At 38.5% G+C, this 262,251-nt stretch overlaps 17 protein-coding genes and 1 long non-coding RNA gene across 32 annotated transcripts; 7 read left to right on the top strand and 11 right to left on the bottom strand.

The window, feature by feature from the left end:
* Nucleotides 1–24,560: 24,560 nt before the first annotated feature.
* On the top strand, nt 24,561–34,184 carry LOC116264765 (DUF21 domain-containing protein At4g14240-like). Of its 3 annotated transcripts, none has more exons than XM_031645142.2 (13): nt 24,561–24,928; nt 25,552–25,628; nt 26,567–26,650; nt 26,819–26,932; nt 27,247–27,333; nt 27,460–27,531; nt 29,670–29,737; nt 30,000–30,087; nt 30,182–30,255; nt 30,337–30,712; nt 30,942–30,988; nt 31,435–31,516; nt 33,800–34,184. In XM_031645142.2, the coding sequence occupies exons 1-13, from the start codon at nt 24,664–24,666 to the stop codon at nt 33,947–33,949; spliced, it is 1,584 nt and encodes a 527-aa protein (XP_031501002.1). In that variant the 5' UTR covers nt 24,561–24,663; the 3' UTR covers nt 33,950–34,184. The 3 variants fall into 3 exon arrangements, with proteins under 3 accessions (XP_031501002.1, XP_049936599.1, XP_031501006.1); XM_050080642.1 differs by having other exon boundaries at nt 33,806–34,184; XM_031645146.2 differs by lacking the exons at nt 30,942–30,988; nt 31,435–31,516; nt 33,800–34,184 and having other exon boundaries at nt 30,337–30,455; nt 30,521–30,686.
* Nucleotides 34,185–34,763: 579 nt separating this feature from the next.
* On the bottom strand, nt 34,764–35,858 carry LOC116264699 (agamous-like MADS-box protein AGL61). The gene has a single exon (XM_031645047.2). The coding sequence runs from the start codon at nt 35,686–35,688 to the stop codon at nt 34,840–34,842; it is 849 nt and encodes a 282-aa protein (XP_031500907.1). The 5' UTR covers nt 35,689–35,858; the 3' UTR covers nt 34,764–34,839.
* Nucleotides 35,859–38,377: 2,519 nt separating this feature from the next.
* On the top strand, nt 38,378–46,279 carry LOC116264688 (kinesin-like protein KIN-12F). The gene is made up of 10 exons (XM_031645034.2): nt 38,378–38,568; nt 39,820–39,887; nt 40,955–41,105; nt 41,355–41,579; nt 41,664–41,917; nt 44,220–44,393; nt 44,491–44,607; nt 45,261–45,440; nt 45,545–45,591; nt 45,690–46,279. Exons 2-10 carry the CDS (start codon nt 39,840–39,842, stop codon nt 46,066–46,068), a joined length of 1,575 nt encoding a protein of 524 aa, XP_031500894.1. The 5' UTR covers nt 38,378–38,568; nt 39,820–39,839; the 3' UTR covers nt 46,069–46,279.
* Nucleotides 46,280–54,714: 8,435 nt separating this feature from the next.
* On the bottom strand, nt 54,715–59,219 carry LOC116264432 (probable glutathione peroxidase 4). Its single transcript, XM_031644642.2, has 6 exons — nt 58,867–59,219; nt 58,665–58,741; nt 58,521–58,582; nt 57,705–57,823; nt 55,237–55,404; nt 54,715–55,096 (listed from the first exon to the last, which is right to left on the bottom strand). The coding sequence occupies exons 1-6, from the start codon at nt 58,927–58,929 to the stop codon at nt 55,064–55,066; spliced, it is 522 nt and encodes a 173-aa protein (XP_031500502.1). The 5' UTR covers nt 58,930–59,219; the 3' UTR covers nt 54,715–55,063.
* Nucleotides 59,220–61,100: 1,881 nt separating this feature from the next.
* Nucleotides 61,101–87,444, bottom strand: LOC116264431 (ENHANCER OF AG-4 protein 2-like). 2 transcript variants are annotated; one of them, XM_031644641.1, is made up of 12 exons: nt 86,938–87,444; nt 85,111–85,187; nt 73,998–76,310; nt 65,309–65,804; nt 63,978–64,086; nt 63,724–63,836; nt 63,462–63,640; nt 62,901–63,384; nt 62,298–62,772; nt 62,022–62,195; nt 61,803–61,857; nt 61,101–61,687 (listed from the first exon to the last, which is right to left on the bottom strand). In XM_031644641.1, the coding sequence occupies exons 1-11, from the start codon at nt 87,058–87,060 to the stop codon at nt 61,832–61,834; spliced, it is 4,569 nt and encodes a 1,522-aa protein (XP_031500501.1). In that variant the 5' UTR covers nt 87,061–87,444; the 3' UTR covers nt 61,101–61,687; nt 61,803–61,831. The 2 variants fall into 2 exon arrangements, with proteins under 2 accessions (XP_031500501.1, XP_031500500.1); XM_031644640.1 differs by having other exon boundaries at nt 62,298–62,787.
* Nucleotides 76,635–79,152, top strand: LOC126410573 (uncharacterized). Of its 2 annotated transcripts, none has more exons than XM_050080663.1 (2): nt 76,635–76,902; nt 78,785–79,152. In XM_050080663.1, exons 1-2 carry the CDS (start codon nt 76,829–76,831, stop codon nt 78,957–78,959), a joined length of 249 nt encoding a protein of 82 aa, XP_049936620.1. In that variant the 5' UTR covers nt 76,635–76,828; the 3' UTR covers nt 78,960–79,152. The 2 variants fall into 2 exon arrangements, with proteins under 2 accessions (XP_049936620.1, XP_049936619.1); XM_050080662.1 differs by lacking the exon at nt 76,635–76,902 and adding an exon at nt 78,089–78,698 and having other exon boundaries at nt 78,785–79,150.
* Nucleotides 87,445–96,736: 9,292 nt separating the features above from the next.
* LOC116264326 (uncharacterized) lies at nt 96,737–100,017 on the top strand. The gene is made up of 6 exons (XM_031644470.2): nt 96,737–97,157; nt 98,002–98,241; nt 98,427–98,538; nt 98,631–98,805; nt 98,904–99,141; nt 99,517–100,017. Exons 1-6 carry the CDS (start codon nt 96,974–96,976, stop codon nt 99,828–99,830), a joined length of 1,263 nt encoding a protein of 420 aa, XP_031500330.1. The 5' UTR covers nt 96,737–96,973; the 3' UTR covers nt 99,831–100,017.
* A 451-nt stretch (nt 100,018–100,468) lies between these two features.
* On the bottom strand, nt 100,469–105,496 carry LOC116264327 (protein PALE CRESS, chloroplastic). Its single transcript, XM_031644471.2, has 7 exons — nt 105,301–105,496; nt 105,034–105,146; nt 104,279–104,473; nt 102,781–102,867; nt 102,519–102,569; nt 101,430–101,609; nt 100,469–100,939 (listed from the first exon to the last, which is right to left on the bottom strand). Exons 1-7 carry the CDS (start codon nt 105,419–105,421, stop codon nt 100,706–100,708), a joined length of 981 nt encoding a protein of 326 aa, XP_031500331.1. The 5' UTR covers nt 105,422–105,496; the 3' UTR covers nt 100,469–100,705.
* An 843-nt stretch (nt 105,497–106,339) lies between these two features.
* Nucleotides 106,340–115,018, bottom strand: LOC116264063 (mediator of RNA polymerase II transcription subunit 33A-like). Its single transcript, XM_031643999.2, has 12 exons — nt 114,573–115,018; nt 113,856–113,966; nt 113,271–113,615; nt 112,281–112,594; nt 112,040–112,131; nt 111,570–111,930; nt 111,208–111,418; nt 110,751–110,865; nt 110,474–110,635; nt 109,679–110,354; nt 108,489–108,695; nt 106,340–107,729 (listed from the first exon to the last, which is right to left on the bottom strand). The coding sequence occupies exons 1-12, from the start codon at nt 114,845–114,847 to the stop codon at nt 106,615–106,617; spliced, it is 3,984 nt and encodes a 1,327-aa protein (XP_031499859.1). The 5' UTR covers nt 114,848–115,018; the 3' UTR covers nt 106,340–106,614.
* Nucleotides 115,019–121,226: 6,208 nt separating this feature from the next.
* On the bottom strand, nt 121,227–123,520 carry LOC116264233 (pentatricopeptide repeat-containing protein At1g08070, chloroplastic-like). The gene has a single exon (XM_031644337.2). It carries the CDS (start codon nt 123,504–123,506, stop codon nt 121,614–121,616), a length of 1,893 nt encoding a protein of 630 aa, XP_031500197.1. The 5' UTR covers nt 123,507–123,520; the 3' UTR covers nt 121,227–121,613.
* Nucleotides 123,521–123,797: 277 nt separating this feature from the next.
* Nucleotides 123,798–175,685, top strand: LOC116264231 (pentatricopeptide repeat-containing protein At1g05670, mitochondrial). 4 transcript variants are annotated; one of them, XM_050080524.1, is made up of 3 exons: nt 123,798–126,441; nt 126,938–127,611; nt 175,561–175,685. In XM_050080524.1, the coding sequence occupies exon 1, from the start codon at nt 123,806–123,808 to the stop codon at nt 126,029–126,031; it is 2,226 nt and encodes a 741-aa protein (XP_049936481.1). In that variant the 5' UTR covers nt 123,798–123,805; the 3' UTR covers nt 126,032–126,441; nt 126,938–127,611; nt 175,561–175,685. The 4 variants fall into 4 exon arrangements, with proteins under 4 accessions (XP_049936481.1, XP_031500196.1, XP_031500195.1 ...); XM_031644336.2 differs by lacking the exon at nt 175,561–175,685 and having other exon boundaries at nt 123,798–126,204; nt 126,380–126,441; nt 126,938–127,891; XM_031644335.2 differs by lacking the exon at nt 175,561–175,685 and having other exon boundaries at nt 123,798–126,166; nt 126,380–126,441; nt 126,938–127,891.
* Nucleotides 128,748–129,888, bottom strand: LOC116264929 (uncharacterized). The gene is made up of 3 exons (XR_004174942.2): nt 129,758–129,888; nt 129,519–129,681; nt 128,748–129,078 (listed from the first exon to the last, which is right to left on the bottom strand). It is a non-coding gene; the product is annotated as an uncharacterized LOC116264929 (long non-coding RNA).
* Nucleotides 137,443–138,557, top strand: LOC116263554 (uncharacterized). The gene is made up of 3 exons (XM_031643292.1): nt 137,443–138,208; nt 138,323–138,379; nt 138,523–138,557. The coding sequence occupies exons 1-3, from the start codon at nt 137,443–137,445 to the stop codon at nt 138,555–138,557; spliced, it is 858 nt and encodes a 285-aa protein (XP_031499152.1).
* A 40,254-nt stretch (nt 175,686–215,939) lies between the features above and the next one.
* Nucleotides 215,940–219,930, bottom strand: LOC116264132 (ribonucleoside-diphosphate reductase small chain A). Of its 2 annotated transcripts, XM_031644155.2 has the most exons (10): nt 219,627–219,930; nt 218,522–218,682; nt 217,998–218,046; nt 217,772–217,898; nt 217,217–217,282; nt 217,019–217,135; nt 216,771–216,933; nt 216,506–216,576; nt 216,189–216,335; nt 215,940–216,058 (listed from the first exon to the last, which is right to left on the bottom strand). In XM_031644155.2, exons 1-9 carry the CDS (start codon nt 219,772–219,774, stop codon nt 216,221–216,223), a joined length of 1,017 nt encoding a protein of 338 aa, XP_031500015.1. In that variant the 5' UTR covers nt 219,775–219,930; the 3' UTR covers nt 215,940–216,058; nt 216,189–216,220. The 2 variants fall into 2 exon arrangements, with proteins under 2 accessions (XP_031500015.1, XP_031500014.1); XM_031644154.2 differs by having other exon boundaries at nt 215,940–216,335.
* A 3,859-nt stretch (nt 219,931–223,789) lies between these two features.
* On the top strand, nt 223,790–228,119 carry LOC116264134 (endo-1,3;1,4-beta-D-glucanase-like). The gene is made up of 7 exons (XM_031644157.2): nt 223,790–224,277; nt 225,159–225,180; nt 225,804–225,924; nt 226,052–226,142; nt 226,247–226,336; nt 226,417–226,517; nt 227,796–228,119. The coding sequence occupies exons 1-7, from the start codon at nt 224,127–224,129 to the stop codon at nt 227,934–227,936; spliced, it is 717 nt and encodes a 238-aa protein (XP_031500017.1). The 5' UTR covers nt 223,790–224,126; the 3' UTR covers nt 227,937–228,119.
* A 5,806-nt stretch (nt 228,120–233,925) lies between these two features.
* On the bottom strand, nt 233,926–246,585 carry LOC116263748 (endo-1,3;1,4-beta-D-glucanase-like). Of its 7 annotated transcripts, none has more exons than XM_050080622.1 (7): nt 246,349–246,585; nt 235,904–235,925; nt 235,113–235,233; nt 234,907–234,997; nt 234,737–234,826; nt 234,549–234,649; nt 233,926–234,109 (listed from the first exon to the last, which is right to left on the bottom strand). In XM_050080622.1, exons 1-7 carry the CDS (start codon nt 246,506–246,508, stop codon nt 233,969–233,971), a joined length of 726 nt encoding a protein of 241 aa, XP_049936579.1. In that variant the 5' UTR covers nt 246,509–246,585; the 3' UTR covers nt 233,926–233,968. The 7 variants fall into 7 exon arrangements, with proteins under 7 accessions (XP_049936579.1, XP_049936578.1, XP_049936577.1 ...); XM_050080621.1 differs by lacking the exon at nt 235,904–235,925 and adding an exon at nt 245,874–245,895 and having other exon boundaries at nt 233,932–234,109; XM_050080620.1 differs by lacking the exons at nt 235,113–235,233; nt 235,904–235,925 and adding exons at nt 245,058–245,178; nt 245,874–245,895 and having other exon boundaries at nt 233,954–234,109.
* Nucleotides 246,586–251,312: 4,727 nt separating this feature from the next.
* Nucleotides 251,313–254,753, bottom strand: LOC116264130 (sm-like protein LSM2). The gene is made up of 3 exons (XM_031644151.2): nt 254,600–254,753; nt 254,352–254,510; nt 251,313–251,666 (listed from the first exon to the last, which is right to left on the bottom strand). Exons 1-3 carry the CDS (start codon nt 254,600–254,602, stop codon nt 251,547–251,549), a joined length of 282 nt encoding a protein of 93 aa, XP_031500011.1. The 5' UTR covers nt 254,603–254,753; the 3' UTR covers nt 251,313–251,546.
* A 1,064-nt stretch (nt 254,754–255,817) lies between these two features.
* LOC116264129 (BTB/POZ and MATH domain-containing protein 1-like) lies at nt 255,818–261,474 on the bottom strand. The gene is made up of 4 exons (XM_031644150.2): nt 260,827–261,474; nt 258,171–258,519; nt 256,521–256,797; nt 255,818–256,260 (listed from the first exon to the last, which is right to left on the bottom strand). Exons 1-4 carry the CDS (start codon nt 261,261–261,263, stop codon nt 256,085–256,087), a joined length of 1,239 nt encoding a protein of 412 aa, XP_031500010.1. The 5' UTR covers nt 261,264–261,474; the 3' UTR covers nt 255,818–256,084.
* Between the last annotated feature and the right edge of the window lie 777 nt (nt 261,475–262,251).

Raw genomic sequence — 262,251 nt, forward strand, 5'->3', positions numbered from 1 at the left:
TAGCGCTGATGGCTCTCGCATTCTTGATCAAAAAGCCTCCACTCTTTTTTGAATTGATTCATGTTCTCTTCTTTTAATTTCAATAATCCTGACACCACAGTTTAAACTTTTAATAATCAGACATTCTCATTGGCAGTCAATCATGTTAAACTAAGCTTCAAAATGACTAGAGGAAGCAAGTGGAACTAATCAAGTCCATAAATGTTCATGGTTTTTCTTCAAATTCATCCATAATTAGGCCAACATTTTTTAGTTGGAAACTTTGAATCACTGTTGATTACATTTAATCATGGGTCATCACTATTGCATTGGTCTGTGGTAGCTAGGGATGAACAACAAGTCGAGCTACTCTTAAAGCTCGGCTTCTGAATAAGTTCGAGTCGAGTCATTTGCTTAACGAGTCGAACTCGAGTTCATGAATCGACCCGTTCAAATAATCGAGTTGAGTTCGAGCTCAACACGTAACTGCCAAGTCGAGCTCGAGTCTTAATCGAGTTTGTCGAACTTTAATCAAGTCGATATATTCGAATGAGTTTGTGAGTTTGTGAGTTTGTCGAGCCTTAATCAAGTTGAGCTCGAGCTCAACACGTAACCATGAATATCAATTCCATTCAAACGAGTTTGTCATGCATTAATCGAGTCGAGCTCAAGCTCAACACGTAACTGGCGCGTCGAACTTGAGCTGCTTCTGTTGAGCTATTTTCGAGCTCGATGTTTCATTAGTTGAGTTGAGTTTGAGCTAACTGAACACCATAGATCCTTCTTATGTGGGATCCACAGCGTAAACAAACACCAGATTTCATCACAAGATCTGCACAAAGTTGGATGGGAGGGTCGGACCTTAAATCTTCGAGTATGAAATTCCCAATTATCTCAAATCATCTCGGATCTGATCAAACGCCTCTTCACTGACACGAATGTATTTTGCCATTAAAGCGTTAAATATTACCTGTAAGTCAGGGAAAATTTTATTAATATTTCAATTTTGTGATTCATTTTAGTTTAATTTTCAAAATGGTAGAATTAAAACCATTTTCCCAAGATGACTTTTGTCACTTCTATTTCTTTAATTGCTCCACCATCGAACGACTTTTGGGTTTCAGCCTCTATTACTTCTAGCTTGGTCAAAGCTAATGATTCTTCTCGACATGATAATAGTAATAAAAATTATAATACTTTAATGGGTATTATAATAATGAAAGGAATCTAGCCTATTCTTTTAGAGCTCATTAATTAATTAGCAAACTTTTACAAGCATGATAAAAAGGATATAATTAATTGATAAAGAATTTTTCCTTTGTCCATTCAGTCATCAGCTCCTGAAAGGATCCGGTCGTGGCTAGAAAGAATTTCTCCATTTTTAACATTTTAAAAAGTAGAATATGTCATATTAAAAAAATGATTAGGAATTTTAAGATGATTATAGTATTTTTGATGGGAGACATTTCCTATACTGCAATTGGTTACAAGAAAAAATAGTATTTTATTTGTTTTTCTTTTATTTTAAATCAATGCAAGCTTTTATTACTTTATCATCATTTTTGACCCAGCATAAAGTCCTATCATGAATCTCAAAAAAAAAAACTTATTGAATTTGTCCAGAGCTCAAAAACTCAGTACTGAAACTTGTTCCTTCCTTTATTTTTTAATAAATGAACAATTGACTGGAGTGGATCATTTCTGGGCAACAGTACTTATTAATTTTTTTTTTGTTGGTGCTGATAAGAAGTTAAAAAAAAATCAAGAGAGAGAAATCAACCAGGAAAATTGCCAATCTTAGCACTAACATTTGAGAGACCTTGTTCAATCCACGACCACAAGATCAATCAATTTTTTTTATGTATTTTTTATTCATTTATTTGTTACAGAGAATACTGCTTCAGCCTCTTTTCGCAATCTCCCTATATATATATATATATATATATATATATATATATATATATTTCAACTACTTAGGGTTAGGAGCCACAACCAAATTTCACATCATTCTTTTGTAGCTTTAACTAATCAATGGCACCTTTTTAGTTAATCAATCTCATGTTCATAATCCCTGCCTGCCTGTGCCAAAGAACAGTAATGAAAAAGAAATTTCTAGTCTTTTCCATCATTACTTACAGAAGCACTGAGCTTCACCACCATTACTTCTTTTAAGTTTAAAACACATTCTAATCGAATAATATAACATCAACAGGCTTCAATTCTATGAGTGGGAACAAGCTGTTTTCAACTTGAAAGAAACACCCATTATAAAGTTGAAAATTCGCACTTCTCAATATGGCAAATTGTGACCTGCCATCTTGTTTTCATTGCAGTTGTAAGAAAGGCATCCTTATGCATGATAATTTTTTTTAATAGAGTAGGGTTTGCTTTTAGAAATAGAATCAAAACATTTGTTCTAAATTAAAATTAAAATTATCCAACAAGAATTGGTACCAGTGGACTGTTGCATCCAACTCAACATCTATGTGTGTTCCTCTTTTTGAATTGCAAAGATATGATTTCGCTTAACAATTATATATATATATATATATATATATATAGTTGTTAAGCGAAATCATATGTTGTTAATTATTGTCGTTAGGGTTACTTTCGAGCTCCGGCTTTTTATAAGATGCCTTTCCGGACTCATCAATGGACTACTTAACTTAATCCATATACCAATGATCAAATCCATGTCCAATTGCCTAAGTTTTGAGCACTGGCCATGTGATCAAATCATAAGTCGACTACTTCTTACTTTCAGTAGATGCTGCACACAGATTTGAAAAGTTTAGAGAGAGGGTCATTATACATTAGTGGGGCATTATGATAACTAAAGCGAAAATCTTGGTGTTGTCCTCGTAAGACGTGCTTGTTTCAAGTAATTTTTTAGTCAGATCCATTTAGGACCACTGGTTCTTGTTCCTAAACTCAACGATATACAATTGAACAAGAATAGTCTGGTGACAAAAAATTTGTGAACTAGCTATACGATGATATCTTATGGCTATTTTCTCAGCTTCAGTACATGCCGCACACAGATTAGCACATATATATATATATATATATATATATAGAGAGAGAGAGAGAGAGAGAGATTTAAGCCAAGTTACCTCACAGACCAAACTGATGACAAACCCTTCATCAGTCGATCAACCCGACCAGCTACGCATGAGTGGGAGTGATAGACTGCTATTATAAGATTTACAAAAGACATTCAGATTATATTATTAATCAAATTTGGATCTGCTATGCAGTGTCCAAACCAAATCGAAATCCAAATACAATATCTAGCTGAGAACCAATGAATTTAAGATCCTTATAACTCCATTACTTACAAATGTATGATCTGATGCTACTCAAATCCAAATACAGTTTTAAAAAGTAGGGTCCAAACTTGGGTCCAGATCCGTACCCAATTAAGTTGGATTCATGAAATCTGGTTTCAACTCAAATCTGGGCCGTTCACATCCCTAAGTTGACCTCTCATTGATTGGGAAGTGGTGATTATCTACCAACAGTAACCAACATTATTTTCCGATGATTAATATCGACCGACTCCTTTAGGGCTAATGAAGTACCTACACCTTGATTTTGATTTGAAATTGAAGAACGTTCATCTGTTCTTATGATGCAAATTTTGCGAACTAAAGATATCATATTGTTCTTCTTGCCTTCCAATTCTTTGTAAACTTCTTGGCAGTATGCAAACATTATAAGCATTACACACACACACACACATATATATAAAAAATCTAACTACTTATATATCGGTATTAATTAAAGGTGATTAATTACGGAGGCCGTATTTTAGATTAAAACACAAAGTGTAATACAAATCCAGTTTCTAAAACATGGTTAATAAAACTTCAACTTGTAAATCTCAATTCATGAATCATGATCTTTCTTTTTTTCCATCATTAATTTGCCGACGATGTTCAATCCTTAGACCCACCCGCTCACGATGTTTGTTGTCTAATTACGAAGCGGGTTTTTGAGGGCACCCACCAGAAAATTGGACAACTATTACTGAAGTCACATGTGATCCGTTCCTGATACTGCACAAACTATAGAAAAAGTACTCATCGGAGACCGGCTACTCAGAATCCGGCATATTGACGGGTAGGTCAATACTATTATCATTCATTGCAGGTTACTGTTTAACTTCATCTGCATTATTCACCAATAGTTCCTCGTTGTTTGAGAAGGCATGTTAGTGTGAACCGTGAAGATCATGCTCAACTCTTTAGGAAGTCGGGCCAGATTATTGCCGACCGACTACGTATGGCCGGCCAAGCCAGTAAAAGGATACGCTGCTTGATCAGTTTATGCATTGCTCGGAAAGCATGTGGGATCCAATCGAACGCTAAGTCAAGCAGAAAGCAATGCACATGGAATGTGCAACGACGAAGCTTATAAATACATCATGGTCATCCGTCCCTCTGGAAGTGCAAGTCCGTCGTTGGAGAATCAAGTGAGTTCCTCACATGTAACGTTTGGCTGCGCAAGGGGGTGCGCGTGGGTTAGAGGCAATTCCCCTAGTGGACATATATGTTGCGTTCCACAACCGCGTAAAGCCATGCGGGGTTGAGCAAGTGAATGCTCATCATCGAGTCGGGCGATGGTCGGCCGCCTTACTTAATGACATATAGTAGTCAACTGGTTTCAGCTGGGGACTTCTTCCTAAAGGAAGTCTACCTCCACCCAGATTTCGTATGAAAGTAGATAGTCTCTTGGAGGATTGGCGATGTTCTGACAAGGCCTCATAGTCACGGTTTGCCGATGGTCTACAATGGGATAAACCTAGGTGATGGTGTGCCGAGTGCTTTGCACCTCTCGTCTAGTTCACGGTCCTTAAAAGATTGATGAACGTTTCCGCAAACTTAAGAAAGAGTCGGACTGGCCGAAGGCTTTGGGGAAACCTTCAGCGCCGCGCGGGCCAAAGAAGGCTTGAAAAAGTCGGCCCGTGACAAGTGGTATCAGAGGAGATGATTTCTCGGATGGAACTTGAAAGATGAGAACGCTGCGAAAATAACATACAAGTGGTTCTGAAGAAACGTTGGCTTGTTAATGGTATCCCAGAGTTTTGGGCATGTTGGTCGGACACTGGTTAAAGTGATCGCATTGGTGTTGACCAGATGGAGATCACACGTTCCAAAGATGGTATCTGGGTGTAAGAAGCAGAAGGGCCAAGAGGGCTGTGCGCTGAGACAGATAGGTAAGAGGCTGATAGGACAGTCCGTAAGGCGCTGCAATCTATCACCAAGGTCACTACCTGTACTGTCGCCCCAACCTTCCAAGATCTCCTCACGGATGCTTCGGTAGTACTGAGTAAATAGCTCTACCTTGCTATAAACAGACCCGACAAAATCCCTAAGAAAAGTGGTACAAGGGCTTTCCCCAAAGCTACACTAGGTCTGAACCTACTACAACAGCCAGGCCTTACAAGCACATCGTACAAATTGACCCACAAGCCTCACTCAGCAAACCATGCCATATATGCCTAGGAGTCGTGCAAACCAACTCTCACACCAATAGGATGGATCACAGCTTGGGTTCGCACCCTCAGCCAAGGTGCTGGGAGGGAACCCCGTCAGCCACGAACCGGTCTGGCAAGGCTAATAGCAACAAAACCCGCTCATGCTCTATAGGGTGAGTCGAGGTGGACGTGACTGGAGCAAGTCCAGCGCTCTCTACCGATGACAGAAAACCTAGGTCATCGGCATCCAGCACTCCTGTTGTGTGAGGGAAGGCGCCAATCTCCTCCCCATCGCTGCCCACACTTTCAATGATCCCTCAACACAAATAAACAGGGCAATCACCGATAAAGCAAAGAGCAAAATATATAAATCACCCATATGGAGAAGCATCACCAGAGAATCAGGTTAACCCCAGGAGCATACACGTTTGGAGAGAGGCAAGCACCGATTAACGCTGGGCAACTAACGCTCCAACCTTCTCCTCCTCCTCATCACAAATGAGCTCCCTGTTTCACAGGCATTCACAGAAGCACTCCGCACTCTAAAAACCACCAAAATTTGTGTAGGGCTCCGAACGAGCTGAAATTCGGGCCATGCCTCCTCCAGATGGTTATGAACAGACGTCCCAAATCTGAGCTTCTAAGGAGTCTTCTATCAAAGTCGAAGCTTTGGTGAAGGTGCCTGGCTGATACAGTCTCTAGGTGAGTTTCAGGTTTTGCCGCAGGACAGGAGAGGCTGAATATTCAAAAAATTCACCAAAAATCACCCGGACCTCGGATCGAGCTGAAATTTGGACTGAAGCTGACTAGAATGATTAGGAATGGATGCCCAAAAGATGGAATCAAATGGAGCTCCCTAAGTGCCAGTCGTTGTGGAGAAAAGGGGTTGGACTGTCACCCGTCGTAGGCAGCTCCAGAACAAAGCAGGGCCACCACGAGCTCCTCCACACGATCTCAGTAGCAAGGATAAATCCAGCTCAAATAGCTAGGAAAGATTAAAATCAACACAAATGAGAGGTTTAGGAAAGTCAGATCACCGTTGGTGGGGTTTTCCCCAATTCTCTGACGAAGATTAGGGTCACTGCTGTCGGATTGGCGGATTTAATTATAAGCCGCCGCCTGTGTGCGCAGATTTTGGCAGGGGTGGATTTCTCAATCATCCACCATCGGATCCTCCTCTGTTTTGGTCCAGATCACCTCTAGGCCGTGTAGAAGGCGACTGTGGCGTCCAATTGCTGAAGAATCTTCTCAGATTGGCGCTATGTGGGGAAGAGTAGAGGTGTATGGGCGGCAAGATGGGTTTATGATAGGAATCGGTAATCCCGACACACTCCTCTAGCTGTCTCATGTGTGCAGCAGCGAAGCCCCTCACTATAGACAGTGAGTCTCTAAGCTGTCGCACTCGTCTTCCTCTCCAACTCCGGTCGTGGCTTACGGAGATGCAGATCGGATGAGGTTCGAGTGGCGTCAAGGGAAGGGACACTAGGAAGAAGATGAAGTAGAGGAGGAAGAAGAAGAAGTAGAAGAAGAGACTCTCTCGGGTGGAAGAAGAAGAAACCCTCACGGGTGGAAGAGAGAGAATGAGAAAGGGATTCTCATAACATTTATGTTCGATAGATGATCGATTACATGCAGGTGCTCAAGCTTATAAGCTTGAGTGACCTGAGACGGCTCCAACCCGTACAGATACATTACTTACCAACAGAATACACAAGCATAAAGTACATACAAATAATAAACCTGACCGAGTCGGTCAGTCAACTGAGTCAAAACACGCTCACTGCTTGGGCTGGGTGTCCGCCGTGATGCCCCGGTATGGGTGAAAACCCCTTCACCCCGTCTCGGCCAGGGTGGTCTCCTCCTCTCGCGTCTCGATGAGTTGGCCGTCCTCTATGTGCATCTGTCCCTCGCTCGACGAGATTCTCAGCTCTTTGGTCCCACTCGTCCCTGACTGGTCACTCGCCCGGCTGCAGGAAGGGTTAGCCTAACAGAAAATAATACCAGCATCGACAATAGGCTCCTTCCCTGCACGGCGCGTAAACACAACGCTTTCTACGCTCAATGCCACAGCGCCTTCTACTCTCAACGCCCCGTCGGTGTCTGCTGGCCTACGTCTCTCGACACCACCTTCGGCCAATATAGGCCACCTTCTGCATCCCTTGGCGCTGTTACTTAGGCCTGGGCGTCGGGCCGGACCACCGCCCGGCCCGGTATGGGCTGGGTTCGGGTCGAGCATTTTCTTTGTCGGGCTCAACTTGAGTGAGCCCGGCCCGGCCCAAGATCTTAACGGGTCGGGCCCGGTTTTCATTTTCTAGGCTCGGCCCAACGGCCCGTTAGGTCATCGATTCATTCTTGATTTCCTTCTTCTGCCGCGGTTTGTTCCTTTCCTCACACTTTTGGTCCTCCCCTCATTGCCTTCGTGCAACGGAAAGAGCTGGTGTCGGGGGAAACAAAAGACGAAGAAGAGGAATCAGCAGGGCGGGGGCTCTTCGCTGAGTTGCACAAGCTGTTCCACGGCAGTGGCGATGGTGATTGTGGTGCCGGTGGTGATCAAATCAAGACTGCTGCATGTATGATAAGGGCAGTCAACTACTTGATGAAAAAATTAACCAGCAGAGAAACTTCGGAACGTTTTTCTGTACATTTTCAAGTAGCAATTACACAAAAAAAAGGCTTCTTAATTTTTTTTTTGTTGGTCAACATCCAAAAGATGTAGCGGATGTTCTCCGCAACTTTATTTCAAAAAGAAATCAAGGAAAACTCTGCGAATGTTCTCTTCAATTTTGTTTTGGAAAGAAATCAGGGAAAACAATGGAGGCACCTCATTCCTCACCGCCCTTCTTTCACCTACTACTGCTTCCCTTCATCTGTTTCTCTTCTCTGCAAAGGTGGTGATGCAGTCGAAAATCTGAAATCCTAAAACAATTTTCCAAAAAGGTATGAGTTTCTTCGATTGTCTCCTGCTCTGTGCCTACTTCTTGTTCGCTTTCATTTGTGGGTAGATCAATCATTGCCATCCTACTGTCCTACACACCTATAGGAAGAAAATGGAAGGAGGAATCAGGGAGTGCAAGGCTGCCATAGTCGCCATCCGGGAAAGGAGGGAAGCTGATGGGGTCTTTGGCAAGGCAGAGAGCCGACCGAGAGGAGGCGGAAACGGGCCGGGCTGGGCCCCGGGCATGGTCGACCAGGCCCGGTACCCGGCCCGGCCCATCAAATAATCAGGCCGGCCCGATGCCCAGGCCTACTGTCACTGCCTGCCCTAGTCGACGATCCACGGCCCCTCTCATCACGGTCTGCCGCTACGGGGTGCGATGCGCCTGGGGTGGTCGTCTCCTCTGCTAGCCTCAGTCACTCGGCCTTTGGGCGGCAAAGGGCGAGTCACTCCACTCTCTCAATGCTTGGCCGGTGTGGCTCGCCGTCTCTCGCCATCGTCGGCCTTGTCTCTCGGTGGGCTCCTAGGCTGGCCCATATCAGATCCACCCCTTACTTTGAGCTTGTCCCCAATCTCGTGCAAACGGAAATCGGTGGGCGATCTGCTCAAACTCCTCCCACGATGTACGTTGGTCGGGTCCTTCCCACACGACCAAGACCTCATGCCTAGTGCGCCCTTGGCACTGTGCATAGCGATGTCGTAAAATCCGATAGGGTCGAGGCTGCTATTCGAGAATGTGCTCAATCTGTGCTGGAAGATGTCCGACATGTGGTTTGAGGCGGGTCACATGAAAAACTGGGTGGACCTGCGGGGTAGCCGGTAATGCTAGGCGATATGCTGCTCCGCCTACACGTTGCAAGATAAAGTAGGGGCCGTAGTACCTTGGAAGCAACTTCGAGTAAGGTTGCCCAACAATAATTTTTGCTTCAGAGGTAGTCGTTTTAGCCAGACATACTCCCCAACATGAAACTCTCGGTCCTTGCAGCCCTTGTCGTATATCTATTTCATTCGGTTCTGCGCACGGAAGATATTCCGCCTGAGTGAAGCCAAAACATCCTCTCTAGTCCTCAGTCTACAGTCCACCTCTTCATCCATGGTTGTGCCGCTCTCATACCTCGGTATTTGGAGTGGTGGAACCCCATATAGAGCTTCATACGGGGTCATGCCTGTCCCATAATGAGGACTCGTGTTGTACGCCCATTCGGCCCACGAAAGATACCGCACCCATGAAGCTGGCCGATCTCCAACGAAGTAGCGTAAATATGTCTCAAGAGTTCGGTTGACAACTTCGCTCTGCCCATCAGTCTGAGGATGGTGGGCAGTACTGAAATTCATAGTCGTGCCAACTCTGCTCATATACTTTCTCCAGAAAGAGCTCATAAAAATAGAATCTCTATCGCATACAATGGTGTGGGCCGTGCTTTGCAACTTGCCCACATAGTCCTAGAAGACATCTGCCACAAGAGGCCCATGATAAAGCCTGGGCAAAGGTGCGAAATGGTTGTATTTCGTCAGGCAATCAACAACTACTAGAATGACCTCCTTGCCCTCTGATCGCGGCATGACATCAATGAAATCCATCGATATGTCAGCCTATGGCTTGGTCGGAATAGGCAAAGGGTTCAAGTGCCCAGGAGGCTTCGTTGCCTCATAGTTCTCACGCTGGCAAACCTGACACTGATGTACGAACCCTCTCACATCTGCACGAAGTCCCTCCCACCAGAATTGGGATTTATCTGACTGACTGTCTTGGCCACTCCCTCGTGGCCTGTGGCTGGAGAAGCGTAGAAGTGGAGGAACAAATCTCGCTTCAGTGCCGATCCCTTAGACACCATCACCCGCCCCTTGCGGCATAAAAAGTTCCCTTCTAAGCAGTAAAAGGGTATACATCTTGGGTGGTCACGTAAAGAGTGTCTCATGAGTCGTATGTCCTCGTCTTCTAGTTGCTCCATATCTAACCGATCCCATAAGTCAGTCTCCACCACGGAAAGGGTCATAAGCTGCTTTGAAAGTCTAGACAAGACGTCTGCGGCAGTATTTTCGGGCCCTCATTTGTACTCTATCTCAAAGTGATAACCGATGAGCTCAGCAAGCCACCTCTGTTGTATCAGAGTCGAAACTGTCTGAGTGAGCATAAATTTGAGACTATTGTGGTCTGTTCTGATGACGAATCATCTGCCCAACAGATACGGCCTCTACTTACTGACGGCAAAGACAATAGTCAAAAGCTCATTTTCATATGTCGAATATGGCTTAGCTCGGCTGGTGAGAGCTTTAGACATAAAGGCTTTGAGATGTCTATCCTGGCTGAACACAGCCCCAACCTCAGTATCACAAGCATCGGTCTCCACCACAAACTGCTTGGTGAAGTCCGGCAATGCTAACAAAGGAGCGGTCATCGTCGCATCGTTCAATTTTTCAAAGGCTGCCTTGGACACACCTGTCCAAATAAACGACCCTTTCTTCAACATACTCGTCAATGGTAGCCCGTCGAGACAGGACACACTTGGGGACAAGCTCAAACTCAGAGGGGTGGATCTGATACGGGCCTGCCTAAAAGCCCGTCGAGACAGGACACAGGAGATGCCGAGAGACAGAGGGCCACCCCGGCCAAGCGTCGAGGAGGTGGGGAGGCCTGTTCTTTACCGCCTCGGGGACGAGGTAGAATAGTGGATGAGGTTGCCGTCCCGGAGTCAGCTACCACCGTTGAGCTAGATTTGGGCGAATGAGGCAGCAGGGTGCCGTCCAGGACCAGCCATACCAGCGCCGAGGGGCGCCGAAGATGGCCGCCTACGGCCGAAGGTGGCGCCGATAGGCGCGTGTCAGCCGACGTCATCGGGGCTTCGAGCAGACACCGTCCTCACCCGCCGAGCAGGGAAAGAGCCGATGGTCGACCCGCGTTTAGATTTATCTGTGGCTAATTTTTCATGTGACAGGGTCGAAGAAGAACGCGGGCCTAGCGGAACCAAGGAGTTAGCCAACGCACTGGGCGTTGGACAGGAGCTGAAGGAGGACGACCCGGACTCGGCCGCACGCGAGATGAAGACCACCCTCCTTACGTTTGGGTGAAGTGGGTTGACCGTGCGGAACGGTTTCTCTTTGATGCTTGTATATATTTTAGACTCAGACCTTTAATATTGTAAGCTTTATTAATTTGGAACCGGTTTGGCAGCCAACCCGGTTCACTCAAGCTATATAATGCTTGAGCTCTATTGTACAGACAGGTTTTTTTTTTAGAAATCAAACTCCCGATCTCTCTCTCTTTCTCGTGACTTTCTCTCTCCTTCCACTCGAGGGTTTGCTCTCGCCACGGCGAGGGGCTTCTCTCTCGTGTCCCTACCTCCTGACGCTTCTTCTACTTCGACCCCATGCCTCGTCTGCCTCCCCCAAGCGTCCCTACCCCTGACGCCTTAATCAAGCTCGCCCGTGAAGTCCAAACCGTGCCCTGACGCCTCCCTTCTCAGCTGAAGCCTTGCTGCCTCGCCAGAAGCCTCAGCCGCCCATATCGCACCACTTCCATCCGTCTCGCCTACAGTCGCGATCCCCACTTGGCCAAGGGACTGCGCCATCGGCCTCTCCATACCTTGGCGACGCCGTGGCCCATTTCTGAAGAGGTTTCGTCAGCCTGCAGCTGAAGGAGGGCCTCCCGTCGGAATCCAAAAGCTTACCGGCGGCGATTCCTGCAATTTCCGCCTGAGCGGCGGTTGCATCCCCAATCTTCGCTGAAAAATTGGGGGAAATCCCCAATCTGGTGATCTAACTAACTCTCATTCTTTTCTTAGTTGATTTCCTTCAATTCCTAGCTGTTGAAATGGTTTTACCCGTTGCTGAATGGAGCCGAGAGGAGGAAGACGCTCTGCCCCGTCTGCCGTGAACCCCTGCTACGCGTGACAGTCCATACCCTAACTCCTTCAACGACCTGGCTCTAGGGTGGGCAGTTGCCCCCCAAATTCTGGGCGTCCCTTCGTATCTATCCAGACGACCTCCCTACCAAATTTCAGCTCAATCCGACACTTGGGCGAATTTTGGCGAATTTCCAAAGATCGGCAGCCCTGTTCAGTGGCAGAACACTTCCAGCAGCCTGACGCCTGTCACAGTTCGCACGATTCATCAAGGGCCAGAACCCGAACGGTAGATCCTATTCAGCTCAAATTTGGTCCATCCTCGGGTAACTAATAGGCAGAGCTACTGACCAAAAATCAGCTCAAACGAAGACTCCTACGATTTTTGGTGAATTTCTGAAGTGGCAGACCCCCTATCCACGCCCGTGAACCAGAACTCACTAGTCTCGTCCATGGGAAGCTGGAGCTCTTGCTGCTTTGCAGCGTGCCTGTGCCAGCGTTGAACGGCACTTGCCACACCCCACTTCCATCTGCTTCCGGGGTTTAAAATCTCACATGGTGATGCTTCTCTACTTCATGAGACTAAACCTGCTTGTTTAATTAAGCATTGACTACTCGGTTTGCTATTTTGAGGGTTGCTTGAAGAGCCGCATTGTACCAGCCGTGGGGAGCTGGGAGCAAAGGCTGCCTGGTAGCGCACGCGCACCTGCGTCAATCGGTGCTAGTCTCACCCCATACGTACGCTTCCGGGGTTCATATTGCCATCTGGTGAAGCTCCTCTACATTAGCCTCCTTTATCCTTATGAATTGCGTACTTGGTAATTACCCTGTTGCTTGTGATTGAGGGTGTTCCCAAGGCGTGGTAAGGAGCGTGGAAGAGGCTGGTACTCACCTGACTTGCCATATGTTTGCTGGATACTGAGGGCTTTGGACTTCTGCCCTTGGTCGTGGTGGCACTGGGCTAGCCCCAGCGAGGTTTGCCTCACTCTCCCCTATAGAACGGGGTGGGTTTACTTGCTTTCAGCCGTGGTGTGGACCTTCCTATGGGTTGGGGAATGGTGTGCTCGCTTAGGCATGAATGTATGGTTTGATTGAGTGAGGTTGAGGTCTCATTTGTACACTACGGTTGTAAGGCCTTGCACCCTTTTGTGTAGTAGGTTCAGACCTAGAGTAGGCAGGAAAAGCCCTCCTTGTACCCCTACCCTTGGACATTTACTGGGTTTGTCCCCAGTGGGATAACATTTGGCATGTATTCTTACTATATCTATCACCGGAAGCGTCCCTGAAGAGGTTTTGGGAGGTCAGGACAGCAGAACAGGCAGGTTTTCAGCGGCAGCTACAGTGCCTACGGTCTGCGTCCTATCAGGGATGAGCTGGTCGTGCTCAGTGTGAAGGCACCTAAGATTAAGACATGTAGTCTGATCAAGGGCTACCAACAAGAGCCACTAGAAAAGAGCTAGCGATAAGGAAAGGAGGATCCGCGCCTTTCCTAAATTGTAGGAATGAGGATTGGCAACGGATTCACCCAGATTTGGCATGGGGCCAAGAGGGCTGGACGAGATCTCTTCGTGCTCAGATGGGGGACACGTGGCAAAGATGGAAGGTGGTGATGAAGTGCGGATTTGGCAAGGGTAAGATGGTCCAAGGGGGAGGCGATGGATTAGGAAAGGATGAGGCTATCGGCTAAGGGTTTCCACACTTAGCGCCAAGTGGAAAATGCGTGGAGCTGAGCTCGAAGCTGCGTGGAAGCCGTGTGGCCGATACGTGGCAAGGAGGGGACCTGATGGGTGACGTGGAGGATGAGGTGGCGGTCAGGGCTGCTGGATGTTTGACACGTGGATCGGCTAAAGGCTGAGATAAATTGTGGATTAGGGTTGGCTAGAGGAAAAGAATACCAACATGGGAGGAGGGTGGTGCGTGGGGAGAACTTACAAAAATGTAGGAAGCGATAGGATGGAAGAGATTTGGCTGTTGTGACAGATAGGACAGGTGAGGACAGGTGGCTAATGCAAGTTTGGTAAGGATCTTGATGATTGAGACGTGGCAGATCGGACAGGGGAGATTGGAACAAGTAAGGAAGGACTTGGACTTACCGGATTTGGAGCCGGCGAGCTAAGATACTTCCTCTTGTGTGCCGGTGGCTAGGGTTAACTTCCAAAAAGAAATTGATCACTTTGCCCTTAATGGATCTAAACGGTACCTTGATGGACTTGAGGGCAGATCTGTCCTTTACGCCAGAACTTGCAGCGGTGGTCGAAAATGGTGCAGCGGCCACCAAAAATTTAAAATTACAGCCAACGGCCAAACTTCAATTCTGGAGAGGACCAAGAGAGCCTAAAATTGGATATGATGTTCTTCTTGCCAAGGCGATTCTCCTGGCCTATCTCACTTATGGATCTATTAATTTTAATGGTTTGAAGGCTGTTGGATTACGAAGTGATGCACTTGAAGCCGGGCTGGATTTGATGCTTTTGGTGCTTTTCTCGCCGACCGAACTTCTTTAAAACTTTCTTAAATTAAGCCTAAAGATTAATAGGCGACTCCAAGACGTGTAAGAGATGTTCTAGTGGGGATTTCACTGTGGACTTGAGGTTCAACTCTCGGGTATGCCGAGGGAGGATCTTAACCCTTGGTCGAACTCTCTAATAGAGCTTTCTCAACACAACTATTGTAATCAGCTAAGAATCTGAAGACTAACCTTGCAACGTCGATATTGAAGATGCTTGTGACGGCTTCTTCAATCTTCCCAGTCGAAGTTTGGTCTCTCAACGCCCATGTGGTTCGGGTGAAGGCACCAAGTTCTTCTTGTGATTCCGTAGGGAATGTCTGTGGTCAAGGTTACTGCTAGACGCCGGAGCTTCCGAGGAGATCCTTGTCGTAGTTCTTAGGCCGATGGGATTGAGGAGAGAAGTAGAATCCGAGGAGGGAGGAACACAAGCCTTCGGTTAAAGAGGTTGATGTTGCCGATGCCAAGGAGGACGCCGGTTTCACCAAGGGGGCTTCGATAGAGGAGAAGGCGCCACAAGATAGGGAACACATGGGGAGAAAGGGATACACCACCGCGAGAGAGGGGGAGTGCGTGAGGGAGAGAGGAAGAGCACGAGAAGAGAGTGTGTGAAACTGAACCAATGAATTCCTTAATCAAATTTTGCATAGTTTACAAGAGGCGCCCAAAGCTTATATACATGGGCGAGTGACTCGGTTCTTAAGCACATAGACCGTCTCGTATTTACATCAAAGCAAAATGCTTAAAGCGAGACACAGACCGTCTCGTATTTACATCAAAGCAAAAGCAAAAGAACTTGAAAACAAAATGCTTAAAACAATTGCAAAATCAAAACGGGCCTAGCGCCCAACTAGAACTAAACCGCCCTTGAGTCTTGTGAGCCCAAGGTGGGGACCTCGCTCGGGTAACTGCCCGAGCTTCGGAGTTGGTGCTGGGATAAACCGGGGTAGCCTAGCAACTTGCCTAGGATCCATGGTCCTAGATCCCCTCAAAGGTCGTGGGTGTCAGAGTCGCAATGGGTTCAGTCTTGTCTAACTCGGTGAGTCCTTCAATGAGCTCAAAATAGCCTTGACGAATATCCGTTCGAAGCACGCACTTGGACTTTGTTGCTCCACACACTCCTCCCACTACAACTTGTACAAATGTTGGCTTAACCTCCTTTGGTATTTCTGAAGTGCCCGGTAGTGTATGAGCCATCATGACCATGGGTCTGCGCCCACGATGACTGGGTTCGGTCTACTCATCTGCTACTGGGTTCGGACCTAGAGTATGGTCTGTAACAGTTCCCCACGCGTAGCGTTTGGATGCGCAAGGGGGTGCGCGTGGGTTAGAGGCAATTCTCCAAGTGGACGCATATGCTGCATTCCACAACCGCGTAGAGCCACGCGGGGGTGAGCAAGTAAATGCTCACCTTCGAGTAGGGCGATGGTCGGCCGCCTTACTTAATGACATATAGTCGTCAACTTGCTTCAGCTGGGGACTTCCTCCCAAGAGAAGTCTACCCCCACCCAGATTTTGTATGAAAGTAGATAGGCACTTGGATGAATGGCAATGTTCTGACAGGGCCTCATGGCTACGGCTTGCCGATGGTCTACGATAGGATAAACCTGGGTGATGGTGTGCCTAGTATTTTGCACTTCTCGTCTAGTCCACAGTCCTTAAATGATTGATAAACGCTTCCTCATACTTAAGAAAGAGTCGGACTGATCAAAGGCTTTGGGGAAACCTTCGGCACTGCGCGGGCCAAAGAAAACTTGAAAAAGTCAGCCCGTGACAAGTGGTATCAGAGCAGACGATTTCTCGGAGGGAACTTGAAGATGAGAACGCTGCGAAGATAACATACAAGTGGTTCTGAAGAAACGTTGGCTTGTCAATGGTGCCCCAGAGTTTGAGTATGTTCGTCGAACACTAGTTCAAGTGACCGCGTTGGTGTTGGCCAGATGAAGATCACATGTTCCGAATATGGTGTCTGGGTGTCAGGAGCAGAAGGGCCAAGAGGGTCGCTCGCTGAGGCAGATATGGTAAGAGGCCCAATGTGGAAAAGGATCGTCCAGTAGGGCAAGTGCCCTTAGTGTTGGCATGACTCGAATAAAGGAACATGTGTACGGGTTGACAGCACAGCTTGGAAATTTGAGACTTAGTGGTCGTCGGAGATGTTTCAAACTTTACTAAGGAAAAGTGTAAATAGTGATAGAAAAGTGTGAACAAACTAGGAATGGACTAGAGGCAAAACACCCGATAGGCAAGTAGCCGTGACGTGACGGGTGCATTAATCAGACGAACGTAGGCTCAGTTTGAAAAGAAATGAAGGGAATGGTTGTTGAATTTCTCTTGCCCGAGGCGAAGTCACCGAGGACAGTGACGATTTTGGCGGTGGGAGAATGTTGTCGACCGACTATGTACGGCCGGCCAAGCCAGTAGAAGGATATGTTGTTTGACCAGTTTATGCATTGCACGAAAAACATATGGGATCCAATCGAACGCTAAGTCAAGCAGAAAGCAATGCACATGAAATGTGCAGCATGGTGGTGCAGCAACGAAGCGTATAAATGTATCATGGTCATCTGTTCCTTTGGAAGTGCAAGTCCGTCATTGGGGAATCAAGTAGGTTTCCCACCTATTGCGTTTGGATGCGCAATGGGGTACGCGTGGGTTAGCGGCAATTCTCCCAGTGGATGCATATGTTGCGTTCCACAACCGCGTAGAGTCACGCGGGGATGAGCAAGTGAATGCTCATCTTCGAGTAGGGCGATGGTCGGTCGCCTTACTTAATGACATATAGTCGTCAACTGGCTTCGACTGGGGACTTCCTCTCAAGGGAAGTCTACCCTCATCTATATTTCGTATGGAAGTAGATAGGCACTTGGAGGAATGACGATGTTCTGATAGGGCCTCATGGCCACGGCTTGCTGATGGTCTACCATGGGATAAGCCTGGGTGATGGTGTGGAGTGTTTTGCGTTTCTCGTCTAGTCCACAGTCCTTAAAAGATTGATGAACGCTTCCGCAAACTTAGGAAAGAGTCGGGCTAGCCGAAGGCTTTTGGAAAACCTTCGACACCGCGTGAGCCGAAGAAGGCTTGAAAAAGTTGGCCCGTGACACAGATGGTCCTGAACATTCCTGTATGATAATGCACTCAAGTTCGGGATTTTCACATACACTTGAGATTCAATCTAAACATCCACTCACATACAAATGCTATCAAATATCCTGCTGATGGTAATTATTTCTCAAGGGTATTAATTGATTCCACCCAATAACAAATAAAAAAATACTTTCATTTTATAAAAAATATATGTTTTATTATTTAAAAATATATTTTATATTCAAAAAATAATTTTATATTTAAACAAATATTTTTTATTGTAACCGAGCCAGGCCTGGGGTTGGGTTTCGGGCTCGGGCCCGGACTCGGGTTGTGGACATCGGGCCGGCCCGGACCCGACCCTTATCGGGCCAGCCCAATGCCCAGGTCTAGTATTAATTTTCATGTTTCCTCGTATCCAAATTAAGCTAACAGGCCACGCTTAGTGGACTATAGATATCTAGGTCTATGATGAATTGCTACCATATATATATATATATATATATATATATATATATATATATATATATATATATATATATATATATATATATATATATATAGAGAGAGAGAGAGAGAGAGAGAGAGAGAGAGAGAGAATGGCAGGTGTTAGATAATGAGATGATAGAGGCATAAAGAATAGTCTTAGGTCTTGATCTTTTCTATATGGGTGGTTGAGAAAAAAAACAAAGAAAAAAAATGTGAACTGATACTAAATGACAAAAATTCCTCGTCACCTCTTCGTGAGGGAGGCGGTAAAAGGAGGAGGAGCCGGCACCTTTGATCGCAAAGAAAGAGGTTGCGTTCTTTGGTGGGCAATCGCCATTACAATGTCACCAACTTTCTCTACCAATTGGCACTTTCCGATTTTATAGTAACAATTTTACTTTCAATCAAACAGTTGCCATGGACCTGCTCAAACCCCAAAAGGGCTTCTATTAGCAAACAGAAGTTGATATATTTAGCTACCACCAAAGCCCTCCAACCATGTCAATTCTATTCTATCTTTTCAGGTGTGTTGTCAACAATTGGGGCATATCGCTCTGCAGAACTCTTCTGCATTTCATTAATGTAAGGACTCTGTTCTTACAAAGTTGGGTTTCATATTTGTGAAATTTAAATTATGGCCAAAGAGTCGTATATGTGTCACTTAAATATTAGGTTCCTCTTGTCTAAGAATCCAAAAAGAAATTGTATCTGTTAGGTGTTGAACTCGAAAAACATATCCAAGATCTGTACAATCGTGTTTGGATGGGTATCTTATGAGGTTGATATCCTTCCTTTTCAAACAAGTTATCCAGACAATCCAGCACAACCCTAAAAAATTTATTTGATAGTTATAATTTGTACCATTCAAACTAGTTTTGGAAAAATAAACAAAAAAGATTTTTGGAAAACTATGTGTTTCAATCCTTGAAACCTAGTAAAGATTTGCCTGACCTAGATCGCCAGCCCAATGAAAAAAAGGTATAATTTTATATGAATTAATTGAACAACGTGAATCTTGCTTTTGCTTTTATATGAATTAATTTATTTAAAAGCATGCCTAATATAAACAACAACAGAAATTTTGTGCTAGAATATCCTGCTTTTATATTATTTCATTTAATAAAGGATGAAAGAAAAACTTTGAAGGTGAACGAACTTTTATTAATGTCACTAAAAGTAAGTTTTTATTTATTTAATTTTTTAATTAATGTGAGTGCCGAACACTATGCCTCAGGAAGATATACCATAAAAAGCGCAGTGATGAGAATGACAAGGTCGGAACTTGATTCAAGATCTCCAACTTGATAATTTTTTTATATTTGTCGCATTTTCTTCTCGCCACATGTAGTTAATGAATTGGATTCAGATTAGAAAAAGTCTGACATGAAAATTTTTAACGTCGATTAAAAAATTGGATCGAATTCATACCAATGGGATGCAGATTAATATTCTGATTTAAATAAATTTCCAATGGGATTCATATTCAAACTTGGGTTCAATTTGAAATAAATATCCTATATCAAATATTCATATATTTTGAAAGTCGGTTCTTAACATATAATAATTCAGTCCGGATATCCTATATCAATTATGAATACATGAATATCTCATAAATCACACACACATATATATATATATATATATATATATATATCCAATTCGAATATAATATCTTGGCATCTCTATCAATGGGGTTTTTCTTTTTTCTTTTCTTTTTTTGGCATCTTACCATTTTGCTCCCAAGAGAACCCATGCCTACCAAGAGAATTTAGAACTTAGTTTTCTGAGTTTTTCTGGTTTGAAATGAATATGTATACTTTTTTAAAGTTGAATTTTTCAAAAGATTTGTGTATGGATGCTGCAAGAGATGCGTTTTTCTTCTGCCAAATTGTTAAATTTTCTCCTTTAATGAACATTGAATGAGGTTGTCTGCATCAAATTTATCAGCACAAGTTGCTTTCTTCCTGGACCATGGAGCATTCAATTGAGGCACGCAACTTTCTCATGCTCCGGGTTTCTAAGTTCTAACTCTCAAGTTCTTTAGTCTTTAGTTATTAGTTTCTGATCATCAGAGGTGTAGTCAGAAATTTTTTGTTGCAGAAACCGAATCATAATTCAAAATTTAAGGAATATAAATTTTTAAAATTTTTATATAAGTTGAACTAAATTTGTAACATTTACATGAAAAATTTTGAATTTCTAAACATCTTCCACGCTTTCTCTTTCTCTCTCCAAACATGGATCCAGATCTCCTCATGGTCTTATTCCACAACTCTTTTCCCTCCAATCTGAGCCTTATTTTCCTTTGCTGATTGAAACTGAGGGGGGAAATGGTTCAAATCTGGTTTCCATCCAGTAACTTATCTGATCTGACTTAATTGGATCTCTTTAATTAGTCTTCTAACGGAAAATCCAGAACCAACCGGCCCAAAATCAGGCTTTCATAAGCGACAAACTTGGATCTTTATTGGATCCCAGTCTCAGTTTCGGAATCCAAGTCTGATCAGTGTTCAGATCTAGCCGACTAAATAAATCAGCTACGGTCAGTATTAGATAGTCTCAATATGTTCATATCTCTGTTTGTATCATACTACGGGTCACATAAATTGATCCAAATCACAGTCTATTCACGACTAGCCGTCTCTTGAATCAATTTTCCAATATAAGAAATATTTTACATTTAAAAAAAAAAGCTACAAGCGTCCATTTGATTTGTAAAAGCACGGAGGGAGTAAATTGATCATTATTAAATAAAACATAAAAAGTATGTAATAGCTAAAAAAAATTCTAAATTAATATTAAATTTCATATAAACCAATATGGCAACTTATCATACTTTTTCCCATTTGATTCAATCAGAAAAGGTGCGAAAAGAAAGCAAAAAAAACGTGATAAATTAACTGGTCGTTTGAAACTAAAAAAAACGTATTTTTAACATTAAAAACGTACTTTTTTCAGTTTTTCATTTCCTCAGTTTTTTTAATAACAAAAATTTTTTTATTATTTTTTATTTATTGCAAATCTTTGTGTTAATAGTTTCTCACTTATTTTATTTTTTCATGATTTTTAGTTTTTAAAAAATTTAAAAATTTACCTTATTTTTCCTTTTTTGTCGTATTATAACTGAGAAAATCCTCACCTTTTAAAACAAAACTCGGAGACTTATTTGTGACTATAGATTCAATGTTATCAAAATCATCTCTTTAATTTAAATGCACAGGTAGATGATTTTAAGTCAAAGAATTGGGATAAAAACAAAATAAAAAAAATAAAGACAAAAGTTTTAAAATAAAGAAAAACATCGAAAATAAAAGTAGCAAACGGCGGCAGTAAAATCAGCCAGTGAATCGAATCGATTTGCGACCGACATTACTTAAATCGGCCAATTGATCACGTTGATTCTGATAACGATGTTCTAGAGTACGCTGCACGTGAGTGCCGAAAAATGTGACTACTAGATTATTAAATAACTGCAGCGGCCTGAGAAGCAAGGCAGAAATGCTGATCAAAATAGAGAGATAAGAGCAAGTTGGTTAAGATATTAGCAAAATAACATTTCTTTTTGTTGGTCATCTGATTTTTATGTGTTTTTTAAACTGATTTATTTGACATCAGTTGCAATCACGTGAGAAAGATCATTTCTGAGCACTAGTTATAAAATTTTAAATTTTTAAAAACCATTAATATATAAATAAAAAGTTACTGAAAAATATTTTTATAAAATAAACAAGTTTTGGTGTCTATGTGGGCAGTTGCCCACACCTGCCTCCGCCCCTCTCGCAAATTCGTGTTATTTTTTAGTGTTTCCTTCAATTGAAGAGTTTGAGTCCAAGGAATGAAATAAGGGAGGACAAAATCAATTTGGATTGAGGGTAGGGATAGAGACTGATGACTTTATATTCTAATAACTTTTCCTTTCTATGTCAAGCCATTAGTTTAGCTTTTTCTCTTCAATATTGGACACAAAGTCACTCCAAGTAGCTTCTTCTCTTCAACATTGGAAAAAAAAAAGTTCCTCCATTACATAGTGTGTTACTCATAATCACTATTGGAAAAGTTCTTGCTTATAACAAAGTCTCTCGTCTCGAGTGCAGTTTTCCCGCATAATAGCGGATTGAATTAGTAGAGCTATAAAGTTTTTTTTTTAATTGAAAGTCGAAGCAACTTGAGTTTAATGGGTTTTTTAATTTCATTTTAGTGTTTTATGTACGAAAATATGACTAAGTATGGAATGTAATGAAAGCTCCAAGGGAGTTGAGATAGGAGAGAGGGTGCCCACTGGGGTGCGTGAGAGAGAAGATTACGATCCACCACCTAAGAAAGAGTTGAAACCCATCTCGTTTTCCTTTCTTATGGGATCCACTAGGACTGCATCTATGCCTGGTGAAAAGACAATTTTTTTCATCTTGGTACTATAGTTTACTCCATACATACGACACAAGAGCATAGAACATCAGAATCAAATGAGCCCGATCAACTATTATGTGCTTCTTGGGGGTCGTTTGGCAGTTGAAACTCTCTAGGTGTGTTTTATAAATATACATTAAAGATTGAGATAGATTTATAAAACACTGAAACTAGATGTCCATGAATCTGCTGCAATTTTTAAGACAAATTATTCACGAAGTGATCCATTTACCAAACGAGCCATTAAAAATATTGAACCAGTGTCTGATTGACGGGACTCGGCTCCACCTGTCTAGCCATAAAACCTCATCTGCAAAGAGACAACCAGTATGGTCATGTCTCTTGCTGGTCCAACAAAAAGTTATGTTACCCACCAACTTACTTTCCATTGACATTGAAGGCAACTTACTTTTCATGGTAAAAGAATACCATGTCATTTTCCAAAGCAGCTAGAGAATGGTAGATGGATAAACTTAGGAAGTCTAAAATTAACAAAGAAATCCAGTTTTTTCAAAGCTTGAAACTTTAGAAACAATTGTATTTTCTAAACAAACTCATGAAATCTAATCTGTGAATCAAACTCTATGAGAGCCTAAAGTATCTTTTGCACTCCTAAAATTTTATAATTTTTCTAACATTTTCGAGTCTCTTGTCTACCCACTAGTTTCTTCCAATTTTATCGGATGTCTCTGAAGCGACCACTAAGGATCCTCTTAAGGGCCTACCGACTCGACGCGCCCACTTTCTTTTCATAAGAAAAAAACAAAACTTGAGAGGAGCAAAAAATGATAAACTTTTTGTCTACATTTAGTAGGCCTGGGTTTAGCTCTTCTGCCAAAAAAAAATGATGAGTTTATTTTGGCTAAGTGTCACAAACTGCATGCATAGGAGAAAAGGTGGAGCCCAACTTTAATTGCAGAAATTTTTTTCCTTGGTCATGCTATTTTCATGATAAAAGTTTGCTAAACCTCACCCTTAAAATTGTCTTTTTTTGACATCACAATGTAGGCCCTAGAAAGAAAGAAAATGCCCTTTTGAGGCTCATCATTTAACCACAATTTAAAACAAGAACATCAGCTTTTCCTTTTTGTCTTATAACCTCATTTATTTCGGCGCAGTTGGCATTTTACCTTGCGATGATAGAATACTCTAACTACCTACATGACCGCATGACGATGGAATGCCTTAACGCCTAAGTTACCCACTTATTCACAAACAAGATGAGCAAACCACATTCACAAGGATGATTAGGGGTGAAACCGAGCCGAGTTGAGCCCGAGTTCAGTTAGCTCAAGCTCGGCTCGACTAATGAAACCTTGAGCTCGAGAATAGCTCGACAAAAGTAGCTCAAGTTCGACTCTGCAGTTAAATGTTGAGTTCGAGCTCGACTCGATTAAGACTCGACAAACTCACTTGAATAGAATTGACATTCATCGTTACATGTTGAGCTCGAGCTCGACTCGATTAAGGTTCGACAAACTCGTAAACTTGTTTGAACATATCAATTTGATTAAGACTCGACAAATTTGATTAAGGATCGAGCTCTACTCGGTAGTTACATGTTGAGCTTGATCTCAACTCGATTATTTGAACGAGTCGATTCATGAACTCGAGCTCCACTGTTGTCATAAAAATGAAAAGGTGTTATGGCATAACATTAAAATCATCAGCCCTATTGAGAATATGGGCAAAAGGGTGATGGTTAAAAGGATATTATAATTTTCTTCCTTTCTGTCCGTTATTCACCAAACAATCAACGGAGAAAAGGACATTTTGGTCACATTTTGGATATTAACAAGCTTCTGGAGTCAAAACAAATACGCACACGCTCTCTCTCTCTCTCTCTCTCCTACGGCCCCTCAGCCGAGTTGCAGAGACAGCGGCAACACTCTCTCTCTACACTTACCTCCAGGCTTTGTTTTTTTCCTAGAGAGAGAAAGAGATGCTGCTGAGCAACGCGATCGTGTTGGCGAGGATGGCGAGCAGGGTAGCGGGCGAAGGAGGGGGGGGAGGAGGCTTCTTGGTGGTGGACGCCGAGGACGTGCCGTTCTGGTCGTTCTGGTGGTTCGTGGACGCTGGTATCTCCTGCCTCCTGGTGCTCTTCGCCGGGATCATGTCCGGCCTCACGCTCGGCCTCATGTCACTCGGCCTCGTCGACCTCGAGATCCTCCAGCGCAGCGGCACCTCCCTTGAGAAGAAGCAAGCCGGCACGTCCTCCCCACTTCTCATGCTGCTCTCACTCTCCCTCCCTTTCTTTCCTTCTTCTTCGCTTTCTTCTGTCGGTTGGGTTCTTGAGGTTTCTTGGAACTCTGTTGGCTTCATTTATTGAACAATGGTGTGAAGAGGGAAATGGTGTCTTTTATGATTGGTCTTTCAGTGCCTTCGTTTTCTTTTTTTAATTAATTATCTCTTCTTTCTGGGTTGCATGGCTGTGGAGCCGATTTCCTTTTTCTTCCTTTTTTCATTTTTTAGAGGATTCCGAGATTTGGGTCCATTCTTCTTCTTTTTTTTTCCCTTCTTTGATTCTTTTTTTCTTCACAAGCCGTGCATGCATGTTGATGCGTGCATGTGCTGATTGGACCATTTTTTTTCCATTTAGTGCTTAGCGTTGTCGTTGTCATTGTTATATCAATGTCTTTTTTCCCCTTTGGGATTTTGTGCTTTCTAGGGGAGTTAAGCTCTCCATCTTTTTCATGTGGAATAATGAAAAGGAAATGATGAGCATCATGAACGTTGGTTTTTGTATTATTACTAACTGGATTAATATATTATTACTAGGGAAATTCTCTTCCTATGGTATCTGAAGTATGAACGATTTTGTTCATTGCAGCTGCTATCTTTCCAGTTGTTCAGAAACAACACCAACTTCTTGTGACGCTGCTTCTGTGCAATGCAGCCGCGATGGAGGTACCTTCATGACCCAGTCCTTTCAGAGGAAATTACAAGTCAAGGACATTCATTTATTTATTTATGTGTTCTTCTTGTTTCCTTTTTGATAGGCTTCTCTAGTTATCACCTGTATTACATGCCTCGTTACCGCTTTCTTATGCTATAACGCAAATATATTGGGTCTGCTGGAGGTCCTGATTTAAGTAGTACGAGGGATCTCAGATATGCATATCCCACTATTGATTCATAACTGCGAAACGGACAACTGCCATGAGACAATCAAATGGCTCGATGAACTGTATACCTCATACATCTTTAGCAAGATAGCCTCTGGAGTCTGGACTCCAACTGTGTCTAGGACTGTAGAATCGCAGCTATCAATTAGTCGGACACAACATTATGGTAGAGGTCTAGTTTGATTTTAGAACTTTAAATAGTGCACTAGCCTCACTTTGAAGATGTATAGGAGAAGAAACAAGCGTTGACCCCTGTTCATTGCTTTGCCTTTCAAGTTCAAGGGTCACTTGTTTCCTATTAGAGTCGGTATGCAAAGCATGCTTCAGATGCGTCACCATCTGGTCAATATCAGATATGTTATGAAATATTCACTTCCTCACTGCATTTCCCTTGTATCCATTTGCCTGGAATTTCATGAAAATGGCAATGTCTCATGCTGCATAGCCTTCTTTTACATGTGACGTAAGATTTTCCATTGTACGTTCTTATTGTTGAGATTGAAATGTTTAACCACTATTAGGTGAGAGAATGCAATGTTAATAGCTATGTGTAGTATTGTTATACGTACGGAGATTATATTTATATCAATCACTCTGTGTGCAAATGTCGGCTTACCAACTAGCAAAACAACCATGAGAGATAGCTTCAGCATTTTACATCTTTCCAAATTTGTTTTATTATTTATATTAGGTTAAAATATGTAGTTTTTGTGTTTCCAGGCTCTCCCAATATATCTGGATAAGATTTTCCATCCATTTGTTGCAGTGGTCTTGTCCGTTACATTCGTTTTAACTTTTGGGGAGGTAAGCTGGCAGTCTTTTGTGCAAATGAGTTCACAATCACGAGTTTACTGATTATCAGCTTTTTATATTAAAAAGTGGTTTTAAGTCAGATTCTTCCCATGTTACTATTAGTAGAGGCTACTCTTAGTCGATGAGTGAATTTCTGATTTCAATATTGAACTTTTGCAGATCATTCCACAGGCCATCTGTTCAAGATATGGACTTGCTGTGGGTGCCAATTTTGTAGGGCTTGTCCATATTCTGATGATAATTTGCTATCCAATAGCTTATCCAATTGGGAAGGTGACCCCATGCAGAAAAATGGTTTTGTTCTGTAAAAGATATATTCAGTTTTGATTGCCTGAACATATACTATTTCTTGGTGCAGGAAAGCCTATCCTTACATTTGTTATTTTGAAAAGCATCCTTAAACAATCATGGACATGTTTTGTGATTATTTTGAACTTTGGTGCTTCTTAAGAAAGTTTTAACTTTAAAAAGGAAAGCCACATGGAAATGATATCTGGGTTTGTCAAGATGAGAAATACTTTGGGAGGCCTGCAGCCGCATGCTACAACATATTCTCTAGTTTGCATAGTGATTCTCTGTTTTTGTAGATCCTGGACTTTCTGCTTGGACATAATGAGTCTGCACTTTTCAGGCGTGCACAACTAAAAGCTCTTGTTTCTATCCATAGCAAAGAGGTATTCTTTCTTTATTTAAGAACTCTTTTCTCTGCTAAATCTCCTGTGGTGTAAACAGTGATATTTTCCTCCATGCCTGCATTAGTTAATCTATCTATTACTTCTCTGTTTGTTGCAATGCTACAGGCTGGTAAAGGTGGGGAACTAACACATGATGAGGCAACAATTATTAGTGGTGCACTCGATTTGACTGAAAAGGTATATAATACAAAAAGTTTGTTCAAGTTAAGGCACTAGTGCAATAGTATCCAGATTTTCACTGAATTAATTAAGCAAGACACTCAACTTTTAAGTGCCTTGCAGTTGTATGATTTGTATACCTGTGGAGAACAAGAACTTGGTGCTCTTTTCTACTTTGTTTACATTCTAAATTATGGGCATCTGTGAAGGTTCTGTTAATTTCTTAATGTGAGGCATGTTCAACCCTTCTGTTTCGGATTTCTTTTTTGAAAGAATTTGAGCTACATATTGCACTAAATAAGGCTTACCTATTCTGTTGCTTTAGTGGCAATTATGTTGCTCACACAGGATAGGTTTTTTGACCCTCATATATGCCAAAGATTGATTTTTCCCTTCAATGCGGCTGTGGGTAATAAGATGCACTAGATTTATATTATCTGACATTCTGCTGAAAGCCTGAAATTTTCAGTGTAGGTTTTCTTAAAATAGCGCCTAGGTGGGAAATGTTAATTCGCTGTCTGTTGTTGCTGTCAAGTGTTAAATGTTGAAGGAAGGTTAATCTCAAGCATTTCTCACTTTTTAGGCATCAAATTGGCAACAACCTGGACTTGATTTTTTGGGGTTCACTAGATAAATCACCTTCTTACAAAGTTGGATCCAAATTTTTGAAGTAAAAATTGATACAAAAAGGAAAATGTAATATTGAAGATATGAACAACTCTTTCCTCGAAAACACATACACATGCACAAACATGGATTTTTGTGGATGATGTATATTTATGTGGCTTACACACCTTTATTTCTGTACTTCTTTTCTACTAAAAAAAATCTCAACAAATATTGTAGCCAAAGAAGTTATATGTCAGTTTGGAATTGTCCTGTATTATAAACCTATTCTGCACCAAGCTGAGCTGCATTATCTTAAGTATCAAGTAGCAAAAAGATGATGCAACAATTATTAGTGGTGCAGTTGATTTCACTGAAAAGCTATGGAATTTCAAAAATTTGTACAAGTTAAGGCTTCAACACTACAGGATCTTGATTTTTCACTGTAGCAACTCGGCTTGACAGTCAGCCTTTGAACTCCTTGCAGTTGTATGGTTTTTCATGTCTATGATGGACAAGGACTTGGTGCTTATTCCTTCTTTTATCATTCTAAATTATGGGCATCTGAATAGGTTCTATTACTGTGAGGCATGTTCAATTTTTTTGTTTTGGATTATCTTTTCAAAAGTGTTTGATCTATGCACTTAATATGGTTTGCCTCTTCTATTGCTTTTAGTGGCAATAAAATGTTGCCTCCATGATGTATGTTTTTTGACAGCCCTTGTTTGTACTAAAAGTGTATTTGAATTTTTCCCTTCAATTCTGCTGTGAAGTAATAAGATGCAGAACACATATATTATATGTGCAGTGAAAGCCTGAATCTTTCAGTTTAGTTTTTTTCTTAAAATAGCACTAGGCAGGAAGTGTTAATTGGCTGGTCTGCTGTTGCCATTAAGTGTTAAATGTCGAAAGAAGGTCAAACATTTCATGAACATGAACTTATGAAAAAAAAAACCAGACTTCAGTTTTGGAGTTCACTAAATGAACCTTCTTAAAAAGACAGGTCCAAATTTTCAAAATAAAAATCAATACAAAAGGGAAAATATAACATTAAGGATATGAAGAGCTCTTTCCTCTGACACACATACACATGCATGCATGGATGCAAATGTATGGCCATGGATATTTATGCATATATTTGTGTCTGGCATGCCTTTATCTGAACTAAGGTATATGTACTTCTATTCTACTTAAAGAACTAGACATGGATATGTATGATGTATATTTGTGTGTCTGGCATGCCTTTATCTGAAGTAAGGTATACATACTTCTATTCTACTTAAAGAACTAAACAACATTGTACCCAAAGAAAGTCTTCATGATAGTTTGGAATTGTCCTTTATTGTAGACCTATCCTGCACCAAGCTGAGCTGCATCACATAAGTCAGATATTAAAAAGATACCATTTCAAGCAATATTATATATGAGTAAACAAAAGATGCCATGATATGGAAATATATGATTGATATTGTTGAGGATCCTCCTGTCATACGCATGACTGAACATAGCATCTGAATTTTTTCTCTGATGCTTTTCATTTGACTGAACAGACTGCAGAGGCGGCCATGACCCCGATAGAATCAACTTTTTCTTTGGATGTCAACTCAAAGCTGGATTGGTGAGTCTCTGTGCCTTATGGACTCTGTGCATACTTCTATGAAGTTGTTAGGGTTGACTCTTAATGATACCTTCTTGTTCATTTGATAAGCTTTTCCATTCATCTAGGCTACATATTGTTAGTCAAGATTTTGCTACTATCATATTTGCTTCATATAAGGTATTGAGAAGTAAAAGTTGATCTACGTCAAGTAGATTCCCCCTAGAGATGTTACTGGTTAAAGGTTTTAGATGCACACTGTTATATGGTCTTCTGATGCCAGGGAAGCGATGGGAAAAATCCTTGCTAGAGGACACAGTCGAATTCCTGTATACTCTGGAAACCCAAAAAATATTATCGGGCTTCTCCTGGTAGGTTAGATCACAATTTGTATTCCTGTATTATTTAGTGTACTGTGTGCATGTGTAATTTGTGTCATGGACAAAACTTGTCTTTTTTGAATAGGTGAAAAGTCTTTTAACTGTGCGTGCTGAGACAGAGACTCCTGTAAGTGCTGTCTCCATTAGGAGAATTCCAAGGTTTGTAACAGGATTGCCTGCTTCACTATTCATCTCGAAACTTAATGGGCTTATATCTGACCTTCATTCTTCTTGAAGCAGGGTGCCAGCAGATATGCCTCTGTATGACATTTTAAATGAATTTCAGAAAGGAAGCAGCCACATGGCTGCAGTCATTAAGACCAGAGCGAAGGCTAGAGATCCTCCAACAAGTGGAGATGGTGAGAAAACTCGTGAAAACAAAGTTAGCAGCACAGACTTTTCTCTTACTTCCTCATTGCTGCAGAAGCAGGACGAGAATTCAAAATATTTTATTGATGTGGAGAAAGGACAAGATATATCACTCTTGCCGAAAAAGTGTTCTTATGAGCAGGTTGACGTAGCATTCAATGTTGAATCACAATTTTCAACGAACATTGAAGGTGGGGAAGTCATTGGCATCATCACCCTGGAAGATGTGTTTGAAGAACTTTTGCAGGTGATGCTCACCTTATTAAGGTTTAGTTGATGAAGCATCGCCTTATTCCCTTTTAGTTAGGAATGCCAAATTATGAAACGTTCTTTTTGTAGCTTGTCTTCTCCTTGATCAGTACCTTTAGTTCCTATAACTTGTATAGTTTTTTCATTTTTCCTCTCTAGCATGCCAGACAATCTTGGCAAGAAAGTCTTTAACTTTCCCCTTCTAACAATATATGTACTTGCTGCAGGAGGAGATTGTGGATGAGACAGATGAATTCATTGATGTGCACAAAAGGTGGGAATAAGTAATTTGTTATGCTGCCTACAAGCATGAAAACTTTCTTCCTTGTGTACTCTCTCTCTCTCTCTCTCTCTCTCTCTCTCTCTCTCTGTCTGTGTCTCTCTGTATGTGTGTTTGTGTGCTTATGCTCTGTTCGGTCTATGTGCATCTTGTTATTAGAATCTGCCAAATTTTCATGGCCAGTATTTTTTGCTTTTTACCTGTGCAATGATGAGATTCGTAAACTCAGTCATGTAGAAAAACCAAGTTAGTTACTCCAGGTGATTATTATTCATTGCAATGTGCCAGAAAAATGCTGTTTTTAAGCATATAAATTAGGTCATGCATGAGCACAATGTGTTACTTTCGTCCTTATATGTTGGTGTTCCATGTTCCTGTCTGCACAATGGACATGGGAACAAATTTCAAAATCATCTAACCAGGAACAGGTGCATTTGCAGGATTCGTGTTGCAGCAGCAGCTGCTGCCTCATCTATTGCGCGGGCGCCATCTTCACGGAAGCTAACTGCACAAAAGCCAGGAGTATGTTATTCTCTTATTAGGCCTTTATTATCTTTAGATGATGGATGTGGACAAAGCTGCTTGAATATGATTGTTATCTTCATCTAATTTATTCTTTAACTCCTCGGTCGGAATCGGAAAGCTGGGGTTTAGCAGGGTTTATACCAGTTTGTTGAATCTTTAGAGGACTATATCAGAAAATACAAGTGATTTTGGACTCCAATCCCGATGTTTATCCTTCCACTGTCTTTATATGAAGTTAGCTGCAAGTCTGGCTAACTGTATAACTTGCTTCCATGTCTACAAAATTTACAGCCACCTTTGGGAGGATATAATGTTTTTGTATCCCCTTCTTCCCCATCAAAGAGGAGCCTTCTCTAAATTCTAGCTTCTTTCTCAAAACCATGACAAAGTCCATCTTGGAAATTGTAAACTGCATGCTCTTCACCACTAACTCCAGAGCCTTATCCCAAGCACTCTATTGTCTGTCCTTAGTGTTCCCTCTTCGAGGGTAAAGGCCTGTTGCTATAACTGATCTATCAAATCCTCCAAGAGCGTATCAAATTCTTCACTTGTGAAACATATATCGAGCTTAATCAGTCGTGATTGAGGACTACTCATAGTGTATCAAATTCTCCTACCGAATGGATATTAAGTTTAATCCTTCCTAATTGAGGCCTATGCAACGTGATCTCAGATGGTATCAAATTTTCCACTAGTCAGCAAAACTGGAGTGGATATTTATGTTTGCTTGGACAATCCATCCTGAATGAGGCCTGCACCACATTCCACATTCTTTTATCTCAAAAATTGAAGAATCAATCCTGCTGCCCACCTTTGTCACATGGATGTGGGGTGCAGGGTGCGTCCGATGTTACAATCTTACTCATAACATAAGTAGTCTCTAAACAAGTAACTATTATGTATCCAGTATTATAAAATATAAATTTACAACTGTATAAATATACAACATATATTACATATAACATATATAAGACTGATTAACGAAACTTGTATATACATATATAAAACTTATAAGCAGCGTATGTTATAACTATGTATATAATGAAACTGATTAACGAAGCTTAAACAATTAATTCATATAAGAAAAGTAACATGGTCCCAGATTAAGAAAGCTTATAAACAGCAATAGCATATATGTTCATATGGCATGTCCAGTATATAAAGTAATAAGTAGCATATAATATCCAATATTAAACTGCAAAAATATGCAGTAAAATACTAAAAGCGGTGTACAAGAAGCAGCAAAACAGAAAACCAGAAGCATAATTTATGAAAAAAATGAAAAGAGTATAAAAATGTCCTCGATGCAGTTTTACTGCATCAGATTTGTGTTGACCGCACCAGTACCGTGTCGGAGACGCATGCACACCAAAGTTGTGTTGATCTAGTGCTGCTGTTTTGGTGAGTCCGTGTGACATAGCTGCCAATCATAGCTTTAACTTGCTGTAGAACTGAATTTATGCGAAAATCAGTCTTGTGCAGTTCTCTTTTCTTAATTATTATTATATTCTTTAATCTCCAAATACTCCATGAGACCATGCATATGGCAAGTTTCCAGCATTTATAACTGCTTTTATTTGCAAATCAAGTACTAGAACTATCTTTGAGCTGCGGATACAAGTGTTGGTTCAGGATGATGATCTATGTTAAACAAAATGCAGATGACAGTCCACACCTCGCTAGTTAATTTGCACTTAACAAGTAGTTCATCTGACGTTTCTTTCTCCTGCTTACACAATACACATCTATTTAGAAATGCAAATACCATGCATTAAGCCTTTTTGGAAATACAATTTACCTTTTGACTGCTAGTTAACTGGAGAAAGAAGCCCTTGAACACCACAGACTTCCAAATGAATTTGTGTAACTTGTCCCTGTTTTCGACATTGCTGAGGGTAATATCAGACGGTCCTATTTATTTCTCTTCTACCCTTGAGACTCCCCCACTTCATCTACTTCATCTAACGTTTGCTTGCTCCTAATGAGTTGCGTAATATAATTCCTTTGGATCAAATGTTCAATGCCACGATTGCTTGGGAAATCAAAACCTTGCTTCTTCCAGTAACTCGTGCCAGCATTTTGTACTTTAGTTGCTTTCCCACACTCTGGACAAGGCAACTCGGGGGATAACCCTGTTAGAACACTAAGAGGTAATCCTCTAAAAATTCAGGTTTTCCTTTTAGTAGAAAAATTGGGAGCCTATGCATACACTTGGAAAGCAATATTTCATGCATTTTGTGCCTTTATTTGTTATTTCTGGATCAGCTGACTAAACTTTAGCTCCAGAGTGTCCACAATCGACAAGGTAACTCAATCCAGGAGAATCCTTCAGATGAAGATCCAAATGCAGCTAAATCTACAGAACCCAACTCAGTAAAACCCCAAGAAGGTCTCCTGGAGCCGCTTTTGGTCACAAAGGGTGACAGATGATAAAGTGTGGGGCTACTCAAAGGAAGCTCCGTCTCCTGATGTCTACTACATCTGACAAATCGAGCTAACAGCGATATGGGCATTAAATAGGATGGAGATGGTCATCAGGTACTGCAACCCAGTCTTGTAAAAATGAACCCAAAGCTGAATTCTTCCTCCCTTTTCCCCTCTCATACTGTTATACATATGTAGCTTTCTTACGGAGAAAATGGTTTCTTACATTTTGTTCTCTCTCTCTCTCTCTCTCTCTCTCTCTCGCCCTGTTGTCTCCTGTCTCTAATAATAAAAAGAAAGGTTCAGCCATGAACTTTGGGTTCCTATGTGCTTCTTGTTCAAATAATCTGCAAAAGCTGCCAGGTGATCAAGTACTTCCGATTTCATTTTTTCGTAAGAGGAAACTAGTGTATCCCTCCCTCGCCTGCCATGCCGAAAATGTAAAGCAAATCAAGTCCACAGACAAGAGCACCATGTTCTTCATGTTTTTCATTTCAGATTGTTGCAAATATTAATAAGAAGTTGATTGAACCAGAGAGAGCCATGGGACTGTTTTCTTGCGCCCTTCTGGTGTCGTTTCAAACCCGAACTCTATGGATACCTAGAAGTTTTTAGCATAAACGAGAAAAGGATGAAAATGCATATGCATGAAATGAATGATTGAGATCTATAAAACGCTAGTGTTAGATTCGATTGTGAGTCGATCCTAACCCGATCCATTTGCACCGCTGCCTTGGGAGCTAGGTTATCTAACTGCTAAGATACCCAAAAAGGAAAAAGAAAAAAAAAAAACATCTGCTTGACCTCCGCGAGCAAAGACTCGAATATTATTAAACAAGTCGTGGAAAAGGAAACACAGATTAAGATTTTTCTTAAAGAAACTGGAACAGGAAAATCTAAAACTCATATTTGATATTGTCAATATCGTGACCCAAGCGTGAGAGGTCCACGGTGTAGACATCATCTTGATTGTTCGAGAAATAGCTCCCAATGTTGATCTGACTGGTGCTGAAGCCGCCATGATTGAAGTTGGTAGCTTTGGACATTGGCAAGAACAGAGGGTTGCAATCGTTAGCATTAAAACTGTAGCAACTGGGATTGATGAAGGAAGATGCAGGAAGCTGAGAAGGAGGAGGAGGCGGAGGAGGAGGAGGAAGGGAGGAGAATCCGGCATCGAAGCCACTGTGGTTGTTGGCAGGCATCTTGAGCATCAGCTCCTCGGCGCGCCTCATGAGCGTCGATTTCAGTTCCTCCAAGGCCGGAAGCAGGTTCTCCAGTTGGCCATGGTCTAGGCTGTTCACGTCTGAATCCCAGCCGGCCATCCCCTGCGCATGGCATGTCCTGTCGTGCATTTTCTGCAGCGAACTCCGACGTCTTCTCTCCGCCTCGAGCTGCTGGAGGAGCTCGTCGTGCTGCTGGTTGAGCTCCCGAATGCTGCTAGAGTGGTGGGCAGGGTCCGGATCCGACGTCCGCAGGCTGGAGAGGGAGGACGACGGGGACAAGCCATTGAGAAAGCGGTGGACGACCGACTCGACAGAGGGGCTGCCGAAGGAATAGGATTTGCCGCCGGGGGAGAAGACGATGACGGCGATCTCGGCGCCGCACAGGATGCAAAGCTCGTTGGCCTTCTTCATGAGGCCGTTCCGCCGCTTCGAGAAGCAAACTTGGCGGTTGTCTTTGTTCTGGATCTTCTTGATTTCAATTTTCTGACGTCCCATTCTCCGACTTGGCCCGTTATTCACCATAACAGAACGACTCCTGGACTCCTGTCTTGATAATGAAGAGACTAAACTGGACTGGACCTGTTAATCTCAAGAAGAAGAAGAAGAAGAAGAAGAAAAATAAGAAGATACGTTCTTGGTGCAGAGCGAAGAATGACAGCTCAAAAACTGCAACCAACCACTCCTACTTATACGTGCGGCATTCAGAGAGAGAGAGAGAGAGAGTGATAAAGAGAGATTTAGACAATCTTTTATCTTCCTCGCAATCAAGATTTGATGATGTTTCCTTTTCGTCTCTCGTGAATTCTTTTGTTTCAAGACCAGCACTTGAACGCTAAGCTTTCAGTAAATTCTTCTTCATACTTGCAGGAAAAAAGTTAACATTTATGCGCCTTTTAAGATTAGGAAAAAGTCATGGAAGAATTATAATGAACAGTGGATGCAGCTTGAGCATCATGAAAAATCAATAAATAAACAAAACAAGAAAAAATAAACCTGAAATCTTAATTTCAGACCCAAGCAATGGTATCTTGATTTATGAGGAATCCTGTACAAACCAGCTGCCAATATCAAACTGAACATTGAATTGCAAAAAAACATATTGGAAGCATTAATGTTGTGCCATCGAATGGCATTTATTGGACAATATGTTCCTAAATCATCTGTCTTTAAACAGAATCCAAAAATAAATACTCTAATGGCATTTATTGGATACTATAATCCAAAATCATCTGTTTTAAAACAGAATCCAACATAAAGACTCTCATTGTCAAGCTTAATTGTACTCTCCTGTTATTTAATAGTAAAAAAATCATCTGTTTTCACGTTGTCATATGAAAAATGTGGATGACTAGGAAATTCACGGGCATAGATAGGTAGGGCCTCGAGGGGGCATATGCCCCATGGAACCCAATCTAAAATTTTGAATTTTAGTGGAATTGGATTCAGTTATATGGGGTAGTCCTACTAAATCCAGGTCACTGCACCAAAGTCAATTGAAAATTCGTTAACTATATTTAGTGCCTCATAAAAAAAAAAAAAAATTAGAACTCCAGAATGTTGATTCCAGGGGAGCAAACTATACCATAGTTTTGATTTGTTTGAGTATTTGTTTTTGAGAAAATTAATTGCTATACTTGCTTGAGTTTAAGAGGATTTATAGGGTTTTATTGCCATTTTTATAATGAATTTTCTCTTTTGATTATTAGAAAAAAAAAAAGTTGAGCTACTTAAATCTATTAGAGCTTGAAAGTTCAATCGTGCTATGCTTGGTCTGTATTTAGATGAGTTAAGCTTAAACATTATGATCGAAGTTCATATATGTAAATGAATTATTGTGTTCACTGACACAAATTAAGAAAGTCTATTATGTTATTAGTGTAACATTTAATTTGGTTATTAATGAATTAGATTTGGACTGGGATATCCAACTAAACTGCTACAAAAAGTCATATATGAAAAAAAAAAAAACGTTCGATTAAGAAATTGGATCAGTTTCATCTGATCAGATTCAGATTAAGATTTAGTTTAAAAATAAATATTAGATCAGACATCATTTCGGATTTTGATTTAATTCCAAATAAATATGCGCATCCAGTATCCAATTCTTTAAAAGACTATTTTTAACATATCATAAATAAATTTAAATACTTTTGTATATTAGAAGTACTTAGATTCATACATGAAAATTAAAAATCAGATCTGGATGAAATTTAGATGATAAATTAAAAAAAAAAGATCGAGTATAGATTTTCTTCATTTATACTCGAATATGAATTTGTAAACATCTTATAAATCGAAAATGATACAGATTACACTGGACTGAAATGATTGACATCCATTTAATGTTGGGTTAAATGAAAAAAAAACCCTTGGGGGTATCTGATAGTTTCGGATTTGTGATTCCCCAAAGTTGAGAACCATATATTTAAGCTCAGATCCTACCCCTTCCTAGGGCTGTTCAACTAGCTCGAGCTAACTTGAGCTTGACTCCAACTCGCTCGATAAACTTGACTCGAGTTCGAGTTAAGAAATGAACTCGACAATTTAAATGAGTCGAGCTCGAGTTAAGTGGGCTCTGCTAGGTTGAATTCGGTTAAGCTCGAGAAAGAAAATATATAAAATATATTTCATAAAATTATCAAAAAAAGTAAATTGCTCAAATGGGTATGCAAATCAAACTCGACTCAAGCTCGCGACGAATTCGAGTTTGTTTCAAAACACTCAACACCTGAGTTCGAGCCTGCCCCTTGCAATTTAAATTGGATTTTTTCTTATAAGAATCTTAAGCCAGACCTATGATCTTTAGTTTTATGATCATGGACTTTATTATGGATCTTTTGCCACATTTACAAAAAAAGTGCCATGCCAAGTCCACATAGGTGCATCCTACTCAACCAATTTTTAAATTTAAAATTTTTAATATTAAGTAATTTTCTTCTTCAATTGACCGAACCTTATAAATTGTTATGTATTTTTTTATTTTTTGATAAGCGTTACAAATTTGTTTTCTTATTTTTATCTTCACAACTAACATATCCCAACTTAACTTTTCAAAATCTCTTTCAGTTCCTGACAGCTCAGCAGATCAGCCGAATTTTCCATTTAGAACACGTATTGACGAAAACACCCCTCGAAACTTCTCTGCTGCTTCTAATGGGCCATACTTTTTCAATGTAGAAAGTAATCCCAAATTCCAGGATCGTGGAAAGAAATTTTCCCGTTTGGGGAAGATCGGGATTTTCTGTTTTGACGACTAATCTTCGCAATTAAGTCTTCTTTTCTGCCGCCTCTCATCGCGGCAACAGTGACTACTGATAGGCTCTCTCTCTCTCTCTCTCTCTCTCGCTCGCTCGCTCTTGGTTGAAGGCCTTCGTAGGTTTCTGCCCATTCGTGAATTCATTGGTACGAAGGACGGAATTGTGTCGATTTCGTTCCGTTTTGGTTTTTGAAGAATTCTAGCTTTTCCGTTTGTTTTTGTCGATCCTTCTCCCATGTCCTTTCTCTCTCATGCTCCTTCTTGCTCATCATTTTGGTTTGGTACATTCTTTGTGATTTTCCTTCCCTTTTCGTTGGTCTTTGTGGTCAGTGTCATTTATATAATGCTTTAGTTGGAAGATATTTCTGATCGTGTTTCTTTCTTTAGATTGAAGTCTGCGGACGTGCATGTCTTCATACCTTTCTTGCTTCATTCATTCAGTATAATTGAACGAAAGAGTTGATGGTGGATTGTTTTTCGTTCTTATGCTGTTCTATATTTAATTTTTTGTGTTCCTTTTCCTGGAGGACATTCTTGTTGGCGGATTTTAATTTCGCATTTTTTTTGTTGTTTTTAAATTTTAGCATTGGGACTTTTTAGATTTTAGTAATTAGGTGCCTTCGTTTGGTTTATTGTTGTTGCCTCTGCGGTCGTTCTGCAGAAGTTAAGATTGTATTAAGTGCTTGTAGCTGTTATTGTACAATGATGTTTTCCAAGTTGGGTCATTTTGAATCCCTTTTTGTTTTTCTTATGCTCTTGCGACTTCAAGTTCCGTTTTTCTTTCCTATAGGAGATGTTCTTGGACTCGTTTTTTTTTTTGGGATTAGATGGAGGAGTAGCAGTGCGCTATGATTACATTAGCGAACAACAACGATTTCATTTTGATTTCTTGGCGAGGAAGGCTTTATTTGACCATTGTTGTTTAATTTTTCTCTTCTTTGTTGATGGTCGTTCTAAAACCTCTTATTAAGAATTCCTGTAGATCTGCCGATAGTTTCTGCTATTAAAGTTATTGTAAGGTTTACCTTTAATAACAAGGACAGAAGGACAGTAAAATCAATCAGCCATTAATTCTGAAAGTGTATTGATTAACCCTAGTCCTTCTTTTTGTTGCAAGTTTTAGTTTTATACATGGATTAGGATTTCACTTTAGTTTTTTGTTCCATGGTCTTTATGATAAAGCACATGATGTCACTGTACGATAATTTTGATGAGCAAATAACGTTCATCTTCGAGATTTCTTTGTCATCATTATTTGGATATTGATTCTTGAAATTCTGCTATTATTGAAGTCGAATTGGATGAATAACATGATTCAGGTTGATGATCTTGATACTCATGCCCTTTTTGTCCAATAATAAAGAGTTAGATGAACACAATGACTTTTGTTTGCGCAGAAATTCAATAGTCTTGGGAGATGAGTCTTGCTACAGTGTGTCAGACTCTAAAAGAGTTATTTCCTCAGGTATATTTCCCTGCTTCTGTTGTGAAAATGGTGTGGGCACTACTGTCATTTCTTTTAATTATTTATTTGTTGTGTCTAAGATATTGATTTCTGTGTTTTGAGTGGCTATTTATTTTGCATCTGTTTTTGAGGCTTAAGGGCAAGAAGGCTGGTGGTTTGTGTAGATCAAGTCAAGGCCCATAAAAATGACAGTCTTTTTTCTCTATGATGTGCAAAAAAGCAGAATAATATGTTATAATGATGAAAACTCAGATGGCCATCATTTAACTATTTGACTACTTTCTTCTCAGTCATTTTGTGCCGACCAGAGTATTGATTATTGAAATGGCTTGGTGGTAGAAAATGAAAGGAAAGGTTGGTCGTAAATTTGGAGAGAAAATGTTAAAATTTTTTGTCTTTGTTTTTTCAGTTTGTTTTTGTCTGGCCTTTTTTTCTTTAACCAAAAGCCTGGACAAGGATGATTTCAGGTTAAAATATCTTTCTTCTGCTCTTTTGTTTCTGACTCTTTTTGTTTTTAACTCCAGTCAGGTAACATCCACATAGGGACTGTGGTCGTCCGTGTCAAACAGACTACTCTCATTGTCAGCCTATTCCATAGGCAGGTGGATTTAGATAAATGAGTGTGATGCACCTTTTTAAAAAGTGGGTGTTCCTTTTTCTGTTTTATATAATCTAGTCATTTTGGACAACCCTACTGAGCCATTTTCATGGCAGCAACATCGCCCCATATTTATTTATATATTTCAAGACCTTATATGTAGGAAAAAAAATGTTCACAGTTTGAATTTCCTCCACACGATCAAGTTGAACACAAATATTGAAAAAAGAAGATATGCGTAAGGGCTTGAAGTTTCCCAATTAATCTTTTGCAAACCTGGTCTGTCTCAGACATGGTTTGCCCCTTGACATCTAGGCAACTCGGTGATAGTGCCTTTAATGGTGAAGAGGGATAATGTAAATGTCTGCATCCTCATTAACTTGCTCTGATTCTTGGCTGTATAATATGTCTGGACTGTTGGGATGTTGCTTTTACATCTGAAAGTGGAGGTCTCTGCAATGTTTAACAGGTTGATGATCGTTTGCTGAAGGCTACCGCATTTGAGCATGGTGATGATGTAGAAAGTGCTGTGGATTTTATTGTTAACGAGGTACTTCCATATATAGCTCCAGACACAGATGCTGCAGATTCTCAAGGGTCCTCAACTATTTCCACTGGACGTAAGTGTGCATACTGCATTGCGCTCTTAGGAAAGAGTCGGCCACAATCCATTTTTCTTTGATGGTGTTTCTGTTTTTCTCTCTGATGCTTTATATGTGTGGCGTTTTCATGCTTAGCCGATAATTTGGTGTGTTCATTAATATATATATATATATATATATATATATATATTCATTTTACTGTCTTCATTTGTATATCCTTACTCTCAGCATTTGGTGGCTAACAAGTCATTGCCCTTATTAATGTAGTGTCATCCCTGGGTCTCAGTTTCTCTTCTTCAGAGGACCAAAGTTCTAAATTGAGACTTGAGTCACTTGAGGATTTTCCCAATTTAGCTACTGGTGCAACATCCACTCACAATCCTACTGATGTAAGCAACGGCTTGTCTTTGCATACTGGATTTGTAGCATTTGAACATTGTGCTGAAAATGATGCTGCTTCTGAGTGTGTCAAGGCATCAACTTTGGGAGAAGGTATGTTTAGTAATCTGGCTTGCCGCCACTACATGAATATGTTCAAGGGCATTTGGTTACTGACTGCTAAGTTTTGTGATACAGAAACCAAGCCTGATTCTGTTCAGAATGTTGAGGGTGTGTTTCATGAGGAGAGATTTGGTCCATCGGAGTCTCCCATGTTTAACTCTAGCTCCAGGGTTTTGAAAAATGAAGAGTCTTGTGAGCAATCTGATAATCCTGATGGTATGACTGATGATTGGATGCCCATCAGAGAGACAGATGCAGCTGGTCATGTCAATGAAATTCTTAATATTGATTTTCTAGAAGACTTAATTAACGAGGCTAAAAAGAATAAGGTATAGCTGTTGCATTTCATTGTTTTACATAATTGGTAATATTTTTAAATGTTTGTGAATGATTTTGAGGTAGAGACTATTGACTTACTTTAAGGCATGGAACATTTTAGCAAGTAATGTCATGCTTCTGAGTCTTTTCTTGTTCGACTCCTTTGTTTTCTCTCCTTATCTTTTCAAGTAAGTTATTTTCTTCATACATTTTAAAAAGGAAGTTGCTGTTTTAAGCTTCATTTCTCCTTAAAATACTGAGATGGACCCTTTCTTATGTTTACTAGAGCCATATGTCAGTTTCTCTTCCTTTTTTTCCCTTTTGGATGGTGATTCACTTATTGCTATACACAATGCTGCATAAGTACTGAAAGTAATGGTGCATCCCAAGACCTGATTCAAAAATGTGACCTATCTGCATCAGTGTAATTCACTTATATCATTGTATCTTATAATGCAATAGAAGCTACATCTTATGACAGTAAACGTATGCACTATTTATTTATTTATTTTTTATAGAGAAAGATGTCCAGTGCGAATTACTATAAAAAGTATGCTCACAAAGATTGGTAATGTTTTGAAAACATCATGAGCATTGAACCAAGCATTTTTAATGTGAAAATCTCACAATATTTATAAATATTGCCAAAAAATTAATCGCAATAATATTGTCACAATTTATGAAAAAAACTTTTTTAATTTTCTTTTAGTCTATGCTGTCCATGTTCTGTTCATCTTAAAGTTTTATATCTCTTTTGGATTTTTACGAATATGCTTGTAAGAGAATTAGTAGAACTTTTATTTTTTAGTTTGTCATTGCAGAGAGTTATTGTACAGCAATAATTCAAGATTCTAAGATGTGAAACCTTATGAAAATAAAATTGATGATTCATATAAACCACTTATAAATATAATGCACCCAGAATAAATCTAATGAATGTTGCTGTGCAGAGAGGACTAGCTATCAAGCCTTTTTGATGGATTACAGTCATACAATTCATAAACCAAAATCATCAGATGGGTGGGAAGATTGGGTTTGATAAATGACCATCACATTGTGCTTTCCACTTGAAAATGTCATAGAGAGGGAACCTTTATCCTGTCCTAGGTTATGTCACCTTCCTTGAAAAATGGATCTTTGGATTGAAGGTCATACATTGGTGAATTACCTTACTAATGTTACACTTTTTAACAGCAAACTCTACCATGTTCCATTTGTCGCCTTTTTGTAGCAACAGAATGGAACTTGAGTACCAAGAAGTTGACCATTTTAGTAAAAATAGTTGTCACTTCCTGGAAAGTCTCTAGTGTTGAATCTGTGGCCACTGTTCCACTATGCAGTGCCATGTGGACTGTGTACGTGTTGCCATAACCTTGTCAAAAATATGAGTGGTAGCAAGCTATTGATAGCATGAAGAGTGGTCTGAAGAATATTTTCATAAGATAGTCCTGTCCCTGAAATAGGCATTTGTCAGTATTTGCAGATCTGTTGCTTAGTGCAAAATAAGTCAGAGATTCAAAATGGATCTTATGAGATGGAAAAAATATTGGAGCTTACTTGTAGTATCAATGTGTGAGGGAAATAAAGTAGTGGAGGAGAAGAAAGTTGGTGCTAGGCCTAGAAGAGGACAAGTATATGCGATAGGTTATGGAACACTGGGGAGTTTATGCAGGGAGACATGGTCAACAAGGGTGGTACAGAGGAAAACCATGTTTCACATTAAGGAGGAGGAAGGAGCCAGTTAAATTTTAAGTTGACTTGGCTTGGTTTCCTAATTCAGAGATTCCATGCAGTAGAAAACTCCCTTCACCAGGAGTTTGGTTTTCTACTGCACATACGAGTGGGATTGCAAATCTGCAGCTGGTCATTATATGGTCAACCTTCGTTGACACTCAAGAATAAGTTATCCTCCAGTTTACGCCATAGCAAATTTCTTGAAGCTCTGACGTTATCTGTTGTAGACTTGTAGTTGAGAATGAGAATGTATATAGAGTAAATCAGTGCATAAATCATTGCTTCACTCTACTCATATGGTTTTTGGTTCATTCCTTATATTCATATGTTACTTCTGGTTATTCATTGAACTGTAGCCATAATTATGGATTAGCATGATATCTTATTAGTTATAATGCAGTTATGTAACTGAAATGTTCCTATGTCCGTATCCTCATCATCTTGATGTTAAATTTTTCATCAACTGTGTCCTCTAAGTATTTCATTTCATTTATGCCTTCCTTTCCTTCCTAATTAGATCTCTAGTTTGAAAGCTTGAAATTCTAGCATCGCTTCCAATTCAAGCCTATGCATATGCAGGCCATCTTACTTAAAGCACTGGAATCGGTTGCTTTGTTGATGAAAGAGGTAGATATACGTGAGAAGGAAGCAGAAGATGCCAAAGAGGCAGCATCTGTTGCTGGCTCTGAGGCTCTCAACAAGGCTGAAGATTTAAAAAAGATGCTGGCACGTGCAAAAGAAGCAAATGACATGGTTGTGTAGTGGTTCCTTTATGTGTTTGACTGTTTGAAGAAATTCTCAAGTTTAGAAGTGATGGAAAATATAATACACACAGTTTCTCTCTCTGCAGCAAGCTGGGGAAGTTTATGGGGAGAAGTCAATTTTGGCAACTGAAGCACGGGAACTTCAGTCACGGTTGCTCCATATGTCTGAAGAAAGAGATAAGCACCTCTCCTTAATTGATGAGGTAAGTTTGTATTGATATGTTCAATATCTTAGTAATACAACTATACAAGGCTTGTGCAATGCACTTTGTTATCTTTGAAACATTTAGAGGCTGCATTTTGTGTACAGAAATTGGAAAAAGTTGTTGATAGCAAGCTCTTTTCCTAACCCCATGTAAATTGAGATTATTTATTATCAATTATTGATTTTCATGCCCTAGTCACTTTTTCCTCTTTCTGTTTGGCCTTGTGCTCCAAGCAAATATTAGAAGTGGTTTCTTATATCGTGTTATGACATGAAGATCAATAGTAAATTCATGGTCCTTCTAACATTTACATCCATCATTCATTTGGATATTTGCAATAGTATGATGTTTGGCAACAATCCTGAGGCTTATTTTGGACCAAATTTCTTAGAGGTACTATCTTTACTGAAGCTTCATATAAATTGGTTATGCAATGGTTTATGTTTTGTTTGGATAGAAACAGTTTGCATTGTTGCCCCTTCCTTTGGTACTTTGTTATGCTATGCTTACTGTTTTCTCTAATGCTCGGTTAGATCTAGCTTTGGTTACAATACGTACAAATACAATAGGGTGTTTCCAGTTTCTTTTAAGGCCATGCCTGATTGCTTAAACTGGTAAACTACACATATCTGACACACTCCCTTTGGCAGGTAAGCAGGGATCTGCAAGCCAGAATAGCTGCGGTAGATGAGGCAAAAGCAGAAGCAGAGCAAGAAAAGCTAAGGAAGGAAGAATGTGCGAGTAACGCTCTTGCTGAACAGGAGCTTATCATGGAGAAAGTGGTGGCAGAGTCGAAGCAACTTAAAGAACAAGCAGAGAAGAACTCTAAGGTCAGTTAAATTTAGTGAAAATGAGATGTGGTTTGTTGGTGGATAATGCTACAGTTGGATTTTATGTTTAATTTTGTATCTCAATCTTTTTCATGTTATTGCAGTTGCGTGAATTCCTAATTGATCGTGGGCGTATTGTTGATATGTTGCAGTAAGCAATTATTTCTTTAAGGCAACAATTTTCGTTTCCAAGCAATTATTTGTGTTGTATCATCAAAGATACTAATGTGATTATATTCCATTTGCCAGAGGAGAACTTTCGGTAGTCTGTGAGGATGTTAAATTGCTGAAAGAAAGATCAGATAAAGGCCTAAGTCTTAGCAGCTCAAGTTTCCTTGCATCAAAATTGGGTGCCGACACAGGTTATGTATTGTCATCTTTGAGTATGTCTATCAAGAGCCAGACTTCAAGTTCTGAAGGTAGAGGGGCAAGCTTGAACTGCTCTCTGGCAGGGTCAGTGACAAAAGAAACGGCAGATCCACTCTCTGCAACTGTTGAGCAATGTGAGGAAACGAAGTTGAAGATATCTTGTGAAGAGATGGTAGGCCGAGAAGAGGATTGGGATGAACCGTGGGAGCTTCTAAAAGGCGCTTGTCATTTGCAGGCTGAAATGGTACAACAGCAGTGAAAGTAGTTGACGAGTGAAATGTTGGCTTTCATTTTCTTTTTGACGGCTTTTTGCCCCTGTTTTGCACATATGGAAAATAATCAACAATATCACATTTTTGGGTGTAAACTGCATCAGCTTTAGTATGTGCGTCCTGTCAATAGCCTGTTCTCAGGAACTTTTCCGTACTGTGTTGCATACATAGAAGAATAAACAAGGAACAGTTTTGAAAGCTGCTTTCGTATATATCTGAGATGGTCACTTCCTCCTATTAATATCTTGTAAACAAATATTGTAAAGCTTTAGTGTCTGGGCTCAGGTTGCATCCAAAACATCTTGTAAACAGAATAATATCATAATTTCTTGTTTGCCTCAAATGGATGTTCAGCTTTTCATGCTTTAGTGAGACTTCTCTGACACTCGCATTGAACCGTGTCCGAAAGAGCACTAGCTTGTGATGTGCTAAACGTTGTTTGACTAAGCTTATTTTCGGAGCCATGCATTGATATCTTGTTATTAAGTTACTTCAAGGCAAAGATCATTCTTTAAGGCCAGATGCGTGTGAAAGACTCTTAGCCTCTTCTTCATCAACGCATGAACATGAGTTCACCATAGATTGAGAGTCGGGGTCTAACCCATGGTCCTGTCAATACAATGTCAGACCCGGTTTAATGCCGCCTGATTTCACGCCCTAAAAATAACTTTCTAGGCATGGACGATGATGATTGGTGCATTATTTTTATTTTTATTTTTTTTTGAATCGAGGGTGAGCTCCAATGACTAAGCCCTATAAAGCCAACACCTGGGAAGTGCGAGTGTCAGAGAAATGTTGATTTAAGATTTTCAACTTGACACCCTTTATATGGCCTTACGTTTGCTCGCCATCTATGGTGTTCAGTTGGGGAAGGAACTTGAACAGGATTAGTTGGTGTATTGTCAAGTGAAATCCTTTTAACGAATACATTTGAAGCTAATCCACCTAAGCAACATTTTAGATGAATATGGACGTACAAAAGGAATATGAAGGGTTCACGAGTAAACTATACTACTGGAAGAGTCAGTAAGAAAAGGGAACCTTGTAATAATTTGCAAAATCACTAATATTTAGCCAAACAAATCTATAAAGTTTATACTTATATGACTGCAGATGTCATCGGTTGAAAGGTTATAAGTGTTTTCTTAATAGAAAGAAAGGGAAAAAAGAAATCGATGACCACTGGCCAGACAGTCTATTTTAACTAACTGAGTCTGATCCATAATTCTTGACAAAGAGGAATGTTTTAGATCGAGGGAAGTCGGTTCTCGAACGTCTCCTTTCTTCTTTCTTTTGTGCAAGGGGCAGATCTGACATCTCTCTTTGTTCCGCTTCTCAGTATATAAGTTGAAATGTACCGCTTATATTAGGCTAGATTTTAGGCCATCGAGAAACAACACAGCAGCCATTCTATGTTGATCTTAAAGTATTCGACCGAGGCATGCATTAGAACAAAAGCTTCGACTATTGCAACACAAAAGACAAGCCCAAAAAATTTTCGAGAATGATCTTTGAACCAGTAAAGTCATACTTGATACAAAATTGTTAGATTTCGTATTTCCGATGTACAAAATAAATTTACAGAGCCCCAACTTTAGTCGTTCAACTTCACATAGGAAAAGAGAAAAAGGAAGGCACACCATGTTACAGGGGTCCCTCTCTGCCTTTCTCCTTAAGCAGAAACAGAAAGGCGGGGGGTACTACTCCTCTCCTATGCCTCCTGCCTCTCGACAGACTCCAATTATTAGGAGCACCTGCTCAAAGAGAGACAGAGAGGAAGAAGGCCTCTTAATCGTTCCAAGAAACAAGGATAAGGGTGCACCTCCAGACGATGTAGAATCTGGATTTCATCTCCCTCACCTGCCTCAAGCATCGTCCCAGGGCGTCGCTCTGCTGCTTGGGGATTTTTGACTTGTATGAACGTGAAGACATACTGCTACCCATCCTCTCGGACAGTGAAAAGAAGAACCAAGAAGAAGAAGATGATGAGAGAAAGATGAAGGCAAGATTTGATGGGGAGAAGAAATGTGTGGAATTGCTTGGCTTGCCCCCTTTGCCCACTCGTGCATCTGTATATATAGAAGCAATGGAGGATGGGCGATGGGGATTGCGGCAGTGATTTAGGTGCTGCTGGGTGGGGCAAGGATGCCCACAGGTGATGAGCTACGTGACAAGGATTGGCCGCTGATTGTCGGCCCTACTGTGGCTGCTCCTCCCCCTACAGACGGCGACACCATTAATTCTGATGATGGAGACCATGCATTACCAGAATGCATGGCCAAAATTTCAGTGCACTTCAAGAATCTGAGTAAGCAGATGAAATAATCTGCCGACCATCCTCTGCACTGAAAATGGTTACCGGGGAACCCGCTTCTCTTTTTTACGATTCACTTTCTCTGTCAATTTCCACCTCAATCTGCACCACTTCCCCGAACACTTTCACTTACTGTAATCTTTCAATACTTTCCGCTTTTGCTTTATCACAGGGCTTCTTCTGTCCCTCTCATTAGAGAATTAAAATCAAAGTTTACTTTTCTAGCAGATTAGGCCCTCTCATTAGAGAATTAAAATCAAAGTTTACTTTTCTAGCAGATTAGGCCAACTAAGAATCTTGGTTTTCAGCGCCACTTCCTGGTTCACTAGAAAAATGACGAGAAAGAAAGAGATAATTTTTTCAGCAGAAAAATTTGAGCTAGGCCCACGTGAAGAACAGCTCTTCATGTCTCACCAAAGAGATGCAGAGAGCAGGTGGTGAGTGTGACCCATGATTGGGAAGAAAAGAACCTGTTGGCCTTCCAACGTTGGGTGGTGTCCCCTTGACCATTGAATCAGGCTGTTGTGTGAGAGGACCACAGACACCATCCCATCGCCCTTTTGGCTCGGTTCATGTTCTTAGCCATCCAGAAGAAGCCAAACAGAAGGATTTTCAGAGGGAACATATCAGTGGGATCCATTTTCTCCGTCTTTAACCACCTTCTTGACCGATGTGATGTGTGAAACCTCGATAAGGATGAAACCTTTCACAGCTCTCAATCATGGAGTCAAAGGTAAAATCAAAATCCAGTATCAGTATTGATTCGAATTCCACTAAATTTATCATGTGTGGTTCATAAAGACATCCGACTGATTGAAAAGATCATTAGTTTTTGTCATTTTGTGTGAGTTTTAGACATCAATATGTGCCTTGATGCCTTCAAATTGAGTCTCTGTTGTCTCTTCTCATCCGTGTGTGAGGGATAAATAGAATGGTTCACAATAAACAGCGTGCTTGAATGTACGCAATGCCGACATGCATGTTTCTATGTTCAAGAAACTTGGCGGTTTCCTTCATTATCAGAGGGAGAGTAGGTGTGTATCGAATAGAGAAAGTTGGGTGCGCAAGGCGCACGGTACGCCGCAAGGGAGCGTTGGGTATTTTGGTAATTTTTTAAAATGTCTTTTATAGTTTTTTTTTTATTTTTTTTAGATTTTATTTTTGTTTGTACCAAAAAAAATAATGTGAATTAATAGTATTTTAATCATTAACTATATTGGTGCATGAAAATTCATGTACATGGTATTTTTCTTTAAGTTAACCTATTTTTTTTCTTCACACACACATATATATATATATATATATATAATCATCTATGTCCATTTCAAGCAAATCAATGATATTAATTGACGAAAATATCTATCAATTTTTTCTCTTAATATTATGATAGATTAGACAGTCATGATTAAATGATTGGATGAGTTTTGCAAAAAACTGAGGTCACCATATTATATATATATATATATATATATAAAATGAAAGTATCTATCAATTTTTTCTCTTAACATTCATTATGATCTTATGATAGATTAGACAGTCATGATTAAATGATTGGATGAGTTTTGCAAAAAACTGAGGTCACCATTTTATATATATATATATATATATTACATTAGCCTTTATTTGTTTCTCTTTCATAAAAGTAAACTATTGCTTTAAAAGAATAGGCAGATAAATACACTGTCTTGGGTTTCTGAAATATCTCAAGATTATGTAATTATTATTAGTCACCCAATCAATTCCATTGATTGTTCACAATATATATATATATATATATAAACAAAATCTCATATATAAAATTATATTTTTTCAAAATCAAATTAAATATGATTAGCATTCAAAAAGAATAACTTTCAATGTAATGCCATGTAAGCTATCAAACTAATTGATTATATAATGTACAACTACTTTAGACAATCATCGTGTAAATTGTTCGTGACTCATTACAAGTCAACACAATCACCAAACAAAAAGAAAAAAAAAGGAAAACAAGGCAAAAGAAACTGTTCATATTATGGTGATGAAATAAGGACACATAGTAGTGATCTTAATCTGATCGGTCGACTCTCTGTATGAGGCCCACAGGAACCCGCAGCATAACCGCCAAAAATATGTTTCCCACCATTCCGACACCCACCCGCCCCTTTGTCAGGGAAATCATTTTTCTGAAAATGCGTGTTCTTTCCCCTTTCCTTTTTCAGATTCCAAACCAACATTTTTTTTATGGATTAGCTGCTGTTTTTTCTTTCCTCTCAAATTTTTTTGTCTTGATCTTCCTTCTCCTCCTTTTTAGTTCAATATTTCAGCTGATTCTATGGTTTCCATCCACTTGTCTTGATCTTCCTTCTCCTCCTTTTAGTTCAATACTTCAGCTGATTCTATGGTTCTCATCCACTTCTTCCTTTTCTGCCTTTCAATGGTTTGAAATTCGGTTCATTTGATGCTTATAATTCGTATTGACATTGATAGGAATTATATAACAAGTCTCCTCTTTTTTTTCCTAAACGCATAGGGTTTTGGTTTATTAGACTATACTGTTTTGTCCATGAAACGAATGAGTTTTCTCCTTGTCCGCATTAAATAAAGGCATTGTGTTTGAACACGGGGTGGACACATGGGTGGTTTTTCCGCTCCATCCCTTTCAAGACAATCAAGTGGTGTTTGATAGCCTCATATTTTAAATCGGGCATATCTAAAAATTCATGATAGATTAGACCCACTTTTTAAACAAACCCGAGATCTTAATAAGATGGATCTGAGATCCATTTTGCATGTAAAAAGAACTGGACAAATTCGCAGCCAACAAACACATCCTTAATCTTGTGCGAGGTCATCAATGTCCAAACAAGATGCCACATGTTATGGGATCTCGTAGGGTTGCAAATGAGTTGAATCCAGAACACCCACGTATCTAAGGGATCATTGGGCACGATGACAGCCAGGGATCCGCTTGTTCCTCCTCACCAATCATGGCTCATTTCATTGAGCTTGCAATCAATTCTAGGGTTCCTATAACGACAATATTTTATGAGAATGACAACAAGGCAGGATAAGAAGGAAGTAAAGGCATGATAGGACCCCACCTGCAATCTCTGCAAGGTTTAAACCCGGGCCTGATCGAAAAATAAGAAAGGAAAGGAACACATACATGAACAAATGGTAGTTTGTAGAGACTGACCATGGGTGTCGGCGCCTTGTCCCCGCAAAGTACAAAATTCGGCCCAAAAAAAAAACATCACATCAAACTAACCAATCATGCGAGACCACGTGGGTCTCCAGATGGCTAGATATAGAGAGAGAAGTCCCTAACGCCATTAGTCTTGCAGACATGCAGCCATGAAGAGCACCTCAAACAGTAGCATGTGAAAGAATCCTTGGCCATTCGTTTTCAGAATCCTTCCTCAAAAAATCGGATGGCTATAATGAATCTATAGGAGTAGGACCATCTCGTGATTGTTTTTTCTTTTGATTTCTTTTTCTCACAGGTTGTTTTCCAACTTCAGCCTCTTTGGACGTTTAGATCCACCCGTTCTTCATCAACCACCCACCCGACAAAGCAGTTTAATATGCAACGTATCATAAATGAGTGTTTGTTCAGAGAACTAACCAGTGATTACATACAGTAGTAAAGCTGTCTTTCTATTATTGGTTATTGAGGGTCGAGGGTACATGAGACATGGCTGTGTTCCATAGGAGGAGAGGACGAGCTCAGTACTTGACAAAGTGTTCGGACTGCTTCCACAAATATATGATGTAAATGAGAAGCTGGAGGACAGGGATGGATCTGATACGTATTGGAACATGTCCGACAACCACGCCGAGTAAATTCCATCGATGTTTTGTCGATGGTAACAGGCTGAATCATGATAAATTTACATGTCTAAGAGGAGCAGAGTTAGCAATTTTTCATTAATAATGGGGAACTATAGTTTTAAAATTTTGATGGGGACTTTTGATATTTTTGCAACTTTTTGTATATAGGTTAAATAAAATTCTCAAAATTACGTGTAGATTTTTTTTTTTTTTTTAATTATTTGAGGTGAGGGCCAGGGGGGCGTGCTTTGGCCCCTGCGAGCACCACCCCTGTGCCCAAGGCAAAGTGAAATCCAAGCAAAGATCTCTCAAAATTGTCAGGTCATACTCTTGTTACCTGTGAACGAGGAACGATGATCTGTGGCCAGTCAACTACAATAGACGACTGAACTTGAGTTTATGACATGAGAAAACCGCCCGTGAACTGAGAGACTTTGTTGGTCGCGAGACAGCATAAAACCCAGAGGCTAGTACCCCCATGGCAATGCTTGTCTGCTTTGGCATGTATAGAATGTTGATGCCCACAGTGATTGGACAGACAACTGGTCTCAAACCAGCTGCACCAAAATCCTTGGGCCAACAAAACCTGATTCTTGTCCTTTTAATTCCTATATAAGATACCAATCCATGCTCGCATGCTCACGCACTATTACTACTACGTTCTTGAGGTTTTTCTTTCTGCCCATGAAACTACGGTATTGATGTCCACACCTTGGAACATTTACGTGGGCACTTAAAGGTACAGATTAAAATCTCATAGGCACATAAAAGATGGTTCTCTTGATTTTCTCGTATGTAGAATCTGATGTGACAATAAGGATCTGGTTTCAGGACTTTATTCCTAAGTTTTCTTACTGGAGATTTAACAAAATTAGGCAGTAAACCACGAGTTCTGATTAGAGCTCCTCGATCCAGCAGAAGAGCAGACCCTTTACCATATACAATTTTCGCTGATTCACTAGTAACTAGAGAAACATAAGAAGTATGTTTTCACCAATACAGGAGAGAAGACATAACTGTTTGCGTCTCTTGCCTTCATTTAAGAGAGCAAAACTGCATATTCATTGAGATATTGCTGTCTTTTCGAGAATAACGACACGGCCATTCTTATTGTCATGGAAAAAACTCACCCCAATTTGTATTACTACCACACAACGATTTGTATGTTTATAATTCAATTTCTTGACAAAAAAGGATATTGTGCATATATAAATATGATGGTTGCCCCACAGGTTAAGTACCAGGCTTGACTCTTTGGGTTCAGTGGCTCATCACATGGTTCATAAGAACTTAGCAGCCAGCATGAAACAATCACAAAAATTCCCATGCTTAGAACCCCATGAACTTGGGGATATAAGTTAATTTCCTGTAAGCAAAAGATGACCTTCAAAGCAGATGGACAGTGATTTACCTGACATTAAGCCTGTAAATCAGGTGCTTTGTGTTTTCTATTCCAACCCAGCCTGGAACAAGGTCGCCAGGTATCGGTATCAAAAGTTTTGGATATGATAGTAGACAGATACCCAATTCAACCCCATTGACCCACCTTCTTTTAGATACATTTACAAGCTTGCTTATTGCTCAGAAATAATACGTGCCAGATAAAGATTCATTTTTGTTGTGGATTAATTCCGGAATGGAGCTTAATGTATAAGAAGAAATGAACCCAGTACCACAAATTTAGCCGGTTGACCACCTGCATGATATCACATAATGTATAAACATCAAAGTTAACAAGTGGTTGATGCTTGAGATATATATGATATGAACTTGCCGACATGAGAACTATAAATAGTAAAATTTAATACACATTTTCATTTTTAAGTTTTTCGCTTGATCCAACGATCAACAATCATGAATTCGTTTTTTGCTTCATAAAGTTCTCTTTTTCTTCAAGCAAGCTGCAGACAGAACGATCTCCCGGAATATGGTGTCAATCTGACTTTTTGTACTTCCAAATTTTATCAAATTCAGAAATCACCATAATCGCACGCACCAGAAATGTAACTCACCGTCTTCATCAATGAAACAATTCTTTCTCCTATGAAAAAAATGAACCTATGTTTCCCCTTATGCAACTCAAAAATTTTGTCCCCCGCCTGATGGCGCAAATTACAGTTTCACCAGATTAAGCTTGCAGAGTTAGATACCCTTATCCCTTTTTCATTTTGTTGAGTAGGGCCTCACACATCACTGAGCTGCTTATTTAGGGTTTCCCATACTTTGTGGACTATACAAGTTTCTAATCGCTGGTAACATATACAGGTTTCTAAATAGGAAACCTGTCGACCACCTTTAAATATAGATGCTTGACTTGAGTTGGGATTTTTCCTACACCTAGACTTCCTCAACCTGTTCAAATTCCTATCCATGCATCCTCTGTCGCGCTGAATCATATGAAATTTGATTCAAAAATTTAACAAGAACGTGAACAATCATTTTTCACAATCAAGAATCAAGAATCAAAAACAAGTATGAGGTAACGGCAGGTGGATGCACCAACAGCAAAATAAAAGCTGACTGTCATTACATAATTAATTGCAGCACTTTAGCTATGATTATTCCAAAGTTTTGCAGCACTTTAGCTATGATTATTCCAAAGTAGTTCTCTCCACACCTTGACAATTAAGACAACACTTCCACTCCTGTTTTATTCCACAGACACTCCAGCCAAATGTTTCGTTTATCATGAAACAATGAAAACTTAACCATTTTGTGGAACTTCAGTTCAGCTACAATCTTGAAAAGGAACCACACAAACGCTGTTCATCAATTTACAGTGTCACAACTTACAAGCTAACAGATGAGAAGAAATCAGCAGAACAGCATATCATGGAGGTACACGGATTATTCCCTTATGCCTCCTCCAATGCCTTCATAATGTCTCTCTGCAAGTATATATGGATAATTAGTTTATGGATAAACAATAAGCTTGTGAATAAACAGCGAAAGCCACCAATTGATTTCTTTTTTCTTTTTCTTTTTTTTTGTTTAAATAGGGCTCCAATTCCGAAAGGAAATTACCAACCTCAAGAAAAGATTCTTTGCTTGTTGCACTGTAACGTGCAATGACACGTCCATCTTTTCCAACTAAAAATTTGGTAAAGTTCCACTTTATTCTATTTCCCATAAATCCAGTCTTACTAGCTTTCAGAAACCGGTAAACAGGAGCTGTTTTAGGCCCATTCACATACACCTGCAAAAGAGTTAACAGCTTCATCCATATCCCAAATTGCAGTTTCAGTTGGTTGTCTGTCAGTAACGGCGAGTAGGATACAGCCTTAAAGCCAAACCATCTGAGTCAAGACTGAGAATCAGCATACTATGAAGCCAACAACGTGCCAATCCCAAACTATAATGACCATGGTGGGCTATATTTAGAAAATGGGTTAACAATAAGCATAGCATCCCATATTCCAATGGTTTTCATACCATCAGGGGAGACATTGACAGAAAGAGCCCAAAGTTTTCTCCATAAAAAATTCAGCTTCACTTAATTCTAATCTGGAAAACACACATTAAACATAATATGATAACAGCACTAAAAACTAAAAGAATTGCCAATGCGTGTTAGGAGTCTAGAAATGAATGTGGCACTAAAAAATACAGCCCATGACACCGAAATAAAAGAATGGCCTGTTTACCAGAGAAGACTAGAAGAAAATACATGGATAATCTTGTTAACTTCACGTCATTATATCTGTCAAATGCATACTGGCACCAATCATGGGTTCCTTTTCATTTTCCCACTTTGCTGTGCTTGTGTATCACATGCATGTTGGATACTTGTGGTCAGCAGAGCAAGATTTGATACAGAAAGGATATTAATCTAAAGCATAAATCCCAGATAGAAAGAAATTTTGTTGTGCTAGAAATCCAAGGAGACAATGTAAGGACAGAAAGATGTAATTAAACTCATCAGTCATGGCAACATGGTAGAAATAGGTAACAAGAAAAATGCCAAACACACTTCTGTCCATTTTAATGATTTAAAAACAAGGAGAAGAAGAATTGGAAAAAATTAAAGAGAACCAAATTACCATGCATCCAAGGACATCACCAACTGAAAATAGAAAATAAAGCATGATTTGAAGTAGTGCAGGTCCAACAAGGAGCATAAAAGTCATATGGTGAGCTTGAATCAATCTGAATGCATCAACGAAGTATGGACTAAAATGAATTAAAAGGAGAGATTTTGTTAATGACCATGATTCATGTAACAGAATGCATGAGCTTTTTCAAGAGGTTAAAGCTAAAGGCAATGCCGCAATGGTCCTTCAAGACATCTTTCTAATCCTTTTACATGTCCACATTTCACAAGCCTTTTCGTGCTTGTGGGCCGATGAATATATCATTGTCCTTGGTGGTGAATGTTATATAATATTCAACAACAGATCTATTGAAAAAAAGTCAGTGTTATATGTCCTCTAGCATAAATTCCATTGTCATGAAGTAACCTGCGGCAGAACAGTAGATGTACAAGCATAGAAATTTAAGGGAATATGGCTATAAATTATACTGAATCCTACGTCACATGGGTGCGGGTGTTGGTGCAAGTGCAGGTGCGGAATGCGGCAAGTTCCAAAAAAAATTGGGTGCAGGTGTATATATATATATATATATGCTCTGTTAGATAAGCAAATTTTATTTGTCTATATTTTGAACTTTTTTTTATCAAGGTTACCTTAATCTCATACAAAATTCAAAGTTCTATTAAATAAAATAGGGGAGGAGAGAGAGGAGACGGAAAGATAGGAGAAGGAAAAAATTGAACCAAAAAAAAAGAGAAAAGAAGAACAGGTGCGGTCAGCAGCACCCGAATCGGTTGGACCAAGTTGGGTGCCGTGTCAAGCCACACCCGCACCCGAGTTGACGTGGGTGCACCACCATATTTGGCACACCATGTGGCTTAGGCTGAATCACAATTAGAAGTGCACGCTTTTGAAGAAAGCAACATCAACACAGATGAAAATGGTGGTACTTTTGTCAAATCATCACCTAAGTGCTACCAGTTTGCTGGTCAGGTACATTGATGTCCGAATCACAGAATAGTGGAATTTTGTGTTAGAAAGAGCTAAGTTCAGCTGACAAATATGCCAAAGGAACAGTACAATAATGGTAACAATAAGCTAGAAACTAGAAATAAGCATCGGAAGCAGGAGAATATAGAAGCAAGGTAACTTATGGTGCAGGAAATATATTTTTTCAAAACATATAACAGCCAACTGATTGCTAGTTTAGCCAGATGGACAGTTACAAGTTTTGCCTTGAAACTAAATAGACAAGTCCCGACTCAAACCTATTCCAAGAAAGTCATAAATTAAATCAGTAAACCTGTAGATTCGAAGGTGGATAATTTATTTAGAGGACATTAAATTATTTTTTCACTACGGAAAGACAAGTAAAAGTGATACAATTTCCAACACACACAGTTGACTCTCAAAAGAGACAGGTATTCATCACAAATTCCACATAATTAACAGGCTATCTTTTCACCTTTTGGAAGATGGGAAACTCAGTCTTGTACCGTGTGCAAGCAATCTCCTTTGTCATTTCACTAGCACCAGGTGCTTGCCATAAGAACTGATTGCAAGGAAATGCCAAGATCTCAAAATCTGATGAACACAACAAAACAAAACTTGCTGAATCTAAACCATATACAAATAAGAGTAAAAAGTACAGAACTCATTTTCATATTAGCAGAATTCTCAATACTAGAAGAACACCCATTCCCTAACCACAGTTTCTACATTTGCAGCAAGGTAATCTTCCCAAAAGAACAATGCAATGCACTGATCTTTTCAAGAGGACAAGCTTCAAGCCATCATATCAACCACCATTTCTTTCTGGATAAACCAGGGTAGCTGTCTCGCATACTTATCAAGAAGGACAAAAAATAGTAAATTTGAGTTCTTCCTCCACGTCCTTTCTCAGTTGCCCTTAACCACATTAAGATAACCCAAAATTCCCTGTGTGCTAATCCCTAAATAAACTGAACAACATTGTCATACTTGGTCGCTTACTAATAATTGCACTAAAGAGACAAAAGATAAAGCAAACAACCCCAATCTCATTAAATATAACATCATCTACGTGGTCGCACCTCATATTTTGTTCCATTCCATGAAATACCCAAGACCTGCAATAGCGCTTTTCCTCTAAATAAGCAACAGACGAGCATCGCGCTATTGGTGTTCTATAATTCTAAAAAATTGCACTGAAGAAACAAAATTAAATGAAATACGCAAACAATCAGAGGACCTGCTAGCAACTTTGAAAGTGCAATTAACAAACGAGGTGCTCTCCTCTTACCCTTGTTCTTGAAATTGTCGTAAATTCGATTCAGTTGCAGGAAGTTACGGGGCCCGAATCCACTGTTTCAGATACAAAAGATTGTCAAAACGTAAATAAGCACAAGAGAGAGCGAGAGAGATAGAGAGAGAGAGAGAGAGGCACCATCGAGAAGCGATATTAACAATCAAAAGGACCTTCCCCTTGTAAATGCTCAGATCCAAATCCTTCCCACGTATATCCTGCTTGATGTTTGTCGGCAACCTTAGTCAAATTCTCACGAAATAATATCTTAAAAGTTTTGAGTTGCTAAGAAAGAAGTTGTATCACAATGAACAAGGTAGCAGTGGTAGAAGTGGCCGCGGACCTTGACAACGAATTCATGAACGGAACGCGCCTTTGGAGCTTCAGACGATTGAGAAATACCCATCTCCCAAGTGGCTCCCCAACAGGCTCATGCCAACTGAGAATCTCTCTCTCTCTCTCTCCAGACAGACCGCGCCATTAAAATGGGAAACTCAAAGGCGTCTTACCATCTTTCAGTTGACTGGAAGCGTTTCCTGGGCGTGTTCCCCTTGCCACGGTGAGCGAGAAGTCAAACAAAACCATCGTTCCGTTCCTACTACGGGTACCCTACCGCTGGATAGTGGTAAAAAGCTAGTATCAAGTCCCAACCCTATCACTCGTGTTCACTTGAAACCCTTTCATGGTGTCATATATGCAGCAATTGAAGTCTTTCTTCACGCATGAGTCGAAAAACTTCTTACTAGAATCGAACCATGGCCATTTATATGGAAATCGTGACCTTTCACATTAACGCTACCAATTATTGGAGATCTTAGACAATTGGCCATCCCTTGTGCTAGACAGTGACTGCTTGATCTTATTCAAACAGTCCAATTAGTTTATGGGATACCATTCATCGTTTCACTATGTTTATGCTTAAGGTGACTGCAAGTTGAGGCAGCCCACTTGATCATAAGGCCCACCTGGATCGATCCAACAATAGGATTAATAGATCATTCGCGGAAAGCCTCACTGGGTTACAAGTTTTAGCTGGATCGCGCCGACTGCCTTGGTCTTGTATGAATGATCCAATTGTCCTACGGGAAACAACTAATAATTTCACTATGTGGTTCTTAACCGTTAACATAATTTGCAAGTTTGAGGCTGCCCACTTGATCAAAGGACCTATTTACCTTGATCCAAATATGACATTAAGATCCATGGATCACTTTCAGAAAACCTTGACTTGATTGGGAGCAATTCGAACCAGGTTGGTGAAAACAAATCCGATTATGTGGCGATTCAAGAGTGTCATGTCGATTTAAAAATAGTTTTTTTTTAATGTAAATAAATTTGGTGAGCACTTTAACATGGTAATCCAGACTGCATTTTCCCCTAACTATTGATGTCACATATGCAGCTTTCATGTTTTTTGCCTTGAAATCGAACTTCCCAATTTTTTGAAAATATAGTTCAAGAACTTGAAAGCTAAAAGTTCTCGTGCATAAAAAGATTACTTCTATTAAGTTGTCGACATTGTTCTTGAAACTTGAAGAAGTTTTAAGTTAGTCTAACTGAAGGAAAAAAAAAATGTGCTTATAATCAAATGGAATTTTTAAACTTATATTAAACCAGAACTACAAATCTAAGCCCTTGTCTGCTACCTCCGGAATGACTTTGGTCACCACCGTCGCAACGTCCTTTTCTCACTTCAAGTACTGACCTAGAAAATAAAAAGTTTCGAAAACGAAGCCTTGATTATTTATGTTCATGTACTTTGACAGTGTGCAAATGTATGTATATAGAAACTCATCATATTCAGTTCCATTTAACTAATATCATTGACTTGACCATATCAACCAGGAAAAGGACCTAAACAAGAACTTGCGGTTGAACTTACTAACGGGATGTTGGTAGCCGTTTGTTTGAATCGCTCCATAGCTGACGATGTATTTGTAAAATCATAAATGAGAAGATTTTCTCCTTCACGACTTTGATAGATGATGGCCTTTACTGAAGTGAAAAGGAAAAGAGACCTTCAAGTCCCCACTGATAAAATATGGCCAAAAGATCATGAGATCAAATATTCCCGAAAACCGACTTTATACCATTTTGAATTTTGAATTTTTTTGGGTATTCGTTACTGTTGAATTTGTTTTTCAATAGACTTCATTTTCAATATATTTGATTTAATCAATGATCAGAATGAAAACCTTTCCATTCTCAAACAAAGTCATCCTTATCCCCTCCGTAGACTGAGTAAGAAAACGAAAGTCTTTATGGAGTTGGTACAAATTACAGTTAATTTTTTTAGATTAAGAGCACACAGGATCAACCAACCACAAGCCGACAAACCGTTTCAGTGAAGATAGAAATAACAAGTGCAAATTAAGGGACAAATCCGGCATGATTTTCCGCATGATAAAATCACAAATTCGAGATATGCTTAAATACCAAGTCCGACCATCCCTTGAAATAAAGAACCACGAAGCAAATTTTCAAATAGAAAGTCTTAATCAAACATAGGGTACCGTGGGGATGAAATGTTGAGAGAGAGGGGTCCAAAATCACATCAACAATTTCAAGCAATGGAGGTTCCAAGGAACAATAGTTTACAGAGTATTTATTAAATTTTAATCGAAAGAATGTACAAGGGGATCTGTTATACAAAAGCAAGAAAGTATCCAGCATGCACCCAGTTGAACTTCAACGAGCATTTCAGAGTGGCTGGTGGGACAAAAAAGAAGCAGAAAAAAATGGCTAGACTCGAACAGAACTGAAGCCTCAGAGAAGGACGTCTGCCGTCAGCAAAGTAGCTTGCATATTTTCAATTATACAGGTTACATATGCACCTAACGTCCAAAGAAGCGGATTTTGGAATCAATTAACAGGACAGCACAACCCCCTGATGCTTAGCTTCGAAGGTCCTAAAAACTGATCTTTCAAATTAACTGGACGAATGGACACAACAGCCACCGATAATCAAAATGCTCTCCTCAATATTATCTTCCCGAGTTCTGCATTTGCAGAACAACTAAAAGTACAATATATACACTATGGTCGATTGCACATGTCAACTTTCAGCACCACATCCCGGCCTTGGATAATTTTGGCCAGAAAAGGAGCTCTTTTAAGAGAATTTCCATACTGCAATTTCCTTGAATCAGAAATATGGCTTGCACCTAGAAAAATGAAAAACAAAAACATGTCAGTCATTGGGAGGCCACAAGCATGCAATACAACAGAGGTATCGAATTTAAAAATAAAAATTTGAACGGAATTGGAAAGACAACGTACCAGTATTTCCAGTTTCACGCAACAAGAGTCTAGGTTGGTCTCCAAACACTTGGTCCTGCAAAAATAAAATCATAAGCATAGTTCCAGATGAGGAAAACTATTCCACTTAATTGTGAAAGGTAGCAGTTAAAAATCCAATTTGGCCAATTACGAGCCAGTATAAGCAAAGGAAATAAGGATTAAGAAAATGCTGGCTGATTCGTTAAAGAAGAGATCTACCAGGGTTGCCACTGACTCCAGAGATCTGCCTTTGGAGTGGAGGGTGATTAAAAGATTGTGAATTTTGGTGATAATCCATACCCACGAGGGGCAATGACTGCCATCGATTCTGGTGCTCATTAGGCCCATAGTGAGAAGAAGGGTGACTATACATGTGTTCAGTCTTATGAGGGCCTGTACAGACCGTTAGAAAGCAATAATTAGGTTTGTATCAATCCATAATGGTGCTTGAAAATATTAAACATTAGCCAGATGCACATTCTGCACGCACTATACCTGCATGATTGTTTGCAGCAAATCTACACCCTCCATCCACCTGGTCTTGCATATTTTCCATTCTACCCATATCATTGGAGAAATGTTCCCTAGGTCTTGAATGCATTAACTGAGACGGACCTTGAAAAGAGGAAGAAGAGCTCTCTAGCCATGGCTGAAACCGTTGTTGTGGCTCAGAGTGGAGAAAGGAGAACTGATTGGAAACTGCACATGTTGGTGGGCGCACATGGAAATTCTTGTTAGGTAATCGTGGACCAATGATTGGCTGGATGTTGTTTCCAGTCTGCACGGTTAGAAGTGCAGAATGTGAGCCACTATAAGGCCCAGGACTTCCGAAAGGACCAATATTTTGCATTCGTATTTGGGGATCCATAGAGCCAGAACAAGAATGTGGAACAGCATCCAAGTGTGATGAACTAGCATGTCCCACAGCCTGCTGCTGGACAAACTGCTGTTGTAACTGGCCTTGGTAATTCTGCTCATACACAAGCTGGATCAATTTGCGATATAAAAAATTGTTATCAGAATGTAAGAACAATAAATTTAGAAGTCTCCAACACGATCTGCACAATATTAAGAATGTAACAGGCAAACCATACTTACGTTTTTGTGAGCACAGTGTAACTCAGGTTCAACAAAGCAGTGAGAAATGGACGACTGGACTGGCAGGGGAGGTAGAGGACAAGACGATGGTTGCACAGCAGGTGGTGGAGGAGAAGAAGGCAGGGGAGGAGGAGATGGTGGTATCTCCTCTGGGAGAGGAGGCAGGTCTACTGGCAAAGAATGGCACTTATCAAACTGAGTGATGGATGATAGTGTGTTCTCACTTCTAGGAACATCACTTGCAGAGATCTCAGTTTCACAAGATGGTGAAACATCTTCCATTTCTAATTCTCCGTCAACATCTTCTAAAATATGTCGGTGCTTTTCTGAAGCAGGTTTGGCAATCTCTTTTGATTCCTCAAGGCTTTTACAGGCTTCCACTGGGGGCATAGCTGCAATGCTCTTTCCATCAGTTGCACTAATTTCCTCCTCGTCCTCAAGCAGGCGAGGCATGGTAAATCCCGAAATTTGCAAGCTTGTATTGCTGCAGCCAAGAAAACGGTGTCAACTGAACAAAATCCAGAGAGCAAAAGTTAAACAAATAGGAAAATGAGAAAATACCTTCCATACTCATCTACAAGCATTCCCTCCATTTCCCTAAGAGGATCATTAAGTGCCCTCTCTGTCCTCAGTGTTCGTCTTGGTAGAATCCAACTGTCACTCAAAGCTTCAAGTTCTTGCATATGCTTTCTAACAACAGACTCCGGGAGAGTTTTTCGCTCCAGCCACAATCTCAAGACCTTTCAAAAGGAAAATAAAATGAAAACAAAGCATTGTGGAAGGCCAAACATACATCAAGAGCCAAGTTCTCAAAAGGGCATGCCTTTAAGCATTGTCTGTGGTTCTCGCGTGCAGCAGTTCCAGGAGGAACAGCAGCTGATATTAGACGTGGAAGCACAGCTTGAACTGCAAACGAGTAAGATTCACCAGCGATACCTGAATGAGAAACCGCCATCAATTATCACTTCCAATCAGAAAAAACTTAAAAGATACCTTATCAAGAGGAGAAGAAAGTGCATGAATCATCTGAAATCATGAGAAAATAGGGAGATAAGCAACCAAAATGAGGCTTTCTACCTTTTTGACCCCGTGAGCACTGGATAATAGAATCCACAAGAAAGAATAAGTCTACTTTCCGATGTAAACTTGGTTCACTTTCCAGATACCGCAGCAGAATATCAACTACCTGTCATAGAACGGATATCCATAAGCACCAAAAGCTCATATGCAACAAACAGCGAGGGGCTAAGAATTGTCATCCAACCAAGCTATTCTCACAACATAAAGCAACACTACAAGAGGGCCGCTTATATGCAGCTCTGGACAGTATCCAGAAACAGAAATGCCATCTTGATCAACATCAAAAAACAGATTTTTCCCTCAGACCAATTCCCCATGTCTTTGGCAAATGACATGGAAATCCTTTCATGTATATCAAAATCTAAGTGGTCAAAATCTGACGTGCAGAGAACTTGGAAAAACAAAATTTTACATGTCAACATTTTTTAAAATTCTAATTTGACGAATGTAAAAAAATTGAAAAACACAGTCGGTCCCTGTGACGTGTGAACTAACTTGTCACTGGTTTGATGATATAGGTAAGTCGACATCCAACTCAACAGAGTAGTCGGACTAGTCCGTGGACTACCAAGAATTTTGGCTACAAATAACAAACCATTAGTCAAATCATTAGGCAAGATGTATAGGATTATTTTCCAGCATCTAACAGCAATGCAATGAAAATTTGACGCAACATGAAAAACTAAATTTTCCAAGGGCAAAAAATAAAACTAAACTTGACAAAGTACTAGACAAGATAGCCAAAATTATTTCAACTTTGAACTGCCTCCTAAGAGCCGAACAAGCTGGAAATGCTAAAATAGAGGTAAAGCAATTAGCGCAACTCCTATAACCAGTAAAATGCACAACATGCTCGTGAAAAAAGACAGGGAGAGAGAGACAATGTACTCACAGCAAATAATAATACTATTTCTTTGTGCCTAATGAACCATATGTCTATAGTGTGTTTTTTTTTATATATAGACCCATTTCTGGCTTTGTGTTATGAGAAAAACTGCAATGCAAATATGCTGCCTCATTCACATCCATTACCCATGCAAGTTGGCTTCTGCAACCATCATAGTAGACAGTGGAAGCTAACACCAGCCATTGAATCACAAGGACTAAAAACAACTACAAAGTCAACCGCCTTAAGCATACGCACCTCAACATACTGGAATTAGATAAGATAACTAAGTGAAACCAGTAGTTCAGCTGCTATGCGGTAGTTTATTACAACATACATAAAGTTAAGGACTTTTATAAGCATTACAGAGATCTGTCATGTATTAGAAGTTAGAAACATAACAACCACCAAAATAAAGGTTATTGACAAAACAGGAACTGACCTCCTTAGCGATGCCATACTTTGCACAATCAATTGCAACACGAGTTGCACGACCAATACTATCTTTTGTCCTTGATAATGTAAACAGCATAGCTTCAAAAGATTTCAACACTGAGCTACTTTTTGCATTTTCAATGGCTCTATCCAAAGATTTCTCGGCACAACTTGGTCTGGGTTTGTCCTCCACATTGAAGGTATGAAGGGAACTGGCATCAGGGCTCATGCGGCTATTAATGAAAAACTGATGCTTCCCATCATCAGGCATAGCTGACGCCTTATGATGCAATGCTTCACATGCAGGTGCAGATTGGCTAGATGCAAAACAATCAGCAGTCCTTTCTTCAGCTAAAGGAGAATGACGATTGAGGGAACCAGAGTGTGACAATTCTGCTTTTGATTGAGCAGCAAAAATCAGACCCCTCATAGGAATCAATTCTGAAACTAGATCGACATTTTCTACTCTTGGTGTGAGCTCAAGTCCATCTCTAGCTTCATTTCTGCATAGAAAAAGGAACTCAAAGAAGTAAGAAACATAAATGAAACACATACACATGCATATATATGGACTTGTGTATCCAAAATTTCCTTGCACACACAGTCAACATTCATTCTTATTTATTCTTTCATTTTTTTCCAAATCCAACCTTCTAGATTAGTTTACCGAAGGCTGGGGAAAGAAGTTGGCGCGTGGGGAGAGCTTCCAAAAATGTAGGAAGCGATAGGAATGAAGGGATTTGGCGGCTGGGACAGCTAGGACAGGTGAGGACAGATGGCTGACGCGAGTTTGGTAAGGGTCCGGATGGATGAAACGTGGCGGATCGGACGGCTGAGGTTAGAGCAAGTAGGGATTCTTCTTGATCACTACTTCCATATCCTTCCCTGAGGCATTTTAGCCTGAGACCCCCTCCCACGATTATAGTTTGGGGTTGGCTGGACTCAAGGGAGACGTTGCATTTCTTTGTAGCTTCCTCAGTCAGGAAGTTTCTTGTCGCCCCATTGTCAAGCAAGATTAACACCTTTTTCCCGTTTATCCTCCCAAACACCCGAAATGAGTTGGGCTTGTTAGGGTCTTGCATAGAGTGAAGAGACTCAGCCTCTGTAGGCTTTTCTTCTTTAACAGGAGTCTCTTCCTTTCGGCTCTCTTTCTTCTTCTCGGTTTTCTTTGGCTTTCTCTTTTGAATAACCTCCTCTTCAGACGAGGACGAGCTAGACTCATATGACGCACTAGTCGATGTATCACTATCTGTACAAGATCTGGTTTCCACATCACTGATCACTTGTACTCGGAAGTATGATGGACATTTGTGGTACTTGTCCCATTTGCCTTCACACCTATAACACAGGCCTTTGCGCCTGTACTCTTCGATTTGCTGGGGTGTGAGGTAGCGTATTGGTGATTTTCGGCCCTGCCCTTGGTTGGGGCCTCTGATCACTCCCTCTTTTGTAGGGAGCTAACTCCCTCTTGTTGTTTCGAGAAGCAGAGGAATAGGAGTTTCTCTTCCTCTGTTTGTCAAACTTATGAGCCTTCTTTTCGGCTCTTCTTTCTTCAATTCTTTCCTCGTATAACCTGGCCATGGCAATGCATTCTTCTAATTTTTCGAAGCGGTGTATCTTCATTTCCCACTTGATGTCACTACGAAGGCCTCCTTTAAAAGCGCCGATGAGGGCTTTTTCAGGCCATCTGACCATGCTAGCAAGACGCTCAAATTGCCTCTTGTAGGTCGGCACTGTAGTAGTCTGAACTAAATTCTTTAGATCTTCATCATAATCAATAAACGTGGAGTCTCCAAACTATAGTTGAAGACTGGCCTTGTACTAGTCCCATGTTGGGTCGGCCCTATTATGATCGAACCACAAATAGTGAGTTGTGGCCTCTCCAGTCATGTTGGCCGTGGCTATCTCTATCCACTCTTCTTTTGGGACGTGGTGACAAAGAAAGTACCGTTCTGCCATGAATATCCACTCTCGCAGGTGTTCCCCATTGAATTTAGGGAACTCATATAGGTCTTGGGAACTAGGTTCACGATTGGTTCGGACATTCTAGTCGCAACCGGTCGGGTCCTAACAATTGGGTTAAGGCATCGCTCGAACAGGTTGCAGCGGGAGGAGCGGGAGGAGTGGGAGGAGCAACAAGGTCCGAGTGTGTGCTTGAAACGGATAAGTCTCAAGGTCGTTCTGAGCTAGTTGTAAGATTCGCCGAGTTGAATGAAACCGAACCTATAGCGAATCCGACTTCCACGGCCCTTGGGGCAGTCTAGGACCACGAATCCTAGGCAAATTGCTAGGCCACTCAAGTCTAGCCTTACGCCAAATCCGAAGTTTGGGTGGCTACCCGAACGAGGTCTCCACCTTGGGCTCAAAAGGCTCAAGGGCGGTTCAGTTTGAGTTGGGCACTAGGCCCGTTTTTCACTTCGCGCATTTCCTTTTAAGCGTATGGATTTGGATTTCAAGCATTGTAAGAACGGAGCGGGTTTGTGCTCCGATTTGATTCTTTTGGGTTTTGGGTAGAGGAACCGGTTCGGATCTTGTGAACGGCGTCCACTTAGCAAGTGTATATATTGTTTTAGATCTTTGTACAAACCATGCAATTTGGAAGTAAAGAGTTCATTTTCATGAATTTCTTCTCTCTTCTTGTGCTCCTCTCCTCTCTCACGCACTCCCCTACCCGAGGCGTGTTCTCCTTTCCCCTTCGCACTCCCTTCCCCGCGTGGTGCTTCTCCCCTCTCCCGAATCCCTTTGGTGTCTCGACGTCCTCCTTGGAAGCGCAAGCATCTTCTCCAAATACCCGACGACTTTTCCTCCTTCTCCCTCTCGGTTTCTACCTTCTTCCTCACCCATTCGGCCAACGGACTACGGCAAGGACTCCCTCGAAGCTCCGGCGACTAGCGGTGATCTTGACCACATGCAACCCCTCTCAAATCGGCAAAAAGATACTGGTGCCTTTATCTGAACCCCACGGGTGTTGAAAGGCCGGATCCTCATTGGGAAGCTTGAAGAAATTCGTCTAGGCGGACTCCTTCAAGATCGACAAGTACCAAAGGTTAGTCTCCAAGGTTCCGAGATTGATTGCAATGGCCAAAAATGCCCTGAATTTATAAGCTTAAAAAAACCCTTTTTTGTTAAAAAACATAGATGAACAATCAATCTGTAGGTTTTCTGCATATACAAATAACACACCCAAATTCACAAGTATTTCAGGTCATACCCATATTGTATACATAATTACATATAATCAAGTCTAGAAAATAGAAAACACCAACCCTGTACATATACAAACAGCATGTCATGTATCTAATTGCAAAAGCACGTATGCATATAAGATAAACGGCATCCATTATATATATATATATATATATATATATATATATATATATATATATATATATTTCCTCAGGCATTAAAATGAGAAGTTTGTTTTTCTTTGGAAAATCTCACAAAGTCAAAAAATTAAAAATATAAAAAAGTACAAAAATATGGAAATTTGAATTTACTGATTTTCTTACAAAAATGCAGTGTTGTACGTATCATACAATACGTACCGTATTGTTTTAAAAAAACGGTATGATACAACCCCCATATCGTAAATAAAGGGTGTATCGTTTCTGTATCGCCCGTATCGTGCGATACAGGCCCTGTATCGTACGATACGGAGCGATACACCCCGTATCGTACGAAACGGGCTGATTTATAGCAAAAGGGGGGCCGAGACCTACTTATTCGGCTTCTTTTGAAAAAAAGCCTCCATTCTTCATTTCTCAAGCTCGGATAATGCCGTCAGGGAGGGCGACCGTCCATTTTTACCATCAAAAAGTTGATTTTCACCGTGAAATCGAAGATTAAGGGGTCGATTTGTGCGTGGGTGGTTGATTTTCGTTGGGAGGAAAGGGGTTTTCTTCATTTCTTCTTCGTAAGGTATGAAATCTCATGTTTTTACCATGTATTCATAATTTTTTACCGTATAATCGTAGACTGAAAGATTTTGAGTGTTTTTTATTAAGTTTACCATAAGATTTCGTTTTTTTTTTTTTTTTTAAGATATGGATCCCACATGGCAATGGTGCGAAAGGGTGAAGGAGAATAACCGTTTGAAACTCAAATGTAGCTTCTGTGGGAATACATTTTGAGGGATTAGTAGAATGAAACACCATTTGGTAGGGACCTCCAAAGATGCGTCTCCTTGTGTTGGAGGACCAAACAAACCTTTGCCTCCGTATGTGCGTCAGCAATGTTTAGATATGCTTCATGCTTTACATCAAAAGAGGACACAGAAAGAAATTAAAGAGACAGATGTAGGCTATAATGAGCCTTTGGAAGATGAAGAAGAAGAGGAAGAAGCTTATGAATGTGATGATGAAGATGATAGCATTCTAAAAACAGATTTGGAGACCTCAAGAGGTAGAGATTGTAGAGAAAAAGGGATCATGTATGAAGGAGGTCGATCTAGCGTAACGGGAAGGAAGAGAAGAGGCGCAGCAGATAGGGCCAGGCGTGGTATGCGACCACCTACTGGTAGAGTTCCTACTGGTAGGTCTAGTGTTGGCTCTATTAAGAGCTTTTTCCCTTCATATACTAGCCCAGGTGGTCAGCCGCAAATTCGTGCTGCTATGACATCTAAAGATATGCTATATCAAGCACAAAAGATGGTAGGGAAATGGTTTTATGATGCATGTATTACATTTAATCAAGCTAATTCTTTTCAAGCTAATTCTTTTCAATTCCAAGCCATGGCAGATGCAATTGCTTCTATAGGCCCCGGATTCAAAATGTCATCATATCATCAGTTGAGGGTAAAATTCTTCAAGATACAGTGAAAGAAGTGTCTGAACATTGCGATCAATTGAAATTATCTTGAAAGGAAACAGGTTGCTCCATTATGTCAGATGGATGGACTGATACAAGGTCAAGAACACTTGTAAATTTTCTTGTTTATTGACCTAAAAGTACAATGTTCTTGAAATCTCTTGACTTGTCTGATGTTCCTAAGACTACTGAGATTTTGTTCAATGTTTTTGATAATGTCGTACAAGAAGTTGGACCTGCAAACATTGTACAGTTTATTACAGATAATGCTGCAAATTATAGAGCTGCAAGAGATTTGTTATTTCAAAAGTATGAAACATTCTTTTAAAGTCCATGTGTCACTCATTGTGTTAATCTTATGCTTCAAGATCTTAATGAGATGCATAATATGAAATCAGTCATTGACCAATGTCAAGAGGTAACAAAATTTATCTATAATCATGTATATGTATTGAGTTTGATGAGAAAGTTTACAAAAGGAATTGAATTGATACCACCTGCACAAACTAGATTCGCCACAAATGTATTGACTATGCAGAGTGTGGTGAAACAAAGAACTCCTTTGAGGCAGATGTTCGCTAGTGAAGAATGGGTTGCATATCCAGGTTTAGGGTTTAGGGTCATGCTCATAAAACAAATGCTTCTTTAGTTGTGGATATCATATTTAATAACGAATTTTGGGAATCATGTGTGAAGCTATTGAAAGTTTGTGTTCTGTTAAAGAAAGTCCTCAGGTTAGCTGACAGCGAGGATAAGCCTTCCATAGGGTACTTATATGAGGCCATGGATAAGGCAAAAGAAGCAATTCGAAACAACTTAAAAGGAAAGAAAAAGTTATATATGCCCATATGGAAGATGATAGATAAACGGTGGACTGGACAGCTTCGTCAACCTCTTCATGCAGCAGCTTACTATCTAAATCCTATAATTAGATTTTCCCCTACATTTAAGATGGACAGAAAAATCTTAAGTGGTTTGTGGATTGTATTAACGTGTTAGTGGCAGATTCTAGAGAACAAGATGCTGTCAGCAATGAGTTAGATCTATATGATACTTGTTATCGGGGCATGGGACAACCTGTCGCCGTTCAAGCCAAGACAACCATGCGTCCAGGTAAATACATAGAAATGTTTAATTTACTTTGCATTTGTTACATTTGATTCTTTTAGAACTTTCACATTGATTTGTTATAACGTTATATTTTTGTTTAGATTTGTGGTGGAATAGGTATGGGTTTGATTGTCCAAACCTAGCACGTTTTGCAATCAAAGTCCTCAGCCATACGTGCAGTGCTAGTGGATGTGAAAGAAACTGGAGTGTGTTGCAACATATTCATAGCAAAAAAAAAGGAATAGGCTCGAACATAAAAGGTTGAATGACCTTGTCTTTGTTCGATATATTATGAGGTTGAAACAAAGGTAATATACTAATATAGCTTAATGTTTACATTTTTTGTACAATATATTTATATGAAATTATATATTAACAAGTTTTTCTTATGTAACATAGAGAATTACAAAAAACATCAACAAGGAAGCACACATCTCAGTTCGATCCTATCAGCTTGGAAAACTTTGACGATCTGGAGCCATGGATTGAGGAAGAACCGGCTACAATATTTGATGATAAAGATCTTCAATGCTTCAACCTTGAAGCTGAAGCAACAAAAGGCTTTGTTGATGAAGGAGAGTCTGCTAGTGCTACTGCTGGTGTTGAATATGTTGGTGAGGATCTTCCAATTATTGACGATGAAGATGAAGAAGAAGATGAAGATGAAGATGATGAAGATTATGAATGATGAATCATTATATGTATCGAACCACTTAAGAGTTATGAATCTATGGTTGTTGAACACTTGAATGTTTTATCACTTTATGACTTATGCTTTGTTGATTGAAATTGAATGATATTGTTATGAATTTTGATGTCTATGAAGTATGAATGATGAACCGTGAACGCGTAAGTTTATAGCATTTAGCAATAATAAGTCTATCATTATCTAAAACATGTTTTCTATGAAGAATTTATTATTTTTATTTTTTGTGATTTTTTTTATGAATTTTTCGATTTTTTTTAATTTTTTTCTGATTTATTATTATTATTTTAAAAAAAATACGATACGGTATCGATTTTGCGTAGGTCTCGGGCCCCCTTTTGCGTTTTTAGCCCGTATCGTACGATACGGGGTGTATCGCCCCGTATCGTACGATACGGGCTGATACACCTCCTTTTTACGATACGGGCCCTGTATCGTACCGTTTTTTTCAAACGAAACGATACGTATCGTACGATACGGGGCCGTATCATATGATACGTATAACAATGGTTACGATACGACGTATCTTAAAGCCCGACCGATATGCCTTACGATACGCGTTTTACAACATTGCAAAAATGTTGATCAAAAATCCAAAATAGTTATTATAATATCAAAATCAGCATAAAAAATAAATATATAAAAAATCTGAAAGAAATAAAATAAAATGTGATATTTCCATGTTGCCATTTTCTCAAACATCCTATTTTTTTCCTCATAGCTTCCCTATTTTCCGTGGAATGGATCTACTAATGCTTCTAAAACAGCTGATGTGCCCTTGTTAGCACAACCACAAAGTGCAGCTCCAATCCCTTTTCGCATTCTTTTGGAAAATAAAAATCACTGACATTATATATATATATAATATACACACACACATACATACATACATTATTACATACATACATACATAGTTGCACAGCTAACACAAGAACATATATAGGTGGCTATCAGCCCAACAATAAAACCAACATTAATCCTTTTAAAATTATTTTATATGGATCCATTTTTAATCATCCAATCATGTGATGGGACAACTTGTCATGGTGCCAACTCATGGTGTGCACAATCGTACTCACATTCCTTGGCATTCATATTCCAGAAATCCCTGTATACATATATTGAAGACACATTCTTTCAAAGTTTCAAACACACAAACGTGCACACACCTAAGTTGTCAAAATTGGAAGTTGGACACAAGTCAGTCAAGACCCTAAGAGCTAAAAAGAGTAATCAGAACTAGTCAGTAACATTTGGTGCAAGTCAATAAAATATGTGTGTATGTGTGTGTGTGTGTGGAAATAAATATAGAAACATTATATCTATACAAAGAATGCACACATATATTTATAGGTCAGACAGACGATCAGTCGGCTCACCAATGACTAGACTAACTAATTGGCTAGTCTGTCCAACTAGTCACTTGTTTGAAACAAAGGTTGTCTAATGACTGACTCAATTCCGTAGTCAGGATTTAACAACTAAGACACAAACATGTGTGTGCGTGTGTGAGTGAGTGTGTGTGTGTGTGTGTGTGTGTGTGTGTGTGTGTCTGTTTTATATAACCTGGAACTACCTGTGCCTGATTTTGATTCTAGTGACTTGTCCAAACCTAGGAAATCCTAAGCGCTGTATGCATGTGTGTGTCCATGTGTATGTAGAGAAGCTTTTATGGTAGGACCATAGGAAAAAAGTCAAATCTCGAAGAGAGACTGTAACATACAGTTTGAGTAAAAATCAGCTAATATTTCACAGATGAAAGTGAAATAGAAACTTCTTGATTAGAAATGAATGGACCAAGCATGGATAGAAAAAGAGGTTTTACCGAATCAACTTAGCTTGACAGGGATATGCTCTAGCCTATAGGTTTCTTGACACTCTGCATAAATTACCCTACCCTGACAATGCTCATAGGGAACTGGTCCACCTAATGGTTTCCTAATATACTGGATAAGCTACCGACCGCATCATGATCAAGCTTATCAAAAACTAGCTCACTGGTAAAAATAAAGCTGTTGAAAGTGCATGTGTTTATGTGTATTCTAAATAAGAAAAGAGTAGCAAAAATACTGACCTACTAGTCAAGTCAGTACCCTCCTCTATCTGAGGTTTCAAAGACACAACACTGTTGCCATGTTTTGTACTTGAAGTGCAACTGTCCTCCTCGGGTCTAGCCATCACATGTAAAGAGTCTCCATTGCCCTTTTCCAATGGAACATAATTTCCCTCCTGAAGTATTGGATGCTCAGGTTGACACTGTCCAACTGGATGCACTTTGGGAGTTTCTGTATTTTCAGAGAGCCCCTTCCTGAAATTCTCACATGATCTGTTCACTTCCACAGTATCTACTGTCAATGCAGATCCACTTTCAGTTGGCAGCATAGGATCTGTGGAACCATGTCGCCTGGGAGATGACGAATCAACTGACACACCTTGAACAGAAGTAGAACTAAGCTTGCTTTCTGTGAGAGAACAAGTTTCATGAGTATCAGAACAAAAACTCCCTTCAATTTTTTCACCTTTATCATCTGCCACCATGATAGCCTCATGCAGTGAACCATCATGGCCTTTAACATTATAGTCATGCAGTTTTTCTTCGGAGCATGTTTCAACAGGTAAGCCAGGTGGCTCAGATGCTGAGGGTTCAGAAGCATCAGTAATCAATCTCACATGAACATGGGGCTTTTGAAACATTAACCCAATCGGAGTCTCAAGACTATCAACACTACCATCTACAGATGGATTATGAGTGTTATTCTCTACAATGTCAATTCCACTACTACTGTGCACTTCACTTGCTTGCTGGTGGTGTTTAACTCCCTGAACCTTGATGGAGGTTTCCGCAGCCTCAGCAACATTGGCCGACATTGCTTCCAAAGCACGATGAAGACGCTTAGAGGGTGGTAGAGATGCTTCATTGTCTACAGAGCCAATTAAATGATACTTTTTTGCTTTCCATGGCAAGCAAGCACCATTTTCTTTAGGTTTTAGATTATCCATTGACACTGACAAACTGGTACTAGATTCCTTATCCCCTATAGTAGAGCTAATGGACATATGGGCATCACCAGCTCTGGATAAGGTGGCCAAAGATAGAAAGTTACCCTGGTCTTCTGTTGAATTCTTCTCTGCAGCATCCAATGAACACTGTTCACTTTCATCTTTCAAGGGCTTTTCCATACGTACCCTTGCCCTTTTCACCAAAGGCAAGTGTTCATCTCCATTTACAACAACAAAATGTTCATTGGCCTTGAAACATGTATCTGGTGACCACAATGGAGAACCCTTACAACCAGTACTTAAGGGGATTTGTTGACTGCTTTCTAAAGTGTCCAGTAAAGCTCGCTTCTTGTGAGGTTTACGTTTCTTCTTGAAGACAGCTGTCTTCACTTGACCATCATCCAGAGCTAAACATACTTTAGACATCCCCAAATCAGACAAAGGTAACATGCTGCTAACTTCAGTACCCTTGTCAGATGATTCACCAATAAGCTCAGAAACTTCATTTTTTTCATTCGTACAATTATTGTCTATGTCAAATGTACAAGCTCCTCTTTTAATCGCTATACCAGATCTGCTACCACTACTGCTTTCAATGGCCACAAAAGATGTAGGTGAATAACTTAGATTGAAATAGGAGTTATTGGGATGTTTATCAGAGTCACTAATGTCCAGCTTATTGCTAAGGCTCTGGGTAATGGCAGATGAATCAGTACCTTTTTTAGCCAATTCACCAGACAATTTTCTGGCTACATTATTCATTTTTTCAGGCCCAAATCCTTCTAAACGAAGTTGTGGATAACTTCCATCAGAGTCTTCCTCAACCAATGAAGGCTTCTTGGGTTCTAAATCTTCGGATGAAGTGTTACAATGCTGAGCTGACAGAAAATGTCTCGACAGACTAGATGTCTGCACTGAAATATTCCTTGATCTCTTCCTTGAAAACTTGCCAGCAAGAAAAGGAAGCTGCTCAGTTTGATTGGGGCCCCCATCATTCAAAATGTGCTCCCCAGAGACAAGACATGTATCTAGCAGTTCAGCCGGTCCTATTCTGGGTTCTGAAGCCTCTGCAGAAGCATATGAATCAATTTCCATAAAAATATCTGATTGGGCTTCTGAGAGAGAAGGCAACTTTAAACAGGGGTTTGCCTTTACATCACTATTATCAGCACATGAAGTCGCCACTTGTGAAACACCAACATCTGATACTACACCATCATTACCCGACTCAACTTCATCTGCACGACTTTCTTTCATTTTTTCTGCCATTTCAATGATCTCATCAACTGCACGAACAAAATCTGCACCCTTTCCTTGACATTTTATTAGCAAGGAGCTCTTTTTGTCTTCTGTGAATGGTTCAACATCAGAAGGATTGCAGAATGCACTGCACAAAAGAGCACCAGGTTAATGAACAACTATGAAAGGGACCAAAAACGTATGGAACTAACTAAATTCAGGATGTTCATTATGCATGTATAAGTTTAGTCTCATCAACACCCCTAGGCTGCTACGCATGCCCAAGTGCATTAACCCTCCCCCTCCCCCCACTCAAAAAAAAAAAAAAAACACACACACACACACAGAGCTATGAACTAACACACATGAAAAAACCAAGAATTATGCATACATTTAGTCTCATCAATACCTTTACGCTGCCACCTATGTCACACGGATACGGCAGACTGGGTCGAGTACCGGTGTCGACACGCGGACACGGGGATCCCGACACGGCGATACGGCTGGATACGTTTTGGATCGGGTCTGGGTCAGACCCGATCCAAACCACTTGTATAACTGATTTTTTAACCCGCGTTTTGTTTTACGCACTAACATCTACCCTCGACGCTCGACCTTCGTTTACCCTCCACGGCTAACGCAGCAGGCTGGCAGCACAGTAAGCCAATGGCGGGCGACGGCGAGCTCCGGCGATCGACGGCGACTTCCGGTGGCGTCCGGCGGCAGCCAGCGACAGGCAGGTAGGTGTTTTGTCGATTATTTTCGATAATAGAAGTTAGGGTTTCAACTTTTATTTGGGGATTTTTTACATTGGGTATTAAAATCTGATTTGGGGATGTTTTGGTTTGAAGATTGGACGGTTTAGAATCATATTCTTCAATGCTATGTGCGATGTTTTCTTTTTTTTGTTTGATTTTGGGATTTAGGGATTTTGCCGTTTTGGGTGTATAACCGATTTGGGGATTTTGCCTTAGCTGTTGTTCATGATGCTAGACAATGATGAATACGTGATATCTAGATGACATTAACATATAATTTACCATTCGTGAATGTTCCTGTTCACTGTTCACTATTCACTTCAGCCTTCGCTATTGTTCATGTTTCTTTTAGTTTTAGGCTTTAACGAACTGCTTCTGTTCCTGTTCACTATTCAGTCTGGCAGTACTATCATTTACAATTCTTGGATGTTCCTGTTCACTATTCAGCCTTCGTTCTGCTTCTGAATATCTGAAGTTTTGTGACTGCAGTGCATGTTTATACTTTGTCATTTGTTGTATTGTTTCATTTCATAAATTTTATGTTCATTATACGTTTTTTCCATTTTTTTATTATGTTTAATCTAGTATGGCGAGCAAAGGAAAAACAGTGTCTCAGTCTCAAGACTCTCAACCTACAAGTTGTGGTTCTGGATCAGCTACACCTCAGCCACCATTATGGTCATACGTGAATCTAATGGGGAAACCTCCTGGAGGCGGTGGAAATGCTTTTTTTAGGTGTAATTTTTGTGAAGGACAGTTCAATGGATCATATACAAGAGTGAAAGCACATCTATTAAAAATCAGTCAAAAAGGAATTCAACCATGTAAGAAAATCACTAACGAGACTTTGGCTCAGTTGAAGAAAGAACAAAAAGCCTTTGAGAATAAGAAAAGCACATCATCTGGATCAGAGTTGCAGAGACACGTTTTGCATCTCTAATTGTTATGGTCAAAAGGATAAAAAGGGTGAAAAGTGCATTGATCAATATGGTGACTGATGATGATTGGAGTTTCTACCGTGCTGATGATGATGACAAAGCTCAAGCAATCAAAGGAATGATTCTTGAAGACAAGTGGTGGGATCAAATCTTTTATTTTCTTGCATTCACAGAGCCGATCTGGGAGATGTTGAGAGTTCTTGATTGTGATAAATCAACGTTGCACTGTGTGTATGAGATGTGGGACACTATGATTGAAAAAATCCAAGAGGTTATTTTTAAGCATGAAAAAAAAAGTATTGCACTTGAAGATTCAGCATTTTTTGATCATGTGCATAGAATATTGATTGCAAGATGGGATAAAAGTAGCAATCCTCTTCAATGCATGGCACATACATTAAATCCTAAATATTATGGAAAAAAGTGGCTTACAGGGGGTGTTGGAAGAACCCCACCACATCTGGATCTAGAATTATCAACAAACAGAGTAGCATGTATTAATAGGATTTTCATTGATGTACATCAAAATCGCCGAGCTAATGATGAGTTTGAAAGGTTTTCTACTGGAATTGGAGAAGATGTAGGTGCAACTGTAGACAAAGATAATTATCCATCTTTATCTTGGTGGATTAAACATGGAACTGCTTATCCTACTCTTCAATACCTTGCTTTCAGATTGCTAGTTCAACCTGCTACATCTTCATGCAGTGAGAGAAATTGGAGTACATATTCACAAATCCACACTATAAAACGAAATAATCTCACAAGCAAACGTGCAGAAAATCTGGTTTATGTGCATTCTAACCTTCGGCTTCTATCACGGAACAAAGAAGAATATAGGTAAATTAAGTATATGATTTATTGATTTAGATGTTTCTCTTCTTATTCGCTAACATCATAATAATTACAATTTTTTTGTCTTGTAGGGAAGGAGAAACTAAATATTGGGACGTGAATGTTGACGACTTTAACTTAGAACAAGAGAATGAACTTGAAGTTGTTAATTCAAGATTCGAAGAACCTTGTATTCCCTCAACATCTTCTATTGTGGAAGAAGAGGAGATTGGGGAGAACGATGATTTGGGCATTGATGATGACTAGAATGATGATGAACAATGTTTTGTGATGATTGATGAATAATGTTTTGTAACTTTCTTTGAGACTTTCTTGCTTATGTCTTAGTAGTTATCACTTTTGAGATTGGTGATGAACAATGTTTTGTTTGAGACTTTCTTTATTATCATTTTTAATTTTTTTGAATATAATATTCGCCATATCCGCGTATCCTAAAATTTTGAAAATGTCGTGTCCCCGTACCCGTACCCGTATCCATAGGATACCCGTATCCGTGTGACATAGGCTGCCACACATGCACAAGTGCATTCATTTTACCCCCCCCCCCCCCAACACACACACACACACACACAGAGCTATGAACTATGCACAGACATGAAAAAGCCACAGTAGGATGCCAACAGGACTACTGCAAAAGAACGTTTTTGGTTTTCTGCAATTGCTACAAAAAGTAACCATAAATCACCTTCATGTTTTTCCCCATATACATCTACGCAAGGTCTCTCTCTTTCCCTCTCTCTAAAAGGACCAGTTAATCACATATAGACATGACAATGAATGTCTCCTCATGCTTCCCTTAGGTTGGCTTTAGCATGCAGGTGAAACATCCAGATAGGTTGTATTATAATGTCAAAACACAGGTATGATTACTAGTTTTCCCACATCGCTATAATGAATTTCCAATTAATGATGCTACAGATGCAGGTGAAATATTCATCCTCTACTATGTTGTCAAAGGCTCGGCTAAGCCCCCAGGCTTACCTGGACAGCTAGGCTAGCTGTACCCAAGTGACCTTGCCATTGGAAACGCCTATAACATCACGGTCATCACCTAGGCACTCAATAAATAGGTTTTTTTCATCAACCTAGTATTTTTTTCCTTATTCTTTATTTTTCTTCCCAAACAGATTTTTTATTCCTCTGCTTCTGGGCAGTTTTTTTTTTATCACTTTCTGTTGTTGCATGAGATTTTGCATTAAAAGTATATATGTGCATGCATATGTGTACAGTTGTAGTTACGACTTACAATAACAATCTATATAATGATTATAGTTTGGAATACTTGTATATCATTTTAGATTTTCATGTATATAATCTTCTCAATAATTTTTTCTTTTTTGTTAGAATTATAATAGAAAACAGATTTATGACAAGCCATGACAACATGAAAATTGTGATTATATTCAGAATTTATACTACCTTATCACAGATTAGTAATTTTAGATTCTGCTTTTGGATTTCAATTTTAGAAACTAAAGCTAGAGATTTAGCAATTGGCATTTAGCAAATAGTAAAATTTTGCATGCATCGTAACATTGAAAAAGCTTGGTATTTACTCATAATTTTTTTTTATGCTAAATAACACTAATTGTTCCACTTCGTGAAATTTGTTCTTTCATCCTTTTAATTAAGTTTATGAAATGTTTAATGTGTTTGTGTTATTGTGCACTTACTTGTTTTATAATTTTATTGTTAGCAGTAGACGGTTACAGATTTTTCAATAAAAAAAACTTCAGTTTTGTTGTTAATTTTAACATTTACTATGCATTCTGTTGATTCCCATCTCTGAGGGGACCGCTTAATGTGCCTAGTTCTACCTAGCCCCAAATAGGCATTAGGCCCATTAATCACCTAAGTTGTGTTTCATATTTTGACAACACAGTGTGTATGCGCATACATTTTGGAGCCAGATGATTATATTGACATAATATGATTGGTATTTTTTAAAAGTAGCCAGAAAGGAAACAATCAGAAATGTTTACCCGCAATTTTTAGACATCAGAACAAAAGATCCCTTTTTATATTTTAAGCCAATATTTTCTTTTTTATTTCTTGTTCTAAAATGTCAGTGCCAGCTTATTTTCATGTTAGGAAAAAAAAAATGAAACAAAGCCTATTGTCTGATAAATATTTTAGTATTGTTTATATTTTAACTCTTAAAGTCCACAGATATTCTGAAGTTCCTACATTTTCCAAAGTACTCTCAAGTGCCAAATAACTCAAGCTTCCACAGATATTCCAAACTTTCTACACTTTGCAAAGTATTCCCAACCAACATGAATACTGTACTAAACTTGCCAGCTTATTTTCATGTTAGGAAAAGAAATGAAACAAAACCTACTATCTAATCAATATTTAGTATCGTTTATATTTAACTCTTAAATTACACAGATATTCTGGAATTCCTACATTTTCCAAAGTACTTTCAAGTGCAAGTAACTCTAATTTCACAGATATTCCAAACTTCCTACATTTTGCAATGTATTCCCAAAACAACATGATAAATGTTCTAAATTGCCTTGGTTCCTTTTTTATTATGCCAAAGTGAACCACCATTCAGACTCATCCTGATTTGCACAGACTTACTATTACCTTGTGCATCATGCTTTAAGAAAAAAGGAAAGAAACGGTATTGGAGAACGATGAGCAGAAAATTTTCAGAGGCCAGCCCACTAAGTTATATATATATATAAACACTGAAAAACACAAGGTCTGAACTAGTTGCATTCACCAAAAACTTCAGGAGATGTATTCTGCAGATTTGACGTGAAAAGGAAACGTGGATCCTTCACCTCCAAAAGAAAACAAGTAATTCAATCACATTTGAGAGTGCCTACATGATACCAATGCAATTTAATGGCTGTAGTTAATATTAGTGCGATATTAGGTAAACCCCACGTGTGTGCTTGTGTGTGAAAACCAACATTGCTATCATAAAGCCCATGCCAGCCACATGCGACACACAGTCTGTATCTGGCATTCCAATTAAACGTGAAAACAGAAAAGCCTAAAACACTAGACATCTGAACACATATATATTAATTGGTAGGTCCCACACCACTAGGTCAGAGACAAAAATCAAACTGCCTAAGTCCAATGATTATGGTGTTTTGTTTTGGCGATCTAACCTTACAGATAAGAATAAGTCTATGGGAAACATATGTTAATTGTTAAGCTAATCATTATTTAATTTAATTGTATTTTTATAATAAGCAGAATTGAACAGCTCATATAACAATGAAATCTTGACGATCGAGGAATCTTCTTTTTTCATAAAAATAACATAAACTAAAGCATCTCAAATTAGTTTTTATTTACATATTAGGATGTTTTTATTTTATTTCAAACATTTTTGTAGCAAAAGATTAAATGGTCAATTCCCTATATATATATATATATATATATATATATATATATATATATATATATATATATATATATATATATATATATATATATATATATATATGATTGGTGGAAATCTTCTGGCCTCTCACAGCACACTATCAGATGCATTGTATCGGGCGACTGTGATCAGACGGAGATCAAGATGGCCAGCGGATTTCAGCTCCTATATATGGTCTTTTCTGTTGCTTCCTGTTGAAGCCATTAATAAACATGCATAATGCAAAAACACACACACATGTGTGTGTGCACGCAAGTACAGGAAAGGGAATGAGGTGTCTGCTTTTCCTTCTTCCATTTATTCTCTAACCAAAAAGGAATGGAAGGGAAATACCTCAACCCCTGCCTTCTCTTATTTCTAAATCGATGGAGAAAGGAGAGCCTCCTTTTGTGTCAAATAAGGGAAAAGGAAGTCACAACCACTAAGAAATGTGTCGAAGAACCGTCAGTATACTGTCTAGAAATGTTGATTATAAACACTTTGTGCTTAGAAATGCCCATATAACACAACACATAGGTAAGGATGCAGGTAAAAGATGAATCATGACAATTATTAAAAGTTATATATAATATATATATATATATATATATATATATATATATATACACACACACACACACACATAAAAGCATATATGTAACAGATACATTTGCATACATTTGCAGAAAATTTTACTAGATTAAAAATTAAAAACCTTAGTGCTAGATATGCCAAAGCTATATAACTAAAGATCAAATCTGGTAATAAATGATAGATGTCAATTATGATTTTATTCTATTTGTAGCCCCAATAAATTACTCCAATTTAGAAGTACCTCAATTACAACCATTGTCACATATATCATGTACGGGTATTATACAGCGAGGGATTTATCGGGCATAATACGGCAAAGTTGTATCTCTCGGGAATATCTCAGAAAAATCTTGGAAATTTTTAAAAAAAATTAATAAATCGTGAAAATTATAAAAAAATAATAAAAAATATGAAAAAGCAAAAAAAGCGTATAATACACCTTTGTTCACGTTTTTCATTTCCTCGTGTTTTTTAAAAATACGCATCTAATTGCCGTTTTATGTGGCTGACTTATCTTTCACGTATTTAACGCGCTTTTTTCAATTAATATGTGTTTTTGTGACAATGGTTACAACTCACCAACAAAGGTATGAAATATGCAGGAGTCCCCATGGCACATAAGCCAGATCTCCAAACTAAATCAGCAAGTTAAGTTCTACTTTTTAAGTACTTCAATCTTCCTTCTTAACTAAGTTGTCAAAATCAGAATCAGGCACAATCATTCGAACGTCAAACCCCTAAAAAGAGAAATGGGACTAATCAGGACTAGTGGGTCCAACTTGGTCCATGCCAATTAACTAAAAATAAACAAATACACATAAATATATGAAAATGAATACAGAAACATATACATCCAGATAAAAAGTATACATATATACATTTACAGGTCAGCGATTAGTCAGTTGGCCAACAACTTGGCTGACTAATTGCTTAATCTAACCAACTAGTAGCTGATATGAAACACATCAGTTGATAACTGACTAGACAAAACTTTGACAACTAAGCTTCTTAAAGCCCCCCACTTCCCAAAGCCACTTAGATTGCATCATAGAGGTACGCTCCAGAAATTGTGGCTCACATCTTACCCAAAGTTTCTAGAGATCACATCTTGCCCAAATAGGGTTTACCTTTCCAAAGAGAAAAGGAGGAGGTTATAAATCTTTTCAGTGAAAGAACACACAATTCCTACATCTAAAAGACGAAGACATTGTGTTGCTCTCTCACTGTAATTGAGTCAAGATGAGCATCTTAACTGTTCTTGTTGTTAGACCACGTTTCAAGATCAGAAGCCTCACATGGTCCCGTGGACATTCCTTTTATTAGTCACGGGCTATCACATGGTAAAGGTGCAGACAAAATTTAAAATCACGGGTACTATATATATATATATATATATATATATATATATATATATATATATATATATATATATATATATATATATATATATATATATATATAACTTAGTTGTATATTGAACACATAAACACATAATTACAGATACAGCAATATATAACATCATGTATGCAGTTGCAGTCACGAAAGTGAAGAAGAGAACACGGCAGTTGTAGTGTGATGTAGAATGGAAGGACTTAAATCGTTGACCAATGGAAAGTTGGAAAAGAAGGAAGGAAAAAACGACATGAAGATGTAAGGAGATGAAGATGCAGGGAACAAGGTAAAGGAGAGGAGCAGTTGGCTAAACAAAAAAGTCAAAGAGGACTCAGTCAATGAAAAAGTACAAAAAATGGATGAAGGAGGACTCGGTCAGCGCTGATTGTGTCCAAAAAAGATCGGATACCGACCCCGGGTACGTTGACCGTAACCGACACCACCATGCACCATGCCCGTGTCGAAGGCGCGTCCATACCCGCACCCGTGTATCAGAGGTGATGGGTCAAACTATCAACACTATTGTCACTTTAATCATAAGCAGACAAAAATAACACAAGTAAACTTCCTATGACAAAGCTTTTGGAATGTGTGAATTTTGTTTCCTCCACACATATTAGCTCAATATCTAAATTTCTTAGTTCATTTTGTGTAGAAAAGAACCTTATCTAAGCGACATAAGCAGCCAATAGAAAATAAATCTCCACAATCTAGTCTGTAAAAATTAATATGAGCTAACACCAATGCTTAGAACCAGCATGAACACATTGCATCATTCAAGAAGCACACTCTGTTATGTGATCAAATGTCACCAGCCCATGCTTGACCACAAGATAATTTTTTTCTTCCCACAACCAACCAAACACTCCCCAAAATTGTCCTATTTTCCATCTTATGTTCTAATGTCAAAATGGTCGCTGTCATCAAACACATATTTTACCAAAGTAAGATATCTATTATACAAAAAAACAGCAAGTGTGCTTAGAAAGTGGTCGTCAACTTAGAAGATTATAAGGAGAAACTCACATTTGATATGTTCCAAAGAAGTAGACTAGCACTTTCTTCCAGTCACGAGAATAGCCCCATTTTTGTGGTTCACTTACCTGCCAATTGAAACAAGATGAAACCATGAATCACATATAAATACCAGATAATAAATAAATATCATGTGAAGGCAAGATCCATGAGCAGCTAAAATGTTAAATTTGTAAGATCCAGGTAATTGCTTATATGTATCATATAACAACATCAATTCAACATAAGGCAATCAGCATACTAGTATAAGTGTATAACTAAATGAGGAAGAAGATTTGAAACTTCTTATACCATTTTCTCCCCATGTCAATGATATCAACTTCGAAATTAATGGATATACAGTCTACAAAAGAGAGAAATATATAACGAAAGGCTATAGCTGTTTCTGCCTGAGTGCAAAATAGTGGAAGTCTTTCAAATTTCTCCAAAAGCTAGGGCCTATGCAAGAAAAAAACAAACTACAGAGCATAAAGTACACACAAGACCATCATGCCGAAAGAGCAACCGACACCCTTGGTCTAGCTCAAAAAACCATACTACATGCATAAAGTCCAAACATGATCATCACACACAAAGGGCTATTTACACCTTTACCACTCACACTAACTCCAATAGTCCCTAATGTATATCAGCCGATAACCTGTAAATAGGTAAATTTTGTCTGGTGACATAAGCATAACGTGACATAAATGCCATTCACACAGCTCTGTTTTTATCATAATATCACATCACAAACAAACAACTAAATTTACAGGCTACATGCCTATATACAGTTGCATGTTGGCATCAGTAGACTGTAACAATGGACTCTTGCTACTTGCCCTTCTCAGAAAAATGTGGCAGAGTCCTTCAAGTTCAAACTCAAGTTTCTGCCCATATGAGGGGCAACAAACAAGCAAAAGCCCATTGTATGCACTAAAAAAAGCCAGAGGGAGATAAAAGAAACCACAATTAGCTCACAACACGTGAAGACAATATCAATGTTGACCCTCTTGCAAAAGCAGAATAATCACACAATCGTGACACAAGTTAGTGTTTCTCTTCATTATATCAACCCCAACTTCATGTAAGAGTTCAACTCGAAAAACAAAAGACCACGTTCCGACAAAGCATGATCCTGTAACACAATCTAGCCAAGAAGCCAAAACAAAGACTGAATGTTAATGGACGTCAGAAGACCTCGAAACTGTGTCATGGCAATTTATAATTTTTTTCATCACTTTCGCATCCTTAAACTTTCAAGAGGCCTGCAAATACTAGCCTCTAAACATCCCATTCCCCTATAACATGCACCATAATGCAAAGCAGACTATCAGTGCAATAAAACAGCCTAAAAGCATCTCCTGGTCAATAATAAAGCTATCTTTTAGCCCAAAAAAAATCCAACCTAGATTTCCTCAAGCCTACCTAAAAACCTAAAAAACACTTACTTTTGAGAGTAAACCTTGTCGCACTTCAACAAACATTTCATAGTCACAAATCAATTTTTGGTAAAGAAAGCCTGCATCCAACGGCTTGAATAAGGGCACCAACTCAAACATTACAGAACAACCCACAAAAAACAGTGTGGAAATGAAAAACAAATGAAACTCTAACTCGTTAATTTATTTCCCTCAACCCAACATAGAAGCGTCCTATGGCACCAGAAAATCATAAGCATGCGCGAAAGGTTTGCCCGAGAAACGTTAAGATAAATAAATAAGTACAAGGTAAGGTGCTTCACGCGAAACCCCAAAAACCCCCCTCTGCCAGAAAAGCCCAGATCAACCGGAAAAACGCAAACAGAACAAGCAAACGCTAACGGAAAGTAGCCCTCACCGTAGCAGGCCAGGCAGGATAGCCCTTAACTTTCGCCAGGACGAGATCACCCGGCTTCCACTGGTGCCGGGCAGCAGCGGCGGTAGACCCCTTGCCCGCTCCCCTTCTGCGGCCGGGCGCCATTGCAGCAGGAGGGCACTTCAGATGTGTCACGGGAAGGGCGAATTGGCGGGCGGGGACGGCGAAGCACGGAACGCCACTGCCCTTCTGCTGAAGCAGGAGAAGAACACCATGCCCATCCCTGTGCGCGACCCAAGTGAAGAGGAAGTAGCGTTGGTGGTTGTGGGGAAACAGGAGGGTCGTTGCGCAGTGGAATTGGAGTTCAGGTAGGGGTTAGGGTTAGGGTTGGGAAGAAGCAAATGCATGAGAGGGAAGAGAGAGAGAAGGAGAGAACGGTCTGATCGGCAGAGGAAGGAGAGAGATGAAGGGGGCGGTGACAACAAACCCTCGCCGATGAACCTCCTTACCATATACGCCGCGTGGGCGGCTCTCTCTCTCTCTCTGACTCGCTTTACTCACTCTCTCGATCTCTCGGTAGAGTCCATAGGGGGAACCAGGTGAATGGAATGGATCGGATAGAGGAAACTGATCCAAATAGATAGTTCAAAAATAAGATCCAGGTCTGCCTTGGATTGGACGGAGGGGACTGGATCCATGTCCGCTTTCAGTCAAAGGAATCGTGTTACCGATAATCGTGAACGCGTGGCATGTTTCCTACCAATTTTTCATTTGCAGTCGATAGAATCCATTTTTCCAAATCCATGCCAAGAAAAGTATTATCGGTTGAATATTGTTTGCCGTTTATCCAATTTATCATAATACCTCAGTCGTTCGAGTTATTTTTGCTACCAAAAGGGGCTAGAAGAACTATACAAGTTTGTATTCTCAGGGGTAAGCTTATGCATATATGCACGCACATATATGGATAATCACAATAAATCAAAGTTGTTTTTTATATATTTGATACAGTTAGTCGTCATTATATCTAATAATGGTTTGATTTTTGGAGTTTGATAGTGTTATACTCAAATGCTTCTCTTGCACATAAGTTACGATTCTTTGTGACTCTATCTTATGCAAAAATCGTAATTAATAACAATATAATGGAAGAGAAAGCTTTTTATAGTGAAAATAATCAAGCCTTGATCGATACTATAGATACTTTTTACATGAAAAAAAAAACAAATTTTTTGTCAAATTTATCAATCAAGCAACGATCTTCTTTGACCGATGCAAATACCATTTGCACGTAAACGCAAATAGCTATTTGAGAACAAATTTGAAAAATCCTTTAAAATTTAAAGCTGGCCGTTCTCCACATAATTTGTTTTGTCACAGATTGGTGCCCTTTCAGCCGTTTTACCGTGCAAATGAACAGTGCAATCTTTGAAATAACTTAAAGTTGGGTTACTGTGAATTGGTGCTCTACCATTTCATATGCACAATTTTGTTTTAAATGATTTAGATGTTGGATCTTATAACAACATATATATACACAGCCATACACATATATGCAAATTTGGTTGAGAATTTTGTTGATTTAGTGATATAACTCATGTCTAGTTAATTGTTATTAATAGTTCCGAGCAGTTGTTCTCTGCCATCATTTATAGTTTGTTAGATTAATAGTTCCAAGCAGTTGTTCTCTGCCATCATTTATAGTTTGTTAGATTAGACCTGAGCATCGGGCTGGGCCTGCCTGATAAAAGGTGTCGGACCCGAGTCGGCCCAACGCCTGAAACCCGATACCTGAGCCTGGGCTGGCCCGGCGCTGCCTCATTAAAATAAAAAACTTTAAAGGTGTTAAAACATTATTTTGAATGTTCGACAATCAGTTTCTTTTAAAGGACAAAACCTGAAAACTCGTTTGGAAAATACATCTAATATAAAATGTGTTGAAAACCTGCCACATCAATACTTTCCATTTTGGAAAGGGTCTGTCTTTTCACTATAATTCCATGATGGAGCCTCAATTTCTCCCTTTATTTTATGAACCTCATTTTTGCTTAAAGTCGTGGCTATACTCACCATACGATCCAACATGATTTTTTTTTTTTTTGCAAGAAAACTTAATTCGCAGCTTCAAATTTAGAAAAAAAAAAGCATGTTAAAGTCCTTTTTTTTAATAGATGCCTTATTCATCAAAAGTGGGGGTGAATCCAACATTTTTTTATGAGGAGGTCAAATTAAAGTTTTAAAATTTTGACAGAATCCAAAATATCATTTTCTATATGACACAAGTAAAATTTTTTAATTTTCTTGAGGGAGGGTAAAGCCCCTGTAGGCCTCCCCATTGGCTCCCCCACCTTATCAAAAGCAATATAGCCAAAGAAACTTTTGGACTTAACTGGTAAATTCTAAGATCTAACTCTCTTAAGTTGAGGATAATATATTAAATAAAAATACTTTTGATTATTTATTTAAAGAGATTTTGTTTTTTGATAGAACTAGAGAAAGCCTCTAAAAAATGAGCAGTTCTCAAATTGCTGTCTAACTTTTAAATATGATTTGGTCATTCCAACACCAATGTAATTGATTCTTAGGGTTATATATAAGCTGCTCTTGAAAATTAAATAACCAGCTAATCGGTGATTTGTGAGTTGCTTACTTTTTGAGTGGCCCGATCAGCTATTGAACAATGTCGCAGGGGAATTGGATTCGGGATTGGAATAGAGCATGGTAGAGATTGGGGTAAGGTCAGGTTAGTGGCGAAGGCCCGGTTGTTTTGATTCTCTCGCCAATAAGCCTAGGCATCGGACTGGTACTGATTCGAGCAGCCTGAAAATTAGGCAACGGACTGGTTTGGGTTGACCTGATTAAGCTTGATTCAGTTTGATAAAATATTTTTAATTTTATTTTATTATATGTATAATTATAGATATATTATTACAATTAATTATATTTAAATTTTGTATCAAAAAATATTTTTAATTTTAACCTAACCCAACCGATGCCGGGACTAATGACTTGACTATCGACCATCGACCACTTTTTAGGTAAGGTCAGGTTAGCGGTAAAACATGGAAGCACAACTCATGGGAGTCCACTTGAGGTGTGCGCCTGAATGAAGACTGTAACATGAACTCCACTCCTTTGGAGGCTTTTCTTTGGCGAGGCAGGCGTGTGCTCCATGCCTCCAAGCACACACCTTGGATAACAATAATAGATACCTAATTATTTTTTTTTAAAACGAAAACAAAAGCTGTAAATATAAAAAAATTGTGAAAAAAATAACATATAATATTGAAAAATCATAAACATTAAATTACGGAAAAACAAAACAAATTGTACAATTTAATTTGAGTCTCAACATCCATAAGAATACGAAACATTATGATAAAAATAAATAAGGTTGTGACTTTGTAGTTTGAACTTTTTTGTCAAGTTATGAATATGTATGAAAGCGAAAAATTAAAAATAAAACAGTACCAACAAAAAAATCAAAGTTGTACAACTCGAATTTCACAAAAATATACAAAATATTGTGAATATTTAAAACAACTTGCAAAAAAAAGATTGCATAAAAATATTTGAAGACCATAAAGTATGATTTTAAATATAAAATTATAAAAAAAACCTACACGATAACATGTGTTTGTTAGAGCATGTAAAACTGTCTCAATTTACAAAATAAAAAAGTTAATGCACAATTAGAAGTTCAAACCATTTGCATTAAAAAGTTATAAATATATTAAAAATACTGTACAAGGCTTACTAACAAGACAACAGTTTTGTATTTAACCACAAACATTAAATGAATCACAATAAAAATTATAGAACATAAATTAAGTGAAGTTATAGTGTATATTTCATGAAAGTTAAAAATTAAAAAATGCATAACTAAAAAAAGTTTTAAGTAACTAACTTTAAAAGAAACAGAACCATAAAAAGAAATAAATAAACTAAGCACTTCTAAACTGGATAAAATCCCTAAACAACATTCAAAAACTAAAAAAAAATATAAATATTTGAGTATAATAAACCCACAAGCGAGAAAGTCTATTATCATTTAAACAGATGAGCAATAAAGAACAAAAATATTGAAATACTATAAACATTTAATCAATATTTAAAAAAAAAATCAGTAAAACGTGCAAAAACGTAAACCATTCAAAAGGCCATAAGACCTCTTTTACTTCAGTAAGGGTTAATAAGTGTAAAGTTTTCGACCTATGACTGGAAATCAAATTTTAGGAAAGTTTAAAAAATTCACAACCATTGAGAGCAATTAACAAAAAGCCAAAAAACCTTTGCAAGTTAAAAATTAATGAAAATTTTAATAAAAAAGTTTTCAATGTGCATACAAGTTTTTATTGATTCCTTAATTAAAGAAAATTAAAATGATTGTCAAGCATTGTTTAAGCTTATATAACAATACAAAAGCTTGAAATGACAATCGAAATCTTTGAAATGACAATCAAAATATCTAGCGCATAAGGGACAAGCCATTTAAAAAAAGATTAAAAAATATTGACAAAAATTACCAAATATTTATAAATTTGCAAAATGGATAAACCTTTCAACGTTTTCAAGTTAAATTAAAGCAAGCATATCTAAAAAAAGTTATGTACAAGTTTAATTAGTTGTTAGAAAAATACATTACTAGTTTAAATATATATTTTTGAAATAATTGTCAATGCATTTAAAAACTTGCAATATTTCCAGAAAGCTATAAAAACGTAGAAATATTTTGGACTAATTTTAAAAATTCATGAGGAAAAACTCTAGACATGAAAAAATATTTTCTTAATTTACAAGCATTAATGAGTATTTTAGAAAATTGAAAAACATTGGCATATTGAAATGGAAGATGATTTTTCCAAATGTAAGTAGAAGAAGCGTGTGTTGGAAACGAGGATAAGATGCTTATTCATCAAATTTCCAATTTAAATAAAATACCAAGGAAAATACCCAATTAAACAGTTACTATATTTACAAGTAAAATACTTGTTATAAGAAGAAAAAGCAAAAAAAACCTTTAAATAATTGGTCTTAAGAAGGAAAAAATTACATAATTAAAAAATTATATTTTTTTCAATGTATTTTTTTTCATTGGCCAGGGTGGGAGGGGGCACCCCCTGCCTTAGTGTAATTCAAAACCCTATGAAACCATTCGAAAGTAGTCCTCAACTTAAAAAGGTTATAAAGGAAAAACTCACATTTGATATGTTGCAAAGTAGAGTTCAGCATTTTCTTCCAGTCACGAGAAGACCATTAAGAATTTGATTAGAAAACTTAAAATTACGACATATGAGAACTCAAAAATTATATTGAATGCCTACACCAAAATTTGGGCTGGTGACTCAAGTGTCTATCAATCCAAAAATCCTGGCTCTCGATATATCAATTATAAGTAGGGATGTCAATATATCTTATTTGAATTGGATATCCGACCGATTCAATTCAAAAAAGTCGGATATGGAAAAAAAAGTTAATATTCGATTAAGAAATCGAATCAGATTTGGATATACATAAATATCTGATTGGATTCAGATATAAATATAAAAACCAGATTTGGATCGGATTTAGATTGTAAAATCGGATTTTGAATTCGGATATGACTTTTATTTGTTTGAATTCAAATCCGAATATGTGAATATCCGAAAACCGGAATATGATTAAAAATACATTTCATCCGAATTCGGTTCATTGACATCCCTAGTTGTAAGTGCCTCCCAATCCAAAAATCCTGGCTCGGACACTGGACACTGGATGTATCAATTATCCGTTTAAGTAACCAAGGCATACTACATCTCCAAATTGCAACGTTACAGTTTTGATGAGCTCCTCAAGGTAATTATTTTTGCTTGTTTTCGTTGCAGTCCCTCTAAATCTTTGTTGATAAAAGGGATTTAAAAGAAAAGCAAAGAAAGTAAGAATCAAATGCTAAGTCGGGCCAGTCCTGCTACGCATAATTGGCAAACTCATAGGGTTGACTCAGGAACCTCTCAAGTCAGTTCGGATCGCCAACAAAATCTGATCATAACTGAGTTATGGTTGGCTCGGCTTTCTCCTGACTCGGTCTAACTCATTCAACTACAATTGAGTTATTTGAGCACTTGACTGAGTCAAACAACCCGATCATTTGCCAACTATGCTGCCATGAAAAAACAGGACCTGAGTCCGGACCGAGAGGCACCTGCAGGTTCGGACGTTGGCATATAAACAGTTTCGTAGGGGCATTTTTTATCTGCGTAAAAACGTTGCGTCTTTTCAATAGAGAGGCATAGAGCAGAAGGGGGAGAGAGAAGAAGTGAACCGTCTCCTCTTCATCAACCGTCTCTTCTCCTTCCCTCCAGGCGTTGCCAAGAACAGAGGGGGAGTGGCTGAAGGAACAGGAAGATCAGAAGCAAAGATGCCGACTGAGTCTCGAATCCTGGAGCAGCGGATTCAAGAACTGGAATCAGAAGTCGGGGAGTTGATCGCCCATCCTAGGGACGAGCATCCTCGACCGCTCCCCAACGTCGGCGAAGTATCGCACTCCGTCCGCCGGCGCATCAACTTCCTCAGGACCCTCCTCTTCGCCGAGAAGTACGAAACGCAGGCGGTCAAGAAACTGAACCACATGAACACCAGGCTCACTGATCTCGAGTCCAACTTCGCCAACTGGGTCGATTCGCATAATCCGGGAGAAGATGATGGGGAGCATGATACATCGTCCTCTTGTTCGTGCACTCACTCCTGCGTCAATGGAGGCAACGGCGAGGAGGACTGCTGTGAAGAAGTTGCAGTGGAAAGGGCTGATCATCATCTTGTTGGAGAACATGGCTGGTTCGAGGCCGATCTTGGCCTGGAGCAGTATGACTTGCTGGGGAAGGAGGAGGCAGGGGAAGAGAAGAGTGGGCAGTTGCAGTGTGAATTGCCGGTGGAGGAGGAAGCAGGGGAAGAGAAGAGTGGGCACGAGAGAATAAGAAGCCTACTGAGTGCATTCAAGAAAGATATGGGAGTTATGCATGTTGGTCTGGGAGTGATGCTAGCCTATGCCATCTTCTATTTTTTTGGTCTCTACGGCATAGAAAATAGCATCTACCCAATACCAACATGACAGTTTTATCAATAGATTTTATTATAGAACAGTAGTTAGGAACTTAATTGATTGGTTGATTATGAAAAATGACTTCATTCTGATTTTTTTGGCAATTAAATTGAAATTATTTCCTAGTTTCCAACAAGTACATGCTGTCTGGTCTTACATAATGAATTCATCACTTGAACAAGATTGTGGCTTATGGTGATGAAGATGACAAGTTGATGGCAACTATGAGGAAGATACTGCTCGTTCGATAAGGTGCATTGATATCATACCGATTTTGTTTGTTATACTGCAGAACGAATATGATGAAGTAATAACATAGTTTCGATTGGTGCGCTTTCTGTGCTTCTTGATTTCAGACGCTTAGGAAAGAATGACACCGTTTCGAGGACAAGTGCTTCAAGAGGTTACCAAATAAAAGAAGTATTAAAAATGGCTTCCTGAATTTCTTCGAGATAAAACAAGTGATTCATTGTAAAAAAAATTCACTTGTTTTCTTCGAATCTTCAAACTGGTTTCTCAGATGTAAGTTATTTTCGTATCCTCATCATTTACTGGTGACCATAATTTCAATATGAAACACGAGAAGAAGTTTTTATCTTTCAAACACGTCCCCCTTTTGTCCGCCATTTTTTTTTTGTTGGATCAAGGCATCAAGCTTAAAGTAGACCCTTTATTAGGCAATTTTTCTCCCTCGAAATGAAGAAAAGGGATCAAGGTTCCACCAAGATTTGATCAATTAAAACGTAACTCTCAGGGCATACAAGCCTGGAGATTTTGGATCTTGTTTGTAGTTCTCATTCTGGATCAGGAAATAACTGACATTGGGTGTCATCAAGCGATTCATCATGCTACACTAAGATGTGCATACCAATTGGTTTCTGGTATTGGTAATGCTACCCAAATCCATATCCAATTCAACTTTGGATTCGGATAAAATATATCCTTAATCATATCTGTTTTTCTGGATATTCATATTCAGATTCGAATTCGAGTAAAGAAAAGTCATATCCAAATTCCAATCTGAAATTTGATTTTACAATCCGAATCTGAATTTTGAACCTGATTTTGCCAATTTTTAAAATTTAATAGTATTAGATACAAGATATTTGTCTAAAAATGAATCTGATCCAAATCCACATCTGAATCCAATTGGATATTTATGTATATCTGAATCTGAGTCCGAATCCGGTTGGATGTCATTTATGAAACCTGAATCCGATCTAATTTTTTAATCGGATATTAAATTTTTTTCCATATCCGATTTTTTCGGATCGATTCGGCCAGATATCCGATATATTGTTTGATCAACCTTAAAACTGATGTAATATCGATCAATTACAAGCATCCATGAAGCAGTTAAAAATGATAAGTACTCTGGCTAAGTTCTCGGATCTGTATCGTGTATAACATCGAACGTCCGCGTCAAGGTCAGACTCTAAAAGGCTGCTACTCGGTGTATCACTCGTTCAACTTGTTGGAATGGACAGAGTCGAGTGTCTGCTAGCGTTCTCTCCATGCAAACACAGAACTGAACTGGTCTTGGACACAGGAGTGCCCATTCAAAAAACCATGATTGACTTGGTATCCTTGGAATGAAATGCCTGCACTTGGTGTTATTGGAACGGCAATCAAACAACCCAAGTCACGGTACTTTCCCTTCATAATATCGAGTTTCCCTTGCCACCTCTGGTTTAAGAAGCGGTTAGTCAATTTCTGCTATATCGAATTTGAGTTGGATTGAAGTCTCAAATATACTTAGCTGATCCCGTGCCCAATCTATTCGCTATTCCTTCTTGGGGATTCAAATAGTTCTTCGTGTTCCAAATTGCATGTTTTAAACTTCATAATAATTTCCATGTGATCCACTTTCTAGGACTGAAGAAGGTAGGTTTGATAGCTTCAGATTTCAGATCCGAGGTTGATCTAAAATCTATAGTTTGCCAGACCCACTGGTTGAACAAACAGCGGGTTCGTCATGGAAGCTTTGCAAACTAAAGTTTGTTTGTTTTTTTCTTTATAAATTGGAGATAGATCATAGTTCCATAGCTAACTAATCAATGACGTTGGTCAATTTGGATCGTTTTTGAACAGGTGCAAGTTCACATTTTATTTCTAATATGATCACAAAAATATGAAGGTTTGTGTGTATGACAAACTTGCCATCTCAAGTAGATATATATTATCATATCTTTGTCAAGTTTTATTTTTTGGATTTAGTTTTCTTTTTCTTGTGTAGAAAACGAAATTGAAACCAAATAAGCTCAAATCGAACGGCCTGAATTAGATGCAGGTGATCTCATTTCTCCTGAAGTTGCAAATGAGAAATTGATGCAAAAGTTTTAGCATTTTCTATTCTACTAGATTCTAATTTCTGCTCCACCAAAACTGTGTCGAATCTGATCCGTTTGCAAGCATAAATTTTTGCGGGAAACAGCTTGCCACCATGATTTTTTTTGGGCATTCGTCCCATTCATTCATCTTAAAGTTCAACAATTTTTAACTCCAACACTCAATGCGGCGATGTTCAAAGAATAATCGAGTCTCAACTCCTGTGTCGCTTGCAGTTAGAAATCTTGTTTAGTAAAGATCTTCAAGAAGAAAGAAGGCTCATATTTTTTTCACAAAATAACTGCATTGTCATAAAAATTAGTTTTACAATGAACACCAATTATGTTACTAAAGTACGACATTTTTCCTAGCGGCAGATGCGCATTGTTGAAAAAAGCGGCGCTCTTGCCATGCCGCGAACTCGTTGACGAAGAACGGTAGGTATGATTTTATAGAAAAAATAATCCTGGTGATCCCAACTTGCAAAATCTTGGCATATCGAGAAAAAGTACTTGGAATATCCAGGTCTCGCCAGAACATACGAGGGATAGAGAGAGAGGTAGATGCGACGGGTTGTGTGGGGAGATTAACTTTTGATGGGGAAGAAGGGATCGCAGAGTTTGAGTTGAGCTGAGAATCGAGTGACAAGAGTTTTCAGTGTGTGGAGGAAGGATGTGGGCAGCCTCGTGCTTGGCGTCCTGCTGTGCGGCCTCCACCTGTGGGCTCTGCACCTCCGTGGCCTCCGGCGTCTCCAAGAGGTCTGCTAGGCTTGCCTACTGCGGCCTCTTTGCTCTTTTTCTCGTCCTTTCTTGGGTACTGGGAGAAGTCGCCTATCCTCTTCTGGAGAAAATCCCTTGTAAGATCTGTTTCTTTCTTTGTTCGCCTACCACTATTTTAATTTTTAATTGCTTTCGTTGAATTTTTGTTCTCCTGACGGAATTTGCAATAACTCATCTTCTTCCTCCCGTCTATGCTTCATGTGGCATAGAGAAAGTTTTTTGATTGTTTGGACTAGTCATTGGGTTCATGTGAATTATGCCTTTCTGTGTTCTTTTTCCTTTGCTTCTTCTAGAACTTGTTGGTTTGGGAAATATCATTTTTCTTTGTTCCACTTGCATAGATTGTTTAATTGATTCATCTGTAGGGTTTTTCTTCTTTCCTGAACTTCTTTCTGGCCTTGGCGAAGCATTTTTGAGAGACAGTCTGGCCAATCTTTCGTGATTTTATGGTGGCAGATCTGCTTGAGAATGGGTATTGATGAGTTTTTTAGTTAATCGATATTCAATCTTAGTCGGGGTTTCCTGAACTGTAGTTCCACTTGGGGTCTTGTAGTTTTAAATGTAATAGAACGGTCACTGTGAGGACAGTTTATAACGGGGAGTTGATGTGATCGCTCGCGCTTTTGTTAGCCTCGAGTTCATGATTTCTCCTGACAGTTGTGACTTTACTGCGTTTCTCCAGAAATGTTTTAAATTTGCATTAACTGCATAATGTTTCTTATTCTTAATTTTGTGTTAATTTCTAGTGAACTATTTGAAAGGGAAGATTTTCTGTCATCAAAATAGAAAGATACCTATTTGATTGATCATAGCACCTACTTTTAGGATGAGAATTGCAGCTATTTATAGATAAACGGGTTTCCTCGCTGAAAATAAATTGCGCTGTATATGATAACTTGGGCGACTTTCAAATGTTTGCAGGGATCAATGATTTTTCCTCTACACCAAGCAAAGAATGGTTCCAAACAGATGCTGTTCTTCGTGTAAGCCTGGGGAATTTCTTGTTTTTCGTTATATTTGCCCTTATCATGATTGGGGTCAAGGACCAGAATGATAAACGAGATGCATGGCACCATGGTTGCTGGATTGTTAAGCTGGTCATATGGGCATTGCTCATAGTTCTTATGTTCTTTGTTCCGAACATTGTCATTACAATCTACGGTACGTTCAACTTCCCAATATGCACATAACTATGAAAGGAGGAGGTCATGTTGAAGCAGTGAGCGCTCTTATCATGAGTGCTTCTGAGCTTCATATCATGTTAAATCATGGAAATTCTCTTTTCCAGCAGATGATTAAATTTCCAGTTTTAACAAATATATTTTTATACTTTTATGTGGTTGCAGAGACTTTATGTAAATTTGGTTCGGGGGTGTTTTTACTGGTTCAAGTGATTATACTTCTTGAGTTTTTGCATGCTTGGAATGATGCCTGGGTTGAAAAAGACGAACAGAAATGGTGATCCGGAGCTTGTCTTTTCTGCTGGAATAATTTGAGAAGATTTTGAACTACAGGTTGAATTACTTATGAATTTCATTGATACCTTTCAGGTATATAGCATTGCTTTCCATATCAGTCGTTTGCTACCTGGCAGCCTTTGCATTCTGCGGAGTTCTCTTCCACTGGTTCAATCCATCAGGACAAGACTGTGGCCTTAACATTTTCTTCATCACCATGTCAATGATTCTAGCATTCGCATTTGCTGTCATTTCCTTGCATCCACAGGTGACTAAAATAAAGTCCATAGACATCCTGGCAGTTGCAGGACACTGGAACCCATTGCTGTATTTATTTTTCTAATTCCTCTCTTGGGCATGTTGAAGGTGAACGGTAGCCTCTTGCCTGCTTCTGTGATTTCTGTGTACTGTGCATACTTGTGCTACTCTGGTCTCTCTAGTGAGCCTCGAGCTTATGCCTGCAACGGTCTCCACAACCATTCAGCTGTTTCACTGAGTTCCCTTATTCTGGGAATGCTCATGACAGTCCTTTCTGTTGTCTACTCTGCTGTTCGAGCTGGATCTTCGACTACGTTTCTCTCACCTCCATCGTCTCCAAAGTCAGGTAAGACCAGTTTCTTCTCTGGCCTTCTGAACATTTTGCAGGTTCCCCTACCTCAGCACTTACCTGAGCTGAGACTCCACATTGGTCTTGGAGTCGGAGCTTGTGTCAGAGTAGGCCATTAAATTAATTTCAGTCCTGCTGCTACTGGGGAGTCATATGAATTGAATCTTCCCGTCATTTGAATTTAAATTAGCTATGGAGCATGGAACTCTGAGATTCTCAGGGAGTTCCTCAAAAACTCCAATTGTTCATCAGCTTATATTGCATTTTCCTGCCTGCGATACTAGGCTTGGAGTTGAGTAGGCTAACCTCCAGCTTTTTCATGCATTTGTTTCTGCTCTTAATGCTACCTTTTACTCTATGCATGTGCCTCAGAGAAAGCACCTCTTCTACCATCTAAAGATGTCGAGAACAGCAAGGAAGATGGGAAGAAAGACAAGGAGAAGAAGGAAGAAGCGAGGCCTGTTACATATTCCTATACGTTCTTCCATCTTATTTTTGCGCTTGCTAGCATGTACTCTGCAATGCTTCTAACTGGATGGACCAGCTCTTCCTCAAATAGTGATGAGCTTGTTGACGTGGGGTGGACGTCAGTTTGGGTTCGCATCTGCACAGAGTGGTTGACTGCTGCACTTTATATTTGGACTCTAATTGCTCCTTTGGTGTTACCTGATCGTGAATTTTCATAAGAAGTTCATAGATGCTCAAAGCATGTGTACTATGGCAATGATTAGTGTTAATAGTTGGGAGCTGAACTTGTCCATCTTGATGATTTGTATATAGATAACTCTATGCTCTCCTGTCAGTTCTTTCTTTTCTTTCAAATCTAATTGTACTATCGAATAGAAAAATAGACACGATTGCACCTGATAGATCTGCGATCTAGTCATCTAACCAGTAGTTTTGTTGAATTCGATGGTCAAGTGATCAGATATGCAGATCATTCTAAGCGAAGGTCTGGGGGCTTCCATCGGTTCCATTTGATATTTTTGTGGGTTTGGGAGAATAAAGGGGGAGCATCTCTGCTTTCCGTCTGCACAGCCGAGATGAACATTAAAGCGCAAACTGGAACTTTAGCTCTATATACTGCAAAGAAGTTGCTCGAAACTGAATGAGTTGTAAAAATTGGGATTTGACACATCCTGTGTTTTGTGTACCAATTCTGGTCTTTAAGCGTATGCTGCTGGGACTTGTTGCATATTATAATGTAGGACAAATTACAGATTTGATGGAACTTTATGTTCAAGTATGTATAAGCTTGAGGGTTTGAGAATCCATGGCATAAATATTAATTGTCGATCTTTGCTTGATTTTGATAAGAAAAACTTTCATATCACCAGAATCCAACTGGTTCCGAAGATTTTTTATAACCATTCAAAAACGATGTTCATTAAAATGACAATTTTGTGTTCTTTTTGTATCAACAACCTAGCAAAGGATTTTTCCTCTTATCGAAATGACCATGCCCACCAAGACCAAAGATCTCTGATAATCTTGATGCCACCGAATTGCCTAACTGAGACAAGCACATATATGTATCCAAATCATCTCCAAGCATTCAGAATCACCATTGTAAGGTTATTGCTAGATCTAAGAGTGCTTCTATCATATGTATGGTTCTTTGCTTCTCCTGTTGCTTCAACCTGGCGGCAACAGATTCTGGATCAAATCCCTGCACTGCCTGTGCTTCACTTTGCTCCTGTCGAACTTCTTTTAACAATGCATCTACTTCTCTCACAAAATCGACCCGCAAGAGTACATCGTTGCCTTCTGGTGGCAGCTCTATACGGCCAAGGTGCTGGGAAGACAAAAACAAGTAGATAAGATGGCAATAGTAAAATTGAAATCTGAGTGAAAAAAAAACTTCTATATGACAGACAGCAAGGTGCTTGAGCCAAACTGAACAGTGGTAGGATGCCTATCTGATTATTTGAACACAAAACTAGATAACAGAAAAATGCATCATTTAGAAGTACATTTTATGGGATACATGCTGATTCTGTTTACTTGATGGTAAAGAAGGAAAACAAGTTCATGTGTTATATGTTAAGGTTACAGAAACATTTTGCCTGACACCATGGTTGTTAACATAAAGGTTGAACCTAACTAAGGTGCAGGCAAATCAAATGAGGAACTGGCAGCATAATGATCATGGATTTGCAGAACTCCATGCAAGAAAAACCGGATGATTAAAACAGTTTATCTGATGGACCAAGTTATTTGGATTTGAATGAAATACGAGATCACATGCAACAGAAATGAGATTATAATCTGAGATATGTTATTACATTGTCAATGTCAACTCCCATGGGGACAAGCATACTGAACGGGTCTTCCCTTGGGAAGGTGTTGATCATACACTTCCTGCAATTCTTAAGCCATTCCTCATCATTGAATCCATCATGAAGATTTAATAGATCATTGAGCAACCTCATAGCTGGAGGGGCCTCTGTTTTTAAAATCTCTGTCTGAAGCAAGTATCAATAAATAAATTTAGTATGTTCATGGGAAACCGGTAAGAATCCATTCAAGAAAGGTGAGATGCTATGTAATCACAGCTGCAGAATACAAATATTAGACAACATATCTGAGCAAGGCAAACTATTGAAATAATAAATGCTTCCTAAAAGGAAAACCTGGAAAATTTGGGATTTGAGAATTTAAATAAATATAGAACATAGCAAACAAGAAACCACTGTAAATTAGAAAATTATTTATACATAAAATTACTAAAAAAAGAAGAAAGCCCATTTGAAAACTAGAAACAAACTAAAAGCAAAAGCGGTGCCGACACTATCCTTATGAGAGTATCATCACAGTTCATCTTCCGCATCACTTTCAAGTTTAATCAATTTAGCACCATAGTATCATAACATTCTGAAAAATTGTCGAAATTTATGACTCGACTAAACTAACTCATACATTATGCAACAACTAATTAATATGTTATCTACAAATTCGTCATGGTAGGTAAACGGTTGAAGAATGTTGTTTTTCTCAAATAAGAGAACAGAAGACCAAACCAGAAAGGAAGAAATGCTAATAAATCAAATAAAAGAATGTTGTTTTTTTCACGAAGTAGAGGAAAGTGCTGGTTAAAGGCCTGTAACGTTTATCAAGCTAGACACAAGACTCTAAGATATTAAGATAATGCTAATAGTGACTTCTTTTCTTTTTTCCAAAGAACAATTTATCAAGCTCAGGTTAGGCAGCGTCATGGTCCAGGAAGTGTAATTCAGGTATTGAAGTCTTGAACTTCCAACTTTCCGTTGTGGAAGTTCCACTCACTAGCCTGGTGGAGTGAGACTTTATTGGCAATGATGACCACCTTAACATGACAGAGTTTCAGATTTAAACTTCCAATTGATAACCCTTACCTCCACCCTTCTGTATAAGAGATCAAGACTCCTGATAGCATCCTTCTCTTCCTGATGAGATAAACAATAAATTTCGGACAGTGTTACGTTACGTCAAAGTGGAGCTACCATGAGAATAATATGATATTTATGCAATTACAGACTTTCTTATAGAAATATGACAGGACCCCAAGTGCATAATCTTGACGTTCATATTTCCATGTTCATATTGAAGCAATAAATGACAAAAGGAAAGCAGGAGATAAGAAGGCAGTTAACATACATCTCGGCGAGCAAGGTCGAGGCGATTCCAGATAACCATCAAAACCAGTTCTGTCAGTTCACCTTTCTCAGCAGCTTCCTCAATTTTCTGTGACCAGCAGAAAAGAGTACACAGCATAAAAATATTTTCCATCAGCCAGAAAAATAACGTCCAAAGAAAATGAATGGGGACGACAACCGACAAGCATTTTCAGTACGGCACAGGGATTAGGAAATTCATGGCTGGGGAAAGGAAAAAATCAGTTGAAGGAAAACCAGACAAATGGTAAGAACAGAAACAGTCAAAGACCAATACAACTGATATGGATGGTTTGAAACAACTAGTTAGATTACACATAATTTCCTTGTAGAGTCTTAGTAGAAATTGCTAAGAGCATTTAGCTAATTATCTTAAAGAGATCATAGCTAAATGCATTTGCATGTTAGACTCAGCATGTAACTTGCCCTACTAGATATCAGCATCAATTGCATAGCAGAGAGATCATCAATTGCATAGCAGAGAGATCATCAATTGCATAGCAGAGAGATCATCAATTGCATAGCAGAGACATCAAGAATCATGAAAGCGAGATCCTACCTACGGGATGCACATCAACTATACAGTAACAAGAGCACATCACAAGCATGATTGCAATTTTTTCAAACTGCAAAGCATAATTTTGAAAAGGTAAATAACTTAAATGACCATTGTCTGTCCTTCCTTCTGTCCTCTTTCTGGAACATTGAGAGTTGAGCACCTCAAGACCAACTTCTCATTTGAAATGCTACTAGAAGAAACATTGAAATATAAATTACCCCTACCATAACAAAGCACAAAAAATGAAAGCTACATTTCTAGATATATAGAGGATTGCATATCCACATGAAACAACTAATTAGAAAACCATTAACTTTTAGGTTTCGTTTGATTACCGCAGATCTCAGATCACTGCAGATTTGAAATCCACTTTGAGGGTAGAAGCTGAAATCCACAGTTTGATACAACTGTGGATTTCAGCTACCACAGGATTTGAGATTTCCTCGGATCTGAGATCCGTGGGGAGTCAAACGCACCCTTAAGTAAAAGAAGAGATTCTTTTGGTCGTGCATTTCCTTGTCTCATATGGTGGGGATTGAATGAACAAGGGCTATAGCAAACAATCTCTGCAAATAATTCCCAACAAACTTTCTTTCCTCAAACATCTACACTTGTGACTAAGAAATGAAATTACTTCAATTCCATTTGGCACTCACTTCTGATTTTGTGGGTTGAGAGCCTAAAAACTAGATGCAATGGCAAGCCTTTCAATATCTCATCCAAATAAACCTTCTTAGGTTAACATGACAATCTGTGCAATTCAATTGTTCAAAACCGATATTCTAGTGCAAGCTTGGGCCTCCAAAAAAACCATGAACCATTTCCTTGAACAGGTGAACGACCCATTTCTAGTAAGTTACACACATGCATCTCACTGAAGAACAAAAGACAAACAGTGCAGCATAAAGCTAACATATCTCACCTCTTCAATCTCTTCCCCAGCTCTGATAAAGCTTGAAACCAATATTCTTGCTTTCCGAACTTCTTCCTCAGGGTAACCTTTCAATCTAGAGCCAATCTCTCGATATTCAATCTCCTTTAGTCGTTCTTCTTCTTCCTCCTGTTGGCGTTTCCTTTCGAACTCCTTTGTTTTCTCCCGTTGCCGTGCTTGCCATTCCTAGTCTAGAGAAGTCAAGGTCAAGTTTTCATGATTCAACCAACAAAGTAATAAGACATCCTCCCTTCTCGTAATCATGAATAAAGGTTAAAGATACATGAACCCAAAAAAAAGAAAAAACTAGTAAAACCTCAGTCGGTAAAATAATGAATTATGAGCTGATATCCACATTCTAGCCAATTCATCCAAGTTTAAGGAACAGCAAGTGCACGGACCATCAATGAAAATAGTACGGTACAGCCACCTCCGCATACAACACAACTAAAAAAAAATAGCAATCTTTTCCTTTTCTCCTCGGCAGACTCGTATAGAGTGCTGTTTCTTTTAGAGCTAAACGGAGATAATAAATCCATGCTCCGCCAACAAGCGCCAGGCAGAACAGTCTCGATGATATATAGACTTGAAAACTCGTAAGCTCAGTCTTTTCATTTTGCATACTGAATATGAGAAGCAAATACCCGAAGACGCTCATGAAATATTGAGACCAAACACAAAGCTTTATACAGGATACAGACAAACATTTTCCTCAATTGTACAAAAATGAAGAAGAAAGCACATACATCATCATAGTACTCTTTGGGAAGCTTGTAGCCGTCATCCTCCTCCTCCTCCTTCTCGATTTTCAGTGACGGTGCTTCACTTGCTTTGGGCACTATCGCAACTGTTCGCAGAGCTGAAAAATTCCAAGAGAGAATCAGCAGGAAAACAAAGAAAGGAAGATGGAGGAGAAAAAAAAAGTTAGAAAGAACCAACCAAAAAGCGATACCAAAGAAATATTAGAAGGAAGGGAAAAAATGGAAAAAGAGAAGCTAAAATCCTCCCTCCACCTGGTGAAGATGTCTTCGAACTGATGGCGCGATTGTGGAAGGGAAACTTTGTGGGTATAAAGATGGCAGGAGGGGAACGGATGAATCTCGTTAGGAACACGCTTGGTTCCATCAGCGACATCCACAGAGTTCCTCGACACTCGACAGGGTCTGCTGCTGAGGACGACGACCAACGTCGATTCTCTCTTACGACTGGATCTGGATCCGGATTCGGGCTTTAAACGTTTCCCACCCGCTTTTTTCCTCTTCTCGGCGTTCTCGCCGTGAAATTTAGCTGTTTAGCACTGTCATTTTCATTATCTTCGTCATCTCTATTATACTTTTTTTCCTAGAAAGAGGACCCTCATAGTTGGAAGACGGTGAAAACTAGTTTTGTGAAACTGTAGTTTTTGTTTTCCAAAGAACAAATGAGATATGTTTTGCTCCATTGCTCTCCTGGTTTGACTAGGTGCATTCCCTCCCAGACCAACTGCAGCAAGCAAACAATAATGACTCGTACAAATGGCAAAATATGACAGCAAGTACAATATAAACACAAAACCAGGATGATAAAAAATAAAGGGAACGGATAACTATGTTCTGGGGAGTTCTTTGGTTAACATAATTCATTATGGCGGCTAAGGGAAGGGGAAGGAGGACGGTCAAGGTGCATGGGTGACTTGGATGCTGTTCATGGCAGAAAAAGGGCTGCGCTGTGGATTTTCAATCTTTGATCCTTGTGTTGCTTGATGCAATTGGACCAACTGTAGTTATGCTACGAGAAAGTGCGATGAAATGCATTTGATTGATAAAACAAAGGACTGGCATCCGTCGGTCTAACAATGGCAACCTTGATGGGGAGTTTCCGGCAACAACAGTTACACCCTCAGCTATTTTCCAGACAAGCAAAGCATTAGCTACCGACAAACCACAGCTCTGTCGTCCGTGCCGTTGCGTACCAGCTTGCAACGGTCGGTATGCATTGCGCCAACTTCTCAGGAGAACACCGTGGGTTCAAGGCAGGCCTATTCAGCCCGTGTAGATCAAATTTTTGTAGAAGTAATAACGAAATTATTTCATATTCTTTTAAAAGTAAAAATCAAATTTACAGACATTGATACAGGCCGAATCAATATGGCCATGCAGACCGATTCTCTATCTGTTTGCGACGCGTTTCAGGTGAAACAACCAGTCCCATGAACAAGCACAACAATAATCCGCCCAAGGAAAAGAAAACTTGTAGAAAATGGCTTTTCATTCAATGGTACACGGATAAGAATGCTTCTCAAGCTCTCCCTCTCTCTCCCTCTCTCTCTCTATCTTACATACACGCACTCAAGCAAAATTTGGGGACCCAATAACTAACTCTGCAGCAGCACCCATAGCACCGGCACCACCCCCTTCCAAAAGTGAGAGAGCAAGTTCCTTTTCGTCCAGCAGCCTCAGCCCTCTGCTCAGTCTCTTAAGAGTATCCACATCCACTTCTCCTACCCACTTGGGTGCGCTCGCCACTATTAGGCCCAGGAATCCAGACACATAGGCGTGCCAAGTAGCCCAGTTGCAGCTCAAGTATATCTGGCCGTCCAGCACACCAGCCAGGAAGTCCAAGTGTCCAGTTAGTACCCCAGGCCTGCGTTTGGAGAAACTATCCACACCCCATGCAAACGCCCCACTTAGCATGGCAAAGTATGCAAGGGCATAACCTATCAGCATGGCTGCCTTGCCTTGTGCTTCACCAGACTGCAGCCCATCTTTCGACAAAAACCAAGATGGAAGAGTCTCTTGGAATAGCATCTGGACCAGACCAGTGCCTCCTGACAGCCATAGCAGTGAGGCTCCTAGAGCAGCTGCCTGCTTGGCCTTCCCCATAGCTGCAGACAGGGAAAGATGCCCGTATCTCATTCCATATTTGGACTTACTCAGCTTAGCCACTTCCTCTTTGCTCATGCCCTTTGTAGCAATTTCTGTCACTGAAGCTACTAAAACAGAGAGAATTTTTTTTGTCACAAACAGTATATCGCGAATCGATCTGTACATCCTTAGGTAGAGAATACCAGGTGCAACTGGCAGAAGTCCCCCAGAGGGAAGAGGCACAAGTCCATGGCCAAGCAACGCACCAACTCCACCACTACTTGAGAGGGGATTACCAGAGGAAGAGTCAAGAGTGGCAGAAAAACAGCTCTGCAGAAGCTGAACAACGGCATCAGTGCTTTGTAGGAAGACAGTGCGAGATGCTGAGAAAATTAAAAAGTCATTCCAGCGCTTTGCCTTCTGTGTCCACAGAGATGCAACTATTGGCATGCTGGGCCATGGACAGTCAGCTGCAAGTCCTTCCAATGCTGGGCCAGCAAGGTTGAGAAAAGGTTCCGTTGCATGGTCAAGTTTATATGTTATGGTGAGACTTACAAATGCTGCCAAAGGCAAGGGAAGTGTAACAGGTGAACTTCCTCCTGCGAGACCATAACAAAGTCAATTGATCATCAAACCAAAAAAAAAATAATAATAATAATGAAAAGGAGGAAAAGGGAGAAAGAAAATGGTAAATTTAGCTATGAAAGTATCTTCAGAGGGTGAAGCAAGTATGAGAAAATGCAGAAGGAAAGAGAGGAAAAAAATAACGCTATGAAAGTATCATCAAAGGGTGAAGAGATTATGAGAAAATGCAGCAGACCAGTAAGATTCTTATACTGTGACAAGGTATCATGATTTTCTCACCAATTCATTTCTATGACTCTAATATTAGATCCATCCTGTCCAGAAAGGTAGGAAGAAAATGGCAACGAAAAAGAGGTTTAACGTGTCTGTCTTCCCAATTGTTTGGGTGAGAAGTAGTCCACATACTCTGTTTGTTATTTGTAGATTCCACATCAAACAAAAAGATACGGAATGTAAAAGAGCCTCATTTTTTTTGAGCATTTGCCAGAGGGGCAGCAACCCAATAAAAGCTGGACTATCCTAAACAATGTAAAACACATAACAAGATGGTAACAGAAGACCTTGAGAATCTTCTGACAATGCTTATTCTGGGAAAGAAAGACAGCGACAAAAGACATCTCTCCTGGATCATACACAAAGGTCTTGGCATCTCCCCTTGGTTTATAGCATTAAGGTGTATTTCTTGAAACAATGATGGCAAGAGAAAGGTGCATACGTAGACATTAGGTACAGAACGATAGCAAATTAGAGGATCAAATTAGATATATAAATACCAATCTCAAGGCTAGGAACATCAGCACCGGTGGTGGCAACGACTTTCTTGATTGCTGCTTCAACATAAGAAAGATTTGCAGCAGGACTAGGCCAATCAGTACCGTTCATGAAGGCAGGCTTCCAAACACCACGTGTTACTTCAGCAGAGAAGTAGCTCACTATAGTAGCTAAAGAAGCTGGAAGAAAATCAGCGAGAATCTTGAGCCCTGTGCATGACGTTGAGTAAGAAAGATGTACTACCTTCTAAACAAAGTTGAGAATCAATTCAAATCAAGCATCAGACATTCTAAACAAAAGTGATGGAAGAAGTTCAATAAGAACCAAGACCCCTAGCTTTCATCGCATCCATGGGATTCTCAACTAAGACGATGTTTCAAGTTAAACAAAAATTCCAAGGCACAACATAGACCTCCAACATAAAATCAAACAGAAAGGAAATCACCAATAATTATTACAACTGTTTCTTCTAGTTGCAACTTTCTAGCATGATAATAGCTGCAGTAACAAATAGCCATGGCCATGATTTAGTAAATTATTGGAGGTGTCAAATATCTGAAAGCAATCTCCATGGGAAGAAGAGAGAAGAGTGAAATCAACTGACAGAAAAATAAAATGACAGGAGAAACTAATACAAGTAACTAAATCTTATTTTTTGAAACATTTTATGCACTTAATGTTTCATATTGATTGGATGATCTCTTGAGCAGGCCATTCTTATAATTTTTCAAAACCACGAAAATGATTCTCTACTAAAAGTTGCAATGAGGCCCACCTGTAATATGGGTAGATTTACCTTATAAATTTCAAACACCATGAAAATCATTCTGCTGAAGAAAACACCCAAACAATCCCCACTTTAGGACAACCTTTGAGCAGCTAAAACGACAATAGTATCGTAGACTAAACCAATTAAACTCGAAGGCACTAGAGCCAGCCACCCTACAGGCCAAAATTTGTACAAGAAATGAGCAACACTAAAAGGAAATAAAGACAACAAATCTGCTTAGTGAATAACAAATTTCTTTTCTGGGAGAGGAAGCAAAGTCTGCTACTCATGAATACTTACTGCCAATTAGGCCAGTACATCCATGAAAAAATCACAAGTTTTACCATTATATGTGATAAAATCAATTAATGCAATAGAATGTTAACTAGAATTTTGACCACCAAAAGGAAGCCCACGACAAACCTGTAGCCAACTCACGAGGATACAGCCTTCCATGTGAACAAGCAGTAAGAGCAGCATCTACTACAAATGGAACTGCTTCCATAATTTCCCATGCAGGTAGCATTGGTCTTTGAGAGATATCATCACTTCCATTGCCAGAAGAGCTGCTAAAGCTACTGCTGGCTGATGCCCCAGGTGGCCCTCCTTTATTCAGTTTCCTGAACATCATGGTCAGAAGCCCATCTACAACCTGATGAAAAGGTGTACCATGGACAAGACCAGAGAGAGTAGATGCTAAACAAGCTTGATGCTGCCGGTACCAAGTCGAAAGCTTTGGAAATGATTCCATAAAGATAGGTTGCGTAGATGAAAATGAAACCCTTCGGTTGCTCAAACCTTCTTGGGAGCTAAATTTTTTCTCTCTATGCTTGTTACCAGAGGGAGCTAATTGTGAGTTTCTAACCAAGAGAAGGTACTCAGGAGTTAGCTGGGAACCAAGTGAGGCACCTTTTCCCAATACACAATGTTCAAGAGGTGGACAATTGAACCTCCAAAGCCTCATAAGAAGAATAAATGCTGTTGAGAACAACATATGTACAGAAAGTTCTTCTCCAGTTTGAAGTTTCCATGTGATATTAGGTGCCCTTGATCCAAATACCTCACAAATGGGCATCAATGAGGCTGCAAGTTGAGGGACCTGGAAAAACAAATGAAAGTTATGAAAATGGGGTAACTTATCAAGAACCAACCTAAACAGTTGCTTAAACATAAACAATTGGAAAATTAACACAATTGTCATGAAATGGGGAAGCCTACCATTCCATGTAGTGAAAAAACATGAACACTGTCGACCGACGAAATTCCTACCAACACACTAAATAGCATAGGAGCATAACTAATCAAATGGCTATCACTTCCATGATAATCAGCAGGAGGAGGTGGCGAAAGCAATCTCACGGCCAAACGGACAGTGTGTTCCTACAAGCAAACAGGGGCATAAGTAAGACAGATATTGAAGCATGAATTAAAACTTCAAAGAAAAGCCATGACTTATTAACCCACTAGAGACTCTGGGAAGTATTGCATTGTATACCTGAATATTCCAACCTCTAATCAAAGAGGCACTGCAGAGGATAGTAGCAGCAGATATCTTATCATCGTCTGGCCCACTGACTGCAATCTCAAACACTTTCTCGAGCTCCGCTAAGCTTCCATCAAATCCATGAGCAATTCAGTGGCTTTACCCTGGGTAAATTTACAGATAGCATCTGATATACATGTTTTCGAGCAAAACAGTATGACCAAATCCCAGGAGGTCAAAAACCATTCGAATGGAGAAGGAAATGATTACAAGATTCAAGAGCGCCTGGACGTATAAAATAAATGATTCATGCATGTGCATATTCAAACAATCGTAGACATTTGTCATATAACAAGAACACAAAAGCAAGACATGCACCAGAAAAAGAGGATTTCATTGTTACAAAGGAGGTGGCAGACCCAACCAGAAAATGCTACAGTGATATATCATACAACATGTATTTACATACCTTGAAGCAGGAGTTGTCACCAGTGAATTCACCATTGATGTGGATAAAGGAGCTCCTTTCATCAAAGCCGACCAGCCAGACACTTGGCCTGACATATTTCTTGGTACCTGGTTCATGTGCCCACGCACATATCCTGGCCAAAAATATGCAGATGTGTCCAGCAAATGTCTTGCTATGCATGCCTCAACAATCAGGTGCCGCATGTTTCCAGCTGCAATGAATTTGAAAAGTGAATACTGGGAAGAAGAAGAGACCAAACTTGAAACTAACAAAGCCATGAAGCCTGAAGGTGCAGTGGGTCAAACAGTTCATCAACAACAAGATGCAATGCATTTGCTTAACAGTTAGATTGCATCATTTACCACAATTATTAGGCACATCATTCAAACTGATGCTATCAAAGTAGCCACCTCCAACTTTGAAGCCAGAAATGAACATCACTGCTTTGGCAGCTGCTTGGTTTGCCACAGAAATAACCGACTGGGGAGGTGCGAGCAAGCTTTCAAAATCACCAAGCATCTTCAAGCTGGTTATTAGATCCTTCCGTCGTTGCCCTATCACTGGCTTCTCTTTTCTCTGACTGGTATCCATGGATTCTCTTTCATCAGCTAAGGCTGTATCTTCTTCCTCAATAATATCAGCAATGGCGAGTGTTGTAATACACAGTAAGATGCATAATCGTGCATCGAGGCGTGGTACAGGCCCCTCAATTGGGTCCCTTTCCTGCAGCAGAACAAAATAGCGCCACAGAAATGTCACTTTTGATTAAGTGTACTAGCACATTATGTCTTGTAGCTATAAGTGGAGAACATAGACCGCATGGAGGGTTTACCCTTTGGACAAATCTAAGAGCTGCCATCCACAAACCTAAGAAAGTCTCGTGCCAGGTAATTCCATTGATAGCTTGAAGAGACTTGACTAAATCTGCATTAAATGCAAATAACTTCAATAAACAACCAACAACTAATTCAAGTCTCAGGTCTAACATTTCAAATTAGGGAAAAGTCATATCACTTGGAAGATTATAGAATGAGAAAATGACCATGAAGCTTTCAGTCTGGAAATGGCTCTACCTGCAAGACTTTCGATAGCAGACGCAGCTGTAACTTGTGATCCATCCATTGTATCTTCTAGGAATAGATCCAGAGGGATCCAAAGTGAAGACCTGTTAGCTCCATGATTTTGATAGGTGGAGGGTGCCAAAGGTCTAATGTTAATCAAGGCCCTTATTGATGGATGCTGAGTGTCTTTGAACTCTTGACTAAAGCTTTTTTGTATATGTGAAGACAAATGCAGTAAAGACTCTGAAGAGCCCGAATTCCTTACTGAAATTGATTTAGCCTCTAGCAGTGTCAAGCACCTCATAAAGCCTTCCCATTGTGAGGCCCTAGGAAGAAACAAAATAGCTATTTCATGTGCTTCAAAATGTTGACCAAGCAAAAAATGGAGAGATCCTTTTTAACAATTCAAAGAATATCTAATTCCACCACAGGTATTAAAACCTAAGACTCTGAACAGATACTAAGCAACATCTCAACAATAATGTGAACAGTCACACACAATTTTCATTTTAGAGTCACTAAGGATAATGGTTACAGGCAATGAAATTAAAAAGTTGGATGAGAATAAATCCACAACACTGGACATTACCAGAGAAGCAGAGAAACCAAAGAGAAATGTCCAATAGCCGCCACACAATTTTCATTTCAGAGTCACTAAGGATCACCCATACAAGGTATATCCTAAGATGAAAGAGTTGAATGATAACAAAAATCAGACAGGAAGACAAGTTAAATTGATTTGTGCTGATTAGCATTAAAATTAACAAAACTGATCCATATCAAATTTTTTCAGGCAGCCATTTCAAGCAATTTCCTTTTGCAAAATTTTTAAAGGAATAGTATACTTGCATTTGCAAGTCGCAAATGAGAAGCCAGAAATTGATGGGCATTACTCAATCTGGCAAGTTAGTTCTTGATTGAGAAGTATCAGGACTACCTCATGTCTCAAAAATGCCAAGAAAACAACTTACAAAAACAATACTAGATGAGAAAAATGCTTACAGGTTCTTTGATGCTAGTCTGAGAAGCCTTGAAGTTAGTTTGTGCTGCAAAAATTGACCAATGAGTTTAACTGCCTCCACACTGTTTGATTTCCGTAAAGCTTCCCGAATTTCCTCTTTTTTCCCATCAGCTTGGTCTTGAACATCCACTTCCATGTCTTGTTGGCTTGCCCATTTGAACTGTTTCTCAGTGCTCACATCTTGCAACCCATCGTCTTCCAGAGTTGCATCAAGCAACTTCAAAACAATCGCAAAAACAAATTTGACCACCACTTCTCCGGGTCCTGGCTCTTGAACACCAAAAACCTGGTACAGGTGAAGGGCGTCATCCACGGATTTCATTATCCTGCATAACATGGTGCCTTAACAATTTAGTGCTCCTAAAATGAGCAAGTGTCTTCTTAAAATAAGCAAACATGCAAGATAGTAGAACTAAAGAGCAATGTAATAACATATAATTAATGAAAAAAATCTGAAAAATGTGGCAGTTTCTATAAGGAATAACGAGAACAGCAACTATAAGAAAAACAAATCTGTTGTTCGTTAGCAATTCGATGATATGAATATAAAAAAAAATCAACCTCACCTTCGACAATGCAGTCCACTTATTTGAGATTCATATGAGAAGGCATGCCTCTTGAGTAATTCAAGACAAAGCCTGTAAGCAGCAGGTCGGGAGCGACGACATGGAATCGCCCTGCAATAACAACTGAAAATATTAGTAAGAAAATAAAAGAACTCCCATAATAAAGACTATAGGAGTCAACGTTAGTCCTTAAGAGTATTGGAAGTCACACTGTTTATGCACACGAAAGGCGCAAGTTCCCGATTGATCCCATGACTACGCTCCAAAATCTAACTTTTCGTCAACGAGACCACGAATTGCTATCATGGGTGCAAATGAACACAAGTTTAATAATCAAGGTCCTAAAACACATCAATGATTTTCTATCTTGTTCATTCCTTGCTTGACTTTGAGTTCATTCCTTGCTCGACTTTTGATCTAGGCTTTACCAAGATTACACCAAAAAACCAGCAAGAAAAATGACAACAAAAACACCTCAACCGCTACTTGAAAGCTCTCTCTCGTGCACCGGTAACTACAAAACCAAGCAATGAAAAAATCGATCCTGACGTCCCAAGCAAAGAAAAACAACAACAAGGGTAAAGGACAGTAGAATAACCAGTACGAACGAAACCAATTCGAACAATCTGATCACAGAAGGATCAAACAAGCAAATAATTGGACTACCAACAAAATAATTTGACAAGAAGAGTCTCCAAGGAACCAATCCATTCCAACCTTGCAGAAACCAAGCTAAGAACGAGAATGGGGGGAGCAATCTTGGAAGAGATAGACTGTTCCAAGTACTTCCACGCGATGGGCACGTTGTTATCCCAGCAAATATGAAAGACCAAGATATGGGCAAGCTCAACACTAGGCAGGGAGACGCCGCACATGTTGAGGTGGCCGGAGATTTGGATGGCCCAAAGAAAGGGCTCCTCGCGCTTCTTCTGACATCTCTTGGTGATGTCCAGCACTCCATCCCAGAGAGCCGTTGGTACGCTCACCGCCATTTCTGCACTCCCCCTTTCAGCGGCAGCAAAGCCAGCCACTTCCTTGACCCAAATCAAGAATATTAACCATTTGAAAACCCTTCAGCTTGGGACGAGAGCTCTCGACTGCAAGATACGTGCGTGCCTTCCCTGCCCGTGGGGAGATGGGAAAAGCATCCTTGTTTAACGTTTACCATCAAAAGCCGCCATACCTCAATGTGGTGTTCATATAGTGGACTTCTTCCTCTTTTTTATTTTTTTATTTTTTATTTTATTTTTTAATGACGGGAGCCGAAAGTACATCGACAGCCTTCGCTTTTCGGTGAATGACGATGCCACGGCCACCCAATCAAAGATCCAATCTCCTGATTCTGACATTAATCACAAATTTCCAAATCTGAATTAGCAACTTCTCACCCCTTTCGTCTTGACATTGCTAAATATTAACAAGATCCCAAGCAGGGATGATTGACATTGCTCATTGATGCTCATAAACGTTCAATTATTTTAGGACGAAACAATGACCAGTGAAAAGAAATTCGTGTGATCACAGTTGGTGTTTACCTCAGCGGAGAAAATGATCGCTACCATCGATTTGGACAAAGTTCTTTAGATTTCTTCTTTCTATGAACACGGTTGACCATGAGCTAAGCTTTAGCTAACCATTTTAGGTTCAGAGTTGATCATATAGACTCGAGGTATTGACTACCAAGAAACTCTTCACTAAGTGCAGTCCACTGCCACTGGGCCAAAAATCATAATTCTGTTACTTTTTTCCACTAACCATTCTTGTAAAATTGTTTTTATTCATAGACTTAGGATTTTAGCTGCATCTCATTAGCAACAGCTGAGTCCATTCGAGGTGGGGTCATAATCAAATTGGATACAACCAAAAATGTCAAAACCTTCTCACCAAGTCCAACTAATTTCCAACCTAAGTAGGATGATCTCGCCTGGTTTATTTTTGTGAGAATATTGTGTTCAAGCATCTGGCCCTTAAATAAAGCACAGAAGAAAGTGAAATTCTAGAAGAAACAAATGAACTTTTCATAATATGGAACAGAGTAAATTTTTAATTAAAAAATTGGCTGTTTTGCAGGTTTCGATGAGCAGTTAATGTAAATTTAATCTCGCTAATAGAATTTATGTAAGTTAAAATCCATAGTCTGGAAAGGCAAACTGAAGACTTCCTGTCCTTAGATCTTTTTTGCCATTTTCTGTAAGAAGTTAAAAGCATATGGTGAGAATATTGCATCAATCATCCTTTTTATGATTATCTCATAATCTTTTGTGGCCTTCTAGACAAGGAAGACTGATGACATAACTCGAGGCGCTTGTCGTTGGCCCTGTAATAAAACATTTGCCATTACTGAAATGGAGAATTTTTCTTTCTTAATGAGAAATTGGAAGTCATGGCAGTGGAGGTTCTCTTTTAAAACGACCGTTTAACAATGAAGGATGGCGACTAAACTAACATGCAGCAAAACTCTCTATTCCTTGTGTGTTTATTCATTTATTCTAAAGAAGTATGGTTAAGAACACAGCTGCGAAGGATGTTAAGGTGAAAAGTCCAGATCAAAATTTCAAGCAGCTCCGGTAAATAGTCTTGTCAATGAGGATTCTCCAGAAGGAAAAAAAAAAATTTACCTTCATTAAATTGTTTCAATCTAAGTATTATGAAAACTTATATACAATAATCTTATGATCTTAATGATTTACGCTGTCTCTGCTCATGGTTGTTTTTGTTGCCTGAATATACCCTGTCTTCCTAGAATTACAAGTTTGATTCGATAATAATTGACCTTAAATCACAAAGTTCATGTACAGTTTCGAAATGCCATAAGATCATATATGCCGACTGGGTACATCCAATTAAAGGGTTGGTTGATCCTCACCAAATCAATTCGTAACTTCTAAAATAAGAACTTAGAAATGCATACTTTTACATGCATTCCTGTTGATAAATTTGAAGCCGCAACTTTGAAATCTATGGCTAGAAAGGTTATGGCAGCATTTCCTTATCTTCCATGAGGAGTTATCTAGAACAGTTCTTTCTCTTTACAGAAGTGTTTCCTTTTATTTAGTGTCAGGATAAGAAATTGACTAAGGCCACCTGTCCCTGTCGCCATCCTATAGTGGGTGAGATTAGGTAACAGAGAAGCGTACAACACAATAAAAGGAGCTGGTTGGTAGGAGAAAGTGATGGAGAGAGAGGGAGAGAGAGAGGGAGAGAGAGAGAGAGAGAGAGGGAGAGAGAGAGAGAGAGAGAGTTCACATTTCTTCTGTTATGATATTGTTTTATGAAAAATATTTTAATTGACACACCACTTTCTTGGCATGTGCAACCCTCGTTTGTTGCAATTACCTCAATCCACATGTTTAAAGAGAATAGTAATAGACAAAACCATGAACTTGTGTGCCTCTGTTCAGCTGAGCTGCAGTTTCCGTTTATTTTAATGTCTGATTTTGTTTTATCTTCTTAAGACTATGATGCTAAGGCTGCATGAACTCACAAGTTAGGTTCTTGACATGACAAAAAAGCAAAAAAGAAAACTTAAAAATGTCATTTAAAGGGCTTGCTCTTTTAACTTTGCCTCAAATATTTCATTGAGGACAAAACTTTTGATGCCTATTACCAAAGAAGAGCTCAGATGAACAGTCTATAATTGTGGAAAATATAGAAGTTTTTTTGCACTTTCAAAATATATTTTTTTAAAATGAAAAGTTGTTGACCGTTAAAAAGGAAAGGAAAGGCGGCAGCACTATGATTCTATCAAATCTGGGGGAGTTTCAGATCCATGTTTAATGGCGGTTGGTGAAGTCAGGTCCTTACTGACATGTTGTTGTCAATAAGAGTACCATCAGTATTAAAACATATAAAATTATGGCACTCATTTTCTAAGTTGGCTAAAAAAATGCGTAAATGAGAAAACTTTCAAAGCTCATAAAGGAGCCTACGAAAAAGTCATAGGAAGAATAATGACTACGGATTTCATAAATTCAACTTGCGTTAGGCCACTTCAATAGAGATGCAATTATTTTAGATTCAACTGCTCAATATACTAAAGGTGGTGATAAAATCAAGTCTGGGACAATAGAAAATTGACAACACTCTCATGCAAAAACTTATTATGACTGCATTTCGGAGAGCACTATGTCCAGATTCAACATAATCATGTAGTGGACATGCATTAATTATGCATGTGACGTTACTGTTAACTAGTTGATATTCTTTCTAACATGTAGACATACATACTTGAAGAAACAAGGCAAAAAATTGTCATGCTAGCTGAGGGTTTGAACTGCCACACTTGATTCTTGATAATCAGTTGGGGTTTGGTAACAGGGAAAAGTTGATATATAGCGTTGAAATTAGCAAGAAAGTTGAAAGGGAGGGCAGTTATTGGACCAGCGAAAAAATAAGAGAGAGAGAGAGAGAGAGAGAGAGATTTAGAGAGAGAAAGGGGTGGATAAGCGAAGAATATGAATGATGTAAAGTTGAAGACCTTTAAGTCAAGAGTCAAGCCTATCATTTTGTTTTTGAACTTTCCTTTAGGCTATGTTCGATAGCGTTGGAATGAAGATATGAGGCTGCCAAGCCTACCATACATCTATTTGGATCACTCCAGACCTACCGTTTTTATAATGTAATGTAGACATGGGGGGAGGGCATATGCCCCGGAGAGCCTAGTTTAAAACCTTGTTTTAAGTGAGTGGATTTGGGTGGACTGAGTCCAGTTATATGGGTCAACACCACAAGAACTGGGTCACTGGTCCAAAAAAAATTTGTTAGCTATATATTTAGTGCCCATATAAAAAAAAGATTTTAAATTACATTCGTGAAATCCACTGCTTTTCACCTAATGCAGATTTGAGATTGATCGGCCTCAAATCTCAGATCTTAGGCTATCAAACATAACTTTAAAATGCATTATTTTACCATGGATCCGAGATCCAACACACAATTGTATGCTGGGACCCATACCACTTAGGACCTGTGTTCCATGGGGACCTTTGTCCCGAAGTGGGTCGCTTTGTCTTGGGCCCCACACGTAAAGTCTACATGACTTTGCACCCCAAGTTTTCAGCGATCGTCTCAGAGCTTCAACCCGACAAATATTGTCCACATCAACCATACTTAAAAGAGCCATCAATCTTATAGCTCTTACACCTCCCTCTCAACTGTTCTTTTTGAACAAGAGAATCGAACAATTGGAGTAGGACGGCGTGGCTTTTCAAATGGGTCCCAGGTCCTTTCATCAAATCATTTTGGTTCTCGATGGCAGTATAAGGCAATAGATATCTGTCATAATGGTAACCATCTATCACCGATTCACCCAAGATGGAAGATAAAAGATTTCTATCAGATCCCGTTGAATTATCTATGCTCTTATTCAATGTCATCGATATCGATTTCAGCGCAGAATCAGAGATTCTATTTGTTCGTTTTGAATCCTTTGCTTTTATCGGTTTCTGCAATGATTCAGTGTTTCGGCCGATTCAGACACATGCATCTTTTACGTGATGCACGCAGATATTGACAACATTCATCTTATCATGCAAGAAAATGATTTGAGATATTATATGATCTGCTCGTCTGCACAACCAAACTCACCAATTATGAAGAAAGATCTTGTTAATCAACTTTCACAACGTAATCAGAGGAAGAGTTCTCACAGCCCCAGAGTAAGACTTGCCCAGGCAGTCTATCTTTGAAATCAAACACTAGCTGGCGTCCAATTTTGTGAGTTTTATGAGGTCGGTTCACACGTGAGTTTGTAAAGCCTCAGTCCAAGTATGTCAATTTCCTTGTGGACGCAAAAGATTAAGGTGCTAGATCTCCTTGTCTCCATCAAGGAGATGCTGGCTGCATAACCGCACAACAGCAGGTAAGAATGAATGGCAAGTGGCAGGTGCAACTTCTCCAAGTGGCAGGTGCAAGTTCTCTCCTTTTCAATTTTGTGTTCTCTTAATCTCTGTCATTTTGTTTGGTGTCAGTTTCATCTGATTCATAAGCAGCAGACCAACCATCACTGTTTTCTTGATACCGACAAATCCATGTCTGGCATTAGCAGTTTATGACAAGTCTATCTTACCATGGTTCTGGGCTTAGCAAAATGGGTTTATTATTATCTGTAAGTACTCACATTTCATCTTATTAACTCAGCCATTTTTTTTTTTTTAAAAAACCTTGTCCAGAGCACTTATTTCATTTTACAGGTGAAAAAGAGAAACCACAATGAATAATGTCGATGAAAGTTTTACTAAGATAAACTTAAACCCGTGAAGGAATGAAAATACACAGTTGAAGAGACTGACCAGTTTGTGCCAAGAAATGTACCCTTGGGATTCCACTCTTCACCGCCTCCAACTTGAAGGTCCTGGACCGAACACAGACTACCTTTTTTAGCTGGATAAAGCTCTTACTGGCATAAGATTATTTACTTCGCCTGTTGATAAGTACTGGAACTGAATCTATTATTTACAATTTCACGGAAATGCTTCAACAACAATCTAACATAGTTTGCATGGTTCCAGTTTGATCAGAACCCGTCCGTTGGCTGCAGGGGAAGTGACATCAGGATGTGACCTCTAACAATGCATGCCGCAGAGCTTCATCAGATTAGCTTTGCAGATTGGAGCGATATCAAACTGTTAGAAAGTGACTGCCACCAACTGTGTGATACCAACATGCGCAGAAATTGCTGTTGAAGACCTACCATGCGGACCTGGATAATCCCTCATACCCTACCCTCCTTTTCCTTGGAAACATGTAGCTACGCATTTGTCTGGACTCTGAATCAAATGAGACTGCATAGATGGATTTGGCAGAGTCTAGGTGTATCTTTGATTTGTTACTTTAGAAAACTACAACCAGCTATTTTTATGTGGTTGCCAACAATCAGTTATGCATGTCAGTTTCTAGTGATTTGAACGCTGACCTTCAGTAAATTGACAGTGATGAATTCATCCATAGAACTCTTTTTTTGCTCAAGACAATTGCATCACCAAGGGTTCTCAAATAAGCTTGGGTATTGGAGATGAGAGGATAAGGTGTGAAGGGGTGCCCCTCCATATCTGTCACAATGTAATGCTTGTCTCGTTCAAACATGTTTTACGGGGAAGTGTCGTGATTCTTCAGAAATATCTATTTTAAGTGATGAAACTTCCCTAGGTGAGAACAGAAAATTTACCCATTCATGCAAGAGTGGGTCCTAGTTTTACTTTACAAGCAGAACCCTTTTTCATTGAAAAGCATCAACGGGTGAAGGGTAGAGAAGACCTTACCTAAGAAGAGGGATGGTCTGATCAAGCCTCCTCCTTGAAACAAACAGCCACAAGAAGCCAAATAGCTAATCCATTGCTCAATCGGATCATAAATCGAGATACAATGACAATATAAAAGATCTTTTGAGCCCTCAGCTGCAGTCTTTGAAAAAAATCATACAACTAAGATCCATATAGCTGCAAATTTTGGAATATCCACAAGGAATGCATAGTCTGCTCTTAGTTCATGCTAAGATTGTGAAGGACATCTCCATCTGTTCACCATGTTTTTAGCCTTTTAGGTGTCAAGTTCCAGGCACATGGCGCAGACTCTTGTATTCCTGCTTCATATAAAAACTTTGTGTCGCTGATGGCCAGAGCATATATTATGAGTTGGCAATACTATATTGTCACTCTCGGAAATGATAAGCAGATAGGTATCAGCTTCAGGGTTAGCGAATGAAGGGGCCCATTTCCATGTTGAGTACAAGATCAAAGTTTAGCTGTTATATGAACATCATTAGGAACCTTCTTGGTTTTGCAGTTCTAGATCAAAACTGGAGACATAACCTTCATTTTTTATATGCACCATTAACCTTTCTAGCAATTCAAAGATCTCTACAGATTTTGGGTGTGTTACATTGTCAGCGAGAAACCTATGGATGGTGTGATCAACTTCAACCCAACTAGACCCAGCTGGTTTCCTTAGCCCTATCTGTTTCATCTGCCTCCTAACGACAGAAACATCCTTCCACCAACCAGCAGCCGCATATATATTTGACAATAAAATGCAACTTCCATGATTTGAAGACACTGGCGTTACAACAATTTGGCCAATGCGATCAGCCAATTCTACATCATTATGAATTCTACAAGCACTCAAGACAGAACCCCATATGACTGCATCTGGTTCAAAAGGCATGCTTTGCACCAGGGCAATCACCTCATACACATGCCCTGCTCGACCAAGGAGATCAATTAAGCACGCATAGTGCTCAACCTTGGGTGTTATATTATACTTTTTAAACATGCTTGTAAAATGAGCAAGGCCCTCTTGAACAAGCCCACAGTGGTTGCAAGCACACAGAACTCCAACGAAAGTAATATCGTTAGGAAGCCAGCCAACAGTCTTCATCTGAGAAAAAATGGTGAGTGCATCCTTGCTATTTCCATGGATTGCAAGTCCAGATATCATGGAATTCCAGGTAGCTGCATCTTTGCTTGGCATCTTTACAAACACATGACAAGCATTATCTACACATCCGCATTTGAAGTACATGTCGACCAGAGCGGTACCAAGGATCACATTCAGATTAAGACCGCTCCTATTTATATAAAGGTGAAGCCACTTTCCAAGGTCTAATGCACCTAAAACAGCACAAGCAGATAGCAAACTCACCATCGTGATCTCGTTTGGTTTCATTCCTTCCTCATACATCTGATCAAATAATTGAATTGCTTCATTTGGCATCATGGACTGCATGTAACAATTAATCATTGCATTCCAACATACCAAATTTTTCCCTGGCAAGGAATCAAACATTTTCCGTGCTTTATGGATCATGCCACGTTTGGCATAGAGACCCAAAAGAGCTGTACTCAATGTTATATCCAAAGGAACGATGTTAACGTCAATGAATGCACAAATCCACTTGCCCAATTCATAGTTGCAAAGGTCTGAACATGCTGATACAAGACATACCATAGTAGCTGAATTTGGAATAACTTTGTCTGATGAAATCAACATTTGAACAAATAAATGCACCATCTCAGCCGGTCTTCCAGCCTGACCATATCCACTCATAAGTGCAGTCCAAGAAATCACATTCCTCAGCATAGGAATTTCATTAAACAATTGATGTGCAATCTTGACTTCACCAACACTGACATACCCTGAGATAATAGTGTTCCATGTGACCAGATCTCTCTCAGGCATTTCACCAAATACTTGCTTGGCATCATCAATGTAATGAAAGGACGCATAAAAGCCAATCAGACAGTTCCCAACGTACAAATCCGAATCAAACCCAAGTTCCAATATATGGGCATGGATCTGCTTGCCTTCTTCAATAGCCAAGATATGTGAACAAGCTTTTAGCATCATCGGGAAGGTAAAATTACTTGGTTTAATGGAATTTTCAAGCATCTCACAGTATAACAAGATCGCATTCTCCGGAGGGCCGTTGACGGCATAGTTCTTGATCATGGTATTCCAGGAGAAATCGTTGGCAACAGGAAGACGATCAAAGATTGCGCGAGCGTAGTCCATGCACCTGAACTCGGCAAGCTTCTCGATAAAATGGTTGTGGAGAGGGAAGCCATGGACGACGAGTTGAGCATGAATTTGGGCGATTTGATTAATAGTGCTACAATTTCTCAGCAAGGAAAGAAGAGAACCTGACAATGTGTTCATCGCTTTGCAGAGATTGGCATTTGGTTCGATTTATATGAACATTTGGCGCTATGAATTCTCAAGGGCACTTCCGTCATTAACGTACAAGGACACGCACTCACGCAGACGCGCGCACACTAATAACATACCCAGGAGGGGTGAGGGAGGAGCCGACATGAAGCTACGATGAAATGCAGCATCTCAGTGGTTCTTCGTCCTCCCACGACAGGAGGCACCACTGCAATGTTTGTTCTTCTCCTTTTCACGCCCCTTGACTTGCAGAAATCAGTTTATCCTCCACTACCACCATCACAATCATTATGCAAAAGCTCGCACCATTCTCTCTTGCGCAGCCACCAGCCATCTTTTCCGGCTTCCCGCAACTCCTCCTCCATGGAATCCGAACGTCCGCAAACCACCATGACTTCTCGTCAACAAGACCTTTCCCTGATTACTCTCCAAAGAAGCCTACCATCAGGGACGAGGAAGTCGTGCACCAAATCTCGACCACCATCAAGCTCCGTCGGTCGGAGCCCTTGGTTCAAGTTCTGAAACCAATAGAAACGCGTTTCCGGGCCGACCATCTCATTTGGGTACTCATCAAAATAAGGCGGGATTTCAGATTAGCGATGGATTTCTTCAACTGGGCGCGAGCTCGAAGGCGACTCTCTGCTGAAGCTCGCTGCATCATCATACACATTGCTCTGGCTTGCAAGAAACCGAAGGCCGCGTATCAGTTCGTAAGGGAATTCGTTTCGGAATGTGACAACGATGTCGATTCCTTGGATCATTTTGTCGACAAGGTCATTTATACCTACAAGGAATGGGGCTCGAACCCTCTGGTTTTCGACATTTTCTTCAGAGTTCTTGCCGAGTTCGGGATGGTGGAAGATACCTTGAAATTTTTCGAACGCCTTCTGAATTATGGCTACCTCATCTCTACTGATTCGTGTAATTTCATCCTCGTTCATCTCGTTAAGACGGGCAAAATCGAACTCGCGAACAAGGTTTTCAATGAATTGGCCGAAGAGGGTGTCTGTTGGAACACCGAATCCTACAATATCATGATTCATGGCGTATGCAAATCCGGAAATTTAAGCGACGGCCGCGAACTTCTTATCAGAATGGAGGCGAATGGATGCTCACCAGACGTCATCAGTTACAGTACGATAATCGATGGGTATTGTCGATGTGGGGAGCTTCAGAGTGCCTTAGAAATCATGAAGGAAATGACTGATCAAGGTCTGAGGCCCAACGCCTTCACTTACTGTAGCGTGATGGTTGTTCTTTGCAAAAACAAAAGAATGGTTGAAGCAAAGGAGCTTCTGAGGGAAATGATGAACAATGGGATCGTTCCAGACAGTGTCGTTTACACGGCATTGATAGATGGATTCTGCAAAGACGGAAATCTACGGGAGGCTTACGAACTAGTTGACGAAATGAAGCAGCGGGTGATGGAGTTGGATGTTGTGGCTTACACAGCATTAATGAGCGGATTGTGTCGAGTTGGGAAGATGGTAGAGGCGGAAGACCTTTTCCAGGAAATGATTCGTAAGGGGATTAATCCAGATGAGGTTGCCTATACTTCTCTTGTTGATGGATACTGCAAGCAGCATAAGATGAAGGAGGCATTTCACCTCCATAGCCAAATGTTGCAGGAAGGTCTGGCTCCTAACATTGTTACATACACTGCACTAGCAGATGGCTTGTGTAAAAAGGGAGAGGTGGAGACAGCTAATGAGCTTTTGCATGAGATATCAAGCAGGGGGATGCAGCTTAATGTCTGCACATACAATTCGCTTGTCAATGGTTTGTGTAAAGCAGGGAACTTAGAGGAGGCAAGAAAGCTCATGGCAGAAATGAAGGGTGCAGGGAAATTTCCTGATGCCGTTACATACACCACTTTAATGGATGCATATTGCAAGTTGGGAATGATAGAAGAAGCCTATAATTTCCTCAAAGACATGCTTGACGAAGGCCTTCAACCAACAGTCGTGACTTTCAACGTGCTAATGAATGCTTACTGTGCATCTGGGAGGCTGGAAGATGGTAGGCATCTCTTGAACTGGATGGTGCAGAAACATATCATGCCAAATGCTACCACTTATAATTCTATGCTCAAGTTACACTGCATCAACAGTGATATGCGGGCGTCGAGTCAAATTATCAAAGAGATGCGGGAAATGGGTGTACAGCCTGATGAGAATACGTACAACATATTGATAAAGGGGCATAGTAAAGCTAGGAACATGAAGGAGGCATGCTATTTCCATGGTGAAATGGCTAATAAAGGACTGAAACTTAGAGCTAGTACTTATAATGCTCTCATCATCGGACTCTGCAAAAGACGGAGAGTAGCTGAAGCCATGAGATTACTAGAAGAGATGAGAATGAATGGTCTTATCCCTGATCGAGATGTTTACAACAGATTTATTGATCTGAGTTACCATTATGGTGACATGGAATTGACGCTTGAGCTCTGCGATGAAGTAGTAGAGAAATGCCTGACAGGCAAGGAGCATCAGGAAAATTCATATGTGGCGTGATTGAAGGTTGTGGTTCTAAGTTTGCAGGAAAGAGTTCGTGCCTTCAAATGAGACCATATCTGAAGAGGTTGCTTCATCATCGGCCAATAAGAGCTAAGGTTCTCAAAGGGACCTTTTGTGCAGTTGCTGAATCAGGTTATTTTATCAGATCCAACTCATGTTCGCCACTCTTAGTGAGTTGCAACTTAATATTTTCAGGGACCTTATGCATCATATAGGTTCATTATTGGCTGAATTTAGAAATATTTATTAGTCAGAGTTTTAAACTTTTAACCGTACCTGGATTGCCATTTGTTTACCTCTATTATTTTTTTATTTTCCATTAATTCTATTTTTGTGGTGTGCTAGGCAAGATGGGATTTGAAATTTTGAACCTGCGATCCCATATGATGTGCCTCTTGCCTGTTCAGGTATACAACCTGCCCTGTTCTTGAACAGATTACTGCTAAAAGGATGTTTTTTGTGCATCTAATCCTCCGAAATGCTTCCAGTAAATTAATATATATGATGATTCTGCTAAAGACTTCTGATTGAATAAAAAAACCAAATTCATGACATAGTTATATCATGTTCAAGTAGTGATATTTTCTGGGGCAAAATCAATCTACACGCTTCGGTAACACTGGGACCTAATTTTACCATATGAAGAGAATGTTGTAGCATTTCTTTTGCTCAAAGAACTATTTCAGAAATTTACAGTAGTCGGGACATACTAATTGAACTGAAAGAAAATTGAAGAGTTAATGAATTAAAAGAAGAATGAAGAATCAAGATTGGAAACTAATAGGGAGTGTTGCAAGTTAGGGAGATCCTTGACCAACACCTTTAAAATTCATGGTTGTTAAAAGTCTTGAAAGTGATAATAACTAGTTCATTAAATACTATGTTTGTTGTCTTCTTTTGCAGATAGAACTGATGCCTTTGGTGAGTCAAATGAAAAGGCATTGGGAAGCTGCAAGAAAGTATATTTCACATCCTGTGGCCCAAGGCTTCTAAGTACAGAGTCAATTCAAGAGGACCTTTTCAGCATCTTGAGAGTGGGTGCATCTGTCTCGGCAATGACTTGAGGAAGGGTTGTAGAATACAGCTAGACTCAATTTTTGGCTTCATGGCTGGGTGCTGCAGCAACGAGAAGATTCATCATAAATCATGTCCATGCTCTTACTGTTAACTCTACTCTCAAGAAGATTCCGGTTGAGTATGAGGAAAGTTAGTGAAGATGCAGAATGCTGCCCTTTTTCGTCCGGCTTGTTCTAAATAAATGAGGTTGAATCTAATGCAACATATACTATGTTCCGAGACCAGGATTTGGTGCTTGCAGTTGGTAGAGCAGCAGAGCAATTATCAGTTGTTTGAAAAGCAGATGCCTTCTGGGCATGTTCAGAGTAGTTATCAGTTGTTAGAAAAGCAGACACCTTCTGAAGGGCTCATAGCACTAGCACAAACTTCCTTTGTTTAGATATCAGGGAGATTCTTTCTATGAGATATGATCCAAAGATATCTATAGGCCTTCTCGGATGCTATAAAATTCCTTTCTTCCGGAGATGGTGGATATTACACCATGGTGAATAGTCTGCAAGGTGAAGAAAAAAAATCATAGATGGTGAAAAGAAGGCGACTCATTTATGTGCATGAAGCTGTGAAGGAGCCGTTACCAGGCTGTGGGAAAAATAAGTTCTGTTCTGCAATAGTGCATTCCGTAGTCCTTAGAGTTTTGTCGTGTTGTTGGTGGCCCTTGAGTAGGGAGAAAAATAAGTGGCTGACAATGAGCTCATGCAAAAAAAATGTCCATAACAAAACAGATTTTTGAATGAAATTCACTTACCATCTTAATGGAGGAAGTATTGATAGTTTCCTTCATGGTCACGGTTGCAATTTGAAGGCATTAAACCAAATGTTTTATCCCATGTTTATTGTGGAGTAACGAGGGGAACAATATGCCTTTATTGATAAAAAATATAGATATAAAGAGTAAGATAAAAATTTATCCAGTTAAAGATCCTCCCTCCAAAAGTTTAACATAATTGATTAGAAGGCTTTACTTTTTTTCAAGCAAGTTTAAAACTTTGAACATGCAGGGCTAGCTGATATTTCCTCTTTATAGTCTTAAACTGTTTGTGCTTCTGACCCAAGTGACGCACTGCCCTACAGCCCATTTCCCAGCTAATTGAAGAAGTCAACACATTGGCACCACTAACCAAAATGTATATTTTCGCAAAAGAATTGCAGGACTTACGATATTCAGCACTAGATGCACTTCAGGTTTATTTTTGCAAGAAGTTGAGCTAATATAAGCTCAGATGAACTCAGCTCACTTGAGCTCGCCATCCGGCTTGTCTAATTTCACGAACGAGCCAAATTCAAACTGCTGCTAAGCTCATCCATGTAATATGCGAAGCTTGAAGATTTCTTTTGAATAGGTTGACCGTTGAACTCGCATGGACTTACCAACTAGGCATATTGTTGCAAGAAAACTGCTGGCAGTCAAGGCATGATCAAGGTTTCCTGTTACTTTTGTATACTTTTATGGGATAAGTCATAGGCATAAATCCTGAACTATTCTGAGTTTTAGCTCATCTGTGTTCTCAGCAAGATGGCAGCGTCATTCCAGCAACATGAACAACCTTGACAATCATAGTTGAAGGGAAAGGAGGATTCATCAGGTAGAGTCTGCAATCTTTATTTTTATCAATGAACGTGAAAATCTAGAACACCTAAAAATTCTTCCGCGCTACGGATTGGCATTGCACTACAACCGCTAAATTCCTCAACGTGTCAAAGAAGATATTAAAAAACAAGACAAGTGTCCATGGAAGGGAGGCAAACCATGACCACCATACTAAGACAACTGAATGGCGTTCACTTTAGAATGTTGTTCCTTGGCAGCTGCCTAGGGCCTTCAAATGACTAGCAGATTGACGTTTTCTGCATCTCAAAAATCTTCGTCCATGCGAAAAACCAAATTGCTTGCTTCCTGTTTTTCACTCTGCATCACACAAGCATTGTGGTAATCTCCAAATTTTCGTTCAACGAAGTTTGATTTGCCTCTGCACGGAATCAGAAGCGATGATTTATTGATGAACATACCTTTGTACCAAAAACATTCAATTTGATTAAAGTTTTATAATTTTATTTCTTTGACAAAATTCGAGGAATGCAAACTATGGCAACATTAACAAAAACCAAATTGTGAAGCAATACGAGTGTCATATAGTTAACTACAAGGAGATGAAATTTCTTCCAGTTAAATGGATTGGAGACGTTATACTTTCTGCTGTAACCCTGTAAATACAAATGTTCTTGAAGCTGAAGCCAAACAGATGCACAGAAGGGAACACATGCAATTCAAGAAAAATAATCTTTCTTTGTCTAGAGCAAGGGAAAGTCCTAGAAGGTGCAATAACACTACAAATGAAGCCCCCCAACATCCAAAATGGATCTATGTTATTAAGCAATTTATGCAAGATAAAAAAGAGGAACTGTTTACCAGCAGGCGACCGGTAACAATTTTATGTATTGACTCATAAGAACTGAATTCATGCCAAATCAGGTCACAGGGAAGTGCTTCACAAACAAATTCAATTTCGATTTCCACAGCATCATGCAAAATTTGTTAAATTCTTTGTTCATTCAGAAGACTGTGCAATAACCTGAAAAAGCAAAGGATAAAAGTGAGGAACTGATGGACGTGAAGTTTCATAAGGTAAGAAAGAAACGAGCACTGACTTAGCTACTTGTAAAGAACACATGCAAAGTCACAGTGAAGATCCTCATCTTTTGAAGTAAGCTCATTAGTGTAGGTCAATCCTGGCATGAACCCCATCTTTTTTGCGCCAAAATATGGCACAGAAGCTGAGATGTAAATCTAAAAAAAAGGCTACAACAGAAGATGAAGACGTTCAAAGCCAACAAGACTTATCCAACCTTCCTGAAAAGAACATTCCCTCTACAGTCTAAACATGAAAAAGCAACAAGTCTCTCTTTCTGCAAATGATGTAGAACTGCGTGTTGGTATGTACTATGTACGAAAAATGAGATTAGTACAAAAGCGAAAGCTAACATATCAAGTGCACAGAGTACAAAACCACATATTTCTGAAAGGATACTCGTTTTATCCATGTATTGGCGTCCTAAATCAAACAATTTCACTGTAAGATAAAGAAAAACGCCAAACTCTAGGCAAGATTTGGATTTCTGATTCAATGTGCACAACATGAAGAAATTAAAACTTTATGTGTATAGATGCACACACACACACACACACACACTCAGTACTCAACCCAATTCAAACACCAACTTGTGTTTCCTCATGCATAAGGGGAGACCGATGCCAGACAGGTTGACCCTTTGCAAGGACACATGCAACAAATAGTAGTACCGATTTTCTTGGGCCCAACCTGTGGTCAGTCCCGGCAATGACGGTTGAATAAAGTGGTCTCCTGGACAATTTTTTTTTTCTTTTTTGTCAAAAAGAAGGGTCTGACCCAGTTGGAAAATGCGATAGCACATGTTGTGCTCAAACTGATCTAAACTATGCCATATAGTGGCTCTAGGACATGTTAAATATTTTGATGTGGTTCAGTCATAAGATCAAATCAAATTCTAAAAGCCGCGTTAGATATTTTTCAAGTAAAAACTTTTAACCAAAGAAATGAATTCATTTTAATATAAAAAATACTGTTATTTGTTAACTGATTAAAACTTGTTCCCCGGAAAATGTTTCTGATCGCATGCATTAAAGCTAAATATAGAAGGTAACATAAAAATCCTAGCTCCGCCCCTGGTGGGGATCATTTAATTTGAATAAGAAACCTAGTTGTCATTTGATTTAAATCTCTTACGACTTTCAATTCCATATTTTCGAATGTTGGTAAGTAGTTTCCAGCCTATTAAACAACAAAAGCAGGGGGGAGAAAAGAAGGGGTACGACTTCAATGAATTGCTTTAATCTAGGCGAATTAATTCTTCATTTAACCCATGTTGGTGCATATTGCAATTCCACTGCCATGTGGTCGGTAGGCTATAGATAAACCTTTTTCATGAGCCAGAAAAATGGAGATGTGGGTTTTTGGTCGATGTTGGACCTATCCTGTACATACGACATAGTCTTCGGCCCATTCAACCTGTAGGTAAAGTACTCGAAGAATAAGTAGCATGACCGTCTTAAGGGGTGCAGTTTAATTGGCCGTACTGGCCAGCCGGTGAAAGCCTCGTTGTTAGTTCGATTCTCATGGACACTATTCCTGTAGACTATAAATGGTAGCAATGTGATACTTTAGTTGATAAGTATATCACAGATTTATCCAGGTTCTAAAGCAGCCCTCCTGATCCCCAAGAGTGGGGAGGGAGGAGGAGGGCTTCAGTGTTCTCAAAAAAAAAAAAAAAGAAAGAAAAGGTTGTGTGACCACACAACTGTATTGATCCAACCTGTTTGCAAACTTAATCTTGTTGTTATAGAGAAGTAGAGCACATGCTTTAGTTTTGTTTCCTAAACTTTGAAAATACATTGCATTCCTTCATTCTTAGGAAAAGGGTTATTTCTTAATTTCGTTAGAAACATGATTAACATCACTTGAACTGTTGAGATAATGCACTAGACTAAAGGTTATATAATGGGGTGCATTTATAAGAGGGTTGGCTACATGATCCATTGTCTTGGTTCCTAATCTTTTGGAGCTGAAATTAATGGAGGTCGACGCTTTAGAATGGGCTGACTTGTTGTTATATCATAACTGCTGATTCTCCCCACCCATGATGGTGGTTATCAGGGGCGGTGCTAGAAACATTTTGTTGCAGGAGCCAAAATAAAAATTTTCAAAATTTTAATATATATTAAACTTTTTTTTTGATTTGCATATAAAATTTTAAAGATTTTAAAATTTGAGGGGGGCCAAGGCCCCTACGGGCCCCCCTTCCCTATGTCCCTACACACACCCACAAATATCTATATATATATATTTACTCACCTTAATTGCTACGATTGAAATTACATCTAAGAGAGATTCTACACCACATCTAATACTGATAGATAATTAACAGAAATTACATCTTATTAATATACTTATTCACTCTAAGTGCTACGATAGGAAGTTACATCACAGACGTAGATGTGCATTTGACGGAGAATTTGTATGTCGTCGTCCTCGATGTTTGGATGACCGAAAATGAGACGGTCCTTTGTTAATGCAAGGCCCACGGTAGCCACTCCATCATGGTAGAAGATGCCGATGTCACACCATCCCCGCTGTTCCCCATGATGATCTCCCTTTGTGCACCGTTTCATTGGAAGTTTGATATGAAACTGACTGGTTTAATGTTCTTATATAAAAAGAATGGTGCTGTACAGGGAGTCCCTCCATTCCTCCTAGCTCGACCACGCTCCTCGTTGCAGACTACATGAACGCTTTATCTTAAAAAGAAGTCAATTTTTAAGTTTTAAGCAGAGAGGCGCAGGTGAGGAAACAAAATCATAAAGGAGATAGAGATAGAGCATACCTGCAGTCTGCAACGAGGAGCGAGGTCCAGCTAGGAGGTATGGAGGGACTCGCTGTACAACTCCATTTTTTTTTTTTTTTTATATAAGAACATTAAACCAGTCCGTTTTTTCAGTTTTAAATTCCAACGGGACGGTGCCAAAAAGGCAAATGGGCTCGATGTGTGCACAGACTGGTGTGACTAGACCTGTGCATACCCGCACGATTGGGCTCGAGCCCAAAAAAACCGGCCGAGGTCGGCTTGATGGGGTTCGATTTAGCTCGACAAACAAATACAAATTATTTTTATTTTATTAAAAAATATATTTTATTATTAAACATATATTTTATATTAAAAAAATTATTTTATATTAAAAAATAAATTTTTTATTTGTAACCAGGTGGGACCCGGGCTTGCTTCTCGATGCCCAGGTGAGCTGTTCAATTGTGCTTGATCGAACGGCCCGTATTAAACAAAGGGTCGAATGGGCGGGAGACAGATGAACCTCTTTTTTCTAAGCCATTTTTCCAAGCCCACTCTCTCCCCTCTACTCCACCCCACCTGACCTCCTCTCCCTGCCATTACCCGTCCCCTCTTGTCCTTACCTATCGCTTGTGTATCGTTGCTAGTGGAGGAGCCTGAAAATTTTCATGAAGCAGGCTCAATTAAAGTTTCTAAATTTTGGCTAAAGCTGAAATATTATTTTTTAAAATTTTTATATAGAATAAGTAAAATTTTTAAAAATTTAGATGTAAATTAATTAATTTTTATTTTTGAAGTGGGGCCGGGGCTTATGGAGGCCCTACCTTGCCCTGTTCTTAAATAAAATTTGGGAGGTTTACAGTTGATCAAGTAGTATTTTGCAACAGTTGCAGTAACTCATGAATTTTTTGTAATCCTGCCCTATCGTTAAATAAAATTGAGAAGGTACATAGTTGATCAAGTAGTATTTTGAAGTGAGTCAGAATTCTATGTGATCTTGCCTTGTACTTATATATATATATAGCCATGGCCCCCCCCTTTGGCTCCGCCCATGAGTTGAAGTAGTATTTTGCAGTAAGCCTGAATTTATTTTCTCTAACTTATTTGCACCGAAATCCTACCATGTTCTTAGATTCCAAAATGTATGGGGACCAAATAATTTTTTTTTAATAACTTATTTTAAAGAACAAACGGATGTATGCATGCATGCATATTAATTAAAATAACAAGCATACTTATAAATTGTTTTGGATGAACTAGAAAATGACACGTGACATTCTTTGAATATGGCTCCATATGGTATCACCTCGATGCACGTTGTTATTAAATTTGGCGAGAATAAATAAAGAAAAGTGAGTTCCTTACAATTTTAATGAGTCAATACGCAGATAAATTATCATTGTCATAAAGAAGAATTGAGCAAGCGCACCAATCAATCAAAGTTCTTAACTGTTAAGAATGCATATGATTTAAAATGCGAAAAATTTGGCAACTAAATCGAAAGTGATGTTCATGTTTCACCTATTAATTGGTTAGAATAGTCTACGCGACAGATTTGAGAAGAATGAAAATGAAAGATGCATAATATATACATTGATTAGCCACAAGAGTAAAACAAAAAGCAGAGCTCATCCCACCGAGCACAATTCAAAAGGACAAAATGAGCTTTCCATATAAAAGAACAACCGATGGTTCCCTTGCAAATTGTAAAGCATGGTCGGTTGGCTAAATGCTTCAGTCAATAAAAAAGGGTTGTTATTTATTGAAAAGTTAGTGCAACTTATCAACTTTTGTCTTTAGTTGTATGGGGCACAAAACCACTTATTGTTGAATCGGATTATATGAATCCTAGTCGCTCATCCTTGAATTTGAATCGGATATACTCTTAATCCACCATGGATTACAACCCACTATTTTTCCAATTTCAGTTTCACCACCAAAAAGTATAGATACAATATTTAAGTATTGTATCTAAAATTGTAAGAAATTGTCAAACACTTACCAATAAATAAAGTGGTCAAGTATCTATACTTTTTGGTGGTGAAACTGAAATTGGAAAAATAGTCGGTTGGAATCCATGGTGGTGACATCAGAAAAAGAAGAAGGAAAAAGTTGAGTCCAAGATATACAGATGGCAGCTCAATATGTGGAGAATCTTACAAACATACTTACAAACTCATCAAGCAATATGCATGCAGGCATATTAATTAAAATAACAAAGATACTTAAAAATTATTTTAGATGAACTAGAAAATGACATGTGAAAGGAGCTTTCCTGGCCTTGTGCAAAAGGCCAACATTAGGATCAAATTTGGAAAGAAAAACGATGAAAGAAAACCTGGTTTAGCCAATTGAATTTGGACTCCATCTTTGAACAGACAAATCGAGGGGCTGATATTATGTATATGTATTCTAATTATATTGAAATTTTTTCCTTTAAACTTTGTCTGCTTGAGATCCTTACAAACAGACTTCATATCTCGAGAATTAAAAAACGAAGGCAAGAGACTTTGTTCTAGGAAACCTGCTGCGAATTTGTTTCCTTTGAAGCTGAAGAGGCAAAATTTTCCAGACAAACACCTTGTTAAAAGTTGTTCCTTAAGGCTTCTGGTGCTTACTGCAACACTGCTGCAAAATACTCAGATTTTTATCCTCACTGCATATTGAGAAAAAAAAGAAGAGAGAGAGAGAGAGATTATTTACTACAGGCATTTGTTAAAACATAAAGTTGATGACATAGTAAGCACAACTGCAAAATTGGACATACATCTTGACAGCCTCAGTGACGGCGAGTTATATCCAATGGAATTCCCTTATTTAGTGAAAAATTTTGAATGTAAGAAAGTTCACAAACAAAAAACAAAGTAACTAAAAACCATATCCAAACAAAATGTTATTGCTAATTCATCTTTTGCCACCGTTTTTAATGACACAAAATTTAACAAAAAACATTCCAGCCTCAGAAGTAATGTACATACATACTCTTGCATATGAAAGAAAGGTCATATAGCATTTCTTTCAAATGAAGCTGGCTATTTCATATGAAATGAGCCATGCTAATATATATAGGTAATGTTCATGTCATGCATGACCAAACAAATCCAGAACAAAGATATATATCAAGTATAAAGATTGCTGACATAGTTAATAAATCTAATAAATTAATATTACTGCCAACTTAGACAGCATTAACGAATCCGACAAGTGATATTGTATATATTTCACACTACAAATTCTGGATCTTGGATATTCTGTAGCTGATTCAATTCTTTTGTAACCGTAATAGAAGCTCGAGAGGCTTCTGTAGTGGAACGCAAGCTGTGATATAGTTCGTATTTAGGTCTAAACTCTCATATAAAAACAGGAACCCCGCACATGCATTAGTCGAAGAAACAGAGTAACCTGTCCTCTGTGTGAAAACCTGTCAGTACGATGGCGAGTGAAAGATGGTGGAGAATTTTGTTGCTCTTCTCCTTCTACATGGCACAGGCGCTTCTCGCCCTGCTGCCTCGAAATCCTGTCCCGTCTCTGTTTCTGGGCCTTCTCCTCACAATCCTCCGCCTCATGGTCGCCTACTGTTTCTCCCTGGACCCTCGTCATCGTATTCCTCGGCCACCAGCTGTTGAACGTTACTTCCTGTAACAGTTGAAGAAGATCGCCCAAAATTAAGGAATCAGAGATTGCCCAAAATCAAGGAATCAGAGATCGCCCAAATCAGGAGGATGAGTTGTTAGACGTTGCAGATTGAGAAATCACAACGAATTAAGAATGATGATCTTGTACGAGCAGAAATCAGGGATAGGATCGTTTCTCTATTCTTATCCAATTGCCCCTATATATACCTTGTAAATGGTTCATAGAAATACAATGAGAAATACAGTTTCTTTCCTCTCACCATCGTTCCTATTCCTCTTTCTTTAACATGGTATCAGAGCTATGTTAGATCGTGAGGAATAGAAGAAAAATAGAAGGATCTGCCGCCTACCTTCTTGCTGCCGCTCGCCGTTCTTCTTCATCCGTCGGACCTGACTCTTTCTCTGTTGGTCATGGATGATCCTGCTCACAAGCAGCAGACGCGGTCTTGATCCACTCTGTTTTTGGGGAAAACCCAACTTTTGTCGAAGGAATAAAAGAGATCTGCTTTATCCCTCTCCTGCATCGTCCTCCTCGCTTCCCACCTGTTCCAGCATCGTCCGCTCTCTACTTTGAGCGCCTGTTCATTAAGCAAGCCCCTGCATCGCCCGCTCGAGCAAGCTGCTGCATCGCTCGCTCGAGCTGCTCCTGCTCGAAACGCCCCCTCGAGCTGCTCCCTGCTCCCGCTCCCGCTCCTCGCTCGAGCATCGCCCTCTCGAGCAAGCTTTTGCATCGTCCGCTCGAGCAGCTCCCGCACGAAGCGCCCGCTCGAGCGTCTCCTCCTGCATCGCCGGCGAGCGCTCTCTGCTGCATCGCCACTGCTCTCGCGAACGAGTGGCTCAAGCGCCCTCTTCGTTTTTTTTTTTCTTTTTACTACTCCGGTGGTGGGCGTGCAAACAGAACACCGACCCTGCACCCCTGTTTTCGCCTTGTGCCTTCCTTAAGACAAAATCTGGGCACAACTTACAAGGAAAACTCCGGTCTAAGATTTGGGGCGTCTTTTTCCTGCGGTGTCCTCTTACTGGAGACCTGTGAAGGGACTTCTTACAAGCATTCAGTTAATCATGGCAGATTTTCATGGAACGTCAGGTAATTCCATGTCATCAACCACTCAAGAAGATAGTCCATTCTTTCTTCATCATTCGGACAACCCTGGTACGTGTCTTGTATCCCAACAGCTCACTGGAGATAATTATGAAACGTGGAGAAGAGCCATGACCATGGCCCTTTTAGCCAAAAATAAGATGGGTTTTGTTGATGGTTCTATTCCGAAACCCACGGGTCCCCACTCTCTCATTGTTTCTTGGGAGAGATCCAACAACATGGTACTTTCTTGGCTGCTGAATTCTCTTCACAAGTCCCTGACTTCAACAGTCGTTTATGCCACAAACGCTGCAGACGTTTGGCATGAATTAAAGGCTAGATTCTCCCGGTCAAATGCTCCACGTCTTTATCAAATCCAACAACAGATTATTAACTGCAAGCAGGGACAATCTTCCATTAGTGCGTATTACACTCAAATCAAGGGCCGTTGGGATGAGTATGATTCGCTTGTCACTCTTCCCACCTGTGAATGTGGAGCCATGAGGAAAGCACATGACATTCAAGAACATGACAGATTAATTCAGTTCTTGATGAGGCTGAATGAGAGCTATGGAGCGATTCGTAGCCAGATCTTACTCATGGATCCTGTCCCCAACACGTCCAAAGCTTACGCCCTGCTGGTTCAAGAGGAATGCCAACGTGATCTTCACGTTCCCCTACAATCTGACAACATTTCAGCAGCTATTGTGAAGAAACAGAATCATGACAACAACCGCTTTAAGAGTCGAACCAGACCTCAATGTGAACACTGTGGGCGACTTGGGCATATTAAGGCTCGCTGCTACCTCCTTCACGGTTTTCCCAAGAAGAGCACTTCTAATGGCCAACGACAGCAGCCTCAAGCAAACCTTCATTCTACCAATGATGCATTGTCAATTCCTCCATCCACAAAATCTCAAGAGCAGTCTCCTCCCCTCACACCAGAACTATACCATCAGTTTATGGAATTCATAAATTCCAAAACACCCAAGGTCAACCTGGCAGGTATGTTAGAGTCACCCATTGTTTGCTTAGCTTCCTCTCAAGTATGGATAATTGATACCGGAGCTACACACCATATTACTAATTGCTTGTCTAACCTCATTTCCCCTTCTTTAGCTCAATCTAATCCTGTTAAGCTCTCTAATGGTTCCACCACTCCAGTTACCCATGTTGGTCAGTTGTATTTAAATTCTTCTATTACGTTACATCATGTCTTATATGTTCCTACCTTTTCTTGTAACCTTTTATCTGTGTCCAAGTTGGTTGCTCAAAACAATTGTCAAGTTATCTTTGATACTCATTCTTGTACCATTCAGGACCGACGCTCGATGAAGTCGATTGGGAAGGGTAGAATGCAGAATGGCTTGTATATCCTTAAGGATGAAGAACTACGCGCCGCCGCTGCCTCACCAAACCAATCTGTTCTATGGCATGTTAGACTCGGTCACCCTTCATTTGCTCGCTTAAAGTCCTTGTTTAGTTTAATTGATTCCTCTCATGTTAATGAGCATTGCTCCATATGTTATCTTGCCAAACAAACTCGTTTACCTTTTCCTAATAGTTCAATATCCACCACTAGCATATTTCAATTGATTCATTGTGATATTTGGGAAGGTTACAATACACCTTCACTATTTGGTGCTCATTATTTCCTCACTGTTGTGGATGATTTCTCACGTTGCACATGGGTTTTTCTCATGCGTTATAAATCTGAGGCATTCTTTTATATTCAAAAATTTATCAATTTAGTAGAAAATCAATTTCAAACCTCCATTAAAAAAATCCGAAGTGATAATGGAGCTGAATTTTTTTCTGCAAATATGGAAAATTTTTTACATCATAAAGGCATCGAGCGTCAACATTCTTGTGTCGCCACTCCTCAACAAAATGGAGTGGTTGAACGCAAACACAAAGATATTTTAAATATTGCTCGTGCCCTTCGTTTTCAAGCATGCTTGCCTATAAAATTTTGGGGGGAATGTGTTTTAACTGCTGCTTATTTACTCAATCGTTTGCCTACTCATCCTTTACAAGAAAAAACCCCCTATGAAGTTTTTTATGGACAAACTCCCAAATATAATCACATTCGTGTTTTTGGTTGCCTGTGTTATGCATATAACATTGGCAAAACTCATAAATTTGACCCACGATCACGTAAGTGTGTCTTTGTCGGATACCCTTATGGTCAACATGCCTATAAACTCTATGATCTTGACACTAATGAAATTTTCACTAGTCGAGATGTTAAGTTTATAGAAAATACATTTCCTTTTCAAAACCACCAAGTCCAAGATAGTGAAGTTGTTATACCTCTACCATCTCAAGAATCACTTGAATATGTACCCCAACCTTCCCCAACCAGCCCACCACAACCTCCTCCACCTCAATCACCTACACCCTCACCACCGGCACCACCATCAGATCACCATCAACCTAACATCGTTGATACTGTTACCCCCCACATTGATTCCTCTGACACTCAATTGCGGCGATCAACTAGACGGCGCGTTCCACCTTCACACTTTAAGGAATATCAATGTCATTCCATCACCCAGCCTACATCTTCTGCATCGACGTCGGCACATATGCAACCTAAAGGAACGAGGTACCCCCTGTGTCACTACCTTCATTTAGACAAGTTTTCTCCTACTTATCAAGCTTTCCTTACATCTATCCTCAATCACCATGAGCCGTCCACCTTCCAAGAGGCAATGCAACATCAAGAATGGAGAGACGCTATGGCAGCTGAAATTCGGGCACTAGAAGCCAACTCAACTTGGGATATTGTTTCTCTCCCACCAGGCAAACACCCTATTGGCTGCCGATAGGTCTATAAAATCAAGTATCATGCCAATGGTACTATTGAACGTTATAAGGCTCGACTCGTTGCTAAAGGGTATACTCAAACCGAAGGCATTGATTACACAGAGACATTTTCTCCGGTTGCTAAAATCACCACTATTCGATGTCTTTTATCAATTGCAGCCATCAAAGGTTGGAGTCTTTCTCAAATTGATGTCAACAATGCCTTCCTCCATGGTGATCTACATGAAGAAGTCTACATGACACTGCCTCCTGGGTTTACCCGACAGGGGGAGAACAAGGTGTGTCGGCTAAACAAATCTTTATATGGTCTCAAACAGTCATCTCGCAACTGGTTTTTTAAACTATCAGAGACTCTCAAACACCTTGGCTTCTCTCAATCTAAGGCTGATTATTCCTTGTTCTTCAATATCAATAAACAAGGCAGTATTTTCATCATTGTGTATGTTGATGATATAATCATTGCGGGAGACAATCGTGATGCCATTGAGAAACTGAAAGTCATCCTCAATAACAAATTTCAATTGAAGGATTTGGGAGATTTAAAATATTTCTTGGGTATTGAAGTAGCTCGATCCAAGAAAGGGATTTTTTTATCCCAAAAGAAGTACACACTGGATATCTTACATGAAGCAGGATATAGTGGTGCCAAACCTAGTGAAACACCCATGGAGCAATATTTAAAGTTGGATGATGAAAAAGGGCAACTATTACAAGATCCCACCTTTTTCAGGAAAATAATTGGTCATTTGGTCTATCTAACCATTACACGACCTGATATTATGCACAATGTTCACATGTTGAGTCAGTTCATGTCGCAACAAAAAACAATGCACTTAGAGGCAGCTTTCAGAATCCTTCGCTACATCAAATCTACAACAAGTTATGGGGTCTTCTTATCATCCCATAGTGACATGATAGTCAAATCCTTTTGTGATTCAGATTGGGCATCTTGCCCAATGACAAGGAGATCCACTTCAGGTTTTTGCATTTTCATTAGAGAAAGTCCAATATCTTGGAAAGTTAAGAAACAAACAACTGTTTCAAGGTCTTCAGCAGAAGCTGAATATAGAGCAATGGTGACTTGGATAAAGTACATTCTTAATGATTTTGGAATTATTCTTCATCAACTAATGGAATTACATTGTGACAATCAAGCAGCAATACACATATCTGCAAATCCGGTGTTTCACGAAAGAACAAAACATATTGAAATCGACTGCCATGTCATTCGAGAGAAGATCCAAAGAAAGGAGATTTGTACTAAGCAAATTGACACTGAAAATCAAACTGCAGACATTTTTACTAAGGCATTGGGAAAAGATTCGTTTGTAAAATTCAGATGCAAGTTGGGTCTCATCGTTCCTGGAGCACCAACTTGAGGGGGAGTGTTGAACGTTACTTCCTGTAATAGTCGAAGAAGATCGCCCAAAATCAAGGAATCAGAGATTGCCCAAAATCAAGGAATCAGAGATCGCCCAAATCAAGAGGATGAGTTGTTAGACGTTGCAGATTGAAAAATCACAACGAATTAGGAATGATGATCTTGTACGAGCAGAAATCAGGGATAGGATCGTTTCTCTATTCTTATCCAATTGCCCCTATATATACCTTGTAAATGGTTCATAGAAATACAATGAGAAATACAGTTTCTTTCCTCTCACCATCGTTCCTATTCCTCTTTCTTTAACACCAGCTGCCTGAGTTAGTCGTCTGTTCTGTTCCCCTCTCTGGACTGCTACTGCCGCAGCCTCAGCAACTAGCTTCCTCTGGCTCTTCCTGAAGCTGACCACCCGTCATATAACTGAGGTCGTCAATTGAAAGCAAGCGGCTGCTCCTGCACCAGCGCCGCTACTTTCTCCGTCGGAATTGATGCGCTGAAGAGAGAAAAGAAGAACAGCAAGAGGAGGAGGATGACATTGCAAGCCATTGTAAAACAGAGATGGCTGGTTAGAAACTTAGAACTCAGACAGAGGAAGGGAGAGATGGCTGTGAGTGGAGTGAAGCAAGGAGGGAGGCAATATATAGGGGGAGGGATGAGGATGAGGAAATATTGCCGTTGAGGGTGGTGGGGACCACTGAAACGGTGGACCGCGTTTAATCTTCCTTCTTTGAGGCAGAATTTTTTGAGTTCCATGGAACTTTACTATAGAGCAGAAACTTTAGTTCAAGTTCGACAGAAAGTTTGTTTCCGTTGCAGACGAACACATAACTTTAGTGTTGAGAGTTTTAGAGTCATTGCAAAACTTTTGTCCGTTAATTTCTCAATATAGAAACAAAAGTTCCATGAAATCAAACAAATAGAGTAAATGGAAAGTAAAACAAAAATTCTGTCTAAGATTAAAGCGCGGTCCCCCGTTCCAGTGGTCCCCACCACCCTCAACGGCAATATTTCCTCATCCTCATCCCTCCCTCTATATAGTGCCTCCCTCCTTGCTTCACTCCACTCACAGCCATCTCTCCCTTCCTCTGTCTGAGTTCTAAGTTTCTAACCAGCCATCTCTGTTTTACAATGGCTTGCAATGCCATCCTCCTCCTCTTGCTGTTCTTCTTTTCTCTCTTCAGCGCATCGATTCCGACGGAGAAAGTAGCGGCGCTGGTGCAGGAGCAGCCGCCTGCTTTAAATTGACGACCTCAGTTATATGACGGGTGGTCAGCTTCAGGAAGAGCCAGAGGAAGCTAGTTGCTGAGGTGAGCGCTGCGGCAGTAGCAGTCCAGATAAAGGAACAGACGACCAACTCAGGCAGCAGGTGGCCAAGGAATACGATGACGAGGGAGAAACAGTAGGCGATCATGAGGCCGAGGACTGTGAGGAGGATGCCCAGAAACAGAGACGGGACAGGATCTCGAGGCAGCAGGGCGAGAAGCGCCTGTGCCATGTGGAAGGAGAAGAGAAACAAAACTCTCCCACATCTTTCACTCGCCATGGTACTGACAGTTCTTCGCGCAGAGAACAAGTTACTCTGTTTCTTCGACTGACAAATGCATGCGCGGGTTCCTGTTTTTATAAGAGAGTTTAAACCTAAATACGGACTATATCACAGCTTTGCATTCCACTATTACTGTGAATATCCAAGATCCAGAATTTGTAGTGTGAAATATATACAATTTTTAAAAGGGTTAACATGCTAAGTGCATTGAGTTGAGATTACTATCTAATTCAGTTTTTGCAATTTTCCTGTTAATTTTCCAGTTTTCGCAACGAGGATTGGGTCTTTCAACCATGTTTTACGGGAAGTGCTTTGATTAATCTTCAGAAATTTCTATTATACGTGATAAAACTTCCCTAAGAAATCATGGCTCCTAGTTTTAACCTTACAAGGAAGACCTTTAGGAATCGAAAAGCAAGGGAAGGGTAGATAAGACCTTTTTCAGATATTCACATATTCATATTTGAATACGAATAAAAAAGAAAACATATCTAAATCCGAACCCAAGATCCAATTTTACAATCCGAATTTGATTATATTCATATTCATATCCAAATTCAAATTTTGAACCAAATTTTGCTAATTTTCAAAATGTAAGAGCATTGGATCTAAGATATTTATTTAAAAATAAATTCATTCAAAATCTGATCAGATATTTATTTATATCCGAATCTGATCGGATGTTTAGATTCGAATCCGATCAGATTTCTTAATCGTATGTTAATTTTTTTTTGATATCTATTTTTTTTGGATTGGTTTGGTCAGATATCCGATTCAAATCGAATATATTAACATCCCTATTAATAACTTAATTAAGAAACTATTTCTCCTATCTTTTGCATTTTCTTTCAATCACCTGCTTAAGGGTCCACCAATAGGATAAATGAACTAATACAGAGAACAAAGCAGGAATAATACTGAGAATTCAGACAAACACCTTGTTAAAAATTGCTCCTTACGGCTTTTGGAGCTTACTGCAACTGCTGCAAAATACTCAGATTGAGAGAGAGAGAGAGAGAGAGAGAGAGAGAGAGAGAGAGAGAGAGCCGATAAAATGTGAATATATAACAAAATTTGGGGACAAGAAGTCTCCTAAATACAAAAACAAAAACAAAAACAACATCAGGCATCTGTTAAAACATAAAAGTTGATGACATAGTAAACACAACTGCATAATTAGACATACATCTTGACAGCCTCAAAGACAGGGAGTTATATCCAATGGAATGCACTTATTTAGTGAAAAAAATTTGAATGTAAGAAAGTTAACAAACAAAAAATTAAGGAACTAAAAACCATATCCAAACAAAATGTTATTGCTAATTCATCTTTTGCTACTGTTTTTAATGACACAAGATTCAACAAAAAAAAATTCCAGCCTCAAAGGTAATATACATACATACTTTTTCATATGAAAGAAAGGTCATATAGCAATTTTCATATGAAACTGGCTATTTCATACGAAATGAGCCATCTTCATATATATAGGTAATGTTCATGTCATGCATGACCAAACAAATCCAGATACATAGATATATATCAATTATAAAGATTACTGACATAGTCAATAAATCTAATAAATTAATATTACTACCAACTTAGATGGCAATACAATCCTGAAAAGTTATAGAAGGTTCGCCAATGTTTTCATTTTCTCCAGCAATTAGATTTACTTGCTCCTTCTACAATAGGAACAATTTGTCGCCCCATTAAAGACAAATCAATATACGCCAAGTATAAAGGTCGCCGAGATAGATATTAAACCTAACAAAGGACTATTATTGCCAAAATGGATAGCAAAACTTAGCCAGGTTGCTGGCACACCTCACCACTGGATCACGTCGATCGTTAATCATTTACATTGTTTTCGTAAGAGACTTTATTCAGCCACCTATTTTGAACACAATGGATTTGAAATTAATGATAGGCAACAACAAGGGAAAGCAACGAAAGACAATTTAATGCACATAGTAAAATGCAGAGGGTTTACATCTGGCCGCGTCCACCGGAGATATGGAGATGATTTATTATTCCAAACTATATGTGTACAAAGCATTATGGAATCGAGTCGATGTCATGCCTTGCACGTTAAGTTTAATACGCATGAGATTGCAGGGACAATCTTTTCGTTCCATACTGAAAGCATAAATGTGATCATCCAAAATAAGTTACTCCATCTAATGTAATGGTGAAACGCCATTACTTGATGGAAACAAATATGGATCATATATATCCTGCCGAATTTACCACGCTTTATCCACTTGAAAAGGTAGTTGGTGTTAGGTCTGTTGAAGATTATTCACCATGAATTTTACAAATCATGCTTATATGACTCGCCTCCATTCTGGAACATCTATTAGAATACCAGCCGTCTGTAACGCTGGCTCGAAATATCCTAACAGAATTGATGATGTGGCAGATTGTGGAAGGTTCTAGAACTATTCGGTTTCTCTTGGAATCTAATTGTAATTTCCTTTATCAAAATATAAAGAATTTTATTTTCATTCATTATTTCTCAGTAGTATATAAATATCCATTTATCAAATGAATGAAACAAAGGGGGAGAGGCTCTGTTTTTCACTCGCCCTCAATTTTTCATACTCTGTTTTGTTAAACTCTGTCTACATGGTATCAGAGCTATTGCTGTTTCTGTGCAAAGTCTGCTGCGTCTGAATTTTTTGCATGCTCCTTTTTCAGTCTTGCATCCTTCCTTCCAATCTGCGGTACATTTAATCTTTGCAGATTCCTTGCTATTTCTATGTTTGGCACTCTACTGCATCGATTCCTTTTCTTTGCTGCTGCTGTACACTATTTCCATTATGGATCAAAACACACCCGTGATTTCGACCGATGATTCAAATGCCATTGATATTTCAAATCCCTTTTTTTTACACCATTCAGACAACCCTGGTGCTGTGCTTGTGTCCCAGCTGCTCACGGGAGATAACTATCCCACATGGAGCAGGTCCATGACAGTGGTAGTATTCCTCAACCTCTTGCCTTAGTACTAGAGTATCAGTTGTGGGTGCGATGCAATGACTTGATTCTTTCATGGATCATTAACTCATTATCAAGGGATTTGGGAGTAGCATTATCTATGCCACCACTGCGAGGGAGGTTTGGCTGGATCTGCAAAAACGTTTTACACAAAGTATGGCTCATCGTAAGTACCAGTTGAAGTCTGAAATCAATCGTCTCTTTCTAGGTATGCTTTCTATTGCTGCTTATTTCACCAAATTGAAGGCATTGTGGAATGAGTTGGGATCGTATGAACCTTTGCCAGCATGCGCATGTGGTGAGTTGAAAGAAGTATTAGGTAGACAACAAGAAGAAAATGTAATACAGTTTTTGATGGTCTTGAATAAGACATATAATGTGATTCGTGGACAAGTTTTGTTGATTGGACCACTGCCTACAATTGGAAAAGTATATAATCTAATGTTGCAGAAGGAAAAACAGAGAGAAGCGAGAGTTCAGGTTCCTACTGATCATGTTAGTCTGGCTGCTAATCCAGACTTTAGAGTGAACAGAAACAGAAATCAGAGAAGACCACAACTCACTTGTTCTTTTTGTCAAGCAACAGGGCATACTAGAGATAGGTGTTATAAACTAAATGGCTTTCCACCTAACTTCAAACGCAACAAATACAAGCATGATAAACCACTCAACTAGACAAACACTGCTTCTGGTATGAATGATTTTGTTGCAGAGATTGCTCATAGTGCTGCAGGAATAGTAAGCCATGGAAAGGAGACCATCAAAGATGCAGTGCTTATATTGACTTTAGAGGAGTACCATCAGTTCAAACAACTTCTTAAGGAGAAATTTGTCCCGATTTCTTCTACATCTCAACTTAATCTTGCTGGTATGTCTATTTCTGATCCAAACGTTTGGATATTGGATAGTGGTGCCAGCGACCATATGTCCTCCTCTTTGAACTTCCTGACCAATGCTGCTGAACTTGATTTTCCTTGTCCCATTTGTTTGCTAGATAACAATCTTGTTCATTCCACACATAAGGGTGAACTGAATTTTTTTGATCAACTAGTTATTAAACATGTTCTTTACATACCTCAATTTAGTTATAATCTGCTGTTCATTAGTCAACTGACCAAATCATCTAACTGCTATGTTTGCTTTGCTTGTGACAAATGTTACATTCAGGACCAGAACTCCAAGATGATGATTGGGGCAGGTGAAATGTAAAATGAACTCTACTTTGAACCAATTGTGAGCAAACTTGTAGCTTTGTCTCTTACCAGCACACAAACAAAAAACTGGCATATAAGGTTTGGCCACCATTCAGTTTGCAAAAACAGAATGTTTTCAGCTCTTGATCCTTCCATAGAAATGTCAAAAACTAGTTGTGAAGTTTGTCACTTGTCTAAGCAAGCTCACTTGCCTTTTCTGATTAGTAATACTAAATCTGAGTGCTTGTTTGATCTAATTCACTGTGACATTTGGGGTCTTTACAGTGAAACGTTTATTTTAGGTGCTCAATACTTTCTCACAATCGTTGACGATCATTCAAGAGCCACATGGGTCTATCTCATGAAGCACAAGGATGAAACAAAGTACCTTCTTCAAAGTTTCTTTAAAATGGTTGAAAATCAGTTTCATATATCTATTAAAAAGATTAGGACAGATAATGGAGCTGAATTCTTTTCGAATGAAATGCAAAAATTTTTACTTGTTGAAGGTACCTTGCATGATCACAGATGCGTCAACACACCTCAACAAAATGGAGTGGTTGAACGTAAACATATACATCTATTAGATGTTGCTAGATGTTTAAGAAATCACGCATGCTTGCCTTTGAAATTTTGGGATCAATGTATACTTATAGCTGTGTATCTTGTTAATAGAACACCCACACCTGTGCTTCAAGAAGAGACTCCATATGAGAGATTATTTGGTACAAAACCCTTGTATTCTCATCTCCGTATATTTGGGTCTCTGTTATGTCACCAATGTAATGCCAAAATCCAAATTTGATGAAAGAGCTCAAAAATGCATTTTCTTGGGGTATCCATATGGCCAAAAAGCGTACAGAGTATATGATCTTGAGTCTCATAAAATTATGTCAAGTCGTGATGTAAAATTCTATGAATCTATCTTTCCATTCAAAAATCATAACGATGAAAAGCCTGTTGTTGTGTTACCTCTTTCTATTCCTAATCAAGAGCTGGATTACATAGTTGATGCATCAAACATAAGTTTAGACATTGGCCCATCTGAATCTTTCCAAACTCAGCCTGAACGAAGTGAGAATGCCCATGAAATTTCATCAGATTTGATCTTGCGTCGCTCTCAAAGGAAACACAAACCATCAATCCTACTCAAAGACTTTTATTGTGGAATTGGAGTTGCTGATTGTCACTTAGTAAATTTCCTTTATCTAAGTACATGTCCTTTGAGAGTTTCTCTACACCTCATAAAGCATTTCTAGTGGCCATCTGTAAAGATTTTGAACCATCCTCCTTCAGTCAAGCGGTTAAGCATCAATGTTGGCATGACACCATGGCTGTTGAACTTAAAGCACTAGAAGAGAATGAAACATGGGATCTGGTGCATGCTCCAAAAGGCATAAATCCCATAGGGTGTAAGTGGGTTTACCGAATTAAATACAATTCTAATGGAACAATTGAGAGGTTCAAAGCAAGGCTTGTGGCCAAAGGATATGACCAAGTTGAAGGCCTTGACTATCATGACACTTATGGTCCGGTGGTGAAACTTGTCATGGTAAGGACTTTACTTGCTGTTGCAGCCCAAAACAATTGGGTGCTGCAACAAATGGATGTTCATAATGCATTTTTACATGGCGATCTGGACGAAGATGTATATATGACATTGCCACCCAGCTATGGCAGTGAAGGGAGACTAGAATAAAAAATCATTATATGGGCTTAAACAAGCGCCAAGAAACTGGTTTTCAAAGTTTTCCACAGCACTTATAGACTATGGTTTTAGTCAATCAAAAGCAGATTATTCTCTCTTCACACTGCTCAACAAAAATTGCTATATGGCTGTCATTGTCTATGTAGATGACTTGATAGTAGCAGGAAATGATAAAAATCAGATTAGGTTGTTTAAAAAATACTTAAGTAGCAAGTTTCATATGAAGAACCTTGGTCTGCTTAAGTATTTTTTAGGCATCGAATTAACAAGAACAAAGCATGGAATTTTTCTATCACAGCATAAATATACATGTGATATCCTGGATGAAGTTAGCCTTCTAAATGCCAAACCAGTTGACTATCCTTTAGAACAAAAACATAACTTTTGTGATGAAACAGATGAAGCTCTTAAGGAACCATCTGTGTACAGAATACTTGTAGGAAGACTTATATATCTGACCATCACTAGGCCAGATATAGTTTCTGCAGTTCATGTGCTTAGTAGGTATATGCATAATCCTGGACATGTTCATCTAAATGCAGCTTTGCAAGTTGCGAGATACTTGAAGGATAATCCTTGTCAAGGAATCCTATTATATGCCAATACTAAGTTCCAGCTGGTTGCTTACGGTGATGCGGATTGGGCAGAATGTAAAGAAACTAGGAGATCAGTTGGTGGTTACTGCATTTATTTGGGAAAAAGTTTGATTTCGTGGAAGACAAAAAAGCAACAATCAGTATTTTGATCTTCAGCTGAAGCTGAATATCAAGCTATGGCTAATACATGTTGTGAGATAGTGTGGTTAAAAGTGCTTCTTGCTGATTTACAAGTCGTTCATAATGTTCCAACAGAATTGTATTGTGATAGTAAAGCAGCACTACATATATCTAAAAATCCAATATTCCATAAGCGTACAAAGCATGTGGAAATTGACTGTCATTATGTAAGGGATTTAGTTAAAAATCATACAATTCAAGCAACACATATATCATCAAAGCTTCAGTCTGCCGATTTGTTTACAAAAGCTCTAGCAAAGGAGAAGTTTCAGTTTTTAAAATCCAAACTAGGTGTGCTGGATTTGCACATTCCAGTTTAAAGGGGAGCATTGAAGATTATTCACCATGAATTTCACAAATCATGCTTATATGACTCAGCCCCCATTCTAGAACATCTGTTAGAAGACCTATTGTCTATAACGCTGGCTTGAAATATCCTAACAGAATTGATGATGTGGCAGATTGTGGAAGGTTCCGAGACTATTCGGTTTCTCTTGGAATCTTATTGTAATTTCCTGTATCAAAACAAAAGAATTTTATTTTCATTCATTATTTCTGAGCAGTGTATAAATATCTATTTATCAAATGAATGAAACAAGGGGGGAGAGGCTCTGTTTTTCACTCACCTTCAATTTTCCATACTCTGTTTTGTTAAACTCTGTCTACAAGGTCCAGGACCTTCAAGTTGGAGGTGGTGAAGTGTTGAATCCCAAGGGTACATTCTTGGCACAAACTGGTCAGTCTCTTCAACTGTGTATTTTCATTCCTTCATGGGTTAAACTTTATCTTAGTAAAACTTTCATCAACATTATTCATTGTGGTTTTTCTTTTTCTCCTGTAAAATGAAATAAGTGCAAGTGAGCAGATCAATCCAGAAAACAGAATTGGAAGAGAGAAAAAATCACGTGCTTCTCAAAATGAGGGTCATTTGCCAGGAGTCCTGTTCGACGGTTCCCAAAAAAAAAAAAAAAGAAGTATTCACAAACTGGCTGTGGTATTTGGGATTAGGTGCAGTAACGTGGACCTTAAATGAAATGTTATGTTCAGACTGCTTGCATATGGAAGTTTGTCTGTGTGGCATCCAATATAAGCAACCAAATTCCTGTAGAATTTCTCTCCTTCCATCTCTTGGGGAGAAGTAAGACGAAAAAAAAAAAGAAAAAAAGATATCTTCAAAAACTGGCTGTGGTGTTTGGGATTAGGTGCAGTAATGTGGACCTTAAATGAAATGTTATGTTCAGACTGCTTAGCAAAAGGCGCCTCCACTACCTCTATGCTAAGAATACATAGAATCCAGAAACGTTTGACATAAGCCATCAACATTATGTCCAATTTAACACATGAATGCAACAACTTGGCAAAGAAGATCGTATGATCACCCCCTGTTTTGTCAAAGTGAACTTCCATATCCATATAACTGCAACCTCCAACACGTAAAACGGCACACATTTACCTTATTCGCGGGTACTAAGTGCCCTTCTTGCTTTCCACTTCCAACCTTTTCATCGATTAGCTTCACTGCTGCCACCCGAACAGGCTGCACCACTACCCTCATATTTGCTTGGTTCTTCCAGAAAAAAGAAAAATGGAAGTCAATATCCTGCAGTTTAAACAGCGAAGCAACAAAGAAACTTAAAAAAAAAAATGAACAACCAATTGCCAGCAAACCAACCAACCTTGTTAGAAAGATCAAGCTCTTTGGTTGGGTCGTTATCATGGGGTGATATGCGAAGTCGTCGAGCTTGGCAAGATTGGCTTGAGAAGAAGAGGAGGAGATAAAGGGGAAGAACAAGAAGAAGAGGAGGAGACATAGCTTAATAGGAAAGTCTAGTTGCAAAGGCTTGATGAAGAAGAAAGATGAAGATGGAGAGGGTTTTATCCAACTTGAAGGTCCTGGACCTAACACCAACTACCATTTCAGGTGGATAAAGTGCAGTAAATTCGGCACAATATATATGATCGATATTTGTTTCCATCAAGTAATGGAGTTTCACCATTACATGAGATGAGATGGAATAAATTATTTTGGATGATCACATTTATGCCGAACCTGGCTTTCGGTATGGAACAAAAAGATTGTCCATGCAATCTCACGTGTATTAAACTTAACGTGCGAAGGCATGACAACGACTCGATTCCATAATGCTTTGTACACATAAATCATCTCCATATCTCTGGTGGACATGGCCAGATGTAAACCCTCTGCATTTTACTATGTGCATTAAATTGTGTTTATGTTAGGATCGGCACCGGTTGGGCTAGATAAGTCCGAACCAATGACGTCCTAAGTTCCCAAGATCTTCTTGAGGCCTAATCTAAAACCAAAAATCCTAAACAAATTAATTACAAGAGTCTACCCGGCCAGACAGGACCCCGGCGCAAACCCAATAGTACGGTAAATACAAGTGCGGGTAACCCTTTTCCAAAAACATAACTATGGTCAACCTACTACAAGAAACTAAGAGAGACGTGAAGCTTTACAATTCTCGAGCGATACAAGATCTTAAACCACTAACAACTCACTCACAAACCACACAAACCACTTCTATCGTCCAAACCACACCCAATACCCAAGTAGGTAAGTCGGCTCCTTGCGGTCGTGTCTCGGGCAAGGGGCCCTTGAGGTACCACGAAAGGAAGCTAGGCCGAAGCCGGGCTAAAGCAGTAAAGAAAAACAAACTACTATGCTCCCTCAAACAAAAACACCCTCCCGCAATCTACAAGAGAGATTAGAGACGATACCGGCCAAGGAGAAGCCTTGGCTGCGCCGGATAAGGGACCACGGGGTGAGAACCCAGCCCCGGGTGTTGCAGCTCACAGTACTCGAAAACCAGCTGAGGAGAGCCTCCACAGAGTTCGCTACCGGAGGGGAATGCCTAGGCGTCCTGTCGCTGCTGGAAGGCTGGTCGGCTGAGCCGAGAGGGATGCCGCGTTGCTGCTGGGCGCTGTGCCTTCGCAGCCGCCTGCTGCCTGGTGACCGGGTGGTGCAGGACATCTGATGTTGCGCCGCGGAAACCCGACGAGGTAACACCCGCTCAGATGATGAACGCCGGCGAGGAAGGCGAGGGAGTCGGCAGCCGGTGAGTGCCTTGTGCCGAGAGGTGGGCGACCCCCTGTCGCCGATGCTGCGGCCTGGAGTGCCGAGGAAGTGAAGAGGGGGGCTGAAGCCGGGAAGCGGCAACGCCTACCTGCCTACCTTCAGGAGTGGCTCGGCCACGCACGCCAGAGTGATGCCGACGGAGTGGAGGAAGGCTGAGGAAGAGGGCCGGACGCGAGACCTAGTCCTAGCTAAGGCTGGGTTAGGTTCGGTATGGCTGGGCTCTATAGGTGGCTTGGTCTAGTCCAGAAAGGCAAGGGGCTGAGGTAGGCTAAGGGATCACGTGGTCTTAGGTGCGGAATTAGGTTGCCTATCTACACGGTAGGTCTAGTCGGGCTGGTCTAGGTCGAGCCTAGGCTCAAGGGTAGGTGGTCGCAGTTGACCAAATGTGGGTAGAGGATGGACTCAGTGGGAGGTTAGCTAGTGGACCGCGTGTAGTGAGTCCGGGTGAAGTAGGTCAAGGTGGGTCCCTCGAGGTAAGCTCGGGGTGACTAGGCTTAGCTTAGAAGAAGGGAGTTAGGTGGGGCCAATTGATGCCTAAGTGAGCTAAGTGAGGCTGAACGTGGAGGCTTAGGACAAGGGCGAGAATGGAGGGGGTTGCCTAAGAGAGGTGGCGGCGCAAGAGGAAACCTAGCTAGGTGGGTTAGGACTTGGCTGGTTGAGCCAAGGTGGGGCGCCGGATCCTTGCTGCGTGGCAAGATGATGGACTAAGATAGAGGGCGCTAGAGAAGCTTCTAGCGATAAGGAAACGAGTGGATTCCTTTCATAAATGATAGGAAGGAAATCGCCAAGAGATAGGAGGGGATTTTGGGCGTATGACCCGAATTTCTCCTAGACCTCACTCGAGATCACTCAAGGAAGGAGATGGGGACACGTGGCTGTGATGTGCAGTAGAGGAGGGCTGCGGATTGGGAAAGATCAACTGAGGATTGCGGCTGGAGACAAATGAGGAAGGATGGCTGGGACGCGCTACAACTTTCCTACGAAGAAGGAGGGAAGACGCGTGAAGAGGTGGAGCAAAGCCACGTGGAGCTGGCGTGGCTGCCACGTGGAGCTGGCGTGGCTGCCACGTGGAAACACGTGGGACCTAGCTGGACACGTGAAGGGGGAGCTGGCTGAGGATGTGGCAGCAGGGTGGTTCAGATTGTGACACTTGGCGCGATGGAGGGTCGAGACGCGTTGACGATTAGGGTTGACAAGGGAAAAGGCTACGAAATAGGAAACACAAATGCGGCGATGATGGCTTTCCTAAAAGCTTGGAGCACGAGATCAGAGGATGATCTCGCGTGGGGACAGGTGGGGCTAGCTGGGACGCGAACTAGGAAGGCTGCTGGATGAAGGACACGTGTAAGAATCAATGGAAAAGATGAAGACACGTGGTACTAACCTGGAAGAGCCGGTGCCAAGGATGGAAATCTCGCACAAGGTTGGCGGCTAGGGCTGCGATCCCTTGTCCCTTTGTCCACTTTACCCTTACTGCATTTGAATGAAACTTCAGGGAAGGAAGGGCAGAAGTGTCTTCTTCCACCGGATCAATGGAGGTCACCGGAATATGCAGCGGCGACTGGAAATAGACAACTTTCCAGTGAGCGGTTGGAATTCACTTCTAGCCGTCGGAATTCGCTCGTTTTTGGATATTTGGAACTTCTTTTCAAGGCAAATCCAATGGGATGATTTTAAAAATCAAATCAAGGCCAGAGCTTATGTTTAGGCTGCTGGACCGAGATGTTGAGGGGAAGAAACCGAGCCTTTTTCTTTTGATTTTTATGGCTCTTCCACCGTCAAACCTTGATCGAACGTAGCTAGATTAAACCCAACGATTGTCTAGCTTCCCCAAAACGTGTAAGAAACCTCCTAAGGCCGATTTCACCGTCAAACTCTAAATCCACTCTCGGGTATTGCGAGGGAAGATCTAGGAATCTGATAGAATTCCTCCTTAGAACAATCACCACACAATTCTTGGAGTAGAATAGAAAATCAAAGGTACTAACCTTGGCTGTCGTTGTTGAAGCCAATGGAAATCCTCACCTTCAACCTTCCCTATTCCAGATTCGGTCTCTCAACTCCCTCGGGTTCAAGGAGAAGGCACCTAAATCTGGTTTTCGAAAATTCAAAGGGGTACTTACTGTGGACAAAGGAGGGACCGCCGCCGGTGGTGGAGATCCGCCTAAGCCTTCAACCTTATGCCGATGTCGCCAAGGACGGTGGCTCTTCAAGGTTCTTTTGGGAGGAGGAAGCGCCGTGGAGGTAGAGGACGCGAGGAGGGAGGAGACACAATCCGTTCGGTGAGAGGAGATGTGGGAGGCGAGAAGGAGAGACCTCGAGAGAGGGATAGAAGAAAAACGCCCAAATGGCCAAAATTCAATTCAATAGCATAGTTTGTACATGGATCCAATTGCTTATATACAATTCCTATTTGAGCCTAGTTCACAACCCGAACTTGACTCTCTACCGGCCCCAATTACTCAATGCGCAAGGCACAACCCGCCTTGCCTAGGTCCCTTATTCAAATCCGCCTATGAACATAATTTCTGAAATGAAATAAAAAACGGGCTTAGCTCCCAACGAGTAAAGCAAATAAAGAAGCCCCTAAGCCTTGCAAGCCCAGGGTGGGGACCTCGTGCAGGTAACCGCCTGCACTTCGGGTTTGGTTTAAGGGCTAGGTCTGTATGACTTAGCCGTTTGCCTAAGATTTTCAGTCTTAGATAGCCTCAAGGGTTTGGGAAAACCATACTCACATTAGGTTCAGACTTGCCTAGTTCGGTGAGCCCTACAACCAGACCAGAAACACCTTGAGACACATCCTGTTTGAGCACCTCTTCGGACCTAGTTGCTCCACTCACTCCTCCCGCTGCAACCGGCTCCGGTGCTGCCGTTGCCTCCTTGGGAATCTTCTCGATATGCTGAAGTGACTGAGCCCATAAGTCTGAGGCTTTACGCTTAAGCCGACTGGGTTCGGCCTGCTTAGTCCTTGCTGGGTCCGGACCTACCGGCTGGTCCGTAACAGTTTCGTTGCTTTCACTCGTTGTTGCCTATCATTAATTTCAAAACCGTCTCTCAAACATCCATTTCACAGTAGAAACTACAAAAAACAATGAGACATTGGGGGGTGACTTTATCTGTTCCACATGCTGACTTCGGGTACTAATGTGCATGCTATAACTTAAAGCATAAACATTTTTATTATCTTCACTGTCATAGAAATACGCACAAAATGGTAGTAGGATATCCGCATCCACCCACTTGGGTAGAAAAGCATCGTTCTGTGGTGACCCAGACGAGCTTAAATGTTTTATAGAGCTCTTTTTTACTATTTAATTGGGTGAATAGAAAGAGTATTTTAGTGTTCACTAGTCAAAATTCACTTGAATTATAGTCCTCAGGTAGTGTCTCCATTATCCTTCAACTTTGCATATCAATGCCTCTTTATTTCAGCACAAAAAGTTGTATCTAAATCCGAACCCAAGATCCAATTTTACAATCCAAATTTGATTATATTCATGTCCATATCCAAATCATAATTCAAATTTTGAACCAAATTTTGTCAATTTTCAAAATGTAAGAACATTGGATATAGGATATTTATCTAAAAACAAATTTGTTCAAAATCTGTTAGATATTTATTTATATCCAAATCCGATCGGATGTCATTTTTTAGATCCGAATCCGATCTGATTTCTTAATAGTATATTAAATTTTATTCCATATCTAATTTTTTTGAATTGGTTTGGTCAGATATCCGATTCAAATCGGATACATTGACATCCCTATTAATAACTTAATTAAAAAACCATTTCACTGGCGGATGGTTCTGCCAATACCTATCTTTTGCATTTTATTTCAATCACCTGCTTAAGGGTCCAGCAATAGGATCAATGAACTAATACGGAAAACAAAGCAGGAATATTACAGAGAATTCAGACAAACACCTTGTTAAAAATTGTTCCTTACGGCTTCTCGAGCTTATTGCAACTGCTGCAAAATACTCATTTTTTTATCCTCACTGCATGTTGAGAAAAAAAGAAGAGAGAGAGAGAGAGAGAGAGAGAGAGAGAGAGAGAGAGAACTATTATTTACTACAGGCATCTGTTAAACATAAAAGTTGATGACATAGTAAGCACAACTGCATAATTGGACATACATCTTGACAGCCTAAGAGACAACGAGTTATATTCAATGGAATGCACTTATTTAGTGGAAAAAATTTGAATGTAAGAAACTTAACAAATATAAAATTAAGGAACTAAAAACCATATCCAAACAAAATGTTGTTGCTAATTCATCTTTTGCCACCGTTTTTAATGACACAAAATTCAACAAAAAAAATCCCACCCTCAGAGGTGATATACATACATACTCTTTCATATGAAAGAAAGATCATATAGCATTTCTTTCATATGAAACAGGCTATTTCATATGCAATGAGCGATCTTCATATGTATAGTTAATGTTCATGTCATGCATGACCAAACAAATCCAGATACATAGATATATATCAATTATAAAGATTGCTGACATAGTTAATAAATCTAATAAATTAATATCACTGCCAACTTAGATAGCAATCAATCCTGAAAAGTTATCGAAGGTTCGCCAATATTTTCATTCTCTCTAAAAATTAGATTTACTTGATCCATTTACAATAGATACAATTTGTGGCCGCATTAAAGACAAATCAATATACGCCAATTATAAAGGTCGCCGAGGTAAATATTAAATCTAACAAATGATTATTTTTACCAAAATGGATAGCAAAACATAGCCAGATTCCATCGATCGTTAATCATTTACATTGTTTTCATAAGACTTTGTTCAGCCACCTATTTTGAACCCAACGGATTAATGCCTCTTGCAAGTGTGCTGGCCAGATGTCTATACAAACTTGGCTGTTTCTTTTCTTCCTCCTCTTATGCACAAGCCTATGTTTTCCTCTTTTTATTTTCTGTTTTATGTTGATTTTCAGCACATTCTAGGTATAGATTAAAGGCATTTTAGATCAGTGGTTTGCTGTACTTTATGTATATAATGTGTATTCCTTTTATATATGATTATATATATATTACATGTTTGGAGGATAAGAGAAACCAGCCAGCAATCTCTTCATTGCACTAGCTGCTCAATCTTCTTCGTTGCGCTAGCTGCTCAATCTTCTTTCTCCCAACCATTGTGTTAAAAGCTTCTCGTACTAAAAAGGATATATATATATAACACAAGTAAATTGACAAAGTAAGATTAGTATTGGCCAGAGGAAATAAATTTGGGAGACCCATCAAATCCTGAACCACTTCAGGGTTTTATGGGTTGAGCAAACTCTGAGTTGCATGCACTCTTATTGCTCAGTTCTCTACCAAATAGTTATGAGACTCTAGTTGTTTTTTTAAACAACTCCGCTCAAGATGGTGAATGAAAAATAAAGTATGTAACCAGCAATATTCTAAACAAAGAGACAAGGACAAATCTTTTGGTACTATAAACTCACAAGTGATATTAATAAAACGGAGCAGACATAAGAATCATAGACATGCTAGATCAAAATTCAGGTCTAAATCAAGACTCAAGATGATAGGTAAATGATTCTATTGTGATATTATAAGTCACAAAAAGATTGATTGTAAGAAATGAAAAGAAGAAAAAGAGAAAAAAAAAGTCAAAAGAGTGGGAAACCAAAGACATATACTACAATTGCTTTAGATGATGAATCAATATTGCTTTTATATGAGAAAAATGGTTGTCTTACAGTTGAGAATGATGATTTTATATAGACATGAGATATAATGACATCTTACCATGCCGCATCGTGTAAAAATTTGTTCTCATCCTACAAAGCTGATGATCTTAAAGTAGTGCACATGAATAATAGTAACACTTCAAAGATGGTTGGGGCGAGAGATGTTTGCATTGATACAATCATACAATTTAAATTGACTTTGAAAGATGTGAGACAAGTCCCAAACCTTAGAATGAATATATGGATATTGTGTTTTTTTTTAGTCGGGTTGGTTGGAAATTGACAAAGCTTGATTTGTATTGGCAAGAAGAAGAAAATTTGGCTTTGTCTTTGATATGAAGTCTTGAATTAGTAGTGTTGAAGTAAATACAAGTGCTTTTAACACTTTATCAGATTTGTGACATAGGAGGCTTGGCCACATGAGTCAAAGAGGAATTGATTTGCTTTCTAAGAAGAATTTATTACCGAAGGTAAAAGATGCAATTGACTTCTTATGATTATTACTTGGTTGGTAAGTTGTATAGAATTTCTTTTTAGAAAAAACATTATTCAAAAGCTAAACATGTAATTGATTTGGTTTATTCTGATGTTTGGACCTATAAATGTGACATCTACATGTGGAACATCATATTTTGTCATATTAATTGATGATGCATTTAAGAAGATATGAACTTTTATAATACAAAACAGAAGTGAAGTAAGTAATATGTTCATGATTATTCATGTAATAGTTAGACATGAGATAAAATGAAAAGAGGAAGAGATTATACATTTCATAATATTTCTTGGTTATGTAGATGATGAAGTTGGTTATGGAATATGAAATATAAAGAATGATAACAACTACAAGAGTTGTGATGTTGGCTTCAGAAATGATAATACAATTGAAGTAATCATGAGAGACAAACAGTTGGATGTAAATGCAAGTCATGAGCCAACTTTTATAGATCTTGAAGAACTTTCATCTAAGCATGATGAGATCGAAGAGAATATAGAGATAAAAGAAATCAAGGTAGAAGAGTAGTACACAAATGACTTTCTTATGGAGATACAATCTAATTATAAACATGATATGGAATGAATGATTTCTCTTCAGTTGTAAAGCAATATGAGAGAGATAAAAGGTCACACATTTTATCTAAATATTCTCTTAATAAGTATGTTATGTTTACAAATAGTATACAATCAGAATCCTATGTAGAGGTGCTAAATAATGTGCATAGATATGAATAGATACAACTATGCAGGAAGAGATAAATTCTCTACATAAGATTACACTTATGATTTGGTAGAACTACCAAAAGGAAAGAAAATTTGTAAAACAAGTAGATCTATAAGCTTAAAAATAAAGGCCAATGTAAGTAGAGATAGAAAGGCCAGTTAGTGGCAAAAGGTTTCAAGTAGGAGATTGATTTTGATGACATTTTTTTTCCTGTAGTTAAAATGTCATCTATCAGGGTAATACTTAGTTTGGTAGCATATCTAGATTTGGACTAGGAGTAGTTAAATGTCAAAACTACATTTCTCTATAGAGATTTAGAAAAAGAGATCAACATGTCACAACCAGATGGTTTTGTAGTTGTTAAGAAGAAGCACATGCTTTGCAAGCTGAGGAAGAGCCTCTATGTGCTTAAATAGACACTTAGATAGTGGTGCAAAAATTTGATGCATTTATGATATATCAAATGCTGTCTACTTAAATAAACACTTAGAAACTCATTGTGTTTACATCAAAGAGTTCTCATAAGGTACTGCTTTTGCCCTGCTGCCTCGAGATGCTGTCCTGTCTCTGTTTCTGGGCCTCCTCCTCACAATCCTCGACCTCAAGATCGCCTACTGTTTCTCCCTCGTCATCGTATACCTTGGCCACCTACTGCCCGAGTTGGTCGTTTGTTTCCTTCTCTGGACTGCTACTGCCGCAGTGCTCACCTCAGCAACTAGCTTCCTCAGGCTCTTCCTGAAGCTGAGCACCATCACTGACCAAGGCAGCTATGCTACTGGAGGACCATACAGTCATAGTAGCTATTTGGCCAAGTATAGAATATTGAAGATGGCTTCTTTAGAAGATATCCTATTGCCATTTTGTGCGTGCATTTCTATGACAGTGAAGATAATAAAAATGTTTATGCTTTAAGTTATAGCATGCACATTAGTTCCCAAAGTCAGCCTGTGGAACCTGGCTTTAATTCTATATGCTCTTATTCAATATCCCCCAGCATATAACCTTTCCATCAAGTAACTAAGGTTGTATAGTGATAAGGTTGGTAAGAATGACTTTGTCTATTTCATGGCTGAAATTAAGGAGCTTAAAATTCTAAAGGATTTTAGCTTTTATATATATATATATATATATATATATATATATATATATATATATATATATATATAACACAGAAAAAATAGCAAATTTTACACAGCCTATCGCAAGCTTATACTGAGTCCAACAGACGACCATTTTACTCGGCCATGGCAGCACGAAAGTTCCAATGATATCCAAATGATTGTCACAAAAGATGTATACATGTATTATATGGTGAGAAATCTCTCAGGTATAATACGGTAAAGTTGTATATTTAGAAAAAAATCTCGACAATTTTTAAAAAAATTTATAACATTTAATAAATCCTGAAAATTATAAAAAAAATAAAAAATCATAAAAATATAAAAAACGTGAAAAATGCATATAATACACATATAATATGCATTTTTTCACGTTTTTTTTCTGGTGTTTTTTTCAAAAAGATGCATTTTTTCACGTTTTATATGGTTGACTGTGCTTTGGCATATTATACATATTTTTTTTTTCAATAAAACATGTTTTCTGTAACAATGAACCAAATGCATCGATTGACTTTGGGTACTAATGTTCATGCTATAACTTGAAGCATAAACATTTTTATTATCTTCACTATCATAGAAATGCACGCACGAAACAACAGTAGGATATCTTCTAAAGAAGCTATCTTCAATATTCTATACTTGGCTAAATAGCTAGTCTACTAATAAATAAACAAGATTTCTTGGTTCCAAACATATTAATATTTGAGTTCCTGATCAACTAGAAATCTCAAAATGGAAATACTAATTCTACATATTTCAGTCCAATTCTCCTTACCCAACAAACACAAAAGGACTTTTACTCCTCCAGGATCGACTAGTTCTGCTGTTATCTTGGGTGTAAGTCAGAAATGGTCAGTCAGCCTGAGTTCGGGTACTCATCGTCTCTTGAAGAAAGGATTGGTCATCGTCTCTTGAAGAAAGGATTGGACGTTCGCCAGACCTGATCGTCTCACTGGACTTAGGTTAATACATTCATTTTTGGTGCTTTTATCAAAGATTTATAATGCTTTTAACGATATATTTTAAATATTTAGCTGCCTGCTAGATAACTTCAAATTTATATGTGTGTGTTTGTGTTACGCTATATTAAGCTCCAAAAGCCAGTTTTTTAGTGGGTAAAACAGACGTCCAAAATCTTATAAACCAAAATAGGAAAGCCAAATAAGGAAGATCAGGGCTTCCCAATTGTAGCCAAACAGGATTTGGATCACAAATTCGGACTGCTCTTATTGCCTTTTTTTTTCGTTTACTCAATAATTTTTCAATAAACTAAATTCCTATTTTAATAAAAAAGAAGAAGACCAATGTGGAGGTCTTGTTCTCTGCAGTTCAAAGAACAAAGCCTCGCCCCAGCAGCCTTGACATATTAGCCATTGCCCGGACTGCATGCTGCAGAGCAAACCTTCATGCCACATTAGAAATGAAGTATGGTTGTCCGCCAGAAAAGCTATACAAGGCAGCTAAGCTCTGCAGTGAATTAAACGTCCAAGTTCGAAGGCACCAAGATGGTTATATCTGCCCAAAGGGCTGCAAACCCCTTGCAGACCAATCAGTATCTCTTTCTCCACAATAAACTATTGACATACTTGAAGAGTAGATAATACAGCAACCAATAGTACAACATAGTTACCTACTTTTGTATCAAAATCAAGGGATGGATCCAGCATTCTTGTGGTAATGTAAGTAAAATCCTTCCACGGCATGCAAAAGTCAGGACCAAAACCTCTATGGACACCATCAGTATATGTATAGAATATATTAGTTAAGTATTCATCCACCACACATGGTACTAGAACTGCCTCTTTCCCAAAACTCAAGTCTTCACATAAAACAATGTGAAGAACTAAACTATCCAAAGAAAAGTGTTAGTTGCTATGTTTGTTGGATAGTGGCCATGAGCCCCATCATTTTCTTTGTAATTGCAAAGGGGATTCTGCAGTTACGAAATTAAAGAGGAAATTGATTACAAAATCAACGCATTCAGATCAGATGTACCTTTAATCATATCAAATTTTTTGGATATTCATATATTTGGATTCGTCGAATTCGGATGAGAAGAAGTTTATACCATATCCGAATCCGACTTTAAAATCTACATCCGAATCAGATTTTTAGTTATACTTGAATCCGATCCAAATTTTAAGTTGTATCCCAATCCGATCCAAATGTTAAGTTATATCTGAATCCGATCCGGATTTTAATTTATATCCAGATCTGTTCTGAATTTGAATTTTAAGTTATATTCGAATCCGAACCTAGAGCATGAGTTGGTGTCCCTACGTTTTGAAGTTGTTACGTATGAATGATTGAGCAAAAAGAATAGCCAAACACATCAACTTAAAGTTATGACATAAGAAGAATATAAATTGTATATGAAAGAGTATAATATGATTAATAGGTAATGACTTTTATGAAGTTGCATATAATCAAATAATTACCATATTATCATTTAACTTAAAGAATTTAAAACTATATCACATAAAACTAATTAATTAATAATTCATATTATATTTAATTAATTTTTTTGTGTAAACAAGCAAACAATTATAGTTAAGGCATCAACTAAACATGATATCTTAAATAATGTATTTATTTAATTAACATTAATAAAAAAGTTTGTATCAAGAAATTTCAATAAAATGAGTATTTTTAAAAATATGAAAATTAATCACAAAAAAATAAATTTAATGTGAAATAACTGTTGGTAAGTTTATCGTATATAAAAAAAAATTAAAAAATTATGTTTTGGCTTCACTTAAAATTTTAAAACTATAGTTTGGCTCTTGCAACAAAACAACTCGTAAGTTTATCGTATATAAAAAAAATTAAAAAACTATGTTTTGGCTTTACTTAAAATTTTAAAACTATAGTTTGACTTTTGCAACAAAACAACTCGTAAGTTTATCGTATATAAAAAAAATTAAAAAACTATGTTTTGGCTTTACTTAAAATTTTAAAACTATAGTTTGACTTTTGCAACAAAACAATTCGTAAGTTTATCGTATAAAAAAAAATTATGTTTTGGCTTCACTTAAAATTTTAAAGAAATGAATTTAAGTGTGTCATCTAAACATCGAACTAATTATTCAAAACTAATTAAAACTATTTTTTCACGTATCCAATTCTTTGAAAACATTTTTTTATGAGGTGTTGTACTCATTATAAATGACATTTTGAGTTCTGTCTCACTAGTTGGGACATGGAGTTGATTTTGTCAATGTTGATAATTGAGGAAAAATGATGATAGAAACATGTCAATTAATAGTCAAAGACTAAAATGCATTATTTTATTTTATTTTATTTTTTTATGGGCCAAATCGACGGTTAAGATCATTCTTAATGGTTCAAACACCTAAGAGTCTGCACCTACCTGATTCAATTTTTTTTACTAGTATATTTGACTTCTATACTTTCTTCATGATAATTGTTAAATCAGGTGACCCATATTATTTTTTATTAAAAAGGTAATATTTAATAATTTTTTTATTTCATTTAGTTAATTAAAATAATTTGTGTCACATTCGTAAAAAAAATGTTCAATGATATATCAGATAATTTATTAGACCTCTTACCTTTATTACAATAGTTTTTTTTTTTTACATAAAATTGCATAATTACTCCAATGATATATAAAATAGCTTATTAAATCGAACAATTTGTTGTTTTCCTATTAAGTTAAAAACTTTTGTTTTCAAGTTCGTGAATTATGTGTTAAATATCAAATACCTAAGACTTTTGAATGAATTATATGATTATATAAAATAGTTTATTTGATTGATTAAATAAGTAAATTGATAATTCGATAGATTTTTTTATAAGTTTAGCAGTTTTTTGATATTAAACATGTTTATTTGTGACAGTGAAGATGCTTTCAACTTAAAATGAATATCATAATGCGTTTGAGTATTTTATTTATTATAAAACATATTTTTTATATGATTTCTATATTTTTTCACAAGTTTTCCATATGATTTGTATATTTTTTTCAAAAGTTATTCATATGACATTTCATATTTTTTTCATATCAATTGTGCATATTGAACATTGATTTGATTATTTTTAAATAATAACATGTTTATTTGAGGTTAATTTTCATATTTTGAAAAATACTCATTTTATTGAAATTTCTTGATACAAGTTTTTTTTATTATTTTTAATTAAATAAATACATTATTTTAGATACCTTGTTTAGTTGATGCCTTAACTATAATAGTTTGCTTGTTTACACAAAAACGTTTAATTAAATATAATATGAATTATTAATTAATTAGTTTTATGTGATATAGTTTTAAATACTTTAAGTTAAATGGTGTATATGGTAATTATTTGACTATTATTATATGCGAATTCATGGAAGCCATTACCTCTTATTTAGATTGTACATTCACATACAATTCATATTCTTATTTAGTTAGAACTTTAAGTTGGTGCGTTTAGTTAATCCTTTTGCCCAACCATTTATAGGTCTCAACTTCAAAACGTGGGGACACCAACTCAAGGTTCGAATTCGGATTTCAGCACCTGCGTTTTGGATTCATATATCAACTCACGGTTCGGATTTGGATTTCGAATTCAGATATCAACTCATGGTTTGGCTTTGGATATCAAGCTTTAATTCAGATTCAGATATCAACTCAGGATTCCGCTATACGGTTAAGTATCTGATCAGATATTTACTTAAAACGAAATCCGAATCCATAAGAGAATGAGTATCCGATTGGCTATTTACTTAAATCTGAATCCGAATCCGATCGGATGTTATTTCTTAAATTCGAATCCGATCCGATTTTCTTATTCGAATGTTAAATTGCTTACCATATCCGATTTTTTAAAGACATTTCAAACAGATATCCGATCCGTTGACATCCCTACATATGTACAACTAATCTGTATTCTTCGATTAGCAAAGCTGCGCCCCTCAGAAGCAAACCCGTGAAGCCTTTTCTCTTCAGCTTCTTCTTTTTCCTCTATTGTTTACAGGTACTGCTTCTTGCATTTGAGACGCTACTGGTGGTGGACCTACTGCACATACAAGAGAGCCTAACAGAGACGCCGTTCCGCTTCGATTACTCCATCAGTGGTATCAGAGCCACACGGTTCTTCAAATCCAAGTAGGTCTGTCCAGCCTTAGTTGGTACCTGTGATGCGCACGCATGAATACAGTCAGTTTATCATGCTATTTTAAGATCATGCATACTGAGTATGTAGCATATTAGATAATTTTGAAGCATGTTAGAAAGAACAGTTGATCTTTTGTCTTCGGATTAGATATTTCATGCTATGCTCTGTTTTCTGTATTTGAGTCTGAAAGGGACACCGAACAGAATCAAACCGACTCGATCTTCAATCTTAGTTACTAGTTGAACAGGATCTATGTCAACCTTGACGAGGGGAAGAAGTATCCCTATCGAGGATTCTCTTGAAGGTTCCGAAAGAAAAATCAAAATAAGTAATAGAATACTAATCAAGGGTTTGAGAGAGGAAGAATACCTCTGCCAGTTGTCCTCTGCCATTGTTGACAAAGCGAAGTCGGTGAGCGGTGGGCAGGTCGCAGGTCGACCTTGTTCGCCGCTGCTCTCCAAAGAAAAGCCAGTGACTGGAAAATTGTTTTGCAATTTCAGTAGAAAACTGGGATTTTATATATAATCACATACAGATACCCTCAGACTTTTGAAATTGCTATAAGAGGGTGACGAGTAGAAAAAGTTTGTCGGAGATTTAAATTGAAATCTCTTTGCTACTATGTGATGTTCTAGAATGTTATTGGATATTTCATGACATGATGTTCATTGTTTTCTTTCTTGTTTATTGTACTTTGCTTATCTTGCCATTAAATTAATTTAGCAATGACTTCAAGAGTGGGAGCCTCAGAGTTGGCTAAGACTGAAAAACTCAATGGAACCAACTTTCATGCATGGAAGCATAGGATAATGTTGGCCTTGACCAGGGGCGGAGGGAGGGGGGCCCGCCTAGGCCGTGGCCCGCCCCGAACTAGCTGGAAAAAAAATTTACATTAGAAAAATAAAATTTTTTTAATTGTTCAGTGTATTTTTTTTACTTAGATTCAGTTTGGCCCTACCCAAATTTGAGGTTAGATTATTTGGCCCATCCCTAAACGAAATCCTGGCTCACTCCTGGCCTTGACACTAGAAAGACTTATTTATGTAGTCAACAAGGCCTTTCCACTTTAGGAGACAAACACTGATGAAGAAAGGGGGGCATATGAGGTTTTTGAAAATGATGACTTAATGGCTAAAACCATCATGTTAACGTTCATGGAAGATGACTTGATTTGGGTGTTTGAAGACTGTCCAACGGCTAAAGATATGTTTGACACAATCTTATCAAAATACAACTCCACCACTACAATGCATGTACAATTGCTGTTAGAACAGTACAACTCCTATAACACGAAGGAGTCTGATAGGGTGGTTGACCATGTTAACAAGATGTTGGTCATGGCTAAAGACCTAGCCATAGTGGAAAGTGTAATATCAGATAACATGCAGATTTGTACTATCCTGAATAGTCTTCCTCCTTCTTGGGATATGGCAGTTATTGCCCTGAGCCTATAGTTTGACACTCTAACCTTAGAGAAACTTCTCATTTAGTTAGTCATTCAGCAAGAACGTTTGGCCAAAAGGAAAGATGCAGAATTTATGACAGTTCAAGATAAATCAGCCAGCAGTCATGTACCTGTAAAACCCAAAGAATTTAAAAAGGAAAACAATGGAAAGTTTAAGAACGATTTTACAAGTACTCAGATGTCTAAGAACTGTAGGAAAGTGCTACAGATGTGGAAAGGCTGGAGACAAAATTCTCAAACAAAAAGGACAATAAGAGTCAGGACATCAATAACAAAAGGAGACATCAAGAGGGTTCCGACAAAGAAGTCATTTGCATTGTGTTAGAGTGCTTGTTCGCAGATGGAGATCTGACTGGTTGGTGGGTCGATTCGGGGGCTACACGTCACATTGCAAAAACAAAAGAAGACATGATTTGTAGGAAAGACCTGAGCTCGGGAATGCAAAAAGTCTATATGGGTAACAATTCATACTGTGATGTTATGGGAGTTGGGTCATATCGATTGAATGTTGGGGATACAAGTGTTATTCTTATTGAAGACTTGTATGTCCTCTCCATGCAGAGGAATTTAGTGTCAGTATCGGCTCTGACTGAAAAAGGTTTTGAAGTCTGTTTTGTTTCAGGAAAAGTTACAGTGGGAAAACATGGGAGACCATGTTTGGTGAGAAATATGTTGAGGAACATGGTATGTTCAAACTCAGTGAAATGGATAAAGCTTCCAGTTCTGCTTATATTGATTGTGCAATGAATGTGAGTACAAATCTATGTCATGAAAGATTAGGCCATGTAAGCATCAATAAGATGAAGATTCTAGCACAACAAGGTATTATACCCAACATAAATGTAAATGACTTTACGAAATGCGAGGCGTGTTTATATGGAAAGATGACAAGAAAACCCTTTCCGTCTGAAGTAATTCGTGCTACCGATCTATTAGAAATAATCCATACCGAAATTTGTGGACTTTTTAGAGTCCAAACACATAGTGACAAATTATACTTCATAACTTTTATTGATGACTACTCAAGATTTGGTTATATTTATCTTATTAAATATAAGTCTGAAGCACTTGAAAAATTCAAGGGAAATAAATCTGAAGTCGAAAGACAGTTTAAAAAAAATGTCAAGGTTATAAGGTCTAATTGAGGAGGTGAATATACATCAAATGAATTTCTCAAACACTGCAAAGACCTTGGAATTAATAGGCAAATAATAATGCCTAGGATGCTGCAGCAAAATGGTGTCGTTGAGAGGTGTAACAGAACCCTCTTAAATATGGTGAGATCCATGTTGGCAAGTGCACAATTACCTAAAGTTTTTTGGGGAGAGGCTGTATTAACAACCATATATATTATAAATCGAGTGCCCTGGAAAGCAGTCCCAACCACTCCTTATGAGAGAAGGACTGGTGTGAAACCAAACTTAAGACATCTCAAGAGATGGAGATCTGTAGCACATATGAAAACGTTAGATAAACTGGATAATAGATCAATAAGATGTGTGTTTATTGGATATCCAAAAGAATTCAAAGACTACAGATTATATAACTCTACTATGAGGCTCTTAGAAAGTAGAGATGTAGAGTTCTTAGAAGAACTCAATAACAAAGATAATAATCAAGTGGAAGATCATGATGACGATCTACTGGAAGATCTGATTTATTCAGAGGATCAGTTTGGTAATGAACCGACTGGGGATCCGTTTGGTAATAAATCAACTGAGCATGAATTATCTGAGGAACAGTCTGGTAATGAACCGCCTGAGGAACAATTAGGTAATGAACCAACTGATTCAGACACCTTATCAACTCAGACTTTGTTAGGTCATAAAAGACATAGAGCTCCTCCTTCATATTTGAATGATTATTATGTATATCTTGCAGAGGAGCTATGCTATTTAGCAGATATTGTTCAATGTCTGACAATCTGACATATGACGATGCGATAAACTCGCAATAATAATCAAATTAGGTAAACGCTATGGATGAAGAAATCGAATCCATAGAAAAGAATAAAGTTTGAGAACTAGTAGATCTTCCTAAGGATAGAAGACCCATTGGGTGTAAATGGGTGCTAAAGAAAAAATATAAAGCCAATAGAATAGTTGAGAAGTTTACAGCAAGAATGGTGGGAAAATGTTTTTCTTAAAAGGAAGAAATTAATTACCTAGAAACTTATTCTTCTGTAGCAAAGTTTGCATCAATCAGAATAATTTTGATCAGCGTAGCATTCTATGATTTGGATGTTTATTAGATAGATGTGAAAATTGTTTTCTTCAACGGTAAATTAAAGGAAACCATATATATGTCTCAACCGCAAGGATATGTCATCAAAGAAAATGAAGACAAAGTATACAAGTTACATAAATTATTGTACAGATTAAACCAGTATCCAATACAGTGGTTTTTTTCCTTTCACAAGACAATTACAAAGCTTGGATACATAGCAAATCAGCTAGACCAGTGTGTATATGTATGAAAAAGTAGAAGTCTCTTTTGTATCATACCTTTATATGTTGATGACATTCTGTTGACTGGAAATGATAATAGTATAATATCCAAAACAAAGATTTGGTTGAATAAGAACTTCGAAATGAAGGACATGGGTGAAACATCCTATATATTAGGAATAAAGATCACTTGAGATAGACTCGAGAATCCTGAGTTTGAGCCAAGAACGATATATTGATTATATCTTAAAGAAGTTTCACATGCAAGATTGCAAACAAATTGGAACTCCTATAGCTAAAGGTACAAATCTAAGTAAGAGCGATTGCCCTGGAGAAGATCAACAAAAATTAAATGTTCCTTATGTACAGACTGTTGGTAGTTTAATGTATCTAATGCTTTGTAGAAGACCCGACATAAGTTTTTCTGTTGGTCTTGTGAATTGTTACCAAAGTAAACCTGGTTGGCCTCACTGGCAAGGTGACAAGAATTTTTCAGTATATTAAAGGAACTAAAAGACTGAAATTGTCCTACCAAGTTGATGAATTAACTCTAGTTGGTTATTCCGATACAGATTTTACAAGTTGCAAAGACGACAGTAAGTCTACATTTGGATACGTTTTCCTTTTTGGAGGTAGTACGATAGTCTGGTCCTATAAGAAACATGGATGTGTTGCTTAACACACACAAGAAGCAGAATATGTAGCATGTAATGTTGCAACTACATTTGTTGTTTGGATAAATCGGTTCCTAAAAGACTTGAAATTAGATCTTGATCATAAACCAGTTCAATTATATTGTGATAATCAAGCAACAATATCTCTTATGAAAAATGGAGCTGTTAGCTCAAAGAGTAAACATATAATGGTGAAATACCATTATGTTCATGAAATGATTGAGAAAAATGAAATCTCAGTTGAATACATGCCTACTAATGACATGGTAGCAGATCCCCTAACTAAGGGAATACCCGAAAATTTGTTTACCAAGCATGTAACCCAAATGAGGCTAAGATATATATGAAATGTTGCGACGGAAAACCATTGAATGGAAAACCTCGCTACAAACCTTGAAGAAACTTGAGTTACAATGGACAAACAAATTATTGAAAACCACGTAACTAAAAATTCTGAAAACCCACAATAGTGGAAAGAAACTAGCGGTCTCATGACCAAGTGGGAGATGTTGGATAGTGGCCCTGAGCCCTATCCTTTTCTTTGTAACTGCAAAGGAGATTCTGCATTACGAAATTAAAGAGAAAATTGATTACAAAATCAATATTACCATTTCTCCTCTTACCATAAATTCTCCCTGCCATAACTGTTGCTGGGATTTGGGAAATCCTGAGAGGTGGACTATCAATCTCAGCATATGTACAACTAATATGTATTCTTGGATTAGCAAAGCTGCGCCCCTCAAAAGCAAACCCGTGAATTCTTTTCTCTTCAGCTTCTTCTTTTCCCGCTATTGTTTACAGGTACTGCTTCTTGCATTTGAGAAGCTGCTGGCAGTGGACCTACTGCACAGACAAGAGCCTAACAGGGACGCCGTTCCATTGTGATTACTCCATCAATGGTGCCAAGTATCAGAGAAAGCCATGATAAGTTGTTGTCATCAACCTCAATTTTCCGTTTTTCTTTTGTTTGAGATTCAGCAGTGTCCACTCCACACAGCATAAGTCGTACCTGAATGGAGTTGGTCGGTTTCTTCACTTGCAAAAGTGGGGATTGCATAACAGTTGAAGACTCAAGTTTATATAGCACATCTTCAGTGGCAGTTGCTTTTTGAAAAGTTTGAGTAAGACAATCTCACGCTGTTGTCCAAAACTTACTTAAGCCAGATTTGGCACTTGGCGACCGCATAACCTGCTTCGCGACGCAGTGTTGGCTGGTGACCGTACAACCGAGGAGTTGGTTTTATGATATATTTTTCAATTCAAGTATCGTACTTATCATTACATATATATATATATATATATAAACTTTAAACAAATTCATAGGATGTGTTCTAAATAAAAAATCACATATTTATGAAAATGACTACGAGATTTGAGTCTAGAATTCAATATCAATTACCTCCTAAAAATATTTTTACGAAAACCAACTCTCCGGTTGTACAGTCGCCAGCCAACACTGTGTCGCGAAGATTGTCTTACTCAAACTTTTGGAAAAGCAACTGCCACTGAAGATGTGCTATAAACTCAAGTCCTCAACTGTTATGCAATCCCCACTTTTGCAGGTGAAGAAACTGACCAACTCCATTCAGGTATGACTTATGCTGTGTGGAGTGGACACTGCTGAATCTGAAACAAAAGAAAACAGAAAAAGAGAGGTTGATGACAGCAACTTATCATGGCTTCTGTCTCTCTCTTTCTCTGATACTTGGCACCATAGCAACTAACACTTTTCTTTGGATAGTTTAGTTCTTCACATTGTTTTATGTGAAGACTTGAGTTTTGGGAAAAAGGTAGTTCCAGTACCATGTGTGGTGGATCTCACTTAACTAATATATTCTATACATGTACTGATGGTGTCCGTAGAGGTGGTGGTCCTGACTTTTGCATGCCGTGGAAGGATTTTACTTATATTACCACAACGCTGGATCCATCCCTCGGTCTTGATACAAAAGTAGGTCACTACGCTGTACTGTTGGTCACTGTATTATCTGCTCTTCAAGTATGTCAATAGTTTATATGTGGAGAAAGAGAAGCTGATTGGTCTGCAAGGGGTTTGCAGCCCTTTGGGAAGATAATATAACCATCTTGGTGCCATTGAATTTGGACGTTTAATTCACTGCAGAGCTTAGCTGCCTTGAGATCTAGCTTTTCTGGCAGAGAACCATACGTCATTTCTAATGTGGCATGAAGGTTTGCTCTGCAGCATGTAGTCCGGGCAATTGCTAATATGTCAAGGCTTTGTTCTTTGAACTGCAGAGAACAAGATCTTTGCAATATCTGAACAATACCTTTCCATGGACTTAACATTTGCTCTCATTGAGTTCAGTTTGCGGTCCTAACATTTTGGACCTCTCAAAATCCAATAATGAGGCAGAAAAAGAAGAAAAAGATCTCTAAACCTCCACGTTTGTGACAGCTCGCTCTCGGCCCTCATTATTCGACTTTGTCGTCCCTAAACCTCCACATTGGTCTTCTTCTTTTTTATTAGTTTACAAAAAATAGGAATTTAGTTTATTGAAAAGTTATCGAACAAAGGCAAAAAAAATGCAATAAGAGCAGTCCGAATTTGTGGTCCAAATCCTGTTTGGCTACAATTGGAAAGCCCTGATCTTCCTTATTTGGCTTTCCTATTTTGGTTTATAAAATTTTGGACGTCTGTTTTACCCACTAAAAAGCTCTTTTGGAGCTCAATATAATTATAATGTAACATACACACGCACACATAAATTTGAAATTATCTACCGGGCAGCTAAATATTTAAAATATCTCGCTAAAAGCATCATAGATCTTTGATAAAAACACCAAAAACAAAAGCATCAATTTTACCACATTTGTTGGTCATGCCCTTCAACTATCTACCGATCTAAAACAGAAACGAAATATAAAATTGACATCATTAACTAACCATGCAACAGGCTAAATTTCTCAAAGAACAAACATGAGATCCAGATAGGATCTTATGGCAATATAATATATGTGATGCATCAAGAGGTAGTATACATACATACTCTTTCAGATGAAAGAAAGGTCATATAGCATTTCTTTCGTATGAAACTGGCTATTTCATATGAAATGGGACATCTTCATATATACAGGTAATGTTCATGTCATGCATGACCAAACAAATCCAGATACATAGATATATACCAATTATAAAGATTGCTGACATAGTTAATAAATCTAATAAATTAATATTACTGCCAACTTAGATAGCAATACAATCTTGAAAAGTTACCGAAGGTTCGCCAATATTTTTATTTTCTCTAAAAATTAGATTTACTTGCTCCATCTACAATAGCAATCTGTCACCCCATTAAAGACAAATCAATATACGCGCCTAGATTGATATTAAATCCAACAAATGACTATTATTGCCAAAATAGATAGCAAAACTTAGCCAGATTGCGCCGATTGTTAGACATTTACATAAAAGGAGAGTTCCTATATATATATATATTGAGAACAATTTTATAAACTATGTTAGTGGTGGGGAGAAAGAACATTGACCAGCTAGGGCAATGAAGAGGTTGCCGGCTCGTTTCTATTCTCCTCCAAACATGTTATATATATACTCCTATATAAAAGGAATACACATTGTATACATAAAGTACAGTAAACCACTGATCTAAAATGCCTTTAATCTATACCTATAATGTGCTGAAAATCAGCATAAAACAGAAAATAAAAAGAGGAAAACAGAGGCTTGAGCAAAGGAGGAAGAAGAAAAGAAACAGCCAAGTTTGTATAGACATCCGGCCAGCACACTTGCAAAAGGCATTAATGCACGGAAACAACTCAATCCTAGAAATATAAAAATGTGAAGGAAAAGAAAAAAAAAAAACACTTTGCTGGAAAATCAAATAAAAATAGAAACATAAAAAGACATGACTATGACTCTCGACCGAATTCTAGAAGAAGGGGAACAGAAAGAGGACCAACCCGTTGGCTCGTCCGACAAAAGTAGGGAAGATATGACACTCCCTTACTCGGAGCTAGAACAACGGCCAGAGCACCCCCTAATTAGTTAAGGATGTTAGCGGATTAAATTTGAATAAGATATATTTTTAATTATATCTGTTTTTTCCGTTATTTATATACTTAGATTCAAATACAAATGAAGAAAAGTCATTATACGAATGCGAATTTAAAATCCAAATCCGATTTTTACATTCATATATGATTCCAAATTTTGGACCACATGCTGCCGATTTTTAAAATGTAAGGGCATTGAATATATGATATGTATTTAAAACTAAATCTTATAGGATGTTTATGTTTATCTGAATCCAAATCTGAGTCCGATCGAATATCATTTCTCAAATCCAAATTTGATCTGATTTCTTACTCGCATATTATTATTTTTCCATATCCTACTAATTCAGTCAGAAAGTCAATTGAATATATTAACATCCCTACCCTTGGCCCGTGATTCCACCTTGAACCTTTTCGTAAAACTTACAAAAAAACAGCATTTCAAGTGAGAAAAAATAGACGAACTGATGAAAACAAAATGATTTTGGGTGAGCATCCCTTTTCACCGGTCTGAGGACCCTTTGGCACTTTGGCCTGAAGAAGAAGGGAGAAGATGAAGGCTTAGGATACAAAAAAGAAAATTTCCAAAACACTCCAAGATTTCAGCAATAATTTTCCAACCGACTTAATCTATTCTAAAATGTGCTAGCACAAGGCGCTTCCCATTTTTTGGTCGCATTATTTTGAAGTTTTATCTCATATATGGATCATGAATTTTTGGATGTAGATTTGAGGTTTAGCTCCCTGGTGTAGTCTAATTGAACCTTTGCTTTGCACCAAATTTGAACATAAGATTAGTTGGTAGAGCAGCAGAGCAGTTATCAGTTGTTGGAAAAGAAGATGCCTTCTGGGCATGTTTAGAGTAGTTATCGGTTACGAAAGAAGACACCTTCTGAAGGGCTCATAGCACAAGCTTCCTTTGTTTAGATATGATCCAAAGATATTTATAGGCCTTCTCGGATGCTATAAAATTCCTTTCTTCCGGAGATGGTGGATATTACACCATGGTGAATAGTCTGCAAGGTGAAGAAAAAAAAATCAGAGATGGTGAAAAGAAGGCGACTCATTTATGTGCATGAAGCTGTGATGGAGACGTTACCAGGCTGTGGGAAAAATAAGTTCTGTTCTGCAATAGTGCACTCCGTAGTCCTTAGAGTTTTGTCGTGTTGTTGGTGGCCCTTGAGTAGGGCTAAAATTAAGTGCCAGACAATGAGCTCATGCAAAATAATGTCCATAAAAGAACAGATTTTTGAATGAAATTCACTTACCATCTTAGTATTGATAGTTTCCTTCATAGTATGATGCATCTGATGAGAACACGCCAGGTGCGGATAGTCGAGAGGAATCTCAAATGGTCTTCCTTTTGCTGCTGGAAAAAGAAAAAAAAAAGGAATATCTGCTTATGCTGAGAAACTCTGGCCTCGTAGACTCTGGTAAATTGGGAGTTAGCCCGTTGGTTTATTTCCCACCATTGCAGTTTTCTTTTTTCCTTTGGCTCTTGGGCATGATAAAAATCTGAAGTGGAAGCCCTTTCAATTTCCGAGACTTTCACCTGCACAAAACACCAGAGAACTTTGCCGTAAGAGGTCCCAAAATTAACTCTTACATCGACAGGAACAACGGTGTTGAGATCGCGGGCTTTTGAGATCAACGGCTGTTCCGCGCTTAACAACATGCAGGACTACCTGATATTTCCTCTTTCATAATCTTAACGTCCTTCTGACCCAAGTGACACAGCCCTACAACCCATTCCCCAGCTAATTGAAGAAGCCAACACATTGGCACCACCAACCAAAATGTATAATTTTGCGAAAGAATTGCAGGACTTACGATACGATATTCAGCACTAGATGCACTTCAAGTTTATTTTTGCAAGAAGTTGAGCTAGTATAAGCTCAGATTAACTAAGATCACTTGAGCTTGCCATTGAGCTTGTCTAATTCCATGAACGAACCAATTTCAAGCTGCTGCTAAGCTCATCCATGTAATATGCGAAGCTTGAAGATTTCTTTTGAAGAGGTTGACCGTTGAACGCGCATGGACTTTACCAACTAGGAATATTGTTCACACAGATATGCACATGCAAGAAAACTGCTAGCAGTCAAGACATAATCAAGGTTTTCTGTTACTTTTGTATACTTTTACGGGATAAGTCAAAGGCCTAAATCCTTAGCTATTCTGAGTTTTAGCTCATAAGTGTTCTCAGCTAGATGGCAGCCTCATTCCAGCAACATGTACAACCTTGACAATCATAGTTGAAGGGAAAGGAGATTCATTATATAGTAGTCTCTGCATTCTTCATTTTTATCAATGAACGTGAAAATCTAGAACACCTAAAATTCTTCCGAGCTACGGATTGACATTGCACTACAACCGCTAAATCCCTCAACATGTCAAAGAAGATTGTAAAAAAAAAAAAAAAGAAGACAAATGTCCATGGAAGGGAAACAAATCATGACCAGCATGCTAAGACAACTGAAGGACATTGACTTTAGAATGTTGATCCTTGGCAGCTGCCTACGGCCTTCAAATGATTAGCAGAAACAAAAATTGTTTGCTGCCTGTTTTTCGCTCTGCATCACACAAGCATTTTGGTAATCTCCAACTTTTAGTTCAACGAAGTTTGATTTTCTTTTGCATGGAATCAGAATCGATGATTTATTGATGAACATACCTTAATTGCCTGTACCAAAAACATTCAATTTGATTAAAGTTTTATTGCTTTGACAAAATTCGTGGAATGCAAACTATGGCGGCATCAGTAAAAATCTTATGAAGCAATACTGAGTGTCTTGTACTTAACTGCAAGGAGATGGATTTCTTCCATTCTACATTCTCCTGTAACCCTATCAATACAAATGTTCTTGAAGCTGAAACCAAAGAGATGTACAGAAGGGAACACATGCAATTCAAGAAAAATAATCTTCCTTTGTCCAGATCAAGGAAAAGTCCTAGAATGTGCAATACGACTACAAATGAAGCCCCCCAACATCCAAAATGGATCTACGTTATTAATCAATTTATGCAAGATAAAAAAGAGGAACTGTTTTCCAGCGGGCGAGCAGTAACAATTTCATGTATTGACTCGTACTGAATTCATGCCAATCAGGTCACGGGGAAGTGCTTCACAAACAAATTCAATTTCGATTTCCACAGCGTCCTGCACAATTTGTTAAAATCTTTGTTCATTCAGAGGACTGTGCAATAACCTGAAAAAGCAAAGGATAAAAGTGAGGAACTGATGGACATGAAGTTTCATAAGGTAAGAAAGAAACGAGTATTGACTTAGCTACATGTAAAGAACACATGCAAAGTCACAGTGAACCCCTTCATTTTGTGCCAAAATATGGCACAGAAGCTGAGATGATAAAACTAAAAAAAAGAAGGCTACAACAGAAGATGAAGATGTTCAAAGCCAACAAGACCTATCCAACTTCCTGAGAAGAACATTCCCTCTACAGTCTAAACATGAAAAAGCAATAAGGCAAATGATGTAGAACTGTGTGTTGGTATGTAGTATGAAAAATGAGATTAATACAAAAGTGAAAAGTAACATATCAAGTGCACAGAGTACAGAACCACATATTTCTGAACGGTGCTTATCCGTGTGTTGGCTTCCCTAATCAAATAATTTCACTGTAAGAGAAAGAAAAACTCCTAACAAACTCGTGGCAAGATTTAGATTTCTGATTGAATGTGAGCAGTATGAAGAAATTAAGACTTTAGGTATATATATACACACACACACACTCGTACTCAACTCAATTCAAACACTAACTTGTGTTTCCTCATGCAGAAAAGGAAACCGATGCCAGAGAGGATGACCCTTGCAAGGACGCATGCAACAAAGTGACAGTTGAATAAAGTGGTATGCTGGATCTTTTTTTTTTTTTTCTTTTTGTCAAAAAGAAGGGTCCAACCCAGTTGGAATATGTGACAGCGCACGTTGTTCTACTCAAAGTGATCTAAACTATGCCATATAGTGGCTCTTGGACATGTTAAATATTCTGATGTGGTTCAGTTATAAGATCAAATCAAATTCTAAAAGCCGCGAACACATTTTTTAAATGTTTTTCCGGTAAAAATTTTTAACCAAAGAAACGAATTAATTTTAATATAAAAATCTGCTGTACTTGAATATTTGTTAACTAATTAAAGCTTGTTGCCTAGAAAATATTTCAGATCGCATGCATTAAATATAGAAGGTAACATAAAATCCTAATTCCGCCCCTGGTGGGGATCATTTAATTTGAATAAGAAACCTAGTTGTCATTTGATTTAAATCCTAAACATGGCTTTCAATTCCAGATTTTCCAATGTTGGTGCGTAGTTTCCAGCCTAATTAAACAGCAAAAGCAAGGGGGAGAAAAAAAAACACGTAAGACTTTTTTATTTTGGCGAATTAATTTTTTATTTAACCCATATTGGTGCATATTGCAATTTCATTGCCACGTGGTCCGTAGACTATAGATGTTCGAGCATTGGGTTGATAAAATGGGGAAGAGTAAACCTTTTTATGAGCCAGCCAACTGGAGAAGTGGCTTTTTGGTCCATGTCGAACCTACCCTGTACGCACGACATGGTCTCCGGCCCATTAAACCTGTATGTAAAGTGCTCGAAGAATAAGTAACATGACCAAAGAGTGTAACTTAATTCGTAATTCTGGCCGGCCGATGAAAGCCTCGTCGTTAGTCCAGAGAAGCACGCCAGCACGGCATCAATGGGATCATGATCGGGGCATTTCCGGCGCGACATCGATTCCACGGTTCCAAGATCCTCTCACGCCTTCAGGGCTTCCAGCAAGATAACCAGGGATGGCACTCGCCTCTTCCTGTTTCAGTATCTGATAAACATATGGTTGGACGGTCGTTCACTACAGCAAGTCCATGAAAGTTTTGTGTGTTTTGCAAAACTGAGCAGAACAATCTCTCTGAATTCGTCGAGCCTTTGTGCGATGAAATCTACATTTTTTTTTTTGTGGCAGCAAAATTCTGCCTGATATTCCTCATAACTGACGCGTGCCTTGCTAATTGGCGTACCTATTCGTCCATGCCATTTTCTCCTGGAGCCATCACCATTAATGGCGAAACAGTAATGCCCATAAAGCTTCGCTCAGATACCAATTAATCCGAGACAGAGTAACTTTAACGAATCTTAACTCGTCTGCATTCACAAGTAGATTAAAAAAGAAAAAAAAAAAACTACTTTTAAAACTAACCAAAACTCAAGCAAATGACTAGACGAAAAGAATAACAGAAGAAAACTAACAAGAAAGCTTGTATTTCTTTTCAACTTTTTCAACTATTTCAGAATGAGCCCACGCCCCCTTTTATATGAAGAAAGGGATGGATTGTGGATGTGGATCCATTTACAAGCATTTAAACTTGTTTAGATCCAATAACAAGATTTGAAACTGATTTCGCTCTGCATCACGCCAAGATGAAGCCATGACTGCAGGAAAAACACCTTCTGAAGGGCTCATAGCACAAGCTTCCTTGTTTAGATATGAGGGATATTCTTTCTATGAGATGTGCGCGAAAGATAATTTATAGGCCTTCTCGGATAATATATAATTCCTTTCTTCAGGAGGTGGTGAATATTACACCATGGTGAGTAGTCTGCAAGCTGAAGAAAAAAGTTCAGAGATGGTGAAAAGAAGGCTACTAATTTATGTGCATGAAGCTGTGAAGGAGCTGTTAGCCTGTTCTGCAATAGTGCACTCCGTAGTCCTTAAGAGTTTTGTCGTGTTGTTGGTGGCCCTTGAGTTGGGCGAAAATTAAGTGCCTGACAATGAGCTCATGCAAAAAAATGTCCATAACAAAACAGATTTTTCAATAAAATTCACTTACCATCTTAATGGAGGAAGTATTGATAGTTTCCTTAGTGGTCACTATTGCAATTTGAAGGCATTAAACCAAATGTTTTATGCCATGTTTATTGTGGAGTAACGAGGGGAACAATATGCTTTTAGTGCTAAAAAATATAGATATAAAGAGTAAGATAAAAATTTATCCAGTTACAAATCTCCTTCCAAAAGTTTAACATATTTGATTAAAAGATTTTACTTTTTCTCAAGGAAGTTTAAAACATTGAACATGCAGGATACCTGATATTTCCTCTTTAATAGTCTTAACCTGTTTGTGCTTCCGACCCAAGTGACACACGGCCCTACAGCCCATTTCCCAGCTAATTGAAGAAGCCAACACATTGGCACCACTAACCAAAATGTATACTTTTGCAAAAGAATTGCATATTCAGCACTAGATGCACTTCAGGTTTATTTTTGCAAGAAGTTGAGCTAGTATAAGCTCAGAATAACTCAGCTCACTTGAGCTTGTCTAATTCCACGAACGAACCAAATTCAAACTGCTGCTAAGCTCATCCATGTAATATGCGAAGCTTGAAGATTTCTTTTGAATAGGTTGACCATTGAACGCTCATGGAGTTTACCAACTAGGCATATTGCCCACACAGATATGCACATGCAAGAAAACTGCTAGCAGTCAAGGCATAATCAAGGTTTCCTGTTACTTTTGTATACTTTTACGGGATAAGTCAAAGGCATAAATCCTTAACTATTCTGAGTTTTAGCTCGTCAGTGTTCTCAGCAAGATGGCAGCCTCATTCCAGCAACATGAACAACATTGACAATCATAGTTGAAGGGAAAGGAGATGCAATCTTCATTTTTATTAATGAACGTGAAAATCTAGAACACCTAAAAATTCTTCCGAGATACGGATTGACATTGCACTACAACCGCTAAATCCCTCAACGTGTCAAAGAAGATTGTAAAAATAAGACAAATGTCCACGGAAGGGAAACAAACCATGACCAGCATACTAAGACTACTGAACGGCATTCACTTTAGAATGTTGATCCTTGCAGCTGCCTACGGCTTCCAAATGACTAGCAGATTAACATTTCCTGCATCTTAAAAATCTTCGTCCATGCTAAAAACTAGTATTGACTTAGCTACTTGTAAAGACACATGCAAAGTCATAGTGAGGATGCTTATCTTTGTAAGTAAGCTCATTAGAGAAGGTGAATCCTGGCATGTACCCCTTCTTTTTGTGCCAAAATATGGCATAGAAGCTGAGATTATAAAACTAAAAAAAAGGCTACAACAGAAGATGAAGACGTTCAAAGCCAACAAGACTTATCCAACTTCGTGAGAAGAATCTTCCCTCTACAGTCTACACATGAAAAAGCAACAAGTCTCTCTGCAAATGATGTAGAACTGTGTGCTGGTATGTCGTATGTACGAAAAATGAGATTAATACAAAAGCGAAAACTAACATATCAAGTGCGCAGAGTACAGAACCACATATTTCTGAAGGGATGCTTGTCTTATCCGTGTGTTGGCTTCCTTAATCAAACAATTTCACTGTAAGAGAAAGAAAAACTCCTAACAAACTCTTGGCAAGATTTAGATTTCGGATTCAATGTGAGCAACATGTGTTCAGAGAGAACATGCAAATCGTCCCGCAGCTGGCTAACGGCTATGACAAATCTAACAGCAATGGAAAGTCTCATTCAGACGGCTACAGTCATGGCAACAGCAATGGAAAGACTCCTTCAAATTCTTTCCCAAAGCACGACGGCTACAGTTATGGCTACAGTAATGGAAAGTCCAATCAAAATTCTTTCCCAAAGCTGTTATGCGATACTCATCATCAGCAAATTCAAGCCTACGATTCTCAAACTGAAAAATTAATGGAAGGAGGAGAAAATAAAAGGAAAGATATTATCCCTTTTACTATCCCACAAAATCCTCCATTAGTTAGACGCTGCACTATATATTGTAATGACACGCATGAATCAAAATAAGAAAAAGAGCAAGAGTTTTCTTTCTGGTCGTGGATGTAGGTTTACCAAAACCGAACCACGTAATTCTGGTTTTCCTCCTCCTTGCTTTCCTTTTTTTCTTCTTTAACATGAAGAAAATAAAACTTTAGGTATATATATGTACACACGCACAATCGAAGTTCCCAACGCTCAATTCAAACACTAACTTGTGTTTCCTCATGCAGGAGACCGATGCCAGAGAGGTTGACCCTTGTAAGGACACGTGACAGCACATGTTGTTCTACTCAAAGTGATCTAAACTATGCCATATTGTGGCTGTTCGACATGTTAAATATTCTATGTGGTTCAGTTATAAGATCAAATCAAATTCTAGAAGCCGCGAACATATTTTTTAATTGTTTTTCCGGTAAAAACTTTTAACCAAAGAAACGAATTAATTTTAATATAAAAAGCCACTGTTCTAGAATATTTGTTAACTAATTAAAGCTTGTTCCCTAGAAAATATTTCAGATGGCATGCATTAAAGCTTAATATAGAAGGTAACATAAAATCCTATTTGCCCCGGGATCATTTAATTTGAATAAGAAACCTAGTTGCAATTTGATTTAAAACTAAAGCATGACTTTCAATTCCAGATTTTCAAATGTTGGTGCGTAGTTTCCAGCCTAATTAAACAGCAAAAGCAAGGGGGAGAAATTTTGCTTGGGCGAATTAATTCTTCATTTAACCCACGTTGATGCATATTGCAATTCCATTGCCACGTGGTCGGTAGACTACATATGATCGAGCATTGGGTTGATAAAAATGGGGAAGAGTGAGCAAAAAGTAAAACCTTGTTATGAGCCAGCCAACATGAGCCAACATGAGAAGTGGCTTTTTGGTCCATGTCGAACCTACCCTGTACACACGACACGACATGGTCTCCGGCCCATTCAACCTGTACATAAAGTACTTGAAGAATAAGTAGCATAACCGTCTTAAAGGGTGTAGCTTAATTGGTCATATTGGCTGGCCAATGAAAGCCTCGTTGTTAGTTCGATTCTTATGTCAGTGTGGCATGGCAAGAACCTAGTTAACGTCAGCCTTCAAAGCACTGAAAGGGGCATAAAGAGCATTTTTGAAAAAGTCGGCCCGTGACAAGTCGTATCAGAGCAGATGATTTCTCGAAAAAAACTTGAAAATGAGAACGCTGCGAAAATATAATCAACAAATGGTTCTAAAAAACATTGGCTTGTTATTGGTGCCCCATAGTTTGGGCATGTTCTTTGGACACGAGTTCAAGTGATCGTGTTGGTGTTGGTCAGATGGAGATCACACGTTCTGAATACGGTATCTAGGCATTAGGAGCAAAAAGGCCAAGAACGCCGCTCGCTGAGGAAGATAGGGTGAGAGGCCCGACATGAAAAAGGATTGTTCAGGAGGGCAATGGCCCTTAGTGTCTACATGACTCAAAGGAACATGTAGAGCATGGGTTGACAACACATCTTGGAAATTTGATACTTAGTGGTCATTGGATATGTTCCAGGCTTTACTAAGGAAAAGTGCAAATAGTGACAGAAAAGTAAGAAGAAACTAAGGATGGACTAGCGGCAGAACACCCGATAGACAGCGACGTGGCGGGTGCGTCAATCAGACAGATGAAGGCTCAAATTGAAAAGAAATGAAGGGGATGGCTGCAAGAGTTTCTTTCATCTGAGGCAAAGTCACTAAGGACAGTGATGATTTGGCGGTGGGAGAATGTTGCAGATTGACTGTGTGCGGCCCGGCCAATCTAGTAAAAGGATATACTGCTTGGTCAGTTTAGGCATTGCTCAGGAAGCTTGTGGGATCCAATCAGACGCTAAGTCAAGTAGAAAGCAATATACGTGGAATGTGCAGTGCGGTGGTGCAGCGATGAAGCGTACAAATGCATCATGGTCATCACTTCCTTTGAAAGTGCAAGTCCGCCGCTGGGGAATCAAATGGGTTCCCCACGCATAGCAATTGAATACACACGAGGTTGCGCATGTGTTAGAGGCAATTCTCCCGGTGGGCGCATATGTTGCGTTCACAACCGCGTAGAGTTATGCAGGGATAAGCAAATGAATACTCATCGTCGAGTAGGGTGATGGTCGACCGCCTTATTTAATGACATATAGTCGTCAATTGGCTTCGGCTGGGGACTTCCTCCGAGGGAAGTCTATCCCCACCCAGATTTCGTATGGATGTACATAGGCACTTGGAGGAATGACGATGTTCTGACAGGGTCTCGTAGTAACGGCTTGTCGATGGTCTATATGTGGGATAAACCTGGGTGATGGTATACCAAGTGCGCAACATTCCTCATCTAGTCCACGGTCCCAGAAGATTGATGAAAGCTTCTGCTATGTTGAGAATTGAGTCAAGCTGGCCGAAGGCTTGGGAAACCTTTAGCGTCGCGTGGGTCAAATAGGATTGAAAAAGTCTTCCCATGATAGTGATACTCTAGTTGATAAATATATAATAGATTTATCTAGGTTCTGAAGCAGCCCTGAACCCCAATAGTGGGGAGATGGGGGAGGGCTTCAACCTTCTGAAAAAAAAAAGGTTGTGTGACTGCACAACTGTATTGATCCATCCTGTTTGCAAACTTAATCTTGTTATCATAGAGAAGTAGAGCACATGCTTTAGTTTTGTTTCCTAAACTTTGAAAATACATTACATTTCCTTCATTCTTGGCAAAAGGGTTTTTTCTTAATTTCATTAGAAATTTGATTAACATCACTGAACTGTGTAGATAATACACTAGACTAAAGGTTATATAATGGGTTGCATTTATAAGAGGGTTGGATAGATGATCAATTGTCTTGGTTCCTAACCTTTTGGAGTTGAAATTACTCGAGGTTAATGCTTTAGAATGGCCTAGCTTGTTGTTATATCATGATGGTCATCCCCTGATTCTCCCTACCCATGATGGTGGGTATGGACTTGTAAATGAGAACAATCAGGACTGCCCCCCACCCCCCTTCATCTTATGAGGAACCTGGTTATTTGGGAAAAAAAAATTGTTACGCCTTCGGCTGTATAAAGTAAGTCTCTAGTGAAAATGTATGTTGTATGTACTATTCAGATTCAGATAAAAACCAACTTTTTCTTGAACAACTTGGTTTAGTAGTTGGGTAGCATTCAAAAGTCAGACTGGTTCAATTGCTTAATATAAATCTTTTGTGTGTACAAGACACTCATAATTCTTCAAAATTTGGTTTATATTAATGCTGCCATGGTTTGCATTTCAAGAATTTTGTCAAGGCATAAAATTTTAGTCATTTGAATGCTTTTGGTACAAAGAAATTAAGGTGTGTGCATCGACAAATCATCTCTTCCTATTCCATGCATATACAATGCAAACTTCTTTGAACTAAGAGTTGGAGATTATCAGAAAGCTTGTCTGATGCAAAGCATAAAACAAGGAGCAAATAATTTTGCCTTTAGTATGGATGAAGATTTTAGAGATGCATAAATCGTCAAGCTAGTCATTTGAAGGTTGTGTCAAATGTCAACATTCTTAAGTGAATGCTGCTTAGTTGTCATGTCTTGTTTTTAATTGAGCCCATCTAGGTGGTCACGTTGAGGAATCCATGTGGGGTTGGGTCCAATTTCAAAAGAAGACCCGACACTCACTTATTAGTGAGGCTTGTTAAAAAGACTATGATACCATTAGATGTCATCTCTCTCACGCACTTTCAAAATTGAAAGAGGGAACCATCCTGCTCTCTCACGAAAAAATAGAACAGGACAACAACTGCGGTTGCCAAGGTGAAGGGAAGAGGGCAGCATGAAGGACAAAAAAAAAAAAACACAATGAGGATGCGTCAGTTGACCAGCAGGTCAAAAAGAGAGCTTGAAAGAGATAATGAAGAAAGAGGGAGTAAAGACAGCCTTTAGTGGGTGATCTCTTTCTTATTTTTGTTGAGTTATTTCTTTCATTTGTATGAGGTATTGCTATTCATTTCTAGTGGTTATGGTTTTTCTTAAAACAGTTGAGATATTGCTGCTAGTGTATTTGGTCTCCTTTAATATATAAAAAGTCTCTTTGCCTATAGTTTTTGACCTCATTATTGGGGGTATTTTGATGTATATTTGGTATCCCTTATTTTTTTTGCTTTATCTACCATGTTTTGCTTTATATCACTGCTATATTGGTGTTGAAAACTGAACTTAGTTGTAGCAATTGGGTGTTTTTTGATTTTCAGCAGTTCCTTGAAGTGCACGGTTTCTAAATCAATCCATTAATGTGATTTGGATAAACATTTTTACTATTACAGTCACATAACTAATGTTTAAATGCATGAATGACTACATGCATGAATGACTAGATGCAGTATATGTGCATCAGCAACTATAAGTGTTAAAACCACACTTGTTTAGGTCTGTTTAAGTTTGCATTTGTGGTGGTAAATCTATTTGATGGAATATATCTATTTTTCTGAGCCTTTTAGAGATTGTCTAGTAGCCTAAGGGTTGTAATTAGTCCTAACATAAATGTATTAGAACACAAAAGGTTTGTGGTGTTCATTCTTATTGGAAGATGAAGACGACCACCACTAAGATTATTTCTCTAAATACAAACAACTAGACTATATGGAAAACAAAAATGAAAAATTTACTCAATTATGACGATTTGTATGTATCTATTGAGGCTAAAAGGCCAATGAATATGACAAATAATAAATAGAAGCTAGTGGATAGAAAAACCATTGACACTATCAGACAATGGTGAGATGATAAGCGTTTTTCATTTGATATCTATAGAAACGAGTGTGAAGTCATTATAGTGGAAGGTTTATGATCTTTACAAGAGAAAAAAAGCAAGAAACATTGGTTTCTTAATCAAGCGACTTGTACATTTCTAACTGAAGGAGGGAACTCATGTGGCAAAGCACTGAATGAAGTATAAGGCATAATTATTTGGTTGTTAGCCATGGTGTTAGATTATGAGTTGAATGCATTCTTATTGCTCAATTCTCTACCAAATAGTTGGGAGACTGTAGTTGTTTTTCTAAGCACCTCTGCCCAAGATGGTGAACTAAAAGTAAAGCATGTAACCAGCAGTATTTTAAACGAAGAGACAATGACAAAGTCTCTTGGTACCATAAACTCACAGGTGATATTAATATCAAGACCCAAGATGACAGGTAAATGCATCTATTGTGATATTCCAGGTCATAAAAAGATTGATTGTAGGAAATGGAAATAAGAAAAAGAGTAGAAAAAGAAGAATCAAACGAGTGGGAAACCAAACACATCTACTACAGTTGCTTCAGATGACAAAGTAACATTGTTTTTATATGAGAAAAATGGTTGTCTTACAACTGGTAATAATGATTCTACATAGACATTAAATATAATGGCATCTTATCATGCCATATCGTGTAAAGATTTGTTTTCATCTTATAGAGCATGTGATTTTAAAGTAGTTCACATGGGTAATAGTGATACTTCGAAGATTGTTGGGGCAAGAGATGTTTGCATTGAGACAAACACATAATGCAAATTGACTTTAAGAGATGTGAGACACGTTCTAAACCTTAGAATTAATATATGGATAATGTACTTCTTTTAGTCGGGTTGGTTGGAAATTGACAAAGTAATATTAGTATTGGCTAGAGGAAATAAATTTGGCTTTGTGTATGATATGAAGTCTTGAATTAGTAGTGCTGAAGTAAATGCTAATATTGATAACACTTTACCAAGTTTGTGGCATAGGAGGTTTGACCACATGAGTCAAAGATGAGTTGATTTGCTTGTTAAGAAGAATTTGTTGTCGAAGGTAAATGGTGCAACTATATTCTTGTGATCATTACTTGGTTGGTAAGTTGCATAGAATTTCCTTTTAGAAGGTAAATGGTGCAACTATCATGTCTTGCACGTTAAGTTTAATATACATGAGATTGCAGAGACAATCTTTTCGTTCCATACCCAAAGCTAGGTTTGCCATAAATGTGATCATCAAAAATAATTTACTCCATCTAATGTAATGGCGAAACACCATTACTTGATGGAAACAAATATTGATCATATATATCCTGCCGAAGTGGGTGGTTTTGAAATTATGGTAAGTGCTCTTGTCGTGCAGGACTTTTCTAGATGTGAAAGTGCACTCTTTCTCACTTTAGTCCACCCACTTCAGTTTAGTGGTAGATCAGCTACAAACGTTGGCAAAGGGGCACTAATTAGTTTAGTAAAGCTATTATTTGAGTTGTTTTGTTCTACCTAAGTCGATCATTAACCAACACTTATAATTTACTCCCAATGATAAATACATTCTCACCAATTTGCATCCATATAAGTGCTGGTAAAACAGACGTCCAAAATCTTATAAACCAAAATAGGAAAGCCAAATAAGGAAGATCAGGGCTTTCCAATTGTAGCCAAACAGGATTTGGATCACAAATTCGGACTGCTCTTATTGCATTTTTTTTCCTTTATTCGATAATTTTTCAATAAACTAAATTCTTATTTTTTGTAAAGAAATAAAAAAGAAGAAGACCAATGTGGAGGTTTAGTGACGACAAAGTCCAGAAATGGGGGCCGAGATCGAGCTGTCACAAATGTGGAGGTTTAGAGATATTTTTCTTCTTTTTCTGCCTCATTATTGGGACCGCAAACTGAACTCAATGAGAGGGCAAATGTTAAGTAAGTCCATGGAAAGGTATTGTTCAGATATTGCAAAGATCTTGTTCTCTGCAGTTCAAAGAACGAAGCCTTGACGTATTAGCAATTGCCCGGACTACATGCTGCAGAGCAAACCACATTAGAAATGAAGTATGGTTCTCTGCCAGAAAAGCTATATCTCAAGGCAGCCAAGCTCTGCAGTGAATTAAACGTCCAAATTCAATGACACCAAGATGGCTATATCTGCCCAAAGGGCTGCAAACCCCTTGCAGACCAATCAGTTTCTCTTTCTCCACATATAAACTCTTGATATACTTGAAGAGCAGATACTACAGTAACCAACAGTACAGCATAGTTACCTACTTTTGTATCGAGACCAAGGGATGGATCCAGCATTCTTGTGGTAATATAAGTAAAATCCTTCCACGGCATGCAAAAGTCAGGACTACCACATCTATGGACACCATCAGTATATATATAGAATGAATTAGTTAAGTATTCATCCACCACACTTGGTATTGGAACTGTTTGTGCTTCTGACCCCTTCCACATGATTTCTCTAAAACACCATCACTGCCCTCAGATTCACGGTTTCTTTCATCAGATTCTAATGGTACAGCGTGGGAGATGGATGAAAGCCATTGTATATTTAAAGTTGTTTCCAAGCCTAGATCTTTTAAATCCATTGTTTTATGTGAAGACTTGAGTTTTGGAAAAGAGGAAGTTCCAGTACCAAATGTGGTGGATGAATACAGGAACTGCCTCTTTCCCCAAACTCAAGTCTTCACATAAAACAATGGATTTAAAAGATCTGGGTTTGGAAACAGCTTTAAATATACAATGGCTTTTATCCATCTCCCACGCTATACCATTAGAATCTGATGAAAGAAACCGTGAATCTGAGGGCAGTGATGGTGTTTTAGAGAAATCATGTGGAAGGGTTGAAATAGGCAGTTCCAGTACCATGTGTGGTGGATGAATACTTAACTAATTCATTCTATACAGATACGGATGCTGTCCATAGAGGTGGTGGTCCTGACTTTTGCATGCCGTGGAAGGATTTTACTTATATTACCACAAGAATGCTGGATCCATCCCTAGGTCTTGATACAAAAGTAGGTAACTATGTTGTACTGTTGGTTACTTGGTTACTGTATTATCTGCTCTTCAAGTATGTCAAGAGTTTATACGTGGAGAAAGAGAAACTGATTGGTCTGCAAGGGGTTTGCAGCCCTTTGGGCAGATATAAGTATATAACCATCTTGGTGCGGTTGAATTTCGACGTTTAATTCACTGCAGAGCTTAGCTGCCTTGAGATATAGCTTTTCTGGCAGAGAACCATACTTCATTTCTAATGTGGCATGAAGGTTTGCTCTGCAGCATGTAGTCCGGGCAATTGCTAATATGTCAAGGCTTTGTTATTTGAACTGCAGAGAACAAGATCTTTGCAATATCTGAACAATACCTTTCCATGGACTTAACATTTGCTCTCATTGAGTTCAGTTTGCGGTCCTAACATTTTGGACCTCTCAAAATCCAATAATGAGGCAGAAAAAGAAGAAAAAGATCTCTAAACCTCCACGTTTGTGACAGCTCGCTCTCGGCCCTCATTATTCGACTTTGTCGTCCCTAAACCTCCACATTGGTCTTCTTCTTTTTTATTAGTTTACAAAAAATAGGAATTTAGTTTATTGACAAATTATCGAACAAAGGCAAAAAAAATGCAATAAGAGCAGTCCGAATTTGTGGTCCAAATCCTGTTTGGCTACAATTGGAAAGCCCTGATCTTCCTTATTTGGACGTCTATTTTACCCACTAAAAAGCTGGCTTTTGGAGCTTAATATAATATAACACAAACACACACATATAAATTTGAAATTATCTACCGGCAGCTAAATATTTAAAATATATCGCTAAAAGCATCATAAATCTTCGATAAAAGCACAAAAAAAAAAGCATCAATTTGACCACATTTGTTGGTCATACCCTTCAACTAACCACGCAACAGGCTAAATTTCATGGGAACTAGATAGGTTCTTATGGCAATATAATATATGTGATGCATCAAGGCACTTATCAGTTAACACACTTCTGTATATTCAAATACTATAACTGTTGTTCCCACCTTTCAAAGTAGAGAAGTTAGAAACCCACATTTCTCATGTGTCTTTTGCTAAAAGAGGGCAAACTTCTTACTACATTTGATTGCCTAAGTGTAGGAGCCATGAAGTGGACTCATTTGATTACCTAATTGTGGGAGCCATGAAGTGGATAACTGGATTCTTTCAATCACCTGCTCAAGGGTCCAGCAATAGGATAAATAAACTAATGCAGAGAACAAAGCAGGAATATTACAGAGAATTGTTAAAAATTGTTCCCTATGGCTTCTGGAGCTTACTGCAACTGCTGCAAAATACTCAGATTTTTATCCTCATTGCATGTAGAGAAAAAAAGAAAAGAGACAGAGAGAACTATTATTTACTACAGGCATCTGCTAAAACATAAAAGTTGATGACATAGTAAGCACAACTGTATAATTGGACATACATCTTGACAGCCTCAGAGACAGCGAGTAATAATATCCAATGGAATTCACTTATTCAGTGAAAAATTTTAAATGTAAGAAAGTTCAGAAACAAAAACTAAGTAACTAAAAACCATATCCAAAAAAAATGTTATTGCTATTTCATCTTTTGCCAGCGTTTTTAATGAGACAAAATTTAACAAAAAAAATTCCAGCTTCAGAGGTAATGTACATACATACTCTTTCATATGAAAGAAAGATCGTACAGCATTTCTTTCATATGAAACTGGCTATTTCATATGAAATGAACCATATATAGGTAATGTTCATGTCATGCATGACCAAGCAAATCTAGATACATAGATATATATCGATTATAAAGATTGCTGACATAGTTAATAAATCTAATAAATTAATATTACTGCCAACTTAGATAGCAATAAAATCCTGCAAAGTTATCGCAGGTTCGCCAATGTTCTCATTTTCTCTAGCAATTAGATTTACTTGCTCCATCTATAATAGGAACAATTTGTCACCCGATTAAAGACAAATCAATATTCGCCAAGTATGAACGTCGCCGAGATAGATATTAAATCTAACAAATGACTATTATTGCCAAAATGGATACCAAAACATAGCCAGGTACAACTCACCACTGGATCATGTCGATCGTTATCATTTACATTGTTTTCATAAGTCTTTTTTCATAAGACTTTAATCAGCTACCCATTTTGAACCCAACGGATTTTGAGAAAAAGCTTCTCCTACTAACTAAAAAGGACAGATATATATATACACATATATATATATATATATAACACCATTTACCTAACTAAGTTAGTGGTTGGGAGAAAGAAGATTGAGCAGCTAGCGCAATGAAGAGGTTGCCGGCTGGTTTCTCTTTTCCTCCAAACATGTTATATATACATACATATACATGTTATATATATATATATATATATATATATATATATATATATATATATATATATATATATATAAAAGGAATACACATTATATACATAAAGTACAGTAAAACCACTGATCTAAAATGCCTTTAATCTATACCTAAAATATGCTGAAAATCAACATAGAAGTGAATTGTCACAAAAAACCCCGTTTTTTTAAAAAAAACGCGTATTTAACGCAAAAAACAGTTCTGCCGTATAATACCCGTACTATCCCCGTTTTTTTTAAAAAAACGTCAAAAAACAAAAAACACGTATAATACCCGTTTAATACCTGTATTATACGTTATTTTCCCGTTTTTTTATTAATTATTATTTTTTATAATTTTTAAGATGTATTAAATGTTTAATTTTTAAAAAAAATTTGCCGAACTTTTCCCGTTTTATTCCCGATATATAAAACTTTACCGTATTATACCCGTTTTTTTCCTCGCCGTTTAATACCCGTCCCCGTTTTTTGTGACAATGGTTTAAAGCCAACAAGACTTATCTAACTTCCTACATTCCCTCTACAGTCTAAACATGAAAAAGCAACAAGTCTCTTTGCAAATGATGTAGAACTGCGTGTTGGTATGTACTATGTACGAAAAATGAGATTAATACAAAAGCAAAAACTAACATATCAAGTGCACAGAGTTCAGAACACATATTTCTGAACAGATGCTCGTCTTATCCGTGTGTTGGCTTCCCTAGTCAAACAATTTCACTGTAAGAGAAAGAAAAACTCCAAACAAACTCTTGGCAAGATTTAGATTTCTGATACAATGTGAGCAGCATGAAGAAATTAAAACTTTAGGTATATATATTTTTTCACACACACACACACTCGAAGTACTCAACTCAATTCAAACACTAACTTGTGTTTCCTCATGCAGAAGAGGAAGCCGATGCCAGAGAGGTTGACCCTTGCAAGACACATGCAACAAATAGAAGTACCGATTTTCTTGGGCCCAACCTGTGGTGAGTCCCGACAGTGACGGTTGAATAAAAAGGTCTCCTGGATTTTTTTTTTTTCTTTTTGTCAAAAAGAAGGGTCCGACTCAGTTGGAAAATGCGACGACACCTGTTGTTTTGCTCAAACGTATCTAAACTATGTCGTATAGTGGCTCTTGGACATGTTAAATATTCTGATGTGTTTCAGTTATAAGATCAAATCAAATTCTAAAAGCCGCGAACATATTTTTAAAAAAATTTTCCTGTAAAAACTTTTAACCAAAGAAATCAATTAATTTTAATATAAAAAGCTAATGTTCTTGAATATTTGTTAACTAATTAAAGCTTGTTTCCTAAAAAAATATTTTGCATTAAAGCTAAATATAGATGGTAACATAAAAATCCTAGCTCCGCCCCTGGTGAGGATCATTTAATTTGAATAAGAAACCTACTTGTCATTTGATTTAAAACTTAAACATTACCTTCAATTCCAAATTTTCAAATGTTGGTGCGTAGTTTCCAGCTTAATTAAACAGCAAAAGCAAGGGTGAGAAAAAAAAATGTAAGACTTTTTTATTTTGGCGAACTAATTCTTCATTTAACCCATGTTGGCGCATTCTGCAATTCCATTGCCATGTGGCCGGTAGGCTATATATGATCGAGCATTGGGTTGATAAAACGAGGAAGAGCGAGCAAAATGTAAACCTTTTTCATGAGCTAGCAAATTGGAGATGTGACTTTTTGGTCCATGTCAAACCTACCCTGTACACGCGACATGGTCTTTGGCCCATTCAACCTATATGTAAAGTACTCAAAGAATAAGTAGCACGGCATTATGTGTAGCTTAATTGGTCATACTGGCCGGTTGATGAAAGCCTCTTCGTTAGTTCGAGTCTCATGGACACTATTCCTCTGGACTATAAATGGTCAATGTGATACTCTAGTGATAAATATATCACAGGTCTATCCAGGTTCCAAAGCAGCCTTGAACCCCAATAGTGGGGCGATGGGGGGAGAGCTTCAGCCTTCTGAAAAAAAAAAAAAAGATTTTGTGACCACACAACTGTATTAGTCCATCATGTTTGGAAACTTAATCATGTTGTCATAGAGAAGTAGAGCACATGCTTTAGTTTTGTTTCCTAAACTTTGAAAAAACATTACATTTCCTTCATTCTTGGGAAAAGGGTTATTTGTTAATTTCATTAGAAAAATGATTAACATCACTTGAACTGTTGAGATAATACACTAGACTAAAGGTTATATAATGGGATGCATTTATAAGAAGGTTGGATAGATGATCACTTGTCTTGGTTCCTAACCTTTTGGAGCTGAATTTAATCCAGGTTAATGCTTTAGGATGGTCTGACATGTTGTTATATCATGATGGTCATCCCCTATTCTCCCCACCCATGATGGTGGGTATGGACTTGTGAATGAGGACAATCAGGGCCCCCCTTAAGGAACCTGGTTATGAGGGAAAAAAAATTGTTATGGCTTCGGCTATATAATGTAAGTCTCTAGTGAAAATATATGTTGTATGCACTCTTCGACCAAACAAATAAAAAACCAACCTTTTTTTGAACAAGTTGGTTTAGTACTTGGGTGGCATTCAAAAGTCACACTGGTTCAGTTGCTTAATATAATTCTTTCTTGTGTACAAGACACTCATAATGCTTTAAAACTTGGTTTATATTAATGTTGCCATTGTCTGCATTTCAGGAATTTTGTCAAGGCAATAAAATTTTAGTCATTTGAATGTTTTCGGTACAAAGAAATTAGTGTATGTCCATTGACAAATCATCTTTTTTATTCTATGCATATACAAAGCAAACTTCTTTGAACAAAGAGCTGGAGATTATCAGAAAGCTTGTGTGAGGCAAAGCATAAAACAAGGAGCAAACAATTTTGCTTTTAATATGGATGAAGATTTTAGAGATGCATAAACCGTCAAGCTAGTCATTTGGAGGCCATGTTAAACAACAACATTCTTTAAGTGAAACAAAACAATGATACCATTAGATGCCCTCTCTCTCATGCACTTTCAAATTAAAAGAGGGAACAATATTGCTCTCACGAAAAAACAGAACAGGACAATGACCGCCATTGCCAAGGTGAAGGGAAAAGTGCAGCATGAAGGAGAAAAAAACACAACAAGGATGCTTCGGTTGATCAACATGTCAAAAAGAGAGAGCTTGAAAGAGATAATGAAGAAAAAGGGAATGAAGGCAGCCTTTTGCTGCTAATGTCTTTCTCGTTTTGTTGAGTTCTTTCTTTCATTTGCATAAGAGATTGCTATTCATTTCTAGTGGTTATGGTTTTTCTTAAAACAGTTGAGATGTTGCTGCTAGTGTATTTGGTCTCCTTTGATATATAAAAAGTCTCCTTACCCATAGTTTTTTACCTCATTAGTGGGGGATTTTCCATGTATATTTGGTACCCCTTATTTTTTGCTTTATTTCCATATTTTGCAATATATCACTACAATATTGGTGTTGAAAATTGAACTTAGTTGCTAGCACGTAGGTGTTTTTTATTTTTAGTAATTCCTTAAAGTGCATGGTCTCTAATTCAATCCGCTAATGTGATTTGAATGAACATTCTTACTATTACAATCATATAACTAATGTTTATATGCATGAATGACTACATAGCAGTATATGTGCAATAGTAACTATAAGTGTTCAAACCCACTTGTTTTTGTCTGTTTAAGTTTGCATTTGTGATGGTAAATCTATTTGACAAGAATATATCTATTTTTCTGAGCTTTTTAGAGATTGTTTAGTAGCTTAAGGGTTGGAATCAATCCTAACATAGTTGTATCATAACGCACAAGGTTTGTGGAGTTCATTCTTATTGAAAGATGAAGAAGGCCACCATTAGGACGATCTCTCTAAATATAAACAACTGGACTATATGGAAAACAAAAATGAAGGATTTACTCAATTATAAAGATTTGTATGTATCTAGTGAGGATAAAAGGCCAATGAATATGAGAAATAATAAATAAAAGCTATTGAACAGAAAAACCATTGACACTATCAAACAATAGTTAGATCATAAGTGTTTTTCATTTGATATCCATAGAGACGAGTGCAAAGTCATTATAGTGGAAGGTTTATATTATTTACAAGAGAAAAACAACTGGAAACATAGCTTTCTTAATCAGGCGACATATACATCTCAAACTGAAGAAGAGAAGTTATGTGGCAAAGCACTTGAATGAAGTGTAGGGCATAATAAATGGTTGTTAGCTATGGTGTTACATTATGAGTTGCATGCACTCTTATTGCTCAATTTTCTATCATATAGTTGGGAAACTTTAGTTGTTTTTTTGAGCAACTCCACTCATGATGGTGAGTTAACGATGATGCATGTAACCAGGAGTATTTCAAATAAAGTGACAAGAAGAAAGTCTCTTGGTACTATAAACTCGCATGCGATATTAATGGGAGAAAGGGGCAGACAGAAGAACCATAGACATGCCAAATCAAAATTCAGGTCTAAATCAAGATCTACTGTGATATTCTATGTCACAAAAAGATTGATTATAAGAAATGAAAAGAACAAAAAGAACAAAAAAAAAGTCAAAAGAGTGAGAAACCAAAAGCATATACTACAATTGCTTCAGATGACAATAACGTTGTTTTTATAGGAGAAAAATGGTTGTCTTACAATTAAGAATGATGATTCTATATAGATATTAGATATAATGGCATCTTATCATGCCACATCGTGTAAAAATTTGTTTTCATCCTACAAAGCAAATGATCTTGAAGTAGTGCACATGGGTAATAGTGACATTTCAAAGATTGTTGAGGCAAGAGATGTTTGCATTGATACAAACACATAATGCAAATTGACTTTGAGAGATGTGAAACATGTCCCAAAATTTAGAATGAATATATGGATATTGTACTTTCTTTTAGTAGGGTTGGTTGGAAATTGACAAAGAAAAATTAGTATTGGCTAGAAAAAGCAAATTTGGCTTTGTGCTTGATATGAAGTCTTGAATTAGTAGTGCTGAAGTAAATACAAGTGCTAATAACACTTTATCAGATTTGTGACATAGGAGACTTGGCCACATGGTGCAACTGGCTTCTTATGATCATTACTTGTTGGTAAGTTGCATAGAATAGATTTGGTTTATTCTGATGTTTGGACCTATAAATATTACATCTAACACATCATATTTTGTCATATTAATTGATGATATATTAATCGATGATGCATCTAAGAAGATATGAACTTTTACAATAAAAAACAAAAGTGAAGTAAGTAACATCTTCGTGATTTTTCATGCAATAGTTGAGCATGAGACAATAAAAAGTTGAAGAGACTATATACGTCATAATATTTCTTGACTATGTAGATGATGAAGTTGGTTACAAAGTATGAAATCTAAAGAATGATAAAATCTACAAGAGTCGTGATGTTAGCTTTAGAGATGATCATACGATTGAAGATATCATGGGAGACAAACGATTGAATGTGTATGCAAGTGACGTCATGAGCCAACCTTTATAGATCTTGAAGAACTTTCATCTGAGCTTGATGAGATCGAAGCGAATATGGAGATAAAAAAAATAAAGGTAGAATAGCAGTGTACATATGACTTTCTTATGAAGATACATTCTGACTATGAACATGATATAGAATGAGTAATTCCTCCTCATGGAACCAATTGAAGAGTCAGTTGAACAACAATATGAGAAAGATAAAAAGTCACACATTCGATCTACTAGATATTCTCCTAATATGTATGTTATGTTTACAGGTAGTGGACAACTAGAATCCTATGCAGAGATGCTAAATAATGTGCATAGAGATGAATAAATACAAATATGCAGGAAGAGATGAATTCTCTACATATGATCATACTTATGATTTGATAGAACTACCAAAAGGAAAGAAAGTTTGTAAAATAGATCTACAAGCTTAAAAATAAAAGCCAAGGTAACTAGAGATAGAAAGTCAAGTTAGTGGCAAGAGGTTTCAAGTAGGAGATTGATTTTGATGACATTTTTTTTCCTGTAGTTAAAATGTCATCCATCAAGGTAATACTTAGTTTGGTAGCATATCTAGATTTAGAGTTGGAGTAGTTAAATGTAAAACTGCTTTGCTCTATGGAGATTTAGAAAAAAAGATCAATTGTTAAGAAGAAACACATGATTTGCAAGCTGAAGAAGCACCTATGAGTACTCAAATAGACACTTAGTCAGTGGTGCAAAAAATTTGATGCATTTATGATACATCAAAAGTACTACAGATCAGTTATAAATCATTGTGTTTATATCAAAGAGTTCTCATAAGGTAATTTCACTTCCTTATTACTATTTATAGATAACATGTTGATTGTTGAACAAAACTATCGTTTGGTTAATTAATTAAAGAATGACATGAGCAATTTCTTTGATATTAGGGACTTGGGTCTAGCATGATGATTGTTAGATACGAGGATTGTTAGTGATAGAAAGACCAAAAAGTTGTGATTATTATCACATGAGAAATATATTGAAAGGGTTCTCAACAAGTTCAATATGAAAGATGCCAAAATAGTCAGTACTCCTTTAACATCATATTTTAAATTGAGAAATGAGCAATGTTTATCGTCAGTAGATGAGAAAAATAAGAAGAAGAATGTACTATATGTTTTAGCAGTAGGGAGTAACATGTATGCTATGGGTTGGACACGCCTAGAATTAGTTTATATAGAGTAAATTGGTACTTGTCGAATCTAGGCAAAGACCATTGGGCAGCAATGAAGTAGATCATAAGGTGTCTTAAAAGTATTTCTAATTATTGTTTATGTTTTAGTGAATCTAACCCAAAGACACAAAGATTTGTTGATGCCAATATGACAAATGATTTGCATTTTAAAAAGTCTTCATTTGGTTATGCGTTTATTTTTGTAGGAAGAGTTGTATCATGGCAATCCAGGTCATAGAAGTGTCTTGCTCTTGTAACTATAGAGACAAAACATATTGTAGCATTTGAAGCTTGCAAAGAGTTGTTGTGGATGAAAAGTTTTCTTCAATGTATAGGTTTTAGTTAAAAGACCTATGTATTGTAATGTGACAACCAAAATGCTATTCACTTGCCGAAAAATTCAGCTTTCCACTCAAGGGCTACGTACATTGATGTTAGAGACCATTGGATTAGTAATGTGCTTGAGTAAAAATTAGTGCATTTATTGAAGATACGTATAGAAAAGAACCATACAGATATGATGAGAAAGTCTCTACTTAAAGAGAAACATGATTAGTGTAGAAACCTAATTGAGATGGCTGCATTTAAGGTAGTGCAGTAAGTTTGTTCATTTTATAGGTGTGATTTCTCTCTTGAAGCTAGAGAGGGAGCTTTTTATGTAGGGTCTAGCAGGACTCGACCCTCACTTATTAGTGAGGCTTGTACAAAAGATGAGAGTACCATCGCATGCCTTGTCTCTCATGCCTTTCCAAATTAAAAGAGGGAAGCTCTCTCGCGAAAAAACAAAAAAGGGCAATGGCTGTCATTGCCAAGGTGAAAAGAAGTGGGCAGCAAGGAAGATAAAGGCAAAGCAAGGCTGTGTGGGTTGATCAATAGGTTAAGAAGAAGAGCTTGAAATAGATAATGAAGAAAGAGTAAATGCAAGCAGCCTTGGGAGATCTCTTTCTAGTTTCTCTTGGGGTTTTTTATTTTGTTCATATAAGTGAGTGTTATTCATCTCTTGTAGATATTATTCTCATAAAATAGTTGAGGTATTGCTTTTGGTGTATTTGGTTTGCTTTGACATATATAAAGTATCAGTGTTGGTGGTTTTTTATCTTAATATTGGGAGTTTTTCCACGTATATTTATTGTTCCTTATTTTCTGCTTTATTTACCAAATTTGGCCTCACCGCAATGGTGTTGAAAACTCAAACTTGGTTACTAGTAGTTAGGTGTTTTTTTTATTTTCAGCAGTTCCTTGAAGTGTGTGGTCTCTAAATCAGTCCATTAATGTGATTTGGTTAAAGATTCTTGCTATTGTAGTCATATAACTAATGTTTATATGTATGAATGACTACATAGTAGTATCTGTGCAACAACAAGTATTGAAATCACGCTGGTTTTGGTCTCTTTAAGTTTGCATATGTGGTGGTAAATCTATTTGATAAGAATATATTTATTTTTTTGCATTTTTTGAGATTGTCTAGTAGCATGAGGTTTGGATCCGTCCTAAAAAATTGTAATAGAGCACATTGTTGGCTTCTTCAATTAGTCGCAAAAATTGGCTGGATGGAAGTTTATCACTTGGGTCAGAAGCACAAACATATTAAGACTATTAAAAAGGAATTATCTGGAAGTCCTTCATGTTCAAAGTTTTAGAACTTCCTTTAGAAAAAAAAACTTATGCCTTTATGAATGATGCCCTCATCATATATGTTGAACTTTTGGATGGAGGATCCTTTATCTTACTACTTTTCTCTACATTTTTTAGCATTAAAATTGTTTCCCTCTTTACTCCGCAATAAACATTGGGTAGAACATTCATGTACTGTCTTCTGATTTCAATTGTGATCAGGAAGGAAACTATCAATATTTCCTCCATTAAGATGTTAAATGAATTTGATTTTAAAATTTGTCCTCTTGTGGTCATTTGTTTTGCACGAGCTCAATATCAGCTAGTTATTCTTTTACCCTACTCAAGGGCATCGGTAAGACAAAGCAAAACTCTCGACTGTGCGGGTTGGCGAGTGTTTATCGGTCAAGTGACGAAATGCCCTTGATAATTCATAGCACCAATTTTCATATGAATCGGACCAAACGCCAAACTCTGCAAAGAGACCAACACACTGTCATGTCAGGTTCTCTCTCCTTTCCTTGTGGAGAAGTTGTGACACTCTTAAGCAAATCCGCCAACATTGCTGCTCCAGCCGTTGTCCATGGCTTCCCTGTACAAAACCATTTGCTCGAGAAGCTTGCTGATTGCAGGTGCATGGACTATGCTTGTGCAATCTTTGATGGTCTGCATGTTGTGAACGACTTCTCCTTGAATATCATGATTAAAAACTATGCCACCAACGGCCCTCTAGAGAATTTGATCTTGTTATATTGTTTGTTATACTGTGAGATGCTTGAAAATTGCATCAAATAGAGTAATTTCACCTTCACCATGATAGCAAAAGCTTGTTTACATATCTTGGTTGTTGAAGAAGCAAGCATATCCATGCCCATTTATCAGAACTTGGGTTTGATTTGGATTTGCAGGTTGGGGACCGTCTGATTAGATTTCATGCGTCATTTCATTCCATTGATGATGCCAAGCATATATTTGGTGAAATGCCTAAGAGAGATCTTGTCTCATGGAACTCAATTGTCTCAATGTGTCAGTCTCAGGATTTTTTGTCACTTTGTTGGGATAAAATGGATTGGACACGAATCTACTAAAATGGTTCAACAACAAACTATAGCCCAAACAAATTATGCAATACGCAACAAATCAATGACCAAGCAAACCAACCAATCTAATCACAATCACAAACTGCACGAGAAATTTTTTACGTGGGAAAACCCTTCAAAACAATGAGGGTAAAAAACCACGGGGTACTACGACCCAAACTCAATCCATTATAATCAATGATATAAGTTATCCCACGATGGGCTACATAAAGCATACCCTCAAACAATAATATCTCATCAAAATAATATGAGATAAACAAGGAGAATATCACCGATGGAATGCAGAAATCGTGGATTGGGAGGAGATGCGCCCGGCTTCCTCCTCGATATCAAATCTTGCTCAAGCCAAATGCTCGCAATCTTCTCTTCCTTGTCTTCCTCTTCTCCTTCTCTCCTCTTGCGGTGCAGCCACAAAATCTCCCCTTTCTTTTCCCCCCAAAAGAGAAAAAAAACCTAGGAGAGAGAGAGAGACGTGAGAGAGATTAGGGGCACCATCGGGTGCCCTTCCTACAAATATAAGGTTCAGATGCATGTCAGGTGCATCCCTCACGTCTGTCAGCTTCAATAGGGCTCCATTCGCATTCTTCAAAATGACGTCGCCTCTGCCTACAACCTGAGACAAAGAACCATTACCCATTCTCAAAGTACCAAAATAACCAGAAATATATGAAGAGAAAAAATCCTTATGGGAAGTAACATAAAAAGCTGAACCACTATCAACAAAACAACAAGTATCATTTCTGGCAACATTAACCATGTCAGCATCACAAACCATGAACATTTCATGTTGTGCAGCAACTGCGATGTTATCATCTCGGTCATTTTTCTTCTCCTGTTTCTCTCTAATTTTATTCTTCTTCTTCAGCTGAAAGCAGTACTTCTTTATGTGTCCTTTCTTTCCGCAGTGGTGGCATTCCAAATTCTCATATCTGGGTTTGGACTTGCTTTTGCTTTTATCTCTGCCCTTGTCACTCTTGAATTTACTTCTCTCCCTATTTTCTGTGAAAAGAACCTCTGTTTGAGAAGAACAGGCCTAAGATTTTCTTCTCATCTCCTCATTGAGAATACCTGACTTAACAATCTCTAAAGAAACAACCCCATTCGCTACAGAATTAGTAAGTGAGACTCTGAATATCTCCCACGAATCAGGCAAAGTAGCAAGCAATAATAATCTCATCTTCAAATTTAACACCTATACTGGATAACTGACTGGTGATCCCCTGAAAATCATTTAGAAAATATGACATTGAACTGCCTCCCTGAATCTTAAATTCATCAATCTTTTCAGAAGAAATAATTTACTACTTCCTGTCTTGGAGACATAAAGATTTTCTAATTTTACCCACAAACTACATGCATAAAGATTTTCTAATTTTACCCACAGACTACATGCATGATTTTCATCTTGGATATGGTTATAAACATTTTCATCCACAAATTGTCGAATGAAACCACAAATTTGTTCATGTTCAAATTCTCATTCCTTATCAGACTTAGAATTGGGCTTTTCTTTGGAAAAAACTAGAAGGTGCATAGCTTTCACATATAAGAGATCTTTCATCTTATTTTTTCATAGACTATAATTAGTCCCATTTAGGCTAATCATGCGACTAGTACCAAAATCAATTTTGTTATCTACCATGTTGGCTCTGATACCATTTTGTTGGGATAAAATGGATTGATCACGAATCTACTAAAATGGTTCAACAACAAACTATAGCACAAACAAATCATGCAATACGAAACGAATCAATGACCAAACAAACCAACCAAACTAATCACAATCACAAACTGCACGAGAAATTTTTTACGTGAAAAAACCCCTCAAAACAATGAGGGTAAAAAACTACGGAGTACTACGACCCAAACTCAATCCACTATAATCAATGATATAAGTTATCCCACGAGGGGCTACACAAAGCCAACCCTCAAACAATAATATCTCATCAAAAGAATATGAGATAAACAAGGAGAATATCACCGATGGAATGCAGAAATCATAGATTGAGAGGAGATGCGTCCGGCTTCCTCCTCGATATCAAATCTTGCTCAAGCCAAATGCTCACAACCTTCTCTTCCGTGCCTTCCTCTTCCCATTTTCTCCTCTTGCGGTGTAGCCACAAAATCTCCCCTTTCTTTTCCCCCCAAAAGAGAAAAAAAAACCTAAGAGAGAGAGAAACATGAGAGAGATTGGGGGCACCATCGGGTGCCCTCCCTTTTCCTTCGCCTGTCACTTAAGTGACAGGTCGGATTGGGTCGGATCCTCTCTTGAGGCTGGACCCGACCCAACAGTTTCATGGAACCCTATTATCCAATGTTATAAGAAGCCTACGCTTCCCACTCAAAATACACGACTCAGAGCTTTTTTTACAAAAAACGCCTTGAGGCAAGGCAGTGAGGCGCACACATCCTTGAAGCGTGCGCCTCATGTGGTAAAGGCGTACGCCTCCATCCCTGGCCGCCTCAAGGACATATTACAAATTTTGTGATCATTTTTGTGGGTTTTGAAACTAAGCTTCGATTGGAGGCTCAATCAGTCATCATTTTTGGTGGTTTTGGTTCTCATCGATTCTCCTTGGATTTATCTTTAGTTGGGAGCAAGAATAGTGAAGATCGAAGTCGGATTGAGCTGGATTTGAGCTGTAGATGTAGTATCAAGCGCTGTTTTGTTTTAAGGCAGACCAGTATCTGATTCCGGTAACTTTTCCGGCGATCGGACAGTCAGATTAAGGGGCTTTTGGTGGGGTTAGATCCGCAACATCCCGACGAACATTTCCACCAAATTTGAGGTAGATCAGACCACGGACGGCGGAGCTGGAGGCGACGGCCAGAAATCGGCGGAAATCGATGGTGCTTCAGTGATTGACTCCGCCAGTGGCGGCTGCAACCAAATATTCGTTAGATTATTGGGATTCTCATGAAATCCGGTGAACTATTTACTTGGTTTTGTGCCTAAATTGATTATTTGTTGATTGCAAGTGATTTCATTGTTGGATTTCATCCATTTGGAGATGAATCTATCAAGGAAGAGGCATTTCTGTGGAATTGGGTGGTGGAGCTCTGAAAACAGAAGTTGCAGGCAACAGCAAACTTCAAACGGGGCGCGATTCTCCTTAGTTGATCGGATTGAGCTGAAACTTGGGGCATCCAATCCCCTCCTCGTGCTCAAGCTGTGGACCATTTTTCAGGATTTTTGGAGGTTTTCCTGAATTTCTAAAATTTTCCAAGTTCGAGTGACTTTGATAGAGGCCGTAACCTGAGAAGAACACCATCAAGGCTGAGCCTCAACACGACCTCGATCTCGTTTCAAGCCTGAGGCAATCTACCCACCGTTGCCATCATGTTGAGCATTCTTACGGGAGCATATTAGTTTTGACTTTGCATGAGTTGCTTACTATTGACTCATTTATAAACTTAATCACGCTTTTAGAAAACGTCATGCATTTTAAGAAGCATCTCCGCTGATAAAAATAGTTAAAATTTACTTATTATTATTATTATACAAGTACTATTTTTTATTACCTTATGTCTAAAGAATTATATTGTACACATAATGGTAACTTGAAAAAGTAGTTAACTACAATGTTCACTAAAAACATCATTAAATTACTAAACATGAGCAAGACAACAAGCCATGCACCCAAGAATCTCCCTTTTATCTATATATTTATACTTCCTTTGAGATATACATTCTATTATGTTTCTGCCTCTATGACATTTAACTGTTTACGAAAGGTGGTGCTATGTGCCAATTATGCAAACACTCTTTGTACTATGTATACATAGTTATGACATTGTACTTATTTGGGTTTACAAATCGTTGTGGTTTGCTTGTTGTGTATTTTTTTTTTATTTGCTTAGTATTATAGTCACATTTTTCAGTTTTGTTGTTATTTCTACAAATATTATATAATTCACAAATTTGTCCGTGAAGCTTACGCTTCAATTAACGGCTCGCCTCGCCTCGGCTCATGAGAGGCTTAACGCCTCGCCTCGCTTTATCGCCTTTTACAACATTGCTATTATCTCAGTGTGTCAGTGTTAGTGAAGTCGTGCTTGCACATCAATTGTTGAAAAATTCCTATGCTGAGGAATGTGATTTCTCGGATTGCACAGGTAGGTGATATGGTCAGGCTGGAAGACTGGCTGAGATGGCGCATTTATTTGTTCAAATGTTGATTTCAGCAGACAATATTAATCCAAATTCAGCTATTATGGTGAGTCTTGTATCAGCAAGTTCAGACGTTTGCAGCTGCGAATTGAGCAAGTGGATTTGTGCATCCATTGATGTTAACAAAGTTCCTTTGGACATGGCATTGAGTACTGCTCTTTTTGGTCTCCAGACTCTAAGCCAAATGTGGCATGATCCATAATGAACAGAAGATGTTCGATTCCTTGCTGGGAAAAAATTTGGTAACTTGGAATGCAATGATTAAGTGTTAGGTGCAGTCCGTGCTGCCAAATGAAGCAATTCGATAATTTGATCAGATGTACGAGGAAGAATGAAACCAAATGTGATCACTATGGTGAGTTTGCTGTCTGCTTGTGCTGTGTTAGGTGCATTCATTAGATCATAAAGTGGCTTCATCTTTACAGAAGTAGGAGTGATCTCAATTAGTACTGCTCTGATCGACATGTACTCCAAATGCGGCTGTATAACTAATGCTGGTCATGTGTTTGTAGAGATGCCAAACAAAGATGAGGCTGCCTGGAATTCTATATATATATGCGGCTGCTGGTTGGTGGAAGGATGTTTCTGTGGTCGGGGGGCAGAGGAAACAGATGGAGCTGAGGAAACCAGCTGGGTCTAGTTGCGTTGAAGTTGATCGTACTGTCCATAGCATTGCTAACTCATCATATATGCTTTGGCCATCAGCAACGCAAAGTTCTTATGTAAAAGTCTGCGCCATGTGACTGGAACTTGAGACGTGAATGGCTAAAACATTGGTGAACATATGAAGATGACCTTTACAATGTCAGCATGAGCTAAGAGCCGATGTACGCATTCGTTGTGGCCTGTGGGTATTCTAAAATTTGCAGCTATATGGATCTTAGTTGTATAATATTTTTCTAAGACTGCAACTGAGGGCTCAAAAGATCTTGTATATTTAAATACTGTCAATCTGATGTTTATTTTGTTATTGATTCATGATCCGATTGAGGAATGGACTAGCATCACCGTTTCTTGACCGTTTATAATTATTATATTTTCGTATGCATTAGTCGAAGAAACAGAGTAACCTGTTCTCTGTGAAAAACTGTCAGTACGATGGCGAGTGAAAGATGGGGGAGAGTTTTGTTGCTCTTCTCCTTCCACATGGCACAGGCGCTTCTCGCCCTGCTGCCTCGAGATCCTGTCCCGTCTCTGTTTCTGGGCCTCCTCCTCACGATCCTCGGCCTCATGATCGCCTACTGTTTCTCCCTAGTCATCCTATTCCTTGGCCACCTGCTGCCTGAGTTGGTGTCTGTTCCCTTCTCTGGACTGCTACTGCCGCAGCGCCCACCTCGGCAACTAGCTTCCTCTGGCTCTTCCTGAAGCTGACCACCCGTCACTGACCAAGGCGGCAACGCTACTGGAGAACCGTACAGTCGTAGTAGCTTTTCTAATAACTGATAACTGCTCTGCTGCTCTACCAACTAATAACTGCAAGCACCAAATCCTGGTCCTGGAAGATAAGTAGCTGTTGCATTAGATTCAACCTCATTCTTTAGGTCTGAACATGCCTTTTGCAAGAAAACTGCATTCTGCATCTTCAGTAACTTTCCCTGTAGTCAATATAGACGGCCGGAAATTGTTCATGGCAGTTCAGGTATGTGCATTTACACCACATCATCTTGAGAGTAGGGCTAGCAGTCGGTGCATCGAAAGAGGGATAAATTGGAAAATACTAATTCGGTTGCCTCTAGGTTGAGTTTTGGCAAATTGAACTAGAGGGACCTGATTAAAAAGCTCCTCAACCATGATCAATCAAGAAATCATAAAATTCAAATGAAAATCTAGTTCAACAAAGATCTGGATATAGATACCAGTGAAGTGGATAAGTTCAGTAAGTTCGTATAATTTAGATTGAGCTTCATCGAAGAAAGCCGAACTTAAGCTCAGACATCGGTCTTACATGTGCGCAGCGTCTTGACCTAAGAAAACTAGGTTAACTCTACTCGGTTTAGCTAAAACTGCTGCCAAAAATGTGATTGAGAGTGTCCCAATGGTTGAGACCAAAATTTATCGAACTATTTGTAGAGGTATTCTATGAGCTACTAAACTGAAGTTAAATACAAAATGAAAGGCTTGCTTCAAGCTTGGCTCAGGTTGCAAATGAGAAATTGAGAAATGGGCTTACACACCATGCTCAATTGAACTATCTTGAGCTAAATTGATCTGGCCTTAGATCATGTGAAACCAAAAATGATGTCTCTACAACCTAAAGGCCGGAATCCAAAACAAATTTAGTCGAGGTCATACTAACCATGCATGGTTTCTCGGCGGGCTTTCATGGTTTTCTCAGTGCATGTGGTTTGACATTGACTTCTGATTATTTTTGAGACATGAACGACCATAACTACTTATATGTAACCTCGATTCACCAACAGTATATATATACATATATATTAGTTACATGTGGTATCCATTGAAGAGAAGTTTGACATCCGTATTCCAAAATGGGGAAGCATTGAAGAGGCGATTCAATGATGGTGGAGACGATTTTCCAATGCTAAGTGGATGAAGGCAATAGGGCGAATGTGTGTGCCTATGGCAGTTTGGCACCTTTGGAAATTGAGAAGCAAGATTACCCACGCACGATGTCAACACTACTGAGAACCGGCATATTGGAAACAGGATATGGGTTGATATCAAGAACACCGTCAGTGGTTCATCGAGATTCTTCGAATTACAGCAAGGAGATTCTTCGTATTCCTCTTTTTATTTTCTGTTCTATGTCGATTTTCAGCACATTTAGGTATAGATTAAAAGCATTTTAGTTCAGTGGTTTACTGTACTTTATATATACAATTTGTATTCCTTTCATATATGATTATATATATATATATATATATATATATATAACATGTTTGGAGGAGAAGAGAAACCAGCCGGCAACCTCTTCATTGCTCTAGCTGGTCAATCTTCTTTCTCCCAACCGCTAACATAGTTAGGTAAATTGTGTTTTATATATATATATATATATATGAACTATCCTTTTTAGTAGGAGAAGCTTTTTTTTGTCATAATCCATTGGGTTCAAAATAGGTGGTTGAATAAAGTCTTATGGAAACAATGTAAGTGATTAACGATCGACGTGATCCAGTGGTGAGTTGTGCCAGCAACCTGGCTAAGTTTTGCTTTCCATTTTGGCAATAATAGTCATTTGTTAGATTTAATATCTATCTCGGCGACGTCTATAATTGGTGTACATTGATTTGTCTTTAATGGGGCGACGAATTGTTCCCATTGTAGATGGAGCAAGTAAATCTTATTGCCAGAGAAAATGAAAATATTGGCTAACCTTCTATAACTTTTCAGGATTGTATTTCCATTTAAGTTGGCGGTAATATTAATTTATTAGATTTATTGATATGTCAGCGATCTTTATAATTGATATATATATCTATTTATCTGGACTTGTTTGGTCATAGATGACATGAACATTACCTATATATATGAAGATGGCTCTTTTCATATAAAAGTGCCAGTTTCGTAGGAAAGAAAACCTTTCTTTCATATGAAAATTAAACGGTAAAATACTCTTTCTACTTACCCAAGTAAATAATAAAAAAGAGCTTTATAGAATATTGAAGCTCGTCGGGGTCGTTGCTTTTCGACCCAAGCGGGTGGATGTGGATATGGATATGACTCGGAGGTTAGTGGGAGGAATCCAGATATAGGAAGGATTATGCGAGCGTGCTCCAAATCAATTCCCAAACGCCCAAAGTAGAGAGACGGGTCCAAAGCAGTGAAATTAGATCCACAAGGAACTAATTAAATTACCACGCTTCTCTCCACCTGCTCGGGACTGTAAAAAGTAATTTCCCTCGGCCTCGGTTCTCCCAAATTCAAAAATAACCTTTTTCTGTAACTGATCACAATGTCTCATAAGTTCAATTAAAAAAATGTCATATATAAAACATCTGTACTTAACCATGGTGGAGCCAAAAATTTCTCCCTGAGGGTGCTCTAAGTTTAATTTTTAAACTTTAGGAGCACTTATGTAAAAGTCTGAAAATTGATGAAGTTTTTTATACGTAAATAAAGCACATTATGTGGGCTGGTGTAGGCAACGTAGCTCCAACAGAGGGGCCGGTTTATTTTTCTGAACTCTATCTTCTTGGCGCATGCATGCATGCTTAAAATGTTCCATGGCTGTGGCTAGTACTTTCTAACATGAAGATGTAAACATGCATTGCCATGTGTAGAAACTAACGGTCTGCAAAGTTAGAAATTTTTGGCTAAGAAGCCAAGTTTAAATTTCAGACTTTAAGAAGCACTCAAATGTTAAAAACAAAAACTGAAAATAATGAAATTTCTATATGTAATAAAGCAAAATTTGTGGTCTGGTGTGGACAATTGCCCACATAGTTACATAGCTTTGCCACTGGAAATCGAGTCTCCTAAAGCTCAAATTTTGGCTATTCATCTGTCAGCCACGACCACTGCACTAAGCCAACCCTATCTTCTTGGCGCATGCATGCATGTTACATTAGATCATTCTTTTTGTTTCCCTTTCTGACTTTGCTTCTGCGTCTTTCCTAACCTCCAATCAACAAAGGAGATGTTACATTTGCATCTGTAAAGTTCCGGATAGACCATAGTTGTTGTCTCCATAGCAACACGCTTTTTGCAGCTTTAATCGCACTTCTTCGACGGCAACTCCTGGCCTTCTACATAAGGGTACGTGTGTGGATGAGCGAAGAGAGGGAGAGAGCAACGGCTCATGTTTTGTTTTAGTACGTTGGTGTAATCGCCCATCCCTCAACTACCCATTATCGCATTAAAACAAAGCAACCCGAGGAGCGAGAGAGAACCCAAGTGCCTCCCGACTTCCAGAACTGATCAAAACAAACCGAGACTTCCTTGCTGTGGATAGCGTTCTGCTCATCCATGTCTCTTGCTTCCACGCCAGCGATCAACTTGATCATAACGCTGAACCGAAGTCCACACGGACATCCGAAATGGCGAAGGAACAAAGGATTTCAGATTCTTCGAATTCCATAGTTACCAAGAAGAAGCTAATCCGGAGGACCTGACTGATCTAAAAATGCGGAAGAAACACAGTACCTTTTGATGACTCCAAGAGGGGTTGGCTTAGTGCAGTGGTCGTCGCTGGCAGATGAATAGCTTAAATTTAAGCTTTAGGAGACTCGATTTCAGTGGTAGAGAGCTATGTTGTAGCTGGTGTGGGCAATTGTCCACACCAGCCCACAAATTTTACTTTATTACATATACAAATTTCATTATATTCAGTTTTTTTCTTTTTTACATTTGAGTGCTGAAATTTAAACTTAACTCCTTAGCCAAAAATTTCTAGCTTTGCAGACCGTTAGTTTCTAAACATGGCAAAGCATGTTTACATCTTGACGTTAGGAAGTACTAGCCACAACCATGGAACATTTTAAGCATGCATGCATGCATGTGCCAAGAAGATAGAGTTCAGAAAGATAAACCGGCCCCTCGGTTGGAGCTACGTTGCCCACATTAGTACTTTATTTACCTATAAAAACTTCATTAATTTTTAGTCTTTTACATATGATTGCTCTTTAAAGTTTGAAAATTAAACTTAGAGTGTCCTCAACCAGAAATTTCTAACTCCAGCTCTGGAAAACAGAGGCCCAGGAAAATTACTTTTTACAGTCCCGAGCAGGTCACTTCTGGAGAGAGTGCGGTAAGTTAATTAGTTTCCTGTGGATCTAATTTCACTGCTTTGGACCCGTCTCTCTACTTTGGCCGTTTGGGAATTGGTTTGGCGTGCTCGCGAAATCCTTCCTATATATGGATTCCTCCCACCAACCTTCGAGTCAGATCCATATCCGCATCCACCCACTTTGGTCGAAAAGCATGGTTCCGTACTGACCCGAACGAGCTTCAATATTCTATAGAGCTCTTGTTTACTATTTAATTGGGTGAGTAGAAAGAGTATTTTACCGTTTAATAGTCAAAACTCACATCGATTGTCGTCTTCAGGTAGTGTCTCTATTATCCTTCAACTTTGCATATCAATGCCTCTTTGTTTCAGGCAGAAAGTTATATATAAATCTGAATCAATATCCAATTTTACAATCCGAATTTGATTATATTCATGTTCATAGTTCATACCCAAATCCAAATTCAAATTTTGAACCAATTTTGACCAATTTTCAAAATGTAAGAGCATTGGATATAGGATATTTATTTAAAAATAAATTTGTTCAAAATCTGATCAGATATTTATTTACATCCGAATCTGATCAGATGTCATTTTTAGATCCAAGTCTGGTATGATTTCTTAATCGTACATTAATTTTTTTTTTCATATCTATTTTTTTTTTAATTGGTTTGGTCAAATGTCTGATTCAAACCGAATATATTGACATCCCTATTAGTAACTTCCTCTATCAACAATAGGAACAATTTGTCACCCTATTAAAGACAAATCAATATACACCAATTATAAAGGTCGCTGAGATCAATGTTAAATCTAACAAATGACTATTATTGCCAAAATGGTTAGCTAAACTTAGCCAGGTGTGCTGGCACACCTCACCACTGAATCACATAGATCGTTAATCATTTACATTGTTTTCACAAGACTTTATTCAGCCACCAATTTTGAACGCAATGGATTATGACAAAAAGCTTCTCCTACTAAATAGGAGAGTCTATATATAGATTCATGGGATTTAAACTCTAACTTGTGGATGAATGCATGCATAATAATTAAGCTAAAATATAATGCATTTCATGGATCATCAATAGACTTGGATTAGGCATATGGATGGCGATATGATTTGCTTATTCAGATCTAGAAAGAGATGGCAGATTCAAATTCAAGGTCTGGACCACAGATTTAGTATCATATCTGATCTGAAACGGTGTCGTTCCAGCCGTCAGTCTCGCTGGCGACCGCTACCCCATGGGTTGGAGGAACCGGTTAGGAAGTAGATGAAGGTGCCTACCCCTTTTCCAGTCCAGAAAAGCACGGCATCAATGGGATCCCGACCGGGCCTCTTTCTGGCGCGACATCGACTCCACGATTCCAAGATCCTCTCACACCTTCAGTGCCTCCGGCAAGATAACCAGGGATGACACTCGCCTCTTCCTGTTTCAGTGTCTGATAAGCATATGGTTGGACGGTTGTTCACAACTGCAAGTCCACGAAAGTTTTGTGTGTTCTGCAAAAGCGAGCAGAAAATTCGTCGAGCCTTTGTGCGATGAAATCTACTTTTTTTCACTTGTTTTTCGTTTCTAGCAGCAAAATACTGCCTGATATTCTTCGCAAAAGATTCCGGTAAATCCTCGCTCTGATACCAAGAATGGTTGTTGCCAAAAGAAGGGCCATGGGTCCGGCCGAATAGAATAGGTTAACCGTACTGCTATCTCCTTTCTGTAATTCGAAGAATCTCGATGAACCACTGGCGGTGTTCTTGATATCAACCCATATCCTGTTTCCAATATCCCGGTTCTCAGTAGTGTTGGCATCGTGCGTGGGTAATCTTGCTTCTCAATTTCCAAAGGTGCCAAACTGTCATAGGCACACACATTCGCCCTACTTCATCCATTTAGCATTGGAAAATCGTCTCCACCAACATTGAATCGCCTCTTCAATGCTTCCCCATTTTGGAATACGGATGTCAAACTTCTCTTTAATGGATACCACATGTAACTAATATATATGTATACATATACTGTTGGTGAATCGAGGTTACATGTAAGTAGTTATGGTCGTTCATGTCTCAAAAATAATCAGAAGTCAACGTCAAACCACATGCACTGAGAAAACCATGAAAGCCCGCCGAGAAACCATGCATGATTAATATGACCTCGACTAAATTTGTTTTGGATTCCGGCCTTTAGGTTGTAGAGACATCATTTTTGGTTTCACGTGATCTAAGGCCAGATCAATTTAGCTCAGGATAGTTCAATTGAGCATGATGTAAGCCCATTTCTCAATTTCTCATTTGCAACCTGAGCCAAGCTTGGAGCAAGCCTTTCATTTTGTATTTAACTTCAGTTTAGTAGCTCGTAGAATACCTCTACAATTAGTTCGATAGATTTTGGTCTCAACCATTGGGACACTCTCAATCACATTTTTGGCAGCAGTTTTAGCTAAACCGAGTAGAGTTAACCTAATTTCTTAGGTCAAGACGCACATGTAAGACCGATGTCTGAGCTTAAGTTCGACTTTCTTCGATGAAGCTCAATCTCAATTATACGAACTTACTGAACTTATCCACTTCACTGGTATCTATATCCAGATCTTTGTTGAACTAGATTTTTGATTGAACATGGTTGAGGAGCTTTTTTATCAGGTCCCTCTAGTTCAATTTGCCAAAACTCAACCTAGAGGCAACCGAATTAGTATTTTCCAATTTATCCCTCTTTTGATGCACCGACTGCTAGCCCTACTCTCAAGAAGATGTGGTGTAAATGCACATACCTGAACTACCATGAACAATTTCCAGCCGTCTATATTGACTACAGGGAAAGTAACTGAAGATGCAGAATGCAGTTTTCTTGCAAAAGGCATGTTCAGACCTAAAGAATGAGGTTGAATCTAATGCAACAGCTACCATCTTCCAGGACCAGGATTTGGTGCTTGCAGTTATTAGTTGGTAGAGTAGCAGAGCAGTTATCAGTTGTTAGAAAAGCAGATAGCTTCTGCACATGATCAGAGTAGTCATCGGCTGTTAGAACTGCAAACACCTTCTGAAGGGGTCATAGCGCAAGCTTCCTTTATCTAGATACGAAGGAGATTATTTTCATGAGGTTTCCTTCAAAGATTATTTGTAGGCCTTCTCGGAAGCAATGAAATGCCTTTCTTCAGGAGATGGTGAATATTACACGATGGTGACTAGTCTACAAGCTGAAAGTGACCTCTTTATCTGCATGGAGCTGTGAAGAACTCGTTACCATGCTGTGGAAAAATAAGCTCTATTATCCAATAGCGCACTCTGTAGTTCTCAAGAGTTTTTCTCCGTGTTGCTGGTGGCCCTTGAGTAGGGGTAAAGAATACGTGGCTGATATTGAGCTCATGGCAAAAAAAATGTCCACGACAGAACAGACTTTAGAATGAATTTCATTTACCATCTTAATGGAGCAATATTGATAGTTTTCTTCATGGCCACGATTGCAATCAGAAGGCATTAAACAAATGTTTTATCCCATGTTTGTTGTGGAGTAAAGAGGGGAACGATATGCCTTTAATGCTTAAAAATATAGAGAAAAACAGTAAGATAAAGGATCCTCCTTCCAAAAGTTTCACATATTTGATGCGGGAATGGAGAAAGGTATAAGGCTTTACTTTTTCTGAAGGAAGTTCTAAAGCTTTGAACCTGCAGCACTTACTGTCCTCTTCGATAGACTTAACCTCTTTTTGCTTCCGGCCCAAGTGACTGGCTGCCCTACATCCCCACTTCCCAGCTAATTGAAGAAGTCAACACATTGGTGCCACTAACGAAAATGTATATTCTTGCAATTGAATTGCAGGACTTACGACATTCAGCGCTGGATGCCCTTCAGGTTTATTTTTGAAAGAAGTTGAGCTAACATACACTCAGAACATACACTCAGTTTAGACAGCTCGCTTGAGCTAGCTCTCGAGCTTATACAATTCCATGAACCAATCAGATTCAAACTGCTGCTAAGCTCATCCATGTAATAGGCGAAGCTTGAAGATTTCCTTTGAACAGGTTGACCGTTGAACTTGCACGGACTTTAGGAACTAATCTTATTCTTCACACAGACATGCGCATGCAAGTAAACTGCTAGCAGTTACTTTTTGTATTTTATGGGATAAGGCATAGGCGTAAATCCTTAACTACCCCAAGTTTTTAGCTCATCCCTGTTCTCAGCAAGATGGCAGCATCATTCCATCAACATGAACAACATTGATAATCATAGTTGAAGGGAAAAGAGATTCATCATATGGTACAATCCCTGCAATCTTCATTTTATCAACGAACGTGAAAATCTTGAACAGCTAGAAATTCTTCCGAGCTACAAGTGACATTGCACCACAACCGCTAAATTCCTCAACATGTCCACCTAGATGGTGTTCAAAGAAGATATTAAAAACAAGATAAATGCCCATAGAAAGGAAAGAAACCATGACCAGCATACTAAGACAACTGGACGGCATTCACTTAAGAATCTTGTCCTTGGCAGCTGATACAACCTTCAAATGACTAGCTTGACGATTTCTGCATCTCAGAAATCTTCGTCCATACTAAAAACAAAATTGTTTGCTCCCTGTTTTATGCTCTGCATCACACAAGCTTTCTGGTAATCTCCAACTCTTCGTTCAAAGAAGTTTGATTTGCCCCTGCATGGAAGAAGAGGAGATGATTTCTTGATGAACATACCTTAATTATCCGTACCAAAAGCATTCAATTTGATTAAAATTTTATGGCCGTGACAAAATTTGTGGAATGCAAACTATGGCAGCATTAATAAAAACCAAATTATGAATCATTATGAAGGTCTTGAACTTACTGCAAAGAGATGAATTCCATCCAGTCAAATGGGTTGGAGACGTTATACTTTCTGCTGTAACCTAGAGAGTCCTGTAACCACAATGTTCTTGAAGCTGAAGCCAAACAGATGTACAGAAGGGAACACATACAATTCAAGATTGTCTGTCTAGATCAACGAAAAATCCTAGAAGGTGCAATATGGCTACAAATGATGCCCCCCAACATCCAAAATTGATCTATGCTATTGAGCAATTTATGCAAGAGAAAAAAGAGGAACTCTTTACCAGCAGGCGATCAGCCACAAATTTTATGTATTGACTCATAAGAACCGAATTCATGCCAATCAGGTCACAGGGAAGTGCTTCACAAACAAATTGAATTTCGATTTCTACAGCATCATGCACAATTTGGTAAATTCTTTGTTCATTCAGGGGTCTGTGCAATAACCTAAAAAAGCAAAAGATAAAAATGAGGAAATGACGGATGTGAAGTTTCATAAGGTAAGAAAGGAAACGGGTATGGACTTAGCTACCTGTAAAGAACACATGCAAAATCACAGTGAAGACCCTCATCTCTTGAAATAAGCTCATTAGAGAAGGTCAATCCTGGCATTAAGCCTCTCTTTTTAAGCCAAAATATCGCACAGAAGCTGAGATGGAAAGACGAGAACAAAAAAGGTAATGCAAGCAACAGAAGATGAAGACATTCAAAACCAAAAAATTTATCTAACCTTCCTGAGAAGAAGATTCCCTCAACACATGAAAAAGCAACAAGTCTCTCTGCAAATGAAGTAGAACTGCATATTGATATATATGAAAAATGACATTAGTACAAAAAGTGAAAACTAACATATCAAGTGCACATAGTACAGAACCACATATTTCTAAAGGATACATGTCTTAACTGTGTATTGGATTCTCAAATCAAACCAATTATGCTGTAAGATAAAGAAAACCCTTAAAAAACTCTTGGAAAGATTTATACTTCTTATTGAATATGACCGTTACGAAGAAATGAAACTTTTAATGACCTTACTATGTGTATTTGGAGGAAGGGTTTAAAATATTACATGCATATAATAGGAATGAGTCAGTACTGAAGTTAGCTTCACATTGGCTCAAATTCATGCAGCATTTATGTGGTCAGGCCGGAATGTACATGTAGTAGAATAGAAACACTCCAAACTAATGCCAGCTGACAAATTGGAAAAAAGAAAAAAAGAAAAACAACTATACTCCAGCTACTGACACTATTGGATATGGAGAAAAGAACATGCATTAAGCACCTCTGAATCCAGTTGAGTGCCCATTGAGCCTTTCTAGCAACACATGGGATGCTCTCAATGGCATGGAACAGCCTATGCTTCTCTTTCTGGTCCTTAATGTATGTCTCCAGAAGTAAGCTATACATTTCTGCAGTATCATGCAAAAGGTAAAAAAAATAGTAGGTTATGATATCTCAAAATAACTAAACCAAAAAAACATTGTCATGCCAAAGACATGTTCGTCTACCTGAATGGATGTTCTCCATGGCAATCTGAAAACCATAAAATGCTCGAACCTGAACAGAGGGTGACAATGTAAGATTATACAATGTCGCTAACTCCAATAGCTGTGCAGGTTATTATTTAACATAGGCATTTGTTAAAACATAAAAACTGCTAATATAAAAGCACAACTGCATGCATTGGACATGCATTTTGACAGCCTCCGAAACAGCAAGTGATATATAATGGAATTCACTTATTCAGTGAGAAAATTTGAATGTGAGGCAATTCATAAACAATAAAAGAAACTTCATTTGATATATATATACACACACACACACATATATATATAATATATATAATATATATATATATATATATATATCATCCCGAAATGACAGGTGCATAAAGTTCCAAAATTCAGGTTGGATGCGTGAGAACTTTCCTACACTAACAAGCTAATGGTTGCAGTATGAGATTGCTATAACTTTATGGAACTTTGAAATAAGTATCAAACGTCAAAGCTTATAATATAATTGAACGTCTTACCTCTGGAATTTGTACATCTTTTAAAAATCGAGCAGCTAAATTCTCCAAAACAATGCCATCTGATGAAGCAAAAAATGCCAGAACATGACTAATAAAGTGCTTCTCGTTGCTTGTCAAGGTCTCCCATTGATACACATCTTGTGCAAGATCTACTTCCTCAGCTGAAATATAGCCATCACACCAAGCTTGAGAATGCCAGCACAAGAAAATCAAGTGAAAGCTCCATAACCACACTCAAACCGAAACAAGAAGCAGAATCTTCCACGACATGGCATAGGAAATTGCAATATAAAACAAGTTCAGTATAATGCCAAGAAAGCCTCAAAATCAGACAAATAGATGCTGCCCATCTTGTGCTTGTGCCGAGACATTTACCTGCACACAAAATTAAGTGCATTCTGAACACGTGATTCATGCACGTGACAGAGAGTGTCTTAACTCACACAGTGTGCGGAGACACATAGAGAGCGAGAGAGAGGGAGGGAGAGAGGAACGGAGAGTTCCCAACTTCAAAAGAGAAAAACGGAAATCTTCAGTTGCACCAGAGAAAAAGAAGGGAATTCTCAGTCACAGGTGTATGTGAAACGCCTTCAAAATCCAATTCCATGGGTAAATTAAATCCTTAAAGAGTTAAGCTTCATAGACAACATGAACACCTCGAGTGATAAACAAGAACTGGAATTGGGTAAAGACAAAAAACGTGCAACCAGAAAACAACTGCCTAATGCCTATCTATGAGAATCTAACTTGGTAAAAGTAGCAGCCGTCTAGCGAATGTAACTAGCGCACCACGTTGAATCTGTTTTTGTTTTTCCTAAGAGGTGATCAAAATTCTTCTCTTGTTTAATCAAGTTTCTTTACAATTAGGTGGGCATTACTCCTTAACACCATCCACAAAAGAAACAGAATTCTCAAACATGAACCTCAGTTTCCGCTTTACCAAACAGAAAAGCCAGTAGAAAATACTAAAAAGCACCATTTCTACTAGAAAAGTCCAATGAAGAGTTCTCAAACAAACCATTGCCCACAAAACTCCATGCACACAACGAAGCAAGGAAGACGAGAACCTGAGGAAGAAAAAAAAGAAGCGCACAGGGGAGATTACCTGTCCAGAAACTCGCTTCCGCCTTCTTGTACATCTCCCATAATTGCCTATACTTGATAGGAAACATGCAAAACCGTTCAGATTGCTCCGCCAGGATAGGTTCTTCCTCTGGTTCTCCTTCACCTCCTTCCTTTTTCAGGGACCCCATCTCAGTCCTCCTTGGAGAATTCTCCTGAATCTGCTGCAATGGTTGCTAAAACCCAGCTAAACCCCAACCCACTACCTCCTGGAGGGCGACGCCAGCACACTTGGGGCAGAATTGGCCTCATCTTTGCCCTTTGATTACTCCTGATGTCGTCGCTTCTGCTTCGTTTTCTCATTGGCACTCTCGTTCTTTATTTGAATTGACGTCGCCCCACCGACATTGTCGTTAAACGCGGGACAGCCGTTGATCTCAAAAGCCCGCGATCTCAACACCGTTGTTCGCGGGCAGCCGCACTTAGGAATGGTAAAAGTTTCAGTGAAAGACTAAAATATACAGGTACCATACTGGAATTTTTCTATATAAAGTTGCATTCTGAAATTTAATGACTTCTAGGAGGCTGCGGTTTCAAATATATAATATATACAATGTGACAAAGCGTTTCTTGAATGTTTTTTTCTTTAAACAACCTAATTACTTTCTAAATAATTCCCAGCTTCAATGCCATTTTTATATGCATTATTTAAATGAAGCTTTTATGTATCACAAGCTTTTATGACTTGTAAAATACAATAAGATACTATTTGTTAGATGAAAATTACATTCTAATTTTCAATCTCTTTGAAGCTGAAGAAAATCAAGTTTTTAATTCACCGAATCAAGATTTTAATTCATGGAACTTGTCCCGTCACAAATTGGTGAAAGGTTTGCCTAATTAAGATATGGTCACTTCGAATGATACTCATTTTGGCCTTTTATTTGGGTGGTAGGATTATCTTTCACTTATCCGTATATAAATATAAACTATTTAAATATATAAAATTAAAAAATCATGAAATCAATATATAAATTTATAAAATCTGATCAAAATATTAATGTTTTTTGTAGTTTTTTTTATATTTTTTTGTGTATTCTACATATATTTACACGGTTAAATATGTAAAAAAAAATTAAAACATGTCTTATAATTATAGCCTCAAAACCGGAACCTTATATGCAAAATTTGTTTTTTAAGAGTTCTCGTGTGCAAGCTGCCTGCTTATAACTTTACGAAAGGGCTAACCATTTTCAGATTATTTTAAATATGCGCCATACTTTTTAAGGAAAGTTTTTATGAAAACTATAAAAATATTTCTATTGTAAAAGACGACTCCCACTTAATTAGGCTATTAGCGTTTTTAGTTTTTAGTTTTTTTTTTTTTTTTCTAGGTTAGGAAATTTTACTTTAGAATCTCATTTAACAGTTATTACGAAAATTGTAGAAATGGTTTGTTTCTTTTTAATCATAAGCAAATGGTAGGGCTGAAAATTAATTCATATTATATTGTGAGGTGAAAAATGCTGGTCCACCCTACTTGGCCTCTGAAAGAACAAAAAAAATCATTTTAATTAGCATTCATTAAGTTTAACATTACAAAACCTAGCGATTCGTGACTCCATTCGAATTAGCTTGTGTTTTGTTCGGTCAACAAACAATTTGAATAAAAAATGTTTTCATATGTACAAAAATAATATTTGTAGTCATTATAATATCGCTAGATTGCGCATAACACGTATAGTAATGCACCTGCATATATGCGTTATATATATATATATATAGACTAAAAATATTATTTTATGCATAGTACATATGAAAACATTTATATTATTTGTTTTATATCACTTACAAGTATATTTGTGTTTGTGTAATATTTTGTGTAGTATGCAGACAATAGATGACTCAGTTAAATCTACTTCTGGACTTGGCTAAAATTCGGATTAGTTGGTCTGGACATCCCGTGACTCTGCCAAGTTCTAGATTTTTAACAAATTGAGAACCAAATCTTAACAAGTCAGGAGTCAACCGAGTTGACTCGGCTAGGTTTTCAAACATTGGGAAAATGGTATCAATAATAATTACATTTAGACTCGTATTAAAAACATCAACACCCCACTTGCATGTGATGACAAAAACATAAAAAAACTGAAAAACATGCATGAGAACATAAAGAAAAAGCACGAGTCCTGCTTTTCAAATAAAATAAAATTGAGCCCGTAAATTAATTTTTTCAAATGTAAGAGAGAGAGAGAGGACTATGAAGTGTGAACATAGGGATCATGTAGAACTGGCTGTCCAGTAGCCACGTAAATAGAAATTTTGAGTGGGTGACGTTACGCTACGCAGCATCGTTCCACTGATTTCAACAAACACCATCAAACAATTATGCATTTATAATTAAATGAATCACTTTTTTGAGGCCAATTGTAATGTTCTTCGTAGTTATATCGTTATATATCAGCCTGTATTGCCTTATGTTTCATTTTTTTGAATAAAGATAATTTAAATATTTTCAATAAATCTTGAAAATAAAATTAAAAACTTTGTTCTTCTATTAATATTGGCAAGAAGTCGGTGCCATTTGGCCGATATGGCGCAACATTGAGGGTGAATTTAACTTTGTCTTGCACTGCTTCTGCCTTTGCCTCATCAGGTCACATCCCTGACTTGACTTGAGGCCTTTATGTTTGATAGTTTTGGATCTCAAATTCGGAATGCAGCAGATCCATGAGAATCTTGAAACTGTAAATTTGCGGTCCAATTCCCCCTCAGACCATAGATCCATAGTTTGCACCATGTAATAAGGATTTGATTTGTAGATCACACTGGTGAAATCTATAGTTTGCTTTTGACCATGGATTTCTGAAGAATCAAGACTATCAAACATAACCTTTTGAATTAATGCTTCTCAATCAGTTTATCATGTGTTTGATGGTAAGAGATATTCTAAGAAGATGCGCCTGTGGTTCTTCATCCATAGGACAGAAGGAGAAAGAAGACAGCAGGAGTCATGCGGAGAAAAGAACAACTTCACCATCATTGCTCTAGATGCAATGGCTTATAAAAGGTTTTTACAAATCAAAAGAAATATTTCATGTATTGACTATTTTTTGACGATGGGATATAAATATAATATTCCTTTTGCTGAAAAGATCAAGATCTGAGGAAGGTATATCTCAGCAGAGTCTAAGAAGATTTGCCTACTTCAACTTGCCAACGAAAGAAAACAGAAAGAAATGCGTTAAAAAATATCATTTCTCTCTTGAAATGCCACCCCCCTCGGTTTAGATTGATATTCTGGAAGCAATGCCTTCTGCAGATTTTTATATTTGCCACTGTAATATAATTTTGTAAAAAAAATCGCAAACTGATCCAATTTTTGGAAAGCTCTTTCGAGTTCAAATTTCTTCCGTTCAAATGCACAATGAGAAAAATCATACTTCGCGGATTTTTTATTTAATTTATTTGTCCAACATGAAACATAATCTAATAAAGTAGCCGTCAATTTGGAGCTAGATATAAACCACTATAAGATTCATGGTGCTTCCTGATAGAGCATTACCTTGGAAAAATGTGGTTCAGTTCAGCTTGTCCACTATTTATTAGTCATAACATCAACGTGAAAAGAAAAGGAGGATCCCCAGAACGAACTAAAGATGGACATATTCATTGTAATTCAAGGAGAAAAAAGGAGGATTTGTTCTTCAAAGGATTCTAGAGTCCAACCAGGCTCTACCAAAGTGCGGTTTGAAATTTTCTGCCTCAGAAAAGATGTGGCCGATGTTTCCCCTTGGACATCAAGAAATACCAACATTTCCTTTTCAACAAATTAAGTTCAAGATATCAGGGTGACCACCCAAGACAATTTCGATGAATCTTGTAAAAAATGGCTAGATATATGAAAGTAGCAAAGAAAGGAAGATAGGTGTCAACTTTTTTTAGTGCATGAAACACTTTATTCCGTAAAGTTCGCGATTTGAAAGCACCCATTTGAAGCAAAATAAAAGAGAAAGATGATTGCTTCGATTTTTTTTTTGATTCCTTCATTTTATCCGTCGATGTCAGTTAATTTTTGGGACCTCTCACAGGGCAAAGTTTTCTGGTGTTTTGTGCAGGTGAAAGTTTCGGAAATTGAAAGGGCTTCCACTTCAAACTTTTTATCTTGCCGAAGAGCCAAAGGAAAAAAGAAAACTGCAATTGTGGGAGATAAACCAACGGGGTAACTCCCAATTTACCAGAGTCCACGAGGCCAGAGTTTCTCAGCGTAAGCGGATATTCCTTTTTCTTTTCTTTTCTTTTCCAGCAGCAAAAAGAAGACCGATTTGAGATTCCTCCCGACGATCCGCACCGAGCGTGTTCTCACCAGATGCGTCATCCTACCGTATCTGCCGGTCACTGTCACGTAAAAGCCTATAAAGAAGGGGAGGAAGAGCGCCCGGCTTAACTCCTCGAAAGTTTGAGGGGACTCCTGAGTCCTGTGTTGGGAGAAACAAGTAGGAAGCCTGTGCTTTTTACTTGTTGATTGGTTGTTGAGAAGAAAATGGCAGGCGCACAATGCTGTGAAAACCCACCTTCACTCAATCCGAGCTGTGGTGAGGGCTCCGTGGAGTGCCTGGTCGGAAGCATCAAAGCCTATGTTACTGGTTCTGTAAGCTCCAAAAAGGCTGTCATCTTGGCTTCCGATGTCTTTGGCAAGTTCCCATCTCTCTCTCTCTCTCTGTGCGCGTGTGTGTGCGTGGGGAACTTAGGTTTTTAAGCCATTTTTTCGTGTAGGTGCCCGATTACCTGTGTATTTTTTTGCTTCATGTGCTTTTCATTTGCTGGCTAATCACTTTTTGTTTTTTTACTACCCATATCCTCCAACTTTTTATGCTGAGAAGCAAGTGGAACTTCTGCAGATGATGATGTTCAATCTGTTGATTGTAGACAGATGCAACTCTTAGTAACTAACCCGAACATGTATATGTACTGATCTTCATATTTCTTTTCTTGGGAGGTGGGAATGAAACTGTCAGAGTTTTCTTTCTGTGACTTTAATGGATGTTGTCTTCCGCCTGTACTTGGGAAAAAAGTGCTAGAAAGTTCATCTGCTAATAGTGCCATGCCACTTCTTTTTTTCTTTTGATCTACACCTGTGGTTACCGGATAAAGTTCGTATGATGGCTGTGTTTCGACGCCAGAGAAATTGCTTTCGTCTAGACATGGGTAAAATGTTTTCTCTAAGTGCTTGGTCCTCTCAACTTGACATAATAGTTTATTTTTTTCCTCCTTCGACATTTTGCGTTATGAAAGTTACAATAAGCTGAATGACTTAGTTCTGCTTGCTTCTCTGTTCGAGTCCCTAGTCATTGATCTCGGGTCTAAACACTAATAGGACCCTGAAAGGCCTCTTCCTGCGTATTCATTTCAAAATTCACCGTGATAGAACAATATCCTAGAGCATCTGATTGTACGCAATGGCGACTTATTTGTTTTCACTTAGTTGCGGTTACTTGCTCTGTTTGCTTTTGCTCTACAATTTTCTCTCATAAAATGCTGACCTCGTCTTCTGGTTTTTGGCATGTGCACGCAGGATTTGAGGCACCCAACCTGAGGTATGCGCCCCAAGCACAGTGTTGAAGTTCTAGGGGTTCCATGCTTGATATCATCACGAAATATTCACTTACATACTCTTTTGTAAATTCTATCGTTTGTCTTTATTTTCTATGATATTGGGTTTAGCCTCTGGGCTTTGCAGATTCATTCTATCTTTGATAGTCAAGTGTAGATCCTCTTGTTCTCCAATTTGTGAGGCTTTTATGATCCGATCTAGTAGCTGTCCATTTAAGTTAATCCCAACAAGAACTTGCATATTTATATAGATTCTTGGTTTAGGACACAAGGGAAACCACTTTTCTCAACAGAGTTCAAATTGCTAATATTATATGAAGTGGTTAGGAGAATTTCTATTTGGGCTTGCTTCACCAGTGAAAATGCTTACAAATATTGGTTCATTGATACTTGAATGTTGTTTTTTCTTCAAGTTGATCTTGTCCACATTCATTACATGCTTTCCAAGTTGACCATCACAATTTTTTTTGTGGGATTAAGGTGCCCACATTATGCAAACATTGATCACAATGGTACATTGTAATAAAATATAGAATAGCCATCTCTTGGTAGTTCTAAATTATGTTTTCCTGAGGCCATAATATTGCAATATGTTTAACCTGAAAAGGAAGCTTGCTGACAAAGTTGCTGCAAGTGGATTTTTTGTGGTGGTTCCTGACTACTTCTATGGAGATCCTTATGTTCCAGAAAAGTGTGCTATTCCTGAATGGGTGAAGATTCATGGTCCAGTAAGTGCTTGAGCTGGAAGGCAACTGTAGTTGCCAAATTTGTTTTGCAGTTGCAATTTATTTCTGTTTTTCATTTTTATATATCTTCTATGTATCATTTTGGAAGCCTCAACTCCATTTCTTGCAGGACAAAGGATTTGAAGACACCATGCCTCTGATTGCAGATTTAAGAAGTAAGGGAATATCAGCTATTGGGGCTGCAGGTTTCTGCTGGGGTGGTGAGTTTAGACTTTAGAGGCCAAATTGCTGTATATTATTAATAGCCTTAGCTTATGCACATCTAAAGCATGTGATGTTAATGTTTAACTTTAATGCTTTGCAGCAAAGGTGGTCGCAGAATTGACCAAGACTGATGAGATCCAAGCTGCAGTCATGCTGCATCCTTCACTTGTTACTGTAGATGATATCAAGGGTAACCGTTGCAGATATGTGGGGCATTTCTGTTTCCCTTGATGGATATTATGACCTACACTAACGTGTTTTCTATTGCAGATGTTAAAGTTCCTATTGCGATCCTGGCAGCGGAAACTGACCATATATCACCACCTGAACTGATTAAACAGTTTGAGGAGATTCTATCTTCAAAGAGTGAGGTAACAGTTTACTATCTGCATACCTTTCCTGGCCAAGACCTCCTTTATGTTTAGATCAGGAGTTTACTGAATAACTGGTCAGGCTTCAACTTCCTAATTGTAGTTGCCTGCTTATTTTATTATTCTACTCATTAATCATCTTCCCGGAGTCTAATCATATATAACTTACGAGATTGCTGTATTATTCTTTTCTTCTTGTTTCCTGATGGGTTCAATTAATAGATAACTTCTTTCCCTGGTCTCCATTAAACAGCACATGATTTTTCTGAAAATGGACATCTGAGATTTTCTTGGATGGTGGAAACAAGGGAAATGACTGTACTACCTGAATTAGTGACAGCCAATTTAAAAAATTCTGTAGGCTGGAAACTGAAATTGAAATTTTATTCATTTTCATTTGTGCAAAAATGAAAATGTGTTTACTGAATTCATTTTCATTTATTTAAACTCAATGAATCTGAGACTAGTAGGTATCATATTTTGAAAAGCCTATTCCTATGCTTGAGTTGTTATCTTATATTTGCATCATTCTTATAACTTTATGCATAAAGTTCTGACACTGTTCATGTTATAAGAGCTAGGCTTGTTGCCATCTGAAATCTCCAAAGTTCAAATCATGATGCATGCAGAAGTACCCTTCAAAACCCTGACATCGCCTGCACTCTTTTCTCTTGTTATGGATACATAGATAAATTACAAAAAAATAGAATGGGATATTTTGGACTGTTGGTTCATTTTGGGGAAGCATACCAATCCAATCTTAATGGCCAAAAGTTTATGATAATCATGCCTACTTGAGAATGGACAAATAATTAATGTTTGAATAGCTTCAGGGATGAAGTGCTAGGAAGTTGAAGCTCCTGTCACGCACTTGGAAGTTGGAACAACTTTGCAAGCATTATGCTATGTGCAGTATGCATGAACTACTGCTCATATTGGGAAATTGCCTGACCACATTCATGTAGGCAACTGTTACAGGTTTGTCTAGCATGATCTTGACAAGCTATAGATACCTAACATAGCCACTTTGGTGAGTTGCTGGAGATTCCACCAAAGTTCTGCTATGCCAATGTTAGTTTTGGTATATTGCAGAATTTGTTGCACTTGTTGGAGACATAAGATTTTCATTTTACTAGTGCCTTTTCCTCTTATTTGATTGTCATGATCTGCGGCAATAGTTACTTGAAATAACTCGATAGTTCCAAGATCACCTGCTTGAGTGTTCTTATAGTTTCGTTTGGAAAAACAGAACACTGAACAGTTGATCTTCAACTGCAGGTGAATAGTTTTGTGAAGATATTCCTCGGCGTTGCACATGGCTGGACAGTGAGATACAAAACTGATGATGACGCTGCTGTGAAGAGGGCAGAAGAAGCACATAGTCACATGATTGAATGGTTCACTAAATATGTGAGCTAAGTCCGTGACACTGTTCAACGGACAAGCATGAGAGTAGGAGCTAGCTGAAGCAAAAACATGTGTGCGGCTCTTCATGCTGTTATGTTCTATGAATTTTGTGGTTTGTTTTGTTGAACTGAATTACTTGAAGGAAGTAAGCTTCTGCCTTGAACAATATTACTTTACAAGGTTATCTTCAGGTAATGGGCGGACTTTGAATGGCTTCACTTGAGAATGTTGACCCTAGGCAGCTAACTATGGCCTCCCAATGATTAGCTTGTTGATTACTGCATCTTAGGAATCTTCATCCCTACTAAAAACAACATTGTTTGCTCCCTGTTATATGCTCTGCCTCAGACTTTCCAGTAACCACCAGTTCATTCAAAGACGGTTGATTTGCCTGTGCATGGAATGAGAAAGAGGATTTATTGATGAGCAAACGTTCATTATCTGTACCAAAAGCTTTCAAGTTGTTGAAATTTGTGTTGCTTTGAGAAAATTCGTAAAATGCAAACCACTAAACCAAGTTATTTGTGTTGCTTTGATAATATTTGTAAAATGCAAACCATGGCAGCATCCACTAAACCAAGTTATGAAGCATTCATCAGTATCTTGTAATTACTGCAAAGAGATGAAATCTGCCCAGTCAATTGGGTAGGAGACTTTTCTACTTTCAACAGTATCCCAGAGAAACTTGTAAATGGAATGTTCTTCAAGCTGGAGCCAAACAGATGTATGGAAAGGAACATAAAGTCCACAAGCACAACTCAAGCAGAAAACCTTCGTATAAATAAAAGAAAATGCTAGAAGCTGCAGTAAAATCATTGTTGGCATAGTCCTCGAGTCGACTCAGAAATTGCCCGCGTCAGCTTGGGATTGTCCTTTTACTAGGCCACGAGTCAGGACCTAAGTGAGTTAGCACCAAAACTCGGGTGACTCGGGCCAAGAACTGCCAAACTCATAGGATCAGGATCAGAGTCGCCCGATTTTGGTTTTAACTGCTTTAAGATGTAAAAATCCACACTGCTTCTTAAGGTTTTAACTATTTTTTTTTCTTTTTAGGGAAGTTTTTATCAATGACATAAAAGGAAGACTAGCCCAACCATTTAAATGTATTTTCACCATTAATCTCTAAACATCCAGAGACCCATAGCTAATCAAGTGGTTGATATATAGAGAAATAAATTCAAGTTAAGCAAGTGTCCTCAGATTCATAACCACTTTCATGGTTAGAGGTATTGACAAACCACAGCCAAGGTCGTGCTACTTTATGCTGGGTGAGGAGGCAGTAGATTACACAACAACATTATAGTAAAAGTACACCATAAAAATTTATGACCTGACTCGGGTGAGTCCCTGAGCCAACTTGCTGACCCACTGACTCGATCGTCTACTGATCCGAGTCCGATTCTCAGGCTTGCCAACTAAGAATATAATTGAACCCTCTCAACATTCAAAACTCATCTACACTAATGAGAAATTTTTACAAGAGGAAAAAAAGGTACCATTTACCAGGAGACAATTAGCAACAGATTTTATGTATTCACGAGTATTGGATTCATGCCAATCAGGTCACAGAGAAGTGCTTCACGAACAAATCAATCTCAGTTTCCACATTGTCATGCAGAATTTGTTAAGTTCTTTGTTCATTCAAGGGTCCGCGCAATAACCTGAAAAAGTATAACATAAAAATAAGGAACTGATAATGGATGTGAAGTTCATGCATGTTGGTATACAAAGAAAATGAGATAAGTGCAAAAGCTTGAAAACTAACGTGTCAAAAGGAAATATTCTCTGGGTCCTTAAGAAAAACCCTTAAAAAACTCTTGGGAAGATTTATACTTCTGATTGAATATGGGCACCATGAAGGAATTTAATGACCTTACTATAGATAAATCACAGAAAATGCCTTTTTTCCAAAAAAAAACACGATAAATTAACGAGTCGTTTAAAAATTTTAACGTGTTTTTTGGAAAAAAGACGTTAAAAACGAAAAAACACATTTTTTTCAGTTTTTTAATGTCAAACAGTTTTTTTTATTGTTTATTTGTTGTAAATCTACTTATCATTTGATGTTTGTGTTATTAATTTCTCACATATTTTATTTTTCCTTCATTTTTAGTTTTTTAAAATTTTTAAAGATTTACTGTATTTTCTCCCTTTTTCTCATTTTTTTAAGTTCACCGCATTATACAATAGAAAAACCTCGCTGTTTAAAACTCTGAGACGTTATTTGTGACTATGCTACATAATAGGAACACTCTAAACTAAATCCTGCTGACAAAGAGAAAAACTTAACTCAAGGTTTAGCACTGATTTGTTAGTTGCTCGAACCTCAAACACACTTTGTAGTAATTTAAATCCGTACTTAATGCTTCATATAACATATACTGTTTGATGTTATATGTTGACAATATACTGTAGAGGGAGACTTGCTACGTCACACATAGCTTTCATGGACACTAAACTGGATGATTTATCAGGACACCTGTGAGTGGCGGAGCTGCGGAGCTAGAAATTTTTAACTAATTCGAGTTTTAAGCCAAACTAGGAAAGAGGCATTCTATTTATAATTGATCTCGAACTATGGGTTTTTATGGGCAGGGTAGCGGACACATGGCCACACCTAGCTCTGCCACTTGGCACCTATAGTGTCCAGAATATGGCCAACTCAAAACCACGTTAAAAAGGCGTCACACTGCAAAATTAACATGCATTCTCACTGAAAGTTACCTGCTGAAGTCTATATGAAATCGAAGGGCGCATTATTTTTCCAAATGATATACATGGTGTGCAGCAGATTCTGGATTAAATCACAGCCAATTCGGTCCATGCAGGCTCTACATTTACCGATATTCGAAAGGGACAACATCAAGCCTCTTCTCATTTGTTTTTCCTTTCATCCGCATTGACATCTAAATTCTAGGCCGGCAAATTTATTTACTCCCTTTTTGTCTCTATGTTTCCGGCAACTATAATAGTCCGGCCGGAATAGGGAAAGTATGATGAGCCTCATGCATCAGAGAGGGGTAGAGGAGTACTTGGCCTCACTGTTTCTAAACAATGTCTAAGAAAATATTCTGGTCGGCCTTCACAGGAAAACAACAAGAATCGACAGAGAGAAGAAAGTCAAGAATAAGTGTAGTTGCTCTAAATGCAGTCGCCTGCTGATTTTTATGGTGTGAGTTGCATTCGGAAGAGGCCACATTTTCATTGTCCCACAAAAATCGATCGTACTTTTTCGTAAGCTCTTTTTTTTTTTTTTAAAAAAAAATGATCATTTCTTTTAAAGTATCACTACTTTGCAAAACATGGAGTTTTTGTTGCCAACGTAATTTCAAAAAAGCAGGCGTGTAAGCTTGATTTTCAATATAAGAAATTGATGAAAACGGACACTTGGGTCAGGAATAAAAAATAAGATCCTTTTAGTTTTTTGCTAAAAAATTATTTTAAATAAAACATAAACATCCTAATATATTTGTAAAAACTTACTTTGATATAAAACATGTTTTAAATCAAGTTATTTTTATGAGTGATGCAGTGACGTCAGTAACCCAGGGCTTTTTTCTAACGCTACGAGAAACTGGTGTCAGTAAAGGTTGCAAGTATACGAAGCGCAAAATGTCCGATGTCATCCACGTATATTAACACATGTACACGCGGCAGTAGTCGTCAATATTTTACTGACGACAATTTCAATATCAGTCGATTTACTGATGAAATAAATGTATGCATTACTGGTTTTATTGATGACAGAACGTTAAAAAATCAGTAACTAGTGACGTGCCATGAAACACTCCTGAAGGGTTTCAGGGACAACGTCTTCATTGACGCTTGCTTTCAAACGTTTACTGACGAAAAGTAACGTTAATGTTGCGTCAGTAAAAATATATTGTCGGGGTCGTCAGTGCTCATGGACCGACCTCCAATCAAAGAGCCAATTTTTGTTTTCGTGAAAAATTAAATATATAATTAACAAATTTTCAATTACTCCTAAAGTAAGAACTCTAGTTTGGTAAGACTGGTCGATGTAACTGAACCAAGAACCTAGCGCCTGTCAAATTGTCAATGGCATGACATTGAAGACTCATGGGCCCATATGGAGACCCTGCAAGGCATTAGAAAGTCCTACACGTGGAGATAAGGCCAGTGTATGAAGATAATGGCAACGCATTAAAATATATTGATAGTGATAACATCATTCTAATGCAAGGCAAGGCAATAATGGCAAGACGTTAAAATTTCATATGTATGGTGACAAGGCAAATCTTGTGCTATGTGCGGTGGGAAACCAATGTCTTTCACCGAACTTTTGTCAACGGATTCCAATAATAATTCTGGCTTGAAAATGACAGCGATTTTTATTTGCTTTTCTAGTCTACTTATTATTTCTATAAAGTACATGGTCTGTTTGTTTTTTAATGTTTGTACTTCAGCTTGTACGTCTAGTTAGTGACCACCTTTCATCCCCATTGTTGTGCCAACCGCCGTGATAATTTTTCTCTTGTACTTGAAAATATATATTGAAAACTTTTGACCTTGTGTCCAAATCCATAATACTGATTCTACAAGATTTCTGAAACTTTTGACTGTTAATATGCCCTTTTCTATCGAATTCCTGGTGAACGAACCTTGCGGGTGACAAACTCTGTAGATGAGCGTCGGCTTCCACAAGAGATCACAACGACACTAGTGGAGCTTGATCATGCTCTCCTTTGAATCACCAATGTTTTCTTAACATGTGCAAGAGATGCTAACAACTAAAGCAAAATGCTCCAGCTACAAATTCCCATGCTTTGGTAACTAAGCCAAGGCTAAGGCTATAGCGGTGTAGTTGGTTGGGCCAATACAAGGCTACTCGTTAATTCAATTCTCATGAGCACAAATCCTTTATGTACACGTGCCAAAGTAGGCATAAGAGGTTGTGTTGGGTGTACTAGACTTGAGATTTTATGCAACTGGATAGGCGGCCAAGGCTGACGGCTCAGGTATGGTTTCTTCAAATAAAATTTGTAGAAGAAAAAAAGCTAAGTAGAGGATATAACCATTGTGAAGAATGAATTGAAGCCCATTAATTGGTTGGTTTTTGCCCTTTGTTATTTAGTCATCTCCAGTTAATGAATTCAGGTTGATAGATAAAAACAAGGCCGATCCATTCCAGCTTGGACAAAGACCTGCTAGAATGGACTAGACTCAAACCCATATGAACAAATGGACTTGAATTATACATTCCAACCTTAAGGGCCCACTTGGCAATAGTGACCAGTTGTTATTATTTCATGAACCTACACAAGAGATTGGGTCAGTTTCAAAGAACACTGAGTTAGTTTGCTTCAAAAATCTGTCCCAATTTTTTATGCAAGTTTATGGGACAATAAAATCTTTTCATGAAGCTGCTCCAAGTTTTAAGTCAGGTTGATGGACAATAACAATTTGTTATGGTTGTCAAATCGCAACGTTCAATAGCAGGAATACTTATTAGTTGAAAAGAATGGAATAATGTTCCATGAATGTTCCCCTTTTTTTTTTTGGAACATATTCGTGAAACATTGTGTTCGTTCCAAAAACAAGAATGTTCCCGTTGCCAGAACCCCATAACGGGCTTGTAATCTCATTAGATCAGTCACAGAGGCAGGTACACCAGCCTATGAAAAATGATTAATTACACATTGAAGCCTCAGTTATTTTTCTATTTTTTTATATCACTGCCCCTTAAAGCTTATGATTTATAATATTAGTGCTCCTTTATCAGAAATTTTTGGCTCCGTAATTGATTGGATTGAAGTCGATTTACGCTGTGCTGTCAATGAGTTAGTGCTTGTTAAAGTTGGTGGTCTAAACCCGGATCGGTCAGCCACCAAAGTCAGTGAGAAAGACAAGCTTTTTTCATTAGGCTGCCAACGTAGGGAATTTTATAGATAGACGCATACTTTCAACAGAGCACAAAGTTCAAAGAACATGACAGCGTGAATAGTATCACACTCAATCATGCTTTTTATTTAATCCAGATAGCTTCTACTCCCATAGCTTGTCTGTTGAGCAGAGTCATGGACTCAGTGCACATAAGTAGTAAACCACTCAATCATGTGAGTGTAAGCTTCTTCTGCCTTCTTCATAGCAGCTCCATCCCCTGGCTTGTATCTCATTGTCCAGCCATGCCCGACGCCTGGGAATATCTTCACGAAACTATTCATCTGCAAGTGCACAAAATCAACAGTTCAGCGTTCTGTCTCTTCCACTTGCTCACGGAGAATAAAATCAAACGAAAGAAAAAAGGGCAGTAGTGAAATGAAAATCTAATGCCCATGAAGAGAATGCACCAAGTTTTGCAACATACTAAAATTTACGTTGGCATAGCGGAAAGATTATGCATATTTTTCTGCCATGAAGATTGGACTGGTATGGTTCTAGAAATTAATGAACCAAAAAGAAAATGTGTGTTATATAAAACTAGATCAAGAAGCGGGGAGAAAATAATAATATATAGCAACCTTTCTCCTAATCTTTGTATATGGTTGCATTTAGGAAGAGGCAACCTGACTGGTTATTCAGTTGAAACTCATCGTCGAAACAACTCTTCATCAAAATGAAAAGGAAATCTTGGGGCTAGGATCGATGGTAATGAACTGTTACCTCTTTCTTTGCAGATAGAACCTCCTCAAACTTTTTAATCAATTCCGGTGGAGATGATTGATCTTTCTCTGCTCCCAGAATTGCAGTAGGAACTTTAGCCTCTGTAACCATAGGGAAAAAAAGAAGTGAAACTTGTAGTATCCATTGAGAACAATCGAAAGAGACTGAAGGATAGGGATGATGGTTACCCTTGATATCATCTATAGTAACAAGTGAAGGGTGAAACATGACCGCTGCTTGGATTTCTTCAGTCTTGCCTAATTCTGCGACCACCTTTCCTGCAAAGCATTAAAATGATGGGCATAAGCTAGGGCTGTGAACATTAATCTAGAAAAATTTGGCCTCAATTTGAGCTTACCACCACGACAAACGCCTCCAACCCCAATAGATGATATTCCTTGACTCTTTAAATATGCAATCAGAGGCTTGGTGTCTTCAAATCCTTTCTCCTACAAGAAAAGGAGTTGAGACTTCGAGTAGGAGTATATAATAAAAGATGTATAAAAATGAAAATCCTGCAAAACAAAGTTGCAATTATGGCTGCCTTCTGGTTCTAGAACTTACTGGAGCATGATTGTCCAAAAAGTCAGGAATGGAACCCTTTTCTGGAGCATAGGAATCTCCATGGAAGTAGTCCGGAACCACCACAAGAAATCCACTTGCAGCAATCTTGTCAGCAAGTTTCCTTTTCAGGATTGAACATATTGCAGAAATATTAGTGTACAAGAACGCCAGAAAATTCTTATGAAAAGTAGTAGAAGCTAGTCGCTGAAGAGGAAAGCAACTTTTGTTGGCAGACATACATGATGGATCATAAATTATGTCAAATATAATCTATCAGTTCTCTTTGTGTAACTCCAATGTTCTCATGAATTAGTTCTTGCAGCCCTAAATCTCCTAGTAAATGATCCATCGTATATGGTCCGAGTCGATCAGTAAATGATCGAATAAACACATATATTTATGCACACATTTATATGAAATTGGTACGATATGAGTGGACCTAAATAGCTAAGTCACATAGTTGTGGGGTCTGGTTCTGATGTTGGTGTGGATGCGACAACTTTTTTTAAAAAATTTGAATATATATATATATAAACATATCTTTGCTTATGCTAAGACCTGGCAGGCAGATTGACAGCCAGAATCTGTCTCTTGACTATCAAAGGCAGAGTAAAGCAGAAGAGCTTCACAGCGAAAGTTGGGCTGCAATTTCTCTTGGTGAATGGGGAGGCCGATCTCAATATCACTTAAAAGAAAGTCAAATAATTGGATTTACATATATAAGAGTATGAAAGCGAGTTATTTTATAATGATGTCAGGCATGAAACCGTGAACTTCAACACCGCGCGTACCTCAGGTTGGGTGCCTCATATCCTGCATGCACAAGCCAAAAAAGCCAGAAAACGAAGTCAAAATTTTTTCTGAGAAAAAGCCAGAAAAACAAATAGCTCTCCATCGTGTATAAAGAATCCATCCAAATTCTCGATCTACGATATTGTTCTACCACAGTGAATTTTGAAATGAGTACGCAAGGTATAGGCCTTTACAGGGCCATATTTTTATTCTTCTTCTGGAGGATATGGGTAGTTATCAACAAAAGAGTAGCAAGTCAGCAAAGCAAAAGAACCTTTAAGAAAGTCTCCTCTGTCTATAGATGTACAAAAACATATCTTTTTATATATATACACACATATGGATGCAGGCATGCATATGTATATATATAAATTTGAGTACAAAAAGTCTTTTAGATACAAAAACAATGTCTAGCACAATAAAACACGCGAAAGAGAGAGAGCATGCAGGAGAAGAGATGGGTAACGTGCCAAACACATCAGAAACCAAGATGACAGCCTTTTTGGTGCTTGGAGAGCCAGTAACATAGGCTTTCAAGCCTCCGATCAGGCACTCCCAAGAGCCTAACTGATCCCCACAGCTGGGGTTGAGTGCTGCAGGTGGTATCTCGTAGCATTGAGCAACTGCCATTTTCTAAAGCTCAACTACACAGGCAAATCCTACACTCGTTTCTAGCTCCCAACTAGTGGTGAAAGCAGGAGAGCCCTCTTTAAGCTTTTATAGGCTTTTCCTGACTGTGACCGCGCGGGTGGTGGGGACGACGACTCCCAGCTGATGACAGCATACCATGTGTTTGGTCTTCTTTTCAGGTGGTTAGAATATGAATTATCGAGTTGGTTTGACATCCATAACTGCAGTTTCCTTTCTTGGTTCTTCAGCAGGATAAAAATATGAATTAAGAAGATGCCCTTTGTTATGTTTTTATTTTGCTTCTAAATGCATGCATATTCTTTAACTAAAAGGTTGTTTTCAAATAGAACTGTTGGTCGACTTTGGTATCCAATTTGACCCCTGGCCTCCGGATGGTAGAGATGAGAGTTACATATACCTTTTTAATCTTACTCTAAAATCCCAACGCATCATTGGAGATGGATGTCATCAGCAAGGGACCAATTGACCATCACCACCTGTTTGTGATGGGGAGGACCTGTAGTAGAGTAAGAAAAAATTTCTCTACCACCAAACACTGGAAGAGCCTATGTCGAAGATCCCTTGAACGCAGAAACTTAGTCCTTGAATCATTCCCAGCCATTTTGAAAATATATGGCTTGGAGAGTCACTATGGCGCCGATGACAATATTTCCATTTAGATTGTGGAAAAGCTCACTATTTTGGATGCTAGGAGCATTCGATTCCTAGTTGGGGACTTGATGACAACGTTCCCTTTCAGATTGTGGAAAAGATTATTAGTTTCCCAGTTGGGGACTTAGTAACTTTTGGTTTTGGCACTGTAAATTTCTTTTACACTACACTCCTGTTGGCTGTCTCTGAGTGTTTTTTGTAATCTCAGCTGTGTCTGTTCATTCCTTGTACAGCTTATTTTTCGATTAATAATAAGCTTAGGGAGGCTTCTCCTCCCTGCAGAGTTTAAAGTTCTGCTATGCCAATGTTAATTTTGGTATAGTGCAGAATTTGTTGCACTTGTTGAAGGCATTGGATTTTCATTTTACTAGTGCCTTTCCTCTTGTTTGATTGTCATAATCTACGGCAATAGTTACTTGAAATAACTGGATAGTTCCGAGATCACCTGCTTGAGTATTCCTATAGTTTCGTTTGGAAAAACAGAACACTAAACAGTTGATCTTCATCTACAAGAGAATAGTTTTGTGAAGATATTCTTCGGCGTTGCACATGGTTGGACAGTGAGATACAAAACTGACGATGAAGCTGCTGTGAAGAGGGCAGAAGAAGCACATACTCACATGATTGAATGGTTCACTAAATATGTGAACTATTGTTCAACGGACAAGCATGAGAGTAGGAGCTAGCAGAAGTAAAAACATGTGTGCAGCTCTTCTTGCTGTTATTTCTTTGAATTTTGTGGTTTGTTTTGTTGAACTGAATCACTCGAAGGAAGTAAGCTTCTGCCTTGAACAATATTACTTTACACGAGTTAGGACCTAAGTGAGTTAGCACCAAAACTCGGGTGACGGGGGCCAAGAATTGCCAAACCCAATGGATCAGGATCAGAATCGCCTGATTTTGGTTTTAACTTTTAACTGCTTTAAGATGTAAAAATCCATACTGGTTCGTAAGTTTTTAACCACTTTTCCTTAGGGAAGCTTTTATCAATGACATAAAGGGAATACTAGCCCAACCATTTCCAAATGTATTCTCACCAATAATCTTTAAACATCCAGAGACCTATGGCGAATCAGGTGGTTGATATATAGAGAGATCAATACAAGTTAAGCAAGTATCTTCCGATTCATGACCTCCTTCATGGTTAGAGGTGTTGACAAATGCTGGGTGAGGAGGCAGTAGATTACACAACAATATTATGGTAAAAGTACACAATTAAAATTTATGACTTGACTCGGGTGAGTCGTTGAGTCAACTTGCTGACCCACTGACTTGATCATCTACTGATCCGAGTCCGATTCTCAGGTTTGCCAACTAAGAATGTAATGAATCCTCCCAACTTTCAAAACTCATATGCACTACTGAGCAATTTATACATGAGGAAAAAAAAGGTACCATTTACCAGGAGGTAATCGGCAGCAGATTTTATGTATTCACAAGGATTGGATTCATGCCAATCAGGTCACAGAGAAGTGCTTTACCAACAAATCAATCTCAGTTGCCACATTGTCATGCAGAATTTGGTAAGTCCTTTGTTCATTCAAGGGTCCGCGCAATAACCTGAAAAAGTACAACATAAAAATAAGTAACTGATAATGGATGTGAAGTTCATGCATGTTGGTATGAGATAAATCCAAAAGCTTGAAAACTAACATGTCAAGTGCACAGAGTACAGGAAATATTTTCTGGGTCCTTAAGAAAAACCCTTAAAAAACTCTTGGGGAAGATGTGTACTTCTGATTGAATATGGGCACCATGAAGAAATTAAAAGTTTAATGACCATACTATAGAATAGGAACACTCCAAACTAACTCCAGCTGACAAAGTGAAAAATTTAACTCGAGGTTTAGCACTGATTTGTTAGTTGCTACTTGCTCGAACCTTAGACACTGAAATCCAGACTTAACGTTTCATGTACGCAAAATTTTTTGCACGAAAATAAAAATACCCTGTTTGATGTTATATGTCGACAATATACGGTAGGGGGAGACTTACATTGTCACACATAGCTTTCATCGACATGAAACTGGCTGATCCATCATGCCACCTACGAGTGGCGGAGCTAAACATTTTTAACTAATTAGAGTTTTAGGACAAACTAGGAAAGAGGCACTCTATTTATAATTGGTCTCGAACTATGGGTTTTTATCGGCGGTTTGCGGGGTAGCAGACACATAACTCTGCCACTATAGTGGCTAGAATGTGGACAACTCAAAACCACATTAAAAAGGAATCACACTATAAAATTAACATGCATTCAGGGGTGGAGGCAAGGGAAGGCCACGTGGGCCCGGCTCCACCTCATAAAAAAGTTTAAATGTAAATTTTAGAAAAATTTACTTGTTTTATATAAAAAATTTAGAAAAATGATATTTCGGCTTGTGTCAAAATTTAGAAACTTTAATTCGACCTCATTCTAAAAAAATTTCCCAAAGGATATACATGATGTGCCAGCAGATTCTGTATCAAATCACATCCAATTCATACAGGCCCCACATTTTCTGAAAGCGACAACATCAAGCCCCTTTTCATTTGTTTTTTCTTTCTTCCGTATTAACATCCAAATTCTAGGCCGGCAATTTATTTTCTCCCTTTTGTCTCTGTGTTTCCGGCAACTACATTAGTCCGGACGGAATAGGGAAAGCATGATTGATGAGTCTCATGCATCAAAGAGGGGCACATGCTCACTGTTTCTAACTAATGTTGTAAAACTCCGTTCTTGAATTGAATTGGTAACACTGTCGATTTGGTGAATCGGCCGATTCAACGATTCAGTCGAATCAGTATCAATCAGCCAATTTTTGTTCTTTAAAAAAAAAAACTGTAAACTTTAACTAGTAATACAAAAAATTCAAATATTTAAGACATTGAGGGACTTTGAAAGTATATATGGGTGGGGGCCAATTTGATTCCTGTTTGCATCCCAAAATTTTCATTGGTTTTGGAGTGCTCCAGAAAAATGAGGTTTAGTTTTGAAATAGGGAAGAAAGAGACTCGCCCGTCGGTACGAGGATCGACCGTTCTCGGCGCCTTTACTGGGGGTAATCAACCCAAGGGCTATGTTTATCATTGATGCATTTCATTTTGACTTAAACAACTTTTTGATTCTATATGCAGTGTTGAAAAATATTGAAAGTTTGGTGTTTCAAACTTTTGAAAAGATTCTTGAAGAATCGTTTGAGAATGTGAAATATTTTGAGGAAAAAGTGGAATTAGTAAATATCATTTGAAAAGCTTGTGAAATCATTTTGAAATCACTTTATTGTTTTCTTAAGACTTTAAGTAGGTTTGAGATTTTGCTCTAATTCGGTAACCACCTAGTTAGAGCTCCATCCCCTCTTGCTTAAATTTTTTTGGAGATGTGCTTGTGATCATAAGTGAAATAAAGTGGGTGAGAATGCATGAATGCATTTATCCTATATGATTGGAAGAATGTAAAACATTCCTACCACAACATTCATCTAAAGTCATTCATACCACAACATACATCTAAGAATTTTGTTTTTGTAAATATCATATATATGAAAGAAAAACTTTTGAAAATAGACTGGGATTGTAGACCTATCAAGCATGAATCCAATATTGGGTCATTACTTGGTTTGTGGCCTTGATAAAGTCGGCAAATGAAAAATTAAAATCTTAAATAGTAAGATATTGAAAGAACGGAAAATATGAAAGACTACATCCCAAGAGAGATATAGAGAAAGAGATCTTGAAAATCATAAAATCAAAGATTTAAAAGAAAGAGAGATAAGTATTCATATACGTATATATATGTATACACACACACACATATATATATATACAGGTATATGAAAGCTTGTAAAAAAATGATGTTTAAATCAAATAGAGAAGAAAATATCATTTTGGAAAGAGAGGGAGAGAGATTTAAAAATGAAATACACAAAAATATATTTATATATACGTATATGAGAATTTGTAAAAGGATATGTTAAATCATAAAGAGACAGAATATTAAATCATAAAGAGAGAATGACAAAAAAAGATATCCATGTGCATACGTCTTCATGAGTATTAAAATCAAGAAATGAATTGAAAATAGCCGATTTTAATGTTTGATGTGAACTTGAGCTCATGCAAGAACCTAAGTTAAGTCCTCAAGGTCGTATTAGAAAGGTTTCTTTCGAAAATGTTTTAGAAAATATGATTCATATCTAAGCATGGAATGTTATGATTTGGTTTGCCACAAGGGATATATTTCTTCCACCGTTGGGTATGGAAGAAAATCAAGCAATATAACGAGGCACTCGTTAGGGTTCCTAATGGGGTGATTAGGAATCAAAATTTGAATTCAGCTTTGAAATTTGAGTTTGGAATTCTCGATTTAGATTTAAATTTTGATTTTGGATCAAAATTTAGATTTAAAATTTATTTTAAAAATAATAGACCCAAAATTTTAATAGCCCCCTTTTTTTGAAAAATTTGGGGTGATTACAATTCCATATCTTCAAAATTACTGGAAGGGATATTCCAATGTCTAAGGAGATATTATGGTGGTTTGTATGGAGAGCAGAATTGAGAATAAGCATAGTTGCTGTGAATGCAGTCGCCTGATTCTTATAGTCTGAGTTGCATTCGGAAGAGGCGGTCAAATGGGTAGTGATCAAAAGTTGAGACATTTTTATTATCCCACAAAAATCGATCGTACTTTTGCATAAGCGCTTTTTTTTGTTTTAAAAATTTGATCATTTCTTTTGAAGTATCACTACTTTGCAAAACCTGGAGTTTTTTTGCCAACGTTTTTCAAAAAATCAGGCGTGTAAGATTTTTAATATAAGAATTTTGCCAACGTTTTTCAAAAAATCAGGCGTGTAAGATTTTTAATATAAGAAAGTAATAAAAATCAGACACTTAGGTCAGGTATAAAAATAAGATACTTTTATTTTTTTGTTAAAAAATTATTTTAAATAAAATATAAACATCTTAATATATTTGTAAAAAACTACTTTCATATAAAACATATTTTTTGAATCAAGTTGTTTTTACGAGTGATGCAGATGGACCTGCGCAGCCACAACCCAGGGCTTTTTTCTAAAGCTACGAGAAACTGGTGTAAGTAAAAGTTGCACATATACTCACTGCAAGATGTCCGATGTTATCAATAGCAAAGCCAAAAACTTTTCATGAGAAGCAAAGATCGAAATTTACATGTAAACTTTTATATTTCTTTTCGTGCAAGTCCTCCCTTTGTTCCGTCCCTTGATGTCATCCACATATACTGTACATGTGTCACATCATTATAAGTGATTAACCGATGAAATAAATGTGTGCATTTGACTGGTTTTAGTGACGACAAAACGTTAAGAAATCAGTAGCATTTTACTGACGTGCTGGGGAACACTACACTACTGAAGGTTTCAACGACGACGTCCTCATTGACGCTTGCTTTCAAACGTTTACTGACGACTTTGGGATTAAAACTAAAGTTTTGAGATTAAAACTAACGTTAATATTGCGTCAGTACAAAAATGTGTGTGTTTTTTTAGGTGCCACAGGCAAGGCAACAAAAGTTGTGAGGGGTCGTGAGTGCTTGTTAAATATATAATTACCAAATTTTTAAATAGTCTTAAAAGAGTGGATCGGGTTTTGTGGGACTCTTCCATATAACTGAACTCATTTCTACCAAGTAAAATCTATGTTTTAAATTGAGCTGAGTAAAGTATACGCCCCATAAAACTCCACCTATCTACGCACTTGCCTTCCACTGTTTGATTGTTACTCGTGAATGGTGAAGTGTCCACCAACCAAAAAAAAAAAAAAAAACTATATATTTCTAATCGACGTTGCTTCATTATAAAAAAACCTCTCCTTTTATATTTTTAAGTTGTCACCACAACAGTCATGAGCAGGAAGGAGGGGGAGCACCATGTATTGTTTGGATTCAAATTCAGGGGAGGGCCATGTATTGTTTGGATTCAAAGCTCAAATCCAAAAATTGGACTGTTCGACCCGCCCTTAAAATAAATCCTAGCTCTACCCCTGATCATAAGAATGGCAAGGCATCTGAGGGTCCTACACGTGAAGATAAGGCCAGTATATGAAGATAACGGCAACGCATTAAAATATATTGATAATGATAACATCATTCTAGTGCAAGGCAATAATGGCAAGACGTTAAAATTTCATGCGTATAGTGATAAGGCAAATCTTGTGTTGTGTGCGGTGGAAAATCAATGTCTTTCACCAATCTTTTGTCAACGGATTTCAATAATACTGGATTGAAAATGACAGCCGATTTTATTTGCTTTCTTCTTGTACTTTCGATTGAGCGGAGTTTTAGAACACCCAAGCTCTCACTTAACTCTTCATTATTATAAAGTACTCTTCATTATTATAAAGTACGTGATTTGTTTTTTATGTAAAAAGAGTAAAAGTAAGCAAATGTGTGGAGCTTGATCATACTCTCCTTTGGATTGAAATCGATTTACGCTGTCAATGAATTAATGCTTGCTAAAATTGGTGGTCCAAACCCGGATCTGTAAGCCACCAAAGTCAGTGAGAAAGATACAAGCTATTTTTTATTAGGCTGCCAACATGCGGAATTTTATAGATAGAAGCATACTTTCACATTTCAACAGAGCACAAAGTACAAAGAACATGACAGTGTGAATAGTATCACACCCAGTCATGCTTTTTATTTAATCCAGATAGCTTCTACTCCCATAGCTCGTCTGTTGAGCAGAGTCATGCACTCAGTGCACATAAGTAGTAAACCACTCAATCATGTGAATGTGCGCTTCTTCTGCCTTCTTCATGGCAGCTTCATCCTCTGGCTTGTATCTCATTGTCCAGCCATGCCCGACGCCTGGGAATATCTTCACGAAACTATTCATCTGCAAGTGCACAAAATCAACAGTTCAGCGTTCTGTTTCTTCCACTTGCTCACGGAGAAGAAAATCAAACAAGAGAAAAGGGCAGTAGTGAAATGAAAATCTAATGCCCAAGACGAGAGTGCACCAAGTTCTGCAACTTACTAAAATTTACATTGGCATTGCGCAAAGATTGTGCATATTTTTCTGCCATTAAGATTGGACTGGCATGGTTTTAGGAATTAATGAACCAAAAAAAATGTGTTATATAAAACTAGATTAAGAGGCAGGGAGAAAATAATAATATATAGCAATCATTCTCCTAATTTTTGTATATGGTTGCATTTAGGAAGAGGCAACCTGACTAGTTATTCAGTTGAAACTCATCGTCTATACAACTCCTCATCAAAAAGAAAAGGAAGTCTTGTGGCTAGGATTGGTGGTAATGAACTATCACCTCTTTCTTTGCAGATAGAACCTCCTCAAACCTCTTAATCAAGTCCGGTGGAGATGATTGATCTTTTTCTGCTCCCAGAATTGCAGTAGGAACTTTAGCCTCTGTAACCAAAGGGAAAAAAAGAAGTGAAACTTGTGGTATCCATTGAGAACAATCGAAAGAGACTGAAGGATAGGGATGATGGTTACCCTTGATATCATCTATAGTAACAAGTGAAGGGTGAAACATGACAGCAGCTTGGATTTCTTCAGTCTTGCCTAATTCTGCGACCACCTTTCCTGCAAAGCATTAAAATGATGGGCATAAGCTAGGGCTGTGAACATTAATCTAGAACAATTTGGCCTTAATTTGAGCTTACCACCACGACAAATGCCTCCAACCCCAATAGATGATATTCCTTGGCTCTTTAAATATGCAATCAGAGGCTTGGTGTCTTCAAATCCTTTCTCCTACAAGAAAAGGAGTTGAGACTTCGAGTAGGAGTATATAATAAAAGATGTATAAAAATGAAAATCCTGCAAAACAAAGTTGCAACTATGGCTACCTTATGGCTCTAGAACTTACTGGAGCATGATTGTCCAAAAAGTCAGGAATAGAACCCTTTTCTGGAGCATAGGAATCTCCATGGAAGTAGTCCGGAACCACCACAAGAAATCCACTTGCAGCAATCTTGTCAGCAAGTTTCCTTTTCAGGATCGAACATATTGCAGAAATATTAGTGTACAAGAACGCCAGAAAATTCTATGAAAAGTAGTATAAGCTAGTCGCTGAAGAGAAAAGCAACTTTTGTCGGCACACATACATGATGGATCATAAACTTTGTCAAATATAATCTACCAGTTCTCTTTGTGTAACTCCTATGTTCTCATGAATTAGTTCTTGCAGCCCTAAATCTCCTTGTAAATGATCCATCATATATGGTCCGAGTCGATCTGCTGTAAATGACCGAATAAATACATATATTTATGCACACATGTGCATGAAATTGGTACGATATGAATGGACATAAATAGCTAAGTCGCATAGTTGTGGGGTCTGGTTCTGATGTTCGCGTGGATGCGACAACTTCTTTATAAAATTTGAATATATATATAAATATATATATATATATATATATATATAACGTATCTTCGCTTATGCTAAGACCTAGCAGGCAGAGTAACAACCGGAATGTGTCTCTTGACTATCAAAGGCAGAGTTAATCAGAATAGCTTCACAGCGGAAGTTGGACTGCAATTTCTCTTGGTGAATGGGGAGGTTGATCTCAATACCACTTAAAATAAAGACAAATAATTGAATTTACATATATAAGAATATGAAAGCGAGTTATTTTATGATCATGTCAGGCATGCAACCGTGGAACTTCAACACCGTGCGTACCTCAGGTTGGGTGCCTCATATCCTGCATGCACAAGCGAAAAAAGCCAGAAGACAGTCAAAATTTTATCGTAAGACAAAAAATTATAGAGGAAAATTAAGAAAAATAGAGCAAGTAATTGCAAGTAAGTGAAAAAAGCCAAGCAGCTCTCCATCGTATAAAGAATCCATCAAAATTTTCGATCTACGATATTGTTCTATCACAGTGAATTTTGAAATGAGTCCGCAGGAATAGGTCTTTACAGGGTCATATTTTTATTCTTCTTCTGGAGGATATGGGTAGTTATAAAGAAGAGAGTATTTAGTCAGCAAATAAAGAGAACCTTTAACAAAGTCTCCTCTGTCTATTTATGTACATAAATATATCTATATGTATACACACACACACACACACATATATACATATATATATGTAGAGAGAGAGAGAGAAAGAGAGAGAGAGAGCGAGAGCATGCAGGGGAAGAGATGGGTGACGTGCCAAAGACATCAGAAACCAAGATGACAGCCTTTTTGCTGCTTGGAGAACCAGTAACATAGGCTTTCAAGCTTCCGATCAGGCACTCCCCAGAGCCTAATTGATCCCCACAGCTGGGGTTGAGTGCTGCAGGTGGTATCTCATAGCATTGAGCAACTGCCATTTTCTAATGCTCAACTACAGAGGCAATTCCTACACTTGTTTCTAGCTCCCAACTAGTGGTGAAAGCAGGAGAGCCCTCTTTAAGCTTTTATAGGCTTTTCCTGACTGTGACCGCGGGGTGGTGGGGACGACTCCCAGCTGATGACAGCACACCATGGGTTTGGTCTTCTTTTCAGGTGGTAAGAATATGAATTATCCCGTTGGTTTGACATCCAGAACTGCAGTTTCCTTTCTTGCTTGTTCCTCCAAATGCATGCACGTTCTTCAACTGAAAGGTTGCTTTCAAATAGAACTGTTGGTCAATTTTGGTATCCAATGTGACCCCTGGCCTCCTCCTGATGGTAGAGATGAGAGTTACATCTACATTTTTAATCTTACTCTAAAATCCCAACGCATCATTGGAGCTGTCATCAGCAAGGGACCAATTGACCCTGACGACCTGTTTGTAATGGGGAGGACCTGTGGTAGAGTAAGAAAAAATTTCTGCAGGGGCGCCCATTCACAGATTTATATATATAAAGTAGCACTAAGTATACGACAGAACAAATGTTTGAAAATTATTTGAAACAAACATTACTGTCCACACCAGCCCATATGTGGCTTCGCCTCTGGGAGGACCTCCTCTTACAGAGATTATTGTGCTTTCCCCATGCCTGATCAGTACATATGCCTCTTAAGTCCGCATAGGGATTTGCACTAACACCAAACACTGGAAGAGCCTATGTCGAAGATCCCTCGAACGCAGAAACTTAGTCCTTGAATCATTCCCAGCCATTTTGAATATATATGGCTTGGAGATTCACTATCGCGCCGATGACAATAGTTCCTCAGATTGTGGAAAAGCTTACTATTTTGGATGCTAGGATCTGTGCATTCGATTCCTAGTGGGGGACTTGATGACAACGTTCCCTTTCAGATTGTGGAAAAGATTGTTTGTTTCCCAGTTGGGGACCTAGTAACTTTTGGTTTTGGCACTGTAAATTTCTTTTACACTACACTCCTTTTGGCCGTCTCAGAGTGTTTTTTGTAATCTCAGCTGTGTCTGTTGATCCCTTGTGCAGCTCATTTTTCGGTTAATAATAAGCTTAGGGAGGCTTCTCCTCCCTGCAAATTTGCATCTGAAATATCAAACTTTACGGAATAAATTTATCCATCCAACATTTAAGTTCACACGCATCAAACTTCCTTTCTTTTCTGGTTTTAAGTAATCTATAGCTAACCATTTTTCAGGTCTTTGGTGGTCGATCTGCAGGTAACTTGATCGCAGCTTTTCTGTGACGGAAAGTTTCAAAACCACCGCAGCAATAACGCCTGGTTGGATTAATTCAGAACCCTTTGAAGTATTTTGTTTCATACAACCGTGCCTCTTTGTTATATAGCTGCAAAATGGTTATACAACGCCAAGCATGTTCTGAAAACTAGTGATACTTGAATAGGAATGATGAAATAATTTACAAGCTTTGATCTATTAATCTACCATTTAACCGCCTCTTTCGAATGGAACTCAGACCAAAACAAATAAGCGATTGCATTTACGGCAACGCAGGTAATTAATTAACTAAGGTTATTCAGAATTACCTGCTCTCTCTGTCGATTTATGTTGATTTTTTGTGTGAAGGCCGACCAGAATATCTTCTTAGAGACAAGAAGATCTCTCACCTGTAGCTTTGAACATGTGGAATCCGGTTGGGCCCCATACTTTGTCCCTCAAGACCCGGCTTAGGTCACGTGTTCGAATCCAACCAAATTGAGGAACCTTTCAACTAAGTTTTAACTATTTCAAGTTTTTTGTTTTTATAAACTTTTTTTAGTCTTTTGGAAAAAAAATATATATATTGTCTTGGCTGATTCACAACTTATTTAAATGAATCGATCAATCAAGCACCAGGCAGTCATGCCAATTCACAAGAACTGACTTTTACCATATCTTTGGTAAAAAACAGTGGGGGGCTGGGCATCGGCCCAGGATATAATAAAATATATATACAAAGTATAAATATAATATAAAATCTGATTTATAAATATAATAATTCTAATATATATGTATATAATGAAATACAATTATAAGTGATCGAGCTAAGTTGGGCCACTCGAGCCGGCCCATAATCAGGTCAGCTTTTTTATTGGTATTATATGATAGCAACTACGCCATTTATTGACATGGCCATTTATTTACCCCCTTTTGTCTTCATGTTTCCTGGCAACCCTATATAGTCCGGAGGCAATAGAAGATAAACAATAATTCATATGTACCTATCAAAGTGGGGCTCACGAGTACTTGGTCACAAACACAACTGAATTATGAACTTTGTCTTGTTCACATTTGGGTATTTGGGGTCACTGATATTTCTGATTCGGCCGGCACACGCCAAATAAATCATTTGGAAAAATAATGCACCCTTCAAATTATTGCTTCAGTATTATTGCTTCAGTATTGACAAAAACTTGTTGATTTACCGTGTCACTTTTCAATGGCAGAGCTTAAAAATTTTTTACCCAGTAGTCGACAGGAGATTTTTACTGAGTAGTAAATCAGAAGATTTTTACTGAGTAGTAAGTAGAGATTTTCGGCGGAGTGAAAGGGCCACCCCATTTATAGTTGGTGTCGGCAACGGATCTCTCGCCAAATCATTCAGAAAAGTAATTCAGCCTTGAAATTAATACTACAGCATTGAAACAAACTGGCTGATTGTCACTCCTTAGTGGCGGAGTTAGAAATTCTTTGCTGGTTAGTAAACTGGAGTTTTTGGAGGGGACCCTATTTATAATTGGTCTCGGCAATGGCTCTCTTACCAAATCATTTGGAAAAATAGTGCAGCCTTCAAATTAATTCCACAATATTGACATAAACGGACCGACTTACTATGTCACTTACGAACGGCGGAGCTAGAAAAATTTTTTACTGAGTAGTCAACAAGAGTTTTCGGTCTAGTGAAAGGGGCACCCTATTTACAGCTGGGGTTGGCTATGCGTCTCTTTGGACAGTTGCCGACACATGCCCACACAGAGCTTTGCGACGGCCACCTTTCGTCGCTAATTGCCTCCAATTGATGTGGTCAATTTAAAACCACATTAAAGTCCTTGTCGCACAACAAAACTAACGTGCGTTCTCATATTAATCACATATTGGTGGTACTCCAGAAAATTATTGGAACTAGTGAAAGCTATATGTAACATATGACTAAACAAGACTTTTTCATATGAGACATTATATAATTTTTTTTTTTTAAATCCGCACCAGGACCAAATTGAATTTTTTGGAAAGTTTAGTGGTAACATTTTGATTTAACAGAGAGCCACGGCCCCTGCTAAATGCTAATGCCCCTTGGCTCCTCCCCTGTTCCTTTGTAAAGCGTTGTATGGATGTGGCAGACATATATAACATGAAACAGGAAATGCTATATCCAGATATGCGTACACAAAGTTGTATATGTGAAGCAGTAAGTTTGGATTTAAATTAGAAAAGATTTTCAAAAAAGCACCTAATCTAACATTCGAGCAAATGCCAGATCACCGAGTAACGTTTTGAGTTAATTGGTTTTGTCAGTTTGTCAGCTGGAGTTCATGGTTTGGAGCGTTCCCATTTCTACTCCATGTTAAATTCCCGTCTGACCACCTAAATGCTGCATGGAGAGCCAACGAGAAACTTACTTCAATACCGGCCTCATTCCTGTTTGCATGTGTAGTAAACTCTTTCTGCAATTAGATATAGTAAAGTCACTAAACTTTTACTTTCTTCATACTGCCCATATTCATTCAGAAGTATAAATCTTGCCAAGAGTTTTTTCAAGGGGTTTCCTTTAAGAACCCAGAGAATATTTCCTTTTCTTTTTCTCATTTCTCCTACCGTGCATTTTGGGAATTGCTTTGGGAAGAGCCAATACACGATTAAGACAAGCATCTGTTTGGAAATATGTGGCTCTCCACTCTGTGCAATTTGATATGTTAGTTATTCTGGCTTTTGAAGTAAATATTTTTTGTGTATTCTACTTGCAGTTCTACTTCATCTGCAGAGAGAACTGTTGTTTTTTCATGTGTTGAGGGGCTCTTCTTCTAGGGGATAAGCCTTGTTGGTTTCCACCAAGAGGAGCCCGTCATCCTCACGCTCTTCTGCTATGCATTCTTTGGTGGATTCGGCCGAGGCCGAGGACCTGGACAAGGAGTTCGACCCAATACATCATCTTGAATGAACTAAGTTTTTACCAAAATTGTGCATGCCAGTGTGGAAATTGAAATTGAATTTGTTTGTCAAGTACTTATATGTTTCCAAAACATATACATCTGCACAAAGAATACAAACATAGGCATTTGCAGGACGAGAACTAATCAGCTGACTAATGACTAGGCTGCTAGTTAACTAGTCTGATGAACAAGTCATTGGTTTGAAACACAGATCATTAGATCAATATATAACTGGCTCAACCAACTAGTTGGACTGCTTAGCCAATTGGACGAGATTTTGACAACCAAGTTCAACATTATCTACCTCATGTAAATCCATGACCGTGAATCTGCCTGTGAAGCATCTCGGATCAGCTTATTATTGGGTAATAAGTCAGTAAGTTGACTCGACGATTCATCTGGACGAGGTCATAAAAGTTTAATGTATTTTTTATTCAAATTGATGTACAAGTTAAACACATCCATAACGTCGCCATCAAGTGACAAATGAATAACATGCTCAACTATTCAGTTGCAGATGGATCGATACTCGATTGTTGCCTCGCTCCCTTGGGTGTCCAAGTCGATTCCGGTCCGTCAAAACATGAAAAGTTTTCGCCTACGAAGGCACTTCTATACCATCGATCATCATAAGTGATCTCTAGACTTTGATCCAATCAAAATAATGTAGTGTGAAAGCTACTACCAACAAATACGAATGGAAAAAAAAAATAACTTGAAAAATCTGAAAAAAGTCTCAAGGGAGACTAAAATTCAATTGAAGTCAGACAATGCTCAGACTACACAAGTAAACTCAGTTCATTAGTACAGGGCTTGCAGGTCACAGCCCGAGAAAGTGTCTCCAAAATGGAACTTGATCAACCGCCACGAGCTTCTCTCCTTGTGGCGTCGTGCAGAATATCAATGTCCACTCCATCTGGAGGAAGCTGCACATATCTCACGACAGAGCCACGGATGAAGCAATTTCTTACAGAAAGCTGTGAAAACAAGATGACGTCAAATCTGCAAACCGTCTCTTGCCTATGCTCTAGCATCTTTAATATAACTTGTTATTAAAGGAACACAAAATACCAAAATGCAAGAATATCAAACATGTATCAGACTTACACAAGGGCAAGGGCTATGAACCTCTCAAGCTCTTTTCAAAAATAACATGGCAAATTTCACACGGAATGTCAATTGTCAATCAATCAGCTTCCTTGTCTCTCAGGAATCACAAGTAAAATTTTCCTATTTGCTTTTCTAAATCTTTAAAACTAGAACCTACATAAACGAACAAAGCAACACGCATCAGGTACTCCTTTTCCAAATTATCGTCTTACAAAGTTAACTACAATTAGGGACCAAGACATGATTCTGTGCCACTGAATCACAGCCACAGCCATCAGAGCATTGGGAAACAAAACCCAACAAAAGAAAGATATGACAGCATGACAAAAAGTTATATAATATATTTTTATATATATATATATATCCATTGTCTGCTTTATTCTATGATTCATCAATTTCGCACCCAGTACAGATGTATATGGGTTATATATCCATGCTCCCAATGTCAAAACTTAGACATAAGTCTCCTGCTCTGGGTCACTTGCATGTCAAAGTGAAAACAGGAAAGGTGCACATTAGCAGGGGGAAGGGAAAAGAAAAAGACCTAGCAAGTTTGCAGGAAAGGTTTGACAAACCTAAATGTCTGGTTGCAACCAAGTATATGGTTATTTATCTTAACACAGCTGGAGCATTTGCATGTCATAGAAATCAAAAAATATATATAAGCAATGTCAAAGCCTCTTATTGGAAACATCGGTACCAATATTGAGAAGGTTTCATCTAAAATAATGGCTATCAATGCCAATGACCTCTTGTTTCGGAACTAACAGCTATTAAAAATATCAGCACTGAATCAAGAAAACTAATATGGAGATTTCTTCGAAAGTTTGAGTTTGATATTACTTAATAATTAAGGAAAATAAACACAGGTTTGTCTATTAAGGTTTCTATATACACAAGGAAAGATTGTGCTTGTCGGCTAAAAAAATAAAAAAGGAAAGATGCTCACAACTTTTGTACAATGCCACAATCAATTGTCTGTTCAACGCACTACCAAAATTCTCCCAACAAAGGAATGATACAAGTATACTGTTGCTCCTCTTCTATCTAAGGTACAAGTGACAATCCACTACACTCATGTAGACACTAAGCACCATCTTTTACCACATGTAAAACCCAAATTTGGCACATCATTTCTAATTTCACAAGCCATGAGCAGAGCAGAGCATTAGTTGTACCTCAAGGCAATTGAGTTATACCTCTTATTGATTTTACTTATACTGATCAGACACACAGGTGACATTGTAAGGAAAGATGATCTATTACTGTTCTTGGTAAGATTCTAAGAATAGTACTTGCAAGATTCAAACTATCTTACTAGTGCAATAACTGTGGTGCGATATGCCAATAGAAACTAGTGTCACTAACACACACAATTGAAATAATTATAAATGTGTAAGGGAAAAGAAACCAGAAACTCAAGCATTCTTTTATGCAAACAAAGAAACTTTTCCCTCTTAGAGGGCATTCCCAGAAAGTTTTTTTTTTCATAGATTCTATATGAATTCCAAATAAACCCAACACGGTCAGCTTTCAGAAAGCTCTAGCAATACAGGGAGAGAAGAGATAAAACTGATTATTGATCCAAATCAGCATTTTAAACTTAAACTTAGCCACTTCATGTAATTTGATTTGGCTAATCCAAGAAGGGGTAGATCTTTCATAAAACTCATTCAGCTAGATACAGTGAGCCAAAAAGTGTAATGTCAAAAAAGAGTTGACTACTGAGGCCATATGAGGCAGGGAAATTCTCAAGTACGTTCTAAGGGAAGGGGTTGATCAACCTATTTTGGTTGGGGAGAAGAGGCCATTCAAACAGCAGATTCAGAAGTTGCAAAGGCTTGGTTCGGTCAAGCTGCTGAGTATAGGAAATAAGCTATAGTGCTGTTCCATGGATGGAGGAGCTGATGGCAGAAACTTCAGCCTTGGCATCTTAAAACTACAAACAACCATGTTTGAGCTCAACCGCTCACCACCACAATCACATGGTTCAATTGAAAACAGCCAACCTTGCCACATTTATCAGCTCTTTAAAAGGGAAGCACCAAAATCAATATGAATTGAACTCTTTTACAAAGGTGATCTCAGTTCAGAAACCAGAATGAAATGAAAAACTAACACTGCCTGTGGTTTACAAACCAAACAGACAAGAAAGCCGACACCGCAACAATAAGAGGAACAATATAAGTCACAGAATCCCGTACGGAAGATAGAATGCGAAATGACTTTAGACTGCGGTCTTTGTAATATAAATCATGAAAAAGTTTAAACCCATCGAATTTCATCCATCCCATCTTTCTCTCACATCAAGGAAACCCCAAAAAGTTCAAACATCAGGTGCCTTGTAAAAGAACAACCGAAAAGAAAACTACAACTGTAATTCGCCCAGAAACCCTAATTCTCCATCAATCCCCATTTAATCACTAGAATCAACTAAAATTAAAAAAACCCAATACCTAATACCGACAGACATAACGCTACAGTTAACCATATATCTATTTCAAAACAAAAAGGACGATCTTTAGAAAGCAAAAAAGAGGGGGAGGAAATACCATGTGGGGATACTTCTCCTGATCCACAACCCTAGTGTTCTCCAGCTTGATGTTTAGATACTGATCCACAGAATGCAGAGTTCCCCTAATGGCCAGATCATTCTTGAGTTCCACTGTCACCTCCTTCCCCACCAGCTCCTTGAAGTACGAGAAGAACAACTGCGAACCATTTCCACAGTCAAAATCGACAAAGGAAACTCCTTAAGACCAAAACAAAAACGAAGCGCTGTAAAACAAAAGATGGGTACCATAGTTGGGGGAGGAGAGCAAAACCCAGAAGTGGGATTCTTCTGTTCGAAGCAATCAGACTGTTACGAGGAATTTGTGCGACTTTCCTCTGTCCTCCCCGCCGCGAGGAAGTTAAAAGGAGGGAAATGGCCAACGAGGAAAATGATTACAAAGTACATCCCGATTGTTTCTTGTAATTTTAGAAACCATAATAACTTACACGAAATTCAGTATAGCGTCTGTTTCAGTGTGAAAAATTTTATTTTCTTTTCAATTACAGAAAACCGAGTAAAGGTTCTCGGTTCTCCCCTCAGCAAACTTACAAGCTCAAAGCTAGAATAGCATCCCTACTTCGCAGTCAGCATGTGCAATCTAACTCAGCACAATAAAGTTAACGCGTAAACCTAGATAACCATCATGTAGGTGAAACAGTTCTTTGAGTGAGAGATCTGGATGCATCGATTTAACCCAATGGACATGGGGAAGCGGCTAGCATATTAGCAAAAAACTTGGATTGTCTGCAGCCATTAGCCCCATCCCGAACTTCTAAAAACTGAAACCTGTAAGAGTCATTTGACTAATGGAACAGTTTATGAACATGCCTTAAAAATTGTGGCAAATTAATGGAATATTAAAATTAACTTTTTCATGAATCTGCTTTAATTTTTAAAACACATATAGCCAAACGACCCCATAAGTTCAAACCATGACTGAACATTTCCATTTCACTAAGCCAACCCCATTGGAGCAATTTAACCTAGTGTGCTTGCATTGATTTTAACAAACAAAATTTCAACTCTACGAACTTTCACATTTGCAAGTGCCATAGAACCCCGTCCCATGGAAAGCCACACTGCATTTGGACCCATGGCCAGCGCAGAAAGAATGAACGACCAGCCGTGTCTCCATGTCAAGGCGCTTTGCTTTGACGTCCCATTGGTTTAATAAATCAAAGTTGGGCCAGTTTGTGATCTGTTGCTCTTGGCGACTTCCAAAGCCTTACAAAATCTAAACAACCATACCAAAATATTTGCTACAGACGTATGAGCTGCGACAAGAGGTCGTGAAGTTAATAAACCTTGGTCATAGTTTTTGGAGATTGCATCTGATTTGTGAGCTTGTACAAATGGAAAACTAAGTGAAAGTAGCACGCCTTTGTGTTCGTGCTGAAATGTGAACTTAGCAACTACACCTCCCGGGGGTGGCAACAACCAAATCCAGGACTATGAGCTCAAAAATTTCCAAGTTGTGAATTTGAATCCAAGTGAGACGATTAGTGCTGAATCCACAGGTACCTCAGAGGATCTACCATATACAATACCAGTTCAGTCATAATGGTGGCATTTACGGCAGTGGTGCAAGATTCGATGGACACTTCCCCGCTTCACATGAAATTTCTTACACCACATTGACATGTCAAATGGACAAATTTTACACATCGGTAGCACAATGAAAAAAACATTAAGACAGCACGCTTTGCAAAGCACGCCAGAGTTCTTCCAACACTAGGACCGTTGCTTCACCCTTCTTCCATTGTCATCACTCCCATCCAGAGATTCATTTGCATGTCTGCTGCGGATGATCGAGTGCTGATTGATTTTTGCAACATACTCCAAGAGCTCACTCAACACAGACCGGCAACTCTCTCTCAAATACTCATAGCCCTCAGTTTGCATGACAGCTGAAACATGGGAGAAAACAATGCTTATCATGGATAATAGATACCCTTTCTGATAGAAACAAATTATGTTTCGTCAGTTGATTAGAAATTCATTTTTTGGTGAATCCTCTAACTGATTTGGTTAACCACTAGGCAACCTAAATCCACTGCCAGCGAATCCACCGTCATTGCCTAGTTTAGGCCCTTGGCTGGACTTTCTGAACATGCACAGAATCAAGTGCAAAGGGGAAGGAAAAAAAAAAAGCCTACGTGCTGGTTACCTCTCAGATTTGCTGGCATTGCAATAAATTTGAGACAAACTGCTTTAAGCTGAACACAGTGATGCTGTTCTGCAAGGGCTAATGTTGTTGCAACCGTGTTTATACTAACTTCCTCGCAGAGCATAACTTCACAAAGTCGCCTTAGTCTCTCTATGCCATAGCGGTCTGCAGCTGCTAGCAGATGTTGTGCCATTAATGTTGAAGCACATTTTGATTCAACGCCTACAAGTTCTTGCATATCAGGAAGTGAATCCCAGTATACAAAATGGAGTAAAGCCTGCAACAAATGAAAAATTCGAAATAATAAGTGATGCAGTCATAGTCGTAACTGACAGAAAAGAACTGGTAGACTTCTGAAACATTGTCTTTACAACTTATATTCAAATGCCAAATCCAAACAGTTAGAGGTAGCAAAGAGGTCACTATCTCTCTCTCTCTCTCTCCCTCTCTCTCTCCCTCTCTCTCTCTCTCTCACACACACACACAGAGATCACATTAAGTTTCATTGACCATCGTACTTCATTTCAACACATTACAAATTTGCTGCTGCAACAATGTTCACAGCCAAGTGCAGCAGAGTGTCCAGTGGATTATAGTCACATACTCACATTTGTCTGATATCCTATGAAATTCTTAGATGAAATACATTTATATTAACAGACATATGATCCTGGACCATCTTCTCAGCCACATCATTTAACAAAGACAAGCTGTAGTAGCGTTCCTTAGAATGCAGCCATCAACAGACTAGAAAGCTGACATGTTAGGAGAACAAAGTCAAAATTGACCATAGTTTCAGTTAAGACAAACTTGTTCCAAGAGTCTCAAAGTTCAGTAGCAAGTCAAAATATAAGCAAGTTAACCACCTTATGCAGTTAAGCATTAAGTGACAGCTGGCAAACATGATAAATGAGAAGTATTTTGGCACATGACCTACTATTTGGGCTTATCTGTGTGCATGTCACTGGGCCTCGGCATAAAGGTCATTTTATGCACATGGATGCATCACAACGTTGGTATGGTACTCCACATGGCTTGAAAGTTGAAACCCAGTCAGTGGTATGAGTTATATTGAGTGCACAGAGATAGTTTATGTCTCAAAACAGCCGAGTATTTGATCTTTTAACTTGTAACCAAATCTAATTTTCATTTGCATTCAAAATTTAAAAATTAAATTAATAGGAAAAATATCTGTCCCTGCTCAGACTGCTCTCCTATACTCGAATCCAATTCCAAACCTGAGTTTTTATGCAAGTATCTACTAATGAGACCACAACAACAAGATAAGGGTCCCTTTTTCCCAAATGAGAAGGATCAGCTTTAACATACACATAATTAACAATTATCGACAGTGGAAAAAAAGTAACAGGTATAAGCAGTCTGATGCAGGATTTTCTACAGTGACATGGCACACATTTGCTATTTGTCCAGGCAAACTAGTTTTCAGTCTCAGATATAATTGAACTGCAAACTAGACAAACTTGATGTTTCAAAAAGTTTTGAATCATAAAAGCAGCATTAGAAGTTAAAAGTATAAGGTTGTAAATAGCATAAGAAAATTGCATTCATTTATATTCCCCATATATAAGTCGTTCTAAGAATCAAGTAAAAGCACAGAAAAGACATGCCTCTAGAAAGATAGTTAGCAACCTTGAAAACAGGTGCTTGCATGTCTTCAACCTCTATGACACTTGTATTCTGATCTTTCATTGGCCCAAAAAGCTGAGCTCGAAATACAGGTGAACGTGCAGCAAGTACCAACTTGTGGGCTGCAAATGTCTCTCCATCAACCACAAAACTCACATCTGTGCCCTTTTCAGTCTCCAAGAGCTGACCAAAATGATGTCCAATGTCAGAGGGTGGTATTGGAATTGCAGAAAATTTTGGTCCTTCGGTGTGTGATCGGACGATGCCAACACTACAATGCACTGAGAGGCTATCATCTTTAAGATAGTCAGACACTTCTAAACTAGATCTCTTGAAGAAGCGCTTGTAACCCCTGTGCATGACAAATACCCATCATGACTAGTCACCAATGGAAGACAAGTAAGATCTACTCCAACCTAATACAGGAAAGCTATCAGCAATTATAGTCACCCATCAGCATCATAGGATAGAAAAAAAGAAATGGACTATTAATTTTTGAAAAGCTATTTTCCTGACCCTACAAACAAATTTTCCGTGCTTATGGTGTCCAATTTTCAGGTATATCTTGAAATATGACAAATAGTAGGTGCTGTGACAGTCTTTTTTCAGAAAAATTTCAAACTTGGGAAAAACAAATTAAGACAGACAATCAGGCAAAAAAAAAAAAAAAAAATTTTGAAGTCCTTATATTAAAAACAATCTGAAAACTAAAACTCTAGAGATTGGTCATCTCAGTTTCATGCACATTTTTTCTGTTTGAATATGATGTCTTTCTATCATGTATCCCATTATCTGCTCCCTGTTTCACATGCTGGTAACTAGGTGGAGCTTCAAAGAAGTGACAAACATAGAATCATAGCAACAAATATGAAATATCCCCTGATACTTTTGCCCCCTCGAAGTCAGTCGATAATATCAGCAAATGTCATGACATTTTAAAAATATTGCTAGAAAAAATGAGAGAGCAGCATTATAGCAATATTATTCCAAAATATTGTTAAGAGTTAAGACTTTCCAAAATGTCCTTTTCCATATTTTTGCACATTTAATTTTTTCCCTTTTCTTCTTTTATGTTTTCAAAAGGATTCATCTATTTCTTCCTTTATAATTTGTATGAAAAATTACTAGAAGAACCTGTTATCTCATAATTTCTTAAATATTGTTCATATTTCTCGAGCTTCAAATTTCAACAATTTGCATATTTTCCCAAGAAGAACCACATCTTGGAAGAAAAACAACTTCCAAACAAAACCCTCACTAATAATGAAAGTTGTAACTAATTGCCCAACCTTTTTGTTTCAAGTCAACAGAAACTGTGGTGCCTGGTCTCCACATGACCTCATGGAGGAGATCCGTTCAGCAAAAAAGTCCACCAAGCGATGCTAATCATGAGACTGAGCCCATATGGATTCCACAGAAATCCTTTGGAAGCTATGTCATGAGGTTACCCTATTTTGGTACCCGTTTCATATCCCTTAAAAATAGTTATATCCCTATGCCTTCAGCCATATCCCTGCAATATAGTTCTGAAGCATTTGCAGGCTTTAAAACAGCACATGGGCGCCTTGACAGATAGCTTAATAACATTAGTATTTGTCGCAGAAAGCACCAGCATCAATGTTTTCCAACTTGACTCATTTATTATGGGATTTCTCCCAAGGTGTATGACTCCATAACCTTTCCCCAATAACAGTTTATGAACTCTTCTACATATAATGGTGAAGTGGAGCACTTCTTATTCAAAATGAGCAAGTACAAACTGCCCAATAGAGGCTTCAATCTAACAACTTATTTATCCTTCCAAAAGTTACCATGTGATCTCCACAATTGCATAGAATTTCTTACTAAATTTGACCAGGACAAGCTTTCATGCCTCCGCATTTCTGAACTCCATAAAGCTGCCGGCATGGATTTTCCACATGGAAGCAAATGTATTCCTTTTATTGTTTCATTGAGACATTGTGGATTGGAATAAAATATTACGGAGTATATTGTACGGTAATTAAAACAACTCTTCCACAAACTAATAAGTACCATGTGAAATGAAAACTGTTCCATTGAAGAACTCCTCAACCAAAAATCGTATAGTGCAAGGACATTCACCTCCACATTCCACAATAAGAAACAACAACTAAAAAATGCTAAAGCTAAACTTACTTCTGAGTGCCAAACGACTACAACGTTATAAAATATGAGAATTATAAACACGCCTGAGAAATGTATTTTATTCACCTACGACCTACCCACTCTAATTGTTGGTTAAAAGGATCAAACCTCCCCAAAGAAACCGCAAAACCACGTTGACACCCATATAAACGGCCAAAGAAAATTTTGTGTAGCGCCAACTGAAAAATCCCAAAAAATAGATGTAAAATGCATTCCGGTGCAAAATAAAAACCGAGAAATACACCATGGAGAATAGTTAAATACGACAGCAACCAAAAAACAATGTCTGCCCAGGGTACGGAGGCCATAAGAAACAGGTATCCCTAGCAACCAACTCGCTACTGATAGAAAAAACAACAAGAATTACGTCTATTAGCACTATGAAAACAAAAGAGACCCCAAACTCCAAAGAACTACGATACCAATCATTACAAGCTGTTCAGAATCTTCAGATAAACCAGATAGAAAACAGGCAGCAAATTAAGGGGCATACCACATGCTTCCCCGATATTTGAGCGTGTATGGTCCACTCTCCAGCGTCCTCCCAAAATGACTGTGAACCTTATGCTTGCCCTTCCCGCTCTGATCCAAGAGGGTCAATTCGAAAAGTGCCCTAACGTCGGTTCCCTCGCTGGCGAGAGCGATGAACAGGGAGACATACGCCGAGTTGTCCTCAGGGCCCTTGCCGTCAGGATAGAAGTAAATAGCCCACGAATAGCCGCCTACCATGAATATGTCCGAAGCTATGTATTTGCCGACGCCCATGCCCTTAGACAGCGAGTAGCCGTTGATGTTGAAGTGGTGGAAGCCATTGATGGTGTGCGTGAGGGAGGTGGAGGTGGTAATGGAAGGAGGAGAAGAGGAGGAGGAGGACGCAGCGGAGGAAGAAGCCTTGGTGATGGACCCCTTGCAGTTTTTGCCAATACCCATATCAAACTGGTTCTCCTCACTGGTGTATTTCGCAGTTGGGGAGAAAGAAATTCGATTTCTGAGGAAGACCGGGAGATTGGTATTCTTCCTTATTGAGTAACTCCTCCTTGTTGCTGATTTTCTAGGGCTTTCATGGGCGGTGATCCAACAGAAGCAAGGGAAAGAGAGCGTCGGGTAGATCTGGAGAAACAGGAGAACAAACGGATTTGTACTTCTTATACAATAAACATAAAAGGACTGTTGCTTTTTGGACGGGGAGAAGGAAGAATTTTTAGACCCTGGCCCACCTTCCAAGTTTCAGCCATAATTTTAAGACTCGTTCATATTTTTAAATGCTGTCATGCATTTCACAGATTTGCTCACTATAGTTATACTGGTTAGGGGATGTTATCGAATCACAGGCTGAATTTGAATCTGATAGAGCCATTGCCATTTTTGGCAAATTTGAACGGACTTGGTGTTAAGTGTAGATTTAAATTTGCAAGCACAATGATGATTTTGGATTTGCAGTTTGCACAATATTATACTGAAAATTTGAACACTACAAGCACCAATTATAAGCTATCTAATCATCATAATCAAACCCTTTATAAGTTACTTCATTTAGAAATCAAAATACCAGCCATTGTTTACCCTTTTGGAGAGTTATTTCTCGTATTTTGTAACTTTCGAAAATCTTTGGGTGTTGTCCACACTTCACAGTCCTCAAACGGCAGACTTCATGGTAACTAATTTAATGCATATTTCGTGGCAACTAAGCCTGTATAAGCAACATTGAATACCAACACTTCAGTGTTTGGTTGTGTTATTGTCTCCCGATACTAGTAAACGGGCCTTTTGTGGTTTTGTTTTCCTCCTTAATTTGTCCTTTAATTTAGTTTAATATTTGCGTTATGTTATCTTGCTTTTAAGTTTTCACCTGTCTCCAATGCACCTTGGTTTTGTTGTGTCGAATCAGACCAAATCTGATTTTCAGTGTGTTTAAGAT

This window comes from Nymphaea colorata, chromosome 11, assembly GCF_008831285.2.
Source record: "Nymphaea colorata isolate Beijing-Zhang1983 chromosome 11, ASM883128v2, whole genome shotgun sequence".
Lineage (NCBI taxonomy): Eukaryota > Viridiplantae > Streptophyta > Magnoliopsida > Nymphaeales > Nymphaeaceae > Nymphaea > Nymphaea colorata.

What these genes read in the sequence shown, in the direction of transcription:
- LOC116264765 (XM_031645142.2), top strand. Translation starts at nt 24,664, where the DNA reads ATGCTGCTGAGCAACGCGATCGTGTTGGCGAGGATGGCGAGCAGGGTA. An exon ending in CACTCGATTTGACTGAAAAG is followed by an intron (nt 27,532 to 29,669) that starts GTATATAATACA and finishes TTGACTGAACAG; the next exon opens with ACTGCAGAGGCGGCCATGAC. An exon ending in TCCATTAGGAGAATTCCAAG is followed by an intron (nt 30,256 to 30,336) that starts GTTTGTAACAGG and finishes TTCTTGAAGCAG; the next exon opens with GGTGCCAGCAGATATGCCTC.
- LOC116264699 (XM_031645047.2), bottom strand. Translation starts at nt 35,688, where the DNA reads ATGGTGAATAACGGGCCAAGTCGGAGAATGGGACGTCAGAAAATTGAA.
- LOC116264688 (XM_031645034.2), top strand. Translation starts at nt 39,840, where the DNA reads ATGAGTCTTGCTACAGTGTGTCAGACTCTAAAAGAGTTATTTCCTCAG. An exon ending in GGCATCAACTTTGGGAGAAG is followed by an intron (nt 41,580 to 41,663) that starts GTATGTTTAGTA and finishes TTTGTGATACAG; the next exon opens with AAACCAAGCCTGATTCTGTT. An exon ending in CAAAAGAAGCAAATGACATG is followed by an intron (nt 44,394 to 44,490) that starts GTTGTGTAGTGG and finishes CTCTCTCTGCAG; the next exon opens with CAAGCTGGGGAAGTTTATGG.
- LOC116264432 (XM_031644642.2), bottom strand. Translation starts at nt 58,929, where the DNA reads ATGGGTATTTCTCAATCGTCTGAAGCTCCAAAGGCGCGTTCCGTTCAT. An exon ending in CGACAATTTCAAGAACAAGG is followed by an intron (nt 57,824 to 58,520) that starts GTAAGAGGAGAG and finishes TGTGTTCATCAG; the next exon opens with ATTTTGAGATCTTGGCATTT. An exon ending in AGTTTCCCATCTTCCAAAAG is followed by an intron (nt 55,405 to 57,704) that starts GTGAAAAGATAG and finishes ACTCTTTTGCAG; the next exon opens with GTGTATGTGAATGGGCCTAA.
- LOC126410573 (XM_050080662.1), top strand. Translation starts at nt 78,097, where the DNA reads ATGTGGGACACTATGATTGAAAAAATCCAAGAGGTTATTTTTAAGCAT. An exon ending in CGGAACAAAGAAGAATATAG is followed by an intron (nt 78,699 to 78,784) that starts GTAAATTAAGTA and finishes TTTGTCTTGTAG; the next exon opens with GGAAGGAGAAACTAAATATT.
- LOC116264431 (XM_031644640.1), bottom strand. Translation starts at nt 87,060, where the DNA reads ATGGCGCCCGGCCGCAGAAGGGGAGCGGGCAAGGGGTCTACCGCCGCT. An exon ending in GTGCTCACGGGGTCAAAAAG is followed by an intron (nt 63,837 to 63,977) that starts GTAGAAAGCCTC and finishes TTTCTCATTCAG; the next exon opens with GTATCGCTGGTGAATCTTAC. An exon ending in CTTGTAGATGAGTATGGAAG is followed by an intron (nt 63,385 to 63,461) that starts GTATTTTCTCAT and finishes TCTTGGCTGCAG; the next exon opens with CAATACAAGCTTGCAAATTT.
- LOC116264326 (XM_031644470.2), top strand. Translation starts at nt 96,974, where the DNA reads ATGTGGGCAGCCTCGTGCTTGGCGTCCTGCTGTGCGGCCTCCACCTGT. An exon ending in TCTTCTGGAGAAAATCCCTT is followed by an intron (nt 97,158 to 98,001) that starts GTAAGATCTGTT and finishes AAATGTTTGCAG; the next exon opens with GGATCAATGATTTTTCCTCT. An exon ending in CATTGTCATTACAATCTACG is followed by an intron (nt 98,242 to 98,426) that starts GTACGTTCAACT and finishes ATGTGGTTGCAG; the next exon opens with AGACTTTATGTAAATTTGGT.
- LOC116264327 (XM_031644471.2), bottom strand. Translation starts at nt 105,421, where the DNA reads ATGTCGCTGATGGAACCAAGCGTGTTCCTAACGAGATTCATCCGTTCC. An exon ending in CCAAAGAGTACTATGATGAT is followed by an intron (nt 104,474 to 105,033) that starts GTATGTGCTTTC and finishes TCTCTAGACTAG; the next exon opens with GAATGGCAAGCACGGCAACG. An exon ending in CTGGGGAAGAGATTGAAGAG is followed by an intron (nt 102,868 to 104,278) that starts GTGAGATATGTT and finishes TGCTGGTCACAG; the next exon opens with AAAATTGAGGAAGCTGCTGA.
- LOC116264063 (XM_031643999.2), bottom strand. Translation starts at nt 114,847, where the DNA reads ATGGCGGTGAGCGTACCAACGGCTCTCTGGGATGGAGTGCTGGACATC. An exon ending in CTCTTAGATTTGTCCAAAGG is followed by an intron (nt 111,931 to 112,039) that starts GTAAACCCTCCA and finishes GTTCTGCTGCAG; the next exon opens with GAAAGGGACCCAATTGAGGG. An exon ending in TTAGAGGTTGGAATATTCAG is followed by an intron (nt 110,636 to 110,750) that starts GTATACAATGCA and finishes GTTTGCTTGTAG; the next exon opens with GAACACACTGTCCGTTTGGC.
- LOC116264233 (XM_031644337.2), bottom strand. Translation starts at nt 123,506, where the DNA reads ATGAACACATTGTCAGGTTCTCTTCTTTCCTTGCTGAGAAATTGTAGC.
- LOC116264231 (XM_050080524.1), top strand. Translation starts at nt 123,806, where the DNA reads ATGCAAAAGCTCGCACCATTCTCTCTTGCGCAGCCACCAGCCATCTTT.
- LOC116263554 (XM_031643292.1), top strand. Translation starts at nt 137,443, where the DNA reads ATGGTACTTTCTTGGCTGCTGAATTCTCTTCACAAGTCCCTGACTTCA. An exon ending in ACCCAAGGTCAACCTGGCAG is followed by an intron (nt 138,209 to 138,322) that starts GTATGTTAGAGT and finishes CCCCTTCTTTAG; the next exon opens with CTCAATCTAATCCTGTTAAG. An exon ending in CACTCCAGTTACCCATGTTG is followed by an intron (nt 138,380 to 138,522) that starts GTCAGTTGTATT and finishes TGTACCATTCAG; the next exon opens with GACCGACGCTCGATGAAGTC.
- LOC116264132 (XM_031644155.2), bottom strand. Translation starts at nt 219,774, where the DNA reads ATGGGGTCCCTGAAAAAGGAAGGAGGTGAAGGAGAACCAGAGGAAGAA. An exon ending in GCACTCAACTGGATTCAGAG is followed by an intron (nt 217,283 to 217,771) that starts GTGCTTAATGCA and finishes ATCAATATGCAG; the next exon opens with TTCTACTTCATTTGCAGAGA. An exon ending in TTGTGGCTGATCGCCTGCTG is followed by an intron (nt 216,577 to 216,770) that starts GTAAAGAGTTCC and finishes TTGTGGTTACAG; the next exon opens with GACTCTCTAGGTTACAGCAG.
- LOC116264134 (XM_031644157.2), top strand. Translation starts at nt 224,127, where the DNA reads ATGGCAGGCGCACAATGCTGTGAAAACCCACCTTCACTCAATCCGAGC. An exon ending in GGGTGAAGATTCATGGTCCA is followed by an intron (nt 225,925 to 226,051) that starts GTAAGTGCTTGA and finishes CATTTCTTGCAG; the next exon opens with GACAAAGGATTTGAAGACAC. An exon ending in TACTGTAGATGATATCAAGG is followed by an intron (nt 226,337 to 226,416) that starts GTAACCGTTGCA and finishes TTTCTATTGCAG; the next exon opens with ATGTTAAAGTTCCTATTGCG.
- LOC116263748 (XM_050080622.1), bottom strand. Translation starts at nt 246,508, where the DNA reads ATGGCAGTTGCTCAATGCTATGAGATACCACCTGCAGCACTCAACCCC. An exon ending in TTTTGGACAATCATGCTCCA is followed by an intron (nt 234,998 to 235,112) that starts GTAAGTTCTAGA and finishes CTTTTCTTGTAG; the next exon opens with GAGAAAGGATTTGAAGACAC. An exon ending in TACTATAGATGATATCAAGG is followed by an intron (nt 234,650 to 234,736) that starts GTAACCATCATC and finishes CTATGGTTACAG; the next exon opens with AGGCTAAAGTTCCTACTGCA.
- LOC116264130 (XM_031644151.2), bottom strand. An exon ending in AGGAGAAGTATCCCCACATG is followed by an intron (nt 251,667 to 254,351) that starts GTATTTCCTCCC and finishes TTGTTTTCACAG; the next exon opens with CTTTCTGTAAGAAATTGCTT.
- LOC116264129 (XM_031644150.2), bottom strand. Translation starts at nt 261,263, where the DNA reads ATGGGTATTGGCAAAAACTGCAAGGGGTCCATCACCAAGGCTTCTTCC. An exon ending in AAATATCGGGGAAGCATGTG is followed by an intron (nt 258,520 to 260,826) that starts GTATGCCCCTTA and finishes TGTCATGCACAG; the next exon opens with GGGTTACAAGCGCTTCTTCA. An exon ending in TGCAAGCACCTGTTTTCAAG is followed by an intron (nt 256,798 to 258,170) that starts GTTGCTAACTAT and finishes CATTTGTTGCAG; the next exon opens with GCTTTACTCCATTTTGTATA.